Source organism: Rana temporaria, chromosome 6 (assembly GCF_905171775.1).
Source record: "Rana temporaria chromosome 6, aRanTem1.1, whole genome shotgun sequence".
NCBI classification, from domain to species: Eukaryota; Metazoa; Chordata; class Amphibia; order Anura; family Ranidae; genus Rana; species Rana temporaria.
The window spans coordinates 103,879,251-104,116,103 of NC_053494.1; the positions used below are offsets into that span (position 1 = coordinate 103,879,251).

General features: G+C 45.2%; 1 protein-coding gene across 1 annotated transcript; it reads left to right on the top strand.

The window, feature by feature from the left end:
* Positions 1-36,357: 36,357 nt before the first annotated feature.
* Positions 36,358-195,165, top strand: PFKL (phosphofructokinase, liver type). The gene is made up of 22 exons (XM_040357096.1): positions 36,358-36,607; positions 44,754-44,827; positions 62,317-62,394; positions 80,921-81,110; positions 87,479-87,644; positions 97,862-97,906; positions 115,256-115,364; positions 119,937-120,032; positions 130,405-130,497; positions 132,611-132,736; positions 140,721-140,785; positions 146,270-146,333; positions 156,699-156,845; positions 158,096-158,166; positions 161,684-161,771; positions 166,870-167,022; positions 168,458-168,622; positions 169,531-169,592; positions 179,485-179,596; positions 185,519-185,618; positions 193,073-193,178; positions 193,808-195,165. Exons 1-22 carry the CDS (start codon positions 36,523-36,525, stop codon positions 193,953-193,955), a joined length of 2,343 nt encoding a protein of 780 aa, XP_040213030.1. The 5' UTR covers positions 36,358-36,522; the 3' UTR covers positions 193,956-195,165.
* The last annotated feature ends 41,688 nt before the right edge of the window (positions 195,166-236,853 follow it).

Genomic DNA, 236,853 nt, shown 5'->3' on the forward strand with positions numbered 1-236,853 from the left:
TTTCTTTTATTTTACACCTGAGAAATTTACCACTTGTTAAAGCTCACCTCATTTCCAACTTGTTGACTTCACTGTGCTCAAAAGGGCTCAACCAACAGCAAGTGGTTATTCACTCAACAGAACAAAGTTAAAGTTAAGCTAACTGCAAGGATGAAAAAATGTGATTGGGTAGGCTCTTCATTGCAGAAAAGACTTGTAATGTCTTTCCAGCAATAAAATAAATGTACCTGTCTGTTCAAAGTCCATTCGGAAAGTATTCACAGCACTTCCAAAATGGATTAAATGGATTTTTTTTCCTCAAAATTCTACAAACAATACCCCATAATGACAATGTGAAAGAAGTTTGTTTATAAAAAAAAATAAGAAACAACTTGATTGGAGTTCAGCTGTTGATTATACATGATTTGAAAAGGCACACTTGTCTATATAAGGTCCCATAGTTAACAGTGCATGTCGGAGCAAAACCAAGCCATGAAGTCCAAGGAATTTTCTGTAGATCTCCTAGACAGGATTTTATTGAGGTACAGAAAATGTTTTCTGCAGCATTGAAGGTCCCAATGAGCACAGTGGCCTCCATCATCCACAAATGAAAGAAGAGCCACTCTGCCAAACTGAGCGATCGGGGGAGAAGGGCCTTAGTCAGGGAGGTGACCAGGAACCCAATGGTCAATCAGACAGAGCTCCAGCATTTCTCTGTGGAGAGAGGAGAACCTTCCAGAATAACAACCATCTCTGCAGCACTCCACCAATCAGGGCCGTTTTGTAGAGTGGCCAGATGGAAGCCAAGCCTCAGTAAAGAGCACATGACAGCCCACCTGGAGTTTGTCAAAAGGTACCTGAAGGTTTTTCAGACCATGAGAAACAAAATTCTCTGGTCTGATGAAACAAACATTAATTGAATGCTTTGTCCTGAATGGCAAGCGTCATGTCTGGAGGAAACCAGGCACTGCTCATCACCTGGCTAATACCATCCCTACAGTGAAGCATGGTGGTGGCAGCATCATGCTGTGGGGATGCTTTTCAGTGGCAGGAACTGGGAGACTAGTTGGGATCAAGGGAAATATGATTGCAGCAATGTACAGAAACATCCTTGATGAAAACCTACTCCAGAATGCTCCGGACCTCAGACTGGGGTGAAGGTGCATCTTCCAACACGACAACGACCCTAAGCACACAGCCAAGATAATAAAGGAGTGGCTACGGAACAACTCTGTGAATGTCCTTGAGTGGCCCAGCCAGAGCTCAGACTTGAACCCGATTTACCATCTATGGAGAGATCTGAAATTGGCTGTGCACCGAAGCTTGAGAGGTCCTGCAAAGAATGAGAGAAACTGCCCAAAAATAGGTGTGTCAAGCTTGTAACATCCTACTCAAAAAGACTTGAGGCTGTAATTGGTGCCAAAGGTGCTTCAACAAAGTATTTGGCAAAGGCTGTGAATACTTACGTACATGTGTGTGTTTGTTTGTTTTTTGTTTTTTTATATATAGATTTGCAAAGATTTCAAACAATTTGTTTCACTTTATTATGGAGTATTGTTTGTATAATTTTGAGAAAAATAATGAATGTAATCCTATTTGGAATAAGGCTGTAATGTAAAGTGAAGCCCTGTGAATACTTTCTGGATGCTGCACATATGCAGCTCTGTCTACATTTCGGACACAGTGCCAGTGTCTCGTAGTTAATAAACTGATTCCTGCTCAGTGACCTTAAACCACAATGGCCAATTAACATGGCTGAAGACTGGCACCTGGAAGAAGGCGGTAACAAGATGCCGACACTGGTGAGAGATGTCAGATAAGTATTCTTGTCTAGTTTTTTTTTTTTTTTTTTTTTTTTTAGCTTTAAGGGCCCATTCAGACTGTTGTGTCGCTTTATTGGGCACTATTTGTAGTTTTTAGAAGACAACTTGCAAAAATGCACTGTGAACCACTGGCTAGGCACATTAGGGTAAAATTTAAAATTGCACGGAACGTTTTGTGACTTATCTTGAATTATGAGGCCTTGTACACACCAGGCTTATAAATCATCTCTTTTACAGGCACTAGCCATTGTATTTTGGCCTATGTAGGCCTTTGCAGGTGTATTAAAAGATGAGCGTTTACGGGCAAAAAAAAGAAGAAAATCACAAGCACGTTAATGAAGTCTAATGGCCAGGATAAATTTATATTCTGGTCAATGGAATCCATCGAGCAGTTTTAGGTGCGGTTTTTAAGCAACTTTCCTACTGCATGGAGTTCTGGCATTCAGAGGCGCAAAGCAAACTCCCTGTGTGCATGAGGCCTTGTAATACAAGGTTTGCAAAACACAGATTTGAATGGTCCCATGAGAAGCCTGTACTAAAAGAGTATGGAGATTGCTATTACTGACTTTTCCCTCTGAAAATGTTAGAAACCTGGTTATAGTTGTGCACATTCTTTGAATATGCTGGATGCCTGTCTATATGGCTGAAGCATTGACTTAATTGCTTTTACTTCTAACCTGGAACAAGTATGCAGATCAGAAGTTCTGACTTTGCATTACTATATTTATATGTATGAATGGCAATTTGCTAAAGTACACATTTTTGTGTGTAGTTGCTGCTCCTCACCCTGCTGTCAACATTGAAACAACATTTGAAACTTGGATAGACAAGTAGGACATTTATCAGGGTGTTTAATACCTACTACACAGGATGAGAATATTGGATGGAAAATATCGCTTTTGGTCCGATAATCTGATCGTCAGTTTACAGCATTCAAGAGCCGATCATGACGGTTCATGCAAAAATTATCTGAACGGACAAGCACAAATTTTTCCTTCTACGATAACAGAACGAACACTTTTCATTCAATCAGTACAGTATTCGTTCATAAAAAAATCTAGTACCTAAGACCACGCATGCTCAAAAAATGAAAGAATACTTTACAATACATTACATCATCCTGGGACGTTGTATTCTGTCATATAAGAATTTTTCGTAACTCTAGTAACCTATATGTTTTCCATATGAGACTAGCATGCAAAAAAACAAAACAGATGATCATTTGTCTGATATTCTCATTGTACAGTATGTACCAGGCTTTAGAAGCACACTGGGTTGTGTAATCACTTCAATGCTCTATAGACTATATGCTCTAGAGCAGTGGTTCTCAACCTGGGGGTCGGGACCCCCTGGGGGGTCAAATTACAATTTGCCAGGGGTCACCGACTCCTGGGCTGTTCCTGAAGCCTGCACCACTCTCCCAGCCTTTTCGTGGCTTCCCAGCAGGGCAGTCCCTGGAGCCGCCCATCCTGCCTCTTCGCAGCCTCCCTTTCAGTTCACGGCAAGAGTGGGGGGGGGGAGACTAGAGGTCAGCTGACCAGTAAGGAATGTGAAGTGGGAGGAGCTGGAAGAGACCCTATCTCCTGATTTTGGCATAGGTGTCACTGCTGCGAGACACCGTGAGTAACACTACCAGGCTGTGATTAGAGTTGCCATTAAAAGTATCCACTACAGTTCTCAGATAAACAGATGACCTTGATCAAAAGCACCAAAATTGGCTGATCAGAACTCTCCCCAGCACTGCCACTGATCTCATCCCCCCACCAGCATTACCACTCATCCCAACTCCCCGCCCGTATTGCCACTCATCCCAACTCCCCGCCAGTATTGCCACTCATCCCAACTCCCTGCCAGCACTGCCACTCATCCCACCAAGGAGTAAGAGAAGGAATACAAGAAGAGAATACATGGAAGGGAGAGGAAAAGAGGGGGAGGACCAAAGAAAAAGGGAGAGAAATAATAAGAGAAAGAACAAGAAAGATGGCTAGAGAGAGGGATGGGAGAAAAAAAAACAAGAAATTAGGATAGAGAGGGATGAAAGGAAAACAAAGAGAGAGTGGTACATCCTAAAATGTATCATAAGGGGTTTTAATACTTTTCTTGCCTTGCCTTGGGTGCTGACAACCCACGCTAAGAAAATAATTTTAGGGGTCCCCACAACTTGGAAAATTTCATCAAGGGGTCACGGCAGTAGAACGGCCCTAGCTATTTACATACATTTTCACAATTGTCCTTGAAACATAGAGTTTACCAGTCATTTCCTATTGACGTAAAGCTGCCCATACGCTAGTAGCTTTTTAACATTTGTATAAAAATTCTCATCAGTACATTCAATGGCTTGACAAATGTCATTAGAAAGTACGTCAATAACGGTTTGCTTTAACATATACTGTTAAAAAATTATCAAATTTTCTCCTTGGTGAAAGCTCATAAACTAAAATTTGTGAATGAAATTCTACTAATGTATGGCTAGCTTGAATTGAAGAAAAGTAATAGGAGGATAACAGTAGGAATCTCCCCAGAATGTCCTTATTTACATTTAGTCTGAATACTGTAACTGTCACTTCCAAACTCCTGAACATGCTAGTTGCTTGGCCGTTGTATGTCAAATGGGGACACAGACTTCAATCAAAGGTTGACAAGTTATAACCTATCCATGTTGCTTCAAAGCAAAGGTTTTGCCTTCATAGTAAACGGTCACATGATAGTTTACATTTTTGGGGTTGTATTTGATATGTGTAAAGAGAGATCACACAAACACTTGTAGGCATAACGTTTAATTAAAGTGATTGTTATTTTATTTTTTATTTCTTTAAACGAGACTTTACAAACAAGTAATACGTACCTGCTGTGTGCAGTGGATTTGCACAGTTGCCCAGATCCTCCTCTATTCGGGTCCCTCTTCGCTGCTCCTGGCTTCTCCCTCCCATTGAGTGCCACCAAAGCAAACAGTTTGCTATGGGGGCACCCAAGCCGCAGCTCTGTGTGTCCATTAAGACACAAAGCTGTTGTTTGGCCCCGCCTCTTCTCTCCTCCGATTGGCTAACTGACTGACTCACAGCTGCCGAAGCCAATGGTGCCACTGTCTCAGCCAATCGGGAGGAAGAGTCAGGGACGGCCGAGGAACTCGTGGACATTGCTGGACAGAGAGGGGGCTCAGGTAAGTATTAGAGGGGCTTCTGCACACAGAAGGCTTTTTATCTTAATGCTTAGAATGCTTAAAGTGGAGGTTCACCTGGAAATAACGTTTTTTAACCTTAGATTCCTGCTCATTTTGTCTAGGGGAATCGGCTAGTTGTTTTAAAATCGAAGCTGTACTAACCGTTGTAGAGAGCGATCTTCTTCGCCGCTTCCGGGTATGGGCTGCGGGACTGGGCGTTCCTATTTTGATTGACAGTCTTCCCACAGGCTTCCGACGGTCGCATCCATCGCGTCACGATTTTCTGAAAGTAGCCGAACGTCGGTGCGCAGGCGCAGTATAGAGCCGCACCGACGTTTGGCTTCTTTCGGCTACTCGTGACGCGATGGATGCGACCGTCGGAAGCGTGTCGGAAGACTGTCAATAAAAATAGGAACGTCCAGTCCCGAAGACCATACCCGGAAGCGGCGGAGAAGATCGCTCTCTACAACGGTAAGTACAGCTTCGATTTTAAAACAACTAGCCGAGATTCCCCTAGACAAAATGAGCATCAATCCCGCTTTAAGATAAAAAAATCTTCTGTCTTTACAACTCCTTTAAATTAATTTTGTAAAGTGCTGAGCAAACTGATGCAGATTGTCGCTTGCCTTTTCGCCTGCCACCAGATGCGGTTTGTCACTAGGCATGTGCAATTTTTTAAGTTACGAATACGTTTTCCATCAATTTTCGTTATTTTAGTTGATTCGTTAACATACGAATGAACGAACGGTTTAGCGCAATTAATAAGGAAAAACTATATTTTCAAAATAATGAATATGAAAAACAACGAAGATACGAAAGAAGAAAGAAATGAAAACCTAGAAACAACGAAAATACCAAACCCAAAAAAATAATAATTACGAAAAACAAAATGAACGAAAATGCAAACTTACTAATATTCGAAGACCGAAAAGAAAACAACCGAAATGCCGAACAAAGAATAAAAAACGAAAATCAAAACTAACGAAAAATAAATTACGAATCTTCGGAAAACGGAAATGAAAACAACGAAAATACAAAATAATGTAAATTAGCTTTCGTTAGTACTGAAATATTTCTGGACATTGACCAATAGCCACTGAGCGCTGTCCCTTTCCTCTGAAGAGGTTTGTTCCTTCCACCAATGAGCTTCTTTCTCATTACCTCCTGGCTCCTTGTGTCTTTTTCTGTGTTAGACTGCAGTGCATCTAATTTCTAGATTTGTATTTGTAATATCTGACATATTTTAGTTTTCTTCTACGTCAGACTTCATTCTAGACAGGGTGTGTGTGCTAACTAAGACAGTCAAGTCAATCACAGAAAAGTACGAATTACAAAATTACGAGTAGTGTGTCGAATAAACGTAAAATGTATTCTAACAGAATTACGAATGCAATAAAATCTACAAAAGTACATTTTTACAATCAAAGGAAATTAGACACGAAAATACGAATGATCATAAAGCAACGAAAATATATTTCTTACGAAAATACGAACGCGGCATGATGGAAAATATAATGTAAATACGAATAGCAAAACAAAGCAAAATTAAACTAACGGAAAAATGAAGGAACGAATAAAATCATTTTAAAAATTCGAACGCAGTAGAATACAAAATATAACGAAAATACTAATCTCGATTCAACATAAAATAAACTAACAGAAAAAAACGGAAAGGGAAAAAGAGTGTTACGAAAATACTAAATAGTACGAATACGATAACTAACGTCTTACGAAATTACGACTCATTACGAATCACGATAAACGAACAGAAACGAAACAGAAATAAACAAAATTTTTTGCTGTGCACATGTCTATTTGTCACTTGCCATGTCACCTGCCACCAGATGCAGCACATGTACGTTGGTTGGGTCCCAGAGAGAGGGAGGGCAGTGAGAGATGATGTAATCTCTCTGCTGCCCGCAGCTGCACAGCAAGGGTGGAAGAGCAGTGATGCAGGGGGGTGATGAGAGATGATGTAATCGATCTGCTCTCTCGTTCACCTGCCTGCCGTCTCTCTCATGCTGGGGGCAGGCTCTGTCATGCTGCGGCTCTGTTGCCCTCCCACCCTGTTATGTTGCTCTCCTGCTCGCCAGCTCTGTCATGTTGTCCTCCTACTCGCCGGCTCTGTCATGCTGCCCTCCCGCTCGTCAGCTCCCTAATCCAGCCCACTAAACGCATGGCTCGGTTGCACAGAGGCCACGACCCAGTGGTTGGGGACCCCTGATCTATGGTGTCCTCAATGCTGAGAAAATACAGGCATGCATCCATTATCCATCATGCCATACCATCAGGGAGGTGTGTGGTTGGCTCCAATTTTATTCTGCAGTAGGACAACGACCCCAAACATGCAGCCAATGTCATTTAAGAACTATCTTCAGTGTAAAGATGAACAAGGAGTCCTGGAAGTGGTTTGGTCCAGTCCTTTTCTCTGTCTTAAGGGGGACATGAGGACCCTTATATTTCCCAACAGGGCTGATAACAAAAGAATTGTAAAAAAAATTATCAAGTAAAATAAAATAATTACTGACACCGTACTACTAAAAATGTAATAAAAAAAACACAATTGTAAAAGAAATTAAATAAAAAAAAAATAAAAAAACGACTGACACCATCCACTGCTCTACTAACATTGTCCACTGCCCCCCCCCCCCCCCAAAAAAATCATTATGAAAATAAAAAACTATTGACACAGTCCACTGTTCTACTGACACTGTCCCCTGCCCCCCACCCCAAGAAGGGCTGTGAAAAAAAATATTAAAGCGGAACTTTAGTAACTTTTTCATCTTTCATGTATTAAAACCTCTGCCCTTGTTATTTTAACATTGGTTGGTAAAACATTTATTATTCTGCCAGTGAACACCTTATACAGCCCACTTCCTGTTTCTTGTCTGGTAAAGGCCTATGCAGCTCTCTCTCTCACTCTCATGAGAATTTGTCAGAAAGGGAGAGGGGATGAGTCATAAGAGGGCCAATGAGAGCCGAAGAGATAGATGTGTGCCTCTGTGTAAATCCAGGAAGTGAATAGGCAGCAGCTTCAGCTGCCCACAGTTAAAATGGATGCAGCCAGACTCAGTGGAGGGAGATTTCTGCAGCATATTTGGCAAGTACAGAATCACAGTATATATAAAATAATATGCAAAGTGGTTGGAGGGAAGCTTTAGAATTGCAAAGATGTTTTTATTACAATTATGTGAGCAGTACAGTTCCTCTTTAAAAAAAAAATAGAACATAACATTAAAAACAAAAACTACTGACAACATCCACTGCCCTACAACATCCTGCACATATCATTCATCACCATACACTCCACACCCCTCTCCTGCACATACTACCCACCGCTGTACACTCCGCACCATACATTCTCTATTTAACATTACCACATGCTGCACTATGTAAGTCATCTCAGACTTCCTTTAACCACTTAAGACCCAAACCAAAATGCAACTAAAGGACCGTGCCCCTTTTTGCCATTCGGCACTGCATCGCTTTAACTGACAATTGCGCGGTCGTGCGACGTGGCTCCCAAACAAAATTGGCGTCCTTCTTTTCCCACAAATAGAGCTTTCTTTTGGTGGTATTTGATCACCTCTGCGGTTTTTATTTTTTGCGCTATAAACAAAAATAGAGCGACAATTTTGAAAAAAAATCAATATTTTTTTGCTATAATAAATATCCCCCAAAAAAATATAAAAGAACATTGTTTTACTCAGTTTAGGCCGATACGTATTCTTCTACCTATTTTTGGTAAAAAAAATCACAATAATCATTTATCGGTTGGTTTGCGCAAAATTTATAGCGTTTACAAAATAGGGGATAGTTTTATTGCATTTTTATGAATTTTTTTTTTTTTACTACTAATGGCGGCGTTCAGCGATTTTTTTCGTGACTGCGACATTATGGCAGACACATCGGACAATTTTGATACATTTTTGGGACCATTGTCATTTTCACAGCAAAAAATGCATTTAAAATACATTGTTTATTGTGAAAATGACAGTTGCAGTTTGGGAGTTAACCACAAGGGGGCGCTGATGGGGTTATTTGTTTCCTGAAGTGTGTTTACAACTGTAGGGGGGTGTGGCTGTAGGTGTGACATCATCGATTGTGTCCCCCCTATAAAAGGGATGACACGATCGATGCAGCCGCCACAGTGAAGAACGGGGAAGCCGTGTTTACGCACGGCTCTCCCCGTTCTTCAGCTACGGGGACTGATCGTGGGTCTCCAGCAGCGATCGGGTCCGCTGGTCCCGGTCACAGAGCTTCGGACCGGGTCGTGGGCGCGCACCCGTGACCCACGGCTGGGTACTAGTACAGGACGTACCTGTATGTACATGTGCCCAGCCGTGCCATTCTGCTGACGTATATGTGCAGGAGGCGGTCCTTAAGTGGTTAAGCTACGACCAATACTTAGCGCAATTTAAACTATGCCCACTTTTTTTTTCCTGTCAATGCCTAGGGCCTACTTTTGATCTTGCACATGGGCTCCCCACAGAGCCCTGATCTCAACATCGTGGAATCCCAGACAGGCTCAGTGAAGAGACTGAAGGATTTGAGGCAGTGGATACATCCACAGAAGAACTGAAAAATGTATACTGTTTTGAAAGCAAAGGGTGGAAACATTGATTTGATTTGGATTTCTCTTCAGTTCATTTATTTTCCATTTTAATAATTGCTAAAAATAAACTATTAACACTTTTATTTTTGAAAGTATGGGATTATAGGCAGGATGCCTGGACACACCAATAACTTGAGACCACACACAACTTTAAAATTTTAAATAACTTAAATTATTAATTAAAGATAAAACTCATCTTTATTCTATTTAACAATATATTATTTATTTTTTTAATCTTTGGGGGGATAAAATATGGCCGCGGCATAACTATTGGCTTTATTTAATAAATAATCATCAAAATATTCACATCACATGTTTCACATTACTCAATCAACTGTACCAAATAAATTACAGCTCAGCCACTAAGGCCTTGTACTCACGAGAAGACATGTCCGATGAAACCGGTCCGCGGACCGTTTTCATCGGACATGTCTGCCCGGGGACTTCTGTTCGATGGCTGTACACACCATCGAACAGAAGTCCGCGCGTAAACAATACGCGGGGCGTGTCCGCGGAGTCGCCGCGTCGATGACGCGGTGTCGTCGCGACAATGACGCGGCGACGTGGGCGGCCTGCCTTTAAAATGCTTCCACGCATGCGTCGAAGTCATTCGACGCATGCGAGGGATGGCGGGCGGCCGGACATGTACGGTAGGTCTGTACAGACGACCGTACATGTCGGGGGGACAGGTTTCCAGCGGACTGTTTTAAAGCAAGTCCAGGAAACAGTTGTCCGCTGGAAACCTGTCCGATCCGCCCAAAAATGGTCCGCTCGTGCCTACACACGGCCAAACATGTCTGCTGAAACTGGTCTGCGGACCAGTTTCAGCAGCCATGTTTGGTCGTGAGTAGGGGGCCTAAGACTCGAGCTGAATGAAATTGCCTTAAAATATTCAATAAACTATCCCCTTTTGCCAACCTGCAAAATGGACTTACCACATAGCTTTAGCCGCGACAAGGGAAGGGAGGGTGGGGAGATCCGCTGTTGGTCCTCCCCTGGAACGGCTGGCCCCGATCCACCGGAACCTGCTCTTTAAATAGGGATTTCTCTTTCGTCCATGGACGGACACAGCCTTAATATTGACTTAGTGGGTATTAGCCTTCCATTAGGAGTTGACTAGGCAGAAACTTATCTAAAAGGTTAACTTATCATACACAACCTATAGCCCCGCCCAGGGGGCGGGCCCTCTGGGTATAACCCCTCTCTGTGCATCTCGCAGATCAGTTTTTTTCTGCCTAGTTTTAGGAGAAGACATGGCTCCCTTCAGGCCCATGGCTTGGAGGCTGTTAGTTCAAGATGCTGGATTTTTATTTTTAATTTTTTTCCTGCGATCTTCGATCAACTGTCGACTGGGCGACAGGCTGGATCTTGGATCCTTGTATTCTTCCCAGTTTTGGCCATCGAGCGTGTGCAGACCGTAGCTGCGCGCTGGGTCGTCCACGACATGCCCGTCGCTCTACGGTGGCCGGTGAGCTATACGCTCCAGGGCTTGCATACCAGTCTGCAGGGCCGAGTCGCAGTAGCCTGGCCGACAGTCATCTCAGTTACCATGCTAGAGATTCACTGTCCAGGATACTTCCAGCATAAAACTACAGGAGGGTAAGTACTACTACCTTGCTTCGGCAAGAAAACAGAGCTGGGCATCCCTGGAGAGGTGAGTAAAGGGCTATAAATTTCCCTTCTCCCTTCCTTCCCCTTCCCTCCTCCATAGACTGCTGAGGTGGGGGTTGCCCTGGGGAGCTTCACCCAGGGATGGACTGGCCATAGGGACTACAGGGAGTTTCCCGGTGGGCCGATGGCTCAGTGGGCCGTTTTTTAAAACAGAGATGCTGCTTGGAGGACTTTTTTTAACGCCCTGGCAGAGCCCCAGTGTGAAAGCACTCAGGCTTTTACACTGGTACTGCAGCGGAAGCGTTTTTCAGTCGCTTTACAGGCGCCCAAAAGCGCCTAAAAAATGCCTCAGTGTAAAAAGGGGTCCTATACTCACTCCCTCTCTTTTACACTCATTCTCTTTTTCTTAAACTCACCCCTCTCTCACCCACCCCCTCTCACACCCTTTCCCTCCTCCCTCTCTCTCCCTCTCATTCCCCTCTCTCTCACCCTCTCATGATATACAATAATGGATGTAGGGGCCTTTTGGTGGGCGTGATTTTATTGAATTAAAGTGGGCCGGTCTGGATGAAGTCCAGGGCCAAATTTTTGTCCCAGTCCAGCCCTGGCTGCACCTGAGAACCAATATAAAGTATAAGTGCATAGATATTGCTTACTTGTGTCCATGTTGTCAGCTTCTGCTTCCCTCTTTCAATGTAGAGAGCTGCATAAGAGATTCTGCTGCTGTGTGTTTGTACCATGCTGGATTGTTTGTATACCTGGCGGCCATTTTCTTGTAGCCTCTACTCAGAGCTCAGCGGCCATACTTCTGGGGTCTATATGCACTACGGTGGCCATTTTCTTGTAGCCACTTGGCCTCTACTCAGAGCTCGGCGGCCATACTTCTGGGGTCTATATGCACTATGGCGGCCATTTTCTTGTAGCCACCCAGCGCTGGAGGTGTTGCTCACACAGCGCCCAAGGGGGGCTGTATGGCGTCTCCTGGCCGCTCAGCGGCCTGCGCGGTGCGCCCCAAGAAGGGCGCTTAGAACGGCTTCCTCCAGCGGCATCTCCCCATGAAACTGGGGCCTCTAGGTCCTGCTCGGCGGCCATTTTTTTGTAGCCCATGCAAGTATTACAGCACTGGTGGCCATGCTTTTGGGGCCTCAGTATGTTTGGCTCAGCAGCCAAACAGACACACGCTGCTGACTAGAAAACAAGCTGATAAGGACAACAGTCTTGTAGATAGCAGCCACTCAGCAGACTGACAGTTATATTCAGCGGACAAGAAGCAGCTCAGCTAAACGGCACTGCACTGCTGGTTCCAGGGTGGTGAGTCCTCTGGGGGGTACCCCTCATCCCTGCTGCAGATAGGAGGGTGGGTTGTCCACCTTGCTTGGAATCCCTGTGTCAAGCGTGTGGGCAGCATGGCGTCAGAAACAGACGTTTCTTTCCCTGAAACACCTGAGCTGCCAATTGATGCCCCTGTACTCTATGTATTGGTGGACGTTATGTCGTCAATCCTAGAGGCCTTCATTGCCAAGGTGGAATCAACGCGTGGAAGAACGGGAGCTAGAAAGTGCCCCCTCCCCCAGCCATCCTCTGGGGACAACTCAGATACGGAGCCAGGTCTAGCTACCACTCAGGACCCTGACTCTGAGGTATCTGACGGTGCAGACCTAGAGCGGCCAGACAGTGAGGATGACTCTGGACACACCAATAACTTAAAACCACACACAACTTTAACATTTTAAATAACTTAAAGGAGCACTAAAGGTTCGTTTTTTATTAGATCAATTGATTGCTGTAAGCTAGAGCATTTAAATATCACTTACCTCGTTTTTCCTTTTGACCTCCAAAATACAGTAATCCAGGTTTGAAAATGCCATTTCCTGTCTCTCCTCTTCTTGCTTTCCACCAGCACCTGAGCCGTTTTGCATGGTGGAAAGCAGAATGTGCTCACCCCCTCCCTATGACTACAGCCCTGCGTGAAGATGCTCTCTTATCCCTCACAGGCATGGAGGCTAAGCCTAATGGGAACTGTAGTTCCCATTAGGCTGTGATGTAGCAAGAATGAATGCGCACCGCAAACCAGGAAGTCAGTGAGAATAATGATTCAGGAGTGACGGAGGTGAATAAAACGGCTCGATTTCAACAGGTATCAAACTAGTTATAATGCAAAACATTACTTTTTACTTTATCAGCTACTGTCAGACTTTAATTTAAGAGGAAAATATTTTTGTCTTTACAACCCCTTTAATTTATTAATTATAGATAAAACTCATCTTTATTCTATTTATCAATATATTATTATTTATTTATTTTTTATATATATTATATATTTTTTGGGGATAAAATATGGCCGCGGCATAATTATTGGCTTTATTTAATAAATAATCATCAAAATATCAACATCACATATTTCACATTACTCAATCAACTGTACCAAATAAATTACAGCTCAGCCACTGAGACTCGAGCTGAATGAAATTTCCTTAAAATATTCAATAAACTATCCCCAAACGACAGGAAGGGTTGTCACAAAACCCCCAACCCGCGGCGCGTTCAATACAGGATTAAAAAGCAATATTCAGTATGTCCAGGCCAATATCAGAAAGATGGACCCCATCAAACCTATAAAGGCCAGAAAACCCACCTTCCAGATCAACGTGACGATAGGAGAACCCAAAATCCTGCGCCATGAATTTTTCAACAGCCTTATTCACCCTATTCCTAACCTTTTCAAATGGTTTAAGAACTCCAGACTCCAACCAACGTAATCTAGGAATAATCTCAGAAAAAACTATCACTAACTAAGGGTAAGACTCTTTAAAGTGGAGGTTCACCCCGGAAATGTTAATTTTTAACCTTAGATTAATGCTCATTTTGTCAAGGGGAATCGGGTAGTTTTTTTAAAATCTAAGCAGTACTTACCGTTTTAGAGAGCGATCTTCTCCGCCGCTTCCGGGTATGGGCTGCGGGACTGGGTGTTCCTATTTGATTGACAGTCTTCCGGCGGTCGCATCTATCGCGTCACGATTTTCCGAAAGTAGCCGAACGTCGGTGCGCAGGCGCCGTATAGAGCCGCACCGACGTTCGGCTTCTTTCGGCTACTCGTGACGCGATGTATGCGACCGTCGGAAGACTGTCAATCAAATAGGAACGCCCAGTCCCGAAGACCATACCCGGAAGCGGCAGGAGAAGATCGCTCTCTAAAACGGTAAGTACTGCTTTTTTAAAAAAACTACCCAATTCCCCTTGACAAAATGAGCATGAATCTAATGTTAAAAAAAAAAATTCGGGTGAACTCCCGCTTTAAGAATTTGAATCGTATCATTAATGCTAAAGATGAGATCCAAAGTCTTCATTTTATCTATGTCATTACCTCCTAAGTGAAAAATAAGAATATTAGGTTCTGACCAAGCGGTAATCAGAGCATTAAATTCAAACAACAGTTCTTCCCAACACATACCCCTCCTGCCGAACCAAAAAACTTGGAATTGACTAGGAACCAGACCCAGATTTGACGTATAGCATCTTGCATCTGCGCGCTGATGTGCACAGTATACGAAAGAATGTCCAATAATCCAGACCACTCCCGGCACACCTAAAATAGTCAAACAAGAAGATTAGGGCGCACATATAATTGGAATGCATTGGACTTCCACCTTCCCAACGCCTTTATTAGACCAGAACCAAAACCCAACTTAGCAGCTTCAGTGGCAGCTCCGATTCTGAAATAATGCGATGAAATTCGAGAAGCAGATAAATTCAAGGCTTTGCAACATTTTGACAAAATAGTATGAAATTTAAATTTAGTAAGAGGAGCGGAATCCTCATTAATAAAAAGCACTCCAGCCGCCTGTGGACGAATCTTCAAATAAGCCGTTAATCTGGCAACAGGGCAAACCACAGACCCGGGGCATGATAATAGATGTACCCAAGTGCCCTTTCCCAGACGATCCATCTTGCTGGAACGGATACAAATTTTTAAGCTAGAATCATCCACAATGACATGCTGTAATAATAAACCCGATGGATTCTTTTTGCTACTTAAAACTATTTCAGAAATTCGGAGAGCTGCAAAAAAGACCATAGTAAAAACTGCATTGAACAGTATTGATTCAAAGGAAGAAAAACACACTGAACTGGTAATGGTGCAAAACGAGGCTAGCAACTGAGGAGTAACAGGACATCTAGTATCCATAGTAAAATGTGCTTTTTTTATAACCTTTCAATGCTTGTTGCACCGAAAAATAGGATAAACAAGACGTCAGATTATTTAATTTCTGAAAAAAGTCAATACCTGACAAAATTTTATAAACATGAGACCAAGAATAATTTTTTGCCATCAAGGATTCCAGAAAGGATAAGACCAGAGTTTCGGAAACCACCCAAACAGAGGCCTTACTAGAATCCAGAAATTGCAACCAGAGCAACCACGATGACTTGTAGCTGGACCAAGAGGCAGTAGCCAAAGAGTTCACAACATTTTTTCATACTAGACGATGCCCCACAATTGGGATGGGAAGGGGGTCCCGACTCTGTCCGCTGTAGGTAGCAGGGAGAAAAAACGCTCCATCTGCGAACGAGAGAGGGCATCAGCTGCCTCATTAACCTTTCCTGGGATGTATTGTGCTTTGATCCAAATATTAAGACAAAGGCATTTATACACCAAATAACATAAAAGGGCAATAACTGGTGGGGATTTAGAAGTCAAACAATTGACAGCAAACAAAACACCCTTGTTGTCAGTACTAAACAATATCCTTTTGTTAGCAAAACTATTTCCCCAAATCTCTAATGCAACTACAACTGGAAAAAGTTCAAAAGAACAATATTTTTACATAAACCTCTACTTACCCAATCCGGAGGCCAATAAGAAGAGCACCAGTGATTTCCCCAAACTGCTGCACAACCCACAGAACCAGCCGAGTCCGTGGATAAGCAGAAATCCCTATCCAATACAAACTCATCTTGCCAAAAAGCTCTCCCATTGAAGTGAAGTAAGAAATTCTGCCAGACTAGTAAATCCTCTTTCAATTCCAGGGTCAATCTAATATGAGCAGAAGGGTTCTTGACTCCAGATATTGCCAAATACAGCCGTCTGGAGAAAACCCTTCCTACTGGCAATACCCTGGTAGCAAAGGCCAACAGGCCCAATAAAGACTGCAACTCTTTGAGAAGGACATGATTTAACCTTTCATAATTAAGAAAGTACAAAAATATAGGGGGTGTACCATCGTCCTAGTATTCAATTATTAATTGAGGGGTTTCAGGAAATCCCCATAGACCCTGAAACACCGACAGGCAAAAGTGGGTGGGGATACTACATATGTTGGTTGTACTCAACCAGAATAATTCACATTGGATAGATTTAGAAAAATGTATTCACATGAAAAACATAAAATAAAAATAAAAATACACGACATTAAAATACAGTACAAAAACACTTGACCACAATCGGGTCACTGGTCGTGCAATCCCTTCAATTGAGAGAGGGGGGTTCAGGTGAGAAAATTGAAGCCATGAGACAGACAGTCTCTAGTCTCAACTAGTTTCGCGAATTTGTTTTCACTTCATCAGGAGACAATCTAAAATATAATACAAAACATAGCCAATGCATTAAAAACAGCACATCATTTTTTACCAGGGGGTATGTGGGAAACACCCCTGGGAACCATTGTGAATCATAATAGGGGAAATTGAGGATCATGTCTCTTACCTAAAGGCACAGCGTCCTATGACCCCAAAAGGGTCCAAAGCAACCGGTGGGTGGATAGCTCACACGAGAGCCAAGAAAAACAATTCTTGGAACGGACCTATTGATAAGGATATGCATCAAGAGTGGTAATGTATTGATTGTATGTGACTAAAGTGAATCACATTATTGATTCATTGATTCACTTTAGTCACATACAATCACATACGGTTGCTTTGGATCCTTTTGGGGTCATAGGACGCTGTCCATAAAGGGATGTATAATAAGTATATAGTAGTGGGCTGAAAAGATCCATGAGCGTAGTATAAAACTAATAACATGATACCATACACCAGAGACTGTGCTCATAGATGAGAATGGAATACAAGTGTGGATCACAGCCAGGTAACCATAGGGTAGGGTGTGTAGCAGGTTAGAGGAAGACAGTGACAATCCCAAATCACCAAAGACAATTGGTGAGGATAATGAACGGCTAACAGGTGAAAAAGTAATAGGACCTAAATAGGAACTTACATGCATCCCAGAGAGACAGAGTACTGGGAAAGAGTGTAGCGTCTCCAGTCTCAGAACACCCAGACTGTGTTGGGGGAGGCACCTTAAGTATCCACCCATGCAGGTGCACGCTCGCTCCCACCAGCGTCACACAGCACTGCATCAGCAGGGAAGAGTTCCAACCATCGGCGGAAGACACCATCTGTGGCGGGAGCCCATGTTCCTCAGCTGACCGGCTCTGATGGATTTACACATGCCTCACGTGATGGCGCCAATACTGACGTCACACATGAGGCTGGAAGCGTGATGCCGATGCGCCGTGGGTACCCGCCCACCCCCCATGTGTCCATCCCATCTCCCTGGTACCGCCTAACAAGCCTAACAAGCCTGCAGACAAACCTGCTTCCGCATGAAGGTCTGCCCCCGCCCGTGTCTCGGGTGGGGGGCCGGCATCGCGAATTCGCGGCTCGGTGGAGGTCTCTTCTTTTCGACCGTTGGGTTTGCGAAGTGGTTTCCTCGGGGTACAAGACAAGTTTCTCTCTTGTCCACCAAACAGATTCTTTCCTTACAACCTCCAGCTTTCTCCGGAACGCCGGCTACCTCTGGCGGGGGCTGTCCAGGATCTTCTGGTCAGGGGAGTGATTGTGCCAGTTCCCTCGCAGGAATGGTTTTAAGGGGTTTTACTCCAATCTGTTTGTGGTCCCCAAGAAGGAAGGGGTCCGTCCAATCCTGGACCTCAAGGCCCTCAATTGTTTTGTCAAGGTATAAAAATTCAGGATGGAGTCGATTCGCTCGGTGATAGCGGCACTCCATCAGGGGGACTTCATGGCGTCCTTGGATATCATGGACGCGTACCTGCATGTTCCCATATGCACAAAGCACCAGAGATTTCTGCACTTTGCGGTCGGGGAGGACCACTTTCAATTTGTGGCCCTCCCGTTCGGTCTGGCATCGGCACCACAGGTTTTTACCAAGGTGCTCGCCCCAATACTGGCCCTGCTGAGACAGCGAGGGATCGCTATCGTGGGATATCTGGACGACCTTCTCCTGCAAGCTTCCTCAGGCTCAGAGTTAGAGGAGGACGTGTCTATCGCGTGTCAGACTCTCCAAGAGTTCGGCTGGCTTCTGAATTTCCAGAAGTCAGTGTTAGTTCCGTCCCAGAGACTGGAATACCTGGGGCTAGTTCTGGATTCTGCGGAGGCGCAGGTTTTCCTCCCGACAGAGAAACTGAAGACCCTGCGATCTGCTGTGCAGCAGTTGTCGACCCAGAAGTGGTCGTCTCTTCGATTCTGCATGACAGTTCTGGGTCTGATGGTGGCCTCTTTCGAGGTGGTCCCTTATGCCCAATTCCACACCAGGGAGCTACTGAAGGAAATTCTGTCATGTTGGGACAAGCTCCCGTCACCATCTGGTCAAGTCCTCCCTGGTGTGATGGCTGATGTCTCCGGTGCTTCGGACCGGGAAGTCTTTTCTACCGTGCCGCTGGACAATAGTCACGACGGATGCCAGCCTCTCCAGTTGGGGGGCGTTTGGGGCACCCAGTCAGCCCAGGGGCGCTGGACTCAGGAGGAGTCCCGCCTGCCGATCAATATTCTGGAGCTGCTGCGCAGAGTGGAAGCCGAAGGGATCCCAACAATCCTGATCGCCCCAGATTGGCCGCGCCGATCCTGGTACGCGGACCTGGTGCGTCCCCTGGCGTCTACCCCTGAGAGAAGATCTTCTGTCGCAGGGTCTGATCTTCCACCCTGCTTTAAAGTCGCTGGCTTTAACGGCGTGGCTGTTGAGAGCCAGGTGTTGAAGGACCGGGGTCTAACGGGCTCTGTGATTTCTACCATGCTGCGTGCACGGAAGTCTACTTCTAGGAGAATTTACCATCGTACGTGGAAGGCCTACATCTCTATGTGTGAGGAGATGAAGTGGCACCCCCGTACATACGTGGTGTCCCGGATTCTGCTGTTTCTACAGCGGGGAGTGGACCAGGCTCTCGCCTTAAGTACGGTCAAGAGCCAGATTTCTGCTCTGGCTGTTTACTTTCAGCGTCCCTTGGCAGCTCACTCTTTGATACGCACGTTTGTGCAGGGGTCCGACATGTGGCCCCTCCTATGCGCCCTCCACTGCCTCCATGGGATTTGAATTAAGTCCTTTCGGTGCTTCAATGAGCTCCCTTTGAGGACATTCAGAAGATTCCCTTGTTGACTCTGTCACAGAAGGTGTTTTTTCTGGTGGCGATTACCTCGATCAGACGGGTGTCTGAACTGGCGGCCTTGTCCTGCAAGGCTCCCTACTTAGTCATCCATAAGGATAAAGTGGTGCTGCGGCCGCAGCCTTCTTTTCTCCCAAAGGTTGTTTCGGCCTTTCACATTAATGAGGACATTGTTCTTCCATCCTTATGTCCTCAGCCGAAAAACCCAAAGGAGGCCACTTTACATTCCCTGGATGTGGTTTGGGCCCTTCAAATGTACTTGTCAGTGACGGCTCCGTTCCGGAAGTCGGACTCGCTGTTCGTGTCGGTGTCTGGTCCCAGAAAGGGTCTGGCAGTCTCGTCGGCCACCATTTCTAGGTGGATCCGACAGGTTGTGCTTTTAGGCCTATGCCCTGAAGGGGCGGGCACCTCCCTTTCGGGTCATGGCGCATTCGACCAGGGCGATCGGTGCCTCTTGGGCTTTCCGGCATCAAGCCTCTGTACTACAGGTGTGTAAGGCAGCGACCTGGTCGTTGGTCCACACTTTTTCAAAATTTTACAAGGTGGATGTGAGTGCATCTTCTGATGCCTCCTTCGGCCGCAGGGTGTTACAGGCGGCAGTTTAAGGTTGGAGTTCCTCCGTTGAGTAACTCCGGTTTTTGTTGGGGTGAAGTTTGGTTTGCTGTGTTGTTTCCTACCCCTCAAATTTTTTTGACACTGCTTGGGGACGTCCCTAAGGTCAAGGCTGCTGTGTCCGTCCATGAACGGAAGAGAAAATAGGATTTTTATACCGTAAAATCCATTTATCTGAGTTCATGGACGGACACAGCACCCACCCCTCCTTTGTTTGTACTGCTTGTTACAAACTGAGGCTGTTAGCAAAGGGTGTGGGTTATATCCGGGGAACCACGCCCCCTGGGAGGAGCTGCACTGAAGAAAAGTTTTAACACTTTAAGTGCTGTGTTTTTGCCTAAACCTATCCTGGAGAAGAGCGGATATAACTCCTAAGGTCAAGGCTGCTGTGTCCGTCCATGAACTCAGAGAAATGGATTTTACGGTGAGTACAAAAATCCTATTTGTTCAACCTCACCTACTATGTAACTATGTATCCCTGGTAGATGGTAGAGCTGGTGGGTATCCCTGGTGGATGGCAGGGCTGGTGGGTATCCATGGTGGGTACTGCTGGCAGTGTTGGTGGGTATCGGTGAATGGTACGGCTGGTGGGTATCCCTGGTGGGTGCTGCAGATGGGTATCCCTGTGTCAAGAAGGGCAAGCCAGCAACCAAGATAGCGGAAGAACACCTGTGCGCAGGCCCCCCCCCCCAGATGTGCTATTTAAAGGGGACTGACGCCCAGGCTCCTTGTTGTTCGGTCTACAGTGTTTCCTGAGCCCCCCTGCGATCTGTTCTGCATACCTGTTCCTGTTGACTTCGGCTTGTTCCTGATTACACCTGCCTTCTGCCTGCCTTGACCCCGGCTTGTCCTGACTATGCTTCTGGCTTCTTCCTTGGTCTGCCTGCTGCCCTCCTGTTACTGACCCGACCTGAACCAAGACTCTGCTTCTTAACCTGTACCTGATCCACCCACCAGTGTATGATCCGGCCTTCCTGGACCTTCTTATGCTCTGATCTACAGAACGCCTCCCTCTCAGACTGCTGCACCCAGTTTCCAGCTGATCCTGCCTTTAGCCTGTCAGCTGTTCCAGCCATCACCTGCACTGCAAGCATCTTCGCAGAGTCTCCTGAAGCTCAGCTTAGCTCCTGCACCAGTGTACCTGCCAGGCGATTGTGCCACTCTGCACTCCCGAGCTTCCTGTCTGCTCTATCAGGGGTTCTCGAGTCAGAGGTGTAAGAGAGGCCTCTCCCTGAATATCGGGCTCTACCATTAGGTACGTGATAGTACCGAACAGCCATGTTCGAGCCCGAGCAGGGAGCCTCTCCTATGGACGATCTTTGTCGGCATCTTGCTGGATTGACCCAGGCTGTCAAGGACCTGCAAGAGGGCTATGTTCGCCTGGAGGGACGTGTCCAGGCCTTATTCTCTCCTGCCTCCATGTCATCTGGGACTTCTACTAAACCCTCAGTGATAATGTTGCCTCCTAAACTAAAGGTCCCTACATCCGAGAGATTCTCGGGGGAACAAAGTAAATTCAGGGCCTTTCCGAAATGCCTGCAAACTCTTTTTTGCCCTGCAACCACAGACTTTCTGTCTTGAGACCACCAAGGTGGGCTTCGTTATCTCCCTCCTGCTAGGTGAGCCACAATCCTTGGCTCACCGTCTCTTAGAACAGAAGGACGTCTCCCTCAACAACTTGGGCACCTTCTTCAATGCCATGTCCCAATTATATGAGGATCCTCATCAAGCTGCCACCGCTCTGCATGCCCTCCAGCAAGGCCGTGGAGCGGAAGAGGACTACGTATCTGAATTTAAGTCCGCATGGGCCTTTCGGAACCAATTAAAGATAAATTGGCTCAAGTGGGTATCCCTGAGACCTTAGATGCCCTTATGAACCTGACCATTCAAATAGACAGACGCTTAAGAGAACGCAGGTCAGAACGGGCCTCCGGTCTGTCTCGTCCAGTCTGGGTGTTGCCTCGAGTACCCAATTTTTCTAACTTGGCTTCCCCAACTCAAGTGAATACCACCACCGATAACTCTGAACTCATGCAGTTGGGCTTACTCCGCCCCCTGTTCACGCCAGAGGAGCGTCAATGACGACGAGTCAAAAATGCCTCTATTGCGGAGAATCTGGACTTTGCGTGAGGATATGCCTCACAAAGCTCCGTAAGTGTCTCTCCATATCTTCTGTTCATACACCGGTCATGCCAAACAACTCTACTCACCTGGCAATTCCTATTCTCTTACAGCTTCCAGGAGGGAATACCCAGGTCAGCGCTATAATTGATTCTGGAGCCTGCAGCTGTTGTTTGGACTTTTCTTTTGCCACCAAGTATCAAGTTCCCCTGCGACCCAGGGCAAAGGGACTCTGTGTGCATCTAACCGACCGATCAGCCATACATTCTGGACCAGTCACGCAAGAATACCATTGCTGTTTCCCATAATTTTGGGCATGCCCTGGTTACAGGCTCATAACGCACAGATCAATTGGATCACGGGAAAAATCTGTTTCTGTTCTCCCTACTGCCAACAACATTGTTTACAGGAAGTTATGTGTACCCCTCCTTCTTAGCTATGCCTGGACTCTGATACTGAAACTCGTCAATCTGTTCCGGAGGTATACAGGCAGTCCCAGAGTTACAAACACAATAAGGACTGTAGGTTTGTTTATAAGTCAAAGTTGTTCGTAAGTCGCAACACTGCATTTGTAAGTGTAACTTCCGGGGGGAACACTGCATTCGTAAGTGTAACTTCTACCTGTGTATGGATGTGGGATGTTCCGGGCGCTTTTTTGTTATCTGGGGTTCTTCTGGCCATGTAGTACTGCAGTGTGGGATGTGTTTAGAGGTGCTTGGAGGTATCTAGGACCAGGGTGGAGCAAAGGTGGCTGGCATTCAAGGCCATTCTTAAGTAGGAGTCGTTCGTAACTCGGTTGTTCGTAACTCAGGGACTGCCTGTACCATAGCTTCTTGGATGTCTTCAGTAAAAAGGATGCTGAGACTCTTCCCCCACATAGGTCTTATGACTGCCCGATTGAGCTCCCCCCGGGGCTGAAATCCCTTTTGGAAAATTTTTCTTCTTGACAGAGCTTGAATTAGAGACTTTGAAAATGTACATTGATGACAACCTAAAAATGAGTTTATCCATCCATCCACTTCGTCGGCAGGAGCTGGGATTTTCTTTGTCGAGAAAAAGGATCACACTATACGTCCCTGTGTACATCAGGAACTCAATAAGGTCACAATTAAGAACCGGTACCCTCTACCTTTGGTACCAGAACTGTTTCAGAGACTTGGGGCCGCGGTTATCTTCACGAAATTGGATCTCCGTGGAGCCTATAACTTGGTACGCATCTGAAGCAGAGATAAATGGAAGACTGCCTTTCGCACCTGCTTCAGGCACTTCAAACATTTAGTGATGCCGTTTGGGCTTTGTAACGCCACTGCCACATTCCAGCATTTTGTTAACAATATTTTTAGAGACTACCTTGACCTGATTGTTATAATATATCTGGACAATATCCTTATCTTCTCCTCATCCCTGGACAAGCATCGTTAACATATCAGGAATGTGCTCAATCGGCTTTGAATGTCTGAAAGCCTAAAAAGTGCAAATTTGAACGCCAAAGTATTCAGTTCCTGTGGTTAATTATTTCAGTGGAGGGTATCAAGATGGATCCCCAGAAGGTTGCTGCTATTCTTGACTGGCCAGTTCCTGTGTACAAGAAGGGTATACAGCGTTTTGTGGGGTTTTCAAATTTCTATAGGAAATTCATCAGAGGATTTTCAGCCATCATTGCCCCCATTACCAAATTAACTAAGCAGGCTATTCGGTTTCATTGGTCCTCAGAAGCTCAAACCGCCTTTGAAACTCTCAAGACTTATTCACTTCTGCATCTGTCTTAAAACATCCTCACCCAGCTCTGACATACATCTTGGAGGTGGACGCATTTGAAACTACAGTGGAAGCGGTCCTTTCCCAGAGGCAGGCCCTTTTGCACCCGGTTGCCTTCTTCTCCCGCAAACTATCAGAAGCAGAGAAGAATTATGATGTGGGGGATCGGGAATTGTTGGCAATCCAGGCAGCACTTGAGGAGTGGCCGTACCTCTTGGAGGGTGCAGCACATCCGATTTTTGTTTATACAGACCATAAAAACTTGGAATATCTGAAAGTTGCCAAGAGGTTGAAACCACGCCAGGCCAGATGGGGACTTTTCTTAACCAGATTTTCGTTCCATATAACGTACAGGGATGGGTAAAAGAATACAAAATTTACTTCCAAATTCTGGAGAGCACTATGTGAATCCCTCAAGATTGATCTTTCCTTTTGTCTGCCTACCACCCATAAGTGAACGGCCAGACAGAAAGGACAAACCAGACGCTTGAACAATACTTAAGTTGTTCCTCGTCATTCTCACAATAAGATTGGGTGTCACTGCTACCTCTGGCCGAATTTGCATTTAACAATTCTGCCCAATCCATCACAAAGCAATCTCAGTTTTTTGTGAATTACGGCTTTTACCCATTGTTCCTGTCCAACAGTATTCCAGAAAGTGCAGTACCGGCTGTCCAGGAAACATTGAACTTTTTCAATACAAACAATAAGTTATTACAGGATACAATGATAAAGACACAAGAATACAATAAGGAGGTATTTGATAATAAGATAAGAGGGGAGCTTAATCTAGAACCTGGAGACCAGGTTTGGCTATCCACCTTAAATTTGAAGCTTGCTTGCCCCTTGGCGAAGAGGAGTTTGAAGTTGAATCTATCTTGGACTGCAGAAAGAGGTGTAATCAGGTCCAGTAAAGTGGAAGGGGTATGGTCCGGAAGAAAATTCATGGGAGCCCGAGTGCAATATCCACGCTGAGAGACTGATCCGGTCCTTTAAAGCTTCCCACCCGGTTAAGATGGCTCAGTTTGGCATCCGGAGGCTGGCCATTGATGGCAGAAGAACACCTATGCAGGCCCCCCCACAAGAAGAGCCGTTTGGCGCACACACTTGCGCAGATGTGAGGTTAGCGGCGTGCGTACGGGCATGGGAACGCGCTTGCGCATCGTGACAACTCTTGGTACCAGATGCACCATTTAAAGGGGACTGATGCCCAGGCTCCTTGCTGTTCGGTCCACAGCATTTCCTGAGACCCCCCTGCGATGTTAGTTCTGCATACCTGTTCCTGTTGACTTCGGCTTGTTCCTGATTACACCTGCCTTCTGCCTGCCTTGACCCTGGCTTGTTCTGACTACGCTTCTGGCTTCTTCCTAGGTCTGCCTGCTGCCCGCCTGTTACTGACCCGGCCTAAACTATGACTCTGCTTCTGAACCTGTACCTGATCCGCCCACCAGTGTATGATCTGGCCTGCCTGGACCTGCTTGTGCTCAGATATACAGAACACCTCCCTCTCAGACTGCTGTACCCAGCTTCCAGTTGATCCTGCCTTCAGCCTGTCAGCTGTTCCAGCCATCACCTGCACTGCAAGCATCTTTGCAGAGTCTCCCGAAGCTCAGCTCCTGCACCAGTGTTCCTGCCAGGCGCTTGTGCCACTCTGCACTCCTGAGCTTCCTGTCTGCTCTATCAGGGGTTCTCGAGTCAGAGGTGTAAGAGGGGCCTCTCCCTGCATATCGGGCTCTACCATCAGGTATGTGACACCCTGGTGGGCACTGCTAGTGGGTATCCCTGGTGGGTACTGTTGGCACTGTTGGTGGGTATCCCTGGTGGGTACTGCTGGCACTGTTGGTGGGTATCCCTAGTGGGGACTGCTGGCATTAATGGTGGCTATCCCTGGTGGGTACAGCTTGCGGGTACTGTTGGTACTGTTGGTGGGTATCCCTGGTGGGTACTGCTGGTCGATATCCCTGGTGGGTACTGCTGGGACTGTTGGTGGGTATTTCTGGTGGGTACTGCTGGCAATCCATGGTGGGTACTGCTGGCACTGTTGGGGAGTATCCCTTGTGGGTACTGCTGGCACTGATGGTGGGTATGCCTGCTGGGTACTGTTGGCACTTTTGGTGGGTATCCCTGGTGGGTACAGCTGGCACTGCTGGTGGGTATCCCTGGTGGGTACTGCTGGCAATCCCTGGTGGGTACTGCTGGCACTGTTGGTGGGTATTCCTTGTGGGTATTGCTGGTATTGATAGTGGGTATTTCTGCTGGGTACTGCTGGCACTGTTGGTGGGTATCCCTGGTGGGCACTGCTGGCGGGTATCCCTGGCTACCTTGAGGCATTCTGTATACAGATGGTGTACAGAACACCCCCTGAAATGCCTTGTCCTGCTTGTGTGATTGGCTTACTGATTTTCCCAGAAGTCTGCACCAAGATGCAAATCAGATTTTGGGCATCCCCTACAACAAAAAATTCATTTTGGTGAGATACTCCCAAAGGAAAATCTAAAGGGATGCATACCCTGCTATTTTCCTCATTAGAGCCCTGCAGGCACAGCAGCTGATTGATAATTATAAAAACACTTCCACACAGATTCACTATGCACATGGACACATACATACAAACAGCTCTTTATTTAGACTAACAAGAGGTAGGAATCTGCCAAAGTTTGTTAAAACACCTGCAATGTACATAGATCACCCAGAGGGGAATGTTTTTTTTAAAAAGTGGTTGTAAACCCACTTTGCAAAAAATAAATAAAAAATCTAACACCTGCAAGACAAAGGCATAATGAGCTAGTATGCACAGCATACTAGCTCATTATGCAATACTTACATGGGCACATTCAAATACAGGGGATATCTCCTAAACCGTTCAGGTTTAGGAGATATCCTGGGTAGCTACAGGTAAGTTTAATTATCGGCTTACCTGTAGCATAACGTGTGTTGTAAGGGTTTACAACCACTTTAACAAAAGCGGAGTTATTCTTTAAGGTTCAGCAGTGTGAGTTAATCAGTTATTCTGAATCGTCAGAGGATTCGCTACTGTAGCTATGAGTAAGCACTGATTGTAGTGCGAAACGTCAGCTGTATGCCCCTGTCTTTGCTGTGATGTGTGGTGTTTGAATACTTTTACTAATAAAAGGCAACCGAGAAGGTTTTTCCAGAGTGCGGCTGTCCAAACATTTCTTTCTACAATTGTAGCAGGAGAACAGGTAGACAGTCATTCAAGGTGCTTGAACTGGCCTAGGCAGGATTTATATACACATGAGATGAAGAGGTCAAAGAAATGATAGTTGATTATTTACAGAGTAGTAACTGACTGTATGTCCAGATGTGGTGGTCAACATGTGACCTTGAAGGACAGGTACAAGCTTAGGCAATTAGGAACTCCTTCAAGTGTTTATGGGGCTTTAATTAGTAATCAGCTTACTTATTTTTCACATCACATCGCAAAATTATAATAAGCTTTAGCCCAAGTTTACACTGACAGAGGGAATAAAATCGTGCCAGTTCAGCTGAACTGGCACAATTTTATTCCCGCATGTCAGTCCCGACTTCGGGGGTGATTTCAGAGACATCTGTGAGGGTTGCTGCACAGATGTCTATGGAAATCGCACCCTGTCACCAAAACTAGTACAGAAACTATTTTTGGGAATCGGTGCGGCACCGCAAATGTGGCGTTGCACCGATTCGGGCGGTGCCAATGTTGGCAATTGCCGTCGATTTGGAATGCGATTTGACATGTCAAACCGCATGCCAAATCGCTCCAATGTAAACCTAGGCTTAGACAGAAATTACCTTTAAAATAAAATAGTAAATTATACAGTAAATGTTTCAGGAAGAAATTAACTAGAATAGTGAAAGACAAGTAGAGGACAATCCATCTCAAAATCACATGGATTTTTTGATATATATATATATATATATATATATATATATACACACACACTTATCATGTGACATTTGTGCTGGAGTTACATTATCCTCCTGATGCCCTTCTCAGCATCTTAGAAATGCCAAGAGTGGACTGACTGAATGTTTATACTGCAGCACATGTTCCACAGGCAATGTACAGACAAAAAAAAAAAATTGCTAGTAGATAGGAAGAGGAATTTTTTGGCACAAGAACTTTACCTCCTAACAATCTAGCAATCTGTTTTTAGACTTTTGTTCCGCTTTAGGGCCCATTCAGACTTGTCTAGCATGTTTTTTCGCACGTTAACTTGTGTTTTTGTGCATTACCTGGTGTTTCGTTAAGGCAGTACATTTCAATTAATGTGCTGCATAATCACCAGAATAGAGGAAAAATCAGACATGATGATGTGCCATTTTTTTAAAGCAGTGCACCACAACTCATGGGGGTGCTTTACTGTGTGTTGTGGTGCTCTGCAAATAATGCATATATGTCAGAGGTACATTGGTTTAATGCATTTGGGTGCCATTGACAATGAATTTTTGGTGTTTATCCTTTTTTAAGAGGATTCCCAAATAGAGTGTCTATACCTGATTTGTCCCATCTGGGACTTTGGATTACTCGACCCATGGATCTACTAAATGACAAGAATATGAGGTTTATTTCGTTTTTGGACATATTTTGCTGGTATTATACATTTGGATGTTGGTGAATCACAATGGAGTTAGGCCTCTTTCACAAGGGCAGCCAGGAGATGGTAAAAACAGGCAGTTGAGCATTGGTTTTACTATCCCCTGATTTCCAACCTTACATTTTCCTGCCCATAAAACCCATCCTCATCAAAACCTGTGAAACCAATAAATTGATACGATTGATCAGGGGAACAGAGCATGTGTGAGAGGGGGAAGTTGGAGGTCAGTAGCAGGTATAGTTTGGGCCTGAAAATAAAAAAATAAAAAAACGGCCTCATGGGTTTGTCACCCACATCACAATTTTTTTTTTTTATGAATTCAATTCTTAATAAAGAAATTAAATTTAGTAAATTTCTCTTTGGGGCAGGTTTGCTGGTTCTGTTTTGTGCCTTTTATTACGTTTTACCTTTAGGTAAGCCTATAATAAGGCTTTAATAAGGCTTTCCTATAGGTAGTGCAACGTTTAGGAGATATTTACTGTACATGCAGCCAGCGAAATCACTGGCGCATGCACTCAGAAGGAATGGCCGCCTGTGCCGTTTCTGTTTTCACAGAGCCCTGTGCTGTGACCGGTGGCTTCCGCGCGCATGTGCGGGAGTGACGTCATCGCGTCTGAACAATCGCAGAGCCCACAAATCTGAAAGGAAGACCGGATGAAGATAATTGCCATCTCAATGACATTGTGTTGCTGGAAGGCTTTGTTTTGAGGTAAGTTTCACATAACGTGCTAGTATGCAATGCTCATTATGCCTTTGCCTTGCAGGTAAGAAAAAAAAGTGCAGCGGTTTACAACCGTTTTAAGCTGCTGCTGTTGCTAGGAGGACCTCAGCTGCTGGGCAGATCTTTAGTCAGCTGTGTGCTGGATTGGTGACAAATCTTTTGGCAGGAAACATCTGGCCAGTGAGTGTAACCTTTTACTTGTATGTCCTCTCCTGTCACTGGGTCAGCATTTACCTCAGGTCTGTCATCAGGACTCACCTTTGGATTATATTCCTGCCTACCTTTTGGATCCTTTGACCTGACCCCTCCCACCCTCTCCTTTGTTTTATTCTTTCCCCGTGGTCCATCTTTATGAGGTACAGTGGTTGGGAAACTGTTTTTAGCTTGCTCTGTAATCAGAGAAGCAGTAATCATTTGCTTTGATTTGCTCAGGGTTTCACAAGCTGGGAGTTTGATTGTTCCCCCCTGCCTCTAGGAGAAGTTTCCAGAGCATAGGGTGTGAAATTCAAATGACTGACCTAGAAATGTACTAAGCCCTGGCCAATCCCTGGGGGGTGTGTTTAAAACGTGGTCTTGGGGCTAGTAAATAGCCTGAAGCTTGGAGGATATTGTCTTGTTCCCTGAAGGATGGATCAGTGAGCTTCAGGGGTTCAGAGGGATGCTTGCCCTGAGGCATTTCTGAACTAGTTGCTGAGCTTTACTATTAATAGGTCAAGTCGGAGATGTCTGTTCAAGGACTTGGGAGACTTTAAAAGATAAATTTACCTTTTGGAACATGCTACATGTGCCATCTTTTTTTAGGGTGGAACATGTAACATCTTCTCAATGCTGCAGCCGCTGCCTGCCCCCCTCCTTCCTGTGAATGCAGTACGCTGGAGAAGTTCCCCGTACTAGCTGTCGTTTTTTTTAATCAGCGCGGCTTTGTGGGGCTTCAATGTAAAGGCACGCAAATACACAGACAGGTCTGCAGGAGACTTACACGGCACCAACGATCTGCTGATCGCTAGTGCAATGCTTTACAGGCTCCAAAAAATAAAGTAAATAAATGCACATTTTTACCTGCAAAAAATGTGCATTTTTTTTTTAAATGTGAACTTGATTTTAAGATTTTCATCTTTTTTTTACAAATAAATATGTGAAAAGTGTGGTGTGCATTTGTATTAAGCCACCCCGAGTCAATACTTTGTAGAACCACCTTTCAATGTTACAGCTGCAAGTCTGTTTGGGGATGTCTCTATCAGCTTTGCACATCTAGAGAGTGAAACTTTTGTCCATTCTTCTTTGCAAAAAAGTTCAAGCTCTGTCAGATTCAAAGGAGAGTGTCTGTACACAGCAATCTTCAAGCCTTGCCGCAGATTCTCAATTGTATTTAGGTCTGGACTTTGACTGGGCCATTCCAACACATGTATATGCTTTGATCTAAACCAGTGGTCTCAAAGTACCGGCCCGCGGACCAGTTATAAATGGCCCGCAGGCAGGGCAGAAGTGGGGGGAGCAAAGGGCAAAAAAAAAAAAAAAAATTTTTACGAGCTGGCGCCATCTGGTGGTGAGCCGTTGGTATTACAAGTTATTACCACCAGATGTGAGCTGGCGCCATCTGGTGGTGGCCGTTGGTATTACAAGTTAAGCATTACAAGTTAAACAGCAATTCTAATGTAATTTTACACTATTTTTTTTTACACTATTTTCACTGCCATCTTCTTCCCTCTAATTAGAACCCCCAAACATTATATATATTTTTTATCCTAACACCCTAGATAATAAAATGGTGATCGTTGCAATACTTTCTGTCACGCCGTATTTGCGCAGCGGTCTTACAAGCGCACTTTCTTGGGAAAAAATTACACTTTTTTTAATTAAAAAATAAGACAACAGTAAAGTTATCCCCATTTTTTTTAATATTATGAAAGATAATGTTACGCCGAGTAAATTCATACCCAACATGTCACGCTTCAAAATTGCGTCCGCTTGTGGAATGCCGACAAACTTTTTACCCTTTTAAAATCTTCATAGGCGACGTTTAAAAAAAATCTACAGGTTGCATGTTTTAAGTTACAGAGGAGGTCTAGGGCTAGAATTATTGCTCTCACTCTACCAATCGCGGCAATACCTCACATGTGGCAAAAAAGGAAGAGGAGAGGAGGAGGTAGAATTGTAAGTGACGCTGAAGGTACGGTGGGATAGATAGGATGAGAACCAACAAACAGCTCAGTCATGGAGACCAAAGAAGTAGAGTGTTCTGTTGAAGAGGAATGGATGGTCAACTGTAGCAAAGGCAGCAGAGGGGTTCATGAGTTATGCCGCGTACACACAATAGGAATTTCCGACAAGAAGAGTTTGATGTGAGCTTTTGGTCGGAAATTCCGACCATGTGTAGGTCCCATCAGACTTTTTCTGTCAGAATTTCCGACAGAAAAAATTTGAGAGCTGGTTCTCAAATTTTACGACGGGAAAAGTTCTTGTCGGAAATTCCGTTCGTCTATTCTGACGCGCAAAAAAACACGCATGCTCTGAATCAATTTGATGCATGCTCGGAATCATTGAACTTCATTTTTCTTGGCTTATGGTAGTGTTGTATGACACCACGTTCTTGACTGTCTGAATTTTGTGTGACCATGTGTATGCAACACAAGTTTGACCCAAAATTCAGAAAAAAATCCATGGTTTTCTTGTCGGAATTTCCGATCGTGTGTACGCGGCATAAGAGCACAGAACAGTAACCATTGGTTTAAGCCATTAGTAAATGGTTTGTGGGTTTTAGGAGAGCAGTTTCTGTGGAGTGTTGAGGGTGAAAACCAGACTGAAGAGGATTGAGAAGGTTATTCTCTGTGAGGTGGTGGCTCAGTTAGTTGTAGACCAGACGTCCAAAGAGTTTGGAGGAAAAGGGTAGCAGGGAGGTGGGGAAGCTTGTTAAAATTGGTTGTGTCCATTACCCTGCTCTCCTTCACCATGTTGTGTATTATTCTCCTTCTCTTCTCCATCATGCCATGTATTATTCTCCACCCCCTCTCCACCATGCTGTGTATTATTATGCACCACTCCTCCACCATGCCATACATTATTATCCATCACTCCTAGGCATGCGGTTTATTATTATCTATCTGTCCCCCACCTTATGGTGTATTATTATCTATTACCCTTCCACCATACAGGGTTATATTATCCATCACCCCTCCACCATAATAATACCATGTATTATTCTCCATCATGCCTTCACCATGCCATGTATTATCACACATCTCTCCTCCACCATGTCATATATTATTCTCCAGCCCCCTCCCCCACCATGTTATTAATTATTCTCCATCCCTCCTCCACCTTTCTAGGTATTGTTATCCATCTCTCTTCCACCATACGGTGTATTTTTAACCATCACTCCTACCTTGCCATGTATTCTTAACCATCCCTCCTACACCATACCATTATAATTCTTCTTCACCCCATCCACCATGCCATGTATTATTATCCATCCCTCCTCCACCATGCCATGTATTATTATCCATCCCTCCTCCACCATGCCATATATTATTATCCATCCCTCCTCCACCATGCCATGTATTATTCTTCATCCCTCCTCCACCATGCCATGTATTATTATCCATCTTTCCTCCACCATGCCATATATTATTATCCATCTTTCCTCCACCATGCTGTATATTATTATCCATCTTTCCTCCACCATGCCATGTATTATTTTCCATACCTCCTCCACAATGCCATGTATTATTCTTCATCTCTCCTCCACCATACCATGCATTATTTTCCATACCTCCTCCACCATGCCATGTATTATTATCCATCTTTCCTCCACCATGCCATGTATTATTCTCCATACCTTCTCCACCATACCATATATTATTATCCATCTTTCCTCCACAATGCCATGTATTATTCTCCATCCCTCCTCCACCATACCATGCATTATTTTCCATACCTCCTCCACAATGCCATGTATTATTCTCCATCTCTCCTCCACCATACCAGGCATTATTTTCCACCCCTCTTCCACCATGCCATGTATTCTTCTTCATCTCTCCTCCACCATAGGGTGTATTATTATCCATCACCCCTCCACTATGCCATGTATTATTACTCATTCTTCCTTCACAATGCCATGTATTATTATCAATCTCTCCTCCGACATGCCAGTTATTATCACCCATCCTTTCCTCCATCATGCCAGGTATTATTACCCATCCTTCATCCCCCATGCCATGTATTATTCTCCATCTCTCCTCCATAATTCCAGGAGTAGCACTACCCCCGCAGGAGCTGCTGGTTTATGTTTGGGTGGCACGTTACCTCTTTTCTCGCAGTCCAGGGTGAAAGGAGAGTCCAAAGAAAGTTCAATGTCCACACACAATGTACCTCTTTCTCTTCGGGCTTATTTCTGAAGAACTTTAGTAGAAAAGAGGGGGTGGAAAGGTAGGTAGGTTCAGGTGCATAGTCACAAAGTTAAGGAAACACTTCTGTTTCCAGCAAACAGTTCTCGTCGCCACTCTACCCAGAGTGGGTATTGCTCACCAGGACAGGTCCCTCTCACTGGCCTAGCAGCCGGGATGGCGCACGGAATAAAGTACAGTCTTTGCCACAGACTTTCCTCTTTAGGTGAGATGTTTTGGTCCGGAATCCTCTGCCACAGGATTCAGCACCCAGATCTCTTTAGCTTTTTCTCACTAGAACCTTTAGACCCGACAGGTGACACTGTCAAGCCTCTCAGTGTACGGTGCATCCTTAGATGAAGCTTCCAGCCCTTCTCCGAATGTACCAGCCTCTTGCACGGTCCCTCCCAGGATAGGTCCTCTCCTGGTCTCTTTCATCCAGTGGCTTCCTCCCTCAGGACGGACAGCACAGGATCACCTCTGCAGTACTGGCCCCAGGCAGACAACTGGGCCCAGCAAGCCGCAGCCTCGCACCAACGTTGTTCCGGAGCTAGGATTCACAACCCCTGGCCAGGCGGGCCATGAGGGGCGGACCCCGCACCAATGGCGTCTGTCCCTTAAGTACCCCTCCCCAGCATGCCCAGCGGAGTAACCACTCGCACTAGTTCGTTGCTGAGGGGGACACCCAATACACCATGATCTGGCTGCTGCCACCCTTGGCCTGGGGTGGTAATAACACCCCCAGGCGATCAATAGTGGATCACTCCCAGCACAGCCATGGCTGGAACAGAGGATAAACTTGCCCTTAATCACTCTGGTCTGAGCCAAATAACAGCTCAGACCCCCATTCAATTTAAAGCAGCGCCTGTTCTTCAGGAGCAGGGTGCTACGCAGGCATTATTATCCATCTCTCCTCCACCATACGGTGTATTATAAGCCATGAATTCTTCACAATGCCATGTATTATTCTTTGTCCCTCCTCCACCATGCCAGGTATTATTATCCATCTCTCCTCCACCATGCCATGTATCCATCTCTCCTCCACCATCCATGCCAGGTATTATTATCAATCTCTCCTCCACCATCCATGCCATGTATTATCAAACATCCCCCCTCCACCATGCCATGTATTATTCTCCATCCCCCCCTCCGCTATGTCATGTATTATTTTTCCATTCCTTCTCCACCATGTCATGTATTATCACACATCCCTCTTCCACTATGCCATGCAGTATTTTCCATCCTCCCTTCACCATGCCATGTATCCATCCCTCCCCAAACATGTGCTGTATTATTATCTATCCCCCCAACCCCATGACATGTTATTCTTTATCCCTCCTCCACTATGTAATGTATTATTCTCCATCCCCCCTCCACCATGTAATGTATTATTCTCCACCCCCCTCCACCATACTATGTATTATTCCCCATCCCCCCTCCACCATGCCATGTATTATTCTCCATCCCCCCTCCACCATGCCATGTATTATTCTCCACCCCCCCTCCACCATGCTATGTATTATTCTCCACCCCCCTCCACCATGCTATGTATTATTCTCCATCCCCCCTCCCCTATGCCATGTATTATTCTCCACCCCCCTCCACCATGCTATGTATTATTCTCCATCCCCCCTCCCCTATGCCATGTATTATTCTCCACCCCCCCTCCACCATGCTATGTATTATTCTCCATCCCCCCTCCCCTATGCCATGTATTATTCTCCACCCCCCCTCCACCATGCTATGTATTATTCTCCATCCCCCCTCCCCTATGCCATGTATTATTCTCCACCCCCCTATGTCATGTATTATTCTCCATCCCCCCTGCCCCATGTCATGTATTATTCTTTATCCCCCTCTACCGTGCCATGTATTATTCTCCACCCCCCCCCCTTGTATTATTCTCCACCCCCCCTCAACCATGCTATGTATTATTCTCCACCCCCCTCCACCATACTATGTATTATTCCCCATCCCCCCTCCACCATGGCATGTATTATTCTCCATCCCCCTCCACCATACTATGTATTATTCCCCATCCCCCTCGCCATGTATTATTCTCCATCCCCCCTCCACCATGCCATGTATTATTCTCCATCCCCCCTCCACCATGCCATGTATTATTCTCCACCCCCCCCTTGTATTATTCTCCACCCCCCCTCCACCATGCTATGTATTATTCCCCATCCCCCCTCCACCATTATATGTATTATTCTCCATCCAACCTCCACCATTCCATCTATTATTCTCCACCCCCCTCCACCATACTATGTATTATTCCCCATCCCCCCTCCACCATGGCATGTATTATTCTCCATCCCCCTCCACCATACTATGTATTATTCCCCATCCCCCTCCACCATGCCATGTATTATTCTCCATCCCCCCTCCACCATGCCATGTATTATTCTCCATCCCCCCTCCACCATACTATGTATTGTTCTCCACCCCCCCTCCACCATGCCATGTATTATTCTCCACCTCCCTCCACCATACTATGTATTGTTCTCCACCCCCCTCACACCTCCTCCAGCGGCAGTAAAGGTCAGTGAGCCCATATAGCAGTATTAGAAGGGAATGTCTCGTGCCTCAGCACACTCCCACAGCTGGCGGTTCTGTGAGGAGGGGCGAAGGTCGCTCCAATAGGAAGCAGCACGTCAGGCACGCACATTTCTGTACAGAGCTCTGCATCCAGACTGAGGGTCTCCTCATCTCTATCAGCGTACAGAGGGGAGAGATACACATCACTATGGCTGCACCGGACCTAGAAAGTCTCCGCATGTCCGGAACGGGGAAAGCTCTGGCCGTCCTGACCAGCGGGGGAGATGCACAAGGTCAGTGGAAATCACATTATCGTCTTATGTGCAGCACACGGCGTGTGATCTGAGGGCGGCCTGGAGTCCGCTCTTCCTGTATGAGGAGGATGAACACTCACCACCACCACACTGGGCTGCGCACTACATGTGAGGGCAGGGAAGCTCTGCTCCTACCGCTACAATGCTTCCTCTCAGGCCACATTCACACCGGAGCGATTGTCACAAATGCTGGAGAAACCAAATCAATGATTCTCTATGGAGATGGTTCACATCTCCACTCCAAGTCACCTGAAGCCAAACACATTCGGGACTTTTCCATTGGAGTTTGTACTCCAATGGAAATGTGTAATTTGTGCGTTTTTCTGCTCAAATGAAAAAAGTAAGAAATAAAATAGTAATAATATATGAATAAATGTAAAATAAATACACAAATAATATTTTTACCGCTTCAATACAGGGCATTTTCACCCCCTTCCTGCCCAGACCAATTTTTCAGCTCTGTTGCACTTTGAATGACTGGCGTGGTCATGCAACACTGTACCCAAATGAAATCCCTTTTTTTTTTTTTACCCCACAAATAGAGATTTATTTTGGTGGTATTTGATCACCTCTGCAGTTTTTATTTTTTGTGCTGGAAACAAAAGGGGGAAAAAAACACATTTTTACTTTTTGATTTAACCACTTACCCCCCGGACCATATTGCTGCCCAAAGACCAGAGACCTTTTTGCGATTCGGGACTGCGTCGCTTTAACAGACAATTGCGCGGTCGTGCGACGTGGCTCCCAAACAAAATTGGTGTCCTTTTTTTCCCACAAATAGAGCTTTCTTTTGGTGGTATTTGATCACCTCTGCGGTTTTTATTTTTTGCGCTATAAACAAAAATATAGCGACAATTTTGAAAAAAATGAATATTTTTTACTTTTTGCCATAATAAATATCCCCCAAAAATATATAAAAAAACTTTTTTTTTCCTCGGTTTAGGCCGATACGTATTCTTCTATATATTTTTCGTAAAAAAAAATCGCAATAATTGTTAATTGATTGGTTTGCGCAAAAGTTATAGCGTTTACAAAATAGGGGGTATTTTTATGGCATTTTTATTAATATATTTTTTTACTAGTAATGGCGGCGATCAGCGATTTTTTTTTTTTTTTTTTTTTTTTTTTTTCGGTACTGCGACATTATGGCGGACACTTCGGACACTTTTGACACATTTTTGGGGCCATTGGCATTTTTATAGCGATCAGTGCTATAAAAATGCATTGGATTACTATAAAAATGCCACTGGCAGTGAAGGGGTTAACACTAGGGGGCGGGGAAGGGGTTAAGTATGTCCCTGGGTGTGTTCTTACTGTGGGGGGAGGGTGGCCTCACTAGGGGAAACGCTGATACATTGTATGAACAGAAGATCAGCATTTCCCCCGCTGACAGGACCGAGAGCTGTGTGTTTGCACACGCACGGGAGCGGGGGGCGTGCGCGCGCCCCTAGTGGCGGCTCAAAGAGCCGACGTAGAGCTACGGGCTCTCGCCCAGGAGAGCCGACCTGCCGCCGTAGAATGACGGCGGCTGGTCGGCAAGCAGTTAATAAATATCACAATTTTTTTTATTATTTTTTTTAAACATTTTTCCTGATACGTATTCTTCATATTTTTTGGTAAAATAAGTGTTTATTGATTGGTTTGTGCAAAAGTTATAGCGTCTACAAAATAAGGGATGGATTTATGGCATTTTTATTTATTTTTAGTAATGGCGATCTGCTGTGTGTGTTTTTTTTTTTTTTTTGACCGTGACATTGCGACGGTCATATCGGACACTTTTGACATGTTTTTGGGACCATTCACATTTATACAGCGATTAGTGCTAGAAAAATGCACTGGCAGGGAAGGGGTTAACACTAGGGGGCGATCAAGGGGTTAATATGTTCCCTAGGGAGTGATTCTAACTGTAGGGGGAGGGGACTCAAAAGGGGAGGAGACCGATGTGTGTTCCTCTGTACTGGGAACACACACTTGTACTCCCGCAAATACCCCCGATACCGAAATAGAATACTTCCCCCCCCCCCCCCCCGTCGCGCCGCATCCCCGCTACCGCCGACTGGGTAATACGAACGGGGAACATTACAGCTATCATACGTGCCGCGTATAGACACTCCCCCTTGCTCGGGTGAACTGTCCAATCCCAAGCGAGGGGGAGTGTCTATACGCAGCGCGGCGCGAATCATTACAGCTATTCAAAGCTGTAATGTTCCCCGCGCGTATTAACCAGTCGGCGGCAGCGGGGGTGCAGCTAAGGGGGACATGGCTGGCTATGGGGGGGGGGGGGACATGGCTGGCTATGGGGGGGGGGGGAGACATGGCTGGCTATGGGGGGGGGAGACATGGCTGCATTTGGGGACACATTTAAAAAAAGTATCGGTATTCGGTATCGGCGAGTACTTGAAAAAAAGTATCGGTACTTGTACTCAGTCCTAAAAAAGTGGTGTCGGGACAACCCTAGTATTTATTACATTTATAATTTTATTTATGACAAATATATTTATGATTTTATATTTGTATCTTACATTTTATTCATTTATTTGAATAATAATAAAATGAATAACCCTAAACCCTACTTCTAATACTAACACTAACCTAAACTGAACTCGAAACCCTTACCCTAATGAAAAAACATAAGAAGTAATAATAAAAGAAGAAATAAAAGCTAATGGAAAATCTGAAATAATAATGGCTAATGAAAAGAAAATGCTGCACACAATCGCACAAAGAAAATGCTGGAAAAGCGCTCAAAGATGCTACGCTCAGATGTGAATGCAGCCTCAGGGCATGGTTGTGCTGGAACCTTTCTTCACTCCTTTTCAGCAATGTAAGGATTGAACACTTTTTATATAAAAAATAAAAATTGTAGAAAGATATCTCACACACATACTGTATATATTCTATTTGTTTCAGTGCTTGTATATCTAAAGCTGAACACCAGGCAGATATAAAAGCCTTCCATTTAGGGCTCATTCAGACAGGCAGGGCGCCCCGTCCTCTGTGCTAAACTGCTTTTTGCAGTGTGTGCGTTCTCCTTGGAGCTGTGCACAGGGAGCCCATAGAAGTGGATACAGACCGTCATATGTCAAAATCTGAGCGGAGATGCTGTGCGTCTGGATCCATGCACCTGTTTATTGACAACAATTGACATGAAGCTGTGTCTGTGCATCTGCATCCACTTCTGTGGGCTGTCTGCACACAGCTCCGATGTGGATGTAAACGCAGCAAAAAGCCTCTTGGTATGAAGGATGGGTCTTGGTGCTCGTCTGAATGAGCCCTCTGGCGCCATTTACATGGCTCTTTAGCCACACTGCGGATCTAAGCGGCAAGAATCTGATTGCTGGGATTGACCGCTGTTTGCAGATGGCTACCGAGCCTGTACATTGCGGGCTGGTTCACACTGGCGCAATGCGGGAACCCTGCGAATCCACTGTGGGTTCCTGCATCGCACCTGACTCGTAGGGCAGTTTACGCCACCATATGCGAACTGCTGGGAAGTGTCATACAATGTTAACTAGAGGTCGACCGATATATCGGCCGATATTTGGCCGTTTTTAAGTAATCGGCATCGGCCGATTATTGTGGAAGCCAGGCCGTTTCGCGGCCGCCAGCAGTACTAACCATGGCCCCGCTCCCGCAGTATGTGAAATTAATCCTTTACCTGCGCGGCAGCCGGCCACTGTAGAAGAGAAGGGAAGGAGAAAAAGTTTTGCTGGCCCCGCCCCCCTCCCCCCCCCCCCCCCCCGGCGAGCTGTAGCAGAAGAACAATAACATCATTAACATGTGACAAGCCCGTGCCTCTGCTGCCTGACTAGTAACTCCCCCCAGCTGGCAGCTTGTATTTTTTTTGTGATAGACGCTTATGAGCTGACCAGATTATCTGCATGCACCTAGCCCTATCAAGTGCATGCAGATAAATACCAGGAAGGAGCATGGATGGAGGGTAAGTCACAGTGTGTGTTACTGTGCCCCCCCCCCCCCGCAGACTTTATTTAAATTCCTTTTTAAAGAGAAACCTGGCTGAGGCTAACAGGCTGGCATTGAGAAAATGGATGAGGATGACTCTGTGTGGGGATGAGTTACATTGTGAAGAGGATCTCCACAATGTAACTCTCATATCCACCCAGAGTCATCCTCATCCATCTTCACAATGCAACGCAATCATCTTCATCCCCACCCACCCCTCTCCAACGCATTCTCTGCACAATCCATCCATCCCTTTCCACAACACATCTCCACCCACGCCCAGCACCATCCATCCCTCTCCACAATGCATTCCCACCCACCACTCTCCACAACGCATCACCACAATGCATCCCCACCCACGCCCCATACCATCCATCCCACTCCACAGCGCATCCCCACCCACGCCCTGCACCACCCACCCCTCTTCACAACGCATCTCCACCCACCCCTCTCCACAGCACATCCCCACCCACCCCATGTGCCCCTGGACAGATCCCTCTCACGAACCTGGCAAGCAGAGCGCCACTTAGAACTTCTGGGAAGGAACAAGTCTCTGCCACAGACTTGGCTCTAATTCAATTTTGAGTTTAAGATGGGACCTCTGCCACAGGCCTAGTACTTGAAAGTTTGAACGGTAGAGCGAATCCTTCCAATGTATCTTTTTGGGGGTCACCAACTGACAGTCTGAATACAACCTGTCAGTGTCCGGTCACCCAGATCCCTGATGGTTCGTTCAAGCCCTATTGGATCACCTGCCTCCGGGTTCTCCTCGGACCGATCCCCCACCGAACAGCACCCAGCTTGGGATCTTCTCAATAGAGATGGGGGACCCAGTAAGTCACTGGGGCCCCTTTGTAGCATCAGTTGCTCCGGGCCTAAGGAGTCCAGAGCCAGGAACTCCACGTAGCACGTGCGCCCCGGCCTGGTAGATCATAAGGCCGGGGCCCGTGATGTGCGCACACCCTAAAGGTGGGTGCCGCACCTGGAACCAGGAACCCGTGAAGAACCCAGAGCAATGGCCTTCGCCACAGAAATACCCCTCCCCAGCATGCACAGCGAGGTCCAAACTCCTCTCATTGGCTGCTGGGAAGAAGCGGCTCCGCCTGGACCCCTCTGGCGCCATCTGCCGTCCAGAGGTGAAACTGCCACCCTGGACGCACAGACTGACCCACAGGACAATCCAGGATTGGCGACAGCCAAATTTAACAAATCAATGAAATGAGAGCAAGTAACTCTCTCATTCCCCACTAAATTTAGTATAGCACCTGTACTGAAAAGTACAAAGGCGCTACATACAACTTTAAAAACATTGCCATGCCTCTTTCTAAATATCTTGGACTGTCTACTTAACAAAAAGGGGTAATTTGGGGAGATAAATCTATAATTAATCCTGATGTATTGATTTATCTCCTATCTATCTCATTGTTTGTGAACTGTATAGACTAAATATTAAAGGGGTTTTCCACCCATTTTTTAAGTTTATTAAAAGTCAGCAGCTACAAAAAGTGTAGCTGCTGGCTTTTAATAAACTGACAATTACCTGCTCCAGCGACGTGCCGGCCGGGGGTCCGCTCCTCTCCCCCCCTCCCCGGCCGGCGTCTTCATTGTCACTGTGGGCACCTGGCCGTGACAGCTTTCGGCTTCACGGCCGGGCACCCACTGCGCATGCGCGAGCGGCACTGCGCATGCGCGCGCGGCCCGGCGCTGCGCTGTTTGATTGGACAGGTGATCGCCTGGGACCTGTCACGTGTCCCAGGCGATCGCCTACAAGGAGGGGCTGCCAAAAGGCGATATGACGTATCGCCTTTGCAGCCCCTCGGCGGAAGGAGGAAGTGGGACAGGAAGTACCCTTCTCCTGAAGCCCCCCCCCCAAAAAATAATTACATGCCAAATGTGGCATGTAAGGGGGAGAGGAGTGGGTTAAGAGGAAGTTCCATTTTTGGGTGGAACTCCTCTTTAAAACTAAATATAAAACACTGATTTGGGTTAATACACCGCTCCCAAAACGCTCTGCCCATTGAAATGAATGGGCAGTGCTACCGAAGAGCCGCAACATGGGCGCTTTTGACCAAAAAAGCGGTAAAGCTAGTGACGCTTTACGGCTAACGCCGGCACCGCACTAGTGTGAAAGTACCCTTAAGTGAGCTTTATATTTGACTTGGTACCAGCCTCTTGTATTCCCTGTACAGCAAAGCTCAAGGAGCCAGTTAGGTCGGTTGCAGCAGCAGAAGAAGCATGCTGATGGGAGGAGAGAACAGATGAGCTCATTAGTCTGCTGCTCGTCTTTTCACCTTTCATTTTCAGGGTGGAGGTGGGAAGGGGACCTGCAAGTGAAAGTGAAACTGAGCAGAGGAAGATCAGGTCCCCTACGCTGACGGGCAGAACTGTCCTGTGTAAATTTTAGGACAGAATGGACCGCAATACATATCCTTTTGGCAGGTGAAAAGAACTCTCATATCCATTTCATCTGCCTAATAACCTCTTCTGCCCTTTGGATGTGTCTTGTTTGTCCAAAGTCTGAAGACGTAAACCAGCTAAAGGCGTGTCAGCAGCTGTGAGTTTGTTTGAGTTGTGATCTGCAGGCTCTGGGCCTTTGTTTAACCACTTCAATACCAAGCACTCCCCCCCCCCCCCCCCCCCTTCCTGCCCAAGACAATTTTCAGCTTTCAGCGCTGTCACACTTTAAAAGACAATTGCGCGGCCATGTACCCAAACAATATTAGAGCTTTCTTTTGATGGTATTTGATCACCTCCTGGGATTTGTATTTTCTGCTAAACAAATAATAAAATAAAAGACTGAATATTAAAAAAAAAAACACACATAGGTGGGTACCACTGATGGGTGACACGGATGGGCACTGTTAGAAGGTTCTGATTGGCATCACTGATTGTCAGGAATTAGTGTTTGGCACTGATTGGCCGATGCACAGCTTTTCCTGTTTACACTGTGGTCAGCCGTGATTTGTCTCCGTCCGACTCTTTACCTAGATCGGAGTTGCGGTGTGTTGGACAGACACACCACCGATTGCTGCGGGCGCGCGCCGGCTAGTTATCCTGATCATGTCATATGACGTTCGATCAGAATAACTAAACTAAATTAAACCACTTTGCCGCTGTCATTTTTCTATATGGCTGCGGCAAGAGAGCTGTGCATGATGTCATAAGTCTAGGCTTTTTTACAAATGAAGAAACAGGAAGTGGGCTGTATAAGGTATTTACAGGCAGATCTTCTTTTTTTTTTTTTTTTTTTTTTACTAGCCAAAGTTTAAACAGCAAGGGAGAAGATTTAATAGGTTGAAATTTAGAACCCCCCCCCCCTTAGTGAAAAACACCCCCCTCAGTGGAAAACGTCCCCTCTAGTGCAAACCCCCCCCCCTTAGTGCACAGGGGGACACTGATGGTGGGTGGAGGAGACTGATGGGGTGAACCAAAGGACACTGTGAGGGTAAGAGGACCGGGAGAATATCAAGGGACTTCTGAAGCGTGTATGGCTTTGTGGGTGTGTTTTAGAAGCCTTGAATATTCATCGTTGGGCGGTTTATTCAAAAACTGCCTAAGAGCTCTCGTGCCCGTTTTGGTAAACTGCGCATGCGCGATGCACACTGCATACTGGAAAATTAAGTTCTTACAGTACGGCGACGGCGCTCACATGAACGAGCGCCGAATACCAGGAAGTGGATCACAGAACAGAAACTAGAACGCCTGAGGTAATATATATGAATGAATTTAATAGGTTTTTAGTTGTTTTTAAAAATAATCATTTAACTATTCTGTCTGTCTACCTTGCAGACAGACATTTTAGCTCAAATTTTTTATTTTTTTTACAACTCCTTTAAGCAGAGGATCCTCTGATGTGTACTGTAGAATTATGGGAAACTGAAGTGTTCCCAGATCTGCTTGAAAACCTAATGCCACACTTATGCATCAAGCTCTCCTGTAAAACACCAGAAGACTGGCCTATTGCAAAGTAACTAAACTCTTTTTGTCTGACCACTTTGTGATGTAAAAATCTTTTTATCCCAGACCACACAGAGCTCCAAATTTGTTACAACAAAATTTTTAGTCCTGTACTATAATTGTGCTGTAAATCTCATAAATCAGAAAGAGCAATCAATAGTAAAGACTTGAACTAACTGAATTGTTATCGTATTTTATTTTTCAGGAATGAATGCTGCAGTTCGTGCTGTTACTCGCATGGGTATTTATGTTGGTGCGAAGGTTTTTCATGTATATGAGGTATGTTTTTGTTGTGCTTTTTAAAAAAAAAAAAAAAAGTATGCTGAAATGACTGTTTACAGGGTATAGAGACATAATACTTAACTGATTCCTTTTAAAAACGATTAAAAATAGATAAAAATCAATCATATAATGCAGGGCTCGACAAATCCCGGTCGCCATGGCGACTAGAAATAAGGTCCTGGCGACTTGGCTTGGAAGGGGGGCAAAAAAAAAAAAAAAAAAATCTGGTGGCGAGCCGTTGGTATTACAAGTTATTACCACCAGATGTGTAAGCTGGCGCCATCTCATGGTGGCCGTTGGTATTACAAGTTAAGCATTACAAGTTAAACAGCAATTCTAATGTAATTTTTCACTGCCGTCTTCTTCCCTCTAATTAGAACCCCCAAACATTATATATATTTTTTATCCCAACACCCTAGAGAATAAAATGGCGATCGTTGCAATACTTTCTTCAATGCCGTATTTGCGCAGCGGTCTTACAAGCGCACTTTTTTTGGAAAAAATTACACTTTTTTTTAATTAAAAAAATAAGACAACAGTAAAGTTATCCCCATTTTTTTTTTAATATTATGAAAGATAATGTTACGCCGAGTAAATTCATACCCAACATGTCACGCTTCAAAATTGCGTCCGCTCGTGGAATGCCGACAAACTTTTACCCTTTAAAATCTTCATAGGCTTTTTTTAAAAAAATCTACAGATGTTTTGAGTTACAGAGGACGACTAGGGCTAGAATTATTGCTCTCGCTCTACCAATCGCGGTGATACCTCACACGTGTGGTTTGAACACCGTTTACATATGCGGGCGCTGCTCAGGTATGTGTTCGCTTCTGCGCGCAAGCTCGTCGGGACGGGGCGCGTTTTCTGGCTCCTAACTTTTTTAGCTGGCTCCTAGATTCCAAGCAAATTTGTCAACCCCTGATATAATGTACCTGCAGTTTCTAGTTTCGTTTTTGCATGTTGTTTGCCTCTCTGCTGTACAGAGCCAATACAGGGCAGTGATGGTTTGGAAAACGAAACTGATTGGGGCTGTGGGGTTTTAGACACACAGTAATCACACCTCCTTGAAGTTGGTGACCACAGAGAGAAAGCTCCCAGTGTACTGTGGTTATCAGGAAACAGACAACCAGGAAGTGTGGAGATCAGAGAAGAATTACAGCAACTTGAGAGCAAAAACGAACAATGCGGACATGAAAACGGCACTGCATTAAAGTAAAGGAAGCTATTAAGATAAAAAAAAAATCTTTTACAAACCCTTTAAGTGCGGAGCATTAATTTAAACTGTCATTAAATTTAAGCTGCTTACAACTTGTCACAGATATAAGACATACAGTATTGAGACACCGGCAGGGTTGTGGACGGTGTGTATGTGTCACCTATGTTCCTCATACACATGGAAGGGGCTCTAGGGGTTTACTCATGTGGAATCCTAATAAGTTCTATTAGGGTCCTGAAGCCCAAAGGCTTTGTAGAGCTTTGGATGGGATAAAGCCTTCATTCCTAGGTCCACATCTTGCCTGGTAGCCAGACCTCATTTGTCTCTGTTGTCTACAGGTGCATATATCTGAGAACCGACTGAGGGCTTTCTTTCCCTACCATTCTCTCTGCTATGGGAGCCCGCTGCTTTGTGAAAAGGCTGACTGAACACTAAAAGGTACCAGTGCTGCCTGTTTGTTTTGGATGAGCAAATGTTTTGTTTTTATGCTATGGTCTTGCTGTGCCAAGCCCTCCTGTATTGAAAATGGCATTTGTTTGCTGCCTTGCTAAAAAAAAAAAAAAGTACAGAAACCATTTGCTTGGGCTGTTCCTGGATATCGCTATCTCCTGCATGGTTTAATGCTGCCAATATACATTGATCAGCCATGACATTATGACCACCCACCATGACCTATTGAGGCATGGACGCCACTAGACCTCTGAATGTATGCTGTGGTATCTGGAAAGCTGTCGGTAGCTTCTTCTTTCTCCAGTTGCTCTGTGGATTGAACTTTTTTCCAGCACATTCAACAGATGCTTAATTGGATTGAGATCTGGAAAATTGGAGGCCAAGTCAAAACCTCAAACTCCATTGTTGTGTTCCTCAAACCATTCTTGAATTCATCAGACCAGGCCACCGTCTTCCTTTGCTCCGTGGTCCAGATCTGATGCTCACGTACCCATTGTAAGCGCATTTGGCAGTGGTTGGCATGGGCAGCCTGACTGGTCTGTGGCTATGCAGTCCCATACGCAACAAACTGCAATGCACTGTGTGTTCTGACACCTTTCTGTATTGGCCAACAATAATTTTTCCTACAATTTGAACTACAGTAGCTCTTTTATTTTATTGGTCTACAAAGGGCAGCTTTTGTTCCTCACGTGCATCAATGAGCCTCGGCTGCCTATGACCCTTAGGCTGATTTTTCCTTCCTCGGACCACTTTTGGTAGGTCCTGACCACTGCAGATTGGGAACATCCTACAAGAGCTGCAGTTTTGGAGTTGCTCTGAACCTGCTGCCTAGCCAATGCAATTTGGTCCTTATCACCATAATGGACTCTCGTTCATCGATGCCTTCATTTCTGTGTGCTTTACTCTCTTCTGAACTTGTACTGGGTTCACTGAACAGTCCAGTTTCGCCATTGGGGTTCATCTGTATACCTATTGCAGTGCATGTGCAGCATGAATTAACATATTGTTTTACTATTATGTTTCGTTCTTGCTTGAAGAAAAAGTTATAAAAACGATTTGGTCTTTGCCAAAGTTGCTCAGATCTTTGCACTTGCTAACTTATTTTTTTTCTGTTTTTAGCATGCCCACTTCAGGGACAACACATTCACTGTTTGCCTATAATATTCCACCCACTTTTAGGTGCCATTATAACGAGATAATCAAGGTTATTCCTTTTACCTGTTAGAAGTCATAAAGTTATGGCTGATTGAATATACACACTTGCACTATCGCACATTTTCCCAGAATTATTTACAGCTTGGGATATATCAAATCATTTAAACAAGTGCATTATGACAGATTTTATTTTAATTGGACCTTTTTAACCTACCTGGTCCTTTCCACCATCTCATCCCTACACCCATCCTCAAAATACCAAACTGCTATTTATTATTCTTACCTTTTTTGGGGAATTCTACCTCTATTTCCTAGGTTCTCCCCTAGGTGTGAATGCGGCCTCTTTCCACAGAATCCTGGGATACCCACATCACACATCCCAGGAAGCCACAGAGTATCTTACTGTACATACGCTGCAGCCCTCATTGGGAGGGCTGACTTTCTCTTCCTAATACTTGCAGCCAGTGCTCTGATGTGCTGCGGCACATGCATGTTGGTTGGAAGAGACTGTTGGTCTTCTGATAACGTTGCAGCTAAAGATGGCAAAGTGGAATCCCAACACAGCAGTGGCATAGTGGGTCTCAACATAAGATCGCTGGGCATTTTAAGTGTGTTTTTTGTGGACTATTTAATGAAAAGTGTAAAGGGTGGGGGAATGGTGAATTTCCTCCTTAATCGGTAAACCATAGCTAGTTGACTTGCTTGCTTTTCAGGAGAACTTCTAGATAGAATGTTTCTCCAAAACGATCTTATGCCTGTCTAGGGAAGGCAGTAAAAGTAACTTGTAGCAACTGACCAGATTTCCTTTAGCTCAAGCTTTTTAGGAATGTTGAACTTGCATGTATATTTTAAAGTAAGGCCGACCATAGACTGTTCAAATCTCGGCAGGCTAAGCAGGAACCGTCCAAGATTCAAACCATGTATGGGCAGGCTGAATGTACCAAGTTGATTTATAGATCAACTCGGGTACAACCAGTCTGCTGGATTTTGCATTTAATTTACGCTAGCCGCAAGGAATGGCCACTGTAGTTTCCCAGTGGGTGGTGAGGGGTGGAGAAGCCGTCCCTGCCAGGAGAAGACAATGGCCTGGTGGGAGGGATTCCCCGTCAATACTGTTTGCTGCAACTTGTGGTTGAGTCTAAAAATATATTTTTTTCTATTTAAGTTGGCAGAAGTAGTAAAGGTACAACACTTTGCACAAAAGCTAGAAAATGGTGTAAGCATTTGTGTATATTGAGAATATGGTGTACTTTTATATAGAACTAATCGCTAAAACAATCACGAATCACTTTAGTAGCCTACATAGGTAACAACTTGCAGTCAAGGTTTGTCTTGTAAGAAAAGTTAATGGCATTAAAGTAAGAGCATAATGTACAAATACATGTACCGTGTTTTTTTTGGCGTATAAGACGACTTTTTGGATGCACAAAAATGCATCCAAAGTCGGGGGTCGTCTTATACGCCGGTGACAGTCTCCGTCTGCTGCGAGCGTCCATGATTTAAAAGCCGCTCCTTCTTCTCAGCGTGTCCTGTGATAGGCGGAACACAAATCTTCCCAGCAGCGCCTCTGTTCTGTGTTCCTCCTATCACAGATGCCTTCTCATCCTCGGACGAGAGGACGTCCGTGATAGGCTGAACAAAGAACAGAGGCGCTGCTGGGAAAATTTGTGTTCCGCCTATCACAGGACAGTCTGAGGAGAAGGCGCGGCTTTCAAATCATGGACGCTCGCAGCAGACGGAGACTGTCACCGGCCTGGAAGTCAAATCAGCAAAACGTGAGTGATGGCACAGTGGGGGGCAAGTGATGGCACAGTGGGGGCAAGTGATGTAATGGCACAGTGAGGCATGTGATGTAATGTAATGGCACAGTGAGATTTGAAAAAAGCCTGTTTCTGTCAGCGGTTCTGGCTACCCCTCAGCTTCCAGAAAGACTAGTAGGAAGGGGGTAGTCTTATATGGTGAGTATATCCCAAAACCAATTTTTTTTTTCCTGGAAAAATAGGGGGTCGTCTTATACGCCAGCAAATACGGTATGTAGGTATGGGCTGTTTTGGCCACAACTTTTTTTTTTTTTTTTTTTTTTATATCTTGGTTTGCATGTGACTTATGAATAATTGCTGTAACTATCACTGTTATGCAATTTTGCATGCGTTCACAAAATGTATAAAAAAAAACACCTGTCAAGCTTATATTGACATCCATTGTGAATGGCACCCTGAAGGCAGCAAGCAGATGCACATTTTTTTTCACACAAAATGCAGGCAAACGCAGGAGAAACTCCATAAGGTGCATGAGCTACTGTATTTATTGGCAAATAACACTCACTTTTTTACCCTGAAAATAGAGGGTAAACTCTGCCTGCGTGTTATACGCAGGGGGCTGCGGAAAGTTTTTTTTCCCGACACTTCCCTCTTAAAGTTAGGGTAAATACAGTACTTTTAATGCGTTTTTATCATGCTTAGGGCAGCCCATTGAAAAAAATGCCTGACGTCATGCATCATAGTGTGAATTTGTGTTTAACCAGTTCAGCTTCAGAGCTATATTTTAGCAGCAGGCCTACTATTTCAGAAATGACTTTATTGCTTATGATAATGAAATGAAGCATACTGCATGGTGCTTGTCCAAAAAAAAAAAAAAACACCTTATTCCATGTCGTCTTTCAGGAAGCGTATATACAGTTTTGATATTTAAAAAGCTAATGGGCCCTTTATGCAGGTTAATTTGGCTAGCTGACCGTTTATAATGTAATTTCTAAAAACCGTATCACAGATCTCTGCATTCATAGTAACCTGATTGAGATGTAAAAATAATGCTGGTCTTTAGGGCCGAAACAACTAATCGATCGACAACTAATCGATTATGAAATCGATTACAATTTTCATAATCGATTAATTGGCCAGTAAAGTAACTAAAATTGGCCCTTTATAGTACACAAAAGCAAATTGCTACTGTAAATATTACTTTCACTGTGCCACAGTAAAAAAATGAACCACTTACAGTAGCGATTATTTGCTCTTTTTGTACTTGCTTTTGTTTTTTTAACCCCATTATGTTACTAAACATCTCAGGCCTGGGTCACACCTCTATTTTTTGCAGAAACACACTACATACAGTTAACTTAAATGTTTTCCTATGGGACACGTTGACATTCATGATTTTTTTTTTTTTTTCAGCTGCTGCGTATTTGGAAACAGCAAGGACTTTTTAACGCATAACGGTTCTATTTTTTTTTGGTTCAATATACTTCAATGGAGAAGCTGCAGAAAAGCATGTAATGTGTTGTTGCGGCAATTTGTGTTTTGTAATCTGCCCAACAACAAATTGGCCCAAAAAAATAGAAAATTATTATTATTTTTTTTTTTAAGGCTATTATCCAATTTAATCAAAACAATAATCTGCCAACTAATCGATTATGAAAATAATCGTTAGTTGCAACCCCACTGGTCTTTGGGTTATAACCGTTTTATTGAATGCAATTATTTTAAAAATTAGGTTCTCTACCTATAAAGGTCTTGATGGTACTTTTTTTTTTTTTTACACAAGGCAAAAAGCTTTGCTTACAGAAATTGCAATGCAAATACGGAGTGCTGACAAAAAAATGCCTAATATGAACTTAGAAATCAGGTAAAGCAGTAAAGGCTCTCTTTATGATGGTAGTTCAATCCCTAAGCTTACCTTTACCGTTTTTATTTGCATTTGCCCTAGATATAATGCCTTTTTGGCTTTGCTTTTAAACCCACTCTGTCTTAAGACAAGAACAAACTGAAACAATATGTTTTCAGAGCAAAGAGCATTTTGATAGGATATGGGAAGTGCAAACATAGTTCAGGCTATCCTATTAAGCAGGCAAAGTTCATTCTTTTGTGTTGGTAAAGCTAGCTGAACATTTCATTAAATCTGAAAAGTTAGTTATTATTGACAGACACAAAAAAAAAAACTATGCGTGCACCTGTATTAATTTGAAACTTAAAGTGGATGTAAACCGATTCATGAAATTCAAGCTGGGCACATACAGAATCTCACAATGAGTACACCCCTCATATTTTATATATTTTCACGTGAAAATATTCTTCCTCATCTGCTCACAGAGTAGTGGCTGAGGGGATCCGAGTAGTCTACTTACCCCAGTTTTATTCCGGCGTCCTTGGTATGCCCCTTTAGTGTGACTGGTGGCGAATGTTCCTTGGCGGCTGCCAATGCGATGGGACCTTTTATCGCAAGGTCATACGTTTTCATCCTGCTTGCAGTCGCTGGCCTTCACGACATGGCTGTTGACAGTTGGATAGTAAGTGACTGTTGCCCGTCGGTTCGGTGCTTCCACAATGCTGAGAGCATGGAAGTCATCTTTCAGATGAATTACCTTCGACTTGAAGGGCCTACATCTCTAGGTGTGGCGATGGAGTGACGTTCACGTACATATTCGGCTTCCAGCACCACCATGGAGTGGTTGAAAGACTTGCTTTTCGTTCCATTGAGGGGCGGATGTTTTTCCGCGACCCTTGGCAGCTCATTCACTGCTGGGTACGTTGTCCAAGGGGTTCCACGTGTGGCCCCTCTGGTTCAATCACTGCTGCTTTTGTGGGATTTAATCTGGTACCCTGGGTGTTTTCAGAAACCACCTTTTTTTTTTTTTTTTTTTTAAATCAGAAAAGTGTTTATTTTTTCTTTTGAAAAAGGAACACAGTAGCAGTACAGAATACCAGGAATACACAGCATTAATTGGCGACAAAAAGGAAACAAGGCCATTCAGGGTACAGAATTGGTAAAACATATAACCAAGAAACAGTACATATTCTCAATGGCAATACTAAAGCAATTCCTCCAAACTCCCGGCACACTGCTATTAAGCACATTGAGCACAAAAGAAATATAAGGCGGTGAATGATAATAAAAATAAAACAAAAAACAGGGAAAAAATAAAGAAAATAAAAACTAAAACAATAAGGGGTGGGGGAACCACCCCAGCCTGTTGCCAAAGGTATCACATATGTTAGACCATACATCCCGTGAACTCCTCGACCATTAGTATAGAGAGATGATCCCATCTCTCCATTGCGCACAACCCGGTCCTCAACCAAGTAATAATCTGTCAAGTACCAGTTGTGGGGGGGGGCACTTCCCGGGGAACTCAGCCACCCCTGCCATATGTTGTCAAATTTTTGTGGCGCTTTTCTGTGCAAGTACGTGTTCTTCTCCCTTATAAGGATCCTATTGACCTCCTGTATCCACTGCCGGCTCGACGGAGCTCGGGCCGACAACCAATATCTCGCTATAAGCTTTCGTGCCAAATACAGTAGTCTAAGCAAGGCAGTGTACACAGGAGGCGGGAACAGGTCCTCGTCCACGCCACCCAGCAAGCACACCAGTGGGCCTACCGGCAGCTGGACCTGATAGACAGAGTTAATGACCTTAACCACAGCGTTCCAGTATCTCACCAACTTGGGGCACCTCCACAGCATGTGGATGAGGTCTCCCGGGTGTGCCTGACATTTGGGACATATGGGTGTATCACGCCTACCCCAACGGTGCAATTGTACTGGAGTCCGATATACCCTGTGAAGAATAAATAAATGCGACAATCTTTGGGCTGCTGAGACTGAAACCAAGGGCCCTGTACTCAGTATTTGCTCCCATTGCTCCCCATCTATCGGACCTATATCACTCTCCCATTTCCCTCTGCAGGGAAGGACATCAGGGGCTTGTAAGGGTGCTAGTAGTTGTAGGTACGTCCTGGAAATGAACCCCTTTTTCTCAGTTTCCTCGAAGACTGCGCTTAGGAAGCGAGATTCCTCCTGTCGCAATGTGGAACAGTGACCCTGAGATCTAATCGCGTGAGCTAGCCTAAGATATTGAAATTGTGACCCGACCAGTAAAGGGAATTCCTCCTTCAGCCGTTCAAACGATTTCAGGGCCGCCCCATCGAAAATTTGACTTAAGAATTGAATGCCCGCTGTCTCCCACCTGGAGCAATCCTGAATTTTAACTAACTCGGTATAAAATCTATTCCGCCAAATGGGCGTACTAGGCAAGAAACCTATGATCCCCATCCTCCTCCTAACCGCATTCCACAGTTTTTTTAAAAGGCAAATCGTAGGGCTAGTGTCCGGAACCCCAGGGAAACCCATCTCCATATGAGACATTGCAGAGTACGAGGTGGTGGGGTCAATGAGCAAGGCTCTAGAAGGGTCCGTCACTGTCGGCTGGTCCCAACCTGCAAAGTGCTGTAATTGGGCTGCGTAGAAATACGCCTGAGCATGGGGAACAGCCATTCCCCCCTGATCCTTAGGGTATTGTAAAGTGGAGAGTTTTATTCTGGCCACCCGATTATTCCAAATAAGGGACCGGAATTGGGAGTCTATGCGTTGAAACCAGCATTTCGGGATCCACACCGGGGCATTATGCAAGATGTACAGCAACTGAGGGGCCCAGACCATTTTAATTAGGTTTATTCTCCCCGTTACTGTCAGAGGCAGTTTACACCAGGCAGAACATTTAGTTTTAAATTTACTTAGTAAAGGCTTAAGATTTAGGGACACATAGTCTGTAGGATCTTTAGTAACTACAATTCCCAGATATTTAAAGGATTCTACCATTTGTATTCTGGACGCTATCCCAGGCAATTCCGATGGAGGATCATCGAGTGGAAGGAGAACTGACTTTTTGCCAGTTAATGGCAAAGCCAGACAGCTCTCCAAATCTCTCAATGAGTTGCATCACAGCTAACAGGGACCCCTCCGTGTCCCCCAAATACAGCAGTGCGTCGTCCGCATACAGGGACAGTCTGGTCTCTCCATGCCTGCGTCGAAACCCCACTATGTCAGGGGACGTGCGTATTACTTCGGCCAAGGGTTCCAATGCTAGGGCAAAAAGCAGGGGCGACAAAGGGCACCCCTGCCTGGTGCCCCGAAACAAAGGAAAGACCTCCGACATCTCGTCATTAATCCTGATTCTCGCTGACGGGGCTGCGTACAGAAGTTTAATCCACTTAATAAAGTCCTCCCCCAGGCCAAACATCGCCAGCACTGACCAGAGATACCTCCACTCAACGCTGTCAAAAGCTTTGGCAGCGTCAAGCGAGAGAATCGCTCTATGTCCCGGATTCTCCACCGGCAGCTGCAGATTCAGGAAGAGCCTCCTGATGTTCAGTGCCGTGGAGCGGGCGGGGATAAAGCCAGACTGGTCCACATGGACCAGCCTGGCTATAACCGTGGAAAGTCTCGTTGCCAGAACTCGTGCCAGGATTTTAACATCTGAATTTAGTAACGATATAGGCCTGTAAGAGTCAGGCTGCAATGGGTCCTTGCCTGGCTTAGGAAGTACCACCACCACAGCTTCACCCATAGAGGTTGGTAGTCTACTCTTCTCAAAGGAGTCATTAAGTACCTCCAACAGCCCTGGCAAAAGCGTTCCTCCGTACTTTTTATAGGTCTCTATGGGCAACCCATCTGCACCTGGTGCTTTACTGTTTGCCATTTGCGACACAGCCAGCGATAATTCCTCTAATTTAAGTGGAGCGTTCAGCATCAATACCTCCTGGGCCGTAGCCTTAGGTAAGGCACATTGGCCCAGAAAGCTGGAGATCGCTTCCTCGGTGGGATCCACCTTGGATGTATACACCTCTTTGAAGAATTCCGTAAATACCGAAGCAACTTGGGTCTGATCACCGACTGTGTCACCAAGCGGCGTTTGAATGGCTGCTATATGTGTCTTACCCTGCTGTGCTCTCGCAATCACTGCCAAGAGGTGCCCTGTATTTTCTCCTTCATTAAAATAAGTTTGTTGAATAAAAAAACGTTTATTTTCGGCTGCATTTAACGTGACTTGCTGATATAGCGTTTGAGCCTCCAACCACTTCCTTTCTGTAACATCTGTGGGGTCCTGAATGTATTGTATTTCTGCCTCCCCAGCCATACTCATAACTGTATTTTCCCACTCTTTAGTTTTAGTTTTAATGTTGGATATCTGTTTAATAATGAGTCCCCTCAGGTGGGCCTTCAGGGCGTCCCATACCACCGCCAAGCTGGCGGTACCTTTGTTGACTGAAAGGAAATTGGTGATTGCCCCAGAAATTGGGAAATCGGGAATGGGGAATAATTCATACCAAAACGGGTTTACTTTCCATAGTCTAGTTTGTGATTGTTGAGCAAACCTGACACCCAACACCAGGGGAGAATGGTCCGATATATTCCTAGGAACATACCGAACTGAGTCTGTCCTATCTTGTGCCCCTACATTCCCTAAGCAAAGGTCAATACATGACAGGCAATGGTAAGTGGCCGAATAACATCAGTACACCCGTACCTCCGGATTCCTCTCCCTCCAGATGTCCCGTAGGCCCAACTCGTTAATCAATTTGGCAAAAGGAGTCATACCCCCCACATCAGCCCTGCTCACCGATCGGGGTGAAAACCTGTCCAAACATCTGTTTAACACATTGTTAAAGTCGCCCAGCACCCATAATGGCGCACTAGAATGCAGGGCCATAAATTGTGAGAGCTTAACTAAGCATTCAGGTGTGTATGGCGGGGGAATATAGATATTAGCTATGATACAGCAAACCCCCATTACCCTGCAGAGCAAGAACACATATCTCCCTTGGTCATCTATAACCGACTGTAGCAACTCAAAGGGTATAGTATTAGCTATTAAAATACTAACACCTTTGGAATATGCGGTATGAGTGGAGTGGAACTGAGTTTGGTATGAGCCTCTCTTTAGAGTAGCTAGGGTGTCCGGCTGCAGGTGAGTTTCCTGCAGGCAAACAACCGCCGCTGCATGCCTCTTTAGAGCAGTAAATAAGGCCACCCTCTTCACCCCGTCACTCAGCCCCCGCACATTCCAAGAGACAAAATTTAAAACAGACGCCATAGTCTAAATGAGTAGCAACAATAGACACAGGGCACTTCATATACATGCAATGTAACATTGTAGTACAGGGCCTAATGCGCCAGAGCCATTCCCCTGAGTGCCATGAATTCTCATAACCAGTCCAGCAACCAATTTGCACTCCAGCACAGATAAGCAAGTACATACCACCCACAGTTCTCGTACGTAGAAGTCCAAAAAGATGGCAGGTAGCAGGCACACCGTGTCGTGATTTCACAAGAAAGTACTGGCAACAGGCTGAAAAAAAAACAAAATCAAAAGGACAAAAAAACATAAAACTTATAAAAAATAGGGGAAACAAAAAAAAGCAGCAAAAACAGAACACAGCTTAGCTGCAAAAACTGATCCTCGCAGGACAAGTGGGGAACTGGGGGGGCCCCAACGTCTCGATACAACATAACGATCGAAGGAGCTTGCATTCGTGCCCTTCACATCAGGACGCAATCAAACAGCTTCTTCCAGAGTTCCATCCATCCGCCTATACAGGAACATAAAACAAAAAAGGTTCTGTAGATGTAAAACCCCCCTTATCTTGACCCTACTCAGGGAAAACTCTAGACATCCGTGGCGGTGTAGGTGAAGCTCAGTGAACCGGAGGGGGTGCCCCTCAACGAATGTTCCATTCTGTCCAACCAGGCGGATGCTGCGGCGGGATTCTCAAAAAAGTGGGTTTCGTTGTTGGCAACGACACGCAATTTAGCAGGGTAGAGCATAGCGTATACCACCTCATATTTTCTGAGGCGCCTCTTTACATCAGTGAACTGGGCCCGCCGACGTTGCACCTCTGCGGAAAAATCTGGATAGAAGGAAATTCTTGTATTATCAATTTTCATAAGGTCACCCTTGGTTCTAGCACACTGTAGGATAGCATCACGATCCTTGAAATTTTAGGAGTTTAAAGAGGAACGGGCGCGGGGGTGCGCCAGGCCTCGGAGGCCTAGCTGGGACTCTGTGAGCCCTTTCCACAGCAAACATTCTTGAGAAGGCCTGGTCCCCAAAAGTGCTAGTCAGCCAATTTTCTATAAAGGCCACTGGGTTCTTTCCTTCTGCCTTTTCTGGGATCCCCACTGCCCTTATATTATTCCTTCTTAGTCTGTTCTCCATGTCCTCTAAACGGGCAGTGTGACCAGAGGAGTGGGACTGTAAGTGGTGTACTTCCCTCAATAATGGTGCCACATCATCCTCCACGTTGCTCATCCTCCCCTCTAGGTCAGCGGTGCGGTCACGGAGTTTTTGCATGTCATGTCTGAGTAAATTGACCTCCAGTTTCACCCCCTTAATTTCGGTGGTCAAAGCAGTGATAGCCACCTTGCAGGACGTGACTGCTGACAACACGTCTCTCAGAGTGGGTTCTGCCGTAGGCCCCGAAGGACCCGGCTCCTCAGCGGTTGCAGGGAGGGGGGCCTGTGTACTTACTGCGTCCCACATGGCGGTATCCGCGTCGTCGTCGGACCAGACCAGCCCCGAGGCCTCCATCTCCTCACGCTCCAATCGGTCTGTGGATGGATGTTCAGACCGGGGAGGGATATCCTTAGCCCCCGGCTTGGTGAATAGCCGTATTGCTGCTTCCTTAGCCGAGCGCGTGGAGCGGGCGCCATCTTGTGCCGCATGGTCCGCCGCGGCTGAGAAATCTTTCCCCCTCCGGGACATATTTGCGTGCCGTCACCGGTCCACAACAGGATAGCGAGCCTGTCCGGGTCACAAGGAGCCAAGTAGTGAGGTTTGCGGGGGTATAGGATAGATATATCAGGATCGAGTACAGGATTCCCGGCGGAGCTAGAGCTCAGTGCGTCCTACTCCATCGGCTGCAAGCCACGCCCCCCAGAAACCACCTTTTTAAGGTACATGGGTACATAGAGAATAAGTAGCTTTCCGTGGATGTTACCTCTACCAGGGGGTCTTGAGTGGTGGCTTCCCACTTACTCATCCTAAAGGGTGAGGCGGTGCTGCGTCCGCAGCCCTGTCTCTACCTGAGGTTTGTTTCGGCCTTTTTATCAAAATGTGGACATTGTGCTTCATCCTTGTGTCCTCGGCCGTCGCATTCCAAGCGGTTGCTTGCTTTCCTTGGGCTTGGTACAAGCTCTGCAGGGTGTATCTGTCTGCTACGACACTGTTTTCGGAGGTCAGACTCACTGTTTGTGTCTGACTGGCCCATAGGAAGGCCTGGGGGGTCTCGTCGGCCACCGTGTCTCAGTGGATCAGACAGATTGTAATCAGGCTATGCCCTTAAAGTTGAGTTCCACCCAGATTTTTTTTTTTTTTTTTTTTTACCAAAAAATAAATAAATTATACTTACCAGAAAGGGCTGTTGCTATGCGGAAGTAGCTCTTCTGCCTCCTTCCCGACCGCGGTCCTCTTCTTCGTCGTGGTGTCTTCTGGGAACTGTGTGCATCCCAGGAGGCAGCCGCCTGTTCACAAAGCGCCGCGCGAGTAGGAAATGGGCAGTGAAGCCATAAGGCTTCACTGCCTGTTTCCCTTAGTCAGGATGGAGGCACCAGGACCGAGCGATCGCCGTCGGGAGGCCCATCATCGCTGGCGCCTAGGACAGGTAAGTGTCCTTATTAAAAGTTAGCAGCTACAGTGTTAGTAGCTGCTGACTTTAAAAAAAAAAAAAAAAAAAATTTTGTGGGTGGAATCCCACTTTAACCACTTCAGCCCCGGACCAGATTGCTGGTCAAAGACCAGGCCACTTTATGCGATTCGGCACTGCGTCGCTTTAACTGACAATTATGCGGTCATGCGACGTGGCTCCCAAACAAAATTGGCGTCCTTTTTTTTCTCACAAATAGAGCTTTCTTTTGGTGGTATTTGATCACCTGCGTTTTTTTTTAGTTTTTGCGCTATAAACAAAAATAGAGCGACAATTTTGAAAAAAGTTATATTTTTTACTTTTTGCTGTAATAAATATCCCCCAAAAATATATAAAAAAACATTATTTTTTCCCTCAGTTTAGGCCGATACGTATTCTTCTACATATTTTTCGTAAAAAAATCGCAATAAGCGTTTATTGGTTTGCGCAAAAGTTATAGCGTTTACAAAATAGGGGATAGTTTTATGGCATTTTTATTATTTTTTTTTTTACTAGTAATGGTGGCGATCAGTACTGCGACCTTTATGGCGGACACTTTTGACACATTTCTGGGACCATTGGCATTTTTATAGCGATCAGTGCTATAAAAATGCATTGATTACTATAAAAATGCCACTGGCAGGGAAAAGGTGGTTAAGTATGTTCCCTGGGTGTGTTCTAACTGAAGGGGGGGGGACTGACTTGGGGAAATGACTGATTGTTCATACAATGTATGAACAGCAATCGGGCATTTCTCCCCCCGACACGAACGGGAGCTGTGTGGTTACACACATAGCTCCCGGTTCTCGCTCTGTAACGAGTGATCGCGGGTGCCTGGCGGTAATTGCGCCCGTCAGGGGCGAGCGGGGGGCGTGCGTGCGCGCCCCTATTGGCTGCTCTGCGAGATGATGTAGATATACGTGTTCTCGCCCAGCAGAGCCGACCTTCCGCCGTAAAACTGCGGCGGCTGTTCGGCAAACGGTTAAAGGGCGGGCGCCTCCCTTTCCTGGCATTCGACCAGGGCAATAGGTGCCTCCCTGGGTTTTCCGACATCAAGCGTCGGTCTCCCAGGTGTTTAAGGCGGCGTCCTGGTCATCCGTTTACACTTTCACTTAGTTTAACTAGGTTGACCAGCATGCGGATGCCTGCTTCAGCCACAAGGGTTTGCAGGCGGCTGTTTAAGGTTGCAACTCCTCAGTTGAGCTCTGTTTGTTTGGGGTGATGGTTTAATTGCTCTTCCCACCCCTTGTTTTTTACACTGCTTGGGGACATCCCTAATGTCAAGAATAAGATGCTGTGTCCGTCAATGAACGAAAGAGAAAATTCGATTTTTGTACCATAAAATCCTTTTCTCTGAGTTCATGGACGGACACAGCACCCACCCCTCCTTTTATATGTTTGTACTGCTTTTTGACGAACTGAGCTGCATGATGCAGGGAGAGGGGTTGTACCTAGTGGCACCGCCCTCCAAGGCGGTACTGTACAGTTTTGATGTATATTTAACACTTAACATGCTTTTCTGCCTAGTCCTCTCCTGATAGAAGGCTAATACCCCCAATGTCAAGAATAAGATGCTGTGTCCGTCCATGAACTCAGAGAAAAGGATTTTACGGTGAGAACAAAAATCCAGTTTTTCAGGAGAGAAATGGAACATGTTTTTGCTCAATTCACCAGACATTTGACTATGCAATTATTTTATAAAGTGACCCATAGATTACACAAATATAGAAAATACAGCATATTTTACAATCCAGGAAAAATAAGCAAACGGGTACACAGCAAATACTTGGATGTTCCACACATGACTTTTTTTTGTCATCCTCATTACCATGTAATATATTGGGAGAATAAACAAATCCAATCAATTTTTTTTTTTTTTTTCCAACTCTTTAAACATACATCATCTTACATAAGTATCTCTGATCCTAACTGAAACTGACTATAAATGAGTCTAGGGATTTGGTGTATCTAGCCAAGGAGACCAAAGATTTGGATCACATTTTGTTGGCACCATTGAGCTGCACAAGTTTTATTTTTTGAAGAGGAAGCATTTGATTAATAATTACATTTTCTTAGAGTTGGGGGTTTGTATTTTTTTTTTCCAGATTAGGACTGTCTTGATTTTCATAGAAGAAAAGGAGGCAAACGTTTGACGTTGTACAATTTATGCTTTGCAAAGCCTTCAAAATATTCCAAAAAATACCAGACTGGGTTACAAATATTTATTAAAGGTGGTCAATAAATTGGTGACTTCAGATCAAAAGGGTCTCGCTCTAGGGCAGTTTGCGTTTAAGAGCAAGTAGGAAAAAGTATATTAAAGCGGAGTTCCGGCCACAATTTCACTTTTTAAATATAAATAACCCTGTAATACACAAGCTTAATGTATTCTAGTAAAGTTAGTCTGTAAACTAAGGTCCGTTTTGTTAGGTTGCTACAGCATTTAGACACTTTATAAAATAGAAATTGACTGGGGCCATCTTAAGTGTGGGCATCATGAAGCCAGACTGTATGACTTCCTGGATTTCAGCCTTGCAGACCTCGCACATGCTCAGTGCTCACAAGCAGTGTCAGATCAGGTTTCAGCACCTGTGCTGTCCAAGTCACATGATTCTTTGAGACTGGGGAGTGCACAGACTCCTGGAAAGTTACACCCACTACATTCCCAGGAGTCTGTGCGGTGCATTAAGCACCTAGGTGCAGGAAGTGGGAAGATTAACTATTCTGCCTAGCAACAACACTTTGAAGGCATCTAAAAAAAAAATATATATTTCGTAAAGGACTAATGACATTTTTTTAAAACTACTGATGTAATGTTATATTTATGGGTGGAACTCCACTTTAAGCTGAATCAGTTTGTCTGTTGATGATTTGTATTTTTGTCTGTTTTACTGCTTTAAAGCATATTATTAAACCCCATTAATTCATGTATACCTAGTTCATCTTTGTATAATACAACCTAGCAAGTGTTGTAGAACAGTCACATTGAAATTAACGTTAAATGACCAAAATGCATTTTGGTTTATCTGCACCATGGAAAATCTTTGTGAATGTCCCCCCCTTCAATTTCTGTAATGCATAAAGAAAAAGTATGCTTTAGAAATGCATGTACTGTGCAAAGGGCTCAAATCCAAAAGCCTGTGTTACCATGCTGTTTCAATTTTTTTTTTTTAAATATTTATACATTTTTTTTTTTTTGACTATTTTTTGCAGGGCTATGAAGGATTGGTTGAAGGAGGCGATTGTATCAAGCAAGCAAACTGGCTAAGTGTATCCAATATAATCCAGTTGGTAAGTTTAGTAAGCAAATGGGGTATAATAATTAAAATATTGTAGATTTGTGAAGCATGAGTTGCTAACAATAGTTTAACACTCTGCATGTATCTTTTACATATTAACCACTTCTCATCCGGGCCAATTCTGACACTTCACTCCTACATTTTTTTTTTTTTCACAAACTATTTAGAACCCCCAAACGTATATGGGGTATTTTATTTTAATTTTTTTACCCTAGGGAATAAAATGGCAGTCGTCGCAACTTTTTATGTCACACCGTATTTGCGCAGCAATGTTTTTCAAACGCGTATAAAAAATAAAACATATTTTCATGAATTACAAAAAAACAAAACAGTAAAGTTAGCCCAATTTTTTTTTTTTGTATAATGTGAAAGCTGATGTTACGCCAAATAGACACCTGACGTGATAAGCTTTAAAATTGCGTACACTCGTGGAATGGCGCCAAACTGTGGTACTTAATCTCCAGAGACGTAATGAGAGAAAAAATAAGACTATAGTAAAGTTGGCCCAATTTTTCTCATATTGTAAAAGATAATGTTACGCCAAGCAAATTGTAACGCTTCAAAGTTGCGCCCGCTCGTGGAATGTCGACAAACTTTTTAACAATAACCACCTCAATACAGGGAACTTAAACCCCCTTCCTGCCCAGACCAATTTTCAGCTTTCGGTGCTCTCCCACTTTGAATGACAATTACTCAGTCATGCAACACTGTACCCAAATGAAATTTGCGTAATTTTATTCACCCAAATAGTGCTTTATTTTGGTGATTTTTATTTACGTGTGTGTGTGTTTGTTTTTTTTTGTTTTTTTGTGCTATAAATATAAAAAACATAAATTTTGTGAAAAATTGCCTATTTCTGTCATAAAATTTAGCAAATTAGTAATTTTTCTTCATAAATTTTGGCCAAAATATATACTGCTACTGTGTATATTATTTGGTCTTTGTGAAAGTTATAGAGTCTACAAACTATGGTGCCAATCCCTGAAAATTGATCAATCTGATCACACCTGAAGTACTAACGGCCTAATTTCTTGAGATACTAACAGGTCAGGAAAGTACAAATACCCCCCAAATGACCCCTTTTTAGAAAGTAGACATTCCAAGGTATTGAGTAGCATTGTGACTTTTTTTTCAGTAGTAATTTTTCCCCACAATTCTTTGCAAAATGAAGATGAGTTTTTTTTATTTCAAAACTGTCATATTAACTGGTTATTTCTCTCACGGAGCATATGCATAAAACAAATTACACCCCAAAATACATTCTGCTGCTCTTCCTCAGTATGGGGATACCACATGTGAGACTTTTACACAGCCTGGCCACATACAGAGGCCCAACATCCAAGTGGCACCATCAGGCGTTCTAGGAGCATACATTACATAATTTCCTGGCAACCTATCATTTTTGAAGGCCCTTCATATTTCTAACACCTAGCATGTACATACCAAGAATTGCAATCCAAAACAAATTCTATTGCGGAAAGGGTACAAAAAATAATTATTATTACCTGGTGCTTTTAGTAGTGTCCACAGAGGAGAGCACTGGTCCAGGCAGCAGTCAGGGATATGCTTAGCGGCGGCAATAGTAATTATCCAGAAAGCAGGAAGGGCTATTGTCGGCACAGCCAAAGCATTTGTCCATAGAAATTGTCCAGGCAGAAACAGCCAGCACAGCCATAATATTGGTCCTGGTACACTGCAGACACTCATTATTGTACTGCTCTCCAGCCCTTCATAAACATACTGCCTCTTGCTACAGCTAATTATGTGCGTAGTCCAGGTAGCAGGCAGAGGTGTGGTCCGTTCATGCGGCAGGCAAAGGCATGATGGCAGCAAGTCAGCAGCAGGCTGAGGGCTGCAATCGGGTAAGACCTGTGCACAGGGGTAGAGGCTTCGACCCACCCAAATCTCTATGAAGCCTCCGGACTAGGGTGACCACGTGTCCCAGATTGCCCGGGGCAGTCCCGCATTTTGCAGGACTGTGCCAGGCACATTAATTCCAGGACAATACAGTGTCCCCGAAATAAAACTGACACAGCCACCCCCCCCCCCGGGCAAATCTGATGCCCCCAAAAAAGGCCACCACATCACCGCTTTACTCACTGACCGTACTTGTCCTGGCCGGGAATGCCTGGAGGAGCACAATCCCGTCCCCTGCTTGTGATTGGAGAAATCATAAATTCTGCCTCTTGTATCCAATCACTGTGCTGTGATCCGTTACAGCACAAGCTGATTTTTGGGAAGGGAGGGTGTCCCTGAATGGTAGTTTGGAAATGTGGTCACCCTACTCCGGACTCAGATCCTAATCCGGAAATTACGAAACCCGGAGAAAACAAAAAAAAAACGTTTTCTCCATTTGGAAAAACTATTCCGGAACCACTCACATATGTGAGTCCCTTGTGTACTACAGTAGCAGGGCAAAAGCATAGTCCATAAAACAGGCCTGGGTCAGTTCACGTGCAAGCAGTCCAAACGGTAGTCGTAGGCATAGTCAAAAAGCAGGCCAGGGTCAGTTCACGTGGAAGGCAGTGGCATGGTTATTTGGAGAAGCATGGAAAATGGCCAGCACAGATGATAAAAATAGGGAAATGATTAAAAATACGGGCTAATATTTTAGGGATGTATGATAAAGTTCAAAGCATTTACCAATGCAAAGGCCAGGTTGGGAGGGACACTGGGGACAATGGTATTTTCTTTCTCGTACATCACGGGACACAGAGCGGCATATTCATTACTATGTGGGTTATATGGAGTACCTTCAGGTGATGGACACTGGCAATCTCAAACAGGAAGTGCCCCTCCCTATATAACCCCCTCCCATAGGAGGAGTACCTCAGTTTTTTCGCCAGTGTCTTAGGTGTTGGTCATGGTTTAGCTTACCTCCACATCCTTGGGATTAAGGTGGGCTAACCGGTTCTGTCCAAAGGCCTCAGTGCTAAAGTGGTCAGCAACCGGACCCCAAACCATTGGGGTGTAGCCCATAATGCTTTCTGTTCAGAGAGCTGGACCCTGGGCCCAGAACTTAGAAACCTTTGGGGGCCTAATGTTTCTGTTGCCAGGGTGCTATATGGGCCCAGGACAGTGGCTCCTTCATAGGAACCCAGGGCCTGAAGGTCTAGACGCCACCCACGGAGATGGGGGAAGATTGGACCTCTTGCTGTGCAAAAGTCCTGCGGCATGGAGCAGGTAAGTATTGGGGGAGCTTGCGGAACTTGGTTCTTAGCAGGTTCCCTACAGGGGGTGCACAGGGGGACAGGCCTGGGTATGCTCTGCATTGGCAAGGAATCACTATGTCTGACAGAGACAGGATGATTCAATCTTTTTTCCCCAGTAATATGTGACCTCCCTGGTAAGTGTTGCTTAGCTGGGCTGCTGGCGCTAGGTGTGGGATCTCTGTAAGAGGGGAGTCTTTTTCCCATGCTAAAAGGAGGTCTGTGACCTACCTAAAGGGCTTACCTGCCTGGGTGCCTGCGCTGCTCCATCCTCCTCCATGTGTGATGGCCCCCGCCGACGGGCGCGCGCGCGTGCCCGAAATATAAACGATTTTCGCGCCGTTTCCGTGGTGGGGGCGCGTCCCTGTGGGCGGCGAATCACAAATAAAGGAAGGGGAGGTCCTTCCATTAGCTGCCAAGAGCTCAGTGTCATCCTGAGCTAGAGGAGAGGACACAGAGCGGAGCACGCCGAGGACACCCGGTGGCGAAAGAAGAATTGCAGTTTTTCTAAGGACTGTCAAACCTACAGATAGGTTTTCTTTTCCTTTTTTCAGCAGATGGCTATTGGCAATACTTAGTGGGAGACAGAGTGGTTTCTTTTCCTCTTCAAAAAAAAAAAAAAAAAAAAAAAGAAAAGAGAAGAAGGGAAAGAACTGCTGATCTCCCTTCTCAGTTTGGGCGTTAGTCTCTATCGCTCCCAAACCGACAGATCCCCTTAGCTACGTCTGTGGCTGGGTGATAGCAGGTGTACCTCGGTATTGTACCATGCCTTCTGGGTCAGAGGGTACAAAGGGTGGGGATTCCCCCGCAAAATCCGAGGGCTCAGACACGGCTATGCCGCTGCTCTCCCCACAGGACATATCAGGGCACGCCTTGATGGGACCTGGGGGATCTGGTGCTGGGGCTGATCCAGGTCAGTCCAACCCCGGCTTTGTCACTGAGAGAGTTCTTGCTGTTTCTTTAGGTGAACTAGAGAAAAGAATGGCAAAAAGGATAGCTAAAGCTATATCGGGTAGAAAGCGGACTAGGTCTCCGTCACCCGAGCAAGAACCCTCAGACACAGAAATCCTTTCCCTAGGGGAATTGGATAGACTTGACGCTTTGGACCAGGGTGGTTCAGAGATCGAGGATCTGGATACTGAGGGGTCTGGTTCAGCCTCCCAAGGGGAAAGTTTGTGGGTTCAGGCCTTAACGGACATGGTCCATGAGGCATTTAAGTTACCCATACCAGAACCTCAAGTATCGGCGGTTTCAGCTTTAGGCTCTTTAAGAACGCCTCAAAGCAACGCAGTTTTCCCGATACATCCTCTACTCGAGGAGGTCATGTTTCAGGATTGGATTAAGCCAGATAGAGTCTTTTTACCACCTAAAAAATTCTCTGTTTTATATCCTATGGAGGAGAAATTCTCCAAAAGATGGGCGCCCCCGGCGGTGGACGCAGCCATCTCCTATGTGAACAAATCTTTAACTTGTCCGGTGGAAAACGTACAGGTGTTTAAGGATCCGGTTGATAAACGCTTGGAAACATTACTGAAAGCCTCCTTTACTTCAGCAGGGGCGATAGTTCAGCCCGCTGTGGCTGCTATTGGAATTACCCAAGCATTATCAGATAAGACTAAGCAAATGCTTAAACTTATCCCTGCCCAGCAGGCAGAGGAATTTTCGGATATACCGAGGGCTATACGCTTTACGGTGGATGCTATCAAGGACTCCATCCAGCAGGCATCACGTTTATCCTTTATTTCTAATCCATATGAGAAGGCTCTTATGGTTGAAGAGTTGGGAGGCTGAGCCCCATGCAAAAAGCTCCTGGTAGGGTTTCCCTTCCATGGAGGACGACTCTTCGGAGAAGATCTGCATAGATATATTCAGACTATATCAAGCGGCAAAAGCACTCTCTTGCCAGTCAAGAAGAAAGCCCGAGGGCCCGCGTTTAAGCGCCAGCCCTCCCCGGGACAGGGGCCCTCTAATACCAGACAGTATCGACGGCCTCCTGCAAGATCAGGCTTTAACAATAAGCCACAAGGCCAAGCCACTGGGGGCAAGAAGCAGTGGTACCGCAAGCCTGCGAAGCCAGCCCCCAAGTCGGCCTTATGAAGGGGCGCCCCCACCCACGATGGTGGGGGGAAGGCTACGTCTCTTTGCAGAAGTTTAGGAGGCCAGCATTCCCGACTGCTGGGTACGGTCTTCCGTGGCCACGGGCTACCAACTAGAATTTTCAGAATTCCCTCCTCCTCATTACCAGGAGTCAAGAGTACCAGGCGACCCGGTGAAGGGAGCCGCGTTGATGGCGGCATTGAATCATCTGCTGTGCCAGAAGGTGAAAGTAGAAGTACCAGTCCAGGAACAGGGCTTGGGGTTCTACTCCAACCTGTTTATCATCCCAAAGCCCAACGGCGATATCAGGCCAATTTTGGACTTAAAGGGAGTAAATGCGTACCTAAAGGTCCGCTCATTCCGGATGGAAACTATTCGGTCAGCTGTCGCCGTGCTCCAGAAGGACGACTTCATGGCGTCCATAGACATAAAGGATGCTTACCTTCATGTGCCAATTTTTCAGCCACATCAGGTATTTCTACGCTTCTCGGTGGCTCAGCGTCATTTCCAATTTGTGGCGCTCCCCTTCGGGTTGGCTACGGCCCCCCCGGGTATTCACAAAGGTCCTAGCCCCAATCCTAGCCAATCTAAGGACCCAAGGGGTCACTGTCCTAGCTTACCTGGACGACCTCTTGGTCGTAGACCACTCGTTTCCTGGCCTGGAACGAGCAGTCGCCCTCACGGTTCAGTACCTCGAGAGGTTCGGCTGGGTCCTAAATCGAGACAAATCAGCATTTCGGCCCACAAGGCAGCTGGAATATCTCGGCATGAGATTGGATACAGAACAACAGAAGGTGTTCCTACCTCTATTAAAGGTCAAGGCCATCAAAGAGCTAATACAAATAGTTCTGAGCAAGAGAAAGCCAACTGTTCGCCTATGTATGCGGCTACTAGGCAAGATGGTGGTCACCTTCGAGGCGGTACCGTATGCTCAGAGCCACACTCGCATCTTGCAGGCAGCCATCCTGTCAGCATGGAGCAAGAGGCCTCAGGCCTTGGAAATTCCTTTGCCACTCTCACCAAGAGTCCGGCAAAGTCTATCTTGGTGGTTAAACCCTCAGAATCTCCTGAAGGGAAAAACGTTCAGTCCTGTGACCTGGAAGTTAGTAACCACAGACGCCAGCCTGATCGGCTGGGGAGCAATTTTGGATGGTTGCACTCGCCAGGGCACTTGGGCAGCGGCAGAGAAGCAGTTGCCCATCAATATCTTGGAGCTCAGAGCTGCCCGACTAGCCCTCAGGGCTTGGACGTCCAAACTGCAGGGGTTCCCGGTGAGAATACAATCGGACAATGCCACGGCGGTGGCATACATAAATCACCAAGGGGGAACCAAGAGTCAAGCCGCTCAGAAAGAAGTGAGCTTGATTTTCTTGTGGGCAGAAGCCCATGTGCCCTGCATATCGGCTATATTCATTCCCGGAGTGGACAACCTACAGGCGGACTTCTTAAGTCGCCAGACTCTATTGCCGGGGGAGTGGTCTCTGCATCCACAGGTCTTTCAGACACTCTGCCAGAAGTGGGGAGTGCCGGACGTGGATATCATGGCATCGAGACTAAACAAGAAGCTTGACAGGTTCATGTCCCGCACAAGGGATCCCAGAGCCTGCGGAACCGATGCGTTAGTTTGCCCTTGGCATCAGTTCAAACTTCTTTATGCATTTCTCCCGCTCCAGTTACTACCCCGCCTGCTGCGCAGGATCAGGGTGGAGCACATACCAGTCATCCTGGTAGCTCCAGCATGGCCCAGAAGGGCATGGTATTCACTAATCCTGAAGATGGTAGTGGGAGACCCTTGGACTCTTCCTCTATGGCCAGACCTGCTATCGCAAGGTCCGATCCTCCACCCTGCCTTACGGCATCTAAATTTGACGGCCTGGAAGCTGAATCCCTGATTCTCAGGGGTAGAGGTCTGTCTCAGAAAGTAATCTCTACCCTAATCAGAGCCAGGAAACCGGTCTCTAGGGTGATTTATTACAGGGTCTGGAAGGCCTATGTAGGCTGGTGTGAGTCCAAGCGATGGCTTTCTCGCAAGTTTACCATCGATAGAGTATTAAGTTTTCTCCAGCTAGGAGTGGATAAGGGACTGGCATTAAGCACAATCAAAGGACAGATTTCAGCTTTGTCAGTGTGGTTTCAGCGGCCGCTGGCCACCCACTCGCTAGTTAAGACCTTCCTTCAAGGGGTCTTACGTATTAATCCTCCAGTTAAATCCCCGCTTTGTCCGTGGGATTTAAATCTTGTTCTGTCAAGTTTACAGAAACAACCTTTTGAGCCGTTGGCTGAAATTCCTTTGGTTTTACTAACAAGGAAGTTGGTATTTTTGGTCGCCATAGTTTCCGCCAGAAGAGTCTCGGAACTGGCAGCCTTATCCTGTAAGGAACCATATCTTATTTTACATAAGGACAAGGTCGTTCTCCGCCCTCATCCTTCCTTCCTACCGAAGGTTATATCCAGTTTTCATCTAAACCAGGATTTGGTATTACCATCCTTCTTCCCTAAACCTACTTCCAGAAAGGAAGGGTTGCTGCATACCTTGGATATTGTCAGGGCCATGAAGGCCTATCTTAAAGCTACAGAGAAGATCCGGAAAACAGATGTGTTGTTCATTTTACCGGATGGGCCCAAGAAGGGCCAGGCAGCTGCAAAATCCACCATCTCGAGATGGATTAAACAGTTAATCACTCAGGCCTACGGCTTGAAAGGGTTGCCTCCTCCGTTATCATTAAAGGCTCATTCTACTAGGGCCATGGGCGCCTCCTGGGCAGCACACCACCAGATCTCTATGGCTCAAGTTTGCAAGGCGGCAACCTGGTCTTCTGTCCACACGTTTACAAAATTCTACCAGTTGGACGTAAGAAGGAATACTGATACAGCCTTTGGGCAGGCAGTGCTGCAGGCTGCAGTTTGAGACCCTCGGATTCCGGGGGCTCCCTTTTGAGTTAAATTTAAAAATTATTTTTCTCAACTAAGTTGGATTTATTATGATTTGAGTATATCTCTAAATTAAATCCTTTTGTCTTGGGAAGATGTTCTCCCTCCCCTCATTGTAAGCATTGCTTTGGGACATCCCACATAGTAATGAATATGCCGCTCTGTGTCCCGTGATGTACGAGAAAGAAAAAGGGATTTTTAATACAGCTTACCTGTAAAATCCTTTTCTTGGAGTACATCACGGGACACAGAGCTCCCACCCCTCTTATGGGGACCATTTTGGGAGGCATACTGCTTGCTACAAAACTGAGGTACTCCTCCTATGGGAGGGGGTTATATAGGGAGGGGCACTTCCTGTTTGAGATTGCCAGTGTCCATCACCTGAAGGTACTCCATATAACCCACATAGTAATGAATATGCCGCTCTGTGTCCCGTGATGTACTCCAAGAAAAGGATTTTACAGGTAAGCTGTATTAAAAATCCCTTTTTTTCCAAATCCTCTTCTGCTGGACACGCACCATTTATTAATTTTTTGCCATCTTCGGCCTGCTTCATATGGTGGAATGTTGTACGGGAAGTGGTGTTCATGAAGTTGGCTAACGGCATCAAAGCGAAGGTCTTCTGGGGGGGGGGTCTTTGTTGATAGATGAGGGGTGTGACGACCTATTCTATGAATTTTAGGAAGGGGGCGGGGCTTTCTGCAGATTTGGTGTAGACTTTGTCGAAATTATAAATGGCCAAATGGATGTGATAAAAAAAAAAGGTAGCAATTTTTTTTTTTTTCTTATCGTCTTTCAGGACAGCACCTTGAGAGCGTGGCTCCACTTAATTGACGGGAAACACACCTTCACCAAACTTCTTAAAAGGGAGGCTCCTTCCACTTATCAGTCTTTGTGTTTCCTCCGGCCGGAACACATGTGGGGGGTTAGGAGCTCTCTAGGTACTACCTGAGAGGTCTTATCTTCCTACTCCCACCTGTTTTTTTCTTACCTCAGAGTCTGTTCCTCCCATTCACTGGATAGAGAGTGCCTTGTGCATGGGCTCCTTCTCCCTCATTGGTGCTCAGTAAACCAGGGACTGCTCCTTGGCAAGGTAGATGGCGCGGACATCTTTTTTCCTGTCCGGGCATCCAAACGCCGCCGCCATCTTGGAAAGGTCAGTCAGGCTGCTTCCCCCGGAAGTGAGGTAACCGGAAGGGGCGGCATCCTACGAGCGGGCACAGGGCATGGACGTCATTTCTGCCAGGAAGCGCTGAGGGAGGAACAGGTCTGGTTCCTTATTAGCTGGTTCTGGTCCGGTGCAGTGGAGTCCGGAACCAGCAGTTTGGCCACCAGCATCACGCTGCTGCCTCAACATGGATGCAGGATCCGCAGCGAGTGGAACAGGCACTGGCACCAGCAAGGCCCAGGTAAGGGGTAGACTGAGGTTCTACCCTCATTTACTATGGGGTCTCTCTCTAGCTCCCTTCTCCCTTAGGGGGGTGTGTGTTTTTTCCCCCCTGGTGGCAGGGGCCTGTTTGGGCACATGAGTGTAGTGGATCTCTCACTGTGCACCTGTGGTGAGCATCTTGATTGGTTTTCAGGCTGACTCAAATGGATGTTTTTTTTTCCTTTTTTTTTTTTTTTTTCTTTTCCCTTATGGCAGGCCAAGAGCTCTAATGCTGGGAATAAAAAGAAATGTCCTTCATGCAAGTCTAAACTATCTAAAGGCTGGAAAAAAGCTTTATGTCAGACACGTATTGACTCATTAGTGAAGGAGGAAGCGTCTGCCGCTTGCAGCGCGACATAATCGCATCTGTTAAAGAATTGGATGCTACTATTCAGTCCTTTAGGTCCTCACTCACGAAACATCCGTGAGACAGACCTCTACCTCACAAGACTCACTGCAAGTCCCTGTAGTGGAGGCAGAAGAGAGTCCTCTGAACCAGGAAGGTCCTTCTCATCTGATTCTTGAGAATGTGAGGATGAATGAGCTGGAGAATGTCTTCAAAATATAAATTATATTTGAAAAAAGTTGATGGCCTCCTAAAAGCTATTCATGCAACTTTGGGATTAGAGGAGGAACATAATGAATTATCTTTACACGACAGGATGCAGGACTCGGTGATCCCAAGATATGTACCTTCCCAGTCCATACAGTAATTTCTGAAGCGATCAAGAAAGAATGGACTGATCCTGAAAAGAAACCTTTCTTTGCTAAGGCACAAAAGAAAAGGTTTCCTTTTGACGAAGACCCAGCAGCTCCCTGGAATTAAGTTCCAAAACTCGATGCAGCCTTTTCTCAAGTCTCAAGATCTTCAGATCTAGCATTTGAGGACATGGGGATTCTGAAAGACCCCATGGATAAGAGGATGGATCAGCAATTAAAGAGGGCTTGGCAATCCATCATAGGCAACCTTAAGCTAGCAATGGCAACTACTTGCATCTCCAGAAATATAGAGTATTGGTTGAACCAGCTTAAGGATCATATAATAGCTGATTCTCCAAGCAAAAAATCCTAGACTCCTTTTCAACCCTGTCAGCAGCTGTAGCCGGCAATGATGGCAAGATCCGTGGCCCTTACTAATTCAGTTAGGAGGGCGCTGTGGTTAAAAACCTGGCCGGGGGACACAGCATCTAAAAACAAGCTGTGTGGAGTACCCTTCCAAGGGGATTAATTGTTTGGCCCCGATTTAGATGCAGTGCTCGACAGAACTGCAGACAAGAAGAAATCTTTTCCTGTCAAGAAAAAGCAGACAGGCAAAAGTTTTTTTTTTTTCGTCCTCAAAGGGCTCAAGAACAAAACAAGCCTCAAGAGAGGAAGAAAGGTTGGTCAGGGCAGAAGGGAAAGGGCAAAGGTAATGTCCTTTTCCATCCTCCTGCGGCAACCGGCAAAACACAATGGCAACCGGTTGCAGGTGGTGGGAAGACTTCAAAGTTTTCTCCCTTTCTGGGCAACCATAACAGAAAATCAGTATATTCTCTCTATGCTGTCCCAAGGTTACAGAATAGAGTTCTCGGACCCTCCCCCAGAGAGGTACCTGTTGTAAAATCTACCAAGAGATATAGTCAAGTCCCTAGCAATGAAGAGCCTATTGAAGGATCTGATGAACCAGGGGGTTGTAACTCAAGTACCAGGGGTTTTATTCCCACGTATTCTTGATAAAAAAAAACGTCCGGAAGTTTGACTTATTCTTAACCTGAAGCCGCTAAACAGATCGGTCCTATACAAAAAATTCTGTATGGACTCAATCTTCACAGTCAAAAATCTTTTTGCAAAGGAGTGCTTTATGGCATCAATCGACCTGCGAGATGCCCATCTGCATATCCCCATAGCACCTTAATCCCAAAAATTTCAAAGATTGGCGGTAAACATGGGAAAAGAGGTCGTGCACTTCCAATTTAAAGCCCTCCCCTTTGGCCTTTCCTTGACTCCGAGAATATTTGCAAAGGTCATGGCAGAGGCCCTCGCTCCTCTTCTCTTACAGGGGGTAGCAGTAATTCCATACCTGGACGACCTGCTCTTCTTTGCCCCCTCCAGGGAGAAATTGTTGGAGGATCTCGAAAGAGCTCGCAGTCATCTAGATGCAAAATCAAATTTCAACCCAACCCAAGAGGCACAATTTCTGGGGTATCGGATAAGCTCAGTGGAGCAAAGAATTTTTCTTCCAGAAGACAAAAAACTAAAGATACTAAGGGTCGTAGCCTCCTTGCAGACAAATCAAGAGCTATCAGTCAGACAAGTAATGTCAGCTCTGGGAACCCTTACCTCATCTATGCCAGCGGTGCAGTGGGCAAGGCTTCACTTCAGACTGCTTCAGAGTTTCCTCCTGAAAATATGGGATCACAGGACAATCTCTGGAGGCAAAGGTAAAAACTCCCACCAAAGTAAAACGATCGCTTTGGTGAAGTCAGAAAAACCTGTCAGCAGGCCTGTTCTGGTCATTTCCAATAGAAAGAGTGACAACGACAGACGCCAGCCTATGGGGGGGCACACCTGGGTCAGGAGCAGAAAAGTCCTCCAATTGGATATAACGAAGGGCAGTGGCCTTCTCCGCAGACCTTCAAGGTGCCCATGTTCAAGTCTTTTTGGACAATGCCACTACCATAGCCTACTTAAACAGGCAAGGAGGCACAAGAAGCAAGACACTTCACATTCCCTAGTTGGGATTTGTCAGTGGTTCTTCAGTCACTATCTAAGGAATCCTTTGAACCGCTTACAAGGCATTTCTCTGAAGTACCTTACTCTCAAAACTGTGTTCCTAGTGGCAATTACGACAGCCAGAAGAATCGGTGAGCTGCACGCCCTGTCAATAAAGAAACCCTTTCTATCTGTCTATACGGACAGGGATGTACTAAAGACTGATTCAGCCTTTCTACCAAAAGTGGCTTCGGCCCTCAATCGGTCGCAGGAAATTGTCATGCCAACCTTCTGCTCTAACCCATCAGGGGAGAAGGAACACCAATTTCACATGTTGGATGTGAGAAGAACCTTACTACATTGCCTTGAAGTGACCAAGGATTTTCGATCTTCAGACTACTTGTTCATACTTTTTTCAGGGAAATAGAAGGGCCACCAAGCGTCTAAGGGGTCAATAGCTAGATGGCTGAAAACTGCCTTTCTGGAAGCCTACTCCCAAGCAGGGCTATCTCCCTCCATTGGGAATTGGAGCACACTCTACTAGAGCTCAGGCCACTACATGGGCAGAAATAGCTGGTGCCACCCCAGATCAAATCTGCAAGGCGGCTACGTGGTCAAGTTACCTTACGTTTCGTCCGTCATTACAGACTGGATCTTCTGTCAGCAAGCGATCAGGCTTTTGGCAGAAAGGTCTTGCAGGCTGTGGTCCCTCCCTAAGTGGGTAAGTCTGTTATCCTCTCAAGGTGCTGTCCTGAAAGACGATAATGGAAAAGTCAAGTTAGACTTGCTGGTTTTGTTTTCCATGAGTCTTTCAGGACAGCAGCAACCCACCCTTATCGTTTTAAATATTATGCTGTGACTAACCATACTCTGATTATGTGTTCTAGCTTGGGCCAGAGGTTTCTCTACTACTACTACTACTACTACTACTACTACTACTACTACTACTACTACTACTAATAAGTGGAAGGAGCCTCCCTTTTAAGAAGTTTGGAGGTGTGTTTCCTGTCAAGTGGGTGGAGCCACGCTCTCAAGGTGCTGTCCTGAAAGACTCATGGAAAACAAGTTACCGGTAAGTCTAACTTGACTTTTTGTACCAGAATCGGGACCTCTTTATTGACAAATGGGGCTCAATTATTTGATCATTGAAATCCCAACCCCCCCATGTAGAGATTATAATGTTGGACACATGGCTTTTCAATGGGACCTCGTCCTTGCTGAACTTAAACTGTAGTGTCATCGTGGATGGTGGACATCATGTGCATGTTCCTGTTATCCTTCCACCTCAAGGGCAACACTTCGTTGCATCTCAGTGTTGGTCTTTCCCCCCCTTCGCAGCTTTTTGTTCCCTAGAGATTGTGGGAAGCCCTTCCTATTTTTTCTGGAGGTTCCGAAAGGCCAGGGTTTTTGCGATGTATCAAAGTGTTTGAAAAAGGGGCAGGCTGGTACATAAGTTGTCAAGGTATATATGATATCCTGTTTTCAAGAGTGGGTAAGCCAGGTCCCATACGATTTTTCCAGTTGTGCCCATGTAGGCCAGGCACTCGGGAGGGGGAAGCAGGGACTCTCTTCCTTCATATATACGGAACGCATCAAGATATCCCGTGACTCTATCACATAGCTTGGCCCTTTTGCTAGGAATATATTGTTTTATTCCTAGCCGGCCTGAAAAGGGTACCAGGGACTCATCCACACATATATGCTTCTCAGGGACATAGAGTTCTGCAAATCGTTGGGAAAAGAAATGCATCAGTGGGCGAATTTTATATAGCTTATCGGAATTTGGATGATTGCGGGGAGGGCACTGGGTGTTGTCGTTTTTAAAATGAAGGAATCTCATAATCATCTCATATCGGTACCTGAGCATGATGTGGATGGGTTTGGTGGACCAATAGGTATATCTTTTATTTATTTTTTTATGGTGAGGCCCATAAACATTTTGAACTCTTCCTAAATTCAGATTTCTCCACTCAAACGAACGGCCATAAGATGATTGGGGGTTGTTGGCAATATACTGCTGGGCATACAAATTTGTCTGGTCCACAATGAATTTCAGCAAAGTGTTGGGCAAAAACAGATGAAAGCAATCGATCTCTGTGAAATTTTGGTTGTTGGCCTGCACACCTGGCTGTGCTTTGAAAGGGGGAATAATTGGTGATCCCGAGTCTGAAGGCAGCCATGTTGTGTTGTCAAGACTATCTGGCATGTATGGAGTGGCCCTGGCTCTTGGGGGACGTGACACTCCAGTAGTTGGGGGAGTTGAATTTCTTGTGCTGGTACTCAGGCGTGATGTGGCAGCACTGGTACTGGACCTGGGCATTTGTTCGCGGGGCCTATTGCTGGCGGCAGCACTGGTACTGAGCCTTTGTTCCTGGGGGCCTATTGCTGGCGGCAGCGCTGGTACTGGGCCTGGGAATATTATCCTGGTTGCTGGCAGCTGCTTGGAGTGCCGTGCCCTTTTTTTATTGCTATTCTCGATCGGTTCAAATGCGGAATTTGATTCGGACACAGTAATGGAGAGGATCTGGAACATCTCACGGTTGTATACTCTTTTGGACATGGCTTTGTAGCTGTGCGACGGGTGGCAGGTGACGGTCTCTGATGGGCTGTGCAATGGGTGGCAGGTGACGTTCACTGATAGGTGGTAATGGTGCGATGGTCACTGATGGGTGACAGGCCACGCACGGTGTTGGTCACAGATGGGTGACAGGGCACGGTCAGTGATGGGTGACGGTTGCACCGCTGATGGTCACTGATGGCAGTCTCTTATGTGACAAGTGCACTTTTATGGGGTGAATGTTGGGTGACAGATGACAATTGGAGGGGGGGGTGATGGGACAGGTGTGGTGTTGGTGCAGACACTACTAAACATTTGTAACTCACTGCTCCTGGCTCTTCTCTCCTCACACTGGAAACGGTGTGTGAGGAGAGAAGAGCTGGTAAGTTAGTTACAACTCTGTTTACATCTAGTGATCGGCTGTGAATGGATCACAGTCGATCATGTGGTACACAGCCCAGGCCAATGGCTGTTTACTACCGTCGGTGACGAGCAGTGTTCCCGGGAACACGCTGCCACCGACTGACATGCGCAGCGAGCATGCGGCGTGTAAAGTGGGGAGTTGCCATCCCTGATCACGTGGTAAACAGCCATGCCCAGTGGCTGTTCACCCCTGTCGGTGACGAGCAGTGGGCGGAAGTGACGTTTTGACGTCGCTTCTTCCCTGCAATGGTATGGAGATGAGACGAGTGGGGGCCATCTTCTCCTCACTCGTCTCCTCCATACCCAGCCAGGGACATGATCCGATCGCCTCTGCCGCTGTTGACGGCTCCGGTAAGCGGCGCAGGGCATCGGAGGGAGGGGAGTCCTCTCCCACCGCCGATAAGTGATCTTGTGACGCAGAGACCACCTTATCTTGTAGCTGACCGCCCACTGAAGAAGATACCGGGGTTATGGTAGATAGCTGCTGCCATGACAATGGTATTCCTCTTCAAACAGCCGACGTATAACGGTGGGTGGACCTTTTGTGAAAAAAATAAATGCACATATTTTTGCAGGGGGGAAAAAGTGCATGGGTTTTTTTTTTTCTGGAGGCTATAGAGCAGGAGTGTCCAAACTTCTTTCAAAGAGGCCTGATTTGATGAAGTGAACATGCATAAGGGTCGACCATTTTGCCTGAAATTCTTTGAACCATTAAAATTAAATGCAAATTAACTAATACACTGCCCAACAAGAATTCTCTTGCCTTTTTGTTGCTGTGTGTTGGGAAGAGTACAACGATGAGCTTGGGCGTGTTATTTGGATATACCGTATTTGTGTAACATGCACCTTCACTTTAAGAGGGAAGTTTCTGGAAAATACTTATTTTATAAATAAAGAACTGTGAAGCAAATAAGGATCAGTGCCCATCAATGCAGCCTCGCCATTGCCATCAGTGCAGCTTAATCGACGCCCATCTGCAGCCCCGGAGGGGGGCGCGACGAGCACCAACAGGTTATATAGGAGAATCTCCTGTTTACTTAGCGCCCTCTTTAATACAAAGTATTGCCTCCTATGATGGACAGAACAGTCGTCCAATGCCAGCCCAGGATACAGGACTTCCTATTAAAGAGGCCACCGAGTAAACAGGAGATTCTCCTGTATGTAATCTGACAGCACTCATCCCGCCCCCTCTCTGTCCCCTCCAAGTCTGACAGAATGATAAATACGGTATATATCTTTTGTGGCCTCCCAAGAGCAGCATTGGTTGGGGGCCACACAAGAGGTATGTGTAGGGGTGTGTGTGTGTGTGTGTGTGTGTGTGTGTGTGTGTGTGTTTAATATAAAGTCTGGGCTGGATTTTGGACATGCCTGCTTTATATAGAGCATTGCACCAGTGATCAGTAGATAGTGGCTGCAATGTCGGCTCCTGCGCGCAATGCCTAGAGCTTGCTGCCTGTACATCTGTATGGGCAGACATTTCTGTGAAGCAGCCACGCTGTTTTCAAAATGTGGCGGAGGGTTCAGGGAGAGGATCCCCTATGCATGTCAGAGAATCTTTTAACGCTGAACTCTGGGATAAGCAAATATTGCCTAAATACAAGAGGCATATGTATTCCTACCTTAAAGCGGGAGTTCAACCATTTCTTTTTTTTTCCCCTTAGCTTCTTGCTCGTTCGGTCTAGGGGAATCGGCTATTTGTATTAAAATATGATCCGTACTTACCCGTTTTCGAGCTGCATCTTCTTCCGTCGCTTCCGGGTATGGGTCTTCGGGAGCGGGCGTTCCTCCTTGAGTGACAGTCTTCCGAGAGGCTTCCGACGGTCGCATCCATCGCGTCACTCGTAGCCGAAAGAAGCCGAACGTCGGTGCGGCTCTATACTGCGCCTGCGCACCGACGTTCGGCTTCTTTCGGAAAATCGTGACGCGATGGATGCGACCGTCGGAAGCCTCTCGGAAGACTGTCAATCAAGAAGGAACGCCCATTCCCGCAGCCCATACCGGGAAGCGACGGAGAGGATGCATCTCGTAAACAGGTAAGTAATGCTCATATTTTAAAACAAATGGCCGATTCCCCTAGTAAAAACGAGCAGGAATCTAAGCCTAAAAAATGCCCTCTAAGGGTGAACCACCGCTTTAAATCTTGGTGTGCTTTTATGTATTTCTTCCAGGTCTTTGAATTAATTTAGTATGAAGCTTTGCTACTGGGAAGAAGTTTCCTGTAATAAAGATTGGTCACTTCTACTCTCTCTCCTTATGTACTCTACCGGTGCTCCAGGCCCCTACGGAAAGCCGCTTTCCCTGGGGACACCTGTGCAGGCTCGCTCCCAGGTCCCGCTGCTGCATCCATTGACAGACTTGGTCCCACGCTTGTGTCACTGTATTTGACAATGGCTCTTGCTGCTATCAATCTGTCCAATGAGTAGAGAGACAGCGGCTGGAGCTGTGCACATTCCTGGAACAGATTGGGGCTAGGTAAGAATAAGGGGGTGGGGGGGTCTGGGGGGGACCTGCAGTACAGAAAGTTTTTAAACTTTAATGCATAGAATGCATTAATAGGGTTGTAAAGGTAAAAAAAAAAAATCCCTAAATAGCTTCCTTCACCTTAGTGCAGTCCTCCTTCACTTACCTCATCCTTAAATTTTGCTTTTAAATGTCCTTATTTTTTCTGAGAAATCCACACTTCATGTTCTTCTGTCTGTAAATACACACAGTAATGCAGAACTTTTATCCCTGGTGTGGAGAAAGCCTCTTGAGGGGGGAGGGGGCGAGCAGGAGGGTCAGGACACTCTACTTTGCAGATAGAGAAAGGAGCTGTGTGTTAGTGGGCGTCCTGACACTCCTGCTCGCCCCCTCAAGAGGCTTTTTCCACACCAGGGAGAAAGCCTTGCATTACTGCATGTAGTTGGACAGAAGAACAGGAAGTGAGGATTTCTCAGAAGAAATAAGGACATTTAAAAGCAAAATGGAAGGATGAGGTAAGTGAAGGAGGACTGCACTAAGGTAAAGGAAGCCATTTAGGGATTTTTTTTTTTTTTTTTACCTTTACAACCCCTCTAAGGTGAAACATCTTCAGGCTTTAAGACCACTTTAAAAGGAGTGTAGCTAGATATTTATTTTAAGGTTAAATTGTGGTTTGATCATAATGAATTGCAAAACTAAAATATTGAATGTTATTTTACAGGGAGGAACTATCATTGGAAGTGCCAGATGCAAAGCATTTACCACTCATGAAGGCCGTCTGGCTGCAGCCCATAACCTTGTGCAACATGGCATAACAAACTTATGTGTCATTGGTGGAGATGGCAGTTTAACAGGAGCAAATATTTTTCGAAAGGAGTGGAGTGGTCTGCTTGAGGAGCTTGTTAAAGAAGGTAAGCATGTTAATTCATGCAACATGTTGGATAGTATGTGTGTATTTATACTGTATTTTTTAAATTGACAATTGATTAAACAGGAAGAACAATTGGGGGCATAATGTGTTTTATTGAAAGCATACGGTATTTCTAGCACAGTGGGTATTTTTTTTCACGTGAAATTATTCTTTAAATCTTTTTTTTTTATAGTTTTGAATAGAGTGCAGAGGGATTGGAACACCTGTCAGTTTTTATTGTTGTCTGTGACCCTGATTCATCCTTTCTATATGTCCTGTTTACCATTATCATTGAAAGTAAAAGAAAATCCCAAATTTTGTGTTGTCCCCAGAAAAGTAATAGAGGGGAAATCTCCCTGGGGGTCCCCAAATCCCTGAACTTCCTGTTTGGCTTTGTGATAGGAAGTTGAGGGAAATCTCCGCAATGGGACACAGATGGCAAAAAAATAAAAAATAAATCTGACGAGTTATAACCATTCTTTACCTCGATCCAAAATGAAAAAAGGAAAACATTTTGCCTATAGTTCTACTTTAACTCAGGAGTATTGAATTAAAATTCAAGGAGGTCTGCTCTGTAAAATTTTCTTTCAGCAAAAGTGTTTGCGCAATGTCTCAGATCCTTTCCATTACAGCCCCCTCATTTTATATCATCCTGTTCTTGCATCAGTGTCCTCAGACCCTGCGCGCGCCGGTAATTGAGGCCGCGGCCTACAAGGCTGCGAAGCCGCGGCCTACAAGGCTGCGAAGCCGCGGCCTACAAGGCTGCGAAGCCGCGGCCTCAATTACCGGCTGCCGCGATCGCGCGGTGGGGGCGCATGGAGGCACAGGATGCTGTGTCTCCGTGCACCCCCACCTCCCAAGCTCTTCCTTCTGTGAGCTGGCGCCATCTGGTGGTGGCTGTTGACATTACAAGTTAAGCATTACAAGTTAAACAGCAATTCTAATATGACATTTTTCACTATTTTCACTGCCATCTTCTTCCCTCTAATTAATACCCCCAAACATTATATATATTTTTTATCCTAACGCCCTAGAGAATAAAATGGCGATCGTTGCAATACTTTCTGTCACGCCGTATTTGAGCAGCGGTCTTACAAGTGCACTTTTTTGGGAAAAAATTACACTTTTTTTTTTTTTTTTTTATTAAAAAATAAACCGTAAAGTTATCCCAATTTTTTTTAATATAGTGAAAGATAATGTTACGCTGAGTAAATTGATACCTAACATGTCACGCTTCAAAATTGCGTCCGCTCGTGGAATGCCGACAAACTTTTACCCTTTAAAATCTCCATAGGCGACGTTTAAAAAAATCTACAGGTTGGAGGAGGTCTAGGGCTAGAATTATTGCGCTCGCTCTACCAATCGCGGCGATACATCACATGTGTGGATTGAACACCGTTTACATATGCAGGCACTACTTGCGTATGTGTTCGCTTCTGTGCGCAAGCTTGTTGGGACGGGGTGCGTTTTTTGGCTCCTAACTTTTTTAGCTGGCTCCTAGATTCCAAGCAAATTTGTCAAACCCTGACTTGAGTGTCCACTGCGCTCCTTCATATTAACCCCTACCCACAGCACTGCCTTCCATCCCTCCCTCACTTCACAGCACCCTCTAACAGCCCAGCCTGCCCTTTACATCACCCCCCTTCACTGCACCAAACCCAGCACTGCCCCCCTTCACATAATCTCCTTTCACAGCACTGCTCCCCATTACATTTTGTCCCAGACCCACCCCCACACCACTGAACACTTCACATCATCCCCAACCCCCCCCCCCACTTTCACAGCCATGTCCTCTTGCTCATGCTCTTCTTCCTTACAGAGTCAAGAGCAGGAGGCACAGCAGCACTGAATGGAGGTTGGGAGCAGGAACAGCTGGGGTTAACTTTTTTATATTCAAATGTGAAATAATTAAAGCTGTGTTCCGCTCAAAAAAATAAAATAAAAATTAAAGGTCAGTCAGGCTGCTGACTTTTAAAATAAGGACACTTACTTGTCCAGGCCGCCCGCGATGTACTCGCCCAAAGCCGACCCCATCCCTCGGCTCCCGGGTGGAAGCGCTGGCATCTTCAGTAAGGGAATCGGGAAGTGAAGCCTTGCGGCTTCACAGCCTGGTTCCCTAATGCGCATGTGTGAGTCGCGCTGCATGTCCCAACTAGTCCTTGCTGTCTTCTGGGACCTGTATATACAGTGGGGACGAAGGAGGGGCCGGACATGATGATGATAGATCGCCGCAGAATCTTTCGCCGGAAGTGGGAGCAAATGCCTGTATTAGACAGGTATTCCCCCCCCCCCCCGAAAGGTGCCAAATGTGACATCGGAGGGGAGGGGGGCACTCGATTCGTGGAAGTTCCATTTTTGGGTGGAACCCCGCTTTTAAGCGCTACTTTTGTAAATAAAATTATAGGGCTAGAACAGCTGCCCACCAACCGTGATCTCATACCAACATAAATATTAAAAAATGGTGCGCTAATTCAACAAATGCAAAATACTATAAATTCCAAATCCTGGCTAATATCAAAAACGTAACAGTTAAAATAAATACTGAATAGTGAAGTGAAACAAACAAACGGAAATTACTAACACGAGTGATATAGTTCATGTGATTATGTCCCAAAGTGTTACTATATCCGGACTCCTTCCTTGGGAGACCACTTTTTCCAATAAGTGCTGTGTTGTGAAAAAATTATCAGTGATCAACAATCCACCACCTCCTAGGTGAATTGGCTGCTTACCTCAAAGACCCCCTGGGTCAAATCACGCCTCTAGTTGAAATATCGCTGTATCCTTGGTCCTTCCTGTCCCACTTCCTCCTTCCACCCAGGGGCCACTAAGGCGATACGTCATATCGCCTTTTAGTGGCCCCCTCCTTGTAGGCGATCACCTGGGACACGTGACAGGTCCCAGGCGATCGCCTGTCCAATCAGGGAGAGATGCGCCGTTCGCTTAGTCTAAGCCGAAAGCTGTCACGGCCGGGTTCCCACAGTTGCAGTGGAGGCGCCGGCGGTGAAGGGGGGACCAGAACGAAGCTCCCAGCGGCACGTCGCTGGACCGAGGAACAGGTAAGTGTATGTTTATTAAAAGCCAGCAGCTACACTTTTTGTAGCTGCTGACTTTTAATAAACATAAAAAAAAGCCTGGAACACCCCTTTAATTGGGATGTATTAAAGCGGAGGTTCACCCAAAAGTGAACCTCCGCTTTTCGGAAACCTTCCCCCCTCCGGTGTCACATTTGACATCTTTCAGGGGGGTGCAGATACCTGTATAAAACGGGTATCTGCACCACTTCTGGGTATAGACTCCTGCGAGTCCGGCCCCTCCGCGTCACCCCCCCCCCCCCCCTGTGTTCTGGGAAACACTCGGCTCCCAGAACACAACGGGGACCAGTGGAAATGCACAGCGCGACTCGCGCATGCGCAATAGGGAACCGGGCAGTGAAGCCACAGCGCTTTCCCTTACCGATTCCCTTACCTGTTCCCCCCCGCCGCCATCCTCGGTAAGTGTTAATTTTTTAAAAGTCAGCAGCTGCTGTATTTGTAGCTGCTGGCTTTTACATTTTTTTTTTTTTTCAGGTGAACCACCCCTTTAAGGTTAAAAAACATGAGGGTTTACAACCCTTTAAGGACTGCCGCCGCAGTTGTTCTTCGGCAGGTTGGTTCTCCTGCGCAATCTCTGGCGACTTGCACAGTGGTGGAGCGTGCCTGCGAATCGGACCGACTCGATGTCTGCCAGTGATCGCCTAGTAGAGAGGCAGAATGGGAAACTGCCTTTGTAAACCATGCAGATACCCATTCTGACAGATTACCAGACAGTCCCAGGCAGCACCCCCCCCCCTACAGTTAGAATACGTTGAGGGAACACGCTTAACTCCTTGATTGCCCCTTAGTGTTAACTATATATATATAATGTAATGGCGCAAAAAGTAAAGTTTTTCAAAATTGTCGAAAGTCAATTTTGTTTGGGTACAGCATTGCACAACTGTGCAATTGGATAAAGTGATGTAGTGTGGTATTGCAAAAAATGGCCTTGTCATTAAGGGGGGAAATTCTTCCAGTCCTTAAGTGGTTAAATATAAAGTGCCCACTTGCACAGCTGTCATCTTGTACATTGCCTATAACGATGAGATACCAAGGGCTCACCGCTCTTTCCGGGTTCCACATGAAGAGGCGTGCTCTTGGTATCTCCGCGTTGTAGGCAATGTACAAGATGACGACTATGTGAGTGGGCATTTTATATTTAATAAATATGCATTTATCCAAGCAATTTTGCACAATAAAGGTTTTCTTTCTACTCTGAGCAACTCTAGAAGAGCAGTTGGTGATTAACACAGAGGACCGAGAATACAGCGATATTTCAACTAGAGGCGTGATTTGACCCAGGGGGTCTTTGCCTGAGGTGAGCAGCCAATTCACCTAGGAGGTGGTGGATTGTATATCGCTGATCATTTTTTCACAACACAGCACTTATTGGAAAAAGTTGTCTCCCAAGGAAGGAGTCCGGATATAGTAACACTTTGGGACATTATCACTTGAACTATATGTCACGTGTGTGTGTGTGTGTGTGTGTTTGTGTGGTTTAGTTTTTGTTTCATTTCACTATTTATTCATCTGCTTTGTTTTTTATATTAGGTAGTATTTGTTATTAATGGTATTTTGTAGGGCTGTTACTGATCAAAAAATTTCTGTTCGATTTAATCGTTTTTATTTTTAATCGATTAATCGACTAATTTCGATTAATTATAACGCACATACAGATCCAACTACTTTTAGCTGATCTCCTTGCAGGCTGATTCCCAGTGCAGCTCCCAACCACTGGAAAAATGGATAGCAGGATACAAAAAACAAACAAAGGCAGCGCTCGATGGGAATAGCATTAAAAAAATTTTAGTCTTCAAGTAGGTAACCAAATAAATATTGCACTGGAGATAAAATCGATGTAGCTACATAAACTGTAAAAATATTTTTAGTCTTCAAGTAGGTAACCAAATAAATATTGCACTGGAGATAAAATCGATGTAGCTACATATAGCTGTAAAAATGGTGCGAGTAATACCAAACGGTACCAAATGCAGTCATAAAAACATGTAGCTAAGTATGATACTGGTATAAAAATGTGTACAATGATACCACTGCTGAATCCAGATGAGGAGGGGTTAACATCAGTCCATCTGCATGTAGATGTCCAATGAAGGGAATTATCACAACTCCCAGTGGATGGTTGTAGAATCCCAGGTTGATAGAGGGAAGTGTAACAGCCCTTGCGTGTGTCAGATAGTAAGGTCCCGCCGGCATGCAGATATGAAGGCACAGCAAAGGAGCCCTTCAGATGGACACGGCAAGCCCCGCCGGTGTCCGTGACATTACTGGATCTCCGACGGAACTCCCTGAAGGCCCAGAAGCCGGCGGAGAGGTGAGTACCAATCAAAAGAATTTTAATCGATCAAAAGGATTTTGATCGATCAAAAAAATTAAAGATTAATCGATTAATTAAAAGTTAATTTGCACAGCCCTAGTATTTTGCATTTGTTGAATTAGCACACCAACTTTTCGTATTACAAGCTAGGGATTGGTTGCTAGGACTGCCCAGTGTCTAAGAAACTAATCACCGGCTGGTTAATCTGGAAAGTTAACTCATTCAGCTCCCACCCTTCGTCCAGTGGGGCTGTGCCTCCCGCTCTCTGCTTTGCCTTGAGAATGATGGCCGTGGAGGCCAGCGAGTCTGGATAGGACAGAGGTTCGGATCTGGACTGCAGTCCACCATTTAGTGATGCTTTGAATTATTTGAAGTAAATCCTCCTGTTTTCATGATCCTGTATTGAGGATATGCAGTGTAAAACTAGTCCTAGACAAAAAAATGTCTTGCTGGGAATGAAATCCTGTTTTTTATGAAAGCTGTTTCCAAACCTGGGGCAGATGTGATGGATATTTTTTCCATAGAAAAAGGATGATTTGCCTAACTAGTCAGATATTTTCTTACACATTTCCCTGAGTCTTTAACTGTATTACGGTATACTCCTGAAGGAGAAAAGTGCTTGGTAACTCCTTGGTCCAAATACTGCCTAATGTGTGCTTTGTTAAATGGTTAATGAATACATTTCACATGTTTTCTTTAGCCCTACCTATTTCCCCAAGTGTGTATATTTTTAAATGCATAGAATTTTTTATAACTGTGATGTCTGCCACATAATTAAAGCATTATGGGATGACTTTAAAACCGATAATGCAATATTTGGCCCAATAAATAAACTTAATAAAATGCAAAGAGGAGTGCGGGCATTTCAGCAAAATTTGTGCTAGATTTTACTGCAAATTTGATATATGTATAAACTGTGACTACTATGTAAATGTATCTGTTCATTTTTCTATTTTTCAGAAAAAATAACAGAAGATGTTGCTGCAAAGTACTCTCATTTGAATATTGTTGGTCTTGTTGGGTCAATTGACAATGACTTCTGTGGTACAGATATGACCATTGGGACAGATTCAGCATTGCACAGAATTATGGAAGTAATTGATGCAATCACAACTACTGCTCAAAGGTGAGCAAAGAGATTTTGATGTAAAACAAGTTGGCATTTGTTCTCACTATTTGTTCATAGGCCAATTGGTCGTAGTTTTTACCATAGATGTTGGGCCCCTTTCACACGTGCGGACCGTATGTCCGCTTTTTCATCCATCCGTTTGCGGATGAAAAAGGGACATACATTGGCCCCTATGAGATCCCGGATGTCAGCAGATCCGCTGACACCCGATCTTGTCCACTTCCGCAATGATCCGATTCTGCAGACAAAAGAAAAACCTTTTTTCCTTCCGTCATCGAATCGGATTAACACGGACATACGGTCCGTGTTCATCCGATTCCCCCCCCCCCCCCATAGGGGAGAGTGGAGAAAAGACAGGGCGGTCCCTGCACAGTGTGCGGGGACTGCCCTGTCAAACGCCAGATCAGCGGGGATCAACAGAGCGATCCCCGCTGAGCATACGGAGGCGGATCATTACTGATCCGCCCGTGTGAAAGGGGCCTAAAGTAGGAAATGTGCCACCAGGAAATTACTCATTTAGAAACCTGCAACTCCCCGTGTGTGTGTGTGTGTGTGTGGCGTTGTGTTTTTTTTTTTTTTGCTACTAAATTCTGCAATCGTCATGTCATAATTCATGCTAGTTTCATTATGTTTTAAAATCTTGGAATCTAAATTCAATTTGAAATTAACCACTTGAAGGGGTTAAGTGTGTCCTAGGGAGGGATTCTAACTGTTGGGGGAAGGAGCTACCAGTGACACGTCACTGATCACTCTTCCCGATCACAGGAATTTGTAGAAAGTAGTGGTGCAACGGGATCGTCACCGAATTCATGATCCGAACGAGTCACCCTGTTCGGATCGGCACACCACGCGATCCGCGCAGCGCTTCGCAGCCTCGGCCATAGGAAAGTCCCAGGCTTCGGCCTAGCTTCGGAGCGGCAGCCATCTTTGTACACCCGGCGGCGGCTGTCTCGTCAGGAAGTGACGTTTCGTCGCCGCCATCTTGCTCCACCCCACACTCCTGCACAGTAATGTTAGTGAGAAGGGGGCAAGCGGACATTTTGTTACACCCAATGGAGTTTTAAATTTCAGTTATTTTCAACACACAACGGAGCTTATATGCTTAAATACAGTATTTGGAAATCCAACGGACTGTTTACATGTTAAATTTTAAAAGCAGCAGCAAACCTTACATGCTTTTGCTCCACTATTTAGACTCCTACTGGCCTGCCAATTAGGATACAGCTTCTGTAGAAATGGTATAGGAAGCTTTCAAAGCGACCACGAGGGGTTACTACATTTTGGCCATTAAAGCGGCAAGGGCTGACTATAAATTCTTGACTTTACAACTTGAAGACAGTGCAACTGAAGCGGCCGACTGCTTTGCCTGTAACCCCTGTTCGGAGGCCTATTGGCACAGACGAGAAGGGAGGTAAACCTCCACTAGAGCTGCACGATTCTGGGAAAAATGAGAATCGCGATTCTTTTGTATAAAGTGAAGATCACGATTCTCTCGCGATTCTCAATTTTATTTAAAGTTATTTTCAACACAAAACAGAGCTTATGTGGTTAAATACAGTATATGTAAATATGACGGACTGTTTACATGTTAAATTTTAAAAGCCGCAGCAAACCTGCTGACCTTACATGGTTGCTAATGTGTCAGAACACCTCCTGATTTTTACATTAGCAAGCATGTAAGGTTTGCTGCTGCTTTTAAAATTTAACATGTAAACAGTCTGTCATATTTACATATACTGTATTTAACCACATAAGCTCAGTTTTTGTGTTGAAAATAACTGTTGGGTGTAACAAGATGTCCGCTTGCCCCCTTCTCACTATCATTACTGTGCAGGAGTGTGGGATGGAGCAAGATGGCGGCGCCAAAACGTCACTTCCTACGAGACAGCCGCCGGGTGTACCAAGATGGCCGCCGCTCCAGAGCTAGGCCGAAGCCTGGGACTTTCCTATGGCCGCACACGAAAATCGTGGGTCATCCGTCCTGGAGATCGCTGGGGGGTGAATCGAGTTTTGCGATTTTTCTTACGATTAATCGTGCAGCTCTAACCTCCACTATACTACTTTAACAAACAATGATGTAAATTTATTAGCTGGTAGAATTTTCGAGTCGGGTGACAAGATTGCCAGACTGTTAGCTAATCTTGTCGCAGACGGCAGTATCTAAACTGCGTACACCTGACGGGGAAACAATTGTGGGCACAAAAGCCATACTTCAGGAATTTGGGAACTACTTCAGGGAACTGTATAGTCAATCGCCGCCTGTCTCTACTGAACTCATGGCAGAGGAAATCGGGAATCTCTCCCTTCCCTCTCTAGAGCTGGATAATGTGGAGGCTCTGGAAGCCCAGATCTCCGCTCTGGAGATCAAGACAGCGTTTTCATCCCATCCGCCTGCTAAGATGCCAGGTCCAGATGGTCTACCGGGAGACTGGTATAGAATGTACGCAAAGAGGTTGGCCCCCAGATTACAATCCCTCTACACACACTGTCTAGAGCAGGGATATGCAGGACCTCCAGCTGTTGCAGAACTACAAGTCCCATGAGGCATAGCAAGACACTGACAGCCACAAGCATGACACCCAGAGGCATGATGGGACTTGTAGTTCTGCAACAGCTGGAGGTCCGCTAATTGCTTATCCCTGGTCTAGAGAATGGGTCTCTCCCGCCTACCTTGTACCAGGCCCACATTGTTCTCATTCCCAAACCTGGAAAGGACCCAAGCCTTTGCGCCTCATATAGGTCTATTTCACTTTTAAATTATGACTTAAAAATCCTGGCCAAGATTCTCGCTGCTAGATTGGTTAAAGTACTCCCCTCCCTTGTCATCATAGACCAGACTGGGTTTATGCCTGGAAAATCCACAAATTTGAGACGAGTGACACATCTGCAACTTCCCCCGACCTCCTCCCAGATTAGGGTCTTGGTGTCCTTGGATGTGGAGAAGGCTTTTGACACCGTCATTTGGGATTACATGCTTATAGAACTACAAGCCTTTGGATTCGGCCCCACCTTTTTGTAAATGGATTACCATCTTGTATAAATCCCCAACAGCACGAATTAAACTAGGGGGCATGCTCTCAGAACAGTTCCAGATACAACGGGGAACTAGACAGGAATGCCCACTTTCCCCTTTTTTGTTCGCCCTGTTGATGGAGCCACTGCCAATCCGACACTCTACTGCTGTGGTGGGTATACGGGTGGGCTCTATCGTTGAAAAATTGGCTTTATACGCTGATGACTTGGTGCTTTTCCTTAATGACCCTGGGCCCTCCCTCGGAGAGGCCCTTTTTATTTTATTTTTTTCCTATTTTACAATTTTATCTGGACTGAAAGTCAACTGGGAAAAATCCCAACTCCTACCTATCGACTCAGCGGCTGATCAGGCGGCGGATCCCTCTTTACCTCTGTCCTGGGCCTCGACAATTCGTTACCTGGGGATCAACATCACCCCCAATGTGACAGACTTTATTGCCTTGAACCTCCCTCCCCTATTATCGGCCCTTAAATCCAAATTAAGAGCTTCGGACAGTCTGCCGCTGTCTCTTTTTATAGGCAGAATAAACCTATTCAAAATGAAGTGCCTTCCTATTTTTCTATGTCACCAGGCACACTCCAGTATGGATACCCCCACATTTTAGCAAAGTCTATCCTCCGTAGACCCTGGACGGAGGGGGGTCTGGCCTGTCCGGACCTCCAAAAATATTTCTTTGCAGCCCTACTTGTCCACTACATAATTGGGTGATCTATGATGATACAAACGCTTCAGTGGTACTTGAAGGCTGCATCGCTGGGGTCCTTTGAATCACTGAGAAATGCACTATACAGAGGTCCCCGGGCACCTATGACTCTCACACACTCTATGAAATCAGTGATAAAGGTGTGGCAGTTTCAAATTTGTAAACATAAAGCAGAACCAAACAGATGGTCCCCAGATACCCCCTGGTGGCTCAACCCACTCCTCGCAGAGTTCCACACTATACCTGATCCGAGCATATGGGCAACAAGGGGCATTAAGGTACTCCACCATATATGTGATAATGGGGCCATCCTGCCCTTCAACACTATCAAACAGAACCATGACTTGCCCAATTGTTACTTCTTTAGATATCTGCAGCTCCGACACGCCTTTTCTTCCCAATTTGGGTCTCAACTATTATTACTCCTTCACTCCACTCTAGAATCCCTCCTCCGGAACAATGAGCTGGTAAAACCTCTATCCACCATATATAAGGCTTTACTACCATCAATGCATTTTGGGCTGGAAACTCTCCAAGCTAAATGGAGGGTGGATTTTCCTGAACTAGACACAGAGGATTGGGATGATATGTTGGAATACCCTTTTCTCCAATTAGTGGCAGTCAAGGATCGCTTAATTCAATTCAGGATTCTACACCGGGTGTATTTAACGCTGCAACAGCTGAGCAAAATTTATCCTGGGGCCTATCCTAGCTGTTGGAAATGTGGTAATCTAGAGGCGGTTTCTGTAATATGTTGTAGTACTTTCCCAAAGTGCACTCTTTCTGGGTAGAGGGGATGCAATTTATAGCCTTGTTAACAATTCCAATCCTGCAGACTGTACCAGTCTGCATGCTGGGCCTGGTGGGCTCTTTGGCCCGTAAAGCAATATTACTAAAATGGAAACAATCGGATGCGCCCTCTCTGAACTCTTGGAAAGCCTTGGTCAATTCTTCAATACCATTTTATATAAAGCCACATATGACTCTCGTGTGTGTACTGCTAAATTCGACAGTGTGGAAATTATGGCTTGACTTCGCCTCCACTAATGCCGCTCAAGAATAGTCGGCTTAAGGCCCCTTTCACACGGACGGATAGAATGGTGCTTTTAGCTGCGGATTTTACCGCAGCTAGAAGCACACAATGCTTTCCTATGACTTCATTCACACACTACGGTTACCTGCGGTTTTGTTACCCGTGGTTTTGTGCAGATAGAAAAGATGGAACTGGATGCGTACAGCTGCAAAATCCCGCAGCTATCGGCACATAACCGCAGGTAATTGCAGTGCACTGTCAGCTGCGTTTGGTATGAATCTTGAGGGGGAACTCCACACCAAATTTCAAATAAAAAAACGGCATGGGTTCCCCCTACAGAGGCATACCAGGCCCTTGGGTCTGCTATGGATTTTAAGGGGATCCCCCGTATGCCAAAAAAACGGCATGGGGTTCTCCCCAAAATCCATACCAGACCCGTATCCGAGCAGCAGCCCGGATGGTCAGGAAAGGGGATGGGGACAAGCGAGCGATTTCCCCCCCCCCCTCCTTATCCGTGCCAGGCCGCATGCCCTCAACATGGGGGGTAGGTCCACCCCAAAGCACCTGTCCCCATGTTGATGAGGACAGGGCCTCTTCCCGACAACCCTGGCCGTTGGTTGTCGGGACCTGCGGGAGGGGAGCTTATCAGAATCCGGGAGCCTCCTTTTAATAAGGGGGCCCCCTGATGCCGGCCCCCCACCCTAGGTGAATGAGTAGGGGGTACCCCTACCCATTTACCTAGTGGGGAAAAAAAATGTAAAAAAACACACTACACAGGGTTTTTAAAGTAATTTTATTAGTCAGCTACGGGGCCCCCCTCTCCTTTAGCTCTTTTACAAAGGGGGGGCCCTGCTTCTTCGATGTCTTCTGCCGGGGGTCCCGGTCTTCACCGATGTCTGGTTCTCTTTTGCCGGGGGGTGCCGCTTTCTTCTTTAGCTCTTTACAGCGCCCCCCTCCCGGGCTTCTTCGACGTCTTCTGCAGGGGGGAGGGGGGTGTCCCGGTCTTCACCGCCGTCTGGTTCTCTTCCGCCGGGGGCCCCGCTCTCTTCTTTTAGCTCTTTTACGAGGAGGGGTGCAGCGCTTCTGCCTTCTTCTCTTCTTTGATGTTGACACGTCACTTCCTCCCGCTGTAATGCCATGTGCGCGGCTCACACCAATTTATATAGGCCTCTTATGATGTCACAGTCCCATCATGCTCCGGGTGCATCGGAGCATGATGGGACTGTGACGTCATAAGAAGCCTATATAAATCGGTGCGAGCCGCGCACACGGCATTACAGCAGGAGGAAGCGACGCGTCAACATTGAAGAAGAGAAGAAGGCGACAGAAGCCCGGGCACCCCCCCTCGTAAAAGAGCTAAAGAAAAGAGCGGGGCCCCCGGCGGAAGAGAACGAGACGTCTGTGAAGACCGGGACCCCCGCAGAAGACGTTGAAGAAGCCCCCGCTGTAAAAGAGCTAAAGAAGAAAGCCACCCCCGGCGGAAAAGAACCAGACGATGGTGAAGACCGGGACCCCCGGCAGAAGACATCGAAGAAGCAGGGCCCCCACAAGAAAAGGAGCTAAAAAAGATGGGGGGGGGGCCCGTAGCTGACTAATTACTTTAAAAACCCTGTGTAGTGTGTTTTATTTTTTTCCCGCCAGGTGAACGGGCAGGGGTACGATGTACCCCATACTCATTCACCTAGGGTGGGGGGCCGGCATCAGGGGGCCCCCTTATTAAAGGAGGCTCCCTTATTAAAGGAGGCTCCCGGATTTCGATAAGCTCCCCTCCCGCAGACCCCGGCAACTAACGGCCAGGGTTGTCGGGAAGAGGCCCTGTCCTCATCAACATGGGGACAGGTGCTTTGGGTTGGGGGGGCCACAGGGCGCCCCCTGCCCCAAAGCACCTACCCCCCATGTTGAGGGCATGCGGCCTGGCACGGTTGAGAGGGCGCTCGCTTGTCCCCACCCCCTTTCCTGACCGGCCGGGCTGCTGCTCGGATACAGGTCTGGTATGGATTTTGCATTTTTTCGGCGTACGGGAGTTCCCCCTTAAAATCCATAGCAGACCCAAGGGCCTAGTATGCCCCTGTAGGGGAAACCCGTGCCAGTTTTTTATTTGAAATTTGGCCTCCCCCTCAAGATTCATTCCAAACACAGTGCTTGGTATTGGCAGAGATCCAAGTCGGATCCCTGTTCAATATCGTGCCACGGCTAAACGCAACCGCAGCTAAAAGCACTGTACAAATGCAACTAATCGCTGTGCCTGGAGTCTTGAATTTCAGCAAAACATAAACATGCTTTTAGCTGCTGCAAAACAGCCGTCCGTGTGAAAGGGGCCTTACTGATGCACATTAACTACCTCCTCCGTGCTAACACCTGCTAAGACCCTCCTTACACCCATATAGTTGAACCCCTGGTGTTCTAGGCCTAGTACCAAAGTTCCCTCTTGGGAAACCTCACCCCTATCGAGGACGAGTAGCACGTTCTCCTTTCATAATTTCTCCAAATGGAGTGGCTGAGCAGTAAAGTTTTGTTTTTGTTTTTTTTCTGTCGCTAACCGAACTGTTTAGACAGATAACCTGTTGTCGGGTACCGATCCACGTGGTACTTTTCAAGCCGGGGAATGCCCAGAGGCTCAGTTTTTGTAAATATATTTAAAACCAATTAAGAAAAAAAAAAAAAAAACCTTGCATGCTTGCTAATGTGACAGAACACCTTTTGATTTTCACATTAAGTTAAATGTGAAAATCAGAGCTGTTCTTTCACATTGACAACCATGCAAGGTCAGCAGGTTTGCTGAGGCTTTTAAAATTTAACATGTAAGCAGTCTGTCAGATTTACATATACTGTATTTAAGCATATAAGCTCCGTTTTGTGTTTTAAAAATAACTGTCAAATCTAAAACTCTGGTAACAAGATTTTTGCTTATGCGAAAAATGATCCGATCCGTGACTCTGATCCGAGGATCGATCCAGTCCGTGAGTTTTTTTGATCAGTTGCACCCCTAGTAGAAAGGAATGCCCCTGGGATAGTACGGATTGGTACAATGATATGGAATCAACGATTGGGTGCATGTAAAGAATATATTTATTAAATACAATAGTCAGAATGTGACAATATACAAAAGAAAAGGGTAAGTTAAAAACAAAAGCGAAGATGCCACAGTACATAATATCACACCCCAAATTGTAGACGAGATTAATACAACAAGGGGTGGATGAGAACCAACATGTTTCGGATACAGATGGCTGGGTTTATTCGAAGCTCGTATGTATATATTCCTTCTTCAGGGTTTATGTACAGGCAGATAATGTATACGTTGTTTTTTTCTAAAAGAAAAAGGCAAAAAACACATCATGATCGATAAGGTAGTATATCTCTTTAAATGTCTCATGAAAAACATACTTTACATACTGCATGATGATCCAATAATCTTTAAATATGTGTTGAGTAATTAAAAGAATGCATGATACTTAAATCCCAAAAAGATTTTTAGATGTATCAGCAGAGAAACTGCAACAGAGAGGGCATGTCAAACAGATGAATCCTCTGTCACGGTTTCTCTGCTCATACATCTAAAAATCTTTTTGGGATGAAAAAAAATAAAAATAACCAGTAAAGTTGCCCTAAATTTTTTTGTATAATGCGAAAGATTTTACATCACGAGAATTGTGAGAGGATCGTGATCTTTATTCTAAGCAAAACAATGTGTGATTCTCATTTTGGCCAGAATCGTGCAGCTCTATGTATGTGGTATAACAGACGCATATCAGGAATATGAAATGTTTGAGGTCTAGGGCAAAAATTATTGCTCTTGCTCTAACGTTCGCGCCGACACCTTACCTTTTGAACACCGTTTTCATATGTGGGCGGGACTTGTGTGCACGTTCATTTCTGCGAGCACACGGGGACAGGGGCACTTTTAAAAAAAATTATATTGTTAATTCTATTTGTTTTAGTTTTGGCACTTTTTTTTTTTAAATATTTTTTTTTATCACTTTTATTCCTATTACAAGGAATGTAAACATTCTTGTAATAGGATTATGGCATGATCGGTCCTCTTTACAGTGAGATATGGGGTCAATAAGACCCCACATCTCACCTCTAGACTGGGTAGCTTAAATTAAAAAAAAAATTAAAATCGGAGCTTCCCAGCCGAGGCAGCACCATTTTTTATTTTTTTAATGCAGAGGCCGGACGTGACGTCATAACATTGCGCCTGGCGTCCGATGATCATAGAGACTCCGGGCAACCATCTGGTCCGCCGGAAATCTCTATGGTGAACACCCGTGGCCGGGGGATCTGTTTAATGACTCACTGATCGCATTGGTGAGTTGGTAGAAGCACTGACGGGGGGGCCTGATCAGCCGCTATGATCATTCTCATGGTGTAGGGAATCGCCGACTAAAAACGACTATCTGAATGATGCCTATAGCTGCAGGCATCATTCAGATATACCCCCACAAAGCCCAGGACGTCATATGACAGCCAGCCGTCGGTAAGTGGTTAAAGAAGAACTGTACTTTTTTAGTAGAACTATAGCTGGATTTGCTATCTTGGCAGGGTTGCTTGGATCACAACATTACAGATCCAGTTCTCTTCTGAAGAACCACTCATTTTGGACTAATTTTGTATATTTCAGCCACCTACAGCTAAAAGTCTGGGATCAAGAATCCAGAAAATGTGTCTATCGGTAGGGTAGCACATTCATTTCTGGGGCTGTTCCTAGCACAGAGATTTTTCTGTTGACAGGGCAAAGTATTCCAAATGTCTGTGAGATATAACCTACCACCTAACTTTTAAACTAACAATAACCCACACCCATGCCCTGGCACTTGAAATCAAAGTATTGTATATTCTATTGAGCGGATATATTGTTGCAGTATTTCTTAGTGTAATTTTTTATGACTAACGTTTTTGATATGCTTGTTCTACCTTATTTTTGTTAATTTTATAAAATTATAGAAATTTGCTGATCTAAATCTAGAGGGAGCACTTAAATTTTGACAATACACGGTTATCTGTCAATCTTCTCTAAATCTAACAATTATGTAGTATGGAAGTGTATATGACTAGATGTATGGTAAAATAAGTAGATTGCTTTTGTAGGTCATCTTCTACAAAGTTGTGGCAGATTGCAGCAATTGTATAAAGATTACATGTTCATATTTATGCCTAGTATATGTGTCTCAGAGCAATTATTTTACCTTTCCTATAATACCTGTGAACATAATCTGTCGGCAACAAGGTAAGTACAATCTTTTCAATGAGCCATACACTTACATTCTGAAAAGGAGCAGTAGGACATGTGCTGTGTATCAATTCAAGGCAAAAAGCAGAGTCTGTATATGTAATAAACAATTATGTGTTCCCCTTTGTATTTCATTATTAGTGTTGGTGATCTTAATTGTAACATCTTCACCTTTTTAGATTATGATTTATTTATTTTTCTCTTATTGTAGCCATCAACGGACGTTTGTGCTAGAAGTGATGGGGCGGCATTGCGGGTAAAGGATATTTTCTCTTCTTCTTCTTTTTTTTTTTTTTTTTTTTTTTAATAAAAAATTGTTTAGCTACCTGCCATGCTGTATTGTGCTGTTGCAGTGTAGTCTGCTCAGAGGTCCAGCAGCTGGATTTACTGTCTGGCAGGGAATGACTAAAACCTTGTTGAAAAATCTTTAGCTAGCAAAAAAAGTTCACATATCTGTATTTCAGTAGTATGAGTATCTGTATCGAATCAAGATCTTTTTAATGCCTGTCAACAATTGCAATTTGACATTTTATAGTACTTCCTTTTTTACATGCCTATGTGCGAGTATGTTTATAAATTAAAAAAAAAAAATGATGGCTATATTTATCATCTTACAAACTGCATATATTAAAAAATGTTTTTCTTTTTATCACGGTTTACCTGTGATCAAGCATGCAATTGAAAAGTGCCACTCTGGTTGGCCCTGTACCTTGTGATCGCTGTGAACCAGTCACAGAGCTTACAAGTGTAAACCGTGGCGGGTACTGGAGATAGCGGAGACTTGAGAGACGTTCTCGCTACATGAGAGCTGCTGGATGGTCAGGCACAGTCAGCACTGGAGGCCAGTACACAGAAGATCATAATTTTACAGGAAAGGGGAGGTTTGGCTTGAACAGGCAGGTAAAGAGGAAAGAGTGTGGAAAAGTGGAAGGGTAAGTGATGTTGAAAATGACAAAACCACATAATCGGGCAGTACATTTGCAAAAGAGCAGAGGGCTTTTATTACCTCAGATGCAGCTGGGAGCAAGTCAAAACTTGCTTGAAGAAAGCGGGCACGGGCTTCTTTTATAAATCTTTTGACCATAGAATTGCATGTGGTACCAATGAAATATACATAATCATGATCAGAAATGTATTGAAAAGTCATTTAAAAATAACCATCATATACGAAAACAAACTGGGAGAGATAAAAAGGTATCAAAAGCATTACACAATAACAATTGATAAAGATACTTCATAAAAAGTGATGAGATAATCCTGATTGATCCTGGGGAGGGGATCTGGATTCATGCAATCAGTATTATACCTCAATTTTTTTATAAATGTATAGCTCAATTTATAATGTACAGTATCTCACAAGTGAGTACACCCCTTCACATTTTTGTAGATATTTTATTATATCTTCATGTGACAACACTGAAAAAATTACACTTTGCTACAATGTAATGTAGTGAGTGTACAGCTTGTTAAATTTGGTGTTATTGCTCTCTTTTATTGGGCACCTGAAGTTCAACATACAGCCGATTTAACAAGACAAAACTCGGAACAGGCCTCGCCATGGTCGACCAAAGAAGTTGAGTGCCACATGCTCAGCGTCATATAAAGAGGTTGTCTTTGGGAAATAGACGTATGAGTGCTGTCAGCATTGCTGCAGAGGTAAAAGGGATGGCCTGTCAGTGCTCAGACCATACGCCGCACACTGCATTAAATTGGTCTGCATGGGGGCGTGGCCAAGATGGCAACCGAGCTGGACGTGTAGGAGCGGAGCTCTGCTGAAACGGGGATTTCATCCTGTTTGCCTATCCTGTTCTGGCGGGGGCACCCCTCATCCTGCCTGCTGGTGTTGGCTGATGGTCCAGACCCGAAAAAAGCACAAGTGCGGGTCCCGAGCGGCCGTGAAAAGCCGATCGCCGCCTCATCACCCTCCGGCGGGGACCGCGCACGTGGAGAGGACCTCCAATATGGCGACACAGACTGCTGACGCTGGCCCGGCTCTCACTGCGGATGCTAACTTCTCGGCCCTGATGCAAGCCATCAATGGCTGCCAAGCAGCACTTACAGCCAAGATTGACTCCCTCCAGGCTGAGATGGGTCTCATGCGGCGTGACCAGGACAAGATCAGGGGCCGCGTGGCTGAGACGGAGCGCCGGTTGGGGGATGCTGAAGATGTGATCCATGATCACACTGCCACGCTCCACACGGTGCAAGTCAGGCTTAAACACCTGGAAGCCAAATCCGAGGACGCCGAGAACAGAAACCGACGTAATAACCTGCGGATTGTCGGTCTCCCGGAGGGGTCTGAGGGGTCAGACGCACCAGCCTTCACTGAGCGGCTCCTCCGAGGGCTGTTCCCCCAGGCCGCGTTCTCTGCGCACTTCGTCGTGGAAAGAGCCCACAGGATGCCGGCTGGCCGCGGGCCCCCGGGTGCCCCCCCGCGCACCTTCATATTCAAGCTATTGAATTTCAGGGATCGCGACCTGGTGCTGCGGGAGGCACGGAAGATCGAGGCTGTCCGGTTTGAAGCCACCAGGATCATGTTCTTCCCGGACTTTGCGGTGGATACGCAGAAGCGGCGGAAATCCTTTGACACTGTGAAGCAGTCTCTCCGCGCCAGGAACATAAAGTACAGCATGATGTTCCCGGCCCGCCTGCGGGTAGTGGATGGCGAGACCGTGCGGTTTTTTACTGTGCCCGAGGAAGCTGCCAGATGGATCGACACCTTGCCACGTGAATGATCTGACTGTGCCTGTGAGTAGTATCCTGTTTGGCTGTGCCTCCCTGTTTGCCCCGGATCGTGCCCTCTAGGGTAGGAACTGTCTGCCTGGTGCCCTCAAGCATCCCTGCCTGAGCCCTGGGACCGGTGGGTGCCCCCCTGCTACGGCATGGCCTGGCCTATTCTGCCCCTGTGACATGACTCCCCTGCCTGACCCCCCCTGTTTCGGTACTGTTCCTGACCTGGGAAGGACTTGGCTGGGAGCTACTTGTCTGCCCTTTCCCCTAGGAGCTGATTCCAATGAACACACACTTCTGATACACCTCCTGCACTTGGGGGATTGGGGGCCTGAGGCTTGCTCTGGAGGGAGGGGGTGGTGGCCGGCTGCATGATCCGGGAATGGCCTGGGAGGATATTATGTGTTGGTATATCTTTTTGTTTTAATGTTCAGGCTGGGTTATAGTACTGAGCTTATTTTGATTGTTTGGTGGGAGGGCTGGGGTGAACTTTGCCTCGGAACGGCCCACCTGCGTCTGACTGTCATGGATCCTCGCCACGTGGTGCTTGCTATTGTAAGGACCTAGTTAAGAACAGTGCCCCTGGCTAAGCCAGGAGACTACCTATTTTTCCTTTTTTTGGAGTCCCGCTCCGTTGGCGGCACCTCTGCTGTTCACCTGTGCACCTAGTGCTCGGACTGCACTTGCCTGCTTGACTGATGTTCACGGCCCTATGTGGTGTATAACCACCTTTGTTGGGGGGATCAAGGTGCATTCTGGTTTTGATGAATGTACAGGGTGGGGGGAAGTTGGGGATGTTAACGTTTTAAGCTTTCTTTTGGTTTTTCTTTTCTTTTTCTCTGTTTTCATATGGTTTGAAGGAATAGATACTGTGCTCAATTCCAGATATGTGCATGTCCAGCTGGGGGGTGGGGGGGGTGGCCCGCAGTCGCTGCCTGTCACGGCGGCTGTGCCCGGGGTTCCAGATGCGGGTCTCTGCTGCCTCCCGGTCCCATTTTACCTTTTATTATATTTTTCTGCAGTGTTACTATGGCCTCCCTATCGGTAGTCTCTTGGAATGTCCGGGGGCTGAACTCCAAAATTAAGCGGGCGCTGGTTTTTAAGTTTCTTCAGCACTACTCCCCGGACGTCTGTATACTACAAGAGACACATCTAGTGGGTGGCAGGATTCTCAGCCTGCGTAAACCATGGGTGGGGCACTACTATCATGCCACCCACTCTAGTAGGGCCAGGGGGGTTAGCATTCTTATTCGTAAGTCCCTAACGTTTGAGCTGCTTGACCTGCATCTGGACCCAGAGGGAAACTATGTAGTGGTACACGCCGTGATGGCTGGTATGCCGATGGTTCTGGTGGGCCTGTACAGTCCTCCCCCTGCTAGTATTGGTCTCCTAAATAGGATTGTTCAGCTAGTAGCGTCCTATTCTGCCGCTGCGGTCCTCTTGGCGGGGGATTTTAATATGGTGCCCTGCCCGAACTTGGACAGGATGTCCTCTAGCTCTGCAACTGACTCCCCGCTCTCTAGGTGGGCGGAGGCAGTTGGCCTTACGGATGTTTGGAGGTGGAGGAACCCGGGGGTTAAAAGCTTTACGTGCAGCTCAGCCACCTATGCAGCCATGTCGCGGATCGACCTCATGTATGCCAGCAGCCCTATGTTAGCTAAAGTACAAGAGATTTCTGTGCTCCCGAGGGGAATATCAGATCATGCCCCCATCTTACTCCGACTACATACGGGCCTGGCCCCCGGGGGCGGCCTTTGGCGCCTTTCGAGGTACTGGGTTTCCGATGAGAGGATAGAACCTGAAATGGAGTCTAGTATAGCCGAATATTGGTCTTCCGATGCTCCGGGAGCCGAGTCTCCGGAGCGCTGGGAGGGGTTCAAGCTTTTAGTTCAAAATAAATACCAGTCCCTTATTCAATCTGTTCGCGCGTCCTCCCGGGCCTCGCTTGCCCAGGCGGAGGAGAGGGCTCAGTCGTTGGAGACGCAGTATGCTGAGGAGGGGGGGGAGCAGAGGAGGGCGGATCTTCAGGTGGCGGTGCGGGAGGCTCAACTCCTTAGACTGACGGCGGCTAAGAAACAGCTCCTGCATCAGTCTCAGAGAGTGTTTGAGCAGGGGGAAAAGACGGGACGGCTGCTAGCGTGGATCTCTAGGGACCCGACCAACTCTGTTCCCATAGCTGGTATCCGGACTGTGTCGGGAGACCTGGTATCTGACCCTGGTGAGATAAATGCCTGCTTTGCTACCTACTATGAGGGGTTGTACTCGTCTAGGGTCGATTATTCTCCGGATGAACTACACTCCTTCTTAGATGACCTGGTCTTCCCTGCTCTTTCGGAAGAGGCTCGTGCGTCACTGGACGCTCCGATCACTCTGAAGGAAGTCCAGGGGGCGATTGCCTCCCTGCAGGCCGGGAAGACCCCTGGAGATGACGGCCTGCCGGCCGAATTCTTCAAGACCCACGGGGCCACCCTGGGAGCGCGATACCGAGGGGCCCTACTGACCTCCCTCCGGAGACACTCATTGCCCCCCTCCATGCAGCGGGCAGTTGTCGTGGTGATTCCCAAACCGGGGAAGGACCCTGCACTCTGCTCGTCGTACAGACCGATCTCGTTATTGAACGTTGATGCAAAGATATTTACTAAGGTATTGGCGAATCGGCTCGGTACAGTGATACTTTCTTTGATTAATGGGGACCAGACCGGATTTATGCCGGGCAAGGGGACAGATATAAATTTACGAAGGCTGTTCACGGTTATTGATCGGGTGGCCGGGAGGGGGGGAGAGGAGGTTATTGCCTCCCTCGACGCCGAGAAGGCCTTTGACTCGGTGGAGTGGGAATACTTGTGGGAGGTCTTACAGAGATTCGGCTTGGGTCCACAGTTCATCTCTTGGCTCAGGATGTTGTACGCCAATCCGACGGCGAGGATTCGGACCAATGGCTCCCTCTCTGCATCCTTCCCACTCCACCGAGGTACAAGACAGGGGTGCCCTCTCTCCCCGGCCCTGTTCGCCCTTGCCATCGAGCCACTGGCTATTATGCTTCGCTCCACCCCTGAGGTTACCGGTATCACGGTCTGCTCTGTTGTCGAAAGGGTCTCTATGTATGCGGACGACACTCTCCTCTACCTAAACGACTCACACAGCTCCCTGTCCGCTGCGCTTTCGGTTATCAACACGTTTGGCCGGTTTTCCGGTATTCGGATCAACTGGGACAAGTCGGTCCTTTTTCCTCTGACGCGATCGCCCCCTCCCGATGATCTGCCGGCTCCGCTTCAGTGGGTCGACAGTTTTAAGTATCTGGGCATCATGGTTCGCAGAAACCTGTCTGAATACATCGAGGCCAATGTGAACCCTGTTCTCCAGAAGTTTCTCCAAAGATGCGCGGCCTGGAAGACCCTGCCTCTCACACCTGTCGGCAGGGTTAACTTGGTTAAAATGTCCTTCCTCCCTAAGTTTCTATACGTCTTCAGACATACACCGGTGACTATCCCCAAGTCATTTTTTGATAGACTGGATCAGGCGGTGGGTACGTTTGTTTGGCAGGCCTCGGTCCCGAGGGTGGGAAGGCCCATACTTCAGCTCCCCTTGTCGGAGGGCGGTTTAGCCCTTCCGAACTTTAGAAAGTACTATTGGGCGGCAGTGTTGGTATCCGTAAGATGGTGGTTTGCTCAGGATCACAACAACCCGTCTGTTACCCTTGAAGCAGCAATAATGGGATCCTATGCTGGACTGAGCAACTTGGTTTACCGGGGTGTTAGAGTGAGCGCCCAGATTACTGCACCAATGAGGGCCACAGTGGTGGTATGGAGACAGGTCTCGAGGCTACTGGTTGAGCCCGGATCTTTCTCCCCCCACGTCCCTTTGTGGGGCAACCCATCCCTGCCCCATATGAGGACTGTGCCGGACCCGCAGCTGTGGGCGCGATATAGCATTAAGACACTGAGAGACATCATGCCGGAGGGTCGTTTGCTCTCTTTTGGCGTGTTAAAGGCTAAGTTTGGGCTTCCCCCCTGGATGTTCTTCAGATTTCTTCAGCTTCGGCATGCGGTCCGGGCGCAGTTTCCGGATCCTATCAAGGTGGAGCCCCACTCGGTGGAGAGGCTCCTTACCTCCCGTGTAGTGGACAGGGTGCTCTCTTCTGTCTACCTTCGGCTGGCCTGTGCTGGGGGGCCCGGGGCCTCGCGGGCATTTTCAGCCTGGCAGCGGGACTTGCCGGCCCTCACATCGGAGGACTGGTCAGAGGGACTGCAGCAGTATATTCCCTTCATGATATCGGCAAAGGAGCGTTTTATCCAGTTGAAATTTATTCATAGGGTCTACTATACGCCTCAGAGGCTGGCGGTTATTTACCGCACCTCTGAGGATAAATGTCCCAGATGCAGCCAGGCCGTGGGGAACTTCATTCACATGGTCTGGCTCTGCCCGAAGATCCAGGAGTTTTGGCGGCTGGTGGCGGCAGAGATTGAGTCGATCGGCGGCGTGGCTGTTGGGCTGAACCCCTTAATCCTACTGCTGGGTATTACCGATAACCTCCCCACCTCCACACACAAAAAGCTTTTTATCTTCTATACAGCTTTCTACGCTCGCAAAGCGATCCTACTCCAGTGGAAGGCGACTGACCCGCCTGGTCTACCTGCCTGGCGGAAACTGGTGAATGACATCCTCCCCATGTATAAGCTCACGTACATGGGACGTAACTGCCCCAAGAAGTTCGACAAGGTCTGGGGGGCCTGGGTGGCGGCCAAGAGGCTGACGGTATAGTGAGTTTGGGTCTAGCTGCTTGCCCCCCCCTTCCCCGGGGCGGTCCCGGGGTTCCCCCTTACCCCTCCTTGGTCCGTGATTTGGGTTGGCGGAGCCCCCACGATCGGGTTCTTTGGTAGGGGTGTTATGCTTGGGAGACGCAGAGGGTGCACGGTGTGTTATGCGGTATGGTCACCACATATGGCCTGCTGGATGGGATATGGCCCCCCCCCCCCCAAACTCTCCCCTCTCCCCCTTCCTGCCCTCCTCTCCGGTCTGGATAAGTTTTCATGATGTCCTCTAAATGCAATTGTTTTTTTTTTTTTTTTTTCCTGCACTGTCTGTAACCAATGTTTGGGCCTTGCGGCCCTCTTTGTATTATTTGAATGATATGAGCATGTAACCGTTTGATTTCTTGAATAAATATTCCTTCTGTTAAAAAAAAAAAAAAATTGGTCTGCATGCCTGTTGTCCCAGAAGGAAGCCTCTTCTAAAAAATGTTGCACAAGAAAGCCTGCAAACAGTTTGCTGAAGACAAGCAGCCTAAGGACATGGAATACTGGAATTATGTCCTGTGGTCTGATGAGACCAAGATACATTTATTTGGTTCAGATGGTGTCAAGCGTGTGGTGAGGAGTACAAAGACAAGTGTGTCTTGCCTACAGTCAAGCATGGTGGTGGGAGTGTCATGGTTCGGGGCTGCATGAGTGCTGCCAGCACTGGGGAGTTACAGTTCATTGAGGAAACCATGAATGCCAACATGTACGACCCCAAACACACCTCCAAGATGACCACTGCCTTGCTAAAGTAGCCGATGGACTGGCAATGCATGTCTCCAGACCTAAACCCTATTGAGCATCTGCGGGACATCCTCAAACGGATGGAGGAGCGCAAGGCAACAGCTCTGTGATGTCATCATGAAGGAGTGGAAGAGGACTCGAGTGGCAACCTGTGAAGCTCTGGTGAGCTCCATGCCCAAGAGGATTAAGCCAGTGCTGGAAAATAATAATGGCCACAAATATTGATATGGGCCCAATTTGGACATTTTCATTTAGGGGGTGTACTCGCTTTTGTTGCCAGCGGTTTAGACATTGATGGCTGTGTGTTGAGGTGTTTTGAGGGGACTGCAAATTTACACTTATACAAAGCTGTACACTCACTATTTTACTTTGTAGCAAAGTGTCATTTCTTCAGTGTTGCATAAAAAGCTATAACAAAATATTTACAAAAATATGAGGGGCGTACTCGCTTTTTTTGTATATCAAAATATATATCAATATACTGTACCCAGAATTCGGATAAACAGGGCATTTTAACTGGGAGTCAGAAATGAAGCTACATGAAGGGTGGATGGATATAAATCATCTTTTTTTTTTTTTTTTTTTTTTTTTTTTTTTTTTTTACAAAAATACGTCGAAAAATACGTATTGGCCTTAACTGAGAAAAAAAATAGTTAAAAAAAAAAAAAAATTGGGATATTTATTATTATAAATATATTTTTTAAATTGTCGCTCTTTTTTTGTTTATAGCGCAAAAAATGAAAACCGCAGAGGTGATCAAATACCACCAAAAGAAAGCTCTATTTGTGGGGAAAAAAGGACGTCAATTTTGTTTGGGAGCCACGTCGCACGACCGCGCAAATGTCAGTTAAAGCGACGCAGTGCCGGAAGCTGAAATTTCGCCTGGTCACGAAGGGGGTTTATGTGCCCAGTAAGCAAGTGGTTAATATAGGTGCACTCTATACCATACTTTGTAGTTTGCTATAAGGACACTGAAGGCAGGAGGAGCCAGAAGTGCCAGCAGGGGACCCCAGAGGAGGGTCAGGGACTGATCTGTGCAAAACCATTGCTCAGAGCAGGCAAACACGACATGTTTGTTATTTAGGGGGAAAAAAATAAATAAAAAAATATGTCAACGTTTACAAATCACTTTAAGGCAGTGGTTCTCAACCTTCTAGTGCCCTGACCCCTTGATAAAATTTCCCAAGTTGTGGGGACCCCTAACAGTAAAATTATTTCATAGCATGGGTTGTCGGTACCCAAGGCAAGACAAGTAATTTGTGTCTCCGACTTTGTGGTGTCTCGCAGCAGTGACACCTATGCTGAAATCAGGAGATAGGGTCTCCTCTAGCCCCTACCACTTCATTCTTTACCAGTCCGCTGACCTCTAGTCTCTGCCCCCAGCCATGCCATGAACTGAGTGGGTGGCTGTGAAGAGGCTGAGTGGGTGGCCGCCGGCTCCAGGGACAGCCCTGCTGGGTGGCTGAAAAAAGGCTAGGAGAGCGGTGTGGGCTTCAGGAACAGCCCAGGATTCGGTGACCCCTGGCAAATCGTCATTTGACCCCCAAGGGGGTCCCGACCCCCAGGTTGAGAACCACTGCTTTAAGGGGTCGGTGCAGGGAAGATCAGCATCTGAACCCAGAGAAACGGGAGGCTGATAGACTGGAGATAATTCAAAAGGCATTACAATTCAAGTTGAAAGTTAAAATTTACCAGAGTTGTGCATTTAAAGTGATAACTATGTGTAGTAAAAAAAAAAAAGAAAAAAAAAGCTCAGCCTTTAGCACAGATTTTTTTTTTTTTTTATAAAATCTGTGCTAAAGGCTGAGCTTTTTTTTTTTTTACTACACATAGTTATCACTTTAAATGCACAACTCTGGTAAATTTTAACTTTCAACTTGAATTGTAATGCCTTTTGAATTATCTCCAGTCTATCAGCCTCCCGTTTCTCTGGGTTCAGATGCTGATCTTCCCTGCACCGACCCCTTAAAGTGATTTGTAAACGTTGACATATTTTTTTTTTTTTTCCCTGACCCTCCTCTGGGGTCCCCTGCTGGCACTTCTGGCTCCTCCTGCCTTCAGTGTCCTTATAGCAAACTACAAAGTATGGTATAGAGTGCACCTATATTAACCACTTGCTTACTGGGCACATAAACCCCCTTCGTGACCAGACGAAATTTCAGCTTCCGGCACTGCGTCGCTTTAACTGACATTTGCGCGGTCGTGCGACGTGGCTCCCAAACAAAATTGACGTCCTTTTTTCCCCACAAATAGAGCTTTCTTTTGGTGGTATTTGATCACCTCTGCGGTTTTTATTTTTTGCGCTATAAACAAAAAAAGAGCGACAATTTAAAAAAAATATATTTTTTTTTTACTTGTTGCTATAATAAATATCCCAATTTTTTTTTTTTTTAAAACTATTTTTTTTCTCAGTTAAGGCCAATACGTATTTTTCGACGTATTTTTGTAAAAAAAAAAAAAAAAAAATCTCAATAAGCGACTGGTTTGCGCAAAAGTTATAGCTCCTACAAAATGGGGGATAGATTTATGATTTTTTTTTTTGTCAGGGCTGCGATATTGCAGCGGACGTATGGGACACTTTTGACACAATTTTGGGACCATTCACATTTATACAGCGATCAGTGCTATAAAAATGCACTAATTACTGTATAAATGTGACTGGCAGTGAAGGGGTTAACACTAGGGGGTGAGGAAGGGGTTAAATGTATTCCCTCATTGTTTTCTTACATTTCCGTTAGTAATGTATTCTTCCTGATCAGACTAGAGGTCATGACACGGGAAGGAGTTAACTAGTTGACCTCATTAGCACACACCCTGCATCTCCCACGATTTGAGCATTTTCACTCCTCACACATAGGGCAGCCCATCCACCTGAATGAGCTGCCCCACACAGAGCAATCGCACCAAAGACACTTCATGACTATTCTTTAGAAAAATAAGTGACTGTAGATTTAATTGAAAGCGTTGATTATTTATTTTTTTTACCAAAAAAAAAGTACACAAATGCTATATTTGTGGATAGGAGAGCTGTAATTTGGGGGAAAAAGGTATACAAAGGTGAACTTACCCCCTTGCCGACTGCTGCACGCCGATTTACGTTGGCAGAATGGTAGGGGCAGGCAAATGTACGTCCCTTTTTAAAATTGCCGCCTGGTGCACACACCGCCGATGGGGCACATCCTGTGAACTCTGTTCGCCGGGGTCCAGCAATTGCGGTGAGAAGAGGCAGAATGGGGAGATGCCTATGTAAATAAGAAATTGGCAACATGACGAATCTACTGCTCCCTGTCATCGGGAGCAGCGATCTGTCATGTTGTAGTGAGCCCATCACTCCCTAGGAAACACTTAACCCCTTGATCGCCCCCTAGTGTTTAACTCCTTCCCTGCCAGTGTCATTTATACAGTAATCGGTGGTTATTGGGAGTTTTATAGAGCTCAGAGTACTCAACCTCCTTTAGCTGAGCTCATTAACCCCTCACTGAGCCAAGCAATGTATACATATACTTTTTTTTTTTTTTTTTTCCCTGTCACATGGTGAGTTAACTGAATGAGACTAATCTTTACTTATTACACTTGTGTGAAGCTGATGTGATGCACTGTAATTTTTTTAATTGCTGTTTTGTACTAATTTTTCCCCTTTTCCCCCTAATACTTAACCCCTTGATCACCCACTAGTGTTTAACCCCTTCCCTGCCAGTGTAATTTATACAGCGATCAGAGCTGCAAATAGCCATTGGTCCAAAAATAAAAAATAATAAAATAAAAATTCCATAAATCTATCCCCTATTTTGTAGATGCTTTTTTGTTTTTTCAAAATTGTCGCTTTTTTTTTTATAGCGCAAAAAATAAAAACTGCTTAGGTGATCAAATGCCACCAAAAGAAAGCTCAATTTGTGGAAAAAAAGGACATAATTTTTGTTTGGGTACAACTATGCACAACCGTGCAATTGTCAGCTAAAACGACACAGTGCCGATATGGCAAAAAGTGCTCTGGTCAGGAAGAGGGGGGGTAAAATCTTCCGGGGCAGAAGTGATTAATCTCGCATACAAGCAAATGGTTGCTCCCCAGTCATGCACAGAGTCAGAACATGAATTCCTCAGATTAGGACTTTGAACTGGGCAACAAACAGTTTGATAGTAAAGTATTTAAAATGTATTGCACTTTGATAATATATAACGACACAAATATTGGGCACAGAAATGGAACCCAGCTGCAAGGAAAAGCCCAGAACACCCAAATCGTTTGGAAAAACAAAATGCAGATCTTCTGGGAGAGAGGGCTTGCGGGGTCCAGATCTGTGGCTTGCATCCTAGATGTTGATGCTCAAACCAAAAAGACGAAGAACATAACTCAAAAATAAAAAGAAAGCTATGCCCGTCAGAGCAGCGCACAAGCAACAGAAAACATGAATGACATCAGCCAGAGGTTCGTATAATGTGGAATGGTCTTATTGTGCAATTTGGTGGTATAACTCTATATAGACCATAGCTATAGAAGAGAGGTAAAATCGTATTTTCCTCTCGATACAGGTCCGGTTGATCGACCGTGTATATCAAAAATTAAATCGTCCAGAACATCATGGGTTAAAGATGGTTGTAACCATCAGCCAGATATCTGGACGTGCCTTATGGATCTTAAAGTTGGAGTCAAAATAATGTGTCTGGCAAGGTCTACCTCATTCACGTTTTCTGTTGCTTGTGCGCTCCTCTGACGGACATGGCTTTCTTTTTATTTGTTATATTCTTCGTCTTATTGGGTGGAGCATCAACATGTGGGATATAAGCCACAGATCTGGAACCCGCAAGCCCTCTGTCCCTGAAGATCTGCATTTTGTTTTTCGAAACTCGTTGGACGTTCTGTGCTTTTCCTTGTAGCTGGTTTCCATTTCTGTTCCCAATATTTGTGTTTGTTGTGTATATCCCCATGTTCATGTTATATATTATATATGTGCAATAAATTTTGATTACAGGAACTCAGCCAGGCTAGGACAGAACTACTGGAGATTATAGGTAAAAAGATCAGACGAAGTTATGCTCTAGCTCAGAAATCCTTCTACGAACACGGCGACAAAGCGGGCAAACTATTGGCGAAAGCCCTGCAAACCAAAAGAGCCAAAGCAACCGTCTACTCTCTGACAGACGACAAAGGCCGTAAGGTGCAATCTACTCCCGACATAGCCAAGCTATTTGTCAAATATTATTCCGGTCTCTACAACCTACCATCCCCGACCACGCCAAAAGCGCAAAGCGCACGGAAAGACTTAATTGACGGCTTCCTGCGCCAATACGGCCCTACCAAGCTGACAGCAGAGGCCAGGGCAGAATTAGACAGACCCCTAAACAGTGCCGAGGTAGGACTGGCCCTAAAACAACTGAAAACGGGCAAAAGCCCGGGCCCAGACGGGCTGACTACGGGGTACTATAAGACCTACGCTGAGGTTCTTACACCCTTTTTCGTATCGGCGTTTGCCTCCTTCGCCGAAGCCCAAACCCCTCCACGAGACCTACTGACCGCACACATTGTAGTCATCCCCAAACCTGACAAGGACTCGACAATAGTGACCAATTATAGACCCATCTCGCTCCTCAACGTTGACCTTAAATGGTTCGCTAAGACAATAGCGAACAGGCTGCTCCCATACATGCCCAACATTGTACATATGGACCAGGCCGGCTTTGTCCCTGGCCGCGAGGCAAGGGACAACACCATAGCGGCCCTAAACATACACCACTGGCTTACCTCCACCAAATCCTCGGGGTTCTTTCTCTCACTCGACGCGGAGAAGGCGTTCGACAGGGTGGCGTGGGATTTCATGCGAGCGACCCTTGAAGCCACCAATATTCCGCCACTCATGTTAAATTATATAGCCATGCTGTACGCGGGCCCCACGGCACGGGTCAGTGTGAACGGCCACCTGTCGGACGCCTTCTCCATATCGAACGGGACACGTCAGGGATGCCCCCTATCCCCCTTGATTTTCGTCCTCACACTAGAACCCTTCCTACGACGAATCAGGTCCAACCCGACGATCAAGGGCATTGAGATCAAGGACCGGACCTATAAACTCGCCGCGTTTGCGGACGACATCCTCCTGTTCCTTAGAGACCCCCTCACGACCATCCCCAACTTACTAAAAGACCTCAATGAGTTTAAGCTTCTTTCCAATCTACAAATAAACCTCTCCAAATCTTTCGCTCTAAACGTCTCCCTGCCCCAATCCCTGAGTGATCTATGTCAGGTGAACTTCCCATTCAAGTGGAGCGCAAAGGCCATCACATATCTGGGGATACAGCTCCCAACATCCCTATCAGACCTCTACTCCCTGAACCACCTCACACTGCTCCAAGCGGTGATGAAAGATTTGAAGGGGTGGTCATCAAAACACCTGTCTTGGTTCGGGAGGATCGCGGTGATCAAAATGAACATCCTTCCACGACTACTGTACGCCATGCAGACGATCCCCATCAGACTCCCCCCGGCGTTCTTCTCATCTTTCAGATCGGCCTGCACATCTTTTGTGTGGCGGGGCACCCGACCTCGCGTAAGTTATGACCGGCTCACAGTCCCCAAACTGCAAGGGGGACTGAGCCTCCCGGACCTACGCAAATACCACTTGGCTTGTAGCCTCACTAGAATAGTGGACTGGGCCACCAATGGGAAACGTAAACAATGGGTGGGAATAGAGCAGGCCTTCTCCCCCCTCCCGCTGTCCCACCTGCCATGGGTCTCAAAGGGAAACACCCCGCCTGACTGCGGGAACCATCCCCTCATACTCTCATCACTACGGGCCTTTCGAGAGGCGTGTATCAAACACAACCTGTCAGACCAGTGCGGCCCGATGACCCCCCTCAAACTGAACCCTGACTTCCCCCCAGGCATGCACCATACCTTCTTGTCGGACGGTTGGCCTCACGCGACGGTTCAGGCACATCAATTCTTTACTTCAGGCAGACTCATGCTTCAAACGGAACTGGCAGCTAAAACTGACAAGGACGAGTTCCCTTTCTGGACCTACGTGCAAATTAGACACTTCCTAGACAGGACAGCCCCGAGTCCCCAATGGTCCAGACCCAACTCCCCATTCGAGAACCTCTGCTCCAGTATGGAGCCGCAGAGACATCTTATATCCATCATCTATGGCCTACTATTCGCAACCCACTCTTCCAAACTCCACTGGGCAAACCAACAATGGGAAAGGGATATTGCACTTGACCTTACGGAAGCGGAATGGGAATCAGTATACAGACTAGCCCACAAGGGCTCGGTAAATGTCCAAACACAGGAGAACGCTTACAAGCTCCTCTCCCGTTGGTACAAGACTCCGCTCAAACTTCACAGAATTGACCCCACACTCTCGAAAACATGCTGGAGATGTCATCGGGAGACGGGCTCCTTCCTCCACATATGGTGGACCTGCCCTTCGCTCCAGTCTTATTGGACGGAGGTCCACAAGCTCATTGCACGCATAACCACCGATACCTTAGACTTCTCTCCCGCGCAATACCTCCTACACCACGCCCACACGCTCCCGAAGGGATATAACCGATCACTGGCAATGCACATGGTGAACGCTGCTCGGATGTGCATTCCAGTCAAATGGCTATCCCCGCAACCCCCTTCTCTGGCGGACTGGTTCCAACGCATTCAAAAGACGATGGAGATGGAGGACCTAATCCATCAGGCCAATGACAACCCTGCCAGATTCAACGAGACATGGGCCTGCTGGAAACACTACACCTCGACAGCCGACTACCGAACTGTTAGACCTTGACGGCACAGACGTCAGACGCCTGTGCTCTACCCCCCCTACAGAGCTGTGGCGGACTGTTCCGCTCCCTCCAACCCAGCTCCCCCCCCCCCCTGACCCCTCTGCCGGTCCAGCCCCCCCCCCTCTATCCTCCCCTTGTTCCTCAGGATATCTCATACCCTCCGCGACCCGCGGGGGTGACCACGCGATAAACGGAATAGACAATAGAACTGAGATGAGGCTAGGGCGATGTGCATAAAGACATACGCTGTAGACAGATAGACACTAGACAATAGCTGTCCATAAAGGCGCTCAGTAGGCACCAGGGCTGAACGAGGAAAGCGGTACCCCCGCTCCTCGGATATACTACGCATTGCTGTAGGCATGTTATGGTAGCCGCACGAGAGGCAGACATTTGCCTCTGACACGACTAACACTTACAGAAGTTGAAGAATGTTAATAGAGGTGGATATCGTTCTTAGTTCCTGCATTGTAACCCTTAGATGACTTATTTAAACCCCTGTTATGTATGGCGAAGCGGCTGCGCCCGCTTATTTTCGCTTTATGGGTCTGCGACCATTAAGAGATCGTTTTATGTACCTTGGTCTTAATGTTTGTACGATGCTGAATTAACAATAAACATCTTTGAAACAAAAAAAAAAAAAAATTTTGAATACTTTATTTTTACTATCAAATTGTTTGTGGCCCGGTTCAAAGTCCCAATCTGAGGAATTCATGTTCTGACTCTATCAGGGATGTGGGCCACAATCCGTTTAAGTAATTTGTTGCAGTAAATGGTCCTGCACGGAATTCTGGTTCCAGGGTGGAGCTTCCTGGGAGTTTTATAGAGCTCAGAGTATTCAACCAGCTTTAGCTGAGCTCATTAACTCCTCACTGAGCCAAGCAATGTATACATATACTTTTTTTTCTGTCACATGGTGAGTTAATTGAATGAGACTAATCTTTACTTCTTACACTTGTGTGAAGCTGATGTGATGCACTGTTATTTTAAAAATTTCTGTTTTGTACTAATTTTTCAACTCGGTGGTAAACCAATTCATGGATGAGGGTTTTGTGGTTTGTGTGCACTGAAATATATCACACTAAGGAGCAGGAGCCAGAGTTTTTGAGTTTTTCTATACAGCAATGTGTAAGCATTTACTATGCCTAAATTTAATTTTTTAATTTATATAGAAAATAAAAGGTTCTATTAATACGGTAGTAAATTTGACATTCACTGACGTTTCTGGTGATTGCATTTGTACTTTTACAATAACCAAGGTCTGTAAAGTTTTTGGGGAGCATTTCCTGTATGACAACAGATCTCTATAGGATTGTAATCGATCTTTGAGTTTTCCTGTTGCCTAGTAATGTTGCATAATGATACCATGATCTTGATTTCTCTCACTGTTTCCAGCTTACCTTTTTATTTTGTGAACTTTAAACTGTGCATGTATTTTTACGTCCTTTCTCCTTCCTGTACGTTTCCCCTTCTTTTTTTTTTTCTTTCTTTTTTTTTACTACTGAAATTGCACTTAAAATGTGGCTGGTGTAATATAAATTGCCCCTTTTAATTTTTTTTATTAGATATCTAGCCTTAGTATCTGCCTTGGCATCAGGAGCCGACTGGCTTTTAATTCCAGAGTGTCCGCCTGATGAAGGATGGGAGGATGTCATGTGTTCAAGACTTGGAGAGGCAAGTATGATATTGATGTTAACGCCAACCATTAATGTATTGAAAAGTGTACAGTACATTGGTGCCAAGCCTAGATTAAAAACATAATGACCGCTCATTTCTGTGGGTGGTTGGAGACATAAGCATCAGCTAAAAGACAACTAATTTTATTTGCCAGTTAAATTATATTTCTTTCCTAAACCTTACAGCTATACTTCCTCCTACAGGAGGATTGGGCACTGGTAAGCAAAAGGGGAATGGAGCTGGGATGGTATGCGGAAAGGGTTCGATGAAACAGGGATGGGATCGGGGGGGATGGATAGAGCTGGCATTGTATCTTTGATTTGTGTGGGGAGGGGGGAAACCGAGTATATGAGATAGGGGGTACTTTGGGAGGGGAGAGGAATTATGCTGGGGGGGTTAAGCTTCAAATCTGCCCCCCCTTTATAGCAACAGTCATTTCTAACCCAATGCAAAGTACCCCCTAGTACATACCCTCAACCTCTCCTCCCTAAAATCACTCCCCTGGCAGCATAGATGTTCCCCTCCTCTGCAATACCTCGGCCCCGGGCAGGTGCTGTAGCACGCTCTCCCTCTTCCTCCCCCTTGGCTCTTCAACCGAGGAAGAGGTGGCTATAGTCCGGTGTGCAGCTGTCGGGGAGAGAGATGATTGCGGTGTGTGGGGAAAGTCAGTATCAGACTCCAGGCACCCCTGTCTCTGCCTCACTCTCTCCTCCCCCCACTCTCCCTGCACATCTCATGCAGCTGAGGAGATCTGGAAGGAAAGGGGGGAGCCACTGCGCCGGTGCCAGTGTCCGCCTAGTGTCACCCTCTTGCAGGTGTCACCTGGGTGCGGACTGCCCACCCCTAGTGACACCACTTATCCAACCTCTATTGCTACCAGCGGTTGGGTTTCCGGAGTACCTGAGACCTTACCTTATACCCTAAGCTTTACCTTACCACCTCGTGGTGACTGCATGTCGAATTTAAGACAGAGTGGACAGTCCTGCTTTTTTATTTATTTATGCCCACTGATGCAGTTTACATCTTCAGCCTCAATACATGTTGCCCGGTGCTCCTTGAGTCTGTCCCATCTTCGGAGTCTTTAACTATTTTGGGTGTGACTGCTCCTCTACCAGTTCGCAAGAGAATTCTATTATAGTAATGTATTACTTACGGTCCAGATCACCCAGTCAGTTGTTGACTTTGAATGCAGAGGCCACAAGCGATCTGCTGTGTCTTCCTCTGCAGATTCTCTGTGATCTGGCTACGACCTATAAACCATTAACCATTTAGACTGTCTGATTCTGAGTTGCTCCAGTCCTTTCCAGACAGGTTTGCCCCAGAGTCAGTCTTCTGCCATTACTGTGAAAGAGATTGTGAAATCAGCCTGTCAGTGCTGTTCCCTGTCTTAGGTCTTTTAGAGACTGCCAAGACTTTCCTTGTGCACCCACTGTAATGTTCTATAGATTTTGGTAACATCTTGACAAAATACTTGTTCCCTCAAACTCCTTACTAGTTTTCCATTATTTTGAAAAGGACTTTGTTTAAAAGTGTTCCCCCCCCCCCCCTAATTGTGGGTCAGACAGTGTCGTGCCTTAACAAATTTACCACCATTCTACTGGACGATACACCTGTCTTTATGGACCCTTTAAGCAGTTGATAACCCTCTGTTTTCCCTGATAGGTCCTACTTTTCACCCAGCCTTTGCTGTGACTTTGCTTTGCCAAACTCTGACTGGCTGGTCAAAATCTGTGACTACTGCAGTTAATCGCCTGAGTATAGAATGTTCGGAGCAAATGGCTTGGCTTTAAAGGATACGTTCACCTGCAGACCTGTCAGTGTATCTGTGTGCCCGTACATTCCTATTGTGGTAGCAGATACACGGACAGAAGGAATCGGTGGACTACCATGGCGTTTCATGTTAGTTCATTTAAAACTACATGCTGACATCCACAAAGGATGTCTGGACTTGCAGTTCCTTCATACGCAGAGACCCGCACGGTCGCACTAATTTTAAATACGGACAGCTAGTACGGGGGACTTTTCACCGTACTGCTGTCACAGTGAGGGGGGGTGGGTGGAGAATCGGTCAGTGGCTGCAGCATTGGGAACATGTTGCATGTTCCACCCCAAAAAATGGCTGGAACATGTAACATGTTCCCAAAGGTAAACTTATCCTTTAAGCTGCAGTTGTAACAGGCTGCTGAAGGTTTCCCATCTGCTCTCCTGCCTGGATATCTTGTACAGAACGCTGTGGTTAAAGTTTTGGACATTTGAAAACTCCTCTAAGAAACTTGCTCCATATGGTCTTTAAACACTTCAGCCTGGGAACGAATTTACCCCTTTCTTGACCGAGCCATTTTTTGCAACCCGGCACTGCATCACTTTAACTGACAATTGCACGGTTTTGCCAAACCCAAACAAATTTACCCCACAAATAGAACTTTCTTTTGGTGGTATTTGATAACCTGTGCGGTTTTTATTTTTTGCACTATAAACAAACAAAAAAAGCAAACAAAAACAAATTTTTTTTACTTTTTGCTATAATAAACATCCCAAAATAAAAAAATTAAAAAAAAAATTCTTCCTTAGTTTAGGCCGATATATATTCTTCTACATATTTTTGGTAAAAAAAATCACTAAGCCTATATTGACTGGTTTGCGCACAAATTATAGTTTCTACAAAATAGGGAATAGATTTATGGCATTTTTTTCTTTTTCTAGTAATGGCGATTTGCTATTTTTATCGGGACTGCGACATTGCGGCGGACAAATTGGACACTTGAAACTTTTTTGGGACTGCTGACATTTATACAGCCATCGGAGCTAAAAATGGCCACTGATTACTGTATAAATGTCACTGGCAGGGAAGGTGTTAACACTATGGGCAATCAAGGGTTCCCTCAGCGTGTTCCAAATGTAGGGGGATGGGACTGCCTGGGGGAGGAGACCGATCAGTGTTCCTATATACTAGGAACACGCGATCTGTCTCCTCTCCCCTGCTAGAATGTGTATTTTGTGTGTTTACACACACAAATCTTCGTTCAGGCTCTGTCAGGAGCGATCGCGGGTGCCAGGTGGACATTGCGCCTTCCTATACCCCTTTAAGTGGCTGCCATATAGTTACGGCGATTCACGCCGGGGAGCCATTATGACCGCAGTCGGCAGGTTGTTAAGAGACGTAGACTCTTTAGGTTTTACTCTGGATACCACTATTGAGGATGTTATTGGTGGCAAAAGAACCAGTCTTCCTCAGCCAAAGACGCCCAAGGAATAATCTAAGAAGGCTCCTCCCTTGCTTGAAGGAAAGTACATTTCTTTACTCCTGCAAATTCCACACCCAATCATGGTTCCAAGTCTGACAAACCCCCAGACAAAGTGGGGGGGACATTTGTTAGCCATTGCATGTAGACAGCTTGCATCTCGGATACTTCCATTTCTCACGTACAACTTTTCTGTGTCCCCATGTAGATTAAACAGATCTTCAGGTAGCCATTGGTCTTCTTGATGAAGATGTATTTCTGCAGTTCCTGTGGCAGAATGGTTTCTATGGTTTTACTCCAACTTGTTCACGTTTTTGGCTCTCCAAAATTCTGAAAATTTTCATATGATATCCACCAGGTCTGTCATCACCTCCCTTTAACATGGAGACAATCCTGGCTTCTGAAGACATCAAGGACATGTACAGTCAAATCCTCATATTCCAGCATTTCCTATTTTCTTTGCTGTGGAATGCTTGCAATTTGAGAATCAGTGGCAGAACCAGCTCATCGCTTGGAGTATCTGGGTCTAGTCCTAGACACAATTCAGTCCAGAGTCTTTGCCCCCTACCCCCCCTTTAGGAGAAACTACAAACTCTCTGCTCCCACACTCCTTCTCCCTGCTTTTGCATAGGAGTCTTAAGTCGAACAGTCCAGTTTCACTTCAGACCTCTAAAATGCAATATTCTGTGGTCATGGGATACGTTTCTGGACAAGCCGTTTCATTTGGCACAAAGGGCCAGGTTGTCCCTGGCTTTGAGGTTCCAGAATCCGGCTGTGGAATCGTGGGCGTCATTCCTCATCTATTGGAAGATCCCCATGATGGATGCCAGCCTGGTAGGGGTCCGGGTACTCTTTTGATGACTTGGACGTCGGCGAAATCTCACCTCCAACATCTTGAAGCTTTGGGTGATTTGGATGTCCCTGCAGCATTGGTCTTTACTGCTTGAAGGGTCATCCAATCCAGATTAATTTGGATTTCCATATCCGAGGTCTCGCAATAGAGAGGCAGAACAGATTCTGTACTGGGCAGAGCTTCACTTTCCAGGCTTATCTGCCATTTTACATGCCAAGTGTAGACAATTGGCAGGCAGACTTCTTCAGCCTGTAGCCTCTTGACCGTTTCCCACCCCTCAGTTGGAGGAAGTAGGAGTGGGTACCACGAAAAAAAAAGTACCCACTCTGGAGTAAAAAAATTATAAAAAATCTGACTAGGCTGAAGGTAATAAGGTACAAGAAGGCAAGATACATTTTCGGTATAATTTCTGCCTTTAAAACAAGTAATGTATATTTCTTAATGCTGCTTTATTATCTTTCTAACTTCATGCAGACTCGAAGTCGAGGTTCAAGGTTGAATATCGTTATTATTGCAGAAGGAGCTATTGATCTCAATGGGAAACCAATTACCTCTACTTATGTGAAAGATGTGAGTATATTCTTCTTTCAGCAGTTTTTTCCTTTCTTAGATTTCAATTTACTGTGTTTCAACATACAGCTATGTACCGTTTCTATGGAAAAATGTTATATGCATTGTGTGTGTGTGTTGTTTTTTTTTTTTTTTTTTAACCACTTTCTTACTGGGCACATATACCCCCCTCCTGCCCAGGTGAAATTTCAGCTTCCGGCCGTGCGACGTGGCTCCCAAACAAAATTGACGTCCTTTTTTTCCCCACGAGTAGAGCTTTCTTTTGGTGGTATTTGATCACCTCTGCGTTTTTTTATTTTTTGCGCTATAAACAAAAAAGAACGACAATTTTGAAAAAAAATACAATATTTTTTACTTGTTGCTATAATAAATATCCCAATTTAAAAAAAAAAAAAAAAAAAAATTTCAGTCCTAGGCCGATACGTATTCTTCTACATATTTTTGGTAAAAAAAAAAAAATCGCAATAAGCGACTGGTTTGCGCAAAAGTCATAGCGCCTACAAAATAGGGGACAGAATTCTTTTTTTTTTTTTTTTATTATATATACTAGTAATGGCGGCGATCTACGATTTTTATTGGGACTGCGACATTATGGCGAACACATCGGACACTTTTGACACATTTTTGGCACCATTCACATTTATACTGCAATCAGTGCTATAAATATGCACGAATTACTGTATAAATGTGACTGGCATTGAAGGGGTTAACACTAGGGGGTGAGGAAGGGGTTAAATGTGTACCCTATATAGTGTATATAGTGTTCTAACTGTGGGGGAAGGGGGGTGACTGGGGGAGGTGACCGATCTGTGTCCCTATGTACAAGAGACACAGATCGGTCTCCTCTCTCCCTACCAGGACGCTGTCATTGTGAGAGCCGGCAATGAGAAATGATCTCATATGTTTACATATGATATCATCTCTCATTGGCCGCACAGATCGCCTACCAAACGGCCACTCCGATTGGCCGTTCACGGCGATCTGTGATTGGCTGTGTCCAAGGGACACGGCCAGCACAGAAGTTCCCCGATGCGCGCTCTGGGAATGAGGAAAGGGGCGGCCGTAAAAAGATGGCGTCCCAGAGAAGTAGAGCCACCCTGTGGCCGTATATAGTCGTACGGCCGTCGGGAAGTAGTTAAGGTATCATTTTTATTGTTTACATTCAAATGAACATTTTATAGCATTAGGCCCCTTTCACACAGACGGATAGAATGGTGCTTTTAGCTGCGGATTTTCTAGTTTTCTACCGCAGCTAAAAGCACACATGGCCCCATTCACACACAGCGTTTTGCTGCGATTTAGTTACATGCGGTTTGGTGCGAATAGAAAAAATAGAACTGAATGCGTCCAGGAGCGATTTAGCGCAGCTTAATGCACATAACCGCAGGTAATCGCAGTCTTTTGACAACTGTGGATAGCAGCGTGAGAAAAAAATAGGAAGCACATAATCAAAAAAATAGGGTTGCTATGGGAATGACTACCACAGCTAAACGCGGCCGCACGTAATCGCAATGTACAAATGCAGCTAATCGCAGTGCCTGGAGCCTTGAATTTCACAGAACATTTACATGCTTTTAACTGCTGCAAAACAGCCGTCCGTGTGAAAGGCGCCTTAAGGGAGCGAACAGTGCTTATTCGGTAATGAAGTACAGTTATGTGGTATCCAGTCAGTGATTACATATCAATAGAGGAGTTTCAATGTCACCTTCTGAATTCCAGTATAACAAATAGAAGTCAACTAATATTTCCAGGGATCTCAAGGAGCAGGTGGTATAGTGCAGTCTGAACTAACCCATGGATTCCAGATCTTAAACGTTTTTGGACATCCTCTGGCCTCATACGTCAATTTATATAGAGGTATAGCTTGACTGACTAATGTGACCCAGAAGGCTATAGTAGGTGAGGATTGGGATTTCCAATGCATAATCGTTTTCTTTGCATAAAACAAGATAATTCTTTGAAAGGTTTATATATTCTTAGATATGCCTTCATCATCTATATATCCCAACAGGCATCTCATGGGTTTACAGATGTTGGGCACTCCACATTAAGTGGAAACATGGACCATCAGCAATGCCACGTCGGGAACATGTTGCGGAGGGCAGTCTCTTTAGTATAATAGTATAATAATTTGGTTTGAATGACTTTATCACAGGAGGAGATGACGGACGATACTTGGAGGGGAAGCACTACCCCTCCAAATATCCTCCGTCGGCTCTCGTATGTCAGAGCGCCATTTATTTTCTGTGGTGCTAATCCTAGTTGTCGTATGAAGAAGAGTTTTGTAGTACGTGGATACGAGTTTTTAGTGTGAGACGGGTCAGTCAATAAGCGTTCGAGTGGGGAGGGTTGGATGTCTATGTTTCGAAGGACAAACTGTGTCGTGGCGGTATGGCGTATCTGCAGATATTAGAAATGGGCCATAGGAGGAAGGCAAAAGAGCAAAAAATGTTCACTATAAATAGGTGGGAAATCGGTCTAACCCCTCGCTTGAATCGGAATCTCCCATCTGTTCTGCGGAAGATTTCTGGTAGACCTGGGTTACCCCACAAGGGAGCATTGGGGGAATATGTAATATGCGTACTGGGTAGTGGTAGCTTCAAAATCTTGAATATCCGTATGGTCATAGCTAGAACTGTCGTACCCTCCCATCCCCTGGTGGAGATTAGATTTTAAATAGATTCATAGGAAGTGAGAATGGCTGCCTCCAATGCTGTTGCCACATTGTTTTCCTCAGGGTAGAACCACCAATGCGCATGGGTCAGCTGGGAGGCCGCATAATGTGTGAAGGCAATCCCCCCTCCAAAATAGGTAGTTGTAACGTGTCTTTTTTGCTATTTTCGCCACCCCTCCCCCTAAATTTAATAAGAATTGTATACATTTCCGTAAATTTGTTTTTGGGGATGTATATTGGGGAGTTACTCAGAATATATAGAAAGCGTGGTAAAACGATAATTTTAAAAATATTTGTCCTACCCAGCAGTGTCAGTGGAAGATTGGTCCAGGTCTTCAGCGTATTCCTCATTCTACTAATGAGTGGATCTACATTCATTTTAATGTATGAGGAGAAGGCCGTTGTATCTCGATACCTAGATGGCGAAAGGCATGTACAATCTGTAATGGGCATGAGGGTGGTAGTGTAATTGGGGTCGATTTGGGCTAGCCTAAACAGGGATTTGTCCCAGTTTACCTGGAAGCCAGAAAAATGCCCAAAGCGCTGGATAATATCCAGCAGAGTAGAGAGCGACGACTGGGGGTCCGCCAAATATATCAACATGTCGTCCGCGTATAAGGATACCTTTTCTTCCAGGCCCCCAGTCGTCAGTCCCACGACCACTGCACTGGACCTCCTCAGCGCTGCCAGTTGCTCTATCACCAGCGCAAATAGTAGTGGCGATAGAGGGCACCCTGCCTATCATGAAGGGGTCGGAGATAGTTGTATTTACTCTCAATCTAGCTGCAGGTTTGTGATTATAGTAACTGAACCCATTTAATAAACGTGTCACCAAATCTGAATTTTGCTAAAATCTCCATTTAGATACAACCATTCAACCGAGTCAAAGGCCTTATGAGCATCCAGAGCTAGAATAGCCCTGGAGCCTATTGTGTCATGAGGCCTGCATGTTGGTAAAGAGTCACCGTAAATTAATTGAAGTGGATCTTCCAGGGATAAATCCTGTCTGATCTGCTCCAATGACAGTAGTAATGACCATATTTAATCTCTGGACTTTGGCCAAAAATGTTATATCCAAGTTGATTAAGGATATTGGTTGATAAGATTCGCAGAGAAGATGGTTCTTGTGAGGTTTGGGGATAAGGACAGTTGGCGCCTTAGACATGGAGAGCGGCAGCTGTCCTGTCCTCAGGGCATAGTTTTATACCCTGAGGAGATGTGGAATCGGTAACTCTCTATATTGCGTATACCATTCTAAGGGGAATCCGTCCAACCCTGGCGTCTTATTTCTAGAAAAGGACTGGATGGCTTCCCCTATTTCCTTGGTCGTTAGGGTGGCATCTAGCAAGGAGACCTGAGAATCTAGTAATTTTGGGAGTGAAATATCCTGCAAATAGTCATCCAATTTCACAATAGTATAATGGGCCCTAGTGGAATATAAAGTGGAGTAGAATGTAACAAAAGCCTCTCTACTACCTCTTTCGTCTGTTCGACTTTCCAAATTCTAGGGATCCTGCATGGCTGATAGTCCGGCCTAGACAGGTAGGCTAGCAGGCGACTGTTTTTTGTCGCTGATTTTGATATAACCGTGTTTTCTGGGTTCGTTCAAGCAGTACCATGTCTAATTTCCTGGCCTTGTGTCGCCCGGGTAGCATGTTTTTGGGGCGTAGGAGACATGGAGTAAGCCGCCTCTGCCACTCGAAGCTCCCCCCTCCACCAGCCTGGAATGCGATGCCTTTGCGGCCTGTCCTATGGCCACAGCAAATGAGCCGTGCATGGTAGCCTTGAAGGCATCCCAGACCACAGAGATAGGTGCACTCTGTGTATTGGTGGCCCAATAGGAGTTCAGATCTGCCATTTCCGGGTCTGTGACATCCTGGTCTGCCAGCCAAAGCAGGCTTAGCCGCCACACCCGAAAGGATGGCGACACTCCCAAAGCTAGGTCCACCAACAGTGGAGAGTAATCATACACCACCCTAGGAAGGTATCGGACATCACTTATCATGCTGAGTAGATCAGAGGAAAGTAAACGCAGATCAATGCGCGATGGCTTACCATGAGAGTCAGAATAACAGGAATATTCCCTCCATCCGCATGTTTCCATCTCCAGGCCTCTACTAGGTCATATTGGGTCAGATAAGTCCCTTAGGGAGTGGGGGGTATAGTAGTACATCAAAATCTGTCAAGATAGTTGTCAAGGACAGTGTTATAATGTCCAGCTATCAATAAATGGCTTTCTGCAATTTCCAGTAAAGGGTGGTGGGGCATACAGACTAGTCACTGTGTATGGTTTTTACCCCTCTTCCTGACAGAGCATTTTTTGCAATTTGCCACTGCATCGATTTGGCTGACAATTGCACGGTCGTGCGGCACTGTACCCAAACAAACTTGATGTATTTTTTTTCTCCCACAGATAGAGATTTCTTTTGGTGGCATTTAATCACCTCAGCAAAAAACAATGTTTCTTTTTTTTTTTTGCTATAATATCCCCCAAAAAATATACAAAATAAAATATTTTTTTCCTCAGATTGACGTTTGGGTGTATATTCACTGCTGTGCTCATGGATTATGGATTTCCTAACAGACCACATATTGTGAGAATAAGAGATCGGGTGTCTAATACTATTCTGTATACAAGGGTACCACAGAGATGTGTGTTGATTTCAGCCCTTTTTACATTATTTACGCTTAACTGTACTCCCATACATGCATTAAATACTATAGTAAAGTTTGCTGATGACACCCCTTTAGTTGGACTCCTACAAGATAATGGCGAGAAATTTTATAGGCAGGAAATTCAGCATTTGGTTAAGTGGAGTACGGAAAATGATTTAATGCATAATACTGCAAAAAAAACAAAGAAATAGGAGATCAAGAAAGATCAGTCATTGCCCTGTGTGTGTGTATCGATATCTATATGATGAGGAGGGTTTTTTAAAATAACAAACATGTTATACTTGCCTCCACTGTGCAGCTCATTTTGCACAGTGGCCCAGAACCTGGTCTTCTGGGGTCCCTCGCGGCTGTCTCGGCTCCTCCCTGCATAAACTAACCCCCTTCATGGGAGCTCTCTCCCATGGGGGTTAGTTCTTGCAGACAGGCTCCCGTGATACAGCCGGCGGCTTTAGCCACTCACTATCACCTCCGGCGCACCGCGTCATTGGATGTGATTGACAGCAGCGCGAGCTAATGGATGCGCTGCTATCAATCCATCCACTCTAGCCAATCAACGGCCAGACTGAGCGAAGAAGAGAACGTCGGGGGCGAGCGCAGCAGGTGAATGGGCTCAGGTAAGTAAAATGGGGGGGGGGGGGCCGTAATGCCGTAACTGTAAGATGTTTTTCCCTTTCGTTCATGGATGGACACAGCCTTAATCTTGACATAGTGGGAATAGTCTATCTATCTTTTTAGGAGTGACTAGGCAGAAGTGTTAACTTCAAAGCAGAACCGCCCCGCCCAGGGTGCAGTGCCACTGACTATATCCCCTCAGCCTGCACCAAGCAATTCAGTTTTTTTCTGCCTAGTCTAAGGAGAAGACATGGCTCTCTTCAGGCCCATGGCTTGGAGGCTTTTAGTTTGGATTAATTTTTTGGATTTTTTATTTAAGTTTTTCCTGCGATCTTAAATCAACTGCCGACTGGTCGAAAGGCTGGATCCCAGATCCTTGTATTCTTCCCAGTTTCGGCCATCGAGCGTGTGCCGACCATAGCTGTGCGCTGGGTCGTCCACGACATGCCCGTCGCTCTACGGGTGGCCGGTGAGCTATACGCTCCAGGGCTTGCATTGGACCGGTCTACAGGGCCGAGTCGCAGTAGCCTGGCCGACAGCCACCTCCGTTACCATGCGGTAGATGTGCTTTGATCAACTCCCGACTGGGCGACAGGCTGGATCCCAGATCCTTGTATTCTTCCCAGTTTTGGCCATCGAGCGTGTGCCGACCATAGCTGCGTGCTGGGTCATCCACGACATGCCCGTCGCTCTACGGGTGGCCGGTGAGCTATACGCTCCAGGGCTTGCATAAAGACCGATCTACAAGTCGCAGTAGCCTGGCCGCCAGTCATCTCCATTACCATGCACTGTCCAGGATGCTTCCAGCATAAACCCACAGGAAGGGTAGTTAGCTACTACCTTGCTTTAGCAAGAAGACAGAGCTGGGCATCCTTGGAGAGGTGAGTAAAGGGCCTTATCCCCCTCCCCGCCTTCTAGGCTCTCTGAGCTAGCTGCTGGGCAGGGGTTCCTCTGGGGAGCACCCATCATCCCTGGATTATCTAATCAGGGTGAGCCACTTGGTCAGGGCCTCCCTTGTTGGTGGCTAACCTCACTGACACTTCTGTCCGGGAAGTCGTTCCTTCCTTTCACTGGATAGTCATCACGACGGAAGCCAGACTTACCGGTGGGGGAGTCTGGGGGGTTCAGTCGACCCAGGGTCGCTGGTCTCCAGAGGATTCCCATTTGCCGATCTAGGTCCTGGAGCTTGGAGCGATCAGGCTGTGCCTCTCCACATGGTCTCAGAAGCTAGGAGGGCATCCAGTCAGGATCCAGTCGGACAACGCCACGGCGGTGGCATATGTCAACTATCAAGGAGTAGCGTCAGTCGCTCACATCCTAAGGTGGGCAGAAAGGAGCATACCGGCACTGTCGGACATATACATTCCGGGTGTGGAAGACTGGCAGGCGGACTACCTGTGTCGCCAGATGCTGGACCAAGGAGAATGGTCTCTGCACCCGGAGGTGTTTCTGCTCCTTTGCCCAAGATGGGGCACGCCAGACGTAGATCTCCAATCGGAAGGTTTTGAGGTTTGTGGCCAGGTCAAGAGACCCATGGGCGGACGTGACAGTTGCGTTGGTGGCGCCGTGGAGTCAGTACCGGCTAATCTATGCCTTCCCTTCTCTAAAGCTACTGCCTCTTCTGCTTCCTAATTGTTCCGGATTGGCCTCGGCGTCCTTGGTACGCCGATCTAGTGTGGCTAGTAGCAGACGTCCCTTGGCGTCTACAGCTGAGAGAGGACCTGCTGTCACAAGGTCCCATACTGTATCTTGCTTTAGGGCCCTTTCACACGGGGCGGATCAGTAATGATACGCCTCCGTGTGTCCGTAAGCTCAGCGGGGATCGCTCTGTATATCCCCGCTGAGCCGGCGGCTGATGTGCAGGGACCGCCCTGTCTTTTCTCCGCTCTCCCCTATGGGGATTGGATGAACACGGACCGTGTCCGTGTTCATCTGATCCGATCCACAGACGGAAGAAAAATAGGACATTATTCCGTCTGCAAAATTGGATCTTTGCGGAGGCGGGTGATTACGGGTGTCAGCGGATGACACCCGCAATCACATAGGGACCAATGTATGTCCCTTTTTCATCCGCAAACGCATGGATGAAAAAGCGGCCATACGGTCCGCACGTCTGAAAGGGCCCTTACAGTCACTGGCTTAACGGCATGGCTATTGAAAGCCAGGTACTAAAAAAACGGGGCCTGGCGGATTCTGTGTCCAGAGTCCTGCTGTTCTTACAGCGCGGGGTGGACCAAAAAGCTTGCTTGAGCACATTTAAGGGGCATATATCTGCCCTGACTGTTTTCTTTCAGCGACCCCTGGCGACTCGCTCTCTAGTGAGAACATTTGTACAGGGGGTTCGGCATGTGGCCCCTCCGGTCCGTCCTCCACGACCTCCGTGGGCATTTGAATAGCAGTCGCACCTTGGCGTCTACCGCTACGAGAGGACCTGCTGTCGCAAGGTCCCATAGGTCATCCTGCTTTACAGTCAATGGCTTAACGCCATGACCTCTAGGTTCCTCAGAACCACCGTTTGAGAACATTAGGGAAGTTCCCTTGTTGACACTTTCTCAGAAAGTGTTTGTTTTTTTGGTGGCTATTAGGTCAGTTAAGACGGGTTCTGAGCTGGCAGCCTTGTTATGAAAGGCTCCCTATTGATCGTTCACAAGGATAAGGTGGTCCTGCATCCGCAGCCTTTTTTCTTCCGAAGGTCATTTCGACCTTCCATCTCAAGGAAGACATTGTACTGCCATACTTGTGTGCTCATCCGTCGAATCCTAAGGAGACGACGTGGCATTCCTCGGATGCTGTCAGAGCTCCGAGAAGATACTTGTCTGTTATGGCTCCGTTCCGGAGTTCAGACTCACTGTTTGTTTTGGTGGCTGGTCCCAAGAAGGGCCCAGCGGTCTCATCGGCCACCATTTCGAGGTTGACCTGACAGATCCTGATCAGGCTTACGCCATAAAGGGTCGGGTGCCTCCCTATCACGATGCATTCGACTAGGGCAATGGTGCCTCTTGGGGTTTCTGACATCTAGTGTCTGTTTCCCAGGTGTGTAAGGCGGCGACCTGGTTGCCCGGTCACACTTTCACTAAACTTTACAAGTTTGTGTGTGCATCTTCAGGTGCTTCTTTGGCCCGCAAAGTTTTGCAGGCGGCTGTTTAGAGTTTCAACTCCTCAGTTAAGGAGCTCTGTTTTGTTTTGGGGTGAAGTTTTATTTTTTTGCTTCCCACCCCTCATTTTGACACTGCTTTGGGACGTCCCACTATGTCAAGATTAAGGCTGTGTCCATCCATGAACGAAAGAGAAAATATTTTATGCTCACCGTAAAATCTTTCTCTGAGTTCATGGATGGACACAGCACCCACCCCTCTTTGTCTGTACTGCTTGCTACAAACTGAATTGCTTGGTGCAGGCTGACGGGATACAGTCTGGGACCGGCGCCCTGGGCGGGGCGGTTCTGCTTTGAAGTTAACACTTCTGCTTAGTTACTCCTAAAGATAGATAGGCTATTCCCACTATGTCAAGATTAAGGCTGCCATGAACTCAGAGAAACATTTTTCGGTGAGCATAAAATCCTATTTTTCACCTTTAATGCATAGGATGCATTAAGGTGAAAAAAACATGAACCTTTACAAGCCCTTTAAAAAAAGCGAGCAAGAGCTGTTGGTCAAACCCATCTTGTTTGCAGTGTGTTTGCCCCATTGCTGTCAGTGAAAAGATATAGGACACTTAAAACGCATACTAATTGTTTGAAGTGAAGTTTTATCCCTAGGATTGTAATGTCTATAAACCCACCAGGTACAGGGTTTTAGGAATGTTTTATGTGAAATTAAAAAAAAAAAGTGTGTGTGTGTTTGTTTGTTTTTAGCCGTTTAAGAATCCCCCCGACAAATTTTGTTGTATGTATACAATGATAATAAAGTATGTTATATTATCCTGTGAGAAGCTGAGCCAGCCTGGACAGACTGAGTAACATCAGTCGACAATTTGCCTTAGCTTGCTGTCGGCTGAATACCAGGTCACAGGAGTGCTGTCCTGTGACCCACAGGAGAGATAGGGGAAAAAAGAGCTTTGACCCCCACGTCTCCTTTTAATGCAACTTAGAAGTCAGAATCCCGGGTTCAATTTGGTGTCTCCTGTTCTGGCATATTTGGTCCCATATAATGCCTGAAAAGCACCATTCTGTATTGATGGGCTTCAGTCCTTTTTAATGAGTCAGGGTCCATCTTTGTTTTTTTGTTTTTTGTGTGCATTTTGGTCTATTGGCAGCCCATTCATTTAACTTGTCTGCGTCAATGCAACACAGGATATAATGCGCAAAAAAATGCATTGGTGCAAAATGCCAAGGTGTGAATGGACCCTAAAATATAAAGTGTTTTGATGGAGAAGTACTTGATTAATTTGAATATTTGTTTTTTCTCACAGCTGGTTGTAAAACGCCTGGGATTTGATACCAGAATCACAGTTCTTGGACATGTACAACGAGGAGGAACTCCATCAGCATTTGATCGTGTCTTGGTAACTCATAATTTTTATTTATTTTTTATTTTTGTGTAAACAAAAATTCCAGGACCATACTTGTTCTTGTCCCATAGTACTGTTTTAGTAACCAACATGGCAGCTGTGCCAATCACAACCCCCAATTGCTTAATCGCGCAAAAGGGGGGGTTCGGTTGGTTGGGCTTGTATATCACCCTGAAAAAAGTTAGAAACTCTTTACTTTAGTAAATGCATACCTTTCCTTCCAACACTCTTTACAGTCCACTATCTAAGGATGTAAAGATTGCATTTATCCTTGTAGAAATCTTTCACTTGCAGTGTTACTGTGGTGGTTCATAAACATCATGATGGTATCACTGCAGTCCTTGCCGTCTTGCAAACAAAAAACACTCCTGGCCGTTTGCTGTTGGCTTACGGCAGAAAGTAATCTACAGCTTGTAACTTTTTACAGCAATATAAAAATGTTATGTCTTTTTAGTAGTGTCTTCAAAATGTCATAGATGGGGCAACTCCTATCCTAATATTGATCAGTGGCTCCAAGTTAATAACTACTACAGTTGGGAACAGACACAAAAAGATATACTCTGCATCTTTCTGGATAACGGTTCTGTTCTGTTCTGTGCATTTTGAAGTTTTTTTTTTTTTTTATAACCATGTTTATGTAGGTATCCATTTATATTATCATTCTAGATTTATATAGCGCCAACAGTTTGCGCAGCGCTTTACAACATGAGGGCAGACATTAGTTACAATACAATACAGGAGAGATCAGAGGGCCCTGCTTGTTAGAGCTTACAATCTTACAATTGTAGGCAGTAAATCATATATAATCATAATTCATAATAAAAGGCTTAAAGTGATTTTAAACCATCGCTTGGTAAAACAACCCATTTAGTTTAGAATGGAAATGAAAGGCAAAACTTTTATGTAAATAAAAAAACATTATATACATAGGTTTCCCTTTTCTATAAGTGATCGCATTCCATCTTTTCTCAGCTGCATAAGCACTGGGGGAAGAGAAATGTCGGGACACTGATCTTCCCAGGGAAAGGCCGTACAGAAGGTGTGTGTGTGTGTGTGTGTGTGTGTGTGTGTGTGTGTGTGTGTCAGGACAAGTCTGATCATTAGAGGAGAGAAGGATGAGTTCCCAGCATAGCTAGAGAACTGACCACAGTGTGTTCTCCTGCTCAGTTTTTATAGGAAAGCGGAGGAACTGGGAGGATCACCAGGGATTTCACACAAAGAAAGCACTATAAAGAGAACGGGATACTTTTTTCTTACAAATACACAGTACAGTAGGCACATATCAGAAATATGAAAGGTTAGGTTTACATATTCTTTAATAGACAATATACAGTACAACAAAATATATGGCGAACTGTCCAACACAGAACTTATTAAAACTTGTGCATGCGCTTTACTGTAGTTTTAGCAGAGCTTTTTGGCTGCTAGCGGGGCGCTTTTAACCCCACTAGCGGCCAATGAATGGGTTAATAGAGCCTGCAAAGCACCGCTTTGCAGGCGCTTCAGCGCAGTTGCCTAATGATCTCAATGGACAGGGGCACTTTAGGAGCAGTGTATACACCACTCCTAAAGCGCCCCAAAGATGCCGCTTGACTTTTTTTAACTCCTGCAAGCGCAGCGCTCTAGTGTTTTTTATCATGCACATACAAGTTTCAATTATGTTTTGGTGATAGACACTTTACCACATATTTTTATGTATATTGTGTATGAAGTCCTCTATTATGAGATTTACTGATATTTTGGTTTTGCGCACTTATGAAGTAGTTATATATTCCGGACACAAGAAAAACGTACAAATAAGTGCAGCATCACCATTTTGCATCAATTTTGTTTAGGAGCCACATCGCACGACCGCGCAATTGTCAAAGGGACGCAGTGCCGAATCGCAAAACCTGGCCAGGTCCTTTAGCTGCATTTTGGTCCGGGTCTTAAGTGGTTAAGCCACAGTAATGCCCTGGGCTCACACCTAGAGGCAGAACACAAAACATTAACATTATTTACTAATCCTCCTATTTTTTTTTTTTATTTTTTTTTTTAGGGAGGACACTTTTAAAAATTAACTTTTTTTTTTTTTTTTTCATCTTTGCCTATATGTTTGTGTTTGCAGAGCAGTAAGATGGGTATGGAAGCAGTTATTGCGTTGATGGAAGCAACACCTGAAACTCCAGCCTGTGTTGTAAGCCTGTCTGGCAACCAGTCTGTGCGACTGCCATTGATGGAATGTGTTCAAGTGGTATGTATTTTCAACGGTTCTCTAACTTTATAACCATAATATAATATTGAAATTGCATTTTAGTTTTTTTTTTTCAAAATATGTATTCCAGGCAAACGACTACATACACATCTGAAAATGTTTTACTTGCCATTAGGATTTGAAATTCTGTTAATTCACACAACTTGCTTCGAAAAGGAAAAATGTCAACATATACTGTATGTCAGCCCTCAAAATTTCCACTCGCCTACTAGCATTTGGCGAGTGGATTTAAGGGGGGGGCGAGTGATGACAGGGCTGCATGACCAATCTCCCTCCAATCTGTGCCTACACTTAGAGTCTCGATGCGATTGGCGGCCGAAGAGGAAAGGTGCATGCTCGGGAAAAGTAGTCTGGTGAGCCGCGCACAGGCAGAGCAGTACACAGGTGCTCTCCTTAGAAATTCTCATTAAGCCATGGGACCTGATAGTATGACCTCTCTGAGCCTGCCCCCCTCCCCGGGCCTCCCTCCAAATGTAGCTGGAGAGCAGAAAGTAATGAGTGAGGTGGAGGATTGCAAAAATTACCACTCGGTGCAGCGCTCACTGAAAGTTGCCCTGACATGACAGCGGCAGCCTTCTAGTTTGTGCAGTTTTCTTCTTCTTGTGCTCTATGTAAGTGTCCAACAGTTTAGCCTGAGCACTGTGAACAGACTGGTCTCAATGTGTGCTGTGCGGTGTCAGTGTGCGCTGTGGTGTCAACGGCTGTGCAGTTGTGTGGATCTTGGCGCTGGATTGTACTCCCTCCCGCTGTGCTGCAGCTCCTCTCCTCTCTGCCAGCCTGAATAAAAGGGGGAAGTGGGGACATGCAAACGTGGAGCCGCACACACAGGCTCCTGATGATGAGATGAATGTGAGAGAGAGGATGGATGGGAGTTGCAGAGGAGACAGCAAGAGAATGGGGAAGAGACCCAGTTCTAGTGCCCTGTCCCTCTGGTCTGCCCCCAGTGCCCTGTCCCTCTGGTCTGCCCCCAGTGCCCTGTCCCTCTGGTCTGCCCCCAGTGCCCTGTCCCTCTGGTCTGCCCCCAGTGCCCTGTCCCATTTTGTTAAAGTTGTTGTTGGTAATATTTAATTTTGTAACTTGATTCTGCATAAAACATTGTCATTCCATGAGATAATCTACGAGGAGGTGTTTACGGGTGCAATTAGGCGCAGGGCAGTGTATGAATTAGGATGGGCAACTGGTGGCGAGTAACTCTTGAGGCCTGGCTAGTAGCTCAGGACTTGAAATTTTGAGCCCTGCTGTATGTATTTTAAATATGTATTTAGCTGTGTGCCTGGAATTTGCTTTAAGTAATTTTGTGACCAGAGATTCAGTTTTGGGAAATGCCATTCAAATCAGATTTTTTTTAAATACATGGTTGGAGCTGGAGAATTGTATCCCCATGAAAGATGAATGGTACGGCTCAGCATGTAGCTTTATTATGGGTTTTGGCTTTTAAACTCTGGTTAAAAGAAAATAAAACCGCTGCAGCATGATTTATTTTGTTATGGGTTACAGCTTACTCTGCTCTCATATTGTTAAGCACCACTAACCAATTGTTTGGTGTTCTGTACAGGAGAAGATCCTCATTTGTGCTGCAGAAAGAAGTAGAAAAAAAAAATCCAGATTTTTATTTTATTTTTTTTATTTTTTTTAACCACCTAGAACCCATATTCTAAGTACATTATAACCAAATAATGCAGGGAACTACTATAAATAAAAATGTATTTATAAATTCCTTCCAAAAATGAAATATTACAAGGTTGGGCACGTATAATATTATACCATAAATAGGCTAAAGTCACATATTGGACTATTTTGAAAAAAATTCTGTGTATATATAAATACACCATAATGGCAAGTTCACACCACATGCAGTGCAGCGCGTTTTTCTCCCCCCCCCCCTCTGTATTAAAAACACATAGAAAGTAGGTTATATGGTTTCCAATTAAATAGTTCACACCAGTGTGGTCAGTTCCAGAGCTTTTCAGTTCCAGAGGAAAAAAAAATAAAAAATCTGGAATGCATCCGAAAACATGTTGAAAACACGCATGCAGAAACAATTACAGAATGGATCTGGAGTGCATACAAATCTTTGAATGGCCATGCAGATTTAAAGAAATACAATGTATGTAACACAATTTGCAGCAGATCATAGCAAATATTGGTAAAATCCTAAGATTGTTTTTAGAATAAATGTATTTGTCTATAGGTTTCCCTAGATAAATCCACAATAATATCACAAAGTCACACATTATAATTTTATTTATATATATATATAATATATATATATATATATATATATATATATATATATATATATATATATATATATATATATATATATATATATATATATATATATATATAATTTGAAAAGACACAAGTCCAGTTAGTTCAACCAATAAAGGTATTGCTATCTGAGTTTAGCCCAATGATTGTCACACAGTCTATGTAATTGCATATATAGAATTGTGTTTATTTTTGTAGTAAAGGAATCGTGAAACATGAATTGTTTCATAAAATGCCAAACTTGGGGGACTGGAGGAATATAGTTTAAGAATACCCTGGGATTCTGGTTACAGACACGTTTTATCAGTCTTAAGATTCAAATCTTCTCTATCAAGTACGAAAATGTGTAAATATTTTCACCTGCAAAAAATGTCAACTAGTAAATATGTATTATTTGACTTATGTCTTAACTTCAAATGTTTTAGTTATCTTTGTTTTAACATTTTATGTATACTTTTAAAAAAGTAGGACATTTACAGTGTTTCTCATATATATTTTACATATTGTTGTGATTTAAAAATATAACCATTTGCCAGTCTTGTGGTTGAGTTAATATTAGGGTTGTCCCGATACCACTTTTTTAGGACTGAGTACAAGTACCGATACATTTTTTTAATGTACTCGCCGATACCGAATACCGATACTTTTTTAAATGTGTCCCCTCACATATTCCAGCCATGTCCCCTCACATATTCCAGCCATGTCCCCTCACATATTCCAGCCATGTCCCCTCACATATTCCAGCCATGTCCCCTCACATATTCCAGCCATGTCCCCTCACATATTCCAGCCATGTCCCCTCACATATTCCAGCCATGTCCCCTCCATACCTTGATGATGCTGCACGTGCCGCCGTTAATCAGCGTGCGGGGAACATTACAGCTTTCGTTTGAATAGCAAGGGGGAGTGTCTATACGCGGCGGGGATACAGCTATTCAAACGAAAGCTGTAATGTTTCCCGCACGCTGATTAGCGGCGGCTTTGCGGTTTGCGGCGACGGGTTTGTGGCGGCGGGGGGGGGGGGAAAACAAGTATTCTATTTCAGTATCGGGGGTACGTGTACTCCCGCAAATACTCCGGTATCGGTCCCGATATCGATACTGGTATCGGGACAACCCTAGTTAATATTTTTACGTTGGACCAATTGTGTGCACAGATTTTATGTCCAAAAAAGTGTACAATCTCACAGATACAGGGGCGGACTGACAACTCATGGGGCACCCGGGCAATAGGAGATTATGGGGCCCCCAGCAAGCTGCATGCTGTGGGGGCATTTGATAGGAGGGAGGGACCCAAGAAGTGGAGGATCCTGGCTGCTCTGTGCAAAACCAACTGCACAGATGAGGCAAGTATGACATGCTTGTTATTTAAAAATAAATAACAAAACAAGATTTTACAATCCCTTTAATTAAAACCAGCAACTGTTGAGACAACACCTTGGTCAGGTCTATGTACAGTATAATGTACAGAGTACGTGGGTCAGGAGTAAGTAACAAACAAAACATATGGGCCCAGATTCACAAAGCACTTACGCCGACGTATAACAAGTTACGCCGACGTAAGTGCAAATGTGTGCCGTCAGGCTACACCCCGCCGACGTATCTTGCTTACGCCGGCATAGCGTGGGCGCACATATGGGCTGGACGCACGGTGCTGCTCCCATTGATTAGCCATTCAAACATGCAAATGAGTGAGATACGGTGATTCACGAACGTGCATGCGCCCGGCGCATGCTACGCGAGGTGCGCGTAAGTTGTACGTCCGGCGTAAAGTTATTCCCCATAAATGAGGTGCAACCCGGCAACAGACGTGCACAGGTCAGCTGGAGAGCAGCTGCAGCAGCACCGTTACGGACGAGCTGAGCAACCACACTTGCAGGACAACACATCCGTATGCCAACATGCCAGGGGCAGCCATGGTCATAGCACTACTGCGTCAACAGGCACAGGAGAGGATATACCGAACGCGTATGAACATCTTTGGCATGGGGGAATCGGAGGTGTACCGCATCTTCAGATTCAGCCCTGATGTCATCCTGGAATTAGCCACAGCCCTGCATGATGAAATCACCAGCCAGACGGGACGCTCACATGCAGTGCAGCCACTGGTCAAGGTACTGACAACACTCCATTTCCTCACCAGTGGATCTTTCCAACGTACAAGTGGAGTCATGTCTGGGATGTCGCAATCCACCATGAGCAGATGCGTGCACCAGGTTGTGCCTGCAATCCTCACACACATGTCCCACCACATCATCAAACCCAAGGGAGGGGGTCACCACTCAAGGTGGGTCTTTGTAGGCAATTTGAGGAGCTTCTCAGGAGTCCAAGGTGCTGGCAATGCACAAGGCAAACATGGAAAAATGGAAATGGAAGGACAGCCGCACTCCAGAGGAACTTGAAAAAGTCGTCTTTATTAATAAAAGATGGACATGCAAATCCAAAAATACAGTCACATAAGGGGACAGCCGACGCGTTTCGCACTCAGGTTGTGCTTAGTCATGGCTCATCATCATCAAACCCACCCATAAGCACCTGCGGCAGAAGGCAATGCAGGATTTCTACACAATTGCCGGATTCCCACGCACCGTCGGGGCCATTGATTGCACACATGTGGCACTACGCCCCCCCCCGTGCCACAGAGCACATATACCGCAATCGTAAGCAGTGGCATTCCATCAACGTACAGGTGATAGCCGATGCCCAATGCCTCATATGGCACGTCAGTGCCAAACACCCAGGGGCCAGCCACGACGGCTACATATACCGTCAAAGCAAAATCCCAACGGAATTCGAACAGAATGTGTACAGGGACATCTGGCTGGTTGGTGAGTGACATGGGAGTCAGGCATGACTGTCCGACCCCATGATGCAGACATCACAAGGGGCACATGCACGACTAACATCCTCCTGTGTTTTCCCTTCCAGGTGACTCAGCATATGCACTTGGGCCCCATCTCCTGACTCCATACCGGAATCCCCAAACCAGAGGCGAGGGAAGATACAATGCTGCACACATACGCACCCGTGCAGTGGTGGAGCGCACATTTGGCATACTGAAGTCCCGTTTCCGATGCCTGGATAAGTCCGGGGGGGCCCTGTTGTATTCCCCAAACTTTTTGTGCCAGATCATCGGTGCATGTTGCGTGCTGCACAACCACGCCATGAGAAAGGGCCTGGAGATTGACATATGTGATGACCTGACCCCCGAACCACAGAGTTTCCCCCCCCCCCGCCTGAGGCTACCCCGTCTGCTGAAGGAACAGCAGTCAGGAGTTGCCTCGTGGAGCGCATCTTTGCATGTTAAACACACACATTCATCATGGCACACGGACAATGCACGCATGCACACCACTGTGGTCCCTAGCTCACGCACACCACATCCACCTCACATTGGTTTAGCCCAAGTCCACCGTGCAGGACTTGGGAGCAGCAACGCCCCAATGATGTTGCTGTCCATTCATACCACATCCACACGGTCGTGGGGATAACCTCTCACCCAAGAAACAAAGTTAACCCTGCCAGTTGACATGCCTTGCTGGCAGACATGGCCTTGTGCCAGTCTGAACACATTGGCCACACACACTCACACACCAGTCACACTGTAGCACTGACCGCACCGGGCAAAACCTGCCCTTGCACTCCTGACCGTGTGCAGTCCAATGGTGCTGTGACATCAGTGAAAAAAGAAAAAAATGGGATCATGCCATTGTCCGCCATGGCAAGCCCTTACAGGTGCACGGCACATGCATCTGTGCACGTCACCCAAATAAAATAAAAAAAGTTCAGACTCTGAGCTGCACTCGTTGTCCTCAGAGCAGTCATTTGCCCTCTCGCGGACCAGGCCTCGTGCCCAGGGTTCTGCTCCGCAGTTGTCGTGGAGACGACTCGGGTGGGGGGGTAGGGCGGGATGACGCTCCTGGAGCTGGTTGCAGATGTTGACTGCATCCCCTCCAAGGCAATGGCAATGCGGGTCAGCATGCCATTTGTCTCAGCCTGCAAATGCCTCTGCCTGGCATTGTACTGGCGCTGTGGCATTGGTGACCCTCGGACTGGATGGCGGCAGTGTTGGCCTGCACTATCATGCCCAGGCTCCGAACCTCCGCCACAATTCCTGCCGCTGTTGCCTGCAGCTCCCCAATAGCCGTGGTGTGACGCTCCTGGGTCGCCTGCACGTCCGATCCCTGGTCCCCAGATGTTGAAGGACCCCCTGCTACCATGTGTTGATGCATGTCATCCAGGGTCTGTGACGGTCACAGAGGCATGTGGCCATGGCAGCACAATTGGCATTCACCTCCTGCAGGCAGAGATGGCCATGATATGTTCAGCCTGTTGGTTGAGGCACTGCTGCATTGTGGCTGCGGTGCCCTGCACAGCCACTGTGCACTCAGCATGTGTCGTTGCCGAGGACCCGACAAAGGAGGCCAGGCTGTCAGCCACACGGTGGAGATCGCTGGCAATGTCTGCCATGTGGTGTGTCTGGCGTGCCCTTCTTGGACGGATCCTGCTACACCCCTGGTCTTGCTCAGAGCCTTCCTGGGAGATGTAGATGGTTGTGTCTGTCTGGACGGGGTGGCCCTGGGGGGGGGGGGGTGTTCCCCTGATGGGCTTGGAGGTCGTTAGGAGGTCCACCTTCTCGGAGGGTCCGGCACAGTAGGTATCCTCATCGGGGTACAGGCATTCCTCCTGATGTATGTCCACCTGCTCCTCCACAACGACCTCAGGATCACATGTGTGGGCACTCCCCTCCACCGTTGCTTCGTGGCTTCCCAGGAGGTCAGACTGAGTAAGATGTTCCTTGGATGGCATGGGTCGTCCACAGGCAGAAGATGGCCCAGCTCCCTCCAGCACATCTGTGGATGACACACAGCAGTCACATGTTGGTGGACCCACACACTTGTCACATGTTCCCTTGCACCCCCTCACATGCTCCACACCGGATGGGGTTATGCCGGCGTGGTTATGAGCAGGCGCAGAGGGGTGCTGTGCATGGGTCCATGTCATGGCGCATGCGCAGGTCGTGATACGCCGGGCGTATACCACTGTAAACTTTTAGTTCCCCAGCACACAGAAAAAGATCTAACAGCCTCAGAGACAGGAGATCTGCAAGAGTAAACACAACCTCCCCCTTCTCCTCACCAGAGAAAGCACTGATAAAACAACATTTAACTTGCCTTGCATCAGCCTGATGTCCATCCCACACTCCATGCTGCGTCCCTGCCTCTCCTCCAGCTGTTGGCAATCTCCTGCTCTGTATTCAAAGAAGCCGCGCGGGGGAAGGGGGGCATGTACACCATGTTCCCATTGGCTGAGGAGGTAGTGGAGGGGTGGAGCAGCTATTGCCTCCGAAATCTCACTTCAAAATGATGTTGGTGTCATACATTTCGGGGACAGATGTAAAAATACACAGATTTTTACAATCTGTCCCTGATTTTTCAAAGGCTGGCAACCCTGATGGGGCCCCCGGTCACTGCCCGAATGGTCAGTCTGCCCCTGCACAGATATTTAAAAATATAGTAATAAAAGCCTGAAACTCGTTATACCACAATCCAGCAGCATTAAACACTACTTTACTTGGTATTGCACGTTTATAAAATACACACAGAATTTAATTGAAAAGCTAATTATATGAGTTTTTACAGTATAAAATGTTTTTTTGTTTTTTTAATCCTTTTTATTTTACTTCATTTAAGACAAAGGATGTACAAAAAGCTATGGAGGAGCAGAAATTTGAGGAAGCAATCCAGTTAAGGGGAAGGTAAGCCACATACACACTTGAAATATGAGTGCATTTTTAAAAATGCAATAAGCATTTTAAAGGGTAACTCCACTTTCGTGGGGGGGGGGGGGGATTGTTGTAAATAAAGAAAAAATAATATAGCGTATGCAATTGCGACATAAGTCATGTTGTGATTGAATGTTATTTAAAATTACTTTTCCTTTTGCAGCTGCTGTAATTTTCTGAAAATGCAATGCAATATGGCTACCTGGAGGTTTTCTGTACACAAAATGTGTACAGAACATCCCCCAGAAACATAATTTCCTGCTTGTGTGATTGGTTCACCGATTTTTTTTTTTTTTTTTTTCCCCCCAGAAGTCTGCTCTAAGGTGCAAGTCAGATTTCAGGCATCCCCTGCAAAAAAAATTTAACTTATTTCTCATACATCATGGGACACAGAGTCGGGCTAATATTCATTACCTGCTTGGTTATATCCCATCTCTAGGTGAATGGACACTGGTAGACCAAAGGTCTTCAGACAGGAAGTGATCCCCTATATAACCCCTCCCATACAGGAAGTACTTTAGTTTTTTGCCAGTGTCTGCAAGGTGGATGGCATGGTCCGTTTTGAGCTTTCTGAGCTCCAGGTCTCTAGTCCAACAAATGGTTCTAAAATGAATTGAGGGATTGACCAATCGGATCCATTTGACACAGGCTTTTATGCTTGGATAAATGGTACCTGAGCCTCGCAAAGAAGACTCTCAAGATCCTGCAAGGGTTTGCCTGTAATGCGGCCTCCGGTTGCTGGACCCTGTGAAGTATTGGCATTTCCTGCAGGGTGCTGTACAGGTCCAAGGGAGTGGACCCTAAACATGAAAAAGCTACCCAGTCCTTGAAGGTCCAAGTGACAGGAACCCACCTAAAGGGTGAAGATTGGGCCCTTAGTTTCTAAGTGGCCCTGCGCCTGGATGCCCCTTTATTATTGTGGGGTGTCCCAGTGATTGTAACAATCAGTCAAGCTAGCTAAAGGCTGGACACCTGTGTGCGGTGACCATATGGAGGAGTTTTGGGCTAGCTGTGGGTGTTTACAAAGTGTACTTTTTTTGCATGTGTCTGGCTTTTTTTTACCTGTATGATGGCACACGATCGTTTCGAAGCACAGCCGGACTTGGCAGTTTGGCGGCCATGGTGCACGCGGCTGCGCCGCACATGCGCAGTAGCCTTATCTTGGCGCACAAAAATTTTGAGTCGTACGCTGATAGTCACGCCTGTCCACACGAACGTTCCGGCGCACACCCAGCTGTGTAGGCCAAGCAGATTGTGAGGCTGACAATAGATGGGCCATGGACACTTCCACGTCGCCCCGATCTTCTATCTCAAGGTCCTATATTTCACCCCAACTTACAGTTTTTAAAGTTGACGGCATGGCTATTGAAGCCAGGGTGTTAAAGGACCGTGACATCTCGGGACCAGTGTTGTCTACTCTAGTGAATGCTAGAAAAGCTGTCACTAGGAAGATCTATCATAAGGTCTGGAAGACTTTTTTTTTTTTTTTATATTGCTTGGTGTGAAGCCATAAAATGGCATCCACGAAAATACGTGATTGGCACAATTCTCTTTTCTACAGTCGGCTGTAGAAATCAAATTGGCTTTGAGTACAATCAGGGCCGAAACTTGATCTTCATCTGTATTCTTTCATAGGCCTTTGGCCTCCCATTCACTGATCCAAACCTTTTATGCAGGGGGCAACTCATTTGCTTCCCCCCCCCCCCCATTAGGTCACCTATGTGTCATTGGGACTTAAACTTGGTGCTGTTTGTGTTACAGAACCAACCATTTGAACCAATTAAGGAAATTAGACTTGCTGTTACGCACGCTAGCCTTCCTGATGGCTATCACCTCGGCTAGAAGGGTGTCGAAGTTGGCGGCCCTTTCATGCAGGGAACTGATCCTTCACCATGACAGGGTCGTGTTACGACCTATTCCACCCCTTTTGCCAAAAGTGGTGTTGGCCTTTCATTTAAATCAGGACATTATTTTGCCTTTTTCCTCTCAGCCTCGTTTGGCGGAAGAGAGATGACTGCATTCTCTGGACGTTGTCCAGGCAGTCAAAGTTTATTTGTCTAGATCTGCAGAGATCCGAGGATCAGACTTTCTTGTTTTACCAAAAGGACCCAAGAAGGGGTCCATCAATTGGTCATTCGGGTTTACGGTCTGAAACATTTTTTTTTTTCTTAACAAAAGTGGAGTTGCGGTTTAAAACTGATATAATGCAGTTTAATAGTAATTATTATATTATTTCAAACAGTTAAGCATCCGAGACATCTAGGAAGGATATGGTAGGAAATACATGGTTAAGAAGGGAGTGGGTGGCTTTTTTTTTGTCTTAAAGTGGTTTTAAAGCCTTACGTTTTTTTTTACCTGATATAAAGGTAATGAAACCTGTGTTGCAGGATCCCCACAGCTCCCCCCTTATACTTACCTGATCCAGTGATGTGCACAACAGCATCGGCTCTCGCTGCTGTCTCTTCTGGGCATATTAATAGAGACTCCCGCTGTTAAGCAAATGCTGTGGCGTGGAGCAGGGCCAAGCTGCCCAGTCAATAGACAAAGATAGGACAGCTGGGGCGCGACCTGCAGGAGTGCTCCCATAGAACCGGCTTTCTATAGGAGCACTCTTCAAAGAGGAGCCTGGAGTGGGGGACCCCAGAAGAGGAGGATCAGTGCTGCTCTGTGCAAAACCTCAAGTGTAACACACATAACATTAAAAAAAAAATGAAGTTTAAGTGTTGCTTTAGCTCTCTGCTCCCCTTAAATGCAGAAACATAATTTCTGTTTCTTGGGAAAAGTTATCCAAGTTTTTTCTGGCATTAGTTGCCAGTGATGTTTATCATTCATTTATTTGCAGATATTAAACTTCTTACTTTAAAATGTATCATTGATCTCTGTATATTATCCTTTCAAAATGCCCCAATGTTAGGCCTCCTATAGTGCTATGAGGGTGGTTGATTGTGTTTTTGAAGTATCTAACCAACCCCAGACAGCAGTTTTAGCTGGCAAATCCATGAACAGGACATTTCAGTTCCAGGTAAAGTGGTTGTAAACTCCCATAGATTAATTGCACCTATAGTTAATCTTATAATAAGGCTTACCTGTAGGTACTGTAAATATCTCCTAATCGTGCACTGCTTAGGAGATGCAGTATTTAATGTTTATGTAGCCAAAAACATAATCGGTGCATGCGGTCTGAAGGAACGGCCTCCCGTGCCGTTCCTTCAGAGCCCTGTGCCATTGGCTCCCACGTGGGAGTGACGTCATGCGGCTCTAGCCAGTCACACAGCCTGACCTGGAAGGAAGATATGGGGGGAAGGGGAGATGGATGCAGCCTCCAGCGGTGACAGTGCATCGGTGGAGGGCTTCGTTTGCAGGTAAGTTTCATTTAATGTGCTAATATGCGTTGCATATTAGCACATTATGACTTTACTTTGCAGGTCAGAAAAAAATAATAATTACCTTGCGCTTTAATTCCTCTTTAATAATAGGGAAGAGATGATCGACACTGCTGACCCTGGCTGTCTCAGTGGGAAGCACTAATTTGACCAGGTTTTCTAACCCACATCACAGCAGGCCAAGGCTGATTCAGCCAAAAAAACAACTGCTAGTCACCTTGATAAACAGACACTCATCGCTCAGCAGGAATAAAAGAGCCAACTGGTTGGAAATCAACAGGGTCATAATTCCTAGACTCGCAATGCTAATGTTCTTTTTGTTAAGGCAGTTCGTTCCAATCGCCACAGTCTCATCGGCAACAATAAAGCCGGGAACACTAAAAGTCCTTCCATGTAATGGTGCTGTGTATGCACTGCAGGGGTTTACTGCTTGTTTGTCTAGTGGCCTGGGTAAAGCAATTTTTATTTACCTGATCCTTTGCTTCTAAAGGGTCCTCCGCGCTGGTACACTAATCTTTTGAGCCTCTTCTCATCTGCACACCAAGATCATCTGACATCATCTAGATCGATGCAGGGGCCATAGCTCTGCTTTGGATTTGCCAGAGCACAAGTGAGCGCTGTCTGCCAGGGGAGTTGAGGGACAGGCAACTAAAGGTGTTTTCGATGTCCGCTAAATTAGTACACCCTTGCAGTGCCATGGGCAGCCCCCCCCTGCAGGGGGACGACTTTTAGTTTCCCTAATGTTCAGCTTTAAAGTGATTGAAAAAGATTTTCTTAAAAAACAAAAACAAACGTATTTATACTTGCTGCCCTGTGCAAATCCATCTAGGCCCCGAACCTTCTCTTCTCGGGTCCCATGCCGGTGCTTCTGGCTCCTCCCCTCCCGTGAGTGTCCCCATAGAAAGCTGCTTTTTATAGGGTTACTCATGTGGGCTCACTCCTGAGTCTTGCCGTCTGTGACTGACAGTCAGCTGGACTGGGCCCAACCCCCCTCATCACTGGCTTTGATTGACAGCAGTGGGAGCCAATAGCTTCTGGTGCCTTGGCAGGCCAGGAAGTGAGGGGAGAGAAGATATGCACAACGCTGGATCGAAATGAGGGCTCAGTAAGTAAAAGGAGATGAGGGGGGATACTGATGCCTAAACATTTTTTGCCTTAATGAAACACCGGTGACCATATGTTTAAAAAAAAAAAGTGGAAAAACACTTTTTCTCCCTTTTACCAAAAACAATGACAAAAAAATGACTTCAAAAAACGTGTCATGCCTCTTACTAAATACCTCAGACTGTTTACTTTCCAAAAAGGTCATTTGGGGGATATTTGTACTGTCCTAGTGTTTTCAGGTCTGAAATGGGGCGTCAGTACATCTATATATATATATATGTATGTATGTATGTATGTATGTATGTATGTATGTATGTATGTATATATATATATATATATATATATATATATATATATATATATATATATATATATATATACATACATATACACATACAGGATTTATATAGTGCCAACAGTTTGCGCAGCGCTTTACATCGGGGAAGACCGTACAGTCTCAATACAGGAGGGATCAGAGGGCCCTGCTCGTTAGAGCTTACAATCTAGAGGTATATAGTGTGTGTGATATATATATTATATTATATTATACTTTTTATTGCAAAACAGGAGTTTCAACCAGTTATCAAATGGTGAATGTTTACATGGTGTGTTCAATAAAAACATGGTAACATTTAATTCTTTGTGTGTTATTTGTTTAAGCAGACTGTGATTTCTATGTCTATTGTTGTGACTTTGATCATAAAATGTGATCTGATCTTAATCTATTTGTGCATAAATCAATATCATTCCAAAAGGGTTCACATACTTTTATATCATAGTTTGTGGATGCTTTCTTACAGACTAAATACTATACACCGATTTTGGGTTAAATGTTATAACCTAAATAAAGAATTTGTCTTTCAATTAAAGCTGACAATTGGCTTGGGCAGGAAGGGGCTAAAAGTGCCTGGTATTGAAGGTGTTAAACAAATGAGCTCCCAATTTTACACTTGCTAATTTTATCTTGTAGGAGCTTTGAAAATAACTGGAACATATACAAACTTCTTGCACACCAAAAACCGCCAGAAGAGAAGGTAATCCAGGTTTTAAGGTTTCTGCTGTGCATTGTTTTTCTCTCCTATCTACTCAGTCTTTGTCCAGCTCTACTAGAATTTTTGTTTTTTTTGTTTGTTTTGTTGAATGCTTTTTTTTCCTCCTGGGGGGAAAAAAATGATAGTTGCTTGGTAATCACGCTGAATTTCTTCCTTCAATACCTAGAGTCCAGGACTCTAGTCTCTTGACTTACTACTCTAAACTCTAGTGCGAGATGGGTGGCTCAGAAAGGGTTAAAGCCAGAGACAACCAGACAAATAATATTTTCAGAAGAGGGTTGGTAATGGCAGATTCCTAGGTGATATACAGTAAAATCTTGGTTTGAGAGCATTTTGCAAGACAAGCAAAATGTTTTAATACATTTTGCCTTGATATACAAGCGATGTCTTGATGTAAGAGTAGCGATATGTCACAACTGAGTATAAAAAAGAGGAGAGGAGCCTCTAAGTGTAGCAATATGGTTACATTTAATGAAGGTACAACATTTAGCAACTTATTGCTACACTTAGAGGTGCCTCTCGTCTTTTATACCCTGTAAAAAAAATGCTTTGATATACAAGCGCTTTGGATTACAAGCATGTTTCTGGAACGAATTATTCTCGCAAACCAAGGTTTTACTGTACACCCATAGGCCTTCAGTTTTTTTTTTTTTTTTTTTTCTGCCTAGTCCGGAGTAAGGATCTAGTTTCCTGCTGGGGATCTCTTGTCCTGCCATTTTTTTGTATTTTTTTTTTTTTTTTTCCCCCTGGATTGTTTCGGTGAGATCAACAAACAACTGCCAGGCTAGGCGACGGGCTGGACATTCGATCCAGTGGTCAACCCAGTCTGGCCGGCGAGCGCGTGCAGATCACAGCTACGTGCTAGGTCGGCCGCGACATAGCCCCACTGGACGGGGGCTGGCCCTGCGAGTTAAATGGCTTGCGAGGTCGCATACGTCCGGGTCTTGGTTCGAGTCGCAGCGTTCCTCATGACCGGCAGCCCCCCCACTTTGGTGGCGAGGAGGTTCTGTCTGGAGCGGTGCCTGTTCGGTCCTGGTGTGGTGAGCAAATATCCCCCTCTCCCCTTAGGGTGTTTTTGTGGCGGACGCAGGCCCCTCTCCGGGTTCGTTGGTCCTGCAGGTCCACTCTGTCCTTGCACCCTCTTTTCCTGGCCCTAAAGGTCCCTTGGTAACCCCCCCCCCATATGGGGTAGTGTGCCTTTGGTGAGGATGGGGTTGAGCACTGGATCTGGTGCCCGGATTTCTTCCTCATCTTCTTTTTTTTTTTTTTTTCCTCTCTCTCTTCCGTTCATGGACGGACACAGCAGCATTGACCTTAGGGTTATATACCTTCCTTTCAGGAGAGACTTAGGCAGAAAAACAGCACTTCAAGTGTTAAAACACTTATTTCAGTACAGCACCTCCCAGGGGCGGGTCCCCCGGGTACATCCCACTCTCTGCACATGCAGCCCCAGTTTTTTTCTGCCTAACGATAGGAGAAGACATAGATCCTCAGGGCCCATGTGCTCTGGAGGTTTTTAGGCGATTTTGACACTTTTATTTTATTTTTCCTGCATTTTTTTGGATCCTGGGATCTACAATCAACTGCCGACTGGGTGACAGGCTGGATCTGCGATCCTTGTAGTCCCCCCATGTTCGGCCATCCAGCGTGTGCCGGCCTTTAGCTATGCGCTGGGCTGTCCACGACATGCCCCGTTGCTCCAGGGGTTGCCGGTGAGCTATATGCTACAGGGCACACATATGATCGGTCTCTATGGCTTTGTCACAGTGTGCCGACAGCCATAAGCAGACATTGCTTCTGTCTGGAATGCCTCCAGCCGGTGGTCGCAGGACGGGTAAGTAGTATCCCCTTGCCTTGGCATGGTGGTTCGGCTGGTGCATTCCTGGGGAGGTTGATTGAGGGTCCGCCCTGTTTTCCTCTCTCTCTCCCTTCCTTCCTCTCCCTCCTTCCCCATTTTCTGGGTGGCGGCCGTGAGGTTGGGGGTACCTGGGTGCTCCGTTACTACGGGGGGGCTGCGCTGCTGTGGGGTGCTATTTTTCTGTCCGGTATTATGCTGTGTGTGCTGAGGGTGCTTTTACTGTGTTCTGCTGTGTTTGTCACTGTATTTTTAAAACACGTGTATGGCCGTCATTTTTTTCCGCTGACTTGCCTCTATTGACTCGGCGGCCATTTTCTTGTAGTCCGCATGCTGTTTTTCTGCATGTCGGCGGCCATCTTGGAAATGTTTTGGCCTCTAGTGACCAGAATAACGGCGCCAAAAGCTCCCAGCACTCTTCCTGAGGGACGGCACAGCACGGGCAGCGTTCTCAGCTTCTCGGTAGCGCTACAGCCTGGTGGGGTGGTGAGTCCTCTGGGGAGTCCCCTGCTCTCTGTTGCGGCTGGGAAGGTGACCTGTGGGTCCTGCCTTGCAGTATAAGGGCAGCATATACGGGGGTCAGCATGGCGTCCGAACCGGGAGCTTCTACCCCAAGCATGCCAGAGTTAACCCTTAGTGCCCCTGTTCCTGTGGCCTCAGTGGATGCTATGACGACAGTCCTTGAGGCGTTTGTTGCCAGGATTGAAGCGTCGAGTGGCCAGAAGGGGGGTAAAAAGCACCCCCTCCCTCTGCTTTCTTCTGAGGTTGTCTCTGACACGGAATCAGGCCCCGCTTCTGCGTCTGGCCCTTGTTCCGTCATGGCAGATGATGCAGGCTTGGCCCACACAGACAGTGAGGATGACTCTGCTTCAGGGTCAGCGCATGATAAGGCGTTTGTTGGAGCTCTTATCACTGCGGTGCGGGATACTCAGAAACTTGAGGATTTGGCGGAGGCATCAGACACGCCGGTCCCTTTTGGGTTCCGCAAGCCACCCCGCACCGCAAAAGTGTTTCCTTGTGTTCCATATCTTGACAAATTGTTGTACAAGGAATGGGAACGGCCGCAGAAAGTTTTTTGCTGTTCCAAAATACTTTGCGGTCCGTTAGCCGTTTGAGGAGGATTTCCTAAAAAAAAAGTGGGTATTTCCCCTGTCAGTGGACCCCCCTGTGTCCAGACTGAACAAGGCTACCACGCTACGTGTGGAAGGGGCTCCCGCTTTTAAGGACCTCGCTGATAGGAGAACTGAGGCTGTGGCCTGCTCCATGTTCACAGTGGTGGGGACGGCAGTGAGACCGGTTTTGGCCGGGGCTCTGGTGTCAGACACTTACAGAACGGGCAAAGTCCTTGCTGCAGGAGCTGGAAGCGCAGAATGTCTCTGAGACCTGTGTGGACTTGGCCGACCAGTTGGTGCAGGGCCTAAAGTTTGTCTGTGAGTCGGCCCTGCATACGCTCCCTTTGCTTTCCAGGGCCTCCGCCCACGCGGTGGTGCTACGCCGCCTCATGTGGCTGAAGTGTTGGTCTGCGGACCAGTCTTCAAAAAACGCCTTGGTGGACTTAAGGGTTAACGGCGTTTTGGGGCGTCCCTGGATGACATCATAAAGGATGCCACAGGCGGTAAGAGCACTCTGCTCCCGCAATCTGGAAAGGGTAAGGAGCTTCGCCGGAAGCAAGGGCCCTCCTTTACTACCCCGAAGCGTTTTTTTTCGCCCGCCAAGTGCGGCGGGATCACGCTTTCAGGGTGCCAAGGCGCCCGCTGAAGGACAAAAGCGCCCCTGCTACCGTAAGCCGGACAAGCCTTCCTCTGCATGAAGGTCTGCCCCCGCCCGCATCTCGGGTGGGGGGCCGACTTCGCCAATTAGCGGCTCGGTGGAGGTCTCTTCTTTCCGACCATTGGGTTTGCGAAGTAGTTTCCTCGGGGTACAAGATAGTTTCTCTCTTGCCCACAAACAGATTTTTTTCACTCCAACCTCAGACTTCCTCCGGATCGCCGGAAGGATCTGTCAGGGGCTGTCCAGGACCTGCTGGTCAGGGGAGTGGTTGTATCGGTTCCCTCAACGGAACGGTTTCAGGGGTTTTACTCCAATCTGTTTGTTCTCCCCAAGAAGGAAGGGGTCCGTCCAATCCTGGACCTCAATTGTTTTGTCAAAGTACAAAAATTCAGGATGGAGTCAATTCGCTCAGTTGTAGCAGCGCTCCATCAGGGGGATTTTCTAGCATCATTGGATATCAAGGACGCGTATTTACATATCCCCATATGCGCAAAACACCAGAAATGTTGGCGTTTTGCGGTCGGAGAGGACCACTTTCAATTTGTGGCCCTCCTGTTCGGTCTGGCTTCGGCAACACAGGTTTTCACCAAGGTGCTCGCTCCAATTCTGGCCCTGCTGAGGCAGCACGGGATCGCTATCGTGGGATACCTGGATGACCTTCTTCTGAGAGCTTCTTCAAGCTCAGAATTAGAAGAGGACGTGTCTTTCACCTGTCAGAACCTCCAAGAATTCAGTTGGCTATTGAATACCCAGAAGTCAGTACTGGTACCGTCTCAGCAGCTGGAATACCTGGGGTTAGTCCTGGATTCCTCAGAGGCGAGAGTTTTCCTCCCAATGGAAAAACTACAGACACTGCAGTCTGCGGTGCAGCGTTTGGCGACCCAGCAGTGGGCGTCGCTTCGCTTTTGCATGAGAGTGCTGGGTCTGATGGTGGCCTCTTTCGAGGCAGTGCCGCATGCCCAATTTCACACTCGAGTGTTGCAAAAAGAGATTTTGTCACGTTGGGACAAGCTGCCGAGTCGACTGGTCAACTCATCTCTAGTGTGGTGGCTGACATCTCCGGTACTTCGGACCGGCAAGACGTTTCTGTCATGCCATTGGACAGTGGTCATGACGGATGCCAGCCTCTCCGGCTCGGGGGGGTGTCTGGGGTGTCCAGTCAGCTCAGGGGTGCTGGACTCAAAAGTCCCGCCTACCAATCAATGTACTGGAGCTCCGAGCAATCAAGTTGTGTCTCTCCAAGTGGTCTCTGGGTCTACAGGACTGACCGGTCAGGATCCAGTCCGACAACACCACCACGCACATCCTCCGGTGGGCCGAAAGGTACGTTCCGGCGGCCGCGTACATTCCGGGGGTGCTGAACTGGCAAGCCAACTACCTAAGTCGCCAAACGCTAGACCAAGGAGAATGGTCGCTACACCCGGAGGTGTTTCAGAGCCTGTGCCAAAAGAGGGGCACTCCAGACGTGGACCTTCTGGCGTCCCATCTCAATCGGAAAGTGTCACGGTTCGTGGCCAGGTCATGGGATCCGTGGGAAGACGCGTTAGTGGCACCATGGGGTCACTATCGCCTAATCTACGCCTTCCCTCCTCTGAAGCTTCTTCCTCGCCTGCTGCGCAGAGTGGAAGCCGAGGGGATACCAACAATCCTAATCACTCCGGATTGGCCGCGCCGTCCCTGGTATGCGGACCTGGTGCGTCTGGTGGCAGACGTCCCTTGGCGTGTACCCCTGAGAGAAGATCTTCTGTCGCAGGGTCCGATCTTTCACCCTGCTTTACAGTCGCTGGCTTTAACGGCGTGGCTGTTGAGAGCCAGGTGCTGAAGGATCGAGGCCTGTCGGGCCCGGTGGTCTCTACCATGCTGTGAGCACGGAAGTCTACTTTACAAAAGATTTACCATCGTACGTGGAAGGCCTACATTTCTATGTGTGAGGAGATGAAATGGCACCCCAGTACATACGTGATTTCCCGTATTCTGCTGTTCTTACAGCGTGGAGTGAATCAGGCTCTCGCCTTAAGTACGGTTAAGAGTCCGGTTTCGGCTCTAGCTGTCTGTCAGCGACCCTTGGCGGCGCACTCCCTGGTGCGTACGTTTGTGCAGGGGGTTCGGCATGTGGCCCCTCCTGTGAGTCCTTCACTGCCTCCATGGGACTTGAATTTAGTCCTTTCGGGCCTTCAAGAGGCTCCGTTTGAAGACATTCGGAAGATTCCCTTGTTGACTCTGTCCCAGAAGGTGTTTTTTCTGGTGGCAATTACCTCGGTCAGACGGGTATCTGAACTGGCGGCCTTGTCCTGCAAGGCTCCTTACCTGGTCATCCATAAGGATAAGATGGTGCTGCGGCCGCAGCCATCTTAACTTCCAAAGGTTGTTTCGGCTTTTCACATTAATGAGGACATTGTTTTGCCATCCTTATGTCCTCGGCCGAAAAACCCGAAGGAGACCGCTTTGCATTCCTTGGACGTGGTTCGGGCCCTACGGGTGTACTTGTCTGCTACGGCTCCGTTTCAGAAGTCGGACTCACTGTTCGTGTCGGCGACTGGTCCTAAAAAAGGTCTGGTGGTCTCGTCGGCCACCATTTCTAGGTGGATCAGACAGGTTGTGCTCCAGGCCTATGCCCTAAAGGGGTGGGCGCCTCCCTTCCAGGTTACGGCGCATTCGACCAGGGCGATTGGTGCCTCTTGGGCTTTCCGCCGTCAAGCGTCTGTTTTACAGGTGTGTAAGGCAGCAACCTGGTCGTCAATCCACACCTTTTCAAAATTTTACAAGGTGGATGTGAGTGCATCTTCGGATGCCTCCTTTGGCCGCAAGGTTTTACAGACGGCAGTTTAAGGTTGAAGTTCCTCCGGTTTGTTTGGGGTGAAGCTTGGTTTGCTGTGTTTTTTTTTTTTTTTTTCCCCACCCCTCGAATTTTTTTTACACTGCTTGGGACGTCCCTAAGGTCAATGCTGCTGTGTCCGTCCATGAACGGAAGAGAAAATAGGATTTTTGTACTCACCGTAAAATCCATTTCTCTGAGTTCATGGACGGACACAGCACCCACCCCTCCTTTGTTTGTACTGCTTGTTTACGAACTGGGGCTGCATGTGCAGAGAGTGGGATGTACCCGGGGGACCCGCCCCCTGGGAGGTGCTGTACTGAAAGAAGTGTTAACACTTGAAGTGCTGTTTTTCTGCCCAAGTCTCTCCTGAAAGGAAGGTATATAACCCGAAGGTCAATGCTGCTGTGTCCGTCCATGAACTCAGAGAAATGGATTTTACGGTGAGTACAAAAATCCTATTTTCTCTTTCTTTCTCTCTTATCCTCGGAGGCTACAGGGTTCATCTGCATCTGTGGTAGTCACGTGTAGCACAACTAGAGCTGATGGCATCCCGAATCAACAGTAAGGTGCAGATATTTGTGGCAAGGTCTCAGGACCCTCTGGCGGACGCTTCAAACGCTCTGGTCGCTCCATGGGGCCAGTATCGTCTGATCTACGTCTTTCCTCCTCTCAAGCTTCTGCCGTGGCTGTTGCGCAGGATCGAGGCCGAAGGAATTCCGGTCATTCTAGTGGCCCCGGACTTGCCCCGTCGGCCCTGATACGCCGACCTGGTGCGGCTGCTTTTCAAGGAGGATCTGCTATCTCAAGAGCTGATCTTCCACCCTGCTTTATCATCGCTGACTTTAACGGCCTGGCTATGGAAAGCCAGGCGTTGAAGGATAGGGGCTTATTTGCGTTGGTGATTCCGACGCTGCTCAAAGCTAGAAAGTGTACTCCCAGAAAGGTATATTATCGGACGTGGAAAGCGTACATTTCATGGTGTGTGTCAGTGGGGTTTCACCCACGTTCCTTTTCGGTGGTTCTGATTTTGACTTTTCTTCAGAGGGGCTTGCCACCGTGGGACTTGAATCTAGTACTTTCGGTTCCACAGAAAATATTCAAGAAATTCCCCTGCTCACGCTATCACAGAAGTTGGCAGCACTATTTTGTTGCACGCCCTACCTGGTGAGTCATAAGGGCAAGGTGGTGCTTTATTCTTGTCCTTCATTCCTTCCAAAGATTGTCTCTCTGATTTCCATTTAAATAAAGACATTGTGTTGCCTTCTCTATGTCCCAGGCCGCAACATCCGAGGGAATCTGCCTTGCACACCTTAGATGTAGTACGGGCGGTCAGAGTGTATTTGGTGGCCACTGAGTCAGACTCCCTGTTCGTGATCACGGTCAGACCAAAGAAGGGGCTATCTGCTTCCTCGCCGACCAATTCTAGAAGGATCAGGCAGACAGTGACTCGGGCCTATTCTATCAAGTGTCGGGTTCCTCCCTTCCTGGTGAAGGTGCACGCGACTCGGGAGCTGAGTGCCTCCTGGGCCTTCTTTCATCGGGCGTCGGTGACACAAGTTTGCACGGCGGCCACCTGGTCGTCGGTGCACACTTTCACAAAATTTTACAAGGTGAATTTGCTAACATCTTTGGATGCTTCTTTTGGCTGCAAGGTTCTGCAGACTGTGGTCTAGATGGTTTTTTCCCTCGTGAAGGTGTTTTTTTTTTTTTTTTTTTATTTTTTTTTTTATGCTGGACAGGTGGGCTCCAGGTTGTCTGGTTGGCCTGTTTTTTGTTGGCTGCTCCACCCCTCATGTTTGGCACTGCTTTGGGACATCCCTATGGTTTTGAATAAAGAAGGCTGTGTCTGTCAATGAACGAATGAGAAAATAGGACTTTTGACTTACCGTAAAATCTGTTTCTCCGAGTTTGTTGACAGATACAGCACCCACCCCTCTATGTAGTTAATACTTCTGATGCTGCTTGTTACATAACTGAAGGCCTATAGCAGAGAGGGGGTGTATATCACCTAGGACTGCCCATTTTTTTTTCTGCCTAGTGTCCTACTCCTGTAGGGGGCGATTGAACCCTATGGTTCTAAATAAAGAAGGCTGTTTCTGTCAATGACATTAAGTCACAAATCCTATTTTATTTTTTCCAACACAGGATAGTTCTAGAGCCCACCCCAAGGCAATCTCTGTCCACATGGTTGCTTTGCAGAACAATCTCTTTATCAAATGATAGGCATTTCAAGATGGTTGTTTTCTATCTTTAGTTGTCCAGAGCTGCTTCTCTCTGCATGACAGGCACACTAGTACAGTTGGTGACTTATTTCCCACTGCCATTTGTGTTTTTTTGGGGGGTTTTGCTATGAGACCCTAATTATGGTATGTCTCAATTTAATATAGTAAAGTCTCTTACTCGAGTGATGCTTAACACAAACAAGGTTGGTGCAAGATCCCATTTTGAGGGCCAGTCCTTGTTTGGGGATGAGCTTGACTTGGCAATTACCAAAGCAACTAGAGGAAAATGGTCAAGAATTTCATAAGTTGTTTTGATGGTGCCCCTGTCAATACTTGCTGTGTAGGGGCCAGGGTAAGACATTTTTGGCGAGTATGGGCAATAAGTATTCCAAACTGTTGGGTGTTAAGAACCATACAGCTCAGTAATTTCTAGAAATTCCACCAAAGACCGGGATCAAAATTTATGCTGACAGATCTTGCCTTCATAAGGTCAGAAGAAAAACCTCTTGTTTACGTATGCGACCACCCTCTTACAACAGGAAGTGATAAAAGCAGTGCCTCATGACATGGATCATTTCCAAATGGAGTCTTTACAGACGATCCTAAAAGAAGTGCAGCCCAGGGATTGGCTCCTTTCAATAGACCTAAAGGATGTGTATTTTTCCCACATACCTATTGCTCCTCACTTTCAGAAGTTTTTGCAGTTGGCAGCCTATACTACCAGTTTGTTTGCCTGCCCTTTGTGTGAACCACTTCACCCAGACTCAACCTCTTGGGCAGCCCACCTGTAGATTTTCGCCATAAATGATCTGTAAGGAGGGGATGTGGTCATCCATACACACCTTTCTTTTGTCTCATTATTGTATAGATCCATTAGCTTTGAAGACTGTTTATTTTGGAAAAACTGTAATCTCAGCCAGAGGCGATAATTACATTGTTTTCACGTCATCCCACCCTGGTCATCTAATTCCTGACATGCAGCCTTTAGGAAAATTAACAGAAAATTTGTTTTTCATACTTACAAAATCTTCCTTTGCTGATAAGCTTCATGTCAGCACAGTCACCCAGGTGTGAATGCTCTAGCTATGCAAGTCCATCCTGGAGGAGGGGTCAAATTTATTCATTAGTCCCTGACAGGCTTACAGTGGGTGGTGCATACCCTGAGGTGGGCATGAAGCTCCTCAGGAAAAGAAAAATGCAGTAAGTATGAAGAACATTTTTTTTTCCTCCTTGGAGGTAATGAAAATGTAACCCTAAATTATTATTTTTTTTTGAGCTTCACTTTAACATTTAAAAGAAGCCAAAGAAAAGAGGTAGGTGTGAAGACCAAAGAGAAAAGCAGAGAGGTGGTACAAGAATCTCCCACTTATACTGACCAAAACTGATCTTACCCTTTTTATGTTGTACAGGATATTTAATGTATAAGGTAATCATTATGCCTGGAAATGTATGTCGGCTAATATGTCAAAATATTTGTTTATACTGTACCTATGAGCACATTTTCCCTGGCTGCATACTTTCTGATCATCTGATTTTTTTTTCTTCACTGTAGCATACAAAGGACAGTGTTCTGAAAGCCATACAAATGTGGTGTAATGCAAACTGGGTATTTTTTTTAATGTAAGATTAATTTCTGATGTGGGTGTGTGTTTTTTTTTTTTTTTTTTTTTCTTCCCTCATAGAGTAACTTTAGTATGGCAATCTTAAATGTTGGTGCACCAGCTGCAGGAATGAATGCAGCTGTTCGGTCTGCTGTACGAATTGGAATTTCTCAAGGTCACAAAGTCTTCATAGTGTATGATGGATTTGAAGGCCTCTCAAAAGGACAGGTGATTCCTTCATGTATTCTTTTTGACCTATGAGCAGTGTTTGGCATACCACTAGTTTTGCTTTATATAAAGGGGGGCTAAAGCTTGGCCATACATGGATCGAAATTCAGCCGGTTCATCAGGAAGCGCCCGAATTTCGATCCATATACAGTACAGACCAAAAGTTTGGACACACCTTCTCATTCAAAGAGTTTTCTTTATTTTCATGACTATGAAAATTGTAGAGTCACGCTAAAGGCATCAAAACTATGAATTAACACATGTGGAATTATACATAACAAAAAAAGTGAAAACTGAAAATATATTTCATATTCTAGGTTCTTCAAAGTAGCCACCTTTTGCAGCAGACACATCTCTAGAACTGTTAAGAGGAGACTGTGTGAATCAGGCCTTCATGGTAGAATATCTGCTAGGAAACCACTGCTAAAGAAAGGCAACAAGCAGAAGAGACTTGTTTGGGCTAAAGAACACAAGGAATGGACATTAGACCAGTGGAAATCTGTGCTTTGGTCTGATGAGTCCAAACTTGAGATCTTTGGTTCCAACCCCTGTGTCTTTGTGCGATGCAGAAAAGGTGAACGGATGGACTCTACATGCCTGGTTCCCACCGTGAAGCATGGAGGAGGAGGCGTGATGGTGTGGGGGTGCTTTGCTGGTGACACTGTGGGGGTTTATTCAAAATTGAAGGCATACTGAACCAGCATGGCTACCACAGCATCTTGCAGCGGCATGCTATTCCATCCGGTTTGCGTTTTAGTTGGACCATCATTTATTTTTCAACAGGACAATGACCCCAAACACACCTCCAGGCTGTGTAAGGACGAGGCACAGCACCCCATCACTCCTATTTGACCAAGGAGTGATGGGGTGCTGTGCCAGGTGACTACCTCTTGAAGCTCATCAAGAGTGTGCCAAGCAGTAATCAAAGCAAAAGGTGGCTACTTTGAAGAACCTAGAATATGAAATATATTTTCAGTTGTTTCACACTTTTTTGTTATGTTTAATTCCACATGTGTTAATTTATAGTTTTGATGCCTTCAGTGTACATCTACAATTTTCATAGTTATGAAAATAAAGAAAACTCTTTGAATGAGAAGGTGTGTCCAAACTTTTGGTCTGTACTGTATGTGAAGAGTGCCTCTGTGTACCACCTGAGGCAAGTCACTTCAGTGGGTATATGTAAGGGTTTACAACCACTATTATTTATGTTCTAAACACCACTGTCTGTCCTTTTTTTTTTTTTATTCAAGATTCAGGAAGTCAGCTGGCATGATGTTGCTGGATGGTTAGGACGCGGTGGTTCAATGCTAGGGACAAAAAGGTGAGCCTGTATGCCAAAAATTATAATTGGACACTGTATATTTTGCTGTAATAAAGAAGTTATGATGTTCTAATGTAGCTTCAATCAAGGTTTTGTATGATTTAGTATCAATAAACAACTGATTCATTTCAAAAGTAGTATTAACTATACACTACCTTAACAGAACACTCATAGACACAAAAATGGGTAGTGGTGCTACTAAATAGTATGAGATTTAATACATTCGTCCATCTATAAGTCCTTAAAGTGGATACTCTGTGTATATATAGAGGGGGAGGAATGTAGAAGGGGGGGACCTGTATAGATTACTTCAACCACTTCAGCCCCAGACCATTTGGGTGGTCAAAGACAAGGCCACTTTTTTTGATTCGGCACTGCGTCGCTTTAACTGACAATTGCGCGGTCGTGCGACATGGCTCCCAAACAAAATTGACATCCATTTTTTTTTTTTTTTTTCCCCATTAATAGAGCTTTCTTTTGGTGGTATTTGATCACCTCTGCTGGGTTTTTTTTTTTTTTTGCGCTATAAACAAAAATAGTGACAATTTTGAAAAAAAAATGCAATATCTTTTTGCTATAATAAATATCCCCCAAAAATATATATAAAAAAAGTTTTCCTCCGTTTAGGCCGATACGTATTCTTCTACATATTTTTGGTAAAAAAAAATCGCAATAAGCGTGTATTGATTGGTTTGCGATAAAATTATAGTATCTACAAAATAGGGGATAGTTTTATGGCATTTTTTTAAAAAAAAATCTTTTTTTTTTTTACTAGTAATGGCGGCGATTATTCATTTTTACAGCAATCAGTGCTATAAAAACGCACTGGTTACTGTGAAGATGGCAGTGAAGGGGTTAACCACTAGGTGGCACTGTAGGGGTTAAGTGTTCCCTATTGAGTGTTTCTTACTGTAGGGGGGATGTGCTGTGTCTCACATGACACTGATCTCCGCTCCGAGTACACGGAGCGGAGATCAGTGTCATTGTCACTAAGCAGAGCGGGGAGATGCTTGTTTACACAAGCATCTCCCCGCTCTATACCTCCGTGAGACGATTGCAGGGATCCCCGCGGCGATCGAGTCCGCGGGACCTGCGGTCCGACTCACGGGGAAGGCGGCCGGGTCACAAGCGCACCGCCGGTGGCGCACTTGTGACCACATGGCAGGCATTTAAAGGGCCACGTTCAGGTACATGATTATGCCTGTATGTGCCATTCTGCCGACATATATCTACATGGGCCGCTCCTTAAGAGGTTAACCGTTCAAACAACCTTGGCAGCCTTTGAGGGGGAAGTTGAAAGCAGACTCCGACGCTGTGAAGAATGTTCATTGCGCATGGTATTGTATTCAATTACACTGTCTGTGCATTGGAAATTGTTTGAACTTGTTTAATTATCACTCCAGATATGCAAAGAGAAGAGAAACCCAGGCGCCTCTAGGTTAGAACTGTAAACATTTTAATCAGATACAGGTGCAATATCCAATTACATGGAGGTTAGGGAAGTAAGGCATGAGTCCATCCACACTGGCGTTGGGCTTACTGCAGAGCGATGTTCCAAACAGCTGATTTTCGCCTGTTGGGGAGAAATCCGAGCCAGCAGGATCTCTGGGACCACGGCGGTGAAACCGAGGCTTGTATCAGGCCGATGGTGAGGGCTGGAATGTGGTTTTGGGCGTGATGAATTTTTGGAACGTTGCTCTTCTACAGTGACTGCCACGCCAGTGTGAATGGACTCGTGCCTTACTTCCCTAACCTCCATGTAAATTGGATATTGCACCTGTATCTCATTGAACTGTTTACAGTTCTAACCTAGAGGCGCTTGTGTTTTCTCTTCTCTTAACAGAACACTACCTACTGTTTGCTTCTCCTATTAACAAATATGTGTATGTAAAAAATAAAATAAAAATGAAGGTGTTCTGTACATCAACCATTGGCAAAAGGTCCAGTTAGGCTTTGCAAGATTCAGATCCGTGAAGTGTTCTGATGACTTATTTTCTTTTGTTTAAAATGAACATGAAAGGCAAAACATTTGTGCATAGATCTAAAAAGGAACAAAAAAAAAAAAAGGTGTTTGTTTTTTCATAAGTGATCAAATAATCTCTGGTCTCAGCTGCATAAGGGCTGGGGGAGTAGAAACATCACACTGGTCTTCCCAGTAAATGGCTGTGCAGTAAGAGGGATTGGGGGGGTTGTCAGGTAAAGTCTAATCATTGGACGAGAGAAAGCTCAGTTCCCAGTACAGCTAGACACTGTGCTCACATGCCTAGTGTGGTCAGTTTTTTTTTGTTTTTTTTGTATTTATTTTTTTATTAAAGCAGAGGGACTGGCAGGAACACCAGGATTTTTTCACAAAGGAAGCAATACAAAGAGAACGGGATAATTTTTCAACAGGCACAGTCATTAGGGCGCGTTTATTGTGTTCACAACAGGCACATACCAGGAAAATTTGATATTGGGTTTAGATATTTTTTTTAGTCCCTTTTTAGAGCTGAGTTTTGCAACCCACGCTTAAATCTGTGAAGCAATTTGAATTTGAGTAGTTTATGGCAATCCAGAGTTTAAATGGAATATAATTGTGGTGTTCCATGTCACTTGCCACTGAGCTAAGATGTGCCATGCTTTACTAAATAAAATACAAATTGTGAAACCTACATGCCTTACTGATAAAAAAATGTCCATAATATCCTTTTGCTAATACGCTGTAAAGCGTATGAACAAAGAGGTTATGCGAAACGTTTCATCTTAAAATTAGACATTGTTTTTATAGTAACAGTTCTGTGTAATTCAGATCAGTCTAGGCAGCCTAGACATGTCACCCACATTAGTAGTATGGTATATAGTAACCTTATCTTGAGTAATAGTACACATGATTTGAAATCCTTTAATGTCCATTGCTAAACCATAGTGTAGTCCATGCTTAAAAGTCCTCCATCCAATATGGTTGATTATAGTACATATGGAAAGATCCACAGACGCTAAGGCTGCATTCACACCTTAGCGCTGCGTTTTGTATCGCGATTTGCTGCGACAAATTGCAGCGGTTTGTACCGCGATTTGCTGCGACAAAACGCAGCGTTTTTAACCGCATTTTTTTAACAGGTCATTGTCGGCTATGCCGAACGCCGAAGCTGCCTGAATACGCGCGACAAAAAAGGGTCCAGGACTTGTTTGATCTTCACGCGATCAGCGTTTCGGCATTCGGCGTGGAGATGTGAACCATCTCCATAGAGATTAATGTTATATCTCCCCTTCAGCGTATCTGAGCGTCGCGCTTCAGGCGTTTTGTCGCTCAGGTGTGAATGCAGCCTAAGTTTATCAAGAAAAATATGGTTTTGATATTTATATAAATATGTTTCCACCTAATATAAAAAAGGTAATCGCCAATGAGTCAAACACCTTTTTTAAAACCTGCATGTGATTTTCTTGAAAGTATGTTTCCTTTATTTTGTTGCTCTGCACTGTATATGTCATCACTGAAAAAATTGATTAATAAATGGCTCTCTGTTTTACTTTTAAGAACAATTCCAAAGACTTGTCTACCCCAGATTGTAGAAAACATTAGAAAATATAACATCCAGTCTCTCTTGGTTATTGGAGGGTTTGAGGTAAGTGCAGCATTCCAAAATACTTCCGTATGGAAGGGTAATTCCAAATAAGCAACTAAATTGGAAGTTGTGTATTGTACTAAAAATTAAGCCCTGAACTGTAAAAAAAAAAAAAAAAAAAATTAACTTTTTTTATTGTTGTTGGTGAAACCCCTCTGGAAAGCCAACCTAATATTTAAACATACAGAATGGCAGAAAAAAAGTGGACATTTTGCTGAGTATAACCAAATGGAGTACTTGATTGCAGTAAATGTTATTTATTGCATCAAAAGGTGGTGTCTTTTTCCTCTAACAAGATTGCTGAATTTTAGAATTTCCTACAGCATCTGGAAAGTTGACACAAAATGCTCAGGCCTTGTCTTCAGCATTTTTGGAATTTAGGATCAATATTTGTAGCAGACTAGCACAATATTCATAAAAATGTGTTCTTTAATTGAGCTCTTTTTTATAAATTCCCCTATAAAGTGCCATATCTTCTTTTAAACCAGCTACTTGTTAAGGTCCATATATTCACGACATTTAAAGGCTTTACTCTCTATTCTTAATCCAGCCACATCTGATTATTGCTCACAAAACCTGCATTTATACTTCAGTATAAGTGATCCTTTAAGAACCAAAGAGAAATATTTAAAGGAGTTCTCTGACCTAAAAGTTTTAAACCCCGCTGTGCCCGGGCTGTAAAAAAATAGAAAATAAACTGTCACTTACCTGCCTACGATCCCCCGTTGTTCCGATATCGCCGTCCCGTTCTCCGGTCCCGGTCTCTTCCGCTTCCTGTGTGTCGGTGACTCATAGTGCGCTCAGCCTATCAGTGGCCGCGACGGGACATTGCTGCGGCCGCTGATAGGCTGAGCGCACTATGAGTCACCGACACACAGGAAGCGGAAGGGGCCCGGGACCGGAGAACGGGACGGCGATAGCGGAACAACGGGGGATCGTAGGCAGGTAAGTGACAGTTTCTTTTCTATTTTTTTACAGCCCGGGCACAGCGGGGGTTAAAACTTTTAGGTCAGAGAACTCCTTTAACAGCAACCAATAAAGATAGAGTGGAGTCTACAGGTGGACTCAACAATATCTAAATGCACACAATCACCCAGTGTCTGCCATTCACAGAAACAGTGGCACCACTAGGTGGTGGCTGCTGGGGCTATAGCCCCGAATCTGGGGAACATAGCCCCGAGATACTTACTGGGTGCAGCAGTTAGGGCTGCATGTGTCATGGCTGCATGAGTCTAACATTCTCACAGCCCAGCCAGTGCAGTCCTGCCCCCCCCAACACCTCTGCAAAAACAGGAGATCAGGAAGCCTCAATCTACTCCTGCTCCCACCCTCCCCCTCACTCCAATTCCCATGGCTGTGCTATGCACGTGAAGAGGATGTGTGGGCGGGAACTTTGAAACAGCAGCTATCTCCTCTTCATGAATCGTTGGCCTGAGCCCCCCCTCCTCCACCCTTCCTCCTGTCTCCCAAAGCTCTCACCCTCACTTGCTCTCCCTCCTCTTTATTTTGTGCTTCACAAGTCTGATCAGAAACTGTATACAATTTTTTTGGAAAAGAATGGAAAAAAGTTCAGCTCAGAGGGGGAGAAACTTGCAGCTGAGATTTTACAGTTTTGCATTGCACGTACTGTATGTGTTTTGTGTTATAGATTCAGGGCTGATTCCCACCACACTTTTTTGTGATCCAGATGCATTTCTAAATGAACATGTGTGTCCCCCCCCCCCCCCCCATTGTTTTTCCACATTCCAGTGTAGTTCCATACAGAAAAAATGCAGCATGTTCTTATTTTGTTGGCTGAACTGGAATGCACTTCACAGGTGGGAACTTGGACCATTGGAATCCATGTAACAGTGTCAATGCGTTTTTTTTTATATGCAGAATAAAAAAGCACAGGACTGCATCTGGTGTGAACCTGTCCTTGATCATCTGCATCACCAAAAACGGCAACGGAATGCTCTCACTGAAGCAGAAATGCAGCATACACACGATCAGATTTTCCATCGGAAAAACCTTGGATGTTTTTTCCGACAGAATTCTGCTCACGCTTGGCTTGCATACACACGGTCACACAAGTTCTCTGAACTTTTGTCCGTCAAGAACGCGGTGACGTACAACACTACGACGAGCCAAGAAAATGAAGTTCAACGCTTCCGAGCATGCGTCGAATTGTTTCTGAACATGCGTCGGAATTGCTACAGACGATTGGATTTTCGGATAGGAATTTTTCCGTCTGAAAATTTGAGAACCAGCTCTAAATCTTTTGTCGGAAATTCTGAAAGCAGAAGTCCGATGGAGCATACACGCGGTCGGAATTTCCGTTCAAAAGCTCACATCAGACTTTTTCTGTCGGAATTTCCGATCGTGTTTACGGGGCAAAACTCTTACAATGTGTGGTTGTGAATCTCAGAATTGTAGGGTTCAGACAAATGCTTGACCATGCTTTGGTGACATTACTTCCCTGTAATAAAATATGTCCCGCATCATGTAGGCAGCTGAATATGTAGAAATCTTCTGTGCAAGGTGCTCAGTCTGCTTCCTATCATTGAACTTCTCTCATTGGAAGAGGAGGGAGTGGTCATCTTCACAGCAGGCATGCCTGAAGTCCTCAAGGTTTTTTTTTTTGTTTTTTTTATCGCATTTTATTTTATTTATTGTATTCCACATATTCATTATTATACAACCTTCTATTCAATAGTTCATTAAAAAAACAACATAAATACAAAACAATCCTATATATTCTATTCCAAAGACTGACATGCTTGACCCACCCACCCTAAAGAAAAACAAAGAGAGAGGGAGAGAAAACACAAAACAGAAATGGAGAGAAATTATCACCTCTTCTACTTCGAATCCTATTGTCCTTAAAGTGGTTGTAAACCCTTGAAAAAAAAAACTGCAAGACAAAGCCATAATGAGCTAGTATGACTAGCATACTAGCTCATTATGCATTACTTACCTTAGAATCTAAGCCGTCCTCGTCTCCTCCTCCGGCCGCAGACATCTCTTCAGATACCTGGAAGGTTACTTCCGGGTATCGGAGCTGTAATTGACCGGAGTGGCGATGACGTCACTCCCGTGCATGCGCGGGAGCCGGCAAATACGGCATTGCCGTTTTATGAACGGGGCTTTTACTGCGCCTGCACAGTTGTCTACGGCGCACACCTATTGGCAAATATTGCAAACACCTACAGGTAAGCCTTAATCTAGGCTTACCTGTAGGTGTTACTTCCGGGTGGGGGTTTACAACCACTTTAATTCTACCATAACCTCCTATATACCCGTGTATAAAAAAAGGGTTAATTTATTCCCCCTTAAACCGGGAATATATAAGAGGCCATTAGTGACCACTATCGCCCAACTCTTATTGCATTATAAAAAAAATATATATTTTTACCCCCCCCCCCCCCAACCCAAAACGTGTAAGAGGTCATTAGTGGCTATGCTATCACCCAACTCTTATTGTATTTTTTTTATATATTTATAATAATAATAAAAAAAAAAGCCTCAAGCTTTTAACCCTTGCAGCGCCAGACATTTAGCATCCGAAAATGGACCAGGCAACCTGCACACAAAGATTTTTTGCATGGTTTAGCTGCCTGCATGACATAGAACCCACTTCATTACAGGAATGTGATGTCACTACAGCTGTAGATCATAATCCAAAATGTCACCAATGGAGCTTAGAGGACCACTGGAAATATGTTCAGATGACACATATACATAAGTAAAGGTCAGGTGACACCAAATGGATAGTTCAGTAAAACAGCAATAAGTTTATTAAAGGCAACAGTTCGTTAAAACCAAGGTGAAGGTGAATTCCGAAGCCACAGTACCTGAAAATTAACAACTCGCTGTATGTCTCTATCCTATGTGCTGCTGGCTCAGCCTCCAAGGCTCGGCTCACACTGAGTAGTGTGGGAACCCCGGTAGAGAGGAGACAGGACCTCGCTGATGGATGTCTGGGGGTGTAGAGAGAGAATCATCCAATGGATCAGCCTTCTCCTGTAACAGAAGCTGGGGCAGCCTTGCAGCCAGTGTCCTGAGGCCATTGGCCCGGGTGTGATGTCACTCATTCAGAGCGAGGCTTGGGCAGGGGATGGAACACAAGCGTGACTAGAGTGGAGATGGAAGCTACCGTCATGACAAAGTGTTTTGGGCGTGGCCCTTTGTCAAATCACGTCTTGGCATTCATTGTGTTATTCTACTACATCTGTAGAGTTATTTTTTACTTATTTTTTAAATCTAAACCTTTTCTTTAAAGTAGAATTTCTGCTTTTACATGAAAAATGCCCCCCCCCCCCCTTACTGCCTGTGCTGTCTAACCTGTGTAAAAAAATAAAATAATGTTTTTATATTTTAACAGCTTGCTTTGGTCTGGTTGTGTATTCCCATAGCTCAGTCCCCTCTGTTTCAACAGCTGCTTCAGGGGAAAGTAAGGAGCACTAACAGCTGGGACATTGGGACCTGTAGGTGACAGGTGACATCACAGCTGTTAGAATTTCCAGCCGTTTTTCAGTGCTCAACTCTCCCCTCTAGACGCTCACTGACACAGGAGCTCACGTGACCAGACCAGAGCAGACTGAAAATAGGCAAGTATATTTTTAACACAGGTTAGATCACATAGGTAGCAGGAGTTGGAATGGGATGTTTTTACTCAGCGTTATGCAGTAATTCTACTTTAATTATACAGAATTGTTTTTAAAATGCCACAATTAATAAAACTTAAAACTAATTCGTATTTTTTTAGGCAAACCCCACTTTGACATGTGTCAATGAGCTACAGTAAAGATCTCATTATATTGAAAGGATGATGCCCAAGTTAAGCTGATGCTAATAATTTTTTCTGTCAGGACTATATGGATTGCGAATGCATACTAAATCTTATATACAGCAATACAATAGAGCACAAAGAAGCATTCTTATTTACTGATGTGAAAAATTACAACCGTATAATGACCTTTTAATTTTTGACCCTTTTACATGTTTTTTCAGTCGCTTTAAATACAGATTTACGATTTATTTTTTTCAACTAGGAAAAGTAAAAATGCAGTTTCAGTGATCCTATTTGTGTTGTGTTTTTTTTTTATTATTTTGGCAGGCTTATGAAGGAGTGTTGCAGCTGGTTGAGGCTCGGGAACAATATGAGGAACTTTGTATGATTATGTGCGTCATTCCTGCAACTATCAGCAACAATGTTCCTGGCACTGACTTTAGTATTGGCTCGGATACAGCTGTCAATGCTGCCATGGAGGTGATATATTTTTACCTTTTTTATAATGTTTCTTAAAAATCCCCAAATTCCAGAGGTTCAGGCTTTATTGATAGGGAAATATAGATTCGATGTGTGCACACTAGGGTTTTTGTTGTGTAAGCTTTCTTGTTGATGTTTTTCATACCATAAAAATTGTAAATGCTGTATGTTTTTCTCTCTTAGGCTGGCTTATTTACCTACTTGAGTCTTAAAATGGTGCTGGAATTTATCTCATCATTTTGTAATGGCAACTGGTCCCAGCGGCTCCTGATCACTGCTATAATTGATTATTGCAGCCTTGAGCATTTTGATGCTTGTACAGTGAATGCAGATGCCATCGAATGATCTGGATGACACCTTATTTAGTTTTACAGGCATCTAATGCTCACATAGAGAACGCGATGTCCATTCGAATTTCTAGCAATCGCAAGACTGTTAATGGGTCTCCATTGTGCTAATTTGTACCCTCATTTGCATACATTTTTAACAATGTGCTTAGTGTAGAGTTAAGAGGAATGAAGCTCTCCTATAGTAAAATGGAATAATCGTTTTGAGCTTTGCTATTCTGCTACATTTTACAAGTCACAGTAATGTGCTATAACAATTTGTATGTCCTAAGAAGGAAGGTACGCTTTTCAGGATTTCAATTAAGTAAAGAGATGCTCATTTAGTATGTACTACAGTGGCAGACGCCACCATTATGTGTGTACCTGAAAGAACCTGTCAAAACCTGCTATCAGTTTGATAACCAGTGCTCTGATGTAGGCACAGGAGCATATGTATCATTCATGATAAGTATTTGCAAAATTATTAGTCAACAAATGGTTCCCTAACTGGGCTTCTGTTCCACAATGAGGGTAAAGCTAATAAGCGATGAGCTAATACAGTGAATGTATGTATGTGTGTGTGTATATATATAATGTGTGTGTGTGTGTGTGTGTGTGTGTGTGTGTGTGTGTGTGTGTGTGTGTGTGTATGAGGTGGCAACAAAAAGTTTTGAGACTAGATTTGTAACATGCCGACAGATGGCAGCACAAGGCTGGATGCACAGTCACAGGGAGCACTGACCTTCATAAGTCAGTGTGCCAAAAGACATTTTCCTGTGTACATCTGTGCAATTGGTACTAATCTGACTACGTGAGTCTTTCATTTCAAAACCCCTGTGTGTGTGTGTGTTGTTGTGTTTTTTTTTTTTTATTATTATTATTATTAGTGTATGTGTGTGTGTGTGTGTGTGTGTGTGTATGTGTGTGTGTGTATATATATATATATATATATATATATATATATATATACATACATACATACATACATTTTTTTTCTCCACCTGTTGCAAATAAAACATCTGAGTGTACTAAAAAAACTCTAAATATGTCCCTTGTGTCTGTTAGTTTATATGAATTCAACATACTTTTTTTTTTTTTTATTTGAATAGAGCTGTGACCGTATTAAACAATCTGCTTCTGGAACAAAGAGGCGTGTGTTCATCGTAGAAACTATGGGTGGATACTGTGGCTACCTTGCTACAGTGACAGGAATAGCTGTTGGTGCTGATGCTGCTTATGTTTACGAAGACCGGTTTAACATCCATGATCTTAAGGTGAGCTGTAATGGTTTGGGACAACTACCATTTGGCTGTGACCCCTGCAGTCCAAAGTACAGATCAGGTACCAACATTCAAACAAGCTCATCCATGCCCCATCCCATCGGAACCCAGCCACTATATAGAGGGGTAAAGCTACAGCTTAGTCTGTACTCCTCCTGGCTATGCTCCTCTGACATATTTTGACCTGCCTATGGGGCTTAATCATAGAGATCTGTGATTAAGGCCCATAGGCAGGACAAAACATTTCAGAGGAGCACAGCCATGAAAAGTTAAAGTGGAGGTCCACCCTAATAAAAAAGAAAAATGGCCAAAAAGGCAAAAAAAAAATACTTACCAGAAATGGCTGTTACTAGGCAGATCGTCCTAATCTGCCTCTTCCTCTTCCACAGTGAATGTCTGTGTTCTCCTCGCGTTGCCTCCTGGGAAATGGAGGCGCGCTGCCTTCTGGGACACAGAGGACAGTGTGCCCATTCACAAAGAGCCGCGCGACTTGCGCATGCGCAGTAGGAAACTGGCAGTGAAGCCGCAAGGCTTCACTGCCTGTTTCCTTAAGTGAGGATGGCGGCGCCCGGACTGGGAGCAATGAGTAAAATTTTAAAAATTCACTCCTGCTGGTCCAGCCCCCCTAAAGCCTGAAGAATAATAAATCGGCCCTTTGTTTAAAAAGATTGGAGACCCCTGTTCTAAAGTGATACTGTAACAGTTAAAATTCTGTAATATTGAAAATGTAGGTTCCTGCGTGAATGGAAGAAGCAATTCTGGCAAACTTTTTAGATATTGCAGTGCATGCTTTGGTAACTGTGTGTTGGCAATGTGCTATACATTATATACTTCATTTTTTGCCTTTTCCAATTTGCATACAAATCTTATTATTCCTAATATGCGTTCTCCATCATTTTTAGTCTAATGTGGACCACTTGACCGACAAAATGAAGACTGATATTCAAAGAGGACTTGTGCTGAGGTATATGTACTATTTTTTTTTTTATTATTTAATTTCATTTCATTTAATTTAGTAGCATAGTCATTGTGAAAGCAGTTTAACCTGTAAGTATGGATGTGGATTGAGGGAGAAAATGGAAGCGCCCAAAAGATGTAGATCAAACTTTGCAAGAATAGTGCCCTAGTGCTGCAAGGCACCTGTCCTAACCTAAGGAGCCACCATGCAGCCTAATTCAGCATTTGTTTTGCAGCTTTTGAAGTCTAACTTTTGAAATATGGTACATTGATTTGTTTAGAGTACTATTGATCACTGTGTCCAAACTCTTGTTTTTATATAACCTTTTTATTTGAGGTTTTCCACAGCTATAACATTTGTTGCTGAATTCCTACTCAATTCAAATATTTTTTCAACTAATTCTCCCAATTACTAAAGTTTAACTTCTTATAATAAATAGACACTTTGAATATTTGTATTCCTTTCATTAACCACTTGCTTACTGGGTACAACGTAGCACGAACGTGCAATTGTCAGTTAAAGCAATGCAGTACCGTATCGCAAAAAATGGCCTTGTCATTAAGGGGGCAAATTTGTGAAGTCATTAAGTGCTTAATATTACTTTGATATCTTTTAATAAACCTAAATAGACTTGGATACAACAATATTGATGCCTTGCATCGTTTTATCCTCATTTTTTTCATCTTTCACATATTGAAAAACATTTATAAAAATCATGTTTCAAAGCAATGTTAAACATTGTAAGAACGTCACTTTGAACTTTGTGCAAGGCAGCCGGATTGGCAGAACCTGAATCCTGATCCAAAGATGACATAGTACACATAAATACTGTCAGGGCTCGACAAATCCCGGTTGCCAAAATTTTTTTTTTTTTTTTTTTTTTTGTGAAGTCCCCAGCTCTTCCTTGTGTGAGCTGGCGCCATCTGGTGGTGGCCGTTGGTATTACAAGTTAAGCAATACAAGTTAAACAGCAATTCTAATGTCATTTTTCACTATTTTCACTGCCATCTTCTTCCCTCTAATTAGAACCCCCAAACATTATATATATTTTTTTATCCTAACACCCTAGAGAATAAAATGGCGATCGTTGCAATACTTTCTGTCACGCCGTATTTGCGCAGCGGTCCTACAAGCGCACTTTTTTGGGAAAAAATTACATTTTTTTTTTTAATTAAAAAATAAGACAACGGTAAAGTTACCCCCATTTTTTGTAATATTATGAAAGATAATGTTACGCCGAGTAAATTCATACCCAACATGTCACGCTTCAAAATTGCGTCCGCTCGTGGAATGCCGACAAACTTTTATCCTTTAAAATGTTCATAGGCGACGTTTAAAAAAAATCTACAGGTTGCATGTTTTGAGTTAGAGGAGGTCTAGGGCTAGAATTATTGCTCTCACTCTACCAATCGCGGCAATACCTCACATGTGTGGTTTGAACACCGTTTACATATGCGGGCACTGCTCACGTATGTGTTCGCTTCTGCTCGCAAGCTCGTCGGGACGGGGTGCGTTTTCTGGCTCCTAACTTTTTTAGCTGGCTCCTAGATTCCAAGCAAATTTGTCAAACCCTGAATACTGTGGTATTAAATCAGTACTTCCATTAAGGGGCGTGTGTTCTCTTGGGTTTACATGTATCACTTTTAACCACTTGCCGACCAGTGAAGTACCAGTACGTTGCTGAATTAGAAAGTAGATATCTCAGTCATTGCTGTAGCGATAGATATGGTAAAATACTGGGCCAGCCCCAAATGTGAGCAGCCAACACAACAATAAGACTAATTGTGAACAAATATATACGGTAAGTAAAAAGTGTAGCGCTGAGAATGTGCAAGGTAAGTCAACCTAGCAGGACCTTTAAAAGAAGCTAAATAATCAAAACAATATGATGTGAAAAATCTCTCACTCATAGTAAAGAGCACAACATATACATATCACACAGTGATTTATATGCAAAGGACCTTATGCGATATAGAGTCACAAGAAAGTCACAAACACTAAAACAAAAAATTGCTAGCAATGGTGATATAATAAGTGACTATTTGAAACCACAGTATCCTAAACAATAAGATAAACTCATGTGTGATCTTAATTCATACATCAAAACATGAATGTGATAACATAAATGTTATGATATTAACGACTATGTTCAGCAACACAAACCCATGTGTGACCATAGATATGTAAAAAAGCAAATGCAGCGCTAATTCCAATTGTGATAGAAACTAATAACGTGATAGTCCATAGAAGTTAAGGCATCAGAGGTAAACGGTGACCTATGTGGAAGATGCACTGTTACTGCAGATGTCTGACAGTCTCCTGGGTAGATGTGATGAACAGCGGATAAATACACCCGGGAGTGCCTTCACCTTCCAGGAATGGGAGAGAGAAAAAGGTACTCTTACCCGAAGTAGTGGACCCAACTCGCCATATGGTGTTGGATCTGTCAGGCATGGAACTGGAGACGGTCAGTTAAGCTCCAAGGACGGAACCATTCAATCCCCTCCTCTGTAAGCCGGTGAGCAATCCAAAACGCCAGTAATTATGGAAATGGCTAATGCTCCAAACAGTGGGCGATTGTGAACATGGCTCTCCAAAATATGTCTCCTCCAGATGATCGTATTGTATTCAAGGTATAAAAAGGAGAGCAAACAGCCTCCACAATAGTGTAAATCCAAATGATGAATAATGGAATTGAAGTAAAAATATATCCAAACGAATATTAAATAAAAACGGTTCTATCACAATTGGAATTAGCGTTGCGTTTTTCTTTTTTACATATCTGGTCACACATGGGTTTGTGTTGCTGAACATGGTCATTAATATCATAATATTTATGTGATCACATTCATGTTTTGATGCATGAATTAAGATCACACACAAGTTTATCTTATTGTTTGATACTGTGGTTTCAATAGTTACTTATATCATCATTGCTAGCAATTTTTTGTTTGTGACTTTCTTGCGACTCTATATTGCATGAGGTCCTTTGCATATAATCACTGTGTGATATGTATAGGTTGTGCTCTTTACTATGAGACAGATTTTTTTTTCACATCATATTGTTTTGATTATTCAGCCTCCTTTAAGGTCCTGCTAGGCTGACTTACCTTGCACATTCTGAGCGCTACACTTTTTACTTACACATTGCTTTAGCGATGACTGAGAGATGATTTTTTTCAGCGAGCAATTCTGAATCTGGTAAAAGTAGTCCAACGGCTTAAAAGCTGCTGTTTTACTTTTACAGGCAAGGTTCCTCCCACTGTGACGTCCGGAAGCAATGAAGATTTCGCCATTTTCAGACTCATGTTTTAGTCGTTGAATTGATCTCTCATACACAAAATCTCATGCTTTGTACCCAAGATAGATTATATTTTATTTACAAAGCATCTTAAATTTGCAAAACTGTTGCATGTTTTCTGAGACATCTGCTGTCTAGAAAGCTTTCTGTTTTACCCTACTTAGCCTTTGCATCACTTTTGTACATGGCAATGAAATTCAAGCTGCAAGGCACACCACTTCAACCTCCTCGTGAGTGTTTATTAAGGCTAGAGAGTTATAATAGTCAGAGACAATGGGTAAAATGTATGTTTGGCTGGTTCAGAGTTTTGCACCAGCTAAAAGAGTGCATCCAAGGGGCTATCACTTATAAAATACCTTAGACTGGAAATTGGAGGCTCGGTTCACATAGATGCGATACAGGAGCAGTGCAAATCCACTGCGAGCCGGTTCACACATCCCCACAAAGGCTCCAGTGCCAATTACACAGGAGCTCTGTGCGTCTTTTGGTCCGTTTCAGGTCTGAATTCAGCCACAAATTCAGGCTGAAATCGGACCTGAACTGGTGAATGTTGACGCACCGGACTCCTGCTCTAAGTCACTGCGTTCTCCAGTGTGAACCCAGCCTTATGCGAACCGAATGTGATTTGCACTGCAGTGCGGGTCGAATCACATCCGAGGTCGCACAGCGCACCTAATGTGAACTGAGCCGGAGTGTCACAATCTAGTTTAGCACACGTGTGTAAAGTCAGTTCTGAAGTGTTAAGGAATGAATTTCCACTTTTAAGATAAAGTGGTGCACCTGGAAACTGAGTGTATTGTAATTGCCTGTAATTCTGAAACATTGGTTCTTGGAGTCGGAAACCAAACAAGTTTGAGACTAGGAGTCCTAACTTCATGATCCGCATATTTGATTCAAATCGGTGATACACAGTATTGAAGCAGGAAAAAGCCAGGAGACTACATTTTTACTGTGGAATGTGGTTATAAATGGCAGCTCCAGGTTTTTATCTCATATTGCAACCCCTTCAAAGGTCCTAAATGATCAGTCAATTACTTGTCAAACAAATATTTTTAGCATTATGGGAAAGATCGCTGTTGGTAGAGATAATTTTTAATGGGAGATGTTGGTTATGTGAATGATCTCACCAATTGTAACCTATGTGTAAAATCTGCAACTTGGTCCATACAACTGTAAGTTTGTTAAATTCTCAGCAGATCAGTCCCTTCTGTAACAGGTTCCCCCAGCTTACACTTTACTATTTATTCTGAGGCTTCTTGCAGCGCGCCTACTGATGGTGCTGATATCTGCAGACTGCAATTTTTTTTTTCTCAGCTCTGAGGCTGCGTGCAGCATGCCTAGGGATGGTGCCGACAATCTGCTGCTTGGAATACTGTTTCCTTCCGCCTCTAGTGTCTACTCTATGCTCTTAAGCTCTGTCAGGATTGGTTGCTTTCTCTGCCCTTTCAGATGAGCCATTAGTCCTTGAGACTTGATTCTGAGACGCTCTAATATTTGATTTAGCTTGACCCTGAGGAGCTACAGTCTGCTGCTGTAACCTCCAAATTAAAGAATTGTTTCAGTTCTTATTGAAGACCTTAGCTATGACCTCTTGTACAGTATGTATTTATTTGTGTTCATCACAAGTAAAAGGATATAAAGAAGTTGGGCAGTAATGAGGCCATCACCATTAAGCCAGCAGATGAATAGGGTGACCATTGTGATGGACACAAACAATTGAGGCAGCTTGTAAATTATATTTTATAATTTAAACTGGATTATGATTTTACCCATAATTTTAATAACATCTCATTAAAATACTACCAACCCTGTATTCAGAGTTTACCCGTACAATTCAAGATAATCCTGATACTGGGAAAGTCTGTATTTTGCAAAAAAAAAAAAAACTCAGGAAATACAGGTAGACCCATCAGAACAAGTATGAATATAAACTCACTGAACAAATATCAGGTCTTGAGGAAAATGTGCTAAAGTCATTCAGAATTATTCAGAAATACTGCTATTTTACAACAGCTTTTCTGAACACGCTCCAGAACATGCAGAAATTGCCACCAAAAGCACTTCAAGTGACTATAGAAGTAGAATGTGATTATCATCCTTTTTAAAAACACAAATACAGTGTTGAGGATGTTGCACAGCTCATTAAATTAATTTTAACACACAACTATTTCACTTTTAATAATGACATTTATCTTCAGTTTACTGGAGATGCTGCTAGTGCCTTGGTGGTTATGACTTCTGCCTTGCAGCACTAGGGTCATCGGTTTAAGTAGAGTTTGCATGAGTTTTCTCCAGATACTCTGGTTTCCTTCCACACTCCTCTGGATCAACTGTGGGTATGGAGTTGGGTGTATGGGATTGTACTGTGTTTTTTATTTTGTTTGTTTATTTTTATTTTTTGTGGTTGTGTCTTTTTTTCAACCTGACTAACTATGTAACTATGTAACTCCAAAGACACGTTGGTAGGTTAATTGGCTACTATCTATTTAAATTGTTGGTGCTCAAATTAAATAAATAACTGTAGTAAATAAGAAAAAACATCAGTACAAACATATGAACTGCAGTGAAACCCCCAAACAGAAAATTTTCCTCTAGGGGCTCTTTCACACGGGCGCCCGTTCAGGTCCGCCTGCCAGTTTTTTAGGCGGACCTGAACAGGCGCTCCGTGCTCCTCTATGGAGCCGCGGATGTCAGCGGTGACATGCCCGCTGACATCCGACCCGCTCCGATCCGCCAAAGTGTGACGGAGGAAAAACCTACTTTTCCATCTGTCTGGCGGATCAGGTGAACACGGACAGTGGGGATCAACGGAGCGATCCCCGCTGAGCAAGCGGAGGTTCACGGGGCGGATCATTACTGATCTGCCCCGTGTGAAAGGGGCCTAAAGTGAACAAAAAAATAACCTTGTACATGCAACCCATCATAATAATCAAAAAGCTTTAACCTACAGTGCCTTGAAAAATTATTTATATCATTTGAATTTTTTCACATTTTGTCATGTTACAACCAAAAATGTATATTTTATTGGGCTTTTATGTGATCGACCAACACAAAGTGGCACATAACTGTCAAGTGGAGGGAAAATGATAAATGTTTTTTTCAATTTTTTTTTTTTTTTTTTTTTTTTTTTTTTACAAATCTAAAAAGTGTGGCGTGCATTTACGTTCGGCCCCCTTAACTCTGAGATGCCTAACTAAAATCTAGTAGAACCAATTGCCTTCAACAGTCGCCTGATTACTAAATAGAGTCCACCTGTGTGTAATTTAATCTCAGTATAAATACAGCTGTTCTGTGAAGCCCTCAGAAGTTTCTTTGAGAACCTTTAGTGAACAAACAGAATCATGAAGGCAGAGGAACACACCAGACAGGTCAGGGATAAAGTTATGGAGAAGTTTAAAGCAGGGTTAGGTTTTTAAAAAATATCCCAAGCTTTGAACAATCCATCATCCAAAAATGGGAAGAGTATGGCACAACTGCAAAGCTACCAAGACATGGCCGTCCATCTAAACTGACAGGCTGGGCAAGGAGAGCATTCATCAGAGAAGCAGCCAAGAGGCCCATGGTAACTCTGGAGGCGCTGAAGAGATCCACAGCTCAGGTGGGAGAATCTGTCCACAGCACAACTTGTAGTCATGCACTCCACAAATCTGGCCTTTATGGAAGAGTGGCAAGAAGAAAGTCATATTTTTAAAAGAAAGCCATAAGTCCCGGTTGCAAGGTTGGCTGCAGGGCTGCCAGCCAGTTGGGGCAGGTGATGTGAAACGAGAAGTTCTAGGCCACTGCCTTACAATGGAGATGCCTCCCACTGGCCGGACGAGGCAAAAAGATAGTTGCCAGCGCAGGGTGGTCTCTCGCACTCCTAGGGGGTTCTCCCTGTTTTTATTTTTTATGGAGACTGATTCTATTATTTGTAATCCCCAGATACAGTGGCGGCTGGTGCTCAAAATTTTTGGTGGGGGGGGGCGCAAACGAAAAAAAAAAAAAACATATGCAGCCTCACTGGGCCCATCAATTGCAGCCTCACTGGGCCCATCAATTGCAGCCTCACTGGGCCCATCAATTGCAGCCTCACTGGGCCCATCAATTGCCACCACTGTGCCATGCCATCAAACGCAGCCTCACTGGGCCCATCAATTGTCACCACTGTGCCATGCCATCAAACGCAGCCACTGTGCCCTTTGCTTGTCGCCACTGTGCCCTTTGCTTGTCGCCACTGTGCCCATTGTCTTCGCTGTGCCCTGTAAACATTTTTGGGGGGGGGGGGGTGGCTGTTAGTGATTTTTTTTGTTTGTTTTGTGTTGCCCACTTATTGTATCCATTTCCTCTGTCACTCAATGGAAGAGAGAAAAATTGAATGTTTGTACTCCACCAAAAACAAGGTTTTTTTTTTTTGTTTTTTTTTTTAAGGAGTCCGGGGAGCGATACAGGTCTCACTCTCATGCATTTAATACTGTTCTTAATACAGCTTTATTACATAATTGAGCTATGTTGGTCAGAGGAGGACCTACCATTTTTATGCCAGTCTAAAAATATTCCCTGACTTCTTGTGCTGGTAAATGGACTTAAAGAAATAGATTTTTACAGTGAATACTAATAACCATGTAACTTGTTGGGGCCATTTAAGGGACTCGGGTATTAGACCCACTGTTGGATACTCAAGCTGTTGTACATTTACTGCTGAAAGTGTTTTTCCAGGTATTATTCTGGGAACATATGTTATGTGGGAATGTTCAGTTATCCTGTATTTCTGCCTCTGTGCCCCTATTAATACTGCTAGAAGTGTTATCTGTAAAGGAAAAGAAGAAAATGTTGTGTCTTTTTGTGTTTGTTTTTAATAAAAAAATATCTGATTTAAAAAATAATAGAAATAACCAATTGTTTGGTGTACTTAATATTATGTATGACCGTCTTCCCTTAGTTTGTTTAGTGAAATATTTGTCTGGTTGGAAAATGCATTCCATCTGTGGCCTGTCTTAGGTTCTACTTAAATGTATAACCTTATCTAAGGGTATCGGACTTCTTTATTGGATCCAAGTAATGCCTAAACACTCTTATTTTCACATTTGTCTTGACACTCCCTGTTTTTATAAACCACACTTGTGTGTTCATCCAATAAAGGGTATTGCATTTCTAGAAAGAATGTACATCTTTAACTTGGGACAGCTGCTTTTTTAGAAGACATTTGCAAGTGTGCGCTATTATGGGCAGACCAAGAGTAGGGATGATAGCAAAGTGGTCACTTGAGAATTTGTTGACATTCCCAGCAAATGTGCCATATGTGTGCACTATTGTGATGAGGGTTTGAGATGTGAAGTCTAGCTATCTAAAAAGTCTTATGTGTTTTTCAATTTTTTGCAGCAGCAAACACAAGGGGTGTGTGTGTGTGTTTTAGATTGTTTGCTTGTTTTATTATCATTTGGAACGGTGGTGCAGCTTGTATTTTGATTTGTATAAGCGGAGCATATAAAAATAGACTTGATGTGTATAGAACTTTTCTGTAAGATTTGCTTGCAGACAACTTTTCAAAGCCTGTGTGTACAGTGCCTTGGTTTTCAATGTTTTTAATAAGGGAAAATTAAACTCAGAACATTTTCAATATAATATACAGTACATTTATCTTAAAAGCCATTAAAAAAAAAAATTACACCCCTTTAAATAAAATACCTTTAAGTTTGGGTAATGTGTTCAAGTTATTTTAAACGCAACAGTGTTGGATAAATAACCCAATTCGCCCCCCCCCCCCCCCCGACTTGTATCATTGCTATCATGCACATTAAACTTGCACTTTTTCTATTAGTTGATATTTATTTGGTATTTCCATTTTATTGTTTTGTTTTGCTCAAGGTATTGAAATAACAATTTTTTCATTATATTTCCATCAATTTGTGTTTCACTCTATTGTAGATACTATTATCATTTTCCAGTCTAATCTGTAAATTTTCCATTTGCCTTGGTGAACAGTTTTTACAGTACTGTCTTATATATTTCTATGCATAAACACAGAGCTTTTTCTCTCAAAAAATAGGTGCAGGAACTCAACCACGACCCCATTCAAATTTCACAAACAGTAAAAGGATCTTAAAGGGGCATTAAATACCAGGATTGCATTACATACAGAGTGTAGAGTTCAGGGGGGTTACACACAGAGTGCAGAGCTGTCACTTGTAAACACAGAAACCAGACTTCTGTGTTTACAAGTGATTGTGGTGAGCAGGCAACAAAGGGTCAGAGCCAGAGGTGGTGGAACTGAGTTCCCCCAAGTTCCCCCTGAAAAAAAGCCCTGCATAAACACAATCCCACTACCACATTTGCATTGAGAGTTAAATTGTATAAGGCATGTGTGGGTTTTTTTTGTGGGTTTTTTTTTCTGTCTTGTCTGTCCATTACATATTTATTTTATATAGACATAAATAAGTAATATTGAACAATTACTGTCTTCATACAGCATATATTATTACAGGGAAGTTTGAAGATACCTTAGGTGACCTTTTTTAAATCTCAGCGTTTTTTTTTTTTTATATATTCTTAAACTAACATAAAAATGACAGCGGAAGGATAAATGTGTATTACAAAAGTAAAACATTGTTTCTTTTTTAGGAATGAAAAATGTCACGACTACTACACCACAGAATTTCTGCATAATCTCTATTCATCCGAAGGAAAGGGTATTTTTGACTGTCGAACCAATGTGCTTGGGCACCTACAGCAGGTATGTTTAAATAAAAAAAGCTGGTGGTTTCAAAGATTTCTTTATGGATGCATGCTACAGAACATTTGATGGCATGTATAATACAGGTAGAAAATGCATGTTTTGGATACATTTTTATGCATGGACACAATTTAATTTGCTGCTTTAGGAAAGTGCAAGCTACAGTAAGAACCCTTTCACACTGAGGCATTTCAGCACTAGAAATGGCACCTGAAAGTTGCCTCATATTCATTCGCATGAGTCCTTTCACACTCGGGCCCACCCAGCATCTTTGGGGCGGGTTTGGAGCGCTGTAAAAAGCACTCCAAAAAACGCCCCTGCCCATTGAAATTAATGGGCAGCGCTTCCGAGGCACCATAAAAGTGCTCTGAAATTGCAGCAAAAACTGGTGTTTTTTTTATTTTGGAAAACTGCCCCACTAGCGCCCCGAAAAGTGCCTTTAAAGTTCCGCAAAAAAGACCGGTGTTTTAGAAGCGCTTCAGTGTACAGGGGTCTTGAAATACTACATTTACTGATCCTTTGAAATGCTACAAATCAGTGTATTTTGTTCACATTGACCACTATGAAATGTTTTCACAGATCAGTTATATTCTATGGGTCACTTCAAATGTATGCACTGCATTTTAAAAAAATGAAGCAAGTTTGTTTTCTGTGCATTTTCATGCACCGTGAAGCCTAATGAAATCTATGGCATTGCCAACCAACTCATATTAATGCATTAAAAAATGCACGGTATTGGATAATGAAAACATGTTTTACCAAGCTGCAATGGATATTAAAAATTCATCAAACAATGGGTGCACGTAGATGTAAACCTGACCTAAAGCATTTACCACTTAATGATATTACTTTTTACAACAAAAATCTGAAATATTTTCTGTATAAAACCTAATAACAGTAATCTTATTCTTGGCTAACACAAATGGCTTTTTTCCTAATTGTCCATTAACAGACATAATTTTAAGTATTCTAGTACATTTAGTTATGTTGCTGCCTTCACTAGAGTACACTAGCAAAATATGTATGGATAAATCACTATAACCCCTCTCTCCTAGCATTTCATGTTATTTTCTAGTGTTCTAGGAGACCTCTCTGTTCTCTGCTCCTAAGACCTTTTTTACTTCAAGCAAGATTCTTCCGTTGCTACAGAGCCACACGGGCTGATTTTACAGCTGTATTATGACTGTAATATGCCAACTGGGCACTGGACTCTGTTAGGCACTCTCCTAAATATTCTTGGTGTAATGTGTGAGTTAGCTGCAGAGTGATTTAAAAAGTCCAGGGTGGAGTCTGGTGGACCTCTATCCTTGAAGACTTCTTGGAGAGGGTAAAGTTTAGCTGGATGAGGCATGTCCCCTGGATCCTGTCAAACCTCCCCTAGAGTGTCCCAATTGTAGGGGCTGTAGGTCTTAATACCAGCACTGAGTAAGTCAGGGCTTTTGCCCTTTACTGTGGGGGGCCTGGTGTGTACTTTTGTGTCCTCAATTATGTTTTGCCCAGCCATACTCTGTGAAGGAGAGGTTACTAAAAAGTGGACTATACGTTAAGCAGTGCAGTCCATTTCTTGTCTTGACAGTGCTCGAACTGTCCCTGTTGAGGACAGTCCCATGTTTAAAGACCTGGTAAATAAAAGGCTAGAACCCTTTCTAATGTCTCAGTCCTCATTGCATATCCCACATTGCAACCTGCTATGGCTAATGGTTCCCTTTTTACCCCAGAAGAAAAAACTCCTTCGGGGAAACTACTGCAGAGGCTAAGAAAGGTTCCTTTTCCTTCTCTCAGGCTTCCAAGACACAGCCTGGAACCTAGTTCCTCCATAAGTCCTAGAACCCCAATTTCCTCCAAGTCCCTCCTCACAATGGGGTAGTGCCCCCGTTTTGTCAGTGGCAGGGAATCTGTTTTTTGCAGTCATTTTGTCCTTGGATACAGCCCAGTTCCAAGTTTTTTTTTTTTTTTTCTCCCCCTTGAACAAACTCAAATTTCTCTGCTCTTGTGTTTTTAAGGCACTGCAGTCCAGGAGCCAACAAACCCTACGCTTTTGCAAGAGAGTCTTGGGCTTAATGGTGGCTCCTTCAAGGCAGTTACAAATGCCCAATTTTACTCCAGAACCTCGCAACTCAACATTTTGACAGTGTTGAACAAGAGGGTGCAGCCTGTGGACCTGCACATGAGCCTGCCCTAGAATCGTGGCTCTTAAGTCCAGCACTGGAGTCGGGAAAATCCTTCCCAATGGTTTTATTGATGGGAGGAAGCTTGTATTCTGGAGCACAGGGTGATTTGTTGTCTCTTCAAACAGTGGACATCATTTGACCAGGTTTAAGTTGAACAATGTCACTGTGGTTAGATTACACCTGTAATTAAGGAGAAAACAGAAGTCTTGCAGCTTGAAAAAAAGCAAATCTGGTTCTGGTTTGAGCAGAGCGCTATGTTTCAGCCCTATCCATTGTTCACATCCCAGGTGTAGAAAACTGGCAGGTGCATTTCCTCAGTCATCAATGTCCAGACTCTGGAGATAAGGGATGAGCTTCGTATTCGAGTCAAACTCATGTTCGACTTGAACATTGTATGTTCGATCGTTGGTCTAATTACGAACGTTTTGGGCCGTTTGCGCCAAATTCGAGTTTCGTTTCACGGTCCATAATTCACTGCAGCATCACAGTGCATTGCTGGCTGATGATTTGCCAAGCATGCACTATGACCCGCATGCTTGGCCAATCACAGCTTGCAAAAAATGGAGATCCATAATTGGGTGGCTTTGGCCAATTATGGCTCAGGGGGTTTAGTACACGCCCCAAACTATAAAAGGCCGCCTGCAGGTCGGCCTTGTGTAGTGTGTTGCAGTGGTTAAAAGAGAGAAGACAGAGAGAGTGTCATTTTTAGTAGGTAGATAGAGCAGGCAGGCTAGTCAGTTAAAGTTACTGGGGCAGATCCACATATCTTCGCGCAATAATCCGCCGGGCGCAGCGTATCTAAGATACACTACGCTGCCGAAACTTTTTTTTCCCGAATCCTCAAAGAATTTGCGCCGTAAGGGCGGCGTAGTGTATCTTTGGCGGCATAATGGCGCGCCATTCAAATCTCTGTGATGGGGGCGTGTTTTATGTAATGATGTAAACAACGTTTTTTTTTAACTGCGCATGCGCCGTCCGTGGGGGTATCCCAGTGCACATGCTCGAAATTAACCCGGAACAAGCCAATGCTCACGACGGTGACGTCATTCTACGCAAATCCGTATTCGCGAACGACTTGCGCAAACAACGTAAAAAATTCTAAATTGGACGCGGGAACGACGGCCATACTTAACATTGAGTACGCCACCATATAGCAGCTTTAACTATATGCCGGAAAAAGCCGAACGCAAACGACGTAAAAAAATGCGCCGGCCGGACGTACATTCGTGGATCGCCGTAACTAGCTAATTTGCATACTCGACGTGGAATTCGACAGAAACACCACCTAAAAATTGCATCTTAGATCCGACGGCGTACTAAGACGTACGCCTGTCGGATCCATCCGAGATGCCGTCGTATCTTGTTTTGTAGATACAAAACAAAGATACGACGCGCAAAATTTGAAATTACGCGGCGTATCAAGAGATACGCCGGCGTAATTCTTTTGTGGATCTGCCCCATAGTGTGTAGAGGATATATGTATGCATCCCAGGTTTTGTATATATATTTATACACTGTATAGTTTAGCTAGATCTGCACTTCCTAATTTACTAGCAGGCAGGTGATTGTGCTAGCTGCAGTATTCTCACATGGTGTACTGCCTGTGTCCTCTGCAGTGTGCACCTAAAGCTACATGGTGTGTACTGCCTGTGTCCTCTGCAGTGTGCACCTAAAGCTACATGGTGTGTGTACTGCCCGTGTCCTAAAGCTACGTGGTGTGTGTACTGTCTGTGTCTGTGCTATTTTTCTCAATGATTTTCATCCATATTGCAGGGACCAGACATTACATTAAAGCCGCAAGCAGTTTTAAATGACTTTTTTCTTATAGTAATCTCATTTTGTGCAGGGACAGTTCTAAACACGTGCCACTTCACAGGCATACTATAGACACCCAGCAGGTACGATATTTAAAGGAATTTTTAATTTTATTTATTTTGTTCACTTTAAGCATCATTAAAATCACTGCTCCAGAAAAAACTACCGTTTTTAAAACTTGTTTTCCATTGATACATGTTCCCTGGGGCAAGACCCGAGTTCTCAAAGACGTTTTACGACAATAACTTTTAATATTAGACTTTAAAATGAGCACTTTTGAATTCGAACGTTCGAGTCCCATAGATGTCAATGGGGTTCTAAATGTTCGTGCGAACAGTCGGTCCGTTCAAAGGTTCTGGTGCGAACCGAACGGGGGGGTGTTCGGCTCATCCCTACTGGAGAATGGTCTCCACCCAGAGATGTTTCAAAAACTGTCAGAGGTAGAAGACGCTGGACATGGACATCCTAGCTTGCAGTTTCAGGGATACTCTAGCCTTCACACTAGATGCTCTGATAGCTCTGTGGGATCAGTTCAGCCTGATCTATGCCTTTCATATTTAAAATGCTTTTCATTGTATTTTTTTTTTTCTTTTTAAGTTAAAGTGGTTGTTTTACCTACAGGTAAGCATAGATTAAGGCTTACCTGTAGGTGTTTGCAATATCTCCTAAACCTACACAGTTTAGGTAGATATTTGCCAAAAAGAATGGAACTGATGCTCGCCGTAAGACAATGGTGCAGGCGCACTGAGAATGCCGGTTTTTGTGAATGGCTTTGACAGCTCCGGCGCATGCGCGGAGTGACGTCTTCGCCGCTCCGGCCAATCACAGCGCCAGAGCGGCGATACCCGGAAGTAACCTTCCGACGGGGGAGACTAGGACGGCTTTGGGGAATTCGATCTAAGGTAACAAATTCATAATGAGCTAGTATGCTTGTCATACTAGCTCATTAGGCCTTTGTCTTGCAGGTTTTTTTTTTTTTTAGGGGGTTTACAACCGCTTTTATTAAAGTTCAACTAAGCTCTTGGCTGTTACTCAGGAGTATCATTAATACATTACTAAGCAAAAAGACAAAAACAAGTTATATGTTGCATGTTGTTTTAAAATTCAACATATCACAATAAGTGCAAATTTGTTTCAGTATAATATGTTGTCCTATTCGTCATTTAACTTCTAAGAAATTGAAACCGAACCACAGAGGTCTCTCATGCACTAGCCTGGAGACGGGCATTATTTTTTAATTCCCAACCTCACTCCTTTTCTGCAGTCATGTGGTTACTTTTCTGGATTTTGACTGGATGTTGGTGATCATAGCATAATTCAGTGCAAGTAATTCACAAAATAAAATGCATGTTGACAAGGGGAGTGTAGAGGAGGGCGGGGAGTCTACTGACATCACAACTCCACCCACCAAGCTACAGACCCACCCACAGAATCTGCAGTTTTTCAGTTCCTTATAACAGACAGAGGGGGAGACATTTGACAGGTAAGGATACATGCAGGATACATCTATATCCTTATAGATCAGCACTATGGCATCAGTTTAGAAAGGATGACAGTGGGTTTACATCCACTTTAAGGCACATGGGTTCCTCCCTTCTGTTCTTATGATCCACTCCTACTATTGCTTGCAGTTGGAGGGCTATACTGGATTGTCCCTTCAGATTTGTTTCCCAATCTCCTGAGGGCAGCCACATAATCGAATGTTACAGAATACTTCCTTTTGTGTTCCCCGGTGTACTTCAGGAAAATATATTTTTGGAAAAAATCAAAAGTCCAATTTTTAATCTTGTATTCTTTTAGGTGTTTAGTTAAATGGCTTGGGACAACTGTAATTTTCTTTTTGCCATGCTTTGATTTATGGATTATAATGATACTGGAAGTAAAAATATTTGTAAGGATGTAATGTTAATAGTGCTGTTTACCTTGTATTGCCTAGGGTGGTTCCCCAACCCCTTTTGATCGCAATTATGGAACAAAACTAGGAGTCAAGGCTGTACTATGGATTTCTGAAAAACTGAGAGAGTCTTATCGCAGGGGTAAGGAGAACTCCAGAATCAAATCAGTCACTATGAATTTTTTTTTTTTTACCAGAAAGTTGCCATGCTTATAACCCCCAGATATTGTGACCCATATTCTTTTTCTATTTCAATAATTATATTTTTTCCAAAGAAAAAGAAATGCAGTAGTAGTACATGTAATAGTGGTGATTAACATGTATAAATACATAAGTGGTCCATATAGTGAACTTGGTATAGAGTGAGGCAGGGAGGGAGAGCAATTCAGACAGCTGGATGGAGACAGATAACGGAAGTGTAAGAAAAGATCCGACCAAAGCGAGGAAAACTCTTGGCAGGAAACTGCTAGGGCCCCTGGGCAATTCCCAGAAGTGCCAATGCGTTGCAACAGCCCTAGGAATGGGCTGGTAATTTACATATTTACTAGCCTTTCCCCCTACTCCAAGTCTTGTCAAGTCCCTTTTCTCTTACCACCTTCCAGGACGGCACCCGAGAGATGATGGCTCCTCCTGCAGGAAACACAATCACATGACAGTTTAAAAGGCCCCGCCCTTCCCCTTGCTCCTCAGTATTGATTGTGTTTCTCCAACACAGCGACACGTTTGTTTTGTTTATGGAAACCTAGAGACCGGGGAGGGTCGAAGGTACCCCTGTGAGACAGGTTTAAGGGAGGCCGGGGAGGGCTGAACTTACCTGTAGACTTCGGTCCAAACTCACAGGTCGCCCTATGGAAGCACCAGTGCTCTGAGCTGCGGGGAGGTGAGCCATCACTGCGTGCTATCGAATCCACCACCATTCGAATCGCCGTTTTCCCGGGTCTCCAGACGTAAAAACGCCGCGCTCCAGGCCTCATTCTGAGACAGGAACTGCATCACAGGAAGTGGGCGGTTCTGGACGGCGTAACCCGGAAGTTCCCAGTGGAGCGAGGAGACAGCGTGGGTGGTGGACGGGTCGGCTTGCGGTGACCAGTACAGGAGTACCGACAGCCAGGACCGAGTCACCCTCCTCATGGAAGAGGACGGAAAGACCGACACGACCGCTGGCAGATCCAGGTCGGGGGGCGGTAAGTACCAATCCCCCTGGAAAGGGAGGGGGGAAGTGGTGAGAGTTCCCAAACTTTTAGGGAACGACCGGAGCAGGATCTGGTCCCTTCTCGTCTACTTCCTCCCCTCCCCAGTACAGCCAGCAGTCTTGGGGAAAGACAATTTAAATGTACATTTCATGTCTTTTCAGAAACCCCCAGCGGACCCCAGGAGGCCTCAGCTCAGTCTCCTTCCGCTACAGGGCATAGTTCCTCTAAAAAATGTGGGAATTGTAGAGAGAAGCTCCCCAAGTCCTACACAAAACCTTTCTGCTACAAATGTATTAATATACTGGCGGGAAAGGAGGCTGCTGCCATGATGAAGAGTTTTCTCTCATCCATGCAAACAGAAATGTTAGCAACAGTCAAAGCCTTTCGAGAGGCAGCCGGGCAGTCGGCACAGACTGAAACAGAGGAACTTACCCCTAAGGAAGGCACTTCCTCTCAGGAGACCCCCTTTTCTAAGGGCCCAAGTGTTTTCTTTACACCCTCACAAAATCCCCCTTTGGGGGAAGCAGATGGTGAAGAGAGTGAGGTAGCCAGTCTACCTAGGTCTAGGCACAGCTCAGGGGAGGTAGATGGAGACTCCATTAGTCAGTCTCAGGAGGACACACGTCCAAGAAAACACCTCTTTGCTGTAGAAGATCTAGAGAGTCTCCTCCAGGCTATCTACGCCACAGAGGAAATTCCTGAGACCCCTAAACCTACCTCAGCACAGGATAAAGTTTATAGGGGCCTGAGTGACGCTCAATCTAAAGTATTCCCCCTGCACAAATCCCTCAAGGAGTTAGTCCTTCAGGAGTGGAGAGACCCTGAAAGGAGAATAATCAAACAAAAAACCTGGAAAAGAAGGTTCCCCTTCTCCCAGGAAGATGAGGAAGTCTTTTTTAAGCTTCCTAGACTTGATGCGGCTTTGTCACAAGTCACTAAATTGTCTGATCTCTCCTTTGAGGATACAGGTAACATCAAGGATGTGATGGACCGTCGAGCAGAGTCTCTCCTTAGGAAAGCCTGGGAGGCCAATGCGGCAGCACTAAGCCCAGCCTTAGCAGCAGCATGTGTAGCTAGGAATACAGATGTTTGGGTAGAGACACTCACCGACCACCTCGCCCAGAATTCGGAGGCGGAGGAGGTAGTTGAGTCACTTACAGTAGTAAGGAAGGCGATTGCTTACCTAGCAGATGCAGCTACGGAATCTGCAAGGGCAGCAGCCAAGACAGCAGCCCTCATTAACTCTACTAGGAGGGCAGTTTGGATCAAGGCCTGGGAAGGAGATGCTACATCCAAGGGAAAACTCTGTGGCATCCCCTTTCAAGGTTCCCTGTTGTTTGGGAAAGACCTGGATGATGTCCTGGCTAGGTCATCAGAAAAAGGTAAAAAATTCCCAGTTAAACCCAAAAAAGAAGGTTTCAAGAAAACTTTTCGAGGCCCCCAGGGGCAGGGTAGACAAAAAGCCAAAAAGGAACCTTTCAGGCGTTGGAACTTTGGCAAAGGGAACAGGAAGAACAACCTCCTTTTCCCTCCTCCAAAACCCAGCGACAAACCGTCCAAGTGACGACGTAGTCAGAGTGGGGGGTCGACTATCTCAATTCCTTCCCCTATGGGAAAAAATTTCGAACAGTCATTACATCTGCCAAATAATTCAAAAAGGCTATCGCCTAGAATTTCTGGCTACACCCCCCACCATGATCACCATTACTCACCTTCCCAGGGATACCCTGAAAAGGTCTGCCCTCTTGGAGGGCATACAGGACTTAGCCAAACAACTAGTGGTAGTACCAGTACCAAAAGCTCAGCAGTACCAGGGATTTTATTCCCATATTTTCGTAGTACGGAAACCCTCCGGGAAATACCGTCTAATAGTAAACTTGAGAAACCTGAACAAGTTTCTAGAATACAAAAAGTTTGCTATGGAAAGTATTTATTCGGTAAGAAAGAACCTCATGAAGGAGGCCTTCTTGGTGACCCTAGATCTCAGAGATGCCTATCTCCACGTGCCAATCCACGTGGATCACCAGGTATATCTGAGGTTTGCGGTCGTGGTGGAAGGAGAAACCTTCCACTGGCAGTTCAGAGCACTACCATTCGGGCTAACCTCCAGCCCAAGGATTTTTACAAAAGTCCTAGCAGAAGCGGTGGCATACCTGCACCTTCAGGGCATATCCCTTATACCTTATTTAGACGACTTACTGATTTCAGGAAAATCAGCCGCCCAAGTCACGCTGGATGCCAACAAAGCAATGGCACTCCTAGAGAGCCTAGGGTGGATAATCAACATAGAAAAATCCTCCCTCAACCCAGAACAGGTCAAGACCTTCCTGGGATACGTAGTGGATACCAGGCAGCAGAGACTCTTCTTACCAGAAGAAAAAGTTTTAAAACTAGCTTCAGCAGTCGGGAACCTTATCAAGAACCCCAAACTCTCCAGACGAAATGTTCTGAGAGTTCTAGGCCTGATGTCAGCAAGCATCCCAGCGGTGGTTTGGGCTCAGCTTCATGCAAGGGCATTACACTTCTTCTTCCTGTCCTCATGGGACAAAAGGAAAGAGTCCTTAGATCAGGATATACTACTCACCCCCCAGGTTCTGTCCTCCCTGGAGTGGTGGACATCTCCCCAAAACCTGAGGGGAGGGCGACCGTGGGCTCAGTGGAACCCAGCGAAGGTTACCACGGATGCCAGTCCCTGGGGGTGGGGCGCCCACCTGGAAGGGAAAAAAGCGCAGGGACAATGGGACAGCTCACTAGCTCGCAGGTCATCCAATTACAAAGAACTCAGAGCAGTGGGGGAAGCCTTAATAGCCTTCCAGGAAGACATCAGAGGCAGAGAAGTCCAAGTAAGCTCAGACAACTCTACAGTAGTAGCGTACCTAGGTCACCAGGGAGGGACCAGGTCCAGTCCCCTACTAGAACTTTCCAGGAAAATACTAACCTGGGCAGAAGAAAGAGTACTCTCTATCTCAGCCATATACATAAAGGGGACGAGCAATATAGAAGCAGACTTCCTCAGCCGTCACAAGTTGAGGGAGGAGGAATGGGAACTGAACCCAGAGGTGTTTCAACACCTAGTCCAGTATTTCGGGGAACCGGAAATAGACTTGTTTGCCAACAGACTAAACAGGAAGGTAGAAAGGTATTTCTCGATTTCCTGGGAACTACAGTCGGAAGGTCTGGATGCGCTATCCCAGACCTGGCGCTTCGGGCTGGCCTATGCCTTCCCGCCGGTAGCGCTCATTCCGCGAGTTCTTCAGAAACTCAGCAGGTCTCCAGGCCAGATTCTTCTGATAGCACCATGGTGGCCAAAAAGAACTTGGTTCGCAAACCTAAGAGCCATGGCAATGGTGGAGCCTCTGAAGCTCCCGTACAGGGCAGATCTCCTCAGGCAGGGCCCAGTACTCCATCCAAAGCCGGAATTCTTCCAGCTAGCAGCCTGGTTAGTGAGCGCCAGATTCTAGAACGCAAAGGCTGCTCAGAGAGGGTCATAGATACCCTTCTCATGAGCAGAAAACCAGTAACTCAAAAAATTTACCAAAAGGTATGGAAGACCTTCTGTTCCTGGCGTAAGGAAAGACAGGTAGCTTCAACTTCTATCCCGGTTATCCTGGACTTCCTCCAGGATGGGGTAGATTTAGGATTAAAAGTTAGTACCCTTCGGGTCCAAATAACGGCTCTTTCAGTCTATCTGGATAAAAGATTGGCGAAAGAGGACCTTATAAAACGTTTCTTGTTAGCTAGAGAAAGAATTTCTCCAGTCCAAAAATATAATTGTCCGCCTTGGGACTTAACTAGGGTGTTAGAGGCGTTATCTATACACCCATTCGAACCTCTGGAAGAGGTTCCCCTTAAGTTTCTAACCTTAAAGTTGACTTTTTTGTTAGCCATTACTTCGGCCAGGAGGGTAGGGGATTTGCAGGCGCTATCCATGAAAGAACCCTTCCTGAGGGTACAGCCAGATAGGATCACCCTCAGAGCAGACCCCCTGTACCTGCCGAAGGTGGCATCCCTATTTCATAGGACGCAAGACATACTATTGCCGTCCTTTTGTTCTGAACCAAAGAACGAAAAAGAAAAGAAATTTCATTTGTTAGACGTGAGAAGGTGTCTTCTCATTTATCTAGAGAGAACTAAAAGTTTTAGAAGATCTAACCACCTGCTAGTTCTACACGCTGGGCCCAGGAAGGGACTGCAGGCATCAAAAGCCTCAGTCTCAAGATGGATTAGAGAAGCAATATCCAAAGCCTATGTATGTACTGGAGCAACAGCTCCCAAAAAAATCAAGGCTCACTCTACCAGAGCCATAGCAACTTCCTGGGCTGAGAAAGCAGGGGCCTCCTGGGAACAAATCCGCAGTGCGGCCACCTGGTCCAGCCATCATACATTCCTGAAGCACTACCGTGTGGAAATGTTGTCACAGCAAGACTTAGCCTTTGGTCGAAAGGTACTACAAGCTGTGGTCCCACCCTGAAGGTAGGCCTGTGTTTATTACTCTATTATCCTCTCGGGTGCCGTCCTGGAAGGTGGTAAGAGAAAACCAACGTTAGACCTACCGGTAACGGTATTTCTATGAACCTTCCAGGACGGCAGGCCTACTTCCCACCCTATGTGGAGGGGAAAAAAGGTAAGTACCTATAAGGACTACGTCCCTTGTGAACCAGTTCAGGATTACTCTATTGCATACTGAGGAGCAAGGGGAAGGGCGGGGCCTTTTAAACTGTCATGTGATTGTGTTTCCTGCAGGAGGAGCCATCATCTCTCGGGTGCCGTCCTGGAAGGTTCATAGAAATACCGTTACCGGTAGGTCTAACGTTGGTTTTTTCCCCCCTACATGATTTTACAAGGACTTTGACTAGGGCTTATTTTCAGGCTAGGGCTGATATTGCAGCCATCCTTGAAATTGAGACCGGTCTTTGATTTTGCTATGAGTTGCCTCTCATATGTCTGTTTTCTTCAGTAATCTTTATTTAACCACTGCCCTGGAAGGATTTACCCACTTCCTGACAGGCCATGTTATGCCATACGGCACTGCATTGCTCCTCTTCCTGCAGACAATGTACCCAAACAAAATTGATGTCTGTTTTTTTTTTTTTTTTTTTCCACAAATAGACCTTTCTTTTGGTGGTATTTGATCACCTCTGCGATTTTTTTATTTTTTGTGCTATAAACAGAAACAAGATAAAATTTAGAAAAATCAAACACATTTTTTTTTTACTTTCTGCAATAAAACATAAAAAAAAAAAATGAAAATAACAAATGTATTCATCAGTTCAGGCCAGTATGTATTCTGCTACATATTTTTGGTAAAAAAAATCCCAATAAGCGTATGTTGATTGTTTTGCGCAAAAGTCATTGCGTCTACAAAATAGGGGATAGATTTATGGCGCTTTTTCTTTTTTTTTAACTAGTAATGGCGGCGCTATGTGCTTTTTAGCAGGGCAGACAGATCGGACACCTAACTGACGTTTAAAACATTTTTTGGGAACCAGTGACATTACAGTAATCGGTGCTAAAATATACACGGTTATTGTACTAATGACACTGACAGGGAAGGGTTTAACAGGCAATCAAGGGGCTAACTGTGTCCCCTCACTGTGTGTTCTAACTGTATGGGGGAAGGGCTCACTGGTAACACACAGATCCATCGTCCTGCATAGCAGAAAGACTGGATCTGTGTGATGTCCCCTGTCAGAACGAAGATGTGCCTTGGGTGTCTGCCTGTGTAAACGTTCTGTCATTGTGGGGAATGATTGCGGGTGGACTCTGGCCGCTGGACCTGCTGATTGGCTCCCCTGCTGGCCAATGGGAGCGTGCACGTGCGCCTGCCCACAAAAGCAAGTTCCCGAGCAGACGTACACCTACAGCGATTTGTGGGATCGTGCCACCTTGCCACAGTATAATGAAGGCGGCTGGTCGGCAAGTGGTTAAGTAACAGGTTAGGTCAACAGTCACAATACAAAATTGCAATTACAAAAGTTGGTACAGATTTAGCATTATGAAGTTTAAATTCGTGCATGGTAAAAGTAATTTTTTTTCCAGCCTAACAGGAGGTCATATGTCACCAACAATTGGCCATCCAAACTACTTACTTTTCAATGCTTCGAACATGCCTCACCTTTGTCTGCTACCTCTCAGCTCATCCCATTTCCCCCAACTCTCCACATTCTCCCAAACATTGATAAAATGAAGCATGAATCGCACCTTGTTTACTTGATCTTTTCAGCTTCACTTTTATTCACAACACATGTCCTTGATAGCTAAGAGTAGAAATTCACACTTCCATGTTGTGCCAAGGCATGCCCAGATTCTCTGCAGCTGTCTTTTATAATAAGTTTGTAAAACTGTCAGCCACAACACATCTCCCTATCTTCCTCCCTATTTTAATTTATTTGATCTTTTCAAGGGCGAGTATTTGCTAATTCCCCGGATTCTGCTTGTGTAATTGGTCTCAAGAAGAAAGTTGTAGCCTTCACATCTGTATGCGAACTAAAAAAAGTTACAGACTTTGAGTAAGTATATATCGATTTAAAATATTTCTCCTTCTCTTTTCACCAATACCTAGTGTGATTTAATATATAAAACAGTATATCATTTTCACCATTAGGACAATGACCAAGCAGAGCAAAAATTGTAATTGGAAAAGTTTAAAGAAATATTTTTAGGATATATTTAGGAAATATTAGGACTTTTTAATGAGGTCCCCAAACCTACATTTCTTGTTTTGCTACTATTATTGTCAGTTAATCTTTTTAAAACTAAACTACTGGCAGACATAAATACATGATTTATTGCAGTTGTGCAATTATAAGGGAAGTCATTAATTGCACTTTTGAATGTAACCATCATAAGTGCCTGAATTTTTTTGAAATCACCTCCTCTAATCACTCATAGTGGGGCTGAGCATGGCAGTGCTGAAGCATACAGTTGTTTTCAATCTCTTGTAATCTGTAGCCTTTACTGATGATCCTTAAAACCAATAATTTGGAGGGATATTTACTTCTTTCTATATGAAATAAATTGAAAGCTTGTGTCTATATAGGTTTAACAAAAAAAAATATTAGAACACAATCGTGTAAAGTTTCTGTTTTTAATTAATCAACGTGTACAGGGTAACGTTCACTTTATTTTTATCTTCCAGACACAGAATGCCAAAGGAACAGTGGTGGCTGAAGTTGCGCTTGCTGCTGAAGATGCTGGCCAACTACCAAATAAGCTTAACAGAATATGTTTCAGGAAAGATTGAGCATGTTACACGGAGGACTCTAAGCATAGAAAAGGGCTTTTAATGCACCAGGGATTTGGTTTTCTGTTCACCTAAGCAAATATAGACATTTTAAAAATTCATCGTAAAATAACACAAGTGTTTCTAAAACATTGAACTACTATAATTAAATGATTAAGACAGTGTGCAGTGTTCTATATAGTTCATCCATACACATAACAAATTGTTTCCTTAGCAGACAATGGAAGCCTTTTAGCTAAGAGTTTCTTCAGATCTCTGTAAACTTGTGCAAATATTTCGTGAAATGGATCAACCATTTGACCAATAAACACATTTTATATTGAAAAAACTACAATTTGAGGTTGGATATTTTTAGTTTAGGAAGGTATTGATTGATTTTACTGGAAATAAAAGGAATAGCTATAAATTGATGCACATTAGTGCAGTGTGAGGAATCGTTAGCCATGTTGGGTAGTTAAAGATAACCCCTCACCATAATGCCATATTAATTTGTCCCATCTTTTTTATAACATATTTCAGTCTACAATACTTGTGTTTAAACCACATAAGGACATTTTACAATTGAAGAAAACTATTTTTGGCTGTATAGAGAGAACACAACATTTTTTAGTTGTGCGCTGCTTTTGCTTTGGTCCCAGTAAGAGTATTGAAACCTGCCATTTAACATGATCTCTGATGTTTTTTATATCGGCTTATAAAGTAGGAAAGAAGGTCGTTTTACTGTGCTATACCACGAAAATTAAAGATGTATAGTATAAGACAATGTTTCTCAACGTTTTTTCAGTCCAGGCACCCTTTAAAAATGTTCACACTCTTGGGACACCCCATTCTGAAAAAAGCTAAACCAATAAGTTTACATAACGCAACAGCATCCACACACATAGGACACCCAACATTAGAGGTGATTTATTCTTCCAAAGCAAATACATCTTTGCACACTGGTACTGACTAAGATTCCAATGTTTCTCTTCTCCCCCAGTTTCTCTTGCTTACTTAGCTAATGTGACACCAATACTGATGGAGGGAGGTACAGAAGGGGCAAACAAAGATGCTTTGTAGGCGCCTGATGGCGTCATTAGTTGTTAGGATGTCAGCGGCTAGAAGGTTGTAATGTTACACAATGAAAACCTGTGGCTTTGTGTAAATGCAGGCTTGATCCACCCACTGCCTTGTGGGTAATTTCTTTGTAATTTTGCCAAGGCACCCCTGAGGAAACCTAAAGGCAGCCCTGGTTGATGGGGGGGGGGGGGGGGGCTGGTATAATAAATACTTGGGTTAAGACTATCTGAGAGACACTTCCATTGGGTTGCCCAAGGCATCAATGCACTTCATGGGTTCTAGAAATGCAATCCTGCATGCTAAGGCATCATAGGCATACAGACATAGAGTGCGGATTGGGTGTTGGCAAGTCCCTTTAACAGGCTGCACTATAAACAGGCCCATGACTGTCTGTTTTAATCTGCTTTACGCTGCACCACAAACGTGCTTATCCTCAAACAAGAGAGCTGAACACTGCTTATTTCACATAAAACAAGTACATGCAAATAAACAAAAGTGGGGAAAAAAAAATGAAAAGTACCCCTTTGCCAAGTCTTCCCCACCAACAGGTCCAATTCATCTCTCCTATGAGATATTCATATATGATATTGGCTACTGTGATTAGTTGTATCTAAGTGATAGAAGCACAGAAGGTTTTCATAGATCAGTACAGTCCACTTTAAAAAAAAAAAAAAAACTTTTTCTAAAAAGATTGTTAAATTGGAGCTATTTTTTGCAAACAGTGGAGCCACATTTAAGTAACACTTTTTGGTGGTTAGAATATTTTATTATATTTGTGCCTGCTTAATACTGTTGCCTACATGGCCACGTTATTCATTCGCAGTTTCCTGTGAATGAATGCCAAGTACTGTCTATAACGGCTGATGACTTGTAGTTTTCAATGAGTTGTGAGGGTGTTGGTGAGCATCCCCGTAGTCCATAAGTTCTCTCAGGTAACTGTCTGCCTTACAAGGTACGGGCAGACATCTATGCTGAGAGTCTGCAGGAACTGGACATTGTAGTGCAATGTTCTGCTTTTACCTAAATTTGCATTTTTTTTTTTTTTTTAAGTTGAACCTATCCTTTAAATAGGAAAGCAGGAGGACTGGTAGGGTCACCAGGTATTTTTTTTTTTAACTTCAAAACCAAGTTTATTGAGATGTAGTAAATAAAAGGCACATACATGTTAGGCGTTTGATCAACAATAGTCGATACCTAATACATAGTTACAGATATGCATTTTACAGTGTAGGATCTCATACCATTACACACCAGTCCCTGTGCACAGGGGGGATTAACCCTATCATACATAAACGAAGAAACCTCCTTTATTCCAAAAATACAATACATGTACAAACTCAACCATGCCACCCTGCCTCCACGCACCCTCCTCCTCCTCCATAGACTCATTCCGTGCATGTTTCCCCGTCCTCCAGCCACCTGTCCCAAATACTGGAGAACTTCTGTGGGCGCCCCCTATGGATATATATCATCTTCCTATAGGGAAGAGTGGTATTCACCTGTCACCAGGTATTTTACACATATCTTTTAACACATGTACATGGTACAACAGACACAGATCAGGCATTTGAAATATTTTATCATTATCTTTTTAAGGTGTATTTTGTAGAGGGTTTCATAAATTTTAGATTAATAAAGAGTAAATATTGCTGACAAAATATCTAGGACTGGTTATTTAAAAGTGGTGAGTATTTGGAAAATATTGTGTGATTTATTTTTATTTTTTTCAAATTTTTGAATAATTATGGGAGATAATATAAATATATATATATATATATATATATATATATATATATATATATATATATATATATATATATATATATATATATATATATATATATATAATATTATGCCTATAAAGGTGTTATACTTCCCTATCAGATTGATATTTATAATTAAACTTCTGAAGTAATATAAAAATCATTCTGGTGCCGAATTTGTAATATTTATTTTTCCTACCCCTAGTTTACACTAAACCTAGTATTGCGTAATATTATTTTTTCCATAGCAATAAGGCATGGACTCTCACCCTCTTTCTTGTACCCTTCTTGATTTTCCTTCACATTCATAGTCCCAGTGTAATACAGAGGTTTTTTTTTGCCATGAAAAGTGTACTCTGTCTGGATTGCGGAGTCATTTTTGTAATTGTCTTGCCAATTAGGATTGCATACTCTACAGTACCTGTAGTCAGTGTGGATTGGGCAGTAGTGTGCAGGCTTGGCAGAGTTAATGTAAGAACCAAGTGTCATACCAACTTGTGTGTTAGAAAGTTGTAGTGCTCCAACACACTTTAAGATGGGAAAGCCATTGCCTATATGGTAGTGTGTTGTAAATGTTCATGGTTAATCAGAAAATGAACAGTTAGTTTACTGGCACAAATCATGCTTTTAATATCCATTGTGCACTACTACTAGCGGTCTTTGCCCATATCAGAAGATAAATTGATTTAAACTTATGGCACAATTACAAATCTTGATTTTCTTAAGGGAATCTATGTATATCACCTTGACACTCCATTTCAGCCTTTAGGTTAGGACAAGTTGTGAAACCTTTCAGCAGCAAAAATATTTGCTTGTCACTGTAGCCTTGGGCTTCCAAGAACGGTAGTAGTAATGGAAGGTCTTTCTGTTGCATGACAGGACTGCTTGAAATCCAGCAATGTCTGTCCCCAAACTTGCACATATGTCATCATGATCAACATTCACAATTCATAAATTACTCAATAGCAAATTTGTAAAGTTACATGCTTTGTGAGTTTTTGAAGAAATTGCATGATTAAAGAAATAGACTAGTTGTTGAAAATATGGTATTTCATGTTCACCTGAGTTTGCTGATGTTATTATCAGTGTAATGTAAAAAAAAAGATACTGTGTATAATATTAAATGAATAAAATGTATATGAAAGGGTTATGTATGTAATATATAATTTTGAACATGCATGTACTCTGATTCAGATACAGACCTCCATGATTATTACTATGGTGTACATGGTTGAGTAATGAACTCAATAAAATCCCATGATCTCTAAGACCATTCCTGTTTTTTTTTATATATATATTTATAGCCAGTGGTACATACAATGCATTCTTGCAGAGATCATAAACAAAGCTTTATTCAGTCCTTTTCATACGTGGCAACAAGTCTTAAACCCCATGTTATGTACAGTGGGTATAGAAAATAATCACCCCCTGTAAAATAATTACAATTTGTTGCTTTGCAGCCTGAAATGAAGACGGACACTGTATAACATCCAAGAGAAATGTAAAACATTAAACAGGATCAATAAGTTGGAAACCTAATTCCCCCCCAATTGTCAGTGTTTTGTTAACCCACCCTTTGTTTTAATTACAGCCTTTAGTCTTTGTGGATGTCTCTAACTTTGCACATCTAGACTTTGCAATATTTGCCCACTTTTCTTTGCAGAGCCGCTCAAGTTCTGTTAAATTTGATGGTGACCATTTGTGGACTGCAGTCTTTAAGTCATTCCACAGTTTTTCAATGTGGTTTAAGTCTGGGCTCTGACTAAGCCATGCAAGGGCATTCACCCTTTTGCCCTTTAACCACTGAAAGGGCAGTGGTTATCTAGCTATCTGTATATCTATCTAGCTATCTGTATATCTATCTAGCTGTATATCTAACTAAAGTGTGTAACATTCAATCACGTGATTGCATAGACGATGACACTACCCATAATGCACTGTACCGGCGCCCCGTACACAGTGCATTTGTGCACTTAAAGAACTTTTTTTTTTTAAGGACCATTTTTTTTTTATTATGTATTTCATTTAATTTTTAATGGTGACTAGCCTTGGGGGGCAGCGCCCGAGTGCCCCCTATGGATGGGCCGCCACTGGACTGGAAAGTTTCCTTCAGAAATGGGCAATTGTATGCCAGATCTGACTATTTCCTACTTTAACAAGTCTCTTGCTTTAACAAGATAATTCTGTGTTCAAAGATTGATAGATTAAAGGCTAGAGACCCTCCTTAAGTCTATCCCCTGGCAGTTCCTGCCATGCAACACGCTGTTGTGCAGACCGTTGGGGTTTGGATTAAGCATATGGTCCTATCTATACAGTTCCCTCTGTTCATAGTCCGCTGGGACTTTTGCTTTTGGCTTTGCACTACTTCATAAATGGCTTGGTGGAAACAGTTGGCCATGTTCCTAGGATGAGACATTTTTTGATACACAGAATCCTCTAGCTTAAAGCCCAACTCCAAGTTTAATGTAGCTTTAAATGGTTTGGGCCCAGCTGGCAAAAAAACAAACTTTACTGCACTACCCGACGTGTTTGGGCACACTGTATTAACCTCCCTGGCGGTATTCCCGAGTCTGGCTCGGGGTTAGATTTCAGTACCATTAGCGGTAACCCTGAGCCAGACTCGGGATCACATTGCAGTATCCAGGTAAAGTAACTTACCTTGTCCCCTGGATCCTGCAATGTCTCCCTGCTGTGTGGGCGAGCTGTCATCTCGCTCGATTCACACAGTGCCCGAGTGCCGCCGAGCTCCGTTCCCTGCGACGACGTGACGCACGGGGCAGAGGTCGGCGCCAAATTCAAAAAAGTTAACACAATACACATACAGTACACTGTAATCTTACAGGTTACAGTATTGTATAAAATAATTACACATCCCCTTTGTCCCTAGTGGTCTGTCCAGTGCCCTGCATGCACTTTTATATTATAAATACATATTTTTTCTGCCTGGAAACTGGAGATTGTCTATAGCAACCAAAAACTGTTTCTTTTATGTAAAAAGTGGTTTTAGACCAGCTAGAAAGCGGCAATAATAAATTGGAATCACTTGCAGAAATGAGCGATGGCGATTTGTGGGGAAATTCGTCATCAAACACTAAAAGTAATGACAGCGACAATTCTGCAACTGAGCAAATTTAAATGTTTTTTATTTGATTAAATTATTGAATAATTTTTATTCTTATAATTATTGGTATTTATTATATTATAATTTTATGATTTTGTGTTTCAAACTTTGTCATACCCGGGATGTCTACTAGACTCTTGCAGGCCTACAATATAAAACGCCAAATTTCCATGCAAAATAATGGTACCGCTTTCAGCACCAAAAATCTGATATAATCATACCACCAGGGAGGTTAACTGTACATAGCCTCCGCTACATACAGTATACAGCGCTGTGTTCTAGTAGTGAGATGAGAACTTCCCATCCTAGTCCTGGAACAAAATAGTCGGACTGAGCACTGCTCAGCCATTTTTTGGAAACTTTGAATTCATTGAACGAATACAAAACTTCCTCTGATTGGTTGAAGTGGAGATTGTGACATCACCCACCTTTTTGAGCCAATCAGGGAAGCTTTGTATTCATTCATAGAATACAAAGCTCCCTGTGAATGGTTGAGCAGCACTTACTCTAAAGCCCCATACACACGATCAGACTTCCATCTGACTTTTCCGTGGATTTTTGTTAGGATGGGCATTGTCTGTGAACTTGTTCTGCATACACACGGCAGAACTTTTTTTTTAGCTAACTTTCACCAAATCACGTGGTTTTTCAGCTCTTTACCGCCACCCTTTTGGCAACTTCTGCTATTGTTGGCTGATGTTTAGCATTGGTTCTGAGCATGCGTGTTTGTACTTTGGACTTAAGTCCGATGGAATTGTGTACACACTATCGGATTATCCTCCATCGGACATTTGTTGTCAGGTTTGTTTTTTTTTTAAACCACCTCAGACTCCACCAAAACAAGAGACTTGCTCATGGTTTATTTGTTTATATCGTCTCTGCAACGGTTTTGCATCATTTGTGGTTTTCTTTTGCACTTTCATTTTATTTTATCAAAATTGCAAACCAAATGGCCTTTATAGGTCCAATAAGCACCAGCCAAAGACATATTCATATGTAAAACATTTTAGAAAATCCTCTGCTAAGACCCTCCCTCCCCCCACCCCTTCCTTCCCTCCACCCCTTCCTTCCCTCATGATTCCAGATCTTCTCATTTGGCAGTTCTACCTTGCCTCCTATTTCTCCTCTTATCCCATTACTCTCAATTTTTCCGCATAACTCCATGTTTTCTTGAAATCTTTCCAATTTTTCCATTTATCTTTGAATCCTGTTTTTTCCTCCTCTATTCTATACTATACTTCAACTCCTCCATCCTATATGTTTCTTCAACCAAATCTGTCCATTCCCATGTTAGTGGGCTTTCCACCTCTTGCCATTTTTTGGGGGATCAACCTTTTGGCTGCATTTAATAAATGAGGAGTCAATGACTCTTTATAATATTTTACTGCCTCTTCTCCCCCATGGAATAGGACTATCCATGGATCTTTTTTTATCTCCCTCTTGGTGATATCTTTTATCAGGCCCAGGATTCTCTCCCAGTATTTTTTGATCTTAGGGCAGTCCCACCATAAGTGGGCCATTGTTCCCCTTGTTGTACACCCTCGCCAACAATCTGCCGACTGTCCCTCTCTAAATGTACTTATTTTATCAGGTGTTGCATACCATCCTGTAATACACTTATAATTCATCTCTGTGGTCCTAATGTCTATGGCAGAGGAGTGGGTCAAATGTTATAATTCTTTCTATTGTGATTTTTCCCCTTGGTGTTCCCAACTCCCTTTCCCATTTTTGAATGAATGGGGGCGTCTCCAACTCGTCCACCTTCAACAGCAGTTTATAAAGTTTTTAAATGGCACCTTTTGAGCTATCTGCTGTACATAACTGTTCCAACGATGTAAGCTCCTCCCCTGTCCTTAGAGGCTGGGGTAGGTTCTGTACGAAGTGGCATAGCTGGCGATACCGCCACTAATCCATTATTTATTCTTACTTACATTTTAACTCCCGAAGTGACATAATTCTCCCTTTTTTTTATTATATCTCTTAATTGTACTTTATACTTTTTTTTTTTTTTTTTTTTTTTTTTTATTAAATTTTCAAAATTACAAGCATATATTGTCAATAAACATAGACATTATAAATAGTAGCAGTTAAGGAGAACACAAGTTAGATATTTACATTAAGCTCCAGTGTTTTTTAGAAGGCAACAACAAAAGAAAAAAAACAGTAATTTGAGTTTAACATATGTTGGCCATTATCTGGAGACTTGCTAAAATATATGCTTAGTGTTGAATTTAGTAATTAAAAACCAGATATAGTAATATATTAACAGTGTAAGGTAATATGAGAATACATAAAGAAAAAAATTAAGGGTCATAATTTCTAGACCTTGTATAATGTTGGGGTAATATATAATGAAGATAAACAGGGATTTATTGTATAGACATTAGGTTTGTACTGTTTCAATGGAGCTCTAAAGCTGAAATATACTGATAAATAAAAACATAAAAAAAAAAGTAATGCTGCTACCATTTTTGCATATAATAACAATATATGCTAAGAAAGAAAAAACAAACAAAAAAAAAAACTAAAGAGGCAAGATAGAATAGAGGGAAGGGGAAGAAGAAGAGAAAAAAATAAAGATAGTACGTAGATAAGATAGAAAAGGTCAAAAGGGTCCCCGGGTATCTTATTATGTTTGTCTTATGTTATTAGCATATTAAATAGCTATTAGTAGTTATGTTACCAAGGTCTTAATAATGTGATGTCAAAGGTGGGAGGGAAAAAATGAGTCACCCAAGGATTCCAGATTTTTTCAAATTTTGCAATATTATCATTGGTAATGGCTTCCGTTTTTGAGTGGGTCATGGCTTGGTTTATTCTGGTTTTGGTTTCTGAGATCCATTAATGTTGGGGTTTTCCACGCTTTGGCGATTGTCTGCTTTGCTGCTGTAGTGATTTGTAGAAGGAGTTTGAATTGAGTGTGGGAAATAGAAGTCGGTTTTAGATTTAGTAGTGCAATTGAAGGGTCAGGTTTTATTGTTTTTTTGAATAAGGTGGAGAGGATTAGAAAAACCTCTTTCCAAAAACATTTTGTAACCGGACATTCCCAAAATATGTGTATATGTGATCCTAGTTCACCACAGCCACGGAAGCAGAGTGGGGAGTATTGCGGAATATATTTCGCAATTCTGACAGGAACCAAGTACCAGCGCAAAAGTACTTTATAATTTGTCTCTAGAGCTATTATATTTTGTGAAGATGATTTTGTAGTGGTCCAAATTTTATCCCAATCAGATGATTCCAACTGAAGTCCAAGGTCTCTCTCCCATTTTTCCACGTATGATGGTGGATCTGCAGTAGGCAAAGTAATAAGGTGTTTATATATTATTGATATGAGACCCTTAGAGTGAGGTTCACGTTTACATATACGTTCAAATTGCGTGAGTTCATCGAGTTTACTCATATTTTGTATATATGGCATGAAAAAGTTTTTGATCTGCAGATATCGAAAAAGTTCTGATTGGGGGAGTTGATGTCTATCACATAGTTCAGGAAATGTTTTAAGTGAGGTAGATGTTGACATATCACAGAGTTGAGTTATGTCAGAGGAAATCCATTTTTTAAATGAATTAGGGAATGTGCAGGCTGGGTAGAATAGTGGGTTTCTAATAAATGATAGAAGGGGAACATGAGGAGATTGCAGTCCTTTGATAAGTTTAAATTTATCCCAGATGGTAATTGTGTGTTTGGTAATCTTATTTTTAATATTTTTACGATTTGAGGGTTTGGACCAAATTAAATTTGTTATAGAAAATGGATCACAGTCAATTGCTTCAATTGCAACCCAGAGTGGGGTTTCGTATTTTGCGTGATATTTGGGGATGCATGCTATTTGAGCTGCATGGTAATAAGAGGCGAAATTGGGGAATCCTAGTCCACCTTTAAGTTTGGAAAGGTAAAGTGTCTGTTTAGATACTCGATGTTTTAAAGAGCCCCAAATGAACGCTAGTGTTTTGCGTTGAAGATTTCTAAGAAAGTATGTTGGAACTGAAATGGGCAAAACCCGAAATAGATATAGTATCTTGGGTAAAATGGTCATCTTTATTATGTTTATTTTACCAATCCATGAGATTGGTAAAGAGGACCATTGTTTAAGGAGATTGGTAATTTGCTTTAGTAATGGCGGAAAGTTAGCCGAGAAGAATTCAGTTAAATTGGGAGTAAGAGTAATTCCTAGGTAGGTCAGGTGCGATGTAGACCAAGAGAATGGGAGGGAAGTTTGTGCTTGTTGTAAAGTATGGGAAGGTAAGGAGATATTTAAGGCGGTAGATTTTTGAGAGTTGATAATAAGTCCAGATAGCTGTGCAAAATGATCAAGCTTACTTATAAGGTTGGGAGCAGAAATATGAGGGGAAGACATAAATATTAGTATATCGTCAGCAAACAAACATAATTTGTGCTGATGACCTGCTAAGTCTATCCCTTTGATTGAAGGGTCAGATCGTATAGCCTGAGCTAGGGGTTCAATAAGTAGGGCAAATAAAAGTGGGGAGAGTGGACAACCCTGACGTGTTCCTCTATTTATGTTAAAGCAACCAGATTTATATCCAGCATATTTAATATAGGCTTTGGGATTATTATATAGTGATGAAACCCAGTTAAGAAAGTGAGGACCGAACCCCCATTTTTGTAAGGCAAAATGTAGATAGGGCCATGATACTGTGTCAAATGCTTTTTTAATATCTAACGACAGAAGACACATAGGTATTTGTCGTGTTTTAGCTGTTTGGATTAATAACGTTGCCCTACGTACGTTATCAGCTGCTTGGCGAAAAGGAATAAAACCAACTTGGTCTTTATTTATTAATGAACCAATAATATTGTTCAAACGAGTTGCTAGAATTTTCGCTAGTAGTTTGATATCAAGATTAAGTAGGGATATGGGCCTGTAATTAGCACAAGATGAGTCATCTGAATGAGGTTTGGGGATCATTGTGATTATTGCTGTTAAGGTTTCAGGACGAAAGGATTGGTTGTTCAGAAGTGAATTGAAAGCATCTGTCAGCAATGGCGCAAGAAGAGAAGTACATTTTTTGTAATATAGGGCAGAGAAGCCATCAGGACCCGGGCGTTTATTTGGTTTAAGTGATTTAATGGCTAATTCAACCTCAGCAGATGTAATGGGACTTTCAAGATGTTCATGTTGAGTTAAAGGAATCATTGGAAGTTTGATTTGTGAGAAAAATAATTCTGCAGAGGATTGGTCAAAAGATCCCTGATTGTTGTAAAGAGATGTAAGGTGTTTGTGGAAGGTTTGTAGGATTTTTTCTGGATTACTGGTGTAAGTATTATGAGGTAATTTTAATCGAATCGGCTTGTGTGGGTTGTTTAATTTTTTAAGTGCTCGAGCGAGAAGCGTGCCAGGCTTGTTAGCTTTGATATAAAATTTATGCTTGGATTTGCGTATGGTTTTATCTGCGGATTCAGATAGGAAAAGATCAAGATTTAAGCTAGCTTCATCTAGTTGATTTTTTGTCACAGGGGTAGGATTCGCTTGAAAATTTGCGTGGCAAGTGTTGAATTTTGTTTCTAATATTAGTTGTAGCTTGTTTTTTTCTTTTTTAAGATACGATGCTTGGCGTAAGCAGATTCCTCGAAGGACGGGTTTGTGTGCCTCCCATAAAGTTAATGGAGAAATATCAGGGGTTTTATTATTTTTCAGATAGTCTTTTATGGCTAATTCTAAGTCTGTAGAGTGTGATGGATGGGATAGGGTTGAATCATTTATGTGCCATGTGGGGTCTTGATTTTTAGGTATGAGGGAAGTGAGAGTAGAAAGTATTGCACAATGATCAGTCCATGTAAAGGGTATTACAGAAGATGTGAGCAATTCCGGGGACATACTAATAGAGATTAGTATATGGTCGATACGGGAAAAAGACTTATGTGGATGGGAATAGAAGGAATATTGACGTTTCGTGGGATTGATTTCTCGCCAGGAATCTAGCAAGGAATGTTGTTGTAGAAGTCTTTGGAACCTACGAGATTGAGAATTGGAAGTGATAGGAATTGGGGACTTATCTAAATAAGGGTATAGAACTTGGTTTGAATCTCCACAGATCAAAAGGGTGCCCATTTTATGAGTCTCTATTACCTGGAACAAATGGGAGAGGAATGCTGTTGGATTTTTATTAGGAGCATAATAGGATACTACTGTGATTGGTGTATCACATAGATGCCCTGTAAGAATGAGATAGCGACCTTCTGGGTCTTTGGTTTCTGTCAGAAGAGAGAAGGGTGTAGCTCTATGGAATGCAATTAGCACTCCCCTTTGTTTAGTTTTAGCGGAAGCAGTAAAAACTTGGGGATAAACTGTACCAAAATATTTAGGTGTCGAGGTTTCAGTGAAATGGGTTTCTTGTAGGCAAATTATATGCGCCTTTGATGAAGATAATGATCTAAAAACTTTGGTTCGTTTTTGTGGAACATTTAGACCTTGGACATTTTAAGGTAAGGATATTTAAAGGAGCCATAATGATATTTTATAGAGAATATTATAAGACATACTTAAAAACAATTGAAAATCCATACTTACCCCGGGGAGGAGCAAAGAGAAAAGGGAGAGTGGAGACAGAATGTTGAGAAATAAAGAGAAAATGAGAGTCATTATTAAACAAATAATTAACAAAAACGTTTAAAATGCAAGAAGGTAAAACGTTGGCGTTCCGGGCGTGCAAAAGTGCAAGCTCGGAGGCACAGAGTCTGACCAGGGAGGCTCCTCACACAAAAAGGTGTGTGGGAGATTCCAAGGACAGAAAAATGGAGGGAGCAGTGACAGTTTCTCGAGTCCCTCACGACCAAAAATATATCTAGAGAAGAAAAAATATATTATGACACCCATACTGGAAGTAAGCAAAAATAAATCAAATCTAAGAAATATTATAATATTTTCAACATTAGTAGATGTAAAATTTTAATCTAACAATTGTGTTTTATGTTTTCACGGGGAGAGTGTTAGATTATAAATTTTGTTGAATTATACAAATTACCTCTGGGTTGCCAGTTGTAGGAGAGGCAGTAATGTCATTAATAATTAGGATGAGAAGAAATAAAATACCAATTATTAATAATATATTGGTAATATTTACTTCTATTCAGTAAACAGTTTTGTACAAAAATAATATAGAACCCTTGTTGTGGGTAAAAAAGGATCAGGGGAAAGGGGCGGGGAGGAGGGGGTAATATGAGGGAAGTAGAAGGGGGTGAGGCGAGTAAGGATGGGATGAGGATGGAAGGGTGCAATAGGAAAAAAAATAAAAAATTTGGACAATTTATAACTTCAATTATCCTAGACCAAAAAGGGGATAAAAATTGGAATTAAAAAAAATATATAATAATAATAATAATAATAATAATAATAATAATAATAAAAAAGGACAATAGCCTGCTTAGGGGAAGTAAATTCAGGATGGTTAAATGACATTAAGTGTTTAGCATCCAAAAAGTGGATGAAAGATCAAAAATATTTAGTGAAATTCAATTTGATATGCAAAATGTATTCAGTCCATTGAGTCCGGAGTATCTTGGTTTGGAGAGTTGAATCGACCCCTCTTCGATGAGCTTTGTCTGGTTCTGTCATTTTGGACTTTGGAGAAATTTTGTGGAGAACTGGATGCTGTACGTCGGCGAGGGCTGGCTGAAGGTCTTTCGCAGAGATGAAGTTTTTGTAGGGTGTTCTGTAGTTCATCAGGGGTTCTGCATGAGTGCTTGGTACCTTGATATGTGAAGCGAAGTGAAAAAGGGAATCCCCATTGGTATGGGATCTGATGTTGTTGTAGGTTTTGTAATAAGGGTTTCATTGAGCGCCGTTTAGCGACTGTTATTGGGGAAAGGTCAGCAAAGATCTGATACGGGTGGCCTTGGAAGATAAGGGATTCTTTGTTCCTTGCAGCGACCATAAGCTGTTCTTTGGTGTGGAAGAAATGGAATTTCGCAATTATGTCGCGGGGGGACCTTCAGATTTGCGCGGTGCTAATGCTCTATGTATTCTGTCCATTTCCAGTCTCTCAATTGTAATTGACGGTGATAACTCTTGAAATAGGGCAGTAATTGTTGATTGTAGATCAATAATAGACTCCGGTATACCTCGTATGCGAAGGTTTGAGCGACGTGCGCGATTTTCAAAATCTTCTAAACGAGTTTGCAGCGAGAAATTTTCATCTTTAAGTGTGTCCAATTCAGTTTCATGAATCATTACATTAGTTTCTATGTCATCCAATCTGTTTTCTAATTCAGCCGTGCGCTGACCTAAGTCACGTATTTCTTTTGTTAATTTCTCAGTAATATGGTCGGAGGTCTGCTTTAATGCTTTCTGTAGCATTTTTTCTATTTGAGTTAGAAAATTTGGGTGTAAAGAGCCTGTCTGTTGTGGCTGGCAGATGGTGCTGTCCTCACAGTCTGTATCATATAGTTCATGAGGTAACTGCAGCTGCTGCTTGGCAGCGTGAGGTAAAACTGTGTGAGGAGATTTAGGCATTTTACTGGGGCCTCTAGATGAATTATCCCTGATGGGTTTCATCTTATTTTTTCCCCGGACAGCTCCATAAACCATCTTAAAATGTTCCCAGGGTACTGAGGAAGACCAGGGTAAGCTTTTGAAATAATTACCCTTCCATTCAGGTGTGTATGCTGGCCGTGAAGTCCTGAGAAAAGGGGAGCCTCAGCAGGACATGTCTGTCTCTGTGAGCTCCACGCATGCCCCTTACTTTATACTTTTTAATCCAGTTTCCTCCCACTATTATTTTTCCAGGTGTAAAATATTTGTTTTCTTTTAAATTTATAAGGGGTGAATTATAATCCCTGTCTATTTGTTTGTACAGCCTGTCCCATACTCTTAGTGCGTTCATTGTCAAGACGTGAGTATTAACATTTAGTGCTCTATACTGCGGGGGGGTTCCATATTCTACTTCCCAATTGTGTCTTAGACAGTGCATTTTCAGTTTTTACCCATCTTTTTTCCTGATTATCTTTGGCCCACTCCACTATCCGAGACAGTACCGCCGCATTATAATATTTTCTAATATCGGGGACAGCCAGCCCTCCGTGTTTCTTATCTTGTTTTAACACCATGAGGGAGATTCTGTTTTTTGTTCTTCCATACATAATTCATTAACATAGTATTTAACACTCTGAAGTATGGTTGTGGTAATGCTACTGGTAACATTTGAAATTTGTACAATATTTTCGATAAGAAAATCATCTACAGAATGTTAATTCGTCCTATCTATGATATTAGGTCCATTTGTTATTTATTTTTATTTTTTTCCTTTTAATTTCATCTAGTAGAGGGATGTAGTTTAATATAAATAAATAAATAAATAAATAAATAAAAAAATAAAAAAAATATATATATATATATATATATATATATATATATATATATTCTTTATTGCATTGGCCAATTTTATACCCAGGTATTTAAGTTCTCTCTGCCAGGGGAAATTGAACTCATCCTTCAAGAGCCGTTCTTCTACTTTACTAATATTGACATTTAAAATCTCGGTCTTGGTTACATTGATTTTAAAGTTTGATATCTCACCATACTGTTTCTGAGTTTTAAGTAAGTTTCGTATTGTGGTCCTGGGGTTAATGATATAAAACAGTACATCATCCGCAAAGGCTGAGAGTTTGTGTTCTTCTTCCACCTTAATACCCTTAATGTCTGGGTTGTTTCGGACCATGGCAAGAAGAGGTTCTAGGGACAGCACAAACAGGAGAGGAGACAGGGGACACCCCTGTCTCGTCCCGTTCTTCATCTCAAAAAAAGAAGATAATGTGCCATTAATTTTAATCCTTGCGGAAGGGTGATGATATAATGTTTTAATCCACTGGATCATCCTGGACCCAATTCCCATAGTTTCCAGTGTTTGTATCATGAGTCCCCAGTCTACCCTGTCAAATGCTTTTTCCGCATCTACTGACAGGAATAGACCTAAGGACCCCATTATCCTTCCCCTCCCTTCCTGGGCTGAATCCTACCTGATCTGGATGGACCAATGTGGTCATTACCCCTTTCAATCGCTCAGCTAGGACCAGTGGCGGCTGGTGCTCAAATTTTTTGGGGGGGCGCAAACGGAAAAAAAAAAACAATTGCAGCCTCACTGGGCCCATCAATTATCACCACTGTGCCATGCCATCAAACGCAACCACTGTGCCATGCCATCAAACGCAACCACTGTGCCATGCCATCAAACGCAACCACTGTGCCATCAAAACGCAACCACTGTGCCATAAAATGCAGTCACTGTGCCATGCCATCAAACACAGCCACTATGCCATCAATTGTCACCACTATGCCATGCCATCAATTGTCACCACTGTGCCATCAATTGTCACCACTGTGCCATGCCATCAATTGTTACCACTGTGCCACCAATTGTCACCACTGTGCCCATCAATTGTCACCACTGTGCCCATCAATTGTCACTGTCCAGACATCCATCCACCTTAGAGCCTTATTGTATATGAAACCTGCTGGGACTTGTAGTTCTCCATCTTCTCATGGAGAAGATGGAGATTGGAGAACTACAAGTCCCAGCAGATTATACATACAATATGGCTCTGAGGTGGATGGGTGTGGATTGCATGCACCTATCAATCCCGGGGGGGGGGGGGGTGTGCAGGATCGGATAACAGTGTTATCTGATCCTGCCCCCCCCCCGGGGATTGATAGGTGCATGCAATCCACACACCCATCCACCTCAGAGCCTTATTGTATGTATAATCTGCTGGGACTTGTAGTTCTCCAATCTCCATCTTCTCCATGAGAAGATGGAGAACTACAAGTCCCAGCAGTCTAACTACAATAACAGGCTCCAATCGGGATGGGGATCAAGTAGTGCAGGATTGGCTTGATCGCCCCCAAAGTCATCAGCCGTGACACAACAACCCAGGCAGGCATCCATCGGCTTACCGTTCCGCTCGGGCTGTATGAAATGATGTGCGCTCCCGCGTGACGTCACTTCCGCTTTTCGTCTAAAAGACGAATGGCCGGAAGTAACAATGCTCCCGCCTCCCAGCGCCAATAGAAGCACTGTCAGGGGGACGGGAAGCTCATCAGCACTTTGCAATGCGCTCGATAGGCGGGGATTGAAAAGCCGCATATGAAGCACCATGTATGCAATCTAAAGATTGCATTGACACGGCGCTTCATAGGGCAATGGTGGCCGGCGCTCAAACATGTTTTAAATAAAGGAAAAAAAAAATTTTTTTCAAGTTTCTTAAAGGGGCAACTGAAAAAAAAAATTATATATATATATATATATATATATATATATATATATATATATATATATATATATATAATTTTTTTTTTTTGTGCCTACAGGAGGGGGGGCGGCGCCCGGGCGCCCCCTATGGGCGGGCCGCCACTGGCTAGGACTTTCGCAAACAACTTTGTCTGCGTTGAGCAATGATATAGGCCTATATCCAGAGCAGAGCGTGACATCTTTCCCAATTACCATTTATAGTAGCTGCTAGGGCTTCCCTACTCATTTCATATTCAGGTCCCATCCCATTCATATATTGACACAGTCTAGGGATCAAAATAATACTACATTTTTTTTAAATAGAATGCTGTAAACCCATCGGGACCTGGGCTTTTCCCTGCTGCTGAATTCTTCAGCGCTCTACTTATTTGTTCTTCCGTTATTGGCTTATCTATAATTGATCTTTCAATCTCCTCAATCTTTGGTAATCTAGCTTTTGCTAAGAATTCTCTTATTTTAACCTCTTTCTCTCCTATCCGCCATCTCTTCTGCTCTACTGCATACAGCCCCTCATAATAGTTTTTAAAAGTTTCTGCTATGTCCTTTGTTGCGTATACCAAATCCCCGTTCTTTTGTAATTTAAATTTTTTTCTCAATGTAATTCCTAGTTTTCTTTTTTTGGACCATTTTTGCTAGGTGTTTACTAGATTTGTTTCCCCAAATGCATCTTTCTTTTGCAATACTTTTTAATGTTTTTTTAGTTTCTTGCTCCATCAGTTCTTTAAGCTCATCTCTTTTTAATACTAGTTTGTGGTATAGTTCTTGTTGTGGACCCTGTTTTTTATGCTCTTGTTCCGCTTTAAATATTTCCCTGGTTAGTGTATTAAGCTTCCTACATCTCTTCTTTTTTTTTTTTTTCTTCCTTGCTCCCTCCGAAATCAAGATTCCTCTGATATTCCTAATCTTTCCTCATCACAGAGCAATTCTTCATTAAGCCGCCAAGCATAGAGTTGTTTTTGCTGTCCGGAGGTCTTTATTTTCATAGTTATAGGGGCGTGGTCTGAAAGTGTCATAATTTCAATACTTGTTTCTATTACCCTCTCCAACAATCTATGGTTCACCAAAATATAGTCAATCCTAGAATACGTCCCGTGGACAGGGGAGAAAAACGTATAGTCCTGTGTTTTTGGATGTAATATCCTCCATCTGATTACTGAACATTTTTTGTTTTTTCCTTTTCAGCTGAACGTTATTTGTCCCCTGTACTCGGGACGTACTGTCGATTGTCAGATTCATGCAGAAATTAAAATCTCCCATCAGAATTACATGTCCCGTACTAAAGTCCTTCAACTTTCCCATAATTTCATTAAAGTACTTAATGGGGTTCACGTTGGGGGAATAGATATTTGCCAAGGTACATTCCATATCACCTAATTTACCTTTTAGGAAGAGAAATCTTCCTTCCGTATCCATCATCCTAGCTGCCAAAGTGAACCGCATTTCTCTAGCAAAACCTATTGCCACTCCCCTTGCTTGCTTTGAGATAGTAGCTCCATAGTACCCAATCGGGAATTTAGGGGAGTATATTTTTACGTTAGATTTCAGAGTCAGGTGAGTCTCCTGTAAAAAGACAACATCCGCTCTATACTGCTTGATTTCTTTTAGTACCTTATGTCTCTTTAGGGGAGTGTTTAGGCCTCTTATGTTATATGAATTAAACTTTATTGCTGTCATCTCCTCTTTTCTTTTTTATGCTGTCCTTGTTTAAGCTGTCTGCTGTAAAATTTTTCCTTTCTTTCTTGTGGAATCAATGAGATATTAGCCCCACCCTCCCCTTTCATTTTGTTGTCAAAGTTTGAAAACATTCACATCGAACATTTGTCTGATGAAAAACTGAAAACAATTGTCCGATGGAACATACACACGGTTGGATTGTCCGATTAAAACACGGCAGTCGGACCATTCTTGTCAAAAAGTCAGATCGTGTGTATGGGCCTTAACACTGTTTTGATGCAGGATTGGAAGTTTTTGTGCCACTGCTGGAACATTAGCGCTGTATACTGTAAATTGTCCCAGAGAGCCACGCTGTACCACACCACCAGAGAGAGCATGCTGTGACACCAGCGAATGTCTACCGAGCAACCCCCCCCCCCCCGGAAAAGTTGTCTGCTCAGTCTAAAATGCCCGGGCCTATTTTTTGTCCCAGTCTGGGCCTGCCCGGAACCATAACAGGGGTGGGCTGATATACATTTAGGCTAGAGGAAGGAGTAACCGTGCTGGGTAAGGGGCTGAGCAAAGCAGCAGACACAGAAGAAGTAGAATGAACAGGAACAGCAGGGGACAGTGTTCTCACTAAGGAAGACAGAGAATCTACTAATACATTTAAAGCCTGTATTTGAGCACACTCACCCACTGCCGGAGGTTGTGCAGCATCAGTCACACTTGGGAAGAAAAAAATTGCGCTAACCAAACAAAATGAGTATTAACTGAATAAATAGGAGGCAGCAATGGCTTGATCTAACACAAAATAATAGAAAAAAGTAAAAATTGCGCCAGCCTGATGATATAACATTCAAGTTCTTTTTAAACCACAGAGAATTAATCAATGGTAGAAGTCCATGCGATGTAACACTGGAAAACTGGAACAGACAGCACCCGGTGCACTGATGATAAAGTGATCCACCACCACACAGACTGAGGCTTACCAGAAATAAACCAATCAACAGCGTTAATAATGGTCTCAGCAGATATCCAGAGTGTAACCCCAAGCCAGGATAAGATGTGCAGCATAGATCATAACAATCATATATCCACGGAGGGATGAAACAGACTTGAAGCAGACAAATCCTCTTAGGCTTTTCCGGAAACTCATCACCATGTCATATAAGAAGAAAACTTCACATAGTGTATTACGTCCAAACGACAATTTTATTAAAAGGTAAAAACCTACTTACAGCGATCAGTCACACTTGCTTCTCCTAGCAGCAGCCTTGGTGCATGCATCTGCCCGTTATGCAGCGTCTGTGGCTCCTCCATTTTGAGCCCATTCTGGCTCTCTCTTGCTAGCCGTGGGGGGATCGGGCGCCCCCTTCCCGCGCTTGCTGCGGGCTGCTCAGCCCTGACCCGCCTGCCTCTTCCTGGAAACCGGGAACACTTCCTTTCTGTCTAGCTGAATGACGCTCGCTCACAGCACCTCCCCCCGACATCTTCAGCAGCTGCCTCCCTCCGCCCTTGCTCCACCTCCGACCCTGTCACAGCAGCATGGCTCCGCTCCGAAAGGTTTGCTCCTCCGCGTTCTCGCCGGCTGCACACTGACATCTGTCCCTCTCTCCTGGGCTCTCAGCTGCTCCACAGTACTGTCCGCCACAGCACCCTCACTGTCCCGCTCCAGCTGTCCATCTGCCACTATCTCCCCAAGCGACAGGCAACGCCTCAGCCATTCCTCACCCCCTTCACTGCCTGCCTTCTCCAGTAGCTGTTTAAAGAGGGACTCCCTACATGCACAGAGAGAGGGGGGGGGGGGGTTCTTCCACCAGTGCTTGCTGAGGAAAAGGGGGGATTCCCAGCCCAGCCAATCCTTATAAAGCCTTCCAGTACCTTCCGCTGCGTCCTATTGGCTGGCTGCTGATCCCTCATTTAAAGCAACAGTTCCTTAAATTCAAAATAAGCCCATACATACACTGCATAATACAAGCCATACATTTAACACCTTTCAATGCATGTGGTGGCCACAATCCCAATTAAGTGGGCTCCTATTGTGCCCCTTTTTCTATTCCAGTGTGTTTTTTCACACTGGGGAGGTGCGCTTGCGGGATGTTCTGAAAAGTCCTGCAAGCAGCATCCTTGGGGCGGTTTGAGAGTGCTGTATTTAGCACTCCTAAAACTCCCTGCCCATTGGAATGAATGAGCAGCGATTTCAAAGCCCTGTAAAAATGCCTCCCCCCACCCGGCACTTACCTTTCTGGGGGTCAGCCATCCTCCTTCCACGACCCTCTATGTCTTCTCCCGCCCTCGATGATGCTTCAGCCAATCAGGTTACCAGTGACCAGAACCAGTGAACCTGATTGGCTGAGACGCCTGTCAGTCTTATCCAAGGAACGCACGGGGGGGGGTGCGTTCCTTGGATAAGCATTTGGAATCTGACTACAGGCCGCTGGCTCTAAATGGCACTTCCACACAGCCAACCAGCTGCAGTTATTCAGGTGGCCGGCGCTCGCCATCCGGCAATCTAAATAGTCGGCGGCAGCAGCGAAAATACATAGATTCATGCAATGCATTAATCTATGTATTTCAGTGGCTGTGCGAGAGCCAGAGGGGGTGGCGCTCCTGCGCCCTCTATGCACAAACCGCCCCTGGGTGCCTCAAATCATTTCATTATTGTTTGGCAGACCCAGACCCCCTAAAACTCAACAGAAACTCAAACACTCGTTACAACCAAGGTCTGCAGAATAAAATCTCTGAACGCACAACAAAATCGAACCTTGAAGCAGATTGGATACAGCAGCAAAAGTCCACACCGGGTGCCACTTCTGTCAGCTAAGAACAGCTAAAACTAAGGCTACAACTGCACAAGCTCACCAAAATTGGACAATAGAGAAAAAACTTTGCCTGGTCCGATGAGTGTCAATTTCAGGTGAGACATTCAGATGGTAGGGTCAGCTTTTGGCGTAAACAACATAAAGCATAAATCCATCCTGCCTTGTATCAGTGGTTCAGGCTGGTGGTGGTGTGGGGGATATTTTCTTGCCACAATTTGGACCCCTTAGTACCAATGGAGCAGGGGTCTCCAAACTTTGTAAACAAAGGGACAGTTTATTGTCCTTCAGACTTTAGGAGGGCTGGACCAGAGCTAGTGGCATCAGCGAAACTAAACACCTCCACATTTGGTATTGGGGGGAGGAATAGTGCCCCATAATTAGTATCATTGGGAGGAATTGGTGTGTCAGAAATCGTGTCCAATTGTTGGTGTCAGTAGGCAGAATAGTGTTTCATATCAGTGGGAGGAATAGTGCCCCAAGGGCCTGATAAAGGCAAGCAAAGGGCCGCAGTTTTGAGACTGCTGCAAATGGAGTATCGTTTAAATGCCACGGCCTACCTGAGCATTGTTGCTGACTATGTCCATCCCTTATGACAGTGTACCCATATTCTGATGGCTACTTCCAGTAGGATAATGTCACAAAGCTCAAATCATCTTAAACTGGTTTCTTGAACATGACAATGAATTCACTGTACTCCAATGGCTTCCACAGTCACCAGATCTCAATCCAATAGAGCACCTTTGGGATGTGGTGGAATGGGAGATCCGCATCATGGATGTGCAGCTGACGAATCTGCAGCAACTGTGTGATTCTATCATGTCAATATGGACAAAAATCTCTCAGGAAAGTTCCCAACACCTTGTTGAATCTTGGAAAAAGTGGATAGGGTCCAGTTAGCCTAGATTGCAATTACACACAAAACGCACCTCATCCCAAATAATAATGGATGAAAAAGTATGGACAACAGTGGGACTGTAGCAGTGCTGTATATAGAAAAAAGGTAACAAGTATTTTTAATAATTTATTAAAAGTATATCATAGATACATGATACATTACAAAACCAAGTGATTCGTTAAAAACACATATAGGTAGATTCAGGTAGAGTTAGGCCGGCGTATTAGTAGATACGCCGACCTAACTCAGAATCTGCGCCGACCTATGTTTAAGTGTATTCTCAAACAGAGATGCGCTTAAACATATCTAAGATACGACTGTTTGCGCCGTCCTATCTTAGGTTGCAATATTGAGGCTGGCCGCTAGGTGGCGCTTCCATTACGGTCGGCGTAGAATATGTAAATTAGTAGATACGCCTATTCACGAACGTACGCCCGGCCGCCGCTGTACATTTACGCCGTTTACGTAAGAGATAGGCCGCCTAAAGTTATTCCATCAAATAGATGGAATAGTAATGTTAAGTATTGCCGCCACTCCCGCGTCGAAATTCGAACATTTTACGTCGTTTGCGTAAGTCGTCCGTGAATAGGGATTTACGTCGTTTACGTCCACGTCGAAATCAATAGGCCCGTGCGGCGGACTTAGCCGCAATGCACACTGGGGAATGTAGGCGCCCGGCGCATGCGCAGTTAGAAAAAAATGTCAATCATGTCGGGTCAAGCCTCATTACCATAAAACACGCCCCCTCAGACAAATTTGAATTAGGCGCCCTTACGCCCGCCCGCTTTAGGCTACGCCGCCGTAACTTAGCAGACAAGTACTTTGAGAATCAAGTACTTGCCTCGCTAACTTACGACGGCGTAGCCTAAACACGCTAAGCTACGCCGCCGCAAAGTTGGGCCAATCTCTCTGAATCTACCTAATAGAGTTGAACATGCATTTTTCGGGTCGCTGGGAATCCCGTATATATACAGATAGCTGGTTATGGAAGGGGATCACAACCAAGATGGTACTGCCCAATATATTATATAATATATGCCTATTAAGGCTTCCTCAGGGGTGAGGTTGAGATCAAAAGACAGCCAGCTCTATTAATAATAAAGAAATACATATTACAAAATAATAATATGTATTTCTTTATTATTAATAGAGCTGGCTGTCTCTTCACTTGCGATTATCGCTAGCAGCTGCTATAGCCAATAGCAATAATTACTGTCTTCTCCCGGCGGGGGTGGCTGCCCCCGTCGGGAACAGATAATGGCTCTGCAGGAGGGATACCCTGTCAGCACTTTCTGTGTTGATGGGGGAATCATGCAAATTTCATTCCTGCAACCTGTGATTGCAGGAAAGAAATTTGCACTTTGTATCCTTTGAATCCTTTAAATGCCTTCTCAATGGAAAATGTCACCACTCACCAGTAGGGATGAGCTTTAATTCGAGCAGCGCAGAACGCCCCATAATGCATTGCGACATCCCAGTGCATTGCTGTTTGATAATTGGCCAAGCATGCACTATGACCCGCATGCAGGGTGCCTTTGGCCAATTAGGGGCCAGGCGGTTAAGTCCACGCCCCACACTATATAAGGTCGCCTGCAAGTCGGCCCTGTGTAGTGTGTTGCTGGCGTTGAGAGAGAGAGAGTGTGTCATTTCATTTAGTTTAAGCGGGCAGGCAGGCGGGCGATTCAGTTAACTGCAGCGTTTTCAGTATATATATATATATATATATATATATATATATATATATATATATATATATATATATATACACACATCCAGGCTTAGTATATATGTGTGTATGTGTAGCGCTCATCCCCGAAGGAGCCGCTGGTTATAGATTGGGTCTACTTCTCTAACCTATCCATCCTTCTAATGGGCTCGAACCCTCCCTTGGCACACCAGACAAATGCAATTGTATTGTGGGTCCCCTGCTTGGCTGGGACCACAATAACGCACACATGAAATATACAATGATAATGCAGTACTGTTGTTACCTTCTTCAACTTGTGGCTTCCAGGAGTAAACACATCGCACACATTCAGTATAGTAAACCAAGGGTAACTTTACTTGGCATGTAATAAGAGAGATAAAGTAATTGAACAACAGATTAACACACACAAATATATGTATATGGTTGACTCTGCAAGCATCCTTGCAAGAGTCTATAAAAAACAAACTAAATGTTAATACTAATAAGTCTAAGTGGCTATAAGTAGTCTATGCTCTCATAGTTACTTGTAATCTTGTAATCTTTGCCAGGCCTGGCCCAGACAACTCCGGAATGTTCCTCAATGGTGTAGTCTATGGGGAATACGTTGGTGCACTTTAATTTATTTGTAATCCAAGGAATTTAGGCTCAGTCAAAAAGGGGTATGTTCAACACAGGTACTTGTGGACCAATCCTTCAGTCAGCGTTGGTAAGTTTAACTAGCGTGACTTTTAGATGTTAGGCCTCTGAGCTAGATCAGCCAACCATACGTGGCCCTGGCATGTGGAGTACTGTAAGTCATAAGGCTGAGGTAATGTTGAAACTTGGGCAAGTGCCCTCTCACCCGAGTCCCTCACGAGAGATGCGCTGATCAATCGCCGCTCTGCAACACACCGTCTCCGGTGTGTCGCTCTCCGTTGTTACAACCGTCAGCTGGTGAGTTCCTACGGTCTCTGAAAAACACGAGCTGGAGGCACTTTGTCTTGTCTCTCTCCGGATGACTGATCATCTGCTGGATCCTGCCTCAGGCTTCAGGCCTAGCTGCTTGGCTGTAGAGCTCTCCCTTGTTCCGCAGAGGGAAGAGCGCCGATCCCAAGAGAGCGAAATCAGCTCCTCCCAGCCTTTAAGTAACCTCCCCCATAAAGCTGTGCGGGGGTGCAATGTTCTCTGGGAAGCCAATGCATTGTGGGTACTGGAGTCTATTTCTACCAATGTCAATAGAGTCCGTTTCTTTTACCTGGGGTGCCCAAACTTTCGATCCCCACTGTATATATATACAGGCTTGTATATATTTATATATGTGTGTATATACAGTGAGGAAAATAAGTATTTGAACACCCTGCTATTTTGCAAGTTCTCCCACTTGGAAATCATGGAGGGGTCTGAAATTGTCATCGTAGGTGCATGTCCACTGTGAGAGACATAATCAAAAAAAATAATTCCAGGAATCACAATTTATGATTTTTTAACTATTTATTTGTATGATACAGCTGCAAATAAGTATTTGAACACCTGTCTATCAGCTAGAATTCTGACCCTCAAAGACCTGTTAGTCTGCCTTTAAAATGTCCACCTCCACTCCATTTATTATCCTAAATTAGATGCACCTGTTTGAGGTCATTAGCTGCATAAAGACACCTGTCCACCCCATACAATCAGTAAGAATCCAATTACTAACATGGCCAAGACCAAAGAGCTGTCCAAAGACACTAGAGACAAAATTGTACACCTCCACAAGGCTGGAAAGGGCTACGGGGAAATTGCCAAGCAGCTTGGTGAAAAAAGGTCCACTGTTGGAGCAATCATTAGAAAATGGAAGAAGCTAAACATGACTGTCAATCTCCCTCGGACTGGGGCTCCATGCAAAATCTCACCTCGTGGGGTCTCAATGATCCTAAGAAAGGTGAGAAATCAGCCCAGGACTACACGGGAGGAGCTGGTCAATGACCTGAAAAGAGCTGGGACCACCGTTTCCAAGGTTACTGTTGGTAATACACTAAGACGTCATGGTTTGAAATCATGCATGGCACGGAAGGTTCCCCTGCTTAAACCAGCACATGTCAAGGCCCGTCTTAAGTTTGCCAATGACCATTTGGATGATCCAGAGGAGTCATGGGAGAAAGTCATGTGGTCAGATGAGACCAAAATAGAACTTTTTGGTCATAATTCCACTAACCGTGTTTGGAGGAAGAAGAATGATGAGTACCATCCCAAGAACACCATCCCTACTGTGAAGCATGGGGGTGGTAGCATCATGCTTTGGGGGTGTTTTTCTGCACATGGGACAGGGCGACTGCACTGTATTAAGGAGAGGATGACTGGGGCCATGTATTGGGAGATTTTGGGCAACAACCTCCTTCCCTCAGTTAGAGCTTTGAAGATGGGTCGAGGCTGGGTCTTCCAACATGACAATGACCCGAAGCACACAGCCAGGATAACCAAGGAGTGGCTCTGTAAGAAGCATATCAAGGTTCTGGCGTGGCCTAGCCAGTCTCCAGACCTAAACCCAATAGAGAATCTTTGGAGGGAGCTCAAACTCCGTGTTTCTCAGCGACAGCCCAGAAACCTGACTGATCTAGAGAAGATCTGTGTGGAGGAGTGGGCCAAAATCCCTCCTCCAGTGTGTGCAAACCTGGTGAAAAACTACAAGAAACGTTTGACCTCTGTAATTGCAAACAAAGGCTACTGTACCAAATATTAACATTGATTTTCTCAGGTGTTCAAATACTTATTTGCAGCTGTATCATACAAATAAATAGTTAAAAAAATCATACATTGTGATTTCTGGATTTTTTTTTTTTTTATTATGTCTCTCACAGTGGACATGCACCTACGATAACAATTTCAGACCCCTCCATGATTTCCAAGTGGGAGAACTTGCAAAATAGCAGGGTGTTCAAATACTTATTTTCATCACTGTATATATATATATATATATATATATATATATATATATATATATATATATATATATATATATATATATATATACACACACACACACACAGTCTCCTACATATACTGTATATCCACTGCATTCTAGTCTAGCCAAGCCTATACCTGACAGTAGGCCATTCCTGGTGTACGTGTTCAAATATACTTTCAGGCAGGCAGGCGACTCAGTGAGCTGCAGTGCATTTAATATATATATATATATATATATATATATATATATATATATATATATATATATATATATATATATATATATATATATATGCTTGTATATATATATATCTTCACTGCATTCTAGTCTAGCAAAGCCTATACCTGACTGTAGGCCATTCCTGGTGTACGTGTTCAAATACACTTTCAGGCAGGCGATTCAGTGATCTACAGTGCATAAAATATATATACAGTCTCCTACATATATATACACTGCATTCTAGTCTAGCCAAGCCTATACCTGACAGTAGGCCATTCCTGGTGTACGTGTTCAAATACACTTTCAGGCAGGCAGGCAGGTGACTCAGTGAGCTGCATTGCATTTAATATATATATATATATATATATATACACACACAGGCTTTTATATATATATATATATATATATATATATATATATATATATATATATATATATATCCACTGCATTCTAGTCTAGCCAAGCCTATACCTAACTGCACGTGTACGTGTTCAAAGACACTTTCAGGCAGGCAGGTGACTCAGTGATATGCAGTGCATAAAATATATATACAGTCTCCTACGTATATATCCACTGCAGTCTAGACCAGCCAAGCCTATCCCCGACTGCAGGCCATACCTGGTGTACTGTTTTTAGCAAACTTCAGGTGTTGTTTTGCTAATCTAATTGTACAGTATGTCTGGAAGGCAACCAAGGAGAGGCAGACGCTCACAGGCCACTAAAAGAGGGCAAGTAGGCTCTGTGTCTACAGCCAACAGTGCTGGTTGTGGACACAGTGCATCCTCGGCACATGGCCCTGGGGCACGCTAGGCCTTTTGTTCGGCAGCTGGCCGTGTTGAGCCACAACATGCAGAAGAGTTGGTAGAGTGGATGACCAAGCCGTCCTCATCCTCCTCATCCTCTGTCACCCAGGCTCAGAGTAATTTGTCTGCCAATGCAGCTGCCAAAGTGGCCACTTCCATCGCTCAATGTCGTTAGTCACACCTTCATCATGCCCTGAGGAGTCCCCCGAACTGTTCAACCACAGTGTAGGGTATATGCTGCAGGAGGATGCTCAGCATTTTGAAGGCTCTGATGGTACCCAGGTTGAGGATGAAGTCAGTAACGTGAGGCCAGAGAGAGGGAGTGCCCAAGAAGGACAAGAAACTGGTAGTCATGTTCCCCCAGCTGCAGCATACTGCCAGGTTTTCTCCAGTGGCGAGGAGGGAGGGGATGATGAGGTCACTGACTCTATGTGGGTGCCTGATAGAAGAGAGGAGGAGGAGGCACATCTCCAACGAGGCAGGATGCCCTCCGGGGGTCAGTTTAAGGGCAACCAAACGACTGCATCACACCGCAGAACTCCGCATGTGCAGGGCGCTGCTGACTCCGAGCGCTTTTACAAAAGTTCTTTGGTGTGGGCCTTTTATGAGACGTGTGCAGCAGATCGCACCGTTGCTGTTTGTAACATATGTCTGAAGCGTATCAAGCGTGGCCAAAGCAGCAGCCGCTTGGGCACCACATGCTTGACCAGACATATGTCGATCTCCCATGCAGTCTGTTGGCAACAGTACTTAAAAGACCCACACCAAACAACAAGGTGGACCTTTTCTTGCTCCTCATCAGCTGGGATATCCAACCCCACTATACCTTCAGTCCTCTCAGAAACCTGCACTGAGAGGAATGAAGGTGTAGAATTAGGCGTCCCAAGCACTTGCGGGCCATCTGCTGGCGATAAACCTCGATCTGGTTGTAGCAGACAAATTTCCCTACCCCAGTTGCTAAACAATCAAAAGAAATTCGGTCCCAGCCATCCACATGAATGTTAGCTTGGCTAAATTGCTAGCACTCCAACTGCTGCCTTTTCAGCTGGTAGACTCTGCCCCCTTTCGAGAATTTGTGGAATGTGCGGTACCTCAGTGGCAGGTTCCCAAACAACATTTTTTTCTCGGAAGGCCATTCTGGCTCTCTACCGGCATATGGAAGGCAATGTCCTGTCATCGTTGGACAGGGCGGTCAGCGGTAAGGTGCATATTACTGCTGACTCATGGTCCAGCAGGCATGGACAGGGAAGTTATCTTTCTTTAACGGCGCACTGGGTAACTCTGCTGGCAGCTGGGAAGGATGCAGGACAGGGTGCAGTATTGTTGGAGCTTGTTCTGCCACCACGCCCCCAAAAATGCTGGTAGTGGTGATTATGCCACACCTCTCTTCTCCACTCCCTCCTCTTCTTCCTCCTCTATGGCCAATTCCTGTGCAGTCCTCGGAACCAGCGGTGCTCCGTAGGCATTCTAGGGGCTACGCAAGCACTCAGGCAAAAAGATGCCATTTGGTGCTTGAGTTGGTCTGCTTAGGGGACAGGAGCCACACTAGGGGAGAGATTCTGTCAGCTCTGCAGGGGCAGGCTCAGAGGTGGTTGACGCCATGCCAGCTTCAGCCAGGAATGGTTGTTTGCGACAATGGCACAAACCTCCTCTCCGCCCTCTGACAGGGACACTTGACCCATGTGCCCTATTTGGCTCACATCCTTAATTTGGTGGTGTAGTGGTTCTTGTGCAGGCACCCGGGCTTACATGATCTCCTGAGGCAGGCCAGGAAAGTCTGTGGGCATTTCCGCCGGTTATATAATGCCAGTGCTCGGCTGGCTGACCTCCAAAAGGAATGCAACCTGTCCAAGAACCGCCTCATCTGTGACATGCTCATCAGGTGGAACTCAACGTCGACAATGCTGCAGCAGCTGCACACACAGCAGAGGGCCATCAATGAGTATCTGTGCGAGTATGGCACCAGGACAGGGTCAGGGGAGCTTGGCTTTTTTTTGCCGCGCGAGTGGCTCATAATCAAGGATGCATGCACTGTCCTGTTACCATTTGAGGAGGCCACGAGGATGGTGAGCAGTGACAGTGCATGCATCAGTGATACTGGTAAGGAGGACTTCCTTATCTCTCAAGGCCCCCTTTATCCAGACAGTGTTCCTGCAGGCCCGCCGATCACACAGGAAGAGGAGGAGGAGGATTATGTCAGCATGGAGGTGGAGCCTAGCACTCAGCATCAGCAGCAGTCTTCAAGAGATAATTTACAGTCCCCAGAAACCCATGGACTTGTACGTAGCTGGGAGGAGGTGGCTGTGGATCATGTCGTCCTTAGTGACCCAGAGGACTCCGGACCGAATGCCTCAGCAAACCTATGCTGCATGGCCTCCCTGATCCTGCAAAGCCTGCGAAAGGATCCTCGTATTCGTGGTATCAAGGTGAGGGATCATTACTGGCTGGCAACCCTCCTTGGTCCACGTTATAAGGGTAAGGTTGCGGACCTTTTCCAGTTGTCGCAGAGGGAGCAGAGGATGAAACGTCTTTGAGAGGCCTTGCAGAAAGGTTTGTGCAATGTGTTTCCAGAGCCTGGGAGGTTACAAATTCCTGGTCCTGGACAACGTGTTGCTGAGGCTTCGGTCAGTCACAGAAGGAGCGGTGGAGAAGGTGGCCTTCTGACCGAAGCGTTCAGACAATTTTTTAGTCCGTAGCCCCCAGAAACCATCGCCAGCGTCTGATTTACATGGGGCAAGATCAGACTTGGAGACCTTTCCAACTGAAAATCCACTGGCTTACTGGGTCTTGAGGATGGATCACTGGCCAGATCTTGCACAGTATGCCTGTCCTGTCCTGCATCCAGCATTCTCTGAACGCACATTCAGTGCTGCTGGAGGCTTTGTAACCAATCACAGAGTGTGCCTGTCCACAGACTCGGTTGATCGGCTCAACTTCATAAAAATGAATCAGTTTTGGATCTCCAGCTACCAAGCACCTGATGCTGATGTAACCGATAATTTGTTTTATGAATGAGATCCCTTTAAGACTGCCTATGCTGATGCTGAGTGACTATCCTGTTATGCTGAGTGACTATCCTATTCCTCCTCAATGTTCATGTTGATAGCTTCTAAGAACAATTTTGGTTCTGGGCACCACCACCACCAGTGGCTAAAGCCCAATTTTTCTGCCCCTGTTTAACAGGGGCGTGTAATTACAATTTTGCTGTAATATTTCGCAGCAGGGCTCGTTCCTGCCCTCAACTAGAGTATCTGTGAGGGGTTGCAGTGTTGTGGCACCACCACCACCACTGCCTAAATCCCAATTTTTCTGCCCCTGTTTAACAGGGGAGTGTAATTAAATTTTTTGCTGTAATATTTTGCAGCAGGACTCGTTCCTGAGCTCAACTACAGCATCTGTGAGGGGTAGAGATGTACAGACCTGTCGCCGGCGAATAGTTCACAGCAATTTTCGTGTGTTCGCGTTCGCCGCCGCGGGCGAACATATGCAATGTTCGATCTGCCTCCTATTAATTAACATTGAGCAAACTTTGACCCTCTACATCACAGTCAGCAGACACATTCCAGCCAATCAGCAGCATACCCTCCCTCCCTGACCCTCCCACCTGGACAGCATCCATTTTAGAATCATTCGGAACCTGCAGTCTTAGTGAAAGGAGGGACAGTGTAGCTGCTGCTGTTTGAATAGGGAAATCTATAGCTAGGCTAGTGTTTTCAGTGTCCACTCCAGTCCTGAAAGACTCATTTGATCTCTGGTGTAAGTAAGTCCCGCCCACATATGTAAACACCGTTCAAACCACACATGTGAGGTATTGTCGCGTGCGTTAGAGTGAGATTAATACTTTTAGCACTAGACTTTCTCTGTAGCTATAAACTGGTAACCTGAAAAAAAAAAAAAAGGTCGCCTATGGGGAATTTCCAGTACTGAATGTTGGCCCCATTGCAGGAGTGTTTTCAATAGTAAAGCGTGACATGTAAGGTATCTATTTACTCGGCGTAACATCGTCTTTCACATTATCACCAAAAATTGGGCTAACTTTAGTGTTTTGTGAATTTTTAACCACTTGAGCCCCGGACCATGGTCAATGACCGGGCCAGTTTTTGTGATTCGGCACGGCGTTGCTTTAACTGACAATTGCGCAGTCGTGCGACGTGGCTCCCAAACAAAATTGGCAACCTTTTTTTTCCCACAAAGAGAGCTTTATTTTGGTGGTATTTGATCACCTCTGCGTTTTTTGAATTTTTAGAGCTATAACCAAAAATAGAGCGACAATTTAAAAAAAAAAATAGAATAATTTTGACTTTTTGCGATAATAAATATCCCCAAAAATATATATTCTAAAAAATAAATAAATCCCTCAGTTTAGGCCGATACATATTCTACATCTTTTTGGTTCCAAAAAAATCGCAATTAGCGTTTATTGATTGGTTTTGGCAAAAGTCTCCAAAATATGGCATTTTTGTTATATTTTTTTTTTAACTAGTTATTGCGGCGATCAGCGATTTTTATCGGTACTGCGACATTATAGCGGACACATCGGACACTTTTTTGGAACCATTGGCATTTTTCTAGCGATCAGTGCTGTAAAAATGCATTGCTTACTATAAAAATGCCACTGGCAGGGAAGGGGTTAACACTAGGTGCGAGGGAGGGGTTAAATATGTTCCCTGGGTGTGTTCTAACTGAAGGTGGGGTGGGACTGACATGGGTAAATGACAGATCGCTGTTCATGAAGGGGAACTCCAGACCAAAAAGCTTCCAGCTCCTCCCAGTTTGGTCATTCCACTTCCTGCTGGAGTAGAGAGAAGACCTGTCTTCCAGAGCTCCTGTGTTCCAGAGACCAGCCACCAGGACCAGCCTCCAGCCCCAGCCCCCAGCCCCGGAAGAGGGGAGGGATGGCCTCCCTCAGCCCAGGTGAAGGACCAGCATCCGGCCTCCGGAGTAACCAGCAGCACCTGCCCTCCTCCAGCCAGACGAAGATCAGCAGGGATGACCGCCTCTTCCTGGGCACCCAGCAGGGTCTCTTAGACTGGACCACCATACAACCAGGTGAGACTGAGGCCAAAGCCAGGAAGAGGTGTGATAAGATCAAGTCCCTGCTGGTTAGGATAGCCCAGGCCTGCGTGGAAAAAATGACAGCTCTCGCAGGCCTGAGGGACAAGAGGGACAGGTGCTCTAGTAGTAAGAGGTCGGAGTACAGGGAGGCCATTAACACCCACCGGCTGCAGGTGAAGGAGATTTGGGATTATCTTGGGGGATTTTTTGAACGTGGGGCTGGAGAAGTTGCTTTCCTTGAGGAGCTCAGGAAGACCCTCCAGCAGGCCAGCCAGGAAGGAAGTCAGACGGCAAGGAGGAGCAGCGGGCGGTCGGGGTCCCAACCCTCCAAGCAGCCGGGGAAGTCAGGAGAGCCTGGGTGTAGTGGGGGGGGTGGAAGCTCTGGTGGTGCAGGGCCCAGTAAGGCCATAAAACCTGGGGAGGGCTCCCGAGAGCCGATCCCTCGGTCCGTGAAAAAAGGGGCTGGGGGGTTGGCTATGACAGGGGAGCCCAGTGATCCAGGAGGCCGCAGGGCCCAGGCGCCGCCGGAGGTACCCCCCCGGTGTCTTCGGGTCAGCATGCCCAGGCTCCCTCAGGATGGTCACGCTGCCACAGCTGGGGCCCACCATGTGCCGGCCTCCATGACCCCTCAGCGTGCAGTAGAGCGGGATGATCTGGCAGTGAAAGTGTCAGGGACTGCTCCTGCAGCTGCTATGTCACCGGGAGAGAGGCAGGTACATGGTGGAGGTATAATAACAAAGTCAGCTTCAGGCAAACAGCTGGTGTGTAGTGTGACCAAGATGGCGCCGGCTGCTGGGGGAGGAGCAGCTGAGGCCACATTCCCCAGTGGGAACCAACCCCTTTTCAGGGAAGGGGGATGTGGCCAGCTCCCATCCAGTGCTCGGGACCCGGAAGTGACCGCCCGCGAACCGGAAGTGCACCCCCCGCGAACCGGAAGTGCACCCCCCGCGACCGGAAGTGCACCCCCCGTGACCGGAAGTGCACCCCCCGCGACCGGAAGTGCACCCCCCGCGACCGGAAGTGACCCCCCACGATCAGAACTGCCCCCCTGCGAATCTGCGGCTGGTGTCACCGGCTTGGAGGACCTGGGGGATGAGAGGCCGGGGGTGCGGGGGTGCCTAGTCCCGGATGCTGCAGCAGGCACCTCCAGGCACCCCCGGCAAGTAATGGACAGCATGGACGGTAATATGGACGGTAACATGGACGGTAAGCTGCCACCCCCCCAGGTCCCCATGGACATTACCACAAGCCCCGAGGGGCTCCCTGCAGGACAGGCGGGGTGGGGGGAATGTCAGGTGGGACCCCTCCCGGTGGACTGTGCAGCTTATGACTTTATCCGGCAGTTGGAGGGGTCCCAGGGGGGCATCCCCCCAATACGGGTTGAGTCCCAAGGGGCTGGTGAGGTCGCAGAGGGGTCTGGTTGGGGGAGTTTGGTGGGGGAGGTACCCCCCTCTGCTGTGGCCCCAGGGGGGGAGGGGCCTGTAGTCAGGCCAAGGGTGGTGGGTCAGGGGGGTCAGGGTAGTTCAGTGGGGGTGGGTGCAACACCACCGGCAGGGATGGGGGCCCCCCCGTTCCCCCCCACTTCCGGGGGTGCTGAGGGGGGTGCCCCGCTTCCGGAGAACATCTTTCGGGGGTCTCCGGAGGCCAACTTATTATCTGCCCTAAAGGGGGGTCGCTCTTTCGCCCAGGTGGCGGGCTCTCGTGCCCCTCTGGACCACCTGTACAGCCGGTTTGGCGCCCAGAATTTCCGCGCCCCCCCTGCTGACCAGGAGAGGACGCAGGGGTCGGCGTGGACGAGGGGTACAGGTGGTCCAGAGAGGAGGCGTAGGAATGTTGTCCAGCTTCGGTACGAGGGTCCGGACCCCTGCCCCGCCCGAGGGGAGGTGGTGGACCTGGTACTCTCCTTGGGTTTTGGGGTGGGTGACCTTTTTGCTGTCATCCACCCCACCAACACACGGGAGTTTGACATAAGTTTTGTCACTCCCGTGTGTATGGAACGCTTCATCACCAGCTTTGGGCTGGTGAGGGGCGTTGACCCTTGGAAGAAGTACAGGCTCATTCCCATCTCCAGGCAGGAGGAGGTAAAGAACATCACCATCCTGGTGAGGAATGAGTCGCTCCCTCCGGAGGACATTGCCACCTGGCTTGGGAGGTACGGGCAGTTGCAAACCCCCCTGAGAAAGAACCTCGATGAGCGCGGGGTCTGGACCGGGGCTTGGTTGGCCAGGATCCGGCTTAAGAGGGAGGGCAACAGTGTTGCCCACCTCCCTGGCAGCGCCTTCCTGGGAAGAGACCGGATCCTGGCCTTCTACCCGGGACAGCCCCGTCGTTGCTTCAAGTGCGGCAGCCCGACCCACATGAGCTCGGACTGCACGGTGGTCAGATGTGGCCGGTGCCACGAGTTTGGCCACCAGTCCGAGTCATGTGGGAAGATATGCTGCAATTTGTGTGGTGAGATGGGGCACCCATTCAGTCGGTGCCCCAAAGCATATCGGGGTTCTTTCTCAGGGGGGGGACCTCCCGGGCCGGGAGCGGCCGAAGCCCCCCCGGCGAGTGATGGCCGGGGGGGTGGGGATCCTGGGGCCCCTAATGCCCCTCCGGAGGGACCAACAGGCCCACAGCCTCAAAGAAGGCGGAGCAGGCGTGGGCGAGGGGCTCCCCCCCGGGAGATACGGGCTCAGTTGGCCAGGAGGCTCCCGATCCTCCGGAAGGCGAAGCCGGTGGGGAGGAGTCGGGGAGGCCTGGGGGTCCCGGGCCTGAGGGTCCGGGGCCCCGGCTTTCCCCTCCTTTAGTTGCAGGGCCGATCCCCCCCCCTCCACCTGTTCTATCTGCCTCCCCATGCAGCCCCCCCTCATCTTCCCATCCCCGTCCCCCCCCCCCTCGTCCCCCCCCTCCCAAGTCCCGTCCCCCCCCTCCCCCTTCTTCTGCCGATCCCCTTTCTGTCCCCCCCCCTGTCTCTGGCCCCCCTCCTGCCTCTCCCATCCCCCCCCCTTCTGGACCCAAAGTCTCCTCTGGCCTTGTGGCCATGGAGACGGAAGCTGCTCGAGCCTCATCTAAGAGGGAAATCTCGAGCAGCGGGTCCGAGGAGGGGGGTGGCGTAGTCACCTCAGAGAGATGGCAGGAGTGGGAGCAGGTGAGACGCAGGAAGAAGGGGAGGGCTGTGAAATCTGGGGGCGGGAGGTCCCCTGTGAAGGGTGGGGTTCCCCCAGGGGCACGAAGTGGGGTGTCCCTGGGGAACCCGTTTGGTGTCCTCTCCTCCTCCTCGGACTCAGAGGAGGAGGAGGGAGTGTAAATATGTAAATATGTTTTGGTGTTTGTAGTATGAAGGAGAACGTGACCCTTTCAATCATTTTGATGGCGGTACCCTCTCCAATACGGCTTGCGACCATTAATGTCGCAAGTATTCGTTCTGCACGAGCTCGTTTTATGGCCTTTGATTTTCTCAGCCGTGTTGAAGCTGACATTTTGTTTTTGCAGGAGACCTGGCTGGCATCTGTGGCAGAGATGCATCTAGCAAAGAGGGAGTGGAGATGTGGGCCCTCCCTCTGGTCTCTTGCGGCCGAGCCCTGCAGTGGTGTTGCGGTCCTTTTTAAGACTGGTTCGGTGGCTTGCCGGCGAGTGATTGAAGTGGAGATTGGTAGATGTCTGGTGGTGGACGCTGTCGTGAGGGGGCAATTCCTCCGGCTCATTAATTTTTATGGGCCTCAAACCAAGAGGGAGAGGAAGAGCCTCCTTACGGCGGTTAAGCCTTATCTTTTTACATCCCAGCAGGTGATCTTTGGTGGTGACTTCAATATGATCACTAGGCCCAAAGACCGGGCAGGTGCCGCCAACCCTCTGGGATATGATAGTACTTTTTTGAATAGCGTAGTGAGGGAGGCCGGGTTGGTGGATGTGCACGTTCGTCACCTCCCCAACCTCACTGGTTTCACATTTTCCCGAGGTAGTTCTAAGAGTAGATTAGATAGGTTTTTTTTAAAGGGGGACTCTGCTTGCTCGGCTCCAGAGCTGCAGTCGGTGGAGTTCTCCGATCACTGTATGGTATCTGTGGCCCTGAATGTCGCCGACACTCCTCAGAAAGGGAGGGGTATGTGGCGCCTGAATGGGTCGCTACTGGAGGATCCTGAGGTTAGGGAAGCCTATGAGGTTTTCTTCCTGGACCAGACCTCGCTCCTTGAGGGCAACTGCTCCCGCCTTGAATGGTGGGAAGTAGTTAAAAAGAGGTCTGGTGACTTTTTCCGGGAAATCTCTGGGTACAGGGCAGCTTCCAAGTACCAGGCCTACCAGAGACTACGCAGGCAGCTTGACCGCCTGGTGTCCTCTGGGGGCTCTCGGGAACAGATATCCGGTCTGAAGGCGCAGATGAAGGAGTGTCAGTACGACCGTCTCGCCTCCCTGGTTTTTGAGAGGGATTATGGGAAGTTTATCTCTCCTGATCCCTACAGGAGCTGTGGTGAGGCGGCGAGTTCGAAGGTCGTACACGGCCTGAAGGATGCCTCGGGATCTCTGGTCCGGTCCAGATCAGGGATCCTGGGTGTCGTCAGAGACCACTTTTCGGACCTCCTGAAGAAGCGGCCTCTAGACATGGAGAAAGTCAGGGAATTCCTTGATGAGACCCCACTGGAAGTGAGGTCTGACCTTCCTGACTCTCTGACAGAAGAGATCTCGGTGGCTGAAGTCGAGCAGGCTATCAGCTCTTTAGCATCTAAAAAGTCGCCTGGGCCCGATGGGCTCACGGCAGAGTTTTACAAAACCTTTAAGAGCCTCTTGGCTCCTCATTTGAGGGACGTGTACCGTGAATGTTTGGCCTATGGCCTGCTGCCTCCCTCAATGAGAAGGTCAGCTCTGATCCTTCTGTCAAAGGGAAAAGACCCGTCTGTGGTGGAGAATTGGCGTCCGATCGCCCTTCTTACCACAGATAGGAAGATACTGGCAAAGATCTTGTTTACACGTCTGTCTGCTTTGGCGGGCAGGATGCTGTCTCCCTCTCAGCACTGCACAATTCCTGGCCGGGGCACTTTTGGTGCCGTCCTGAACGTCCGGGAGGCTGTGGAAAGGTGCAGGGCTGATGGCAGCGAGCGGTATCTGCTTGCACTGGATCAGGCTAAGGCGTTTGATCGGGTGAACCATGAGTACCTTTGGCTGCTTCTGAGGAGATACGGTCTGCCTGATCAATTTGTTGATTGGCTACAGGTATTGTATAGGGGAGCTGAGAGCTTCCCTCTTGTCAACGGTTGGGTGGGTCGGGCCTTTTCTGTGGACTCTGGCGTCCGGCAGGGCTGCCCGTTGAGCCCCCTCCTGTACGTCTTTGCGGTTGACCCCTTCGTAAGGAGGCTAGACTGCGAGCGTCTTGTGGGGGTTCCGGTGGGACCTGTCGGGGGTCCGGTTTCGGCAGTGAAGGTTGTGGCCTACGCGGATGACGTCTCGGTGGTGGTATCTGGTCGTGAGGAGGCCCATTATGTGGAATCCCAGATCGGGTGCTACTCTGAGGCGTCAGGTTCGCTGGTCAATTGGGACAAGAGTGAAGTTTTCTGGATGGGGAAGGAGGGGGAGCAGTTCCCCCTTCCGGACGTGTTCCCCACGCCCGTACCAGAGATTCGAGTACTTGGCATTCATTTCGGCCCGGGTGATTATCCCAAGCTAAATTGGGAGCGCAGGCTGGTGAGTGCCACTCGGAAGGTGAAGGCCTGGAGAGGTTGGAAACTTTCCCTGAGGGAAAGGGTATGCTTGGTCAAGACGTACTTACTGCCTGAGTTTCTCTTTGTGAGCTACGTGTGTCTTTTGCCAGCATCTCTCTATGCTCGGGTCTCTGGTCTGTTCTTCCTGCTGTTGTGGGGAAGCAGACTGAACCTGATCAAGAGGGAGGTCACATACCGCCAGCGAAGGCAAGGAGGGTTGGACATGGTCAACCCGGTGGTGTTCTTCATCATCATTTTTGTAAAGTACAACTTGCAGTCCATCTTTGTGGACGCACCTTCCTGGTGGGAATGTTCATGCAAGGACTGGCTCTTGCTGTTCCTGAGGAGGTGGGGGGAGGGGGGGAGGCCCGGCGATCTGAGGAGATCGCATGGGTATCTCCCATCCTACGTCCCCCTGGCATTGAAGGCACTGAGGCAGTGGCGGATAACTGCCCTTGAGGTGGGCTCTCTGGGTCGGCGTGAGCTGTACCTGAGGGTCATGGCCTCGGACATTTTGAAGCCCCTGTCTTTAAGGGACTGTCCTGAGAGGGTCCTCACGGAGGGGTTAGCCCTCTTGAATTCTTCCAGAATTCCAAACAAGTTTTGGGATCTTGCATGGAGGTCGTTCCATGGACGACTGTACGTCCGTGCAAATCTCATATATCTGAACCTAGGGGACAGGGGCTGTCCCCGACGGGAATGTGGAGGGACATTGGAGACCATGGACCATTTTCTGGTCCAATGTCCCTTCAACATGGAGGTTCTTACGGGGGTAGGGGGTGCCATTGGCTACCCCCGCCTTCCGGCCCTGACCTATGCTGAGCGGGTGTATGGTGACTTCGGGGTCCGCAGGGGTTTTGAGTTATCGTCACTTTATTTAGTCAGCGTAGTTGTGCTTTACTACACTTGGCACGCTCGGTGTTTGGTGTCCACTAGGGACAAAATCCTGTCTGTGCATGAGGTGGTGGGCGATATCTTTCGGGAGTTGGTGAAGGTGCGGGATCTGGAAAGGAGCAGGGTCGGGCCTGAGAGGTGTGCCCATTTATGGAGGGGGTTCCTCTTCCAGCCCCCTTAGGCCATGACCCTGCCCCTCTCCATGGGTAGGGGCAACTTTCCTTTCTCACCCCCCTTAGATTTTGTTTATAGTTTATTTTTGAAATAAGGCTACAGACATGTCTGATTATCATGTTCTCGCTCATACGTGGGTTGTAGGTATCTGTTGTTCTGGTGGTGGGGTGTGTTGTGGGTTGGCGATGATCTGGACAGTAGTGGTTTTTATGGACTTTAATATTTCCCTACTGTACCAGTGAGCCGTTTTAAGTTGGTTTTGTTCTTTTTTTTGTTGGCAATGATCTGGACAAGCTTTTTCTGATGGACTGTAAAGACTTTTTCTTGTACCAGTGAGCCTGTTGTAAATACCCGTTCTAATGTTGTTGTGTTTTTTTTTTTTTTTTTTTTGCAGTTATTTTCTTGGAGGGTGGTATGATGGTTTGTGTGTGTTGTTTGTTTTGTGTTATTTAGTTTATTTTGTATATTAACTTTTTTATGGTCGTAGTTTAAAAAAATAAAAATCTCCAGACCAAAAAAAAAGTCTGGTGCCACACCCGCGGTAATTGATTGGGGAGTGGACGTTGCTGCAGAGTGCTCTCTGACTTCCAGGAGCTATTGGAGGCTGTAAGCCCAGGGGTTGGCCCTAGTCCCCAGCCTGTGCCTAGGATCATACCAGCGTGAGGTCTGATGCAATTTCGGCAGCAGTGGAGAGTTTGAAACCTAATGATGTGGATATTCTCTTCCTGGAGGCCCAGGGGAGGACTAGTTGGCAGAGACCCGGGCCAGCAGAGAGGCCTGAACAGACTGAGGACCGTATCTGTTTGTCATGAAGCCATGGACAGGATCGTGACCTATCTGGAGATGGTGCATAGCGAATTGGCCCGGCTGAGGACTGCAAGGGATTTGGTCGGTCAAGCAGACGGAGGGGGTACCGGCAGAGTATTTTGACGCTCAAGGCGACCCTCAGTGAACATGTTGCAGTGATGAACAGTGTGTCTAGTGCGGCTGATACAAGTTTCCCTGCATTGGAGGAATGGTTTCACCGTTTGGCGGTTGCTAGTCGCAAAGGTAGCCAAGCTGTTCGTCGTTCCCAACCTGGAGTGTCAACTTCTCTTCAACCAGCAGGGGGCGCACAGTCCGGAGGTCTGGCCGGAGCTCCCGCGATCGCCGCGGAACCGGAAGTAGCGGGTCCGATGGCCGCCGAGGATGCAGTGGAGTGTGCGATGGAAGTCGGAGCTACGGAGGACAATGCTATGACGGGTGGAGCCGCGAGCGGGAGCGGGACTATTGCTGTGGATACCGCAGGAGGTGAGATACCCGTTGCTGCCTTTGTTATGGACTCTCAGGGTGGAGGTGCGGTGGCTGCGGGTGAGGTGGCTGCTGGAGTGCCGCTGCCCATGATTGGACTGCCTCAGGCTGGTGATGTGTCTACTGCTGTTCCCCCCCCTGATCCACCGGCCTCTGTGTCCCCAGCCTTGACACCCCAGGCTGTGGCAATGACCCCCCAGCGGGCTGAGTGGGGTGGCTGTGAACCGGGTGTTACATCTTGCTCGGATTTCACTATAAACTCCATTAGGCTGCTGGAGGGAGAGCCAGACAGAATGGATCAGAGCGCTGTTATCCAGGACATTGTTTTGCCCCTAGGGGCCTCAGAGGGTCTAGGTCAACCCCAAATGGGTCAAATAGGTGGTGCAGGGACCCCTCTGGTGGTCAGTATTTCTACCGAGGGTACTCCTGGCAATGATGCTTCTGCTGAGCCTGCTGAACCTATGATCCCGGGGGATGACCAGAGTACAGTTATGAATATGTCAGTTATGGAAAATGTTATATTGAATGCTGGTCAACCCAAAATGGGTCAATCTGGTGGTGCAGGGACCCCTCTGGTGGTTAACACTTTTACTGAGGGTACTCCTGGCAATGATGCTCCTGCTGAGCCTGCTGAACCTGTGATCCCCGGGAATGACCAGAGTACTGTTATGTCATCAAATGCGGTTATAAGGAATGCTATAAGATGTGCTATTGGTAATAATGTGGTGAATGCTGTGGTGTCCCGTGTTTCCCCAGTTGTTCCTGTCCCCCTCCCTAGAAGAAGGAACCCCCCGGGTTCACTCTCTGGTCCCTCCCCCCCTGTTTCCCCCCCTCCTCCTGGTTCCCCCCTTGCCCCCTCCTTGTCCCCCCCTCACATCAGTGGGTCCCAGGAAGCAGGGGTGATGGCCGCTTTAAAAGCTGGCAGATCCTTTGCTGATGTCACTGGTGGTCGGGTACAGCTTGGGCGCTTTTATGATGCCCATGGCACCATGACCTTCAGGGGCTCGGTGCCAGCTGCCACTAGGGTGGCGGGTATTGAGAGGAAGAGGCGCAATGTGGTTCAGTTGCGGTGGCAGGGAGATCCTGGTCGTGCTCCGGGGAGGGATGCAGTGGTGGATATGGTGCTGGCGCTCTGTTTCGAGGCGCCGGATATTTTTGCCATTATCCACCCTGCAGGCTCCCCGGAGTATGACGTGAGCTTCACCACTCCTGTGTTAATGGAGAGTTTTATTTCCAAGCGGGAGGTGGTGAGGACTCAGGTAGCATGGAAGCCATTCAAATTGATCTCTCTGTCTAGGCAAGAGGAGATAAAGAAGGTTACGATTCTGGTCAGAAATGAATCTATACCTGTTGAAGATATTGTCACCTGGTTGGGGCGTTATGGCCAAATAGTGTCCCCACCAAAAAAGGACTTGGACTCTAAGGGTATTTGGACGGGAGGCTGGTCTGTCCCAGTGAAACTCAAACGTGCAGGCCTGTCTGTAACCCACATACCATCGTCAGGGTATATTGGGAGGGACAGGATCTTGGCTTTTTACATGGGACAGCCGAAACTCTGTTTCAAATGTAGTAGTCCTTTGCACTTAAGTGCAAGCTGTAAGATGTCTCGCTGCT

Bases quoted from the DNA above. Each gene is read 5' to 3' on its own strand.
- PFKL (XM_040357096.1), top strand. From the start codon at position 36,523: ATGGCTGCACCGGACCTAGAAAGTCTCCGCATGTCCGGAACGGGGAAA. The intron at 130,498-132,610 runs GTAACTCATAAT...TTGTGTTTGCAG, and splicing joins CAGCATTTGATCGTGTCTTG to AGCAGTAAGATGGGTATGGA. The intron at 158,167-161,683 runs GTGAGCCTGTAT...TTTACTTTTAAG, and splicing joins TCAATGCTAGGGACAAAAAG to AACAATTCCAAAGACTTGTC.